We start from the raw sequence: 220,627 nt of genomic DNA on the forward strand, positions 1-220,627 counted from the left end.
CTCGGCGAAAAAATTAAGTAGTTCACTATGTCGGGATAAGAAATAGAAGGAAGAATTGTCAAATCGTCAGTCCACGACAAAAGAGCCAACTCGTACGGATCTTTACCACCTATTAACTTGTTTATCAAAATACTGCACCCTTCTCTGATTTAGCAGCTTCGACACGTTTTTTTTCCCCCTGTGGTTTAGACATCATAAATTAGCAGAACAATGTCTTCAGTAGTACATTAGCCTGCAATCCATGCTGTTGTTTACATCTGAGTATCTCCAATATGGCTGTGCATCTGGGTAACTGGCCAAACTGTAATGTAGGTGCAAACGCTCTATAGGATAGTGGTATATAAAGCTGGTCTAATTGGTTAATTGGTTAGCATGTAGACTAAAAAAAACTAGTTGAATTTAGAACGCATACTACTCTTGCTACTCCAACCATACTTTTATATAGCAGAAAACTAAGAGTATGTAACCAGGCTATGTGGTTCGAATTTAAGCAAATAACAAGTTTGACATTAAAACAAGTTAGTTTTATGATTTGTGACAATTTAAAAGTCATTAATTGCTATATTTATGTAGTTAATATAACATTCATCATAAAGCAGTGTTGCTATTTATGATAGTATTGCAGTAAACGGCTTATGGTTAGTTTATTTTCTTTAGTAGCTTAGCTTGTGGTAGCTAACTGCTTTTTCAAATAGTAACCTTGACTCTACATTCAGTAGCTTCAGACGCTACATTTACAAACACTGCTTTTTATGTTGTCAAGGTGACTGAAAGTGTCTTTCAGTTAAATGCTTTTGTGTAGTTATCATTCTTGGTGTGAACAGGCCTTATGTACATACTACAGTACACAAATTAAGTACATACTTTACACCAAGAGCGATAACATTAATTACAGTAGTTCCCACACCAACAGACTATGCTCAAGTTCTTTAAAATTGTTTTTAACTTTACATTAGCAAAAAAAAACATTCTGAAAGTGATTCCAACAATATCGTTCCTCTGTTTCGTTATCGTTATAACTGTGGTGTGGACTTCCCTATTCTCATACAAGTTGAATGATTATTTAAACTTTATAGTTTTAGTTATCGTTAGGGCTAGTTCACACCAAGAACGATAACTATAATGATAATTATATAGGCGTCAACGACAGAGCTGTAGTTTCATCATCTGCTGCTTTAAATGCTCAAGCTCTTTAAAGTCAGGTGGATTCTGATTGGCTCTCAATGTTTTTTATGGTTCTTCAGCTGGAAAAAAAATCACTGAAAGTAATTCCAACTATATGGTTTCTCTATAACATGTCGGTATCGTTAAGCTATGGAATGGACTTCACATAGAATTAAAATGATTATTAAAACTTTATCATTATTGTCTTCCTTTCAGTGTTTGCAGCAGTGATCTATCATAGGCTACAGTTTTTTTTCCCTCTGGGTGTGGCACTCTGAAATATCTCACAAACAGTTTTAATGCCACTAGCTACTGCTTTATGTTCTTTTGGTAAGAGTTCTCATATGGTTTTTATGGTTTTATATTCAGTAGCTGCTTTTGAGGCTTATTATAACCAGAATTTCTATAAGAAGGTCTCAGAGGAAACTGGTTGTCTATTAGATGAATGGAAAGTTTTGCTCTTAGGCAATAATACCCTCTTTTCTCTATAAACCGGTTTTCACAGTCCAAAATACCTCAGCAGTCCACTGCCACTGTGATTTGTGTGTGAATGTGAGTGTGTGTGTGTGTGTTGCCTCTCAGTGTTATTGTGAGCTCCCTTAACTGTGCTTACGAGAAAGAAACAATCCATAATGAAACTATTTTACAGGAGGAAACTTTGCCCAAAAAGCACAGAATATCTTTGCGCACTGGGCTATTTTAACTGTCTCAGAATGCAGGCACAGGTTGTTTTCCTTAAAGTCCAGCTGAGCTCAGGTTTACATGTGGACCCTGGCCTCCAGCGTGTGCCATTTTTTTGCTGATGCCTGCCTCAAGACAGTCTTCTTCATCGTGTGCCCTTTTTCAGCCCTCAACTGCGCTGAAGGAGGGAGTGTGTGTCATATCTTGTTGAAATGCCTTTGGTCATATTTCAGAGGAATCTGTCTCTGCTGGCACCATGAAATTATTCGCCTAGCCCCTGCGGTGAGTTCCTTGCAGTGAGTGTGTGTGTGTGTGCAAGGGCATTAGCGAAAGAGATTTTTATGACCTCAGGGCGTTTCTTCATATGAATGAATCTATGTTTATGCCAATGAGGCAATTTTTGTCTCCAGCTAGAAAAAATGCTAGTTAGAGGCCGGCTGCTTCCTTCTGAACGATCAAACTTGTCATGCCATCACGTCTGTCGTCTGCCCACTTATGCCAAGAATGTGTTGTTTGAGTCTGGAAGAATGACGGGGGAGTTGGTCGTCATGACGGGAGAGGCTGAGAAAGCCACTCTGATGTCTCACAGACGTGACAGCGGATCTGATGAAAGTGAGTTTGCCAGATGTCTTAACTGGCGATTTGCTAGCTCCAGGACAGATGTCTAAGCCATTGAAGCTAATGATTTAAGACTTGATTTAATAGAAGTGGTAATGACATTAATCAAAGAGATGCTTTTGGTTCGGCAGAAATGTGCAGTGATGATACTGCAATGTTAAAAGGCTGAAAATTTCTGCAAGGAGGGGGCCACCAGCTGCAAGGAATGGAAGATGCATCTCAGTGCAGCTTTTAGATTTTTTTTTTTAACACAGAATTCACAAGCCATTTTATTTCCATATGTATTTTTTTGTATTTCTACATTAAATTATATTCAATTATAAAATATAGTGTATGTATGTGTGTGTGTTAAAAAGTGATAAATATATTATGAAGACAACAAAATTAAATAGTTATTTCTAAAATTGCTTATATAATGTCACTGTACTAAATCTAGTGTTATTTCAGTATTATCTTTTATTTTTGTTTTTTAATTTTCATTTTAGTTTTATCTGTCTTTTTAGTTTTATTTGTCTTTTTTTAAGTTTTAAGATTTTAGGTTCAAGATTACGTTTGCCATCTAATATTTACACTTTATTTTAATCCAGCTTTACTTTAATTATTTTAAATGTTTTTTTTTTAAATGGTTAAATATCATTTTAAAATATTTACTCTTAATGATGTTATTTTTCACAGCCCATATGTAAATTAGTTTTTTTATAACTATTAAAAATAGTGTTGTCACTATGGGCAACTAATCTCATAATTTCTGACCAGAAGCAAAAATAAATAGTTATGTTACTCAATTTGATGAATTTGAAAAAACATTTAACATGCTTCATTATTATGTGCACACAATTTTTTATTTTTTTTTATTTAAATTGTGCCTATATAATGGCGGCACTACAATAGACTACTGAACAGTCTATGCAGCATTACGTCAAATAAGTGTGGGCTCAAAGGAGGACCACAGGGCTGAAGGCCACGTTTGGGACAGGGCCAAGGAAAGTCATTTCTGAGGTGGAGCAAGATACTAAATTTTAATGAAAGATTATGAAAATAACATGCACTGATGAACCATGCAAAGTAAGACCAAGAATGTGTATTAAGAATGCAAATAGAGTAACTTTTGGATTCCACATTGACTCAATTAATACCAGCAGTTTAAAGCTTTAATTCAAAATAGAAGAATGCCAGTTGTTTTTGCCTAATTTTACTTTTGAGACGAAGGGATTTGGCAATGCTCAGCCTGTCATTAATACTTAATAGATCTCTGCTTTTTGTCTGTGACCCTGGCTGGATTTATGTTCTGGCTGCTGCTAACGGAGGCTGTTTTCCCTCTCAGATGGTAACAAATTTGACTGTTGTTTGGTACAAATGGACAGCGATTAGTTATTTCCAGCACAGGAAGGGGTTATGCTATTTTACAGATTTCTAAAGAGATTGGATATTATTATACTTTGCTTTTTAGCCTATTAGTGACTGTATTGCATTTTTTTCCATATCGTTTCTCACTTATGTCATGGAAACTGGCATAGAAATTTTGTGAGTGAGCTCCATTAATATCATACCTGTGTGCCAGCACTGTTTCATCTGTTTTCTCCTGTATTTCTGTCTGCCGAAAGAATGAACAGCAGGATGGTGGTGATGAGCTCCAGTCCCTTGTGTGTGTCAGTGGAGATGCTGGGAACCCTGTGACCCAGATCATCCCTCCACACAGGCCCACTGTAATTTAACACCAGCCCCATCTCCCCCCTCCTCTCCTCTGCCAACCCTCACTGGGCCCAATGATCTGACACAGACACCTGTGTGTCTCTCCTGGCGTTGCTTTTATTTCTTTCTCTCTCCTCCCCCCGCATCTCTTTCATCATTCCTCTCCCTCTGTTTGACAGCCTCAGTGATGCTAAAGGGGGTGTACTAGCCAGAAAACTAAAAGAAAGAAAAGGTAAGCTAAACACATTCACATGTTGTGCAGGTTAAAGACACATGGTCTGTATAATAAATACTTAAGAAAGCTATAACACATATGGAAGGCAAAATTATTGGCATTGTGTGTGACCCTAATGAATTTCGTGAGAATGAGCTTTACCGCGGTGTCCGGGGGAGTGGGCATTCCCTGCAAGCTCTTTTGGCATGATTTGATGGCAGCAACTCTCTGATTGGTGGAATTTTCTGAACAGCATCATGGGTAATGTAGTTTTCTACCACAAATTTATCTGTTAAACATTATTATAAAAAAATAATAAAAATAAATCATTTGAAATAACAGAAGGCAGAAGCATATTTTATTGCCAATAATTGTTATTGTCAGTTTATGGAGAAAATTAGATTTTACTTCTGGAACCTGAGTGATGCACTATGGAAATAATGCTGAGCACAAATAGAATACAGTTTTTATGGGGGGAAAAAAATACTAGAAGTCAATGGTTTCCAGCAGCTGTTTGGTTACCTATGTTCTTCAAAATATCTTCTTTTGTGTTCAACAGAAGAAAGAAATTCATACATTTTAGGAACAACATGAGGGTCCGTAAACTGATTAATTTTTATTTTTTACTTTTTATTTTTTGGAGTGAACTGCCCCTTTAAGTCAAAAACAGTTTATCAAAGCACAACTTCAGACTTCTGCATTCTGTCCCCTTCCACTGTATCTAGCTTTTTTAGTTTTTAAATGCGAGAACGCTGTCTGTGTGAATGGCTCCTAAGGCCTCAGGGTGGTTCTATTCATGCAGCAGCTGCAAAACAGCTGCCCGATTCCCATCAAAATGCACAGTAAAAAAAAAAGGAACAAGAAATTTACTGTGCAAACTCCTCCCCCTCAACCCACACGCATATGTATGGTGGCACACGGTCAGGAGCTATCGACCCTCTTAGACCGCACATCCAGAACAGCGTATAGACTTACAGAACATTCCATGTGTTTCCAGAATGATAACGCTGTCATTAGGTGCACATCTGAATCTGCCGAGATGATCCCGATGATCTCCGGTACCGTGCCTCGTGTGGAAAAGCTTGACTGCTCTGTGCAGGAAGAAGAGATCTGTGTGGGTGTTGGGCCTTTTGTGTCTGGCTGAGGTGCATAATTATGTCTCCTTCACTGCACCCCTCTGACAGCCAGTATTTTAATGGCACTCAGTAACAGAGGTGCCACTGCCTGAACTGATGATTAAACCGCTGTGAGTGTTTGAGTCTGTGAGTGTGCTGATAAGGCCACACAACAAATCTCTGTTCACAAATCCATATATATATATATATATATATATATATATATATATATATATATATATATATATATATATATATGGATACAGTTAAAGATATAAATAGATAGTAATACACTGAAATGTATGATAATTTTAGACATTTAGGGGTGTTCAGATATGCAGGCTATCTGTTTGGGAAACTACAAAGAAATGAATCCAATGCTTTCACTGACAAGATAATATCTTACTGAGTGTGTTTAAATCCAGCATGGTCAGAATAGAAATACATGAAGCCAAATGAGAAGACTATATCCCATCAAGGAGATAAAAATCAATGTTGGCCTTTTATTTGTGCAACTTTAAAGGCACAATCAGGCCCCTCTGAGTTGCTATGGTTACGTAGACTGCAGGATGTTATTGCAAGAAAGCTGGTCTGAGCCTCTTGATCTTAGATAAGGTGTGATCGAGCACTAATCCAACCCTGGACTATTGCATTTCCGTCATAAGAGCACATGCAGAGGAGCACCAACTAACTAACTAATGTGGCCTCTTGTGGTTTAAGTAATGGAAAATATCAAGGTCAGTCTGTCATTTCAGCAAAATGAGTGATCAGGATTTACAATGCAAATTTTTCAATCTTTATTTTGTGATAATGAATAATAATAATAAATTATCCCAATGGCTACAATAAATAAAATTAAACCCATACACTAAAATAATTTTAATTATTAAATAATAAGATTTTTTTTATGTTTTTGAAAGAAGTTTCTTATGCTTATCAAAACTTAAAAGATATTTGATCAAAAATACAATAAAATTAGTAATATTGTGAAATATTATTACAATATTATTAAACAATATCTAGGAGGACTCACATGGATTAACCTTAATTTTATTTTTTAAATAAATTATTTTGGACCACTAGGCATATTATTGTATTCTAAAGCTAGACAAAACTATTCATTTGAACAATTTTGATTTAAAAACACTGTTAGAATTAAAATGAAATAAACATTACATAAAGAAAAATAAATGAATAAAACTGAACTAAAAATAACACAAATAAACAATGATAAATTAAAATAAATATTTTTTGAGTGACCATTTATTGCATGATTTGTACAGGAAAAATCATCCCACGTACAGATAGCAAGAGTGCTGCATTGCAAAAACCCTTTGTCTTTCGAATTACTTCTGAAAATAAGCTCTGTGAAAGTTTGGTTCTTACATGTTTTGTTCACAAATGAACACAACTAATACATTTTAAAGCCTAAATACAATCGGCAGAAGTAAAAAGCTACATGTAGGCTAAACAAACTACACGAGGTCGCATGACTTCAAGTCACCATCATCATGATAGTTTGCATAGTTTGCAAGAGTAGAGTGCGATGAGGCTGTGAAAGTGAACTTGTTTTTCAAAACAAGTAAGCTTTTAAAAAAATCACAAGGTAACTTGTTTCCAGGTTTTGGCGTACAAAAAAAAAACACCATCCCTGCAGCAGTCTATATGGTGTGAAGTGCCAATACAATTACAGTTACATATAACAAAATAGATATAAAAAACTGAACTCTAACTACCACAACTATTCTAAAATTAGATGCCTAGGCCTCTCACTTCAATAAGCAGAATATAGAAAGGCACAGTCTTTCTACTCTGGCTTGTCTAAGGGCCAGATGGAAGGAAAAGCCTGTGGATAAGAATGCTGGATGAGGGCTGGGTCCTTCACACTAGGATGCAGAAGGAGGTATAGAGGCCTGTCTAATTGCCTATTTCAAAGTGCTGGCTGGCGGAGGATTTATTCAGGCTTAATAGAGCCTGCCCGTTTCACTGAGGGTGCACGTGTCAGCTTGCGAATGTCACTCAAAGATGCTGAGTGCAGGAACCGGAGGGAGTGGTTGGGTGTGTTCTCGTTCAAGCACACAGGCTGTTAGCTATTCAGCTAGCATGGTCGCCGCTCACAGCTCTTACTGAAGAAATACGTTCAGAATTGAGCTAAGGAGAAGGGGTGGGGGGGTGCTGGAACAAATGTTTCTGCTTGTCATTGGCTGCTTTTTACACAAACTATTAGAGACAAAATGAGATCCTTCTTTTTAAGAGACGGGGCCTGTTTTGCTCATTAAAGATCAAACGTACTCAGACCAACTCATTTTGATTTAATTAACTGGAATCGATTCAATTAAGATTAAGGCTTGCATTTGGGCCATTAAAAATGTAAATGTAAAAGAAAATCTACTGATTGGGCAGCTTTGTAATCATGGTTTGTTCGAAGTTTTTAATTAATACATACATCTGTGTCTGTGGCAGCAAACACAATTACCATTACACTGAATAATAACAAGAACAACAGAGTGCAGCATGTTATATTGGCTGTTTATTAGTACTTATAAAGCACATATTAATGCTTTATTCTTCATGAACATATTCTAGATCTCTTAGTACCTAAACTTAACAACTACCTTACTAAATATTAATTGAATATTTTGCAACATTATGCATGTCTTTACTGTCACTCTTTTACACATCCTTGAATAAACATATTGATTCTTATACATATATATATATATATATATATATATATATATATATATATATACATATATATATATATATATATATATATATATATATATATATATATATATATATCACTATATATATATATATATACACACACACAAACACACACACACACACACATACATACATAATGTTCACCCTCAGAAGAGCAGTGAAATAATAGAAAATCAGGAACTAGCAAACAAAATAATGCCAGAATGATTAAACATGGACAATAGTGCCACCTATATAACACTTATTAATTATCAATTAATCTCGTTTTTATTTATTTATTATTATTAAAATGTGTCTTTAACTGTTAATATAATAACATACAAAATATACTGTACCATGCACTTTCAGAACGGCATTGGATAATAAGTAATATCACCTGAGAGTAGGTGTATGTGAACTGTGTCTTGGTGAGCTGCTGTCAACACCATATGTTGTGAGAGTGTGTGTCCAACAGATATCGTAAAGTATTAACATTGGCACAACGACCCCATTTCAAATCAACCAAAGAAAATTAATAAAACAGAAACATAAATATATGATTACTTACTCTAAAAGAATTCTCAGCCAATAAAACATCACACTTGCACATCTTTTCAATATTTTACTCAGTATACTTCAGTAATTTCACATACATCACAACATTCAGAGACGCTACAGAAACAGTCTTGATGTGATGACGACAGACATCCTCTTGTACTCGTCAATGTATAGATTACAGCTGTACAGGCCACTTATATACTTATTTAAAAGCTATACGAAATTCTTAAACGCTGGATTTGTAAAATTTGACAGTATACTGTATATATATGCAGAATATAATTTGATATGTGGAACATTATTTACATTTAATTATCAAAAACGTCCTATTGATGGTCCCCTTTTCTTTTGTATATACTGATGATTCTTGTATGTTACATTTGGGTACCATAATTCTTATCTCTGTTACTCTCAGGAAAAATGACAAAAATATGACCATAGATGGAGTAACACGAGTGTTACTTCAGTGAACAATGTCAGTATGGAAGGACAACGGTTGAATTGAATGATGAAGGCTGTCACTCTTTAAATGTCTCAGTAACAAAATCCTCTAAATAACTATAATATTCAATATAAAAACACAAGTCATTCATCTCAAGAACTGAAAGCAGAATTAATTAAGTTTCAAAATGTACTAAAGAAAACAAGTCAAATGTGAAATCACATGGACGTACATTCTTAATTTTCAGTTTAAAAGACTAGTGAAAGGATACTGTTAATTTCAACTCATTGTATGGATACAGGACCAAAGTAAGCCCAAAAGGAGAGGCAAAAGTGAATTTAAATAGTTTTGAAGGGATGCCTTCGTTTCCTATACCTACTGACAGTTTTTTTTTCAAAGTTATGGTTATATTCCCTCCTGCGTGAAAGCCAGGGTAAAAGAAAACAGCTCTATTTCCTCTTTGCGTTCACACTCTTGCAGACCCAGTTCATGCCATCCTGAAACAACATTTGAGTCAGTTAGTCCAAATACTGTAGTGCAGGGTTCCTCAAATCTTACCCTGGAGGGCCAATGCACTGCAGTGTTTAGCTCTAACCCTGATCAAACTCACCCACCTGTGATTTTCTAATGATCCTGAAGACATTGATTAGCATGCTCAGGTGTGTTTGATTAGGGTTACAGCTAAACTCTTCAGGAAAGTGGATCTCGTGGGCCAGATTTGAGGATCCCTGCTGTAGTGTTTGTCTAACAACAAAATGTAATCCAAACCAACCTGGACTCCTTCTCCTGTGAGGGCAGAACAGGACTGGATCTGCCACACTCGGTCTCTGATAGTGTGCAAGTTCAAACCCTCGGCTATCTCGGACGCGGGGGCTGCCGTGAGCAGGTCCTGCTTATTCGCAAACACCAGGATCGGGACACCGCTGAGCTTTTCTTCATCTAGTAACTCAGCCAGCTCCTGCATGCAGATCAATTCACTTAATTAAACACTGAAAGCAGAAATGGCTTTGAATAGCGAAGAAATTACAGTCACAAAGCATCACCTGTCCCGTTTCCTCAAATCTTTTGCGGTCTGCACTATCAATAACGTAAATCTGAAATCAAAAGGAATGTCTAATTAACAATGTGTTTGGAATCAATTGTGGGATGACTTTTAATCGGACAAATGATCTCACCAGTACGTCTGTGTTCTCAAAGTAGTTCCTCCAGTAGGGCCTGATCTTTCGCTGACCACCGATATCCCACACATTTAATTTGAATCCTTGTGATTGGACGCTCTTGATATTGAAACCCTACAGATAAAAAAAAAAAAAAAGTTATTAAATTTGCTGTGGTAATAAACCACGGTTGATTCAGTAAATGCATGTGGCATACATTATATATGCACACATTGTTTTGACTGTTCCCTGTACATCCCACCTTCTCCCAAGCCACAATTGGTCGATTATGTACAATGCCGGCATGCTATTGGTCAAACTACTTTTCAACCATTATATTCACCAGGTATGAAAACAATAGGATAAAGCCAAACCTGTGCATTTAAGACAATTTTGAATTCCCAACCAGGACACCCTAAGTAATCTGTTCACCTGTGTTGGAGTAATATGGGTGATGTCTTCAGATGCCAGCTGTTTCAGTAAGGTGGTCTTGCCTCCGTTGTCCAACCCCAGAAGCAATATCCGCACCTCTTGGTCGGGGGTACTTTTAAGTTTCCGTAAAATTGATAACAAACCCTAAAAATAAAAGTAAAAAGCGCAGATTATACAATGCTCTGAGTTTATGCAATGCATGCAACATGACGTCATACGCACGAGCATACGCAAAGAGGATTCAAGAGGAGCAATGGATGCTCTAGGAATATCTGTAATTAAAGAAAATAGATCTTGACATAATTTCCCCCTGACATACGCATGAAAAGAGACTTATAATGCAGTACATAAGCGATTCTCGAACAGTCGTGACACCAAAACAGTCCTGCGAGCTAATCTCATCCACGACCGAAGACCGCTGCTCATTTTAATACCACTTTATTACAACAAATCCACAATTCTGCTCAGGCTAACATGAGTGAATTCCACAATGTGACAGAGATGAAAATGTTCTCAGCGATCTCAAGCAAACACGTCTACAGTGAAGAATATGTTTATTGTAAGCGCTTTAACTCACCATCTTGTGATTCTGCCTCCCTGAGACGCCGCTGAGGGTTACTAAGGGGGTGACGTAGTACGAAAATGCGTGCATTCCAAGAAAGGCTAAAAGTGACGTAGTACACGAAAAACATTTCTTTTACTGTCTATGATTTAAACTAACGATTACATGAGTTATTATACTAACCGTACCGATTTCAGTCATGTATTTAATCTGCTGAGGTTATCAAATCCTCAGCAGAAGGTATATATACACAGAGATCAAATAATATGAAAATATAAGATAATCAGTGTAATAATAAATAAAATGTAATGTAATTCCATTAAATTAAATAAATATTCTGTAATATAATAGATATCGTCTAATGTATAATATAAAATTATTTCAGTAAAAGTATCAGAACGAATCGGTTGAACAACTTTTTATTAGTAAAACAATAAAAGTCATATGTTACAAATACTTCAGAAAATCAGGAATGTAACCAAAAACATTTGCAGAATAGGGGAGGTTAACATAAAATATAAATAAAAAAAGTCTATATAAAAATATTAAAGAAATTCTCAGAATTTTAAGTGCCTTTTGAATTTTTGTTTCGTAGAAACTCAAGCCAACGTATTGTTTTATTTATTTTTTTAAAGTATATAAAGCTGCTTTTTTTCCAGGAAAATTTACATTTGTGAATTTGAAATTTCGCCAGTAAAATAATAAGATTTACCATATCGGTTAAACTTCACCATAAAACCACTATGAACGATTCGTTCACGAATCATTCTTAATCGATCCGAGCATTTCTCACTGCATTCGAAAACAAAACTTACTACTGTCACGATTTCTGTAAAAAAAAACTGTTCATACAATTTATTTATTTGCAATTTTTTTGTTGTTGTTGTTGTTGTTGTTGCCTCTGTGTACTGGAAGCTTATGTCACTAAAACAAATTCCTTGTATGCGTAAGCATACTTGGCAATAAAGCTCTTTCTGATTCTGATTTCTGATTCTGATTCTGAAAATCGGTTCCTTCGAACACTTCAAAGAGACGATTATCGGTTCAGTCAGTGAGTCATTAGCTGAACTCAGAATAACACTACACTTACATGTAATTGTTTTGTGTATTACCTTATGTATACTTGTGCAGAAAAGGTAAGAGTAGTGTTATTCTGAGTTCAGCTAATGACTCACTGACTGAACCGAGAATCGTCCCTTTCAGACAACATTTGGAGTGAACTGATTCCGAACTGGTTCTGAACGTCTTGTGTTTTTATGTGTTGAATAGGCTGCAACAAACTGAACTGGGACTTGTCAACTGTTGAAAATGTTTTATTGGAAACGTTTTATAACATGTAATTTCATGGCGCACAATAATAGCTGAATCGGTTATTTTCGAATCGTCTCTTTGAAGTGTTCGAAGGAACCGATTCGCGGAAGTGAGTCTGATATTCTATCGGTGTAGGCAGGGGGAGGAGATTCTTCTCTTCAGGGATTGGAGGATAGAATGCCACGTGCTCGTCTACTGTTGCAAGCCCACATCATCACAGTGTTTAACCCACTTCATTGGTTTTTTACTACTACTGCAGCGCCACGAGATATAAACAAGAGTGTCACGTCACTTTATAAAGGTATTTTCATGCGGCACATTTGATATTTGTGGTTTTGTCTGATTTGTTTTGACAGCGCATATCCGGGTGCTTGTGTACAGTGAACATGAACTGATGCAAGCTGCTGGACAACTTCTGATACAGTCTGCTTTCTAATTAACTGCTACTTTGCATACTTATCTAATGCAATTTTAATGCATTGTTGGTCTTATGAAAATCCATGCTTAATGTTTGAGAATTATTGATGTTTTAAAAGCGAACGCATATTTCAGAAATGACATGTCTAACGTTAGGTCTCTTTCCTTAAACTTGTTGGTTGGTGACATACAACCTAGTTGGTATAGTTAACTGTACATAGTTGTATTATTTTGGTGATATTTTATTTTAATCATAGAATATATATTAAACATTTTCTGTTAAACTACCAGTAAATCAGGTTAAACCGGTAAGGAAACAAATTAACAGAAGTGTTACAAGTTTGAACCCACTGAAAGTCATTCTTTGCGTGCTTGTTTTGTGTATTACCTTATGTGTACTTGTGCATTCAATCCACTGCAGTAAATAATAACATTACTGATATTTATAGTATCCTCTACATTCTCTTAAAAGCCATATTGTTTGAGAGAAATGACTTGTTAAGGATTAGTGGAAACTTCATTGATTTTAAAGTTGGAAGACTGAACTAAACTGGTTATGATTAGGGCTCTCAGGAGTCAATTTCTCACTTACACTAGTCAAGATTATTGGTCAAGGCCCTGGTCTGTTTTTCCTGATAGCCATACATATGTTTGCATAGCCTGCCTCACAGTAAGAGCCTTGGTTTTGACTTTCTTATCATAGCATTTGGAGATACGCTGCTTTGTTAGATGAGAAACCACTCCTGGACTGACACCATAAATAATATAAATACACCATTTGTGAATCAAAAATTGCATTTGGTTTGTGCAAGCCCATTTTAGTCTCATCAGAACATGATTTTAATCCGAAATGTCACATTTGTTTTGTCCTGTGGATCTTAGTATGATCTATTCCCTATGGACTGGAACTGGAAACCATCAGTGTATTGAATATTTGTTGTTTTCTGTTTTTCACCCAGGCTCTTTGGAAGCAGAGAGAGAAGCATGGAAGCTCTGAAGGGCTTTGATATCGACGCCCCACGCTGGGATCAATCCACGTTCATGGGCCGCCTCAAACACTTTTTCAACATCACTGACTGCCGCACTGTTCTGCTGCCTGACTCCAGACTAGATGAAGCCAAAGCTTTAGTGGAGAGCTGCAGGTGAAGTAATGGATTGATTTGATGAGGTGATCTCTCTCTCTTCTTCCTGTTTCTTACCTTATTTCGCTTCCTCTCTCCCCCAGAGCTGGCTCTGTTCCTCCTGGCACAACAGTGGAGCAGCTACACTATGCCAAGAAGCTGTATGACTCGGCATTTCATCCTGACACAGGTGACAGGATGAACCTGATCGGGAGAATGTCATTTCAGGTGCCTGGGGGTATGGCCATCACGGGATTCATGCTTCAGTTTTACAGGTCACATTTTATTTTATTATTTCTAATATTTATTGTATAATATATCATATTTATAACAATATGTACTATATATTTTAACAATCAACCAGTTATTTTGTATGGCTGCGTAGGACAGTTCCTGCTGTAGTGTTCTGGCAGTGGGTTAACCAGTCTTTCAACGCTCTGGTCAACTACACCAATCGCAATGCTGCCTCCCCAATCACACCAAAGTAAGTTCCTATGATTCATTTCTTTCATTGAACTTAACACACTTGCAAGAAATGGTAGGTTTGCAGAGAGTATACCTCTTAAAATGTGACAGTCCCGTGATACCTAGTGATTTATTAACAGATGTCTGGGAAGGAGCTTCAAATAACAGATAAACTTCAGTAGCAGATATGGGTTTTTTGTTGTGTTGTGTGTGACGTCTTTGCTCAGGCAGATTGGAGTAGCTTATGTGACAGCAACAAGCACAGCTCTGGCCACTGCGGTTGGGCTGAACCTCTACACAAAGGTATTACTCAGCCTCATATAAATAATAATAAGGGAATACTCTATTTCTACACACAGGATCTGTGATATGCAGCTGATTACTATAGAAAATTTACAAACTGAAAATTTAAATACAAGTTAGTGTGTAAAAATCATGTCCAGTAGTGTGCTTAGAGTAGTATTTCAGGATACATTTTTAAATGCCTTTAACTGTTATCTCCTCAGAAAGCTCCTCCACTGGTGGCACGCTGGGTGCCGTTCGCTGCTGTGGCTGCGGCTAACTGCGTGAATATTCCAATGATGAGACAACAGTGAGACCTATTATGTTTCCTGCCATCTTTTATTGCGTTGGGTCTTGCTCACTAGGTTCACATGTCTAGATATTAGTATATACCGGTTTATTCTTTCCTGTACAGGGAGATTTTGAACGGCATTGCTGTAACAGATGAAGATGGAAATAAACTCGGCCACTCAAGGGTGAGGGATATTTATTGGTTGTATTAGGTCGAAATAACCTCACCTGATGAAACTAGTTACAATAATGCTCTGAAGTTTACATGTGTATTAGTTTTAGAAAATAATAATATCGTAAAACATTTTATTCTTTATTTAGTACTGCCCTGAAGAAACTGCACAAGACAAATTAATAACAGAAATTACACAAATGCCTGTTTAAAAAACCTACATACTGTTAATTTTTACATCATGGCCTTGTGTATCTTATATCTAAGGTATCTATTATTGTTATAACAATTTATTGTAATTTACAATCCTTTTATGAGCATCAGTTTAAATAGATCTGAATGTGTACAGTGCTTACAATAATCAGTTTCATGATACACTAAAAGCATTTCTCTGTTCTTAATTAACTGATTAAATACTGTACACTGTCTGCGTTTGTCATAGAAAGCTGCTGTCAAGGGCATCACACAGGTGGTCATCTCTCGAGTTACCATGGCAGCGCCAGGCATGAGTAAGTGCAAGGAGTTTGGCCGGTGTTATCAGATCTCAGTGCTAAAATAAAGCAGCTCTCATCTCACCCTCCAGTCAATGTTGAATCCTGAGCCGCTTTCTTTGTTCTTTCCAGTCATTCTCCCCATTATTATGCAGAGGCTGGAAAAATACAGATTCATGCAGGTGAGCCTCATGTTGTTTTGTATCCAAAGAGCACGCAATGGAACAGAGAAGCGATAAAATAGCCAGTTTATGATCTGCAGGTGTTTCTGTTATAAATTCACTCTCTCTCGGACCTCAAAACCGACGTCTGTTGAGACGTTCTAATATAACAGTCAGTTATCATCAAAGCAATGCATACAGGTTTCAAATGGTTTTAACACTTATAACTATTTGAATGAACATTAGCTAATGGTTTAATGCATTATGTAGCATAATAATGATTTCATTTGCAATTATTATAAGTCTTACAAGGATAATCTTTTTATTTATTGTTGATTATATTGTATTGGGATTCCTGGGTCTGTAAAGTCTATTAACCCTTTGCTGAACAGGTATGCTTTTATATAAAACATATTTGCATTTGTTTGTTTCTGTTGCAGAAAATCACATTTCTTCATGGGCCACTGCAAGTCATGATGGTTGGCGTATTGTAAGTGATCACATTTCTTATAATGAAAATAGCAACAGTTGATATGCTAAATATATGAGATCTTGTTTCAGTAGAGAAATGACAACATGCCTTTCTCTGTTTCACAGTCTGATCTTCATGGTGCCTGCAGCATGTTCACTGTTTCCTCAGAGCTGGTAAAGTTTGCATACACTGTACATGAAATACATCTTTTTTTGAAGGGATAGTATCTCTTCAAAGGAATCGTTCACTCAAAAAATAAAAAAATAAAAATGTACTCACCCTCAGAATATTCAAGATGTAAATAAGTTGGTTTCTTCATTGAAATTTAGCATTGCATCACTTGCTTACCACTGGATCCTCTGCAAAAAAACTGATAAAATCATCACACATAATCCACACGACTCCAGTTCATCAATTAATTTCTTGTGAAATGAAAAGCTGCATGTTTGTAAAAACAAATACATAAAAAACAGATGTTTTCAATTTCGAAATGTCACTTCACAAGACATTAATTTATGGACTAAAGTCTGTTGTGGGTTATTGTGGTGTTTTTATCAGCTTTTTGAACTCTCTATCTGACGGCACCCATTCACATTGGTGAGCAAGTGACGCAATGCTAAATTTCTCCATATCCTAATCAGTTTCATTATGACATTAAGCTTATTCACACAACTTTTTGCAGCTGCTTCATTCATTATCTCTCTCTAAAATGCTTCATTCAGATGTTTTCACGATAACTGTGGTCTCTGAACCATACCAGACTAATCAATAATTTGCACTTTGTTTTGCAGTTCTATGGCTGTATCCAAGCTGGAACCTGAGCTCCGGGAGTCAATCATTTCTCAGTATGGGGACCGTGTCAGTTACGTGTACTTCAACAAGGGTCTGTGAGTGCTGGCCAATCACAGACTGGATGGACGCATCAGCGGCCAATTAGAACTTCTTTTTCACTCTAAAAAGAAACTTTTTGATTAGAGGGTTTGTTTCATATCCTAGAAAGAATGATTTTATGCACTAAAGCATAATTTATGGATAGTTTTTTTTACATTTGGCCCTGACTGCTGCAAAGAATTAGTTTGATTTGTGAATCAAAATTTATAGACGTTGGATAAACCTGATCCAGTCGCCCTGTCATTCGATTCTGTTGTATATGCTCTGCCCTGAATAATCGAGAACAGATTGAAAAGTCTGAGAAGTGTTTCCCTCTGATGCCATACGCCGTCATTTACCACATACATCTCTCAGGAACAGTTTATTTTAAAGGTTTAATGCTTTAATAGCCTCTAAAGCCATCAGTGAAATCTTTTTATCAGGTTTTCATAAACTGTCAGACGTTCAGGAATATACAGTTAGATCATAAATGTTTACGTTTGAAATACCAGTTACAAGCATAAAGTGGGGGAAAGTACAGTCTATTAAACATCAGTTTGAAAGAGTATTTCATGGTTAGAGTGTGTCTTAAATTAAAAAAACAAAAACAAACCTGCCCTCACTGTGAACTGTCTGAGCTATGTAGTTCGTTTTATCATTATGAAATGATGAAATAAACAGACAGCTGTCGAAATAAACCCCTGGTCTGTGATAACTCATGGGAGTTGAACTAAAGTCAGAGCTTGTGTTTATTTTATGTACAACTGTGCGCTAAATATTCATTCCTGCCACTCGAGGGCAGCATCAGATCATTAAAGTTTTGTGAAGTTAACTATGCAACACACACACACACACACACACACACACATATTATATATATGCTGAAATATACACAGAATATATGTATTCAATTATTCAATTCAGTTAAAACTATATATATATGAATAAATTGAATATGCATACTATTTTAATATTTCAGAAATATAAAAAAATTTTTTTTCATAGATTTAAAAATCATAATGGGACAAGCTGATGTAGTTTAATGTTTTATTTGGTAATACTGTATATTTATCCGTCAAGTGAACGTCCACATGGGAATTACACAAAGCATCAAAGACATGCATAGTCTGCTTCTTCTACCACAACTTTTATCATGTGGTTCAGACACTAGGTCTCACATTCCTGCTCTTTTCAGCAAATCATAAAAGAGAAAGACAAAGACTGGTAAAAATAACACAATGATCATATAAATCAAAGGTAATAACACATTTTAAAAAAAAAAGAAGTAGAAACGTGGAAACAAAATCATTTAACTTACGCCATTAAAATTCAATAATTCATACAAAGCAGTTTAAGTAGTTATAGCTTGATGCATATTAAACATTAAACTTGTAGATTTATATAGACTATTCGTAAGAGTTCAAGCTCGTTTATGACAATGCTTCTGATATGAAGAAAGAAGTGAGAATACTGAAACAAAAATCTTAATTTAAATCACAGACAAAAAAAAAAAAAGCTTCGTACATTTATGCTGGAACACTGATAGCCAAAATAGAAAGGCATGAATTTAACAATTACCCATAAGAATGCTCCCTTTGTCAATACAAATGATCTCGGTGCTGATTTTATACAATGATTGTGATGCATTAAATCGTCCAAATCGATCAACACTTTTGTTGCTTTCGTCAGTTCTTCTCTCAATTACTATGACCCCATGGTTCACCCTGACGAAGCGCCTAGCAACTAGTATTTAAACGCCTCACCCTCAGTCAATCACGTGACTTGGCAACGCCCAATCAGGGGACAGTTCCAACAACCCAACTCTGTGCCTTCCTCTCAAGCTGCCAATAAACTCCTGAGTTTATTAACATCACAGGAGGAAGGAACCTCGCTCTTTGTTTCCTCTTTCTCAGTGCATGCTATAGGCCTGTGTCTTTGCATGCCAAACCAATCAGCCTTGTTTTACTCTAGAGAAAACGAAGGGTCTTCCCATTACCATGGCAACTAAAGTCTTACATACCTCATCGGGTACATAATCTAATAAGAACAATACAGAAGATAAAACAGCTCACTAGGACCTTAGATAATTGATGCTGTAATTCTTAAAGATGAAGCGTTTGCAAATCAACAACAAAAGCACTGAAAATGAGAATTACAAAAAAGAGGAGACAGTCCTCTTGGTTTTGTCTTTAAAAAGTGCAACAAGTTCAAATAGTATCATCACTGAACTATTAACGGAGGAATAAATGCATAAATTGGACTCATCGTGGGCATTTGAGACGATATTTAGAAAGGTAAACACATATTGACAAAACAAATTAGGGATGTTCGATGCATAAATGTGCATAAAAATCGAATTAAAGAGGAATTTATTATATATTGCTAACTAATTGTGCACTCAACTGTTTTTCAGGATAATAGACGTTTACATTGTTATTCCTGTATATGCTAAGGATATGCCATGAAGCAAAGATTAAAAACAGTGGAAGTGAAATGAAGAACAGCTTCATATATACTACAGTTTAACATTCTGAAATTTGGTCAGCAGCAGAATTTTCTGTCATAAATTCATGTCTAGCGACATTAACTTTGGTCTTTAATTTATTTATTATTTCAAACCCCAGCTGTCCTAAGTTCTTTCCAGGTCCCTGCACATCTTTGAACTATCTGGGAAGTCCTGCCTCACCATTTATCTGAGCGGACCAATTGGCATGGCTTTGGGAAATTACACTACCTTCAAAAGTAATACTTTCACTACCACCCCGTGTGGGTTTGGACCAGAATACCAGAAATTGAAAATGCGAAATGAGCTGAGTGACTGCATTTTTAGGAGATTGCAGAGATCATTCAGTCTTTTATGCAGAGAGAAATCTAAGCGCTGTTTTGGGGGGCAGAAAGTGCTCTCATTTTAAAGATTGTCCCTCACACGATGAGGAGTGTTTTCTGGGTGCCAGCCTTAGGTGGGGTCGTTACTTTCGCTCCATTCTGTCTCATGTTGCGATATCTAATGAAGACTGTACACTAATCTAGCCTTAAGACGTTTCAATTTCAATTTAGTGGAGTTTTGTCTTTATGTCGATATTAAATTACACCTTATCTATGATATTTGTAAGAATCTCAGATTGGGTGATGTGGAGAGGGAGAGAGATACTTTAAGGGTCTTCCAAATCCAGAAACTCTTTCTTGGGTGGCGCGGCTCCACGGTACCAGGAGCAGGAGCCGTCTCCTCTCTTGATGCAGGCATAGTGGTCGGACTGGGGCCCGTGAATTATCTTCTCCGTCACCCAATCTGTCCACAGACACTCCTCTGGGGCAGTGATCTCGCATGGGAAGGTTGCACAGCGTGTGATCTGGGTGCAGCAAAACAATGTTTGTTAACAGGATGTGATACTGAAACCAGTATTTTTTTTAAACAAAGTACATAGATATGCAAATGCTAAAATTAAACTACATTTTATTTTTAAATATTAGCTAGGTACTAAGCTACTCAACTTTAGAGTCCACAGTCCACCCTAAAGTCTCTATATGTGTTTTGGAATACTTTTGCTCAATTCTGCACTATTTTGTAATAAAACTAGTGCAAGTGTTGAGTACCCAAATGATGTAGTTCTTCAAATGCAAAAACAGTGTGCACTATATGAACAGTTTGAGGATTATAGGCCTAATGGACGGATGGATTGGAAGAAAGACAGATAATTACACAGATGCATGGATGGATAAATGATGGACGCATAATACAGAATAGACAGATGATTACTCAGAATCAGATTGACTGAACAGAGTGATTCATAGATAAAAGCATGGAAAGAAAGAAAGCCAATTCTTCAAATTCTGAATTGTACACTACCCATGTTGACAGTATGTTCTACAGTAATGATTATTATGTGTCCACAGGAGAAATAAACTCACCTTGCAGTCACACCCTGTCTGATAGCGCTGACTGAGGCTCTTCTTCTGGGTGGCACTCATGGATTCCCAGGGCATGATGAGATCACACAGAGTCACGTGCATCTTGCCGTTGGCCTCCGCCTTGCCTGGAAACACAATGTGCAGACAAAACAATCTAAACCATCTGTGAACATCTGATAGTCACGGACACAACGAGGCCCAACAGACAAAATAACAGCACGAGAACACGATAACAAGTCAGCACGTTTATAAACCGAACCCTTCTGTAGTCATCTATTATCAAAGTGCAGATTTGGTGAAAAACACTACAAGCAAAAGCTTGTGAACCCTGATGGTGGAGAATAGGAGTAGCTAACTACAATTTGGGAACACACAAATACAATGACATCAACAACCTCAAGATGGTTTCTATTTTTGCTCAAAGCGAAGGTTTCTGAAGGTCTGCTCTGGTTACAATCTGAAACCTGGGTAGTTTCTACTCAGTGTGGAGAAGGGAATGTGTGCCTTGAAAACACAACCTCAGCAGTTACTCCGCACTACAGGATCAGCTCTCTCATTATTTTACCTCCTCTCCTCCTCTAAAACTTCGGCTTTAAAGGCAATTGCTACCCTCCACAGACCTCTGCCTTGTCAACTCTGTAATTTGGGCTCTGCTGGAATGGTCTGAGATGGGGAAACCAGAAGTTGTCTGTGTTCATCTTTTGACGTTCTTTTATATTCTGTGTTTTTTCCCTTCAGAGTTGCCTGCTCAGCAAGTTCATTAGAGAGAGAAGAGAAGAGTATTAAAACCCTGCTGTAAATTCAGCACATTGTATATCAGTAAGTCACGGTTTATAAACTTCTGTCCTGTCTGAAAACAGATCGCCTTGAGTGAAGCATGAGCCAACTGGCAAGTACTTTGCTGTGAAGGCAATAACCAAGCATTGTGTGGTTAGTCTGCACATTTATTTGACCAAAAACAACAGCTGCAGAGAAATGAAAGTTTTTTTACCTGAGATGAGGTACTCCTTCTTTCCGTTAGTCTCCAAATTCGTCACCCCGCACACTGCAGATGAGGGTGCGGTGAAGATCACGTCGATGTGGCGATCCGGGCCTTTGAACATCTGAGAGAGGAAAACCAAATCTCGTTTTATTCAATGAAAGACATTTTCATTACAGGTTAGATCTGAATAACAGCTGTCATCTTCATCCCTCACCTTGATCTGCTTAATCTCATATTGGATCCGCTTGATGGGGTTCCCATAAATATCATTCCCAGAATCCACTTCTTTTTTTCCAACCACTTTGGCCCTGATTACTGCAGGGAAACGAATAATGAAAATGTTAATTTCATGAACTGCAAAAGAAAAATATTATAATTTTTGTATGCTTTTCATATGGTTTGATTAAAATTACCTCTAAAACTATTTGTATTTTATCTACTATTATGGTAAAAATATGATTGAGAAATCACTTAAATAAATCAAATGAACAAATAAGAAAAGCTAAGAAAGATGTAAATAAAGTAGGAAGTTTCATGGTGCCTTAAATTTTTTTTGGAAATATACTTAAGATATACTTATAAGATTAAATATACTTACAAAAATTATCTATGTATAAAATTTTAGATTGAAAGTTGTTGATATATCATGATTTGTTCATGATGATTTCATGCAAAAAGATTGTTTGCGTACACAAGGTTATTGAATGAGACCTAATGTTTTCTTATTGTGAAATCCATTAAATGTGCAAACCAGAAGTTTACCAGAGACATTATATGGGGAGTGGACTCACTTAAACTTGTATGAAAATGGATGAAATTAATTTTAACTTTTATATAGCAGCAAATCATTGCTATTACATTTTATTCCTTTTCCAGAGTTCCAAAGATTTCTGTTTTTCTCAATTTAAGTAGATAGGAGACAGGAGCTGAACTTGGATGGGACATTTCAAAGATGGCCGCTATGTGGACTGACTTGCCTTCTTGGGACTAAATGTGTGATTTCTGTTAGCCCAGCATTGCTGAGACGAAGCAGGGGATTTCCAATTCCCAGCACACCTTGCACAAGACTGAATGGGGAGAGTACATGTTGTAATTAAGTGTTATTTAAATTGTTTTTAACATGATGAGAAATACAAGGTTTTATTGTTATTTTGGAATAGAGAAATGTTTCTGTTATGTTGGTTTTTTGAGTTACCATTGTGGTAAGCTTGAGCTTAGGTTGGTAAAAAACTGCATTTATCATGCTAACATGCACTATCCTTAACTATACTTTAACTGCAAGAGATTCAGCTGGGTTAATTTGACATGTGTCATTTTATTGTTCTATTCAATTCAGTTATGTTTCCAGTGCAGTTTCAGTTTACGGTTTAATTCAATGTTAAGAAAACCCATATCCAAAGTTTTAAAACCATTGTCAACAACTAAATTAAGTTCAGCCAAAGAGTCTTTTTTTTTCTTCATGTGTGGAATCTTCATGTTTTTCCACCACTACTTGGACGCTGTAAAATATACAAGCTACAGCACAAAGGCTGTAGAGATTCTGTCACATTATCATAAAAAGATGAAAAGGCACATGACTCTTGTGCTGTACTTTTCTCCATGCCACCTCTCATCTGAGGCCTTGTCTAAACACCAGCGAGAGGTCTCTCTCATTTAAAGAGAGTCATGCCCCCAAACCCAAATCCCATTTCCTGCAAGTTGAGCGTTTGCAGCTGTCCAGCATTTCTTTAACTCTCTTTGTCAGGTCAGCCAACATGCGGCAGAGACGCCTCCTCTAGAGAAGCTGACACATGACAACCTAGCGCTGACTCATTCATTCTCTTGGCTTTTATACTCACCCTTATTTTCCTATTCCTATCATTTTTAAATGGCTGTTTTTTTTTTCACTGAAATACTGCACATAAACTTAGAATGGAACTTAAGGGGGTGAAAAGAAACATCTCTATCATTCAAAGAAACCGTTCACCCTCCACAACCCTAAACTTCAGCCGTGTCGTCCTCATACAGCAGCTTTACTTTAAAGGGGTCATATGATGCTGCTAAAAAGAACATTATTTGTGAAACACATCGATTTTTACAAGGCTCATCGCTCTGAAAAGCGAGGTGTGCTCTGATTGGTCAGCTATCCAGTGCGTTGTGATTGGCTGAATACCTCAAGCGTGTGACAGAAATGTTACACCTCTTAACATATTGTGATGCCCTGTCTTTGCAACTTTAAAGATCTTATTTATGAACCAAGAGCTTATAACACTCCAAAGAGAAAGGAAAAATTGAAATCTCATCATATGACCCCTTTTACTGGAGAGTAAACAGCTGCAAACCTTCTAATATAAACTGTGTATCACATTTAAACAAACTCTGCTGCTTAAACTAGCAGAGCAGAACTTAAACAATGATTTCATGCTTTAGTTTTTTTTCTGTTAAGCAGAGTAAATAGTATATGTTATTGACTGACAAGGGGAAAAGCTAGATGGGAAGTTGAACATCAGTCAAAGATCATGTGAGATTTCTGATTATTGCATGTGACAAAATCTTTAGTCAAAGAGTCCAAAACAACATTGTACCCCATCGTCTTTTGGTATATTGACAAAAAAAACACAACATTTATCAAAATGTCTTCTTTTGTGTTCCACAAATGGTCATACAGGTTTGAAACAATGAGAATGTAAGTTAATGACATAATTTCAATTTTGGGTGAACTATTCCTATTCCAGACAGAAAAAATTAAAAATATCTTTACATTACATGTAAAGTACTATGTATGCAATCAACTGCCATTATTACAAAATCACTGACAGGGTGATTAGGTCATTCTGAAGTGGTGTAATTTGCAATAATGACCAGATGAATATTAATTTTCCGACTTATTATATGGTTGCTTACTAAACAAATAAACAAATGGTCATGAAATATTGATATTAATAGTATAAATTAGTATATCAGTATAATAAAATGCTCATATGGTGGGACAATGATCAGTTATACAGTTTATACAAAAACTATTTCACTGCAGAATGTTGTGATTGACCAATCAGAATCAAATATTTCAGGGAGTTGTGTAAAGCCAAGTGGCATTTATTTTAAAGAAGTATAACATAAACAGACATTATAGAACATTCTGTTCAAGCATTTAGATGCTTTATAGTTGTCAAATGCCAGTGCAAATCATTGTATATTCATAATTTTATTTAAGTGTTGTGATGATATTCATAATTACCCGATGTGTTTTACAGGACATTGATCTAAAGTCTATTAAATCAATCCATATATGAATCACACTTAACTGTGCTGTGAAATGAAGTACTGCTTATGAGCTATTGCTATAAAATGGTGCTGTTGTTTACCTGTTGGTCTTGTTTACATTTGCCTAGTAAACCAACGATGAAACAATTACAGGCTAAGGTTGCCCTCAAAGCTAAACTTGTCTCAGTAAACCGGTGGATCGTTTCGCTGCTTGGCAAACTGTTTGCTAAGTTGTCCAGATATATACTGCAAGTCACACTTTTTGCAACATATTCACCCAAAAATAACCAGTCCTTCACATGTCCACAGTGTACATAGCCATTTGGTCACCTAAAATGTGATCAGTGTCAGTATGCAACATTTATTTGTGTTGGCACTGGCAGTGTCTCTGGCAAGAACAAGAAGGGGGAACAGATATTTGAAGTTTCTGGGGTATTTCATGGGAATACCCACAAAGTGAAGCAACTCCACAGCACCAATGACAAAGTTTTGCTAAGCATTGTCTACTACAGTTGGTTTGTACAGTATATTAAAAATAAGTGACCCAGTGCAGTTCCAAACTCATGCGTTTTGTAATGTAATCTATATTTTCTTTTGTTCACAGCTTTCATTGTAAGACACACAAACTGTCCGTGCTGGCTTCTGGCTAATTTGACCAGCTTCTACCAACCCTGCTGGAAAGACCAGCTTAGGCCAGTATAAATTATGCAAGTTAGTGCAGGTTTGATGCTGGTCTATCTGGTTTACAAGCATAACCACACAGTTTATCATCAAAACTTACTGGTGAAGTCAGTCTTTTTGGCTAAGCTAGATAAGAAGCATGGTAGAGATGCAAAATACAATACAACATATGCTGAGCTTTTTTAGAAGTGACAGATGCCACTTCTTTTTTAAGATTTATGCATTTCAAAATGTCAAATTTCTAGTTATATTTAAGTTAAGTTATATTTAATTGATGTACACTACCGTTTAAAAGTTTGGGGTCAGTAAGAGTTTTTTGGAAATAATTTCCCCCCCTTTTATTTAGCATAGATGCATTAAATTGATCAAAAGGGACAGTAAAGACATAATAATAATTCATAATAATGAGAAATGTTTCTTGAGCAGCAAATCAGCATATTGGAATGATTTCTGTTTTAAATTCAGAATAAATATGAACTTGAAATTCGTTTGAGTATATAAACTAACTTAAAAAAACACTACAGCAACTACATTCATTTTGGCATAAACTTAACATTTTATATTTAGCAGAGTTAAGCATATTTAAATAAATCCAACTAAATATGTATAAATATTTATTTTTGCACAAAATTGTTTTTGAGTGATTTCAGGATCGTGATTGAATGTATGGCCCATCAGCAACAAGATACAGTAACAGGTAAGCATTATCTTCACCCTTTTAAAAGAGAATGCCTTTTTCTGCATAACATATGTGAGTCACCGACCCATTTTTGAGCAAATGGCATTCTTACTCCTGATCAGTGATTGGAAATACACCCAAAGAGAGCTTATGAGTCGGAAATCTGTCCCGTTGACTGAACCCAGAAAAAACAAAAATATCTCTAAAAAAGGAGAAGATTACTGTACACAGTTTCATGTTAATCAACTGCAGATGAAAATGATTTAAGACAACTTCTCAAGTAGGCTTTCATCAGCAACAGCTGACTTGTAAATCCGGTTTCCAATTACAGCTGCTGAAGTTACGGCCTACCCACACCTCATCTGTTTGAGTCAGAAAAACATACTCCGAAAACTGACCTGAGGTCAGTCTGAAGAGGTCTGAAACATTAAGATATTAGCCGGGCTGCTCCTCCTTTTCCCACCCTGTTCTTTCATAAACAGGCAGTCTTTCTGTAGCATCGATATGCTTTGCCAGCTGTTTGGATCGGCTGTGTATTTTGTCAGGACAGCTTGTTTTAATCGAGGTATGTTCAGGAACATTTCTGCAAAACTACTTAAGCAAACGCTGCAATGAAATGGAGATTTAAATGAAGCACAGTTTATGAGACAAACTACATTTTTACAAGTTGAATTAGACTTGCTACTTAAACTCTCAGGGCTAATTGAGGTTAAAGGGATAGTTCACACAAAATTCCTTCATTTCCACATGTCATTACAAAACTTTGTCTTTATTTCTTTTCGTGGAACATGAAAGGAAACATTTTGAAGGATGTTACCACTGCTCTCTTTCATATAATGAAAGTGAATGGGGACCAGGGGCTGTCAAGCTCCAAAAAAGCGTGATAAAAGCATCATAAACTGAAAATATTGCTTGACTGCAGTGGTCACCATTTATTTTAATTGTATAGGAAAGAGCAGCTTGGATATTCAGCTATAAAAATGTTCTTTTGTGCTCCACGGAAAATCAAATGTGTTTCAAAAGACATGAGGGTGAGTGAATGATGACGGAACTATTCCTTCAAATGTGAAGATGAAAAATAGTTAAATGATATCACAGGATAGTCAGAGATAGAAATGGAAAAACAAAATGTAACGGTTGCAGTTTTTGAGTCACTTGCTCACTATGGAAAATATGAGCCCGTGGATATAGGATGCAGGGACATAAAATAACTAGAAAAAAGAAAACACACACACACACACACACACACACACACACAGAGCCATTATTATACACCCATGGGTTCAATTTATGGGCTGGAAAACACGCAAATATGAAGGTTTCATTGCTCTAAAAGTTAACGATAGCCCCCTCCTCCTCCAGTCCAAGTTGCATGCTTTTCTGTGTATGTCAAGCCTTTCTGGGTCCTGAGCTATAGGGCATGATAACACTGTGCCAGAACTAAAGATCAGTATAGTCTTATTCTAAAACTAGTTTATCGTGGTTCCAGTGTTAAAGTAGGTCAAGCTACAACACAAGCTTTTGCACCTAAAATTCCAGACGCTAGGCTAAAAACGTTTTGAGGGCAAGGAGGCCTCGCTTCTGCTGGTGAAGTAATCAGGCAATTCTCAAAAGGCATCAGAGAGCATCCCGCAGTGAGGAGCAGTAGCTTCTGCTTTACTCTACACTTTCATTTTGGGATGGAGTAACCATTCAAGTGTCACATGTGTAAGAGTCAGGGTCAAGAACCTATTAAGGGAAAATTCTGTCATCAGTTATTCAAAACTGTATGATTGTATGAATAAATTAAGTCAAGTTTGAAACAACATTCAGCTTCATACAAATAAAATTCATTAAATGCAATTTGACTCCACATTTCTAAAACAACAAATCATGATTTGGCTAATGCTAACTAACTCTCAACCATTTTTTAACAGACAGTGACACCTATGTATTGATCTGGACTATTTTTAACTGATAAAAACTAAAAAAATATTTTCAAGCTGATAATTTTTATCCAAGAAAAAAGTTTCTTGAGCGAACGGTAAGCACCAGCATAAACATACTTAATTTGATGATCTAAAAATGTAAGGAAGCTTTTTCTGTATGGGACCCTGATAGTTTTAGGGTCACAATATTAATCAAAATTGTATTCTTTTTTCTTTGAGATTTAATAATTAAAGCATCAAAGGGGTAATTAATTTTCACAGTTCTGCAGTTCAAATGGAGTGATGTTCTGCAGTGTCTGTCTTCAGCTTCATTCCCACTGCTTCATTTTTCCTGCCTGACCCACATTCCTGTTGCCCGATAATCATGCATATCCCACAATGCCTGCTCCCTCCACAGATGACTTACACACTCTCTTATATATGCACATATCATAATCAAAATGTCATAGTTTCCATGAAAATATACCCACCACATATACTAGCCACATCCTGAGTTTCCGTATGCCTGCACAGCTTTTAGCAATCATGACCAGCGCGAAGCCCAGGCAGACCACTGCACCAAAAGTCCCCGAACTCCTCTTCCACTCCTACCTTCACAGACAGCACTCACTGACTTCACTGAGGGCCACCACAACCAAAATGTATTCCACCTCACAGGTATCAAATACAATATTATTTTTAGTGTTTCAGAGGCCATTTGGTTGTCTTTACCTTTTAAAAAACATAAGGACAAACCTCAAAAGTTTTCCTAAAATATGGAAAATGTGGGGGGGGGGGGGGGGGGGGGTAGGGGGTTTAACATAGCATGCAGAAATCATATGCATTATTATTTTTTCCCCTGCATGATGAAGTTCCTCCATACACATGACAGAAATGTAAATAATTTGATAGAAATAATTGTGAGATTCTTACCAAACATTATACATTACATTTATGAACTAAATATCCAATGAGATGGAAAATGTATGCTTTACAAAAATATACCTACACCACAGAGGTAAAAACTGAACAAGAGAATGGAGCCGTTTTCCTTTCACTCTGGATACTCTGAATTCTCTTTGAATTAATTTATTTCTGTTTGAACTCCTGACACAGTTCATCACTGTAATTGAGCACAACAGTAGGGTTACCGAAGTAAAACTCACATTCTTTTTCTGAGATTAACTGCCTTTTAACAATATTATATAAATGTTCCAGGAGCTCTGAGGTTTTAAGCAACAACATATGCTTCTCTAGAAGATTTAGGCTTTTTATTAAATTCTACTGCAAAAAATTATGAAAAGAATTCTACCAATCAGAGTTTCTGTTAACAGGCATAAGAGCTCAGCACCATTGCAAATTATGTAATTGTGTGCTTTCAAAATATTTGAATATTTTCAGTTTATTTTTAAGTTTTCCCAGGAAATATTGTTTCTATACTTTTGAAATCAATGACTATAAATCAATAGGTTTATATTGTACCATAATGCAGATGGGACGAGTGTACATTGTAGTTGTTTAAGACACTGACCAATGTTTTTGTTTGATATTTAAAAGACTTCCATTTCACGTTTCATACTGTAAAAATGAAAAGATGCACAAAAGACAGAATTTGCTGGATTTATGCACATCACTGTCAATGCTTGTACAAGAAAGCCAGTGCAAATGTTCTAAGACTCTGAGGTTTACCAACATGGAAAAGGTCAAAGCTGGACAACTGACAGTTGGATGCTGCCCACTGCTTCGGCCTGGGTATATAAACAGCCAGAGCGGACACGGCAGGATGTGGAGAAAGACTGGTTTGTGTGAGGTTTGCTGACTGCATTTAAATGCCATTCATTTCCCAGTTTTTATCAAAACACATGTGGGGAAAGATTTCACATTTGGATGTTTTTTGTCAGAAATTTCTAACATTTCCTGTGAGGTGGAGAACCAACAAACTGTCTGACATGTAGCTTTCAAAAGTCACATCCTCGCAACAATCTGACGTAAACTGCAGCACACTGTGTATGACCAGAAATATGAGGTTCAGGTGAACAAACATCATTGAAAATGAATCATGTGATGCACAAGGTAATTGCAATTAATATATCATGCCTGTGGGAGGTTGAAGATACTTGCATATTTATGGATTTTTAGAAACTTTCCAGCTAATAATATATTCTTGATAACTACTTTTCTCCTTCTTTATGACCAAGAGACAAGAAGTGCTTGGCTTGGACCTGCAAACAAGGCTCAAACGCAGTTTCACCTTCAGTAGACTCAAAAAAAGCAGTGTGAGTTCTTTGCCGGTGTTTATTGCTACTGTCTGGGGCTATTAAATGTAGCAATGAGCTCTGTCATATGTCACTGAGCCAGTGAAGATGACAGATTCCAGACTAGATCTTTATTCTGTGAAACAGGTGGAACTGATTGGTTTGGTTTGACATCAAAGCAGCAATATTCCACTTGAGAACGAGGTATGTTTGAATTGAATAACCAAAATAACCTTGCTCTCTTGAGGCACATCATTGAATCAAGTCAAAGCAACTCATGGTACATTGGAAATAATGTTTGGAATTTTTACATCAAAAATGCTAACTCTTAAACATAAAGGTTCTTTAGCGTCCATGGTTCCATGAACAACCTTTAACATCCATGAAAACTTTCCATTGCAGAGGTTCTTTACTGTGGAAAAAAGGTTCTTTAGATTATTACAATTCTCTTCACACTAAGAAAAAAAAAGGCTTCTTTTTAATGCCTGTTTTAACCTTTAAATGCATACCTCGGGTCTTTAGCGACCGGGACGTCATTCACTACCCTCCCCCTCATTCATTTTTTAAAGTTATACATTACGAGGTATGTAATAGTGTAGCCTAAGTATATCTTTCCTGTGCAACAATAATTAAATATTTGATGACTCAAATGCAATTCACCTTTATTCCTCAAGGTGGCACTGTGTGATAGACAATGATGACATGATGTTTCATTCATAATTACCAGTAGCCCCTCACTGCAGAACACAAGATCCACATCAAGGGGGTGGAGACTGGTAGGTTTAGGTATATGTAAGGTGGGAGGAGTTGGATGTCCCCTGCATCTTGCGTTCTGCAGTGAGGACCATCTCATAATTACCGCAGGCATAAAACAAAAGAATATCATCAGCAAAAACTGAACTGGCTTGAATGGCTTTACTGCAGAGCAATTACTGTATGCAATGAAATATACGTGTCACTGTCATTTGATGGTGGATGTGGTGAATAAGCAGCCAGCGATCAAAATATTGATTTTGAAGTCCGTGAAAATGAAATTTTTGAGAATATGGTTGAGATCACAAATATGAGGCAGATGCTGAATGTACTGGGGAAGTGCGCTTTGATGATGACAGTCAGGGACAGTGATGGTAAAATGTATCTGCTCCAATTGAACCCTTCTAAGCTTCAAAAGTTAACCAAATACGCATTATTTTATTATTTTGTAATTGTTATTAAAATATAATTTTGCCAAAGACCTGAATATGTGATAGTAATGATTGGCGAAACATCCACGCATTTAATATTTTTGGGGGGGGGAATAGTTTTCTGAAAAAAAAAAAAAAAAAAAAAAAGGTGATTTGAAGTTAGCACATGCAGTAAACTGTAAAAGTAAAAGGAAGTAAAACTTAAAAGGAAGAATGAATTACATTTACATTATAAGTTTATATCACATTTAGTTTATATTACATTTACAGTAAGTTATTGAATAAGTTTTTTATTTTTTTTTTAAGTAAAAAAAAACTACTGTGAAAAACTGCCCCTGTGTTACATCAGATTATTTTTAAACAGTTTTGATTCTTGATTTTTTCAGTTAAGTATTTTAAGGGTGTTTATGTTACTATTTATTTCATTTAGTTAATGTTACACCAATAAAACCACCCACTCGAAGTATTACTCACTAAAAAGTGTGTGGCCAAATAATTTTGGTTGTCTAGGCTGTCTGAACAGCATAGTTGATCGGTATGGCTAGACACAGCACACTTTAGCGGTCTGTCTGCTCCTTTACATTATGGTTCCCTTGTTACTCTACATGAATGACCAGCATTGTTTTCATGCCTCCTAGTACTGCAGTCTCTGGTTCTGCTACAAGGCTTTTGGGTACACTAAACCTTTTCAAAGGGCTACCTTTGAGAAATGTTTGTACATTTGGCATCCTCCACTGGTAATTCCTTGTTTTTTTTTTTTTTTTTTTTTTTTTTTTTTTTTTTTTACAATTTATAACTTCCTCAACCTCTCCCAAAGGAATCCTCACCACTTCTGTATTCAGCAATGTTCAGCACCACACCCGGCCTGCTCTCTGACCCTTGTGACCCTTACGGTCTATTCACTTCCCTCATGGCACCAAGCTTGTCACTAGACAGTTTGCCAAAAGGGATCAGGTCGGACTACGATTCCAGCTCATGGCATTTGGCTCAGATAAATAATTTAAGCAGATGACCAGCATAATTGGGCCTTTAGTTGGGCAGTTTATACAGTATAAACAACCCTGGGTGCACCAAAGAAAATGAGGCAGTTACAATCCTCAAGGTAATCCTGTAGAGTCAACATGAATTGTAACTCATTTTGTTTGTTTGATTTGACACATTTCCATGCACCACGATTGTCCCTTGTAATATCACTTCTCCCCTGCCCCTCCGTAGGTCTGTGCACGCCACTGAAACAGAATATACAGTATCTCTGTACCATATTGGCTTTCAGCTGATACTGGAGATTTTTTTTATATTGGTTTACTCTATTTTTACATTCAGATGACCTTAGCTGGCATTTAACGCTCACTTAAAGGTAATCTTTAGCAAGTCTCAGAATGATGACTGATTTTTCATACTATACGTTATAATGTTTTGATTCATATATTCACTTGTAGTATTTAAAAGTTTTAGTTTTTAGTGTTTTATTTTTTAATTTAAATAAAAGACCCTTTATTAGCTGTTGGCCAAGGCATGAAAATGATTATCACCTTATCTTTATTTATATTTTTAATATTGATGCATCCCTAATATTTAGTGTGGGATGAGACTTGATTTTATCCATCAGTAATTGATTGAAGATTATGAAAACAGGAATTTTTCAGGAACATGCATTAAGAAATTAAATAGATTTCATGTTGACTTCTCTCAGTTTTATGGAAGCTTGTTTCCACAGAATAATAAAAATAAAAGATAATTGTGACTTTTCATCTCAGAATTCTGACTTTTTTTTCTCAGAATTGAGAGATATAAACTTGGAATTGCGAGTTACACATAGAAATATACTTTATTTCTTGCAATTCTGACTTGTTTTCCTCACAACTGCAAGTTTATATTTTACAATAATGTCCAGTTCTGAGGAAAAAAGTCAGGTCACAATTCTGGCATTTTCTGACATAATTTATATCTCACAAATCTGCAATTGTGTTTTATAAAGTCAGAATTGCGAGATATTAGGGAATATAAATATTGACTTTATTTTTCAGAATTGCAAGTTTATATCTTACATTTCAGACTCTGTAACTTGCAATTGCGAGTTTATATCTCAATTCTCACTTTATAGTTTATATCACACAATTTTGAGAAAAGAAAATTCAGAATTGCGATATGTAACTTGTCAGAATTGTGAGAGAAAAAGTCACAAGTACTTTTTTTATTATTTATTCAGTAGCAGAAACCAAATTTCCATGCAATTTCCATTGGCTGCTTAAAAAAAAAAAAGATTAATTTTGATCAATATACATTTCCTAGCTGTCCTCTTATTGTATGATGAATGAATGATTTTTTTTTTAGTGGTTTTGCAGACAAACAAACATTCTGAGCTTTTGGAATGCATTCTGAACAACAAAAGCTCAAAGAGAGAAAAATCTAGTGGCATAGCTCATGTTACAGTTTTCAATCTTGAGATAATCCTGTCACTGTTCAGACTCTCTGAAAGCATGTTGTGCTCGTCTATGACTCAATAACAGTGAACTGCGAGGTAAATAATGGGGCTGTGTCATTCCCACAGGGAACAGAAGACTGGATCCACATGACTAAGGTTTTTATGTATGACACGTAGAAACCTTATTAATGCCAAGTACAGATTCAAAATGAATACTTGCAATAACACTAACAGACCGCAAAGGGCAAGTGACCGCATTTTGGTTTGGTTACTTTATTAATATGCAGAGATCCCATTTCTGTCACGAAATATGAGCACTAAATTAATTTCCGGCTAACAGCTTGTTCATTTCCACTGCAAGTCAGGAAAGACGCAAACCTCTCGGAACAACCACTAAAGCTTACTTTTCACAAAAAGGTGGAAAAAACCTTCTCTCTCTTTATCCAAGAAGCCTGGTTCAAAGCCAGAGTGCTGAGGCAAGGGCGGGTGGTGCAGCCAAAGAGTGAGCTTTTCTCACTGTTTGAAGAATGCCATGCATATTTCTGAAAGGTCCTTGACTTTCATTGCTTTTTCCTCTCTGGCACATCCAGAGCTGTCGGCCAGATGTCGGATGCTCTCCGATGGTTTCTGCGGGAGCTGCGGGGTTCTAATCAAACTGTAAGCCCTCTAAAGCACTTTAAGAGGCTGCTGGCCTGTGTATATTTGTCTTATCTTCTATTAGCAGCTCAAGACAGGGTTTGGGCTCTGTTCCAACGGTGGGCGCACCTAGCTAATCATGTCTGAATGACGCTTGAATTAAGCATGAACTGGGAGGGAAAGCCCCAGTGGGATGCAAAACATTCTTGCAATTTTTTATGCTTCATTTCTCTCCATCTGAGAGAAATATGAAATAGAGACCAGTTGTGCAGGCAATCAAGGCCTTAGTTAGTAGTCAGTAAAATTGCTTTTAAATTTTTGTAAAGGAAAAGACACACACACACACACACACATATATATATATATATGTGTGTGTGTGTGTGTGTGTGTGTGTGTGTGTGTGTGTGTGTGTCTGTGTCAAGTAATATGAACACATTTTTCTGGCACATGTATTTGTTCTGGTATTGGCAGATCGGGAAGAAATCTGAAATACTTCGGTCAGTAGAAAAAAAACCTTACTGATGAGCCCTTCTAGTCACACTATATTGTGTTGTGGATGAGCGCAGATGATTTGGAGGCTTGCAGCTAGACAGTGAATCAGTGTGAATCTACAGGCCAATAAGAATGGTGTGAATGTATCATCATCCTGTTTGGGTTTCAGTCTTTTACCAGCAGACAAGAGTGTCACATCCATATTTGTTTGACATCTCACCATGATTTTCCCATGCAACAGGCAATTTGCTTTCAACAAATAATACTAAGCCAAAATAATTTGTCTCATCTCTTAATGTACTGTTTTGGTTCTGTGTATCAAGGACAGTTGAAAGCTTTTGGTGAAAAGCAGACATAAATAGTTGCTTCTGACGAATGAAACAGAAGTCAGATATAAATAGATATAAATAGGCCTCAAAACGTTATTCAGCTCAAGCAGCAGGACTAAATGTGTGTGCCAAAGATAACAGACCAACAGACAGAACACTTTATCTGCTGTCATCCACACTGGGCACTAAAACAATAGCACAGATGCATAAGTAGAAAACACAATGGCGAGATGAACAACACATTCAAGTACAACCAATAAAAGGGTAATAAAAGTTTTCAATTTTCACAACCTAAATCCTCACAGATCTGGACTTGAAAACAAGGTCTAGATGTCACTGAACCTCACTCAATCAGTCTGTGCACATTCAGAGACTCAGACAGACAGCATAAATGTATAAAAATGTATACATAATAACACAAATCTAATAATAATAATTTAAAATAATTAATTAGAAATTAATATTAAATACAATTCAAAATAATAATGTACTGCAATTTTAAAGCTGCTCTGATGCAGCATTTCAATTACATAAGTAATGCAGCATTAGAGCAGCCTCTGATCCAGAGGTGGGTCAGAGTTGGCATGTTTTAGTACTGCTGTTATGTGGCTTATTTTTTTATTTTTATTTTTTTTATAAATATCCACCTCAAACCCAGTAGTTGTGATGCTTCATTTCATCCACTAACCAGCATCAGAGCAGCCTCCAACTTTGTTGTTGTCAGGATATAGGCTACGTGTAGTTTCAGGTTTCTCTAATAACAATTACTTTACATATGTGCGACATTAAACAAAATACGAGCAGCCTTTGTGCTATAAAGACACATTAACCCTAATGATGATGCATTTGCAATAAACTCGCTATAGTAACAATTTTGCATTGTGGCGTAGCATCATTGAGATTGTTGACACGCACTTACCAACATCAGCATTGCAGAACGCCTGTTGAGGATGGACGGGGGAACAACTGCACGCTTCTGCGATCTCTCCCACCCGAAACAGTACCAGCACCACAAGTGTGCCAATACAGCTCCTGACACTCTTCATTGCTTCACTTTAATACCTGACAGCAAAATTAGAGGGAGGTAGACGATCTTCTACGATGTCAACAATGATCCAGCCCCTCACACAGCCGAAAAGTACAACGTCCACCGCCGTTCGAGATGCCACGCGCTGAGTATTAGTGTGACTACTGCTGTTAAATTCCTCAGAGACGAACGGGCTTGTTGGTAATAAAGGAAGTGCACTGCTGCTCTATTTTAATGGTCTTTCCAGGCTTCTTTCTTTTCCACTGCCTTCTATGGGTGTGTTCTCATAGAGAGGCCAGGTTCGTGCCTTAATAGCTGCGCGTGGACTCCTCCCTTTAAACCAGATTCAACCAGAGGTGGGCGCTTCATGAAGCTCTTCAAAAGATTTCTTTCACTCTTTCTGTCAGGGCAGAGTTTTGTACAAATATACGCATTCAAGTATTAAATAAAATCTATCCAAAATTATTTTATGGCATACATTAGGCTGCTTTTCATTCTTTTTTACGTTAATGACACGTGCTTGTGTTTATTCACCGTATTATTATGCTACACCTACCTACTGTACCTCGCAGAGTACAAACTGACATCACAGTAAGCGAAACATTAAAGGGGGTAGCTTTTCTTTTAGGACTTTTTCAAGTCTTCTAAAGCCACGTGATAGTTGTGTGTAAGAAAGAAACTCCTGAACAGTCTTTGTTCTCTAACAATCTTGACATTTGCCCTCGCTCTCTACGAGAAGTAGCCAGCTATTCATTGATGAATAGCGTTAAACAGTCTTTAATGAATTGTTGATTCGGTTCACAAAACCTGTCTGAATGATTCATTCACGAATCAGACTCAGATCAGACTAATCAGTGATTTAAACTGCTGTCTATTTCTCGCTCAAAGCTGTTGTATGAATTCAGACTTGGAATATTGGGCCACTTTTATGATTTTTGCTGACGTTTCATGATGATGAAATGATGGTACTGTAGTGCTACTCCCAGTCTGTCAGTATAACAGAATATAATATATAAAGTAGAATAAAAGTTCTATTGATGTTTAATCCACACTATTTTTTACCCTTATTGAACCATAATCCCACAATAAAAAAACCTAATTTCCGTATCATATTAATACACAAAAGCACACCAGAGACGCTGAATCGGGAACTTTAGCTGCTATCACATCTATTAGGAATTTGCTCTTGTAGTCATAAATCTACTGAAGTCTCTTTATTGTTTCAGAACAGCAGTAAAATGCTCTCCTTGCTCCTGCGTCTGCCATGAGGCTGTGTCTGCAGTTGGCACATTCTCATTGTTTCCACTCTGACTAGAGGGAAAAGCAAAAATCCACAATGTGCTGCTCTGAGAGAGAATGAAGTAAAATAAATAAATTAATGCAATGGTTGGAAAATCTCATGGCAAGTTTGTTGGCAATGACTCCATCATTATGGTGAAATCACATCTCTGGCTGTGGCTGAGCAGCCCCTGTGGATTCATGGATTCAAATGTCACAGTACCCTGTTTTTATTAAATTTTTGGGGTCTTCTTAAGGAATTCATAGTTAAAAAAAGCACAGAGTCTTGTTTTATCTTTTTTACATAAATCATCAACATGAGGCCTGAGACTAGTCAACTCTGATGTACTGACTGAGTTCTAGCAAAAGCATGGTATTGATGGTGTGCCTTTGTGAAGGAAAGAAACTTTGTGACTTGGTCTGTTGTTGCGTGTTTGACGGTGTGCGGCACAGACAAAAGCAATTTAGTGTCTGTGGTAATACTTAACCAGGAAACTATGACAAAAATGTGTATGTGGTGCCCAGAAAGGGTGTTTTTGAGATTTTTTTTACCCCCTTAAAAAATATGCAAAGACAGAGCTATACAACACAACCAACTTTCTTTTAATGGCCAATTTGTAAACAGTGGCAACAGTGAACTAATCTGCAAATCTATATGGAATATTTGCATAATGATTTACAGGTTACAACCTGGCTTTTCCCATCACAGAGCTGCATTTTTCCAACAGAAGTTTTCCTTTAGGAACGTAGCAAGATTATTGTCTGGGTCTGTGTGTTTGCATAGTTTGGAATAACAATTACTGCTGCTGTCAATCATTCAACAATTTCCAGAGAGTGAGGACGCAGACATACAGGATGAGAATAAAAGCAGAATTTTACGTTTGTAAATGACAGCAAAACATCTTATTGTATTTATGGCTTCTGGTGGGTGACAACAGTATTTTTAGCATTCACGTTTCAAATACATGGATGATTTAATTTATTTATTATTATGATGATGACGATGGTGAAACTGCATGAAAGACTTACATTTTATCAATTTTAAAGTCCTCTTTTCAATCTCTCAAAAGGTTGGGGAGACTCCTGCTGGACAGAATTAATAATGGCGGAAAAAATATGATATATATATATATATATATATATATATATATATATATATATATATATATATATATATATATATATATATATATATATATATATATATATATATATATATATATATATATATATATATATAATGTTACTACTAACGGTAACATTTTAATGGCACTAATATTAGGTACACAGAAATTTGTTCTTTCATAGGGTTAAAGAGACTGGCTGGGTCTAAACCCTGTAGTGAGATTTTGACGCATTTTTGCGCACTCATGATGCCCAGAAATGCTGTATATGTAGGCGACTCACTAGGTTTTCAGACGGGCTTATGTACTGTACAGTTCACCGTGAGTGGAACAGCTGTAACCTGGAAGAGAGAGAGAGAACACACACACACACACACACACACACACAAAATCCCCGCGCGACAGACAATTGATGTTGAGTTTGTGTAGTGGAGGAACAGCTGTGTGAAACACCGCGGCAGTATGGAGGCAGACGATTATGGTAAGTTTTATGTCATTACAATTTCTTATAACGTTTTTAGAAGTGTCTAAATACATCATGGTGACAAGCTTAATAGAAATTAATAGAATTCGGTGGTCAGGTTTAATATAATGTTTTTTTTTTAGTCTAAATGAGGTCAAACGTACAGCTCGATACTGAATAATAATGCAAACACTTGCATGATGGCAGTGACATAATAAAACACAATGTTTACCTTGGTTTGTTAGTAGGACTCCATGTTGACAAGGACATTGACAAGTTGTTGCTGACTCAAACATTTGGCTAAAGTAAAGATCTGTGCATATGTTTTAAAAGAGTCATATTTAGTCTTGGACATCATTTTTAATGTTGTTATGTAAGGACACCCAAAATTGATCTCATTTACTTAGATGCTGTGTTTATATATCAAAAAGATTTGATTTGGTTAAGTTTTGAGGTGTTTAATGTACCTTAGGAGAGTTTTAAACACAAAATTCTTCAAAGTACATGTTTTCTGACTTTATTTCTATGTGGTGCACACTGTGACATATTTTTAGCCTCTTTCATTGCTTTTTTGTAGAATGTCAGAGTAGCAGAAATGATGTTACAGGATATCCTGTGTGAAAACAACAGACACACCACAGCTTGCGTAGAGTGGTTAAATGTCTGTTTTTATACAACAGTGAAACATAAACTGGGGTAAAGTGACACCTGTTTAAGAGCAGTGAATATCTAAGCTCTTGAAGTTCATGCCAAACAGATTCCCTATAGTTTAAACTCTTGTTGTGAAGACAATGAAATTATTTCATGAGCAACAGGAACTTTCTGCACCACACCCACCTTAAATTTACACTCTTTAAGTTGTACTTTGTGTTATTTAGAATTAGATAACAACTTGAGTCATATTAGAAATCGTTATTCATTAGACCGTTAGTCTGCTAGTCATCGCTATGAGCTTGTGTTGTTGTACCTCTTTTTGATTAGAGTGTTTTGTGGTCTTGATGGTGGTCGCTAGGTGAATAATTATGAGTGTCACTCAAATTTCACTTTTCAAATCAGTCAGACAGATGATATATCAGCCAGGTGATAAATTGGTCAATATTTAGTAATTTGAGATTATTAGCATTAGATGATGTCTGAATTGGTTTGCTACTGACAACTTTGTCAATAGATAGTATACAAATTCTTTTTGTTACTGAATTAATTAATATATTTATAACTGCATGTTAAAAAGTTAGAAAATAATTATATACATTTATAAATATATAAATATTTTTTAAATATATAAATATAAATTATATATATGAGCTACTCTGCTTTCTAGATATCTGCATTAGCCATTGAAAACACTAACAACAACAACATTACATTCAACATATAAATTAAAAAAGTAGACAAGTTCTGTTTAGTAATGGGATTGTACAAAAAATAAACTTCTGTCACCATTTACTCTCTCTCTTTTCTTTGTTCTGCAGAACACAAAAGAAGATATTTTGAATATTTTTTTTAACTTTTTGTCCATGAAATGAAAGAGAATATATATGTATGTGTGTATATATATATATATATATATATATATATATATATAAACACACACAATCATGGCTAAAAGTATTGGCAGTGACATAAATTTTGTGTTTTGCAAAATTTGCTACTTAAGCTGTTGTTGTGTTCATTCACATTGTTCACAAGTACTGGCTGTGACATGATCTAGAAACAATGTGAATGAACACCACAACTGCTTAAGCAGCAAAATTTGCAAACCACAAAATTTATGTCACCACCAATACTTTTGGCCACAATTTGTACGTATATATATATATATATATATATATATATATATATATATATATATATATATATATATATATATATATATGTGTATATTCATCATGATCTTGATGAATCCGTGGTCCCCTGTCTTGTGTTTGGACTTTTGTGTTACTTCCTGTCTAGAGTGCCATTTGTAGTCAACTTGTAATCCTATTGTTTCATTGGTTGTCTTGATTCCTGTGTGTCTTGTTACCTTGTTATCCTGTTTGTGTCTCTGTGTATAAATAGCCCAGTGTTTCAGTTAGTCTTTGTCAGTTGTTGAATATCTGTGATGGTTGCTCCTTTTCCTTGTCTGAGTTCCTTGGTTTGCCCATGTTGGATTACTTCTTGGTTTCTGAATTTTTATTAAACTCCTGCACGTAGATCCTCACCTCTGTTTGCCTCATGTTGTCTCTGAAACTTTACAGAACTGACCACATTATGGATCTAGCAGGAGTTTTTTGTGACCACGTAAGTTTACTCTGCTCCATTTTTCAGAATGGCCAACCCATTGAATGCTATGTGGAGGAGTTCCTTTTGTACAGACACCTTATGCTTGGTGATGAGGCTATGGTAAAAGACTGTTTCTGGAGTGGAATTGATCCAAATATTTGTCTGAACTTACTAGAAGACTCCAGCTGTACCCTGGCACAGTTTATTGAATTTGTCCTGCAGTTTTTTTAATTCCCCTTTACAGTAGGGGAGGTTGAGGGAGACCCTACCCCTAAACCAATGCTCTCAAGCCCTTCTGTCCCAGTAGTGATCCCCATGTCTACAGCACTTTCTATATGGGGGGTGGCTTTATGGTGTGTTTGGGCTGCACACACTACCGCTGAAACTTCAGAGCTGACGGCAGCCGCTGAAGGATCTCCAGAGGTGGTGGTTGAGGCTGCAGAACCTCAAGAGGCAGCGGAGCTTGCTTCAGCTCCTTGCGTGGTGGTGGCGCCCAGTTATGAAGTCTCTGTCTGTTCTGTTATAGCCAAGGAGGCTGCTGGGCTCCCTTGTCCCTCCATCTCTGCCTTGGTCGGTCGTCCACCTCCCTACACTTCAGGACTACACTCCTCCTGCTACGCCCCGTCTCTTCATTCCCCTGGCTCTGTTGGACTCCTCACTCCCCTCAGCTCCACCTTGGTCCTCTGTCGCTCTGGTTCCACTGCGGTCTTCCTGATCCTCCATGCTCCTCAGTCGCCTGAGCCATCAGCTCCGCCATGGCCCTCCAGAACCTCAGTGTCGCCTTGGCTCTGCGGCTCTCCGTCTTTGCCTTGGGCTCCTCTTCCAACTGCTCCGTCTACTCTGCTGTCGTGGTCTTCTGCTCCATACTGTCTCCAAGTTCTGCCTCAGTCTCCAGGCCCTCCTCCCACACATGGACCCAGAGCTGTCCTTAAGGGAGTGCAGCTGATGCGGTCGCAACGGGCCCCGCTGCGAATGGACCGAGGGGCACCTGTACCAACAAACCCCCCTCCAGTACACGAACGGAATGGGGGGCCCCGCTCCCTACCTCGCACCGGGCCCAGCGTCAGCTAAGGACAGCTCTGCATGGACCTGTCCCTCCATCCCTCCCCCTGTTCCACCTCCCTCCTGGATTTAAGTGTTTATTTCGGAGTGTCTGGAGTCTGCTCCTAAGGAGGGGGCTCTCTCATGATCTTGCCCATGGTCCCCTGTCTGGTGTTTGGATTTTGTTACTTCCTGTGAAGAGTGCCATTTGTAGTCAACTTGTAGTCCTATTGTTTCATTGGTTGTCTTGATTCCTTTCCCAGGTGTGTCTTGTTACCGTGTTATCCTGTTTCCGTCTGTGTATAAATAGCCTGTTGAATGTCTGTGATGGTTGCTCCCTGCCCTTGTCTGAGTTCCTTGTTTTACCCAAGTTGGATTACATGTTGTTTCCTGAATTTTTATTAAACTCCTGCACGTAGATCCTCACCCCTGTTTGCCTCATCTCATCTCTGCAACTTTACAATATAACTGAGACATTTTTAACCTTTTTTTTTATATATATATTCCACACAAAAAAAGTTGCATCAGTGTGAGTAAATGAAGAAAATCTCACTTTTGGATGAACTATCCCTTTAAGATGAGAAACACAGACCAACTTGGGTGCAAAATATTAAAATATAACACATAACACTAGTGGCTTCAGAAAACAAATGGTTTTTGCATGTGTTGATAGTGGTAGAACCAGGGACGTGCACAGACATTATGAGGTGCAGAGGCTCAAGTGGAAAAAAGGGCACTTCTCATATTTATTTAAAAAAAAAAGTCTAAACAAAATGTTAAATATATTAGGGGTGTGCGATATTGACAGAAAATAGATCAATATTTTCTGGGATTTTATCGATAATGGTAATTAGATGGTATTTTGCCAAGTGTGTTGTGCTGGTATCTTAAGGACTACCGTGGACAGCTGACTTCTAATGTTTTTGATATTCTGCATATTCTGTGTGGTGGTAATGTCACAGCAGTGATAGAAATTCATCTTTTCCAATAAGTTTAAATTGATTTTTACATCTTATTGGCACCTTTTTAAGCCATATTTTCTAAAAGTGTGCCTCATTTTTTCAAATTCTTAAATTGAATCAGTGAATTAGAATAATAAATAATTTGGGCTGTTACCAAGCAAATGTAATCAGTATTGACAAAATTCATCTTTGCAATGCAGAGAAACCAAAGAAGCTGCATTAGAAGGGGCATTTAGATGCATTTACACAATGTTTAATGCAGGACATGAATGCATTTAACTTGCAGTTACAAATGTATTAATACTGTTTTGATATTTTAAACATAAAACGTTGAATTAATAAAATTAAAAGATACATTAAATGTAAAATTAAAACTGCCAGTAGGTAGCAGTAAGTCATTGTTAATAAGTGAGTCACTGTGATTGAACCGAATCATTTAAGTGGTTGATTCATTCAGGAACAAACAGCATTCATGTTGCTCAGAGACACAAATTGGAATTATATTATATTTGTTGGTGAAACAGAGCAAAAACAGTAAATATTGTGTCTTAATAGTTTTAATATTAAATTCTCGTTTATTGAACTGCTATATAAAATCAATATTATATTTGCATGATACTGATTAACTATATGAAATGAAATAAATATATACATTTCTGCCCCCATATCTTGAATTTTCCGATCATTCTAAATGCTTTTTAATAAACCGTGAAAGAATCCACACTGGTCTAACCTACTATAGGCCTATATAACATTAGCTAACTTACATGTTAGCTCTCATAAGTCATGGATGTTAGCAAGACAAATTAACTATATTTGCCTTTTGGATAATTAGCTGTAAATTCCAGACACAGGTAGACTTTTGTTCATCACCATTCACCTCCACAGCAAGACAAACACAACTGGAAAGGGAGCAAGGGCTTCACTTCTGCAGTCTGTCTGTTTGTCTGTCTGTGATGTGCCTATCAATGTGCGCTACGATGCTGTGCTGCAGAGACGCGGAGAAAGGCATCGGAATGTGACAGAGTTAATAAACCCGACCTGATATTTAGATTTTTTATTTGTTTGACAGGGAAAGCTGTGTGCAAACAGAAACACACACACGCACACAACTCCCCAAGAAAAAAGGGCACTTTCTCTTGAGGAAGCAAAAGGGCAGGTGCTCAAGCCCCCTTTGATGTCTGTGTGTGCACGTGCCTTGGTAGAACAAACAGTGAACAAACTATTCTATAACCTTGGCGCAATAATAATAAAAAAAAACAATGACAAACCCTTGACCTTTAGAAGTGACCTTTCTAGCATTTTTTGTAAAAGCTTGTTTTAAAACTCAACCTCTCTCGATCTTTCCAATTTTATTTTTCTCGCCTTCTATCCCTGTCTTTAGTTTATGAATCTTGATATTTGATTACTAACAACATTATTGAATAATATTAATATTTTTAAATGAAAAGTAATGTCTGAAGTAAGATTCAGACAGACCACATCATTAAGCATAACAATCCCAATGTCAGAGGAGATTTTTTCATTCACAGATTCATACGAGTAGACTTTTCAGTTGTGTATCAGTGCTGCTCAGTTAGTTTTACATTCCCCTGCCAGTTAAGAAACACCAAATGCAAGGTCAGCTTCTAAAATGATCATTTTAACCAGGCCTGTGTATGTGGACAGGTATGTGGGACTGGGATATGTCTCTCATTACAACGGTTACAGCTGCAGACGTGGCAAAGTGTCACATTCAGGAAAGAGCAAAGCTGCACAGGAAACCTCTGAGTCTGTCCTCAGCTTACCTCTTTCAGCCATCACTCAGTGATGATAACTCCACCCAGGCAGCTGTTGCTCCAGTTAGATATAGCAAGAGTTTGAATGGAGGTTTGTTTTTTGATGTACTCCCCCTGCCAAACTTTCTGCTGTCTATGCATTTTGGGGTTTACTTGAGAACTGCAAATCAAGAAGGCTGTTTACAGTAATGACCACACAGATTAAAATCAATTTTTTAGCTTAATCTTAAATTATAACTACTAGTGTCCTATTTTTCTGACAACCACTTGAGTAGGCTTTCATTAACAGATTCACTTTAAATTTGTTCCCTACTTAGACATCCATATCAGTATAATTATATGTTTATCATTTATAATTTAAGAGAGAGAGAGAGAGAGAGAGAGAGAGAAGAGGATAAAAAACGACTAATGTAGTACATTTTTCTTAATGCAGATGTAGTGATGCATAGGTTGATAGGTTTGGCATCACAAATTGTGCACTAACAAAAAATGGCCAATAGATGGCATCTATTTCCACAAAATATCCAGCTCTACAGGAGAGATGTGGACAAATAATCACAAAATTCGAGCATGTCATAAGATTATATAACCATGTGGTTATATATGCAGTGCCTATAAAAAGTATTCATACCTCTTTATATTTTTTCAAGTTTTTTTTTTTTTTAATATTGCAGCCTTATAACTTTTTTCCCCACATCAATCTACACTCCATACACCATAATGACAAAGCAAAAAACAGATCTGTGACAACTTTGCAAATTTATTAAAATTCAAAAACTGAAATAAAGTACATTGCATAAGTGTCCATACCCTTAACACAGTAATTAGTTGAAGCACCTTTACAGTCTCAAGTCTTTTTGGTATGATGCATCAAGCTTTGCACATCTGCATTTGGCAATTATCTGCCATTATTCTCCTCACCTCTTCACCTCTCAAGCTCTGTCAGCTTGGATGGGGGCTGGCAGGCATTTTCAGGTTTCTCCAGAAATATTTGATTGGGTTCAAGCTCAGGCTGTGGCTGGACCACTCAAGGATGTTCACAAAGTTTTCTATAAGCCACTCTTGCTGTGTGCTTAGGGTCATTTTCCTTTTGGATGGTCAAAATTCTGCCCAGTCTCAGGTTCTGAATGCTCTGGACTGGGTTTTCATTAAGGCTATCTCTATATTTTGCTGTGTTGAGCTTTCCTTCTACTCTGACTAGTCCTTCGGTCCCTGGCGCTGAAAAACAGTCCCTCAGCATGAGGCTGCTACCAGCACACTTTACTGTTGGGATGCTACTCTGCAGGTGATGAGCAGAACTGGTTTCCTTCAAACTTGATGCTTGGAATTGCAGTTCATCAGACCAGATAATCTTGTTTCTCACAATCTGACAGCTTTTTAGGTGCTTTGTTTTAATTGCAAGTGATTTTCATGTGTCTTCACTGAGGAGAGGATTGAGATTGGCCACAGGTTTCTACTATCTCTACATATGATCATAAAGCTCAACTAGAGTGACCATCAACTTCTTGGTCACCAGTCTAACCAAGGCCCTTCTCCATCGATTGCTCAGTCTGGCCATGAGGCCAGCTCTAGGAAGGGTCCTGGAGTTTCCAAACTTCTTCCATTGTGGATAATAGAAGCTACATGCTTCTGTGAACCTTCAATGCAGCAGATTTTTTAACTCAACCCCACACCACATGCTTGACTCAACCCAATCCTGTCTCTGAGCTCTACAGGCAGTCCTTGGTTTTTGCTCTGATCTTTTATTGAGAGGTGTATGGCTTTCCAAATCATACACATTCAAATAAATTTGCCACAGGTTAACCTCACTCGATGTGTAGTAACATCTTCAAGCAATATGAATGCTCCTGAGCAAAATTTCAACTGTCCCAGAAAACGGTATGAATACTTATGCAATAGAATCATTTCAGGTTTTTTTATTTCTTATAAATTTGCAAAGTTGTTACAAATCTGTTTTTTTTGCTTTGTCATTATGGTGTATGGAGTGTAGATTGATGTGGTAAAAAAAGGTTATTAAAAGCAGTTTAACATAAGGCTGCAACATAAAATGTGAAAAAAGGAGTATGAATACTATTTATAGGCACTGTATATATATATCCAACTATGTATAACCAACTGTGATTTTATATAATTTGATTTTCTTTATTCAGAATAATTCATTCAAAAAGTAATTGTGATGAATGAGGACTTGGCGGATATAACAATATAAAAATGAATATATAAAAACAGAAGTAATGTTTTGTCTTATAAAAGCATAAAATGCCTAAATCTGTAGTCTAAATTGTCAAAATCTGTTAAATAATACTAAGTTCAATATCATTCTAACACATTGGTGGATTGAGGTATATACACACTCTCAGCTAAAAGGAACATATTTATACCTTATTCACCTCTAAATGGTACATGTACCTTAAATATACATAATAGTATTTTACTTAAAAATACATTTAAGAACCTAAAGTGTACATATGTGTACATTTTGAAAGGGTACCACCCCAGTCACAGTTCTGTACCGTTTTTTTTTCCTGAGTGTGAATGTTAGGATTAAAAGAGAGTTACATAGAAATCCAGTAGGATGTAGTGCTTGCGTATATGCTCAGAGTTTATTTCTGGTTGGCATAGTGACCACTGATGTGTGCTTTTATGTCCTAAATACCTCTCATACTCAAGTGTTACAGCGCTGTGAGCTCACAGCTCTCCTAGAGAGACCGAGGCTGCAGTAGCTTGGGCTTATTCGTAGGCTGTTCACTAAGTATCATCTGGGATTCTAGCCATTAAACTACATTCCTTGGCTGCTGGCTCACTCACCTCCCTTAAAGAGGGAGGTCACAAAAACAAGGTCCATAAAACCTTATGGTTATTGTTTCAATATAATAGAAAATCTGCATGCTTTTTGTGGAATAAGAGACCATATATATTTTACACTATAGGTTGTATTCTGTCTATCATTTCTTGCAGAGAGAATAGATGAGATTGCTGTTTCACTGAGAAAGTGAGAAGTAAAAAGATGTTCAATAAAGCTGCTTATGTCCTCGGATGACTTGCTTACCTAGCATTGAAAGGGGTAGTTTGCCAAAAAATGAAAATTCTGTGAAAACACCTTCAGTTTGTTTCAAACCTGTATGACTTTTTTCATCTGCAAAGAAAAAAAAAGGTTATTTTGAAAAGTGCATCAGTGATTTCTTTTAAATGATTTCTTGATTTCTCTGATGCTCACCAAAGCTACATATATTTGATCAGAAATACAGCAAAAACACATAATATTATTAAATATTATTACAATTTTCACCAGCCATTACTCCAGTCTTCACATGATCCTTCAGAAATCATTCTAATATGCTGAATTGGTGCAAAAGAAACATTTAATTTAAACAGTTGTGCTGTTTAAAGGGATACTCCACCCCAAAATGAAAATTTTGTCATCAATCACTTACCCCCATGTCGTTCCAAACCCATAAAAGCTTTTTGCGTCTTCGGAACACAATTTAAGATATTTTGGATGAAAACCGGGAGGCCTGTGACTGTCCCATAGACTGCCAAGTAAATAACAGTGTCAAGGTCCATAAAAGTATGAAAGACATTGTCAGAATAGTCCATCTGCCATCAGTGTTCAGCCGTAATGTTATGAAGCGACGAGAAAACTTTTTGTAAGCAAAGAAAACAAAAATAACGACTTTATTCAGCATCCTTGTGGCGCGGCTGATACAGAAGAGCATACACAGCATATGGTGATATGGAGAGACCTAGAGGAGACCGTTAACAAAGGAATTGTTGAATAAAGTCGTTATTTTTGTTTTCTTCGCTAACATAAAGTGTTCCTTCGCATCATATAACCCAGATTGCACGTCTGATGGCAGATGGAGTATTCTGACGACGACTTTTATACCTTTTATGGACCTTGACACTGTTATTTACTTGGCAGTTTATGGGACAGTCACAGGCCTCCCGGTTTTCATCCAAAATATCTTAAATTGTGTTCCAAAGATGAACGAAGCTTTTACGGGTTTGGAACGACATGGGGGTAAGTGATTAATGATTAATGAGTATCCCTTTAATACCTTAATACAGTCACATTCAATCAATTTAACGAGTCCTTATTTAATTTAATCACATTCGATCAATTTAATGAGTCCTTAATAAAAGTATTATTTTATTTCCAAAAAAAAAAAAATTACTGACCCCAAACTTTTGAACAGTAGTGTATATTTTGATAGAATGTTTGGAATATGGAACAAGGGCTGTTTTAATAAAAATCAGCCCCGGGACATAAAGTGCCCCTAGCTGAAGAAACACCTACAGTATTTGTAGATAAATATAGAAGTTAAGTTTTACTGCAGTGTGTTTGTTATATTTTTTACTTTGAATTAAACTCATGTTTCGATTTCCATCATTCACCCTTCCTTCTCCATGCACCCTATGATTTCATCTGAAATATACTGCCGTTTTCCCCTTCCAAATTTCTCTAGCACTCACTTATTAATCTTAAGCTCCAGAGAAGGAAAAATCTTCAAAAGACTGATCTGTTTTAAGATCAACTGAGATGAAACGGCGGTCTCCCTGCACGGGACGACTGGGACTCCGAGATACGAGTGTTAGGTCAGCAGCAACCAACAGCCATGACCACTTCCCCATTAGTCCTGTTTTTGAAATGGTTTAGATACAATCTGCCACAATGAACTACTGGAATAGACCATCCCTTAAAGATAACCAACTTAAACGAACTATTATTCACAAGATTTTAATATTGTTGCTTATATTGTAACTCTCCACTCTGAAGGTTATGGGTTCATAATTGAGCCTCAAGGATAGATTTCTCCTTTGTCTGTACATTTAAAGGAGTTTAGTTCATCCATAAATAAAGATTCTGTCATCATTTATTCACCTTGTCATTTCAAACCTGAAAGACTTTCTTTCTTCTACAGAAGATATATAGAGGAATTATAAATAATGTACTGATCCTTTTTCAATGCAATTATTGGAGAATGGAGGTTTCCGAATCAAAAACTGAATCACCAAGATGTCAAGATTCAAGATTTAATTTAATCACAAGATGAAGCTTGTGGTTTTCGCAAGAACGAAAGATTTCATACAGATTTGGAACAACATGAGGGTGAGTAAAAGTTACAGATTATTTATTTATTTGAGAAATGCTCCTTTAAGAGTTGTGAGGTTGTGTGCGCGTGTGTGTGTATGTGCTTATTTATTTTATGAGCTGGTTCATCCTTATAGGAAAAACAGACCCACAGATATCACAGATGTTAAATGAAAGCTTTTACTGCCAGCATATGATTGAACCATATTTTTATTTTCTGTACTTTCATTGTATTGTTTTACCTGAAAATATTATCAGAAATTTCACCTGTCCCCTGACGTACAATGTATCCACTGGGAAACAGAAATGACTATAATACAGGGGATACTCAATGTCTGGCTCATCACAACAGTCTGGATTCGTGGGACAATTTATTTGTGTTTCCATTTCTGCACTTCAAGTGAGCATCACAGCACCAGAAAACAGAAAGCCAGCGATTATAATGAACAAATCTGTCTAAACTGCAAGTCAGCGTGTCCATTATAATGCAGTGTAGACAGCCTTGCTGATTATAATTGTCTTCTTGTTTTGTTGCTTTTGTTTGGCCAGGGTAGATGGAGTGTGAAAATTTGTATTTAAAGGATATCACAAAATATTTTTGCAATTCATTCTAAATCTATCTATCCATCCATCCATCTATCTACTGTATCTATCCTTAAAAAAACATTTAAATATATTAGCATGTCTGTGAATTCTTAAGCTGAAACTCTTTTTCTGTTGTACTTTTGTCATGATTTATCCTCATCTTCATTTTTAAATTTTGTACATCTGTAGTTTCAGTTAATTAGCAGAACAACTGGACATATTTGGGGCAAATATGACTGGAACATATGGCCAAAAGATTGTTAGTTTCAGAATGGTGAAGCAGAAAAAGTTCTTGGAATAAATTTTTGATGGGAAACCCAAGTTTCTGACCATTGTGGTTCAGAATCCATTCTTTCAGTTTCGCAGTTCTCTGTGTCTTTGAAACAGAGGGGTCGACGTCAACACTTAGTGGACTCTGCTGACACCGGGCAGGCATTTATTGGGCCTCTAGCTCTTAAGCTGTGCAGACACATAGAATTTGTGGCAAAGTCCTGAGTCTGCACCTACCTCCTACTGTTTGTGACTGTATCTTGATTGATTTTGACTCTGTGTGTAATATTTATGTTGGTATGCTCCATAAATGCAGGGTCTACAGTCATACAGTCTTGTTAGAGGGCTCTGGCACAGGAGTGCAACCATGGCACTCAACTCACCACGGAAGAGCTGTGTTTTTAAAAGTCCTGCTGACTAACCTTTCAAATACATGTCCTCTGTTCCTTTTTTCTCTTAGCTGCGGGGTGCCCTCCCAGTCTCAAGTGTTCATTTAAAAAAGACTGAAAAGAGAGAAAGGAAAAGGCTTTTAATTTCTCTGTAGTCCTGAGTCATTGCAAAAGCACAAGACTGTGAACATGAATGTTTGTTGGTGAGGTTGTGGTGATAAAATTATCCTGATATGTTCAGCTATGCCAAATTAATAGGAAGGATGCATTCAATTTATCAAAAGTGTTGTTTATTTGAACTTTCTACTACTAAAAAAAAAGAAAAAAAAAATCAGCTTTGGCATGGAATAAAAAAAAAAAATCAAATACAGAACAAACTGTTATTTTAAATTGTAAACATATTTGTATTCTGTTGTATATGTATATGTATATCAATATCACACCTTCATAAAGCTTCTCAAGTAGAGAAACGGATCAGAAGATTTTTGAAATAGTGTAATTAAAATTCTAAGTAAATGTAGTAAATTGATTATTTTATATTGTGGATAAGTCTGATAGAAATGGTGTGATAAATACATGGGAGGAATGGAAGGAGAGGAAGGGTGTCAACCCACATAAGAGTGACAGAAGATAAAATGAGGAAAGTAAGCTGGAAATTTCTGGGTGGACTTTCCAGCAGAATCTCCCAAATGTCTCCCCTCTGAGACCACAGTTTGGGGATGTTCCCAGATGTTTGTATGGCTGCAAAACATTGTCAAATCCTATGGTTTTAAACATTTGCTTTGAAGAGCAAAAGGTTGCATGTAAGCAGAATAGTTCACCTTAAAAGAAGATCCTGTCATTATTTTGTGTTCCACAGAAGAAAAAAAACCAAAACGTATAAGATGAAAGAATTTTCATTTTTGGGTGAACTGTCCCTTTAGATTAGTAATTAACTACAAAATCCTAGGTTGTAAATGACTTGCAACATGCATACAGTCAGACTCTAGTCAGTCTCTATTCTTTGAAATCATTTCTTTTTTTGAAAAGCTGAGATTGTTATTTAAGAGTAGTGTTCTGTTCCCGTTTCATGACACATGACCAGCAACAAATCAGCTATGTCAGCAATCTTATGATTAAATAGTATTGCACAAAAAAGTGTTTATTTTAAGTCATACATGCTTTTTTAGAAACATCACAAATGCAACTACATTTTTGTCTAGCTTGCAAAGTACAGCATGAATATTTACAACATTTATCTACAGAAAATAGTGATTTTCAACTCGAACTCACACGAAAATGTGAATTTTATGAAGTGGTGATTTTGTATGAATTCATATAATTCATATATTCATTTTATTAAGATGTAATCATGAACACTCTTAAAAATCATGGTTACAAAAGGGAGTTTTCCATAGATTAACCATTTAGGATGTGCAAAAGAACCTTTCAGTAGAAAGTTCTTAAAAGAACCATTTTTTTCAAACACATTTTTTCCACTACAAAGAACCTTTTGTGGTTCCATAGATGTTAGAGGTTCTTCATGGAACCATCGATTCCAATTAAGAACCTTTATTTTTGAGAATGAAGGTCCACCCTTAACCCCGTCCCTCAACATATCCGTCACTGGGGCGTTAGCAGACTGTATAAAAGCATACAAATAGATTAGACACCAATTCGCCAGAACGTTTTTACAAGTTGCTGTGATATTGTATAGTTATTTTCATCATGAAAGACATTTCTCGTCATATAAAGTTATTTAAAATGCCTCTACGAACAAGCAATTACCATAGAAACAACCACACAACTCAAACACATACACAAAACACTGATTTAAAATGCAAAATGCACTGATGCAAAAGCACCAATCTTGGAGCATGTGGGTTTTAGAGGGTCTCAATCTAACACAATGCATTTATAGATGGGGTGGGTGATCTTGTGATTCTCCATGAGTAAACATATACATGCCCTTTAAAACCACACATGGCTCAGATGCCCGAGATGGTTGAGCTCTGACTAAACTGCCCTCTGTGCTTGTGGGAGTGAGTGGGGAGGTGTTCTGGGAGGTGTTGATGAGCTTGTGCTTATGTCTATGTAAATCATTCAGCTATTTCAGCACCACAGCAGAGACTTTCCAATAGAAATCAGTGTCACAGACACAGAAAGCCCTGGATGGTAAAGTGGCGGTGAGTACGAAGAGAGAGAGAAGGAGGAGAGACAATACAAGGAGAGAAGTCAGTGAGTGAGATTGCGAGACCAGCGCACAGTAGGGTGCAGAGCAGCGTTGTGGATCTGCGCTGCCATCAGAGGTCTTTGCTTTGGAATCTGTCGGACAGCAAAATTGATGATAAATACAAGTGGTACATAAGTATCAATATTTCAACAAGTTCTGCTTTAAGACAAAAGGGGAAGTAGCTTGTGTTGTCATTCTCGTCGCTCACAGGGACTTACTTCTCGCAATTGCACTTTCATATTCAAAGTGCAACAGAGACTGTTGAACTATGGGGACGGTGAGCGAACTCTGTGCCTCGAGCTTCCAGGCATTCTTGTGTCCCACAGTTTGTCCGGCTCCTCCAGCAGGTGGGTCTCATTATGTGCGTGTGCTTGGGAATTACATCCACAGTGAAAAAAAAAAAATGGTGTAGGATTTCCTTTGAAACAATTTTCATTCAGAAATACAGAAATTCTGAAATTTCATTTTCATTTCTAGTAAAGTTCACAGCAAGTAATGCATTGAATGAAACGTGAAATTTTGAAGTATTGATTGAAATAGTATGTACTTGTAAAAGGTACTCCGATGATATTTGCTTTATTTTCAACTTCACAAAGTAGTTTTTACAGTCAAATCGGGACCTTTTCTGTTTAAAGGATTCATGAAATACATTTACAGATCTTCATATTATGATTCTGGAGGGTAGCTCATAAAGTGTTTTTCATCAAAAAGTTGTTTTGAGGGGTGTCAACACGAGACTCATTAAAACATAAATTTATACACTTAGTCTCTTTATAGCAATATATGCTGGCCTGATGTTTATTACAAACATAATTAAAGATTATAAAAAAAAATATACTTTCTGGCATTGCCTCCAAGGACAAACTTGGCACTACCATAGATTTCAAAGCAAGATATTTAATAAAACAAGCAAGACGTTGAGCAAAATTAAGAAAACATTCCAAAATAAACTTCAGCTATGTATTTCCAATAATTTGATCTTTTGGATGAGCATGCAGGTGGTCTACAACAAAGGACAGAACAACTCCTGACGGTCCTACTTGACATTTCCTCACAGCAGTATCACTCTTGTGATTGAACGACAGATATTGTTAAGAGCACGCCTCATTGATTTACAGTACATATGCATGTTAAAGGGTGCGTAGAGGAAAATCGTCATGAACGGGGCAATTTCAAATCATAAAAATTCATATTTTAAACTGGGCTTTGAGGTCTGAAACTTGCAGTTGTTTTTGTAAATACCAAGGACATTTTGATTTCCATTTCATGACCTCTTATGTGATGCACTCATAATGCTGGAACCATTTGAGATCTGAGTAAAATCATGTGCAGCTGCATGTTATATCAATCTAGTGTTGTTGCCGTGGTGATAAACGGTGTCCCTGGTTCATGGAAGTGTTGGATGAGAAACGGAGCTGCCGTCATGGGCATGCAATGTGAGACAAATCATTTGTTTTGTTGATGGAAAGTTGCTGGGCTGTTAGAGTGTTTTTGATGTAATTACTGTTGTAACACTAATAATAGTGATGATCGTGAGACTTGAAACGTCCACCTGTTGCCATCTGACCTTCAGTCATGTCCTCTTTATATAAACTGTTTATCTATAGTAATATGATCAGGTTTCACTGCGGACTTCGCCTGCACTGTTCTTTATGTACTTAGTCCTGTATGCGGCTGTTTATTTGTTTGTCTTAGCATTCTCTGAGAGTTTCTCATCAGTGCAGTTTGTGTGAATTAAGTGTTAGAGCTGCTGAGACAATCACTATTGGTGAGAAGGAAGTGGAGAAACTCTGAGAGAGACAGATGAAGAGGTGGGACTGATGAAGACCCTATTCTGGGTTGATTTTGTTTTTGACATCATAAGAAGAATAAATCAGTGAAGGGTTTAGATCTGTGGCTTTTATGTTGGATGTATTTTCTCAGTTTTCTTCATACCATCTGTCAAAATTCAGTGACAAAATCCCCCAATGGTCCCCAAAAGATGCAGATTTGAAAACACAAAAAGCCTATTCAGATAGAGTTAATGGTTGCTGTTTCATTGCTCAAGATGCTTGATGGAGTTCTTACTTGTGTTTCCTGCAAGTATCAACTTTGTTTCAGATATTTCTCCTACAATGGATGGCATGTTTATTATATTATATAATATAATCTTTACCCTACTCTAAATTAAATTCCTCTTCAAAATAAAATCATTTCTTTTCTGTTTAATCTCAATGTTTTTATCATACATCAGCTGGAAAAAAAAGAAAAACTTCTGAAAGTGATTCCCACAATATCATTCCTTTGTGTCAATATAGTTAGTTGTACTTCTATAGTTATAGTTCTTCTGTTGTTAGATAACTTCACTATTCTCACAGAATTATATTTATATTTATAGTTATCACTGATATGAATGGTCCTTAATAATATATAGCTGTAAAATAAATTCTAGGTATAGTATAGCACAGATTGTTTGGACTTTTTTGGGCCATTTGGAAAGTTCTGAGAAATGTTCATATTGGAAATTTTCAAGTTCTTTTTTAGATTGAGGACGTGTGAGAATGTTCTGAACAAATCTGAGAAGCAGGACACTTTAGCAGAAATCTCAGTTTGCTCTTCAAATTAATTTCATTGCAATACTTATGCAAGTAAGTGGCAGCAAGTGTCTTTGAGTGAGCCAATGAATCATTCACTCAACCAAATCATTCAAAAACGCTTATTCATTCAGGAACAAAATATTGTTACTTTGTGTTATTCATATACAGTACATGGGATGTTTTTTGCTCTACCAAGCTGTTTTTGCTTGGTAGAGCAATATTGTCAGTATTGTACTTGACAATATTGTCCCTAAAATGTCAATTACTCGATACCAAATAACATTTTTCGTAAAAAAAAAAAAAGTCACGGGAAATTTAATGCATCCTTTTGTGTGCTCTTTCATTTCTCCAGAGTTTGGCAAACTACAGCATTTTTCAATTCAGTGAAAAGGGAAGTCATTTACTTTTTGTATATTAAGAGCTGTTCCCATAATGACTTTTAAGAATCAAAAAGACAATTATGTGTATCAAGCTGCTCTCCTGTTCAGCAATGATTCTGTAATATTCAGTTCAATTATGTATAGCACTTTTAGAATTCATAATATATATTGTTTCAAAGCAGCTTCACAAAAAGTATATGTTTTCAATGATACAATCTGTTTATTGGTCAAGGGTGAGTGTCAGAGTAATAGCCATGTGACATTAGTATACAGCTATAAGATCATAAAGGTTATTATGTGGCTAGTTAGTGTCATGTATTCAGTGAAGTAGACGTAATAAATAAGTTACTGTAGATGACTACAGCTTGTGTTCATAATAATTACAATAAAAGGATCAGATTTCATAGACATTTCACTCTTCGCTGATCATTATCTTAATAAATAGCTTCGCATATTAAAACTGTGACTGTTGTGCTTTATCATTATTTTAAAAACAAAACAAAACAAAACAAAACAATATAAGAAGCTGCAGAGAGGAGAGGCCTATTATTATGTACCCAAAGCTTTTAAGTGCTGGTGTGAGAATCTATCTGTGTGTATTAAAAGTCTTAAGTGAGTGTAACTTCGCTTAAAGGTTACTCCAAGTCAGAAAGAAGGATTGTAAGAAGGCATAATCAGAAGAAATGGTTCAGGAAGTGTGAATGTGGGAATATGAGAATGGAGCGGGATATTGTGAACTACTGATCAGTGAGGAGGAAGTAGATTGCGTACAAGAGAGTGTAATGAGAGTTTCACCTGTCATATACTTTCAAACGCGCACGCGCGCACACACACACACACACACACACACACACACACACACACACACACTGTGACTCACACGTAATGGGCAGCTAAAATTTCAAATTCTAATCATGATGAGTCAGTAAGTTAATCACCCTTTCTCTGGATGAGTAGTGTTTTATTATCACCACCTCCAAATTTATGTGTGGCTATAATGAAGAACTTTTAAAGAGGTTTAGAGATTTAATGTCTGTATGTTTGTGCTGTACAACAATATGTGACATCAAGCTTGTGTAAAATCGATCCTGTATTGCTGTGTCAATATTGGATCAATATTTACACTTGGGTGAATAATCCTAAACATAGCTTATTATAGTTATCACTGCATATTAAGCTGAGATAGTAGAAAGTATTTTAACATCACAAAAATTAAACACTTAGCCTTTAGCTTTAATACAGAATCAGAATGAGCCCCACAACAAGCACTTCACTTGAACCAAACTTGACCTGCTAGTTTTGCCTAATGCATCCTATTCATGCACATTTGTAAAAACTCTTTTTTTTCTTTTTCTCAGACACACACACAGCACACAGTTGGTTTAATTATTATTTGATCTTAAGTTTATGTTATTTTATTTTTTGAATAATTTAACTCATTGTAGCTGCCACGGATTATCGACAACAGGATAAAATGCCTCTTGTCAAAAGAATGGTCATGGAAAAACCTATTCATTATGTGACTAAAATTGTGTGACTAACACACACACACAAAAAGTATGAAATGACCCCTTGAAGTAACCTACGAGGCACATATCTGTTAGAGAGTCCTAGAGAGTTGGAATGAGAATATGTATGCTTGAGAACAATGGAAAGAAGAGTGAAAGCGATTATAGTGTAAAAGGGTTATGAAGAGGAGAATGACTGTGTGAGCGGAAAGAGGTGTGATATGAGTGAAGTGACTCATTTTTGGACTGTGAGCCCATATTATCATGCTGGAAGCAAGTCAGTGCTGCCCACTCATGGATCTCCCATGATGCCAGTGTGGTGGCCCACCAGTTCTTCTGAGGGAGTCACCGTCTGTGATGATAAACAGTGAAGGACAAAACAAATCTTATTTACATCTCTCTTTCTAGCTCTTTTCCAAAACCTAATGAGCTGCCTCGCTGCCTACTGCCTACACAAGCAGCTGCTTCCTGACAGCAGACTGGAATTGGACTCAAGTTGAGTGATTTTCAACACTTTTCAGGAATTCATACAAAAAGCAGTATATATTTGTAGCTCTTATGTGATTCAACTCAATGATTGATTTTTAAATATAGCCGTCATGTCAGGAATAGGACAATTGTTTGTGTAATTTTAGTACTTTTTGCACTGAACTCAATAAAAAGCATTCTACATAGGAATTGTACATGCCTTAGAATTGTGTGAAAATGTAATTTTTAAAAGGATAGTTTAGCCAAAAATGAAAATTACCCAATAATTTACTCACCCTCAAGCCATCCTATTGAGTAAATTATGGGGTAATTTTCATTTTTTGGTGAACTATCCCTTTAAGTTACCTACTTTTTTGAACGGATTTTGTGTTGAGATTAAAAAATGTAGGGGTTTTGGAACCGAGCTTCTATCTATAATTTATAAATCTTTAATTTTCTTAGTCCTCCAGAGCCTCTTATTGAACTCTGCCTTTCCAAAGCGAATGACCAGCCACAAAATCTATTTTTCCTGGACTCTCTCTTTTATTGCATCTACTTGACAAGTTAATATTTAACTCCTGTCCCTAAAATCTGTCCCTCATTCTCAAACCTTATCATCTCTGATCTCCATCCTGGATGAGCAGTGGACAGTATAAACCTACACACAGCAATTTCATCTAATACAAATTTCCTCCTCTCTCAGGGTCTAAAAGGAGTATTTCAGCTAAAAATAAAAATTGTGTCATTATCCACTCACCATCATGTCATTTCAAACCCTTATGACTTTCATTAAGCTATACATTATAGATTTCTGTGAGGTACGGACCGAAATGTAATTTCTATTTAATAATCATATAATCTTCCGCTCCAGTAAGCAAACGAATCATTGATTCTGAGCCAAATTTTAATTTAAATAAAAAGTTTTGACTCAAAGAATGTTTCATTAAAAAAATCGAACTTCCGCTTCTGTTTTGGTTTTAATACTGTATCTAATGACCTCAGAAAACTTTGAATATGTGCACAGTTCATATGGACCACATGCATGATCATTTTATGGTGCTTTTTGGTAATTTTTGGAGTTGACACTTCCAATCCTGCATGTCACTATTGAAAAGACTTCAAAAGAGAGGCCAGGATATTATTCAGATGTTTACCTGTTGTGTTCCACAGAATAAAGAAACTCATATAGGCAAGTAAACAATGACATCATTTTCATTTTTGGATGAATTATTAATTTAAGCCAGGTCTCTGTTTCACCATATGGACCAGCATTTTCCACCCTTGCTAAGCCATAGGATCATGGTGCAATTTAATATGTGGACTAGTTGGGTTTGGGAGCTGCAGCTGCCAGAGCAGTGAGTAATGACATCATAAACACAGCAGCAGCCTCTGGGCTTTCTGCTACTGTCTGACACTTTGCTCTGCTGTGCTCCAGACATGGACATTATTGGAACATGCCATCAGCATCCCAAGCACTGCCATGACTAGCACTACAGTATGTCTGAAATGAGGAAAATACCTTCTCTCAAATGTGTAGATACACAAATGTAGCTAAACTTTACCAAAAAAACAATTCAGAATAACTGCTTTATTAGATGTGGGGGATGTTTTAAGCATCACCCTGTCATAGATATATTGCTCCTAACGGCAGTGCTGTCACATCAGACTCTGAGGGAAGCTCAGGTGGATTTATTGGTATAGTATCACAAGTGCTGTAACTTTTTAAATCAAATGTCAGTTCTTCACAGATGGGCATAGCAGGTTAATGTTCATTTAACCTGCTTGCTTCTGTTGGTCCTTGTGTGTGCATCTGGTGTGTTACTGTCAATATAGAATGTTAAATGACTTTTGTGCTTTTACTCTTGATTTTACTCTGGAGTACTCTTGTTTAAAAACCCAAGGTAGTGATGCCAAGGGGAAGTCGTGGCCTAGTGATGCCAAGGTGAAGTTGAGGGGAAGTCGTGGCCTAGTGGTTAGAGAGTTTGATTCCTAACCCTAGGGTTGTGGGTTCAAGTCTCGGGCTGGCAACACCTCATGACTGAGGTGCCCTTGAGCAAGGCACTGAACCCCCACCTGCTCCCCGGGCGCCGCAGCATAAATGGCTGCCCACTGCTCCGGGTGTGTGTTCAAGGTGTGTGTGTGTGTGTTCACTGCTGTTGTGTGTGTGTTCACTGCTCTGTGTGTGTGCACTTTGGATGTGTAAAATGCAGGGCACGAATTCTGAGTATGGGTCACCATACTTGGCTGTATGTCACGTCACTTTTTCAACAAAGGATTAAATTACATTTTTAAATACAAACCTGATTCCAAAAAAGTTGGGACACTGTAAAAATTGTGAGTAAAAAAGGAATGGAATAATTTACAAAACTCATAAACTTATATTTTATTCACAATAGAATATAGAGAACATATCAAATGTTGAAAGTGAGACATTTTGAAATGTCATGCCAAATATTGGCTCATTTTGGATTTCATGAGAGCTACACATTCCAAAAAAGTTGGGACAGGTAGCAATAAGAGGCCAGAAAAGTTAAATGTACATATAAGGAATAGCTGGAGGACCAATTTGCAACTTATTAGGTCAATTGGCAGCATGATTGGGCAGTGTCTCTCAGAAGTCAAGATGGGCAGAGGATCACCAGTTCCCCCAATGCTGCGGCGAAAAATAGTGGAGCAATATCAGAAAGGGGTTTCTCAGAGAAAAATTGCAGTGCATAATATCATCCAAAGATTCAGAGAATCTTGAACAATCTCTGTGCGTAAGGGTCAAGGCCGGAACACCATACTGGATGCCCGTGATCTTCGGGCCCTTAGACGGCACTGCATCACATACAGGAATGCTACTGTAATGGAAATCACAACATGGGCTAAGGGATACTTCCAGAATACATTGTTGGTGAACACAATCCACCGTGCCATTTGCCATTGCTGGCTAAAACTCTATAGGCCAAAAAAGAGTTTGATCTATAGGCCAAAAAAGAAACATGATCCAGAAGCGCAGGCGTTTTCTCTGGGCCAAGGATCATTTAAAATGTACTGTGGCAAAGTGGGAAACTGTTCTGTGGTCAGACGAATTAAAATTTGAAGTTCTTTTCGGAAAACTGGGACGCCATGTCATCCAGACTATAAAGAAGACAAGGACAACTCAAATTGTTATCAGCGCTCAGTTCAGAAGCCTGCATCTCTGATGGAATGGGGTTGCATGAGTGCATGTGGCATGGGCAGCTTACATATCTGGAAAGGCACCATCAATGCTGAAAGGTATATCCAAGTTCTAGAACAACATATACTCCCATCCAGACGTCGTCTCGTTTCAGGGAAGACCTTGCATTTTCCAACATGACAATGCCAGACCACATACTGCATCAATTACAACATCATGGTTGCGTAGAAGAAGGATCCGGGTACTGAAATGGCCAGCCTGCAGTCCAGATTTTTCACCCATAGAAAACATTTCGCACATCATAAAGAGGAAGATGAGACAAAGAAGACCTAAGACAGTTGAGCAACTAGAAGCCTGTATTAAACAAGAATGGGACAACATTCCTATTCCTAAACTTGAGCAACTTATCTCCTCAGTCCCCAAACGTTTGCAGACTGTTATAAAAAGAAGAGGGGATGCCACACAGTGGTAAACATGGCCTTGTCCCAATTTTCTTGAGATGTGTTGAAAATGTGTTGATGCCACGAAATTTAAAATAAACTTATTTTTCCCATAAAATTATACATTTTCTTAGTTTAAACATTTGATATGTCATCTATGTTGTATTCTGAATAAAATATGGAAATTTGAAACTTCCACATCATTGCATTCTGTTTTTATTCACAATTTGTACAGTGTCCCAACTTTTTTGGATTCAGGTTTGTATATTAAAATATCTTTTAAATGGTCAAAGTTCACATATCTTTCTCTGATATTATATATATATATATATATATATATATATATATATATATATATATATATATATATATATATATATATATATATATATATAAAATTCTCTTCCATTGGCACACTCAGCATTTGTTCAGCTACATTTATTTTTCTGTTATTTCCTTTCATATACTGTGTCCATGGAAATAGTTTTGTGCTCTGAATCGTTCACCATGACATGGAGAGCATTAGCATAATTCAGCTGTCTTTGAGAGAGCTATTTATCAGTTTTTTTATTTAATTGTGCAGCTGCTGTGTTTGCTCAGTGCTGAAAACAGAACAGCCCACCAGGCCCTTGTGATGCAAATGTCCGCACTGACCTCAGTCATCACTGGACACCACACATACAGACAGCTTAGATGCTGCTGATGATTAAGTTAGTTCTCAGTTGCATATGTTGCAGAACGATGGTGCTCAATTGGTTAACAGTGAGAGATTTGATGTTCCCATCTTCTACTGTATATGCTTCATGTGGTGAAGGATGAAGAGCTTATAAAGTTAGCAATAAACTTTACATTCAGATAAAAATCCAAATGAATGGACCCATAAATGTCGACCTGGTCAATTTATCTACAAGGATTTGCTAAGTTGAGAACTGTGTCCAAATTATAGATGTTAGTTCCCACTTGTGTTAGAGCTTAAATGTACTGACAGATAACCAGGATTACGGGAAACCTGCAAATATTAGACAATTTTGATGTCCAGAGATGCATTTCAAGCATCGTTAGCTAACTTTGGTCGTTAGTTTCATTGAACTCTATTGGTAACGACAGAACTTGCGACCATAGTTGCTTTTGGGAAACGCACCCCAAAAGTCATGGAAATTATTAAAATCTTAAAATGTCATGAAAATTTCTGTAGTGAGTATAGTATTTTTTTTTTATAGTAATGCTTTATGTGAGTTAAATCTCTATAACTTTTTTTGTTAAAAACCATTGCCCATTAATCATAAATTACTGGAAAAGTTATGGAAATGCTTCAGTCAAAAGGTGTGGGAAATGTGGATAATGCACACTTTTTGAATTAAATTTTTTTTCAAATATTTTTGGGAATTGTATTATTTACAAAGTTTGTATATTTAATGTACCTTTAATTTTAGCCATACAAAAATACATAAGACAAGCAGTTAAAGTGGATGGATGAATGGATTCAATTTTAGCTTTTGTGTGTACGTCTCATTTGCTATCATTAAATTGTATTATTTCATATACTGTAGATCTGCAGTAAATCATCCATCATCCTCTTCTCTAAATATACGCATTATTGTCAGCCATTAAAAAAATCCATTATATACAATTATTATATACAGAGATTAGGATAATGTCTTTCTTCTTAAACGGCACATATTGTCTTTTTGCTGCAGTTTATCATTATCTTTGCCTTGCCCTCTACTGCACCACCTCACCTGTTCTCTCTTTCTGTCAGCTTTGGAACAGGTGTTCAGTGGTAATGAGTGTCTTTTGCATAGCACAGTGTGTTCTTGGAAATACAAGTGAGAGAAGGAATAAGGGAATCAGAGAGACATGCAGAGAAAGAGAGAGTGAGTGGTGAGATGGTATGATAACTGTTTATTTTGGTCTGTCTCCACCTGGCCTTGAAATGCCTTGAACTCAAACCACTTGGCAACAACACTGATAATTCATTCTTAAAATATATACCAATCCATGCAGCCCTGTAATCTATTCTTGATGATAGTTAGTTAGGCACAGAAATGTTTCCGAAATGTTTCAAAACTTTAACCTTACTGTATATTAGCATTTTGAGTGTAGGAAAAAATAACATTACTCTCATACTCCAAGTCAGCATGAAATGAAAATTCATCATATCTATTTTCATGTCTAAATAAATGTTATTGATCTTCTTGTGAATGATTCAATCCGTACATTTATTTTTAATTTTTTTATACACCATCCAATCAACAACTGGTGGAATAAACCAAGTCCTGGCCTATATATATATTTATATTATATATATTATATATATATATTTTTTTTCAGTTATCTGTTTTACTCAGTTGTACATCACAATTCGGAAGAAAAGATCAGTCGCCATTCCTGATTCACTGAGACTTAAAAACAATAACGACAATACAAATATTATCAATAAAATTAGTTAAATCTTATTAAAATGGACTATTTTACTCGGTTTTTGTGTAGAATATGTATTCTTATGCTTATTAAATCAACTCATCATTAGTTTAGCAATATGCTAATGCCAAACTTTATTGAAATTGCATTGTGTGAATGAGTTTAATCCACTACTACAGTATATCATTCACACAGATTCTCTTTCTTAATCATAGTACAGTGTGTAGAGGTTTATGAATATGAGGTTTATGAATATGCCCTTACCCACTACAACCACTGCCTTAGCAGCACTTCCTGTGTACTGTCACCTGCAGTGAAGGCTAGATCTGATTTTCTGAATATGGTATCTTGATGCTTTGAGCTGCAACTATGTGAACTGACCTCAAAAGCGTTGAATGCTGTGCAGCTTTAATAAGATACTCTGATGGCTGTCTCATTTGGCATTTAAACACAGCCTTTAAAAGATAAAAGCTTAAGTTGTTTGCTAGACCCTGGTGCTTAGTAATTTAAAGGCAGCAGTCTGAGAAAGGACACAGCTTAATGGATGCTGCATCGTTACTCGTGTTAAAAACAAATGTCTACCAAATAAGTTATATAATGTTGTTATATATGTGTGTACTATATGAATATACACACACATGTATATGTATGTATATGTACTGTATAAGCATATGCATATATATGTATGTATACATAACATTAAAAAAACCTTACCAACTGCAAACTTTTGCCAATAAAAATAGTTTTGAATGAATCCAGAACCATTGCTCGTCTCTGAGCAACACATAGCAGTGTGTTTTGATTGTGAATAGATCAATATTTTGGAATGAATCGGTTCTGTGAATGATTCAGTGACTCACCCATAAAGCCAAGTTCCCTTGTTTTGTTCCTGAATGAATCATGAATGAATCGCTTCAATGAAGGATTCATTGACTCAGTGACTAAAGACAGTCATTTGTCGCCACCTACTACTGGCGAAACTCTGTAACCGGCAGAAAGTATCACTAAAAAGCCCTGTTATTAATACACAGACTTCTCTGGACTATGATTATTATAAATGTAACTTATTTGGGCACTAAGGCTAAAACATATGAACACAGTAAATAGGAGAATAGTTTCATGTCATATATATTATATGTATTTTCTAATTACTACAAAAATGTGTTACATTTTGTTGTTGTTAAACTGTGGTTAACGATCAAAGGCTATTCTTGACAATATTGTTTCAATCCTGCTTTGGTTGATAATATTGGCCTATTCTGTTTCAGTTTTGCAGACATTTTTCAAATGTATATCTGCATGTAATGCATTCACAACACTGAGAACTGTTTGGGATGAAGTTCTGGGACTATAGAGTTAGCCAGGGTGATTTTAGTGTTAAGGTTACAAGGTGGAAATGATATTTAAATGTATTCAGACTGTCTCACTAAGGATTGTGATTAAGTCTCACATCTGCTTTTCACTAAACAGAAGGCTCTGTGTGCTAGAACTGGCTTCTGCTGCTCACACACACACACACACACACACACACACACACACACACACACACACACACACACAATCAGAATCCAGAATCAGCATAGTGAATCATAATCTTTTCTGCTTTTTAGCTGTGTCTTCTGGGTAAAGCAGTAAAGGCATCAAGTAAAAGCACTGCATCTCCCTGAGGAGTCTCATTTCATTTCTCTCGTCTGGTTTCCTGCTTAGAAGATGTGTTTGCTGCAGTTTTAGAGAGCAGGGCTTCTACATCAGAGTTAAGATAACACATACTTTCTCCTCAAAGGCAACATTTATTTTGCTCATGTACACAGATCAAACAACAAACACATTTAACTTTATATATGCATCAATACGTCTACACTTTTCATCTTTCAGTGCTCCTGTTGTACTGAATTCTCCCATCTCTCTTCCGAGTTGTCTCTGTAGTCATTTTTGCAATCGCACCTGAATTGTAAAAGCTTAGGTTTTCTTGATAATTCTTTCTCCTATCCCACAATGCAGAAACAACTTTGAAGAAGCCATGATGTAGGAGAAGAGACACGATGTGACAGAAAATTACAGAGAAAAAGAGAATGCACCGAATTTGCTGGAAATGTGAGGCCTTTGAAAAATTACATAGCACAAGCACTAATATTACCTCAGGGTCAGTTATTGTGTTATTTTTGTTTGGTAATGTTTTCTTGCTCTGTTTTCCTGTGCATATGCAGAGAGGGAGGGGAGAACATTACCAATTCTATTCTGGATTAGATTGTGAATGAACAGCTCTCTCTTTCTCTCTTCCTACTTTCTCTCTCCAATTCTTTTCTAGAAAATAGCTTTGATAACAGATAATGGAGCCTTGATAGAGATCATTATCAAAGCCATTAGCCATTATAAAAATCCTTGATTCAATAATATGTTCATTATTTTATAATCCAGCACCAGATTTACTCGGGGAATTTTTTTTCTTTCTTTCATATTTCAGTGCTTAAATTGTGGTCAACATCTGTTAAGAGGCTGATTAAATATTTGCTTTAAAAAAAAAAAGGATTTTGCGTTTAATTGCAGCGCCGTCTGGTGGAATGAATATGCTACTGCTAAAGAATTAAGGCTACATGATGTATTAAATTAAAATTAAAATTAAATGTCGTTTGTTTAGTCAGTTTGAAATTCATTGTTCAGTAAATGCAAAAATGTCTTGCTCAGCTAATAAATTTGGGGCAGCTAAATTTTTTTGTTCAATACATTATCAAATTTTTATTTATAGATATATTAGACAATGTGGATTCTGCAATCTTTGCAGAAGAAAATGTCTTGCAATGCAGAGATAAAATGTACAATAGTCTTATACTGATGCGCATGGACAATAGTGACAATCAACAAACACAATGCAGTGAAAAGATGACTAACTAACAACAATGAAAACAACAACAAAAGCATAAAGTCAGCAAACAGCAGGGCAACAACTGTATGACAGTAAACACATAAGTTATTCATGCTGTACTGCATACTGGGAGCTTGCAAAACCCTCACCATTCAAAAAAAAATGGTTCATTATCAAACTGTTTAGACAGCTCTTTTGAGCTGGTTAGGACAAAATTTTATGGGAATATTCTCTCTAATGTAGATTTAAAATCTTATTTGTGACCCTAAAAGCCTTGGATGGTAGATAATATGTAATAACGTTTACTTTTACAGTACTATTAATACTAAGGTATTTCAACATCTTGCATATTGTATCATCCTGAGAAGCACAATCTTTTATTTGATTTTTTTTCTGGTTGGGTTTGCCTTCATTTGAGGTCAAAGAGAGTGTGATGGACTTTTTTTGCCCTATGATCATGTGACTCATGTGACCATGTGTGTGTCATCTCAGTCCATTTTGTGGCACAGTGCATGTGTGTGTGTTGTATTGGTTCAATAGGAGAAGAGGATGTGATTTGTTTTTGACAGCTTCTTCTCACAGTCTCTCCAGCATATGAAGGTGACAGCACAGGAATCGCTGCAGGGAAGGTGAGAGGATGCTAAGGGTCAGATTTTGTGAAGCTGTTAGTGCTAGACTACATTGCTGGCAACGAAGACCAAACCTTGATTCCACCAAAGTGTTTTGTTGAAATGCTTAGAATCTTGAACTCATCTTCTTCTCACTTCTCACTGAGTGTCATGGAAACAGAGTTAAATTTAAACTGTAAACACTTTGTTTGACTTCTATTCAATACGTTTGCGGGTATTTTGCTTCTATTGTAATATTGTTTTATTCAAAGAATGTTATGGTCTTTGTATTTCTGTGTGTACACGATCATGGTATTGTTATGAATCTACACACACATCTAAATTATTTTTGCTTAGTAAGCACTCATGACAGCTGAAAGTTAACAAGAAGTATCCAAAAAATTTAAAACTTTGATGTATTTTTATTGGCCATTTATTGTTTCAAATTAGTTCCACATTTGTTCTTAAAGGGACAGTAAATATCCAAACAAAGAACTTGTTCATATAGTGTTGGTCATCCCATATTGAGGATAATCAGCCATTGGTCACAGTTAAGATGTGACTAATATTCTCCCGGGGCAAGAAGAGACAACAACCCTCTGTGTTTAACAGAAGCTGGAACGCTTGAACATCCCTCGAACATCTTAAGGGTCTAAGTGTATTCTGTTAGTCAGTTTTCTTTCTATATTCAGATTATTTGATGTTGCAAGAATTTAAATTAGTGCAAAGCTGTATATGCAACTTTTCATAGAGCTCCATAAACTTACAAACACTTTTTTAGTTTTCTTGCAGTTTGCATTGAGATTATTCCCTCTCTTGGAAAAAGTTGGGGGTTGTAAGTTTTTTGAGATTTTTGTTTTTGAAAGGCGTCTCTTTTGCTTTGGCTGCATTTATCTGATTAAAATTTAGCCAGAACAGTCATCTTGTGAAATATTTCTTTCTACTGTAGCATGTTTTAATGCGTAATTTATTCCTGTGATGGCAAATCTAAATGTTCAGCATCATTACTCCAGTCTTCAGTGTCACATGATCCTTCAGAAAGTATTCTAATATGCTGAGGTGCTCAAGAAACATTTCTTATTACTGTATGCAAGAAGAAGTAACTAAGAAGTTCAAAACAGGATTTACTTTATTTATTTATTTATTTATTTTTGTAACTGTAAAACCGCCACTTTTGATCAATTTAATGTGTTCTTACTAAATTTAAATGGTACCATATTTATTCATTTATTTTTAAACAGAGCATCATCAAAAAAAGTGCATACGTTGCATTTTGACAATTTCACCAGCTGGTTTGTTAAAGACACACATTTAGGACAAAGCTGAAACCAAGCAATAAAAGTCATACCATTATGAATGTTTTGCTATATATAGAATAGGGAAGTGTTTTACTGTTACTTACAAAGGACAGATTTCCAATGCATAAAACTTTCCTCCCACAATTGTCAGAACAGTCTGCCGCTCTGAGTGAACTGCTCTCAGAACGGTCAAAAAAGCCACATGTGTGGGTTGTTATATTGACTCTACCATACCCCCTAAAAGTTAAGACTCCTATAATTTTCTAAGCTTCGTTTTAGACTGCTTTGTATGAAATGTGTAGATGTGTTTAAGTGTGTTTACGTGTGTGTGTGTGTGTGTGTGTGTCTGCACGCACACTAAGAAAAAAAAAAACACTAAAATCAAACCTTGACGCTGATTGGTTGTTCCTCATCGCCAGGACACGCCCCGTCTGCGGAGCATGAGGGTTTCACGCAGTGACATCCGGTCTCTGCTGTTACTGCGAATACTTTCAAACACCGTTTTCATCTAAAGTTTTTTAGACGTGGTTTTCTGTACAGTTCAGAACTGTGAGTTAGCAGGTCAAAGCGTGAAGTCTGTTAAACCGCCAGAAGGTAATCGCTCCGAGCCACAAGTGCAGCGCATGAGCTCGCTGAGATCATGGTGCTGAAATCGGAAGATGGAATCGGTGAGTGGATCTCGCAAGTTTTCATATTTGCAGTGGCCAGGTTTTACATATTATTGTTGTGAATTGTTTTTTGTCTTCTGTCGTCTGGGTTGTTATATGTTAATGGAAACAGGGTCGATCTTTAAGCAACAGGTCCATTCTTTCTGAAGGGAAATGTATAACGATGTTTGTGAATGAATCATTTGTTCGAATCAGATCTTTTTGGTGAATCGATTCTGGTTGTTGAATCGAATCAAGACCAATCTGGGGTGCGTTTCCCAAAAGCAACTATTGTATGATCGCAAGTTCACGCATCTAACTGAATGGGTGCGGTTGTTTTTCGAGTCCACATCTCACTGACTCGTATAACTGAGATGTATATGGAACATGTTCGATTCGTGAACCGAGAACCGATGCTTGAGCTTATTGAGAAATTGACTCGTTTGGTTATTTTATAGCATAAATAACCTTCAAATAAAAAGTTACAGGAAAGTGGTTTTGTTTTAACTTAAATAATAATTACTGAATCTGTTTATGAACTGCTCTTTGAAGTGAACTGATCGAAAGAATTGATTGAAGGCCAGACTTAAACGATTCAACAAAACTGTATTCCCTGCAAAGCACAATGTAATGTGGTGCGAGCTTAAAAAACATAAAGATTAAAAAACTAACATTTCTAAAATAAATTCACAATAAAGAGCATGGTAAAACAATCCAACAAAAGTGGATCTGACCTCTAACATGATTGACTCAGCAGATGGAGTCACTCTCACTTGACCTATTGATATCAGTCAGTTCATTTACATTAAACTCAATACATAATTTATCATGTAGTGAATGAGTGCTGACTAATAGTCTCAATGAATGCACAAAATATCCATCCATCCATCCATCCATCCATCTATCTATCTATATATCTGTCTATCTGTCTATCTATCTATTATATGTTTTTTAGCCCATATGGATGCTGTTACCATGGTGATTGAGTTGGAATCATTTTTTAGGTCTCCATGAGGGGTTTAGGACGACACTCTCTAAAATTGCTCAAAATGCTTAAGAGAATGATGCAATCAACAAATGAGTTGCTCAGTTTGGTTTCAGAAAGAAAAAAAATAGTGAAGTAATTTTGAATTTAAATGCTTGAATGAAAAGTATTTTCATTACTCTTTGCTTCTCTCCCTTTTTTTTTCCATTTCCATTGTTCTGAAATAGCAGTCACACTACTGACAGACCTGATAAACCAGTCAGAGATAAATGAATAATGCCCAGATATGTTTCCCGCCAAACTAAAGACAGTTTGTTAAAGAATGTTTATTGTCCACTTTAGCATTTCGATCATACATTTATATGAATAGTTTTATTCATTTTCAACCATATTTCTGGATAAGACAGGAATTAAAGAAGGCTTAATTGCACATGTCCTTATTTGAATCTAGTTGAATAGATTTTACAATAGTAATCTCATGATAATTTAATAAATTAAATTATTTAGTATGAAAATTTTTTTAATTTATAATTGTTTTAGTTGTCGTACCAGTGTTTCTTGTTCTTCTGGAAATGTTAAAGAGAATTTTTGAGCAACTTGAATTTATGTGGAATTAGGCTTTAAAAAGATCCATCACAAAAAGTAGTTGAGTGATGTGTTTAATTGGACCTAAACTCCCTTCATTGTGACCAGTGGATGGATGAGACCAATCCTCTTTCCATCCGTACCCTCCTTACCCCGGATATCCAGGTCAGCAGTGGCTTTGGTGCAAACCCAAATCAAGTCCTCTAGATTAAATAAGGCCTGTCTCCATGGCCAGTCTCCTTTGGGAGCAGCTTTTCCATTTCTCACTGCAAACCATGTCCTTAGAGGTTTCTGCTGTATGATTGAGTTATATTTTTATTGTGTGGTGCAAGAAATTCTGACTGTATTCAGGTCACGTCAAGATCAGATATTTTTTTCTTGTCAGGGAACCAAAGCTGGTCTAGCTAAGTTCTTTGAAAACGGGTAGCTGACGGTAGAAAACAGGCCAAACAGGACAGTGATTGTGCTCTGTTTGCATTTCTATTGTGAGCCACAACTTTGTAGGGAAAACTGGACATAATAAGACAGAAACCACAACATGCCTGAGTGCGAACACATCCATGAGGGAGAGGCACGTTTGCTCTCTTACTCTTTTATTGTGGATGGAATAAGAATGAGACAAAAGTGGAGCAGAACAATGCAGTTGCTTTATTGTACACAATCATCTTTTCTGTTCCTTTTTGTCTCTTTCAGTATAAAAAAAAAAAAAAAAAGATTTCTTTTTTTTTTTGCCTGTAGTTTGTGTTTCTGTAGTTAAACTTTTCATTGACCTGTCAATTTTAAAATCTGTTGACATCATTGTCAAAAAATAATACACCTGTTCTAAAAAATAATAGATTTAGGATATTTTTGTACATTTTGATTGAACAAGAATGTTTGTTTAAAAGTTGATCATAATTGATTATTTATTGTATTTATAAACATTTTTATTATATTGGCCATCAACCACCCTGCTTTGCTTTCTAAAATATCAACAGCTTAAGCTATTGAAAATCTCTAATTTTAACAAATATGTAAAAATTCCATATATTATTTTATATGTTCTGTATATATATATATTTTTTTTTTTTACTCACTCAGCTTGGATCAGTAAGATTTTTTAAATGTTTTTAAAAGGACTATCTTATGCTCACCAAGCCTGCATTTATTTTTTATAAAAAAAATGCAGTAAAACAGTAATATTGTGAAATAATTTTCCAATTTAAAGTAACTGTTTTGTAGTTTAATATATTTCAAAATGTCATTTATTCCTGTGAAAGCTGAACTTTCAGAAGCCATTGCAGTAGCACATTATCTTATAGAAATAATTGGTGCTCAAGGCTAAAATTTTTGTAATTAAAAATTGTGTAACACAAATTAGTTGAAATTGTAATAAAATAAAAATAGAAATCTTTTGTAACACTCTAAATGTCTTTACTGTCACTTTTGATCAATATAAGGCATCCTCGCTGAATAGAAGTGTTCATTTCTTTCAAAAAACATCTTACTTAACCCAAAATCTTAAATGGTAGAGTATTGAAATAAAACAGGGGGCAAAATTCTGTACAGCCACAGAGTGGAGCTCTTGAGTGTGCTGAAATGAGTATGTGTGCCGGGGGAGGAGACAAGAGGAGCGTGTTACAGAGAGCGATAAAGAGAAAGAACATCAGGAGGGGTTAATTTTCAGACACAGCAGAGTTTGTGCCGAGAGCAGAGCAGTCGAGATCTCAAACTGGCCGCTTCATCTTCCTGTAGCATCACTTCCACTCACACATTGAGGGCTGGAGATTACTGGAAGATCTTGAGAGTTAGGATTCTGCTAGTTTTTCTGGGTGATAAACGGCGCATTAAGATGCATTTATTCCACTAAATGGATTAAAAAAAGAACTGGGAAGATGGAATTGTGAAGGCTTAGAATTGTCATTCAGGATTACAGGATTATTTCACACAGGTATATTGACATTTTTATTTTTGTGCATTTATAGTCATTTGCCTTCATTCATAATTTGAATTATTTCTAAATGTAAAAGTGCATGTGCCACATCTTATAAATCAAATGCACACTTTGACAAACTTTATCCTAGTTGGCTTTTCCCCCTCACTAGTTGAATAGTCATCGTAGAATGAGAGTCAGTTTGACATCAGGAAACTCGTGGCAGCCACAGGACATGTAGCCTGTTTAGATGGAGGCTTTGTATGAGCTTCTGGGATGAGTTGATTACGCTGTTATTCTGATCTGTGGGTTGTGTTCTTCAGCTGCCTTTCTTATCAGTGTGTTTGCAGAGACAATGCTTAGAAGGAGAAAGTGGTGGGTGTTCTTGTATCAACTGATGTTTGAACCAAGATACTTGATGATAGTTGCAGTTTTGTGGTGTAGGCTAGTATATAGGCTCTGTGACAAAACCTAGTAAGCTGTCCTTTAAGGCCTTAAGGCTTTTTCACTCGGGACGAATATCGCTCGCGATTATTGCAGACGTTTAACACCTCATTATTAAAAAAGGGCGCCAATGTGAGTGTGCACACCGACACGTAAAATGCAAGGCGTAAAACCACCATTTTTGTAAAAAATGCCTTTGGCTCATTTTTTTGGTTTGACGCGCCACGTTAAAAACTGGCGGACCAATGAGATTGCCACTTTTGTTCACATGCCTGGAGTTACAGAAGTTACAAACACGACTTGGTGATGCTCAAGCACAAAATGGTCTTGCCGAGCACACTTGATACCTAACGACGAAGAGGAAGTAAGTAGACCAAGAAGATGCATCGAGGCAAGATGAATGTAGAGCTGCTGGTCTCATTGGTGTCTGAACACAAAGGGCTTTATGACAAACGCGACAGCGACTACAAAAATCTCGATAAGAAGGAGCTGTTATGGAGAGGAATTGCAGATCAAATAGGATTCGATGTGTACCAGGGTATTTCTGTTTTTTTTTTTTAAGCGCCATCTAATGTCAGGGAGTGAATTTGCAGGTTCATCGAAAATCGCTTGGGTACGAACATCGCTTGGGTATGAACAAAAAAGACGGGTCGAAAAATGAGGTGATAAGTGCGTGCGATAATCGTCCCGGTGTGTACGAGGCTTTACTTTGAAAATACACACAAATAAATGTGACAAACCTCCATACTCAAGGGGGCGATAGAGTTGCCAGAAGTCTAATTAAAACGATTGTTCCAGTAGCTAGCTTGCTATAAAAACATTGATAATATCAAGGGTTAGTACATTCAAAAATGAACATTCTGTCATAATTTGTTCCAAATGAAGATATTTGTAATGAAACCTGAGATTTAACTTAGGATATTATTCATATATTTAAATAATGAATGACACGCATACACATCATCAAATATGATAAACGAAAGCTCAAACATTGTAGCCTGACACACTACCAGTGACATTTGTCAATTCAAGTACTTTGCTAACAAGATCTTCAGCTGGTGCTGGTGCTGTGCAATGACAGTAGATGACCTGAAAGAAAAGAAGACTGTTTATGCTAAAACTCTATATAGCGCCCATACTGCACTGCAGACAATGTAGTGTGTGCATAAATTGCTATGGGATACATTTCGGAATGAAAGAACAAACGAACTAGCTTGTAGCATTTGCATTGATGTACTCTTTTATGAGTGTGTACATACTTGAGTATGTTTTGGCCTAAGATAGTATGAAATGTAGTATATACTATGTTAGCTTGCTGTTAGCATGTTGCTAGCAATTAACATAATAGTCAACTAGATTGAACTACTTTGAGAAGGAAGCCAAAGCTTGCCTTTCTTACCTACCTCTACTCTGGAAGTGTAATTTCTTGTCATGCTTTCTATGTAGACAGCTCGCTAGGTTTGAAACTAAAACTGGGGTTCTGCTGGGATAAGTGGTCTTGTTCAGTTTGCTTCTTGATTGACCTTTTGTTCTCTTCAGCTTTGATTGATCATTTGCAGCAGATATGGCTCATAATAGATGTTTGGCTGGTGTTTTCCCTGGAAAACAACCTCTGCGTTCCACATGTTTTTTGTTTTTTTTTTGGTCCTTTACGATGTCCGATTGACAGCACATAGCCAGTGACTTGATTAATGATGGAACATTCCTCTGCCCCGTAGGGTGTTTGCGGGGTGACGGTCTGGTATTTAGTGAGTGTGTTGAATTGACCTGGTCAGCAGAGACAGTGTGTTAGGCATGGTGTCCTGGCTCACGCTGTGGGTCAGTATGGCAGAGTTCCTAAAATATTTAAAATCTCTGGTATAAAACGTTGTCTTAATGTCTTAATGGCAAATGATGTCAAAGTATTCTCGGTGATACCAGGGCACCGCTGGTAACATTGAGCTAGAGCTGGATCACATTACCCAGGAGTGCTCGCCCTAGTTTGATATCTCGTTTTAGAAATATATCTGGCTGCGATGACGGTAAGAATCCTTCTTTTAACACTATAATTACTTTGACTTCTATTAAATGTTGATTCATGCACCTTTTAATATGAGAAGTTACAATAACGTTATGTAAAAATACTAAATGATAATAATTATTATTATTGATGTTATTTATATCTTATCTATTTTTCTATTATTTAATGTTTGAATTAGCATTTATAGTTTTATTTTTAGTTGATTTTGAATTAAATTTTTTTTAGTAATTTTGCAATGTGCTTTTGTCATTTTGTCTTTTTAAAAATTGTTATAGTTTAATTGATTTTATTAAATATATTTTTTATCAGTTTTAGTAATTTTAGTGCTTCAACTTACTAACAAACAACTAACATACTTATTTCAGTTAGTTGCCAAGACAACATTTTTAATTTTCATTTAAGTTTTTCATTTTTTTCTAAAGTTTATATTTGTAAAAAAAAATAAGTAAATAAGATAATTACATAATTTATTTAGTTTTTATTTCCTTATAATGTCTCTTTTCCCTGAATTGCTCAACTAATGTTAATCAAGGGGTTTTGCTCCAAACTCTTTTAATTCTCTTTTATGTCTATTCACAAACTTTTTTCTAACATTTGTCATACGTTGCTATATACAACATCATAAGGCACAACAAACCAAGACTTAAAAGCCATTAACGGAGAAGAAAGCATTTCATAGTACCCTTCTATTAAACAGTAATGCTATAAAGAGGTCTGTGGCCACACGAAAAAGCCCACAAGAGACACCCCACCTCCCATAAAAGGACTCTTTGACATCGATTTAGAACGGCTTCTCCCTGAAGATTTATATGATCATATCGATGTCAAAGGCAGACATGTGTCTCTGCGGTAGTAGCACCTGCCTGCGAGTTTGGACCTACATTTGACTTGGAAATTAAAGGGGTCATATGATGCGATTTCAAATTTTCCTTTCTCTTTGGAGTGCTACAAGCTCTTGGTGAATAAAGAAGATCTGTGAAGTTGCAAAGACTAAAGTCTCAAATCCAAAGAGATATTTTTGAGAGACAATTGTCTTTCTCTGAATGTGAGCAAAACTAAAGAGCAGATTGTTGACTTCAGGAAGAGACAGCGGCGGCCCTGTACTCCTCTTATGATCAGCGGGACCCCTGTGGAGAGGGTGAGCAGCTTCAAGTACCTTGAAATAAACATCTCCGAGGACCTGACTTGGACTTCACACATCCAAACACAGGTTAATAAAGCCAGGCAAAGACTGTACCATCTGAGGAAATTCAGGGTTTCTGAAAACCTTCTATTCAGAAAGTGTATAGAAAATCGACGCGTTTCAGAAGGCAGGGCATAGAGGAGAAACAATAATGTACAGTATGTGGAAAATAATGTGTTTTTTTTTTTAACCTTAAACCACATAAACACATTTCATTACACCAAATACACAAAATAATGTTCTTTTTAGCAGCATCATATGACCCCTTTAATGGTACCTTTCACGTAGTTGAGGGCATTCCAGCTTGGATAAAAACCTTGTTGCCACGGCCGAACATGGTCCCAGTGACGTCCAGCTTCAGCTTATGAATTTGGATAACTCAAGCCAGGCTAGAAGCTGCAGTATTGAGTTCATGAATAAACATGTTTGTATCAAACCAGCTACTGGCAACTGGTGTGATGTCTGACAGTCTAAGGCCTGCTTTTATTCTTGCTTATTTACATTCATCTAATGATTTTCCTCTTTGACAGTGTGTTGTTCATTTTGAGAATGAGATTGAAGACCCGATGAAATCAGAATTGGTTTTAGTTTATGTCGGTTAGCCATTTATGCTTTTGCTCCTAAAATTCAACATATATAAATTTTATATATTTTTTGTTCTTGGTAAGTGGGCTACAAAAATATTGAAGATTACTTCTGCACTATGAATTTTTGTCCAACAGCAACTGACTAGTTGCAAATCATACTCATGGCCGTGACTGTAACTACAGCATATTGGTTATTTAAAAAAATGAAAGTGGACTAGTCCTTTGATATCTGCTTTTTGGGATTGTTCACCCAAAAATGAAAATTCTGTCTTCATTTACTCACCATTAATTTTTCAAACCAGTATGATGTTGAACACAAAAAAAAGACTGAAGACAGTTGACGGTAGACATCGACTTTTATATTCCAAAAAAAAAAATAAAAAAAAATACTATGGAAGTCAATGGCTACTGTCAGCTGTTTGGTTACCAATGTTCTTCAAAACATCTTTTTTTTTCTTTTTAACAGAATAAATAAATAAATACAGGTTTGGAGCAATTTGAGGTTGAGTAAATGATGAGAGAATTTTCTTTTTTTGGTGAACTATCCCTTTAAGTCTGTAAATTTAGCAAAATAAATTCATGTGTTTTTTGTTTGCAGTCAATGTCTTCAAAAGTATTTCCCTGAATCTTTAAATGGCTCTTAGCTTGTTCTCTCAGCTCACATGAATGTTAAACCAGGACTTTGGCTTCTAATGATTCATCAGGTATGTGCTAATGAAATGCTAATGCAGCTTTGTGTTTTCAATGGCCAGCACATAAGGAAGCATTAGGCTACTAACTGCCTGAATGTGTGCAGATAACGGTGGGTACAATTTGTAGTGTCCAAACTTTGACCTACTGTTTCTCAGTGTTCAGTGTATTTGACAATACTGTGGTGACTAGCCAGAAAGCTTGCGTTAATAATGCTGTCTATGCTGCAAGCAACTGTGTTGATCATAATGCCATATATACAGATTTGTTTTATAATAATGTTTTTATTATAAAGTTTTATTATAAAGTTCCAGTTTTGTCACACCGCATGCCACATTGCAGACAGACCAAATATAATATGGTATATACAGTATAATAAATACATAACATATACCATTTAAATATTTGTGGTCTGTGTTTTTTTTTTTAAAGAGCTTCCTTTTATCACCCCTATATATATATATATATATATATATATATTATATATATATATATATATATATATATATATATATATATATATATAATATATTTTTTTTTTTTTTTTTTTTTTTTTTTATTTATTTTTTTTTTTTTTTTTTTTTTTTTTTTTTTTTTTTTTTTTTTTTTTTTTTTTTATTTCCTCACCATGATGTGTTTTTTGACAGAAGATTTGTGAGTGAGCTGCCTCTTTAAGACTTCAAGATATCCTCCAGTTGTTCTCTGAGCTGTTTTTTCATAGATGTAAATCCATATCCAAACAAGTGATGCCTGTATATTTGGGGAAGAATGCTTGTAATGCAAATGTAATGCTTATAGTTGAGTTGACTCTGTTGAAACTCCACAGTGTTTGTGATTATAATGTCTTATCTCAGTTCCTCTGAAATGATCCTCTGCGATGGATGTCTACTAATGCAGCCGCCTGAGCTCACTCCTGAGTGACCTTTTCCTCCTATTTGATATTGACTCTAGGAACATGTGTACTACTTGTAAACTCCTCAGGCCTCACCTCAGGCAAGACTAGTGAATTTCCGCAGGATGCTGCAATAACAATTTCTGCAAAATGAGGAGGGATGGTCTGCTTTTTGGACGCGATTTCTGCTCACAGACTGCCTGTCAAACATCCCAGCTGGAGTTCAGCAGGGAAACGCATGCAGTTCTCATCAGCTAATGTCAGATCCTGATGGTTTGTGATCTGTTGCCATGGTTGCAGTATGAGATAACCATGGCAACCTCACTTTTTTGTGATGGTGTAAATTGAACAAGGAATCAATTAGTCCACGGGCCGCGAGTAGGGTCTCTGTAGGGTCAGACTGCCATACGGGCCACCAGGAAGGGATTTAATGAGGTCAGATGAAAGGTGAGGGCCATCATATCAAATGACTGCGTGTCTTTGTTTTTATTGGGAGGTCAGATGATCACATGGCTTGTTAAGGTCAGGGTTGAGTTTAAATGCCTTAATCTTGACATACTTTTTACGAGTTTTTCAGTACCAAAGGAATCTGCCCTTTTTTCTTTTTTTTTTTAAGGTCTGATGGCCTCAAATGCCCCGTGTTGTTTTTAGATCCCGAATCCATTAAAGAGACGCCTGGATCAAGACAAAGGACCTTTGTCTCCAGATGACATGAAGCCATTATTAATGTCCACTGCCAATCATGTTTCAAACATAACTGATAACAGAAATCTGTCACATAGTGATAGCAGTGATAATCGTGATTTTACATGATCTTCTGTTAAAATATTGAAATTATTAAAAATGCTTTCCACAACAAAATTAATAACTATCTGTTCAATAAAAAATGTAATGTAATTTAATACTTTTTCATTTCTAATAAATTTTTTTCATCATATATTTTATAATATATTATGGTACAAGCTGAACTGACTTTAGTGCTCTTGAACAAAGCACCTAAACTGAATTGCTTCAGAGAAATCTTTAGGTTTATGGATGCAAGGTTCATATAAATTATTTGTGTTCTGCAAATTCTAACATCAGAGCTCTCCAGAGCACATCAGAACTGCTGAGCGGAATGCTTTCCTCTGATGGTCTCTGGCTGGTTCGCCAAGGTTGCAGATCAGCAGGGACCTTGCAGTGTATCATGTTGATATCTGGGTCGTGTTATGATAGTATTGCATTTTTAAAAATGTTTGGTGTTTATTTATTGAAAACTAGTATATTGTTTTCTTGTACTGATGTGTCTGTTCATTAGATTTAGTTTTTGAAAGAAGTCTCTTATTGCTTGTTGTGAGATAATATTTTCAGATAACTGTTTTGTTTTTCTCCTAATCCATTTGGGAAATATCAATGATGTTGTCTTGACTGGGCATTACAAATTCTTCGAAATCGCTTTTAGCTTAAAGGAAAAGCATTTAATAAAATGAGCAACTTTCTGCTTTGCTCTGAGAACTAACTGATGTTCTTGATCAGAGGCCCATATAAACAACAATCCCCCTTGTTGCACATCCCTTCATTTTACATTAGTTCCCTCTCAAAATAAAATGTTCTTTGCCTCCTCACAATCTCCCTTGTTGCACATCCCTTCATTTTACATTAGTTCTGTTTCCTCTGAAAATATTTTGATGGCCCATGTAACCTCTTAGAAATGTACAGAAATGTTTGGGTCCAGAGACCACAGCTTGACCGCTTGCATATTTGTGTTTGTTCTCGTCTGGACATCTGAACACTCATTGTTTGCTTTTGTTTGTTTCCAAACATAGTACCGGATGACCTGACGCCAGAGGAGAAGCAGGAACTGGAGAATATTAGGAGACGAAAACAGGAGCTGCTGGAGGACATACAGGTAATATATCACATCATTTCTTTGAAATTACTTTTTCTGCCCCAAAAATAATGTTAATCATCAGCTAGTGTTGCTAGTTTTGAGTGTTTTTGTGCTTTGAACTGATAGATGTCTCATAATACTAATTAATATCACCAAATCAACCTTATGCCCTTCTATCATCCCCCCTCTCTTGGCCCTGGGCAAGGCAGCTAGAATGAGATGGACCTGTAGAGAATAGAAATTGGATCATGGGAGGGGTTTCCATGGCCCTGGCTGGGTAGTTTTAGTATACAGGATTGACGGGATGTCCCACCCAGGGGTGTAGACTGTAACAGCTGGCTCGTGGGGTGGGGGTGGGTATTCTTTTGAGCAGATGGTGCAAGACAAGTCCAGCAAATTCAATTATGCTGATTCTATTACGCAACTGGAAAATTCAACCAATAATGCCCCTCCTGCCAACCACTGTCCCTTGCGTCTCTTAAATGACTTAATCAATCATGTAAACCTCCAAATGAAGTTTGGTGGCATACCTTTGGCATTCATCTTTGCCACTAACTGCCAGTTCCATTCCAGTCACCTGCTATTTCCTGCTTGCCATCAGCAGAGGAATCCCTCTCTATTAGATTAGTCATCTTTACTATTATTAAATTAGACATTTATTTATTTATTGCTTTTTGAAACCAGGTTTTATTTATATATTTTAAAAGTTAGGACTTTAATATGTTCTATATTTATTTAATTTTATTTGATTTAGAAATGTATTATATGAGAGCACATAATCTTGATACTGACGTCTTAATTTTTGATCTTATAATAATCAAACCTGCATTTATTTGATCAATAATAAATGTATTACAATAATTAGAAATTAGAAAATAACTGTTTTCTATTGTAATATATTTCGTTATTTATTTGAACTTTATTAAATGTAATTTATTCCTGAATTTTGAGTGGTTATTACTCCAGTCTTCAGTGTCAGCAGATCCTTCAGTCATTCTAAAATGCTGTTTTGGAAACATTTCTTATTATTATCAGTGTTGAAACAATTGTGCTGCTTAATAATTTTGTAAAAACTTTTTTTTATGATTCTTTGATAATTAGAAAATTCAAAACAGTGGCATTTATTTGAAGTAGATTCATTTTGTAACATTGTAACAAAATAATTTCTGTCACTTTTGATCAATTTAATGCATCCTTAATGCATCCCCTTTAAAAAAAAAAAAATCTTACTAAACTTGTATTGTATGTCAAAATATCTGTCAAAAGTAGTTCAAAATGTTTTTTATTATACTTTAAAGCTGTAGATGTTTAGCGTTGCAATCTGTGTGAAGCATTTAAGGTGCCATATCAAAAAGCTCAGCTTTATGAATTTTTTATTTTATTGTTGAAAAATCTCTGTGTCTGGCTGAGCAAGATTCCTGGGAGTGTCGCGGTGAGCCTGTAGCAGGAGATTTCTTTTTGCCTTACTCTCTATAAATGTGGAGATCCAGACAGACAGTAGAAGAATTTCTGTCTCGCCGACAAACAGTAGAAGATGAGTTAACTGGAGCGTTATAAGACCCCAGTCTCTCCTTCACATGAGTGGAGGTTGTGATGGGTCATGATCAGAGAAAACTGATCCAGTCAGCTCAGTATAGCAGACCACCTCCTCTCTAGACCCTCTTACACTCTTAATGAGGAGCCGTGTGATGCTGCCCACCACCAGACCCTCCCTCTGACCTGAAGACACAAGACTGCCTTTGGGCAGTGGGGCGGTACAGCATTCATGATGTTTAACCATACCAAGTTTTCAGTGGTTAATACCAGTGAAATTTTACCGTTTTTGATACCAGGACAAACACCAATATGCTGTTGAACACTATCCTTTGAGTATTTCTCCAGATGTTCTTGCTTTTTTGAAGTCATGGTCTGATCTGAATCAGGTCAGCTCTGCTATATTATTAGTCCTCTCAAGTGAAAGACAGTGAGACTAGACAGCACTTTTGCTCTCATGTTTAAATAAACATCTGTTATTTCCCAGAGTGCTTCTGATTTTCACTACAATAACCAAAGAGTTTGAAAATCGATGCTCGGCTGTCTGGACTAAATGGTTTTTGTTTGCGCTCACTGAACCGGCAGTGTTCAGACATTCGGCGGATCTCATCTGGCTCTGTCTTTTGTGTCCGGCGCTATGTGATGCAGCCCCTGAAGGCCTTGCGTGGTTATCGATGATACCGTCACCTCTATAATTCAAATTAGGAGAAAAACAAATCTTATAAGAAAAGTATAAAAGATAGCACATCTCTGGATTTTTAGGTGGTCTGACATTTGAAGTTTGGAGAAATATAGATTGTTGAGGAATAAGGGTAAAAGTAATGGTTAGAAATATCTTGTGCTTTTATGACATTTGCATTTACTTTATTTTTTTATTTTTCCTTATAGAGTTTGGGTCAATTAAAGCCATAGAGATCTTATGTTTTTTTTTTTTGTTGTTGTTAAAAAAACAAAAAAAAAAAAAACACATTTTATATATTTTTTTCTTAATAAAGACATTTTGCTGCTTAGTTAAAGCCATAATCTTACAATTTTAAACTATCTTTTTAGATTATTTATTTTTTATATTTTTTTCCTAATACACTTTGGCTTAATTAAACCAATAGTGATATAATGTTTATATATATATATATATATATATATATATATATATATATATATATATATATATATATATATATATATATATATATATATATATATATATATATATTCTTTTTTCTAAAACAGTTTGTTCGATTAACTCCAAATTTTGATTCTACCTCCTTTGATTCCAGCGGGACGATTAGTAACTTGTTTGTGTAATGTTTGTCTAATGGAGATAAAGGGCCCGATTAAAGAGACTGGACAGCCAAGCACAGCCTCTCTGTCTCAATAGAGCCCTGCTGGTTCCTTCCTGGTCTAGCTGGAACATTCTGGCTGTTGCCAAGAGACAAAGGAAGACATTAAATGCATTGCATAAGGATCAAAAAAACGGAAAAGTGTGGGATGATAACTCTAGTGTTTGTTTACATGTTACCTTTATATGGCACCGTTGCCTAGAAACACTCAGATAGAACATCATCGTGACTACTTTATTCCATCTTTGTGCCCGCAGCCGTCTACCCAGGTCTGAGAGGAGTTCAGAAAAACTTTCAGTCTGATTCACTGAACATCTTTCCATGCCTTCTGAAGATGTTGTAGACTGAAACAGGGGATATTTATAAGTCTAGAAATGTCGCAGATTAATAGTGCGATTTCTTCGTTCCCAGATTCATCTTGGATTCTTCATACCTCTAGGATTGTCCTCTCTGTAACTCATTGATTTATTTAACACATTTCTTCATAGAGCACCAAAAGCACTTTCCAGCTGCACTCCTGTCATGAGGTTTCGGGGTCATTCACACACTCCGAAAATGTATAGCGGAGGAAGGTCAAAAGGGCATAGGTGTGTGTGTGTATGTGAGTGCATGTTCTTGGTGGATTGGTAATATGAGTCTTATTGATCTGTGCCTGGGCCGCTTCAGGAAGATGGATTGCTGAGAGTGTTATCATGGCACACACACTGACTATTCATGCTTACAGTACACAGTCTCGCATGTGGATCATACAGTATAATTCCCTTTATTCAGACCAAATGAAAGTGCATTTACAGTAATACACCAGCAACATACTTCTGCTCACCCACATTCAAAACACTGCTGCCGTAAGTCACATGTATCTGAATGTGGATTTATGTTACTTATACACACTTTCTGTGACAAGATACCAAAATGCCTTTAATTGATGCCAGCAAAACTAAGCAAAATTAAAGATCAAACAAGCAAATATTTATTATAGTATAAATATAGTATATATATATATATATATATATATATATATATATATATATATATATATATATATATATATATATATATATATATATATATATATACACACATAGTGAAAGAGAGAGAAATCATTGTTTCTTTTTTCATACACATATACACACACACACACACACTCATCACCATGCGCTTGCTCATCTACCATCTTGATCTCTTTATTACTCCTTCTCATTTTTCACCTCTGTCCCCTCTTACAAATGCTGTGTCAACTTGATATCTAATGCAGGTGCCACACTGTGCCATGATTGAATGCTTCATACTCTTGATAATCATATTAGATATTTATGATCCTCTGTGTGTTCATCTTATTAGATTCACGGCTCTCCATCAGTTTCCGTGGCAGACTGACTTTGAAAGGGACGTCAGAGGGCAGCTCCACCTTCAGTTCTCCTTTCGATTAACTCACCCATGTTTTCCTTTTCTCTCTCTTTTTTTTAATAGCGGCTGAAGGATGAGATAGCAAAGGTGACAAATGAGATTGAAAGTCTTGGCTCCTCTCAAGAAAGGTAATTTTAATTTCTCATTCTTTAGTACAGTCCAATCCAACTAGTGTTGTTAGCTGTATGATTCTGCCATATTAACACTCAAATCCACATTCTCCATTTACTCATAAGCAACCACAGAGAAATGACACACACATGCTCAGTCTTTCCCGTCCCCTTTTTGAATATTTAATGACAGTGCCCCCTGCGGGAGGGGAGGCTTGTGAATTATGTACAGTTGTTTTGGTAAGAGAGGATGTAATTTTAACACTTTGATTTAATGCAGTCTGAGGGGATGTTCACACAGAACACATTTTCATATTACACTGCAATGCAACTTTTCCATAGTTTTTCTTGTAAACATGCACTAGACAGATGTGTTTGACGTTGCACTCACATCTAACGACTTTGGCAGCATCTCATGCTAAAAGTTAAAAGAAGTGCAACTTTAAAAAAGACATTGCTTATTTCTCCATTCCACTGTACGTCTTATGTTTTTCGATGCAAAAACGCCTTCTGTGTGAATGGCCCCTGATACTGCCTGACTTCAGTGACCCATATTCCCAGACCAAACAGAATCGCATCAAAGAATATGCATCAGACTGAATCAGGCCCATTCATTATACATGATGCTTGATCCCACCGGGGCCATGAACACTTAACAGGAATGCCCACTTTGATTCACATGAGGGCCATTTGGATGGAAGAAAACCATTTTTAGAAAGTGTTCCATGTCATAAACCTTCCTTTTATGAAATTCTTTCGTCGTTGTTTGTTCCTCCTCCACCTTGAGTGATGCCATGTGGCCACAATGGAAAGTACAGTAGTGTGCGGACCTTTACAGGCTGTGGCTTTCCACATTACATGTCACACCACTATCCAAAAGTGCATTTGGCTGTGAGGTTATTAATGATGTCATTATGAGGCCCTGACAGGCGTAGGTGTTGTACAACTCCATTCCCTGAGTTTTATCTTTCGATTGCAGCTGTCCTACCTACCCAGCATTTATAAAGCCCTCATCTTTCTGTGTTTACAGAATAAACATGCAGCGAAGTAAACAGATGGCTATGGGTCGCAAGAAATTTAACATGGATCCCAAAAAGGTAAAGAAGCGTTGGGGTGTAATACAAGAAGCATCTATTTTTTTGTATTTGAAGTTTTCTCCATCACAGACATTCTCTGATATGCTTTAGTAAAGAAAATGAACCCCATTACATAAAATGCATTGCCACTTTGCATTTTTAAACCTTTGATCTTGTGCGGGTGCACATTTTTTCATAAGCACACGCTTAGCATCATGCAACCACACAATTTTCAGTTAATTTCCATAGATTTACCAGAATCCAATCTCATAGGTTAAAGTTCAAAGAGCAGGATGAGAGCAGAGGAAAGAGACTCTTTTTTTTTTTTTTTTTTTTTTATGTACTTTGCAAACACAAAACTGTGAAACTATAATGTATGTGTGTAGGGCTTCTTTGGAAGATCTTTATGCTGAATGATGTGTTTTTCTCAGGGTATTCGGTTCCTCATAGAGAATGAACTGCTGAAGAACACTTGTGAACATATTGCTCAATTCCTCTACAAGGGTGAGGGCCTCAACAAGACAGCCATCGGAGATTATCTGGGTGAAAGGTAAGAACGAGTCCTTCTTGCTGATGGTTGAGAAAGTCAGAGCTCCTGAAGTCTTAATAAATGCATTCAAAACGTGGAAGAAATATTTTTAGGCAAAAATATTAAACAGCACAGTTTTTAGCATTAATAATAATACAAAATGTTTCTTTAGCACCAAGTCAGCATATTAGAATGATTTCTGAAGAATCATGTGACACTGAAGACTGGAGTAATGTTGCTGAAAATTCAGCTTTGCCATCACAGGATTAATATTAATATTAAAAATAGGAAAATAGAAAACCGTTATTTGAAATTGTAATAATATTTCACATTATATCACATCATATTATATTGCTATTTTTACTGTATTTATGATCAAATAAATGCAGCTTTGGTAAACCTAAAAGACTCCTTTCAAAAACTTGATTAATGGAAGTTAAACAGATTTAGGCTTTTTTAAAGATCTGAATTTGCTATATTTAGAATCAGAGCTCAAGGGAGGATGACCTCACCAATCTTAAGCTGGTCCAGTACTACAGACTGTCAGAAGCCATTATCTACTGCATCGATGCCCATATGAAATTGCTGTGTTTTTCATTAAGTGTCAGCTTACACGAGCAGAGAGGAAAGGTATATAGTATGTGTGAAGGATTTATTTTCCTCTTTCTGTGTAATTATAGACATGCACGATTGCACTAAAATTAAAGGGGTAGTCCACCCAAAAATGAACATTCTCCTATTATTTACTCATCCTCATTTCATTAATAATAATGACTGAGTTTAAATTTTTTACTTTAATTTGAGGTAAAAATCTTAATTTTTTATTAATATAAAACTAATCATCTGTCTTGTATTCTGTTTTAGCTCTCGTTCCAATATACTTTAATCAGTCAGTAGCACTCTTTCTCTAAATGAACACCAGCATAAATGCAAACACATTGATTTCTGTCAACTGGGGAAAATCAATAGTGAATCCCAGGATCATTGCTGAAGTGAGGTTATGGCAATGCTTAGCTGTATGAAGGAGTGTAGAGCTTAATGGACAGACCCCCAAAGTGGGTTAATGCATTCGCAGCTCATTGACATTATACTCATGCCCCATTTCCTTACTGAAGAAAGGGCGAGTTACACACGGACAGTAATCCCAGACGTAATCCCCCCCGTGAGATTTAATGCCCATTGGAGACGTCTGAGAGGAGGATCACAGCCGTAATTCCATTCACAGTGTGAACTCTACAAGTTTTTAACAGTAGAGAAGGTTTTTAGTGGCATATGTTTTGAGTGAAATTCATCTGCTTTTTATGTCTTTTTTTTTATTACAAATTCATTTAAAATTTCTGTAATTAATTTAGTTCAAACTTATCATAACAGTATTATTTTGCTGCTTTGCAAGCACTGATATTTCTTGAATACAAATCTAGTTGCACCATCTTTTTCATCAGATGTCACTGTAACATCATTGCTGTTGATCTAAGATTGAATCTCCTGTCAATTTTTCTTTAATTTTATCTCATTTCCAGGGATGAGTTCAATATTCAGGTTCTTCATGCCTTTGTGGAGCTTCATGAATTTACAGACCTCAACCTGGTTCAGGCACTCAGGTGACAAACTACAGATGCATAGATTATGTTCTCCTTTGACAAATGCAGCGAATTATAGCAAATGTATTTGATAATCTGGTAAATTGATTATTACTAATTAATGATTAGATCTGGTAAGTTCCAAATAAAATGAAAATGGCAAAAGTAAATCCATTATATAAAACTGTGGATAAATATCATTTCACAAATTATAGAGCTGTTTCTATACTCCCCCAGTTCTCCAAAATCCTTGAAAAACTTTTTACAGAAAGACTTAATAATTTCATTGAAAGGCACAACCTTCTAGTTGACAGTCAATATGGTTTTCGGACAAATAGATCAACATATTTGGCACTAATGAAACATGTAGTGGGAATTTTCATAGACCTAAAGAAAGCATTTGACACTATAAATCATGACATTTTATTACATAAACTAGAGAGTTATGGTATTAGAGTGGTAAGAATGAACTGGGTGAGTAGTTATTTAAGAAACAGGCAACAGTTTGTAGAACTTGGTAAACATAAATCTTCATATATGAGCATAACATGTGGTGTACCGCAGGGATCAGTCTTGGGTCCAACATTGTTTATAATTTACATCAGTGACGTGTAATAAACAGAAACTTGCAGAGTATCAGATATACTAAAATTTATTTAATTTGATGATGACACAAATATTTGCTCTTCTAAGGACAATTTACAGCAGCTTTTGGAGGTGATTACAACAGAAATTAATAAATTAAAACAGTGGTTTGATGTAAACAAACTGTAATTGAATATGAGCAAAACAAAGATGTTATTTGGAAAACAAACTCTAAAGTAGCTTGAAAATTGACAACATAAGTAAAGAAAGAGTAGGGCTGGGTAAAAAATATAGATATCTCGAAATTAATTGATTCCATTTTTTACAGAACAATATTAATTCTTAAATCCCAAGAATCGATTAATGTAGCCTGAGAAAGGCACTTCCCATCCAATAAGCATTGTGCTTTGGTTTCAATTTTTGTCCATTGATTTGCAGTATTTAAGTATATTTTTAATTTATGTTTGAATAAATACATTAATTTTTTATGACAGCCACCATTCAAATTTTTATATATATAAAAAAAAACGAATTGAAGTAGAAATATTATGTAATTGTAAATTTATTATTTTAAACACTTCATTGTGTAATTTTAACAGTTGAATTCTATAGCTTACAAATCAGTTATTTTTACCTTCAATATTATAAAATGTAGTACCAAATTACTCATGTATATTTTACAGCATAAATTGAGAGATTTTTTTTCCTTGAGAAAATTTGACAAGGACTGTACCTGATATATATCCAAAATAATTGATATTGGATCGAATCGAAAGAGAAAAGTGAATGAGAATCGAATCAAACCGTAAAAATTTGTCAAAACCCAGCCCTAAGAAAGAGTATATGAAAATAAGTTTATTATTGTGATTTGTATATAAAAAATGTTTTTTTTTTTTTAGTGTGATTTGTATATGAAAATAAGTTCCTTAGTGTGATTTTAGACCACAAAACTGCACTTAAAACCACAAATGAAACTTGTCAAAGCAAAATTGGCAAAGACCATAGCAATACTGAATAAATCAAGACATATTTTGGATAATAAATCGATGCATGTTTTGCATAATACACTTATATTACTGGTTTTGAGTTACTGTGTGGAAATCTGAGGAAACACCTACTACTTCTAATTTACAGTCGATATGCATATTACACAAGAGCAATTAGAATCATCAATAACGTTTATTTTTTAATTCTTTATTTTTAAAGTCACATATATTAATGTTCATTGATTTGGTTAAATTTAAGACTGCACAAGTCATGTTCAATGCGAGAAATAATTTACTTCTGGGAAATTTACAAAAAATATTTATGAAAAGGCAGGGTGGTTATAATTTGAGAGAAGAATTAGTTTTTAAAAAGCTTAAAATAAGAACAACTTGAAAAAGATGCATTTCTATTTGTGGGGTGAGGCTGTGGAATGGTTTTGGAGCAGGTGTTAAAACATTGTACAAATAATAAACGGTTTAAAAAGTTGTAAAGTGTAAAAGTGTAAAAATACCCTATTAAAAGGATATGTGCATAAATAAAGCCGACTGTGAATGTGGATTATATGTGGGCTGATTAGGGCTCCACAATTAATAGAATTTCTACTTGCGATTACAATTATGAATGCCACAATTACATAATCATTCAAAGTGACAATTAATCATTATAATATATAATGATACAGATGTAACAGATTTAAGATAAACTGGAACTATATATATTTTTTTGAAATAAAATAAATGGAATGCAATAGTCTCATTATGTCATTATGATCTCATTAATACAGTTAATTTCTCCCCATGCTTCATGCAGACAGTTTTTATGGAGTTTCCGGTTACCAGGTGAAGCTCAGAAGATCGATCGAATGATGGAGGCTTTTGCCCAGCGTTACTGTCAATGCAATCCCGGTGTCTTTCAGTCCACAGGTGTGTGTGTGTATAATAATCTTGCTCTGCAATAGGTTGTAACGATATATCAAACATTATAAATAATATTATTATACTATTAAGTTAAAATATTGGCATGTAGCTTTCATGTTTTTCTTAATAAAGTAAATATTGTTTTAAATTCTCAAATTATTGGCATAGTCTTCACTGCATGATTATTGATTTGATTTGATTTTTATTTTTATTTTATCTTACCAACGTGCAGAAAATGACACTGGTTATCTCAATCCAAAGCTGCTGTTTACCCCTGAGACCCAGTCCTTCTGCAACTTCCTTACACCCACACCCACTTATACATGTCTTGGGCTCTCTTTATAAATTTCCCAAGCTCTTGGCCATGCTAATATGCTTGTAAAGAGTGATGTAGAGCACTTTCATGTCGCCCACATGTTGCTCTGCAAAGTGGCTACACATGGCCTGTCATGAGCACTTTGCTGCATTTTATCAAGAGAAAATTCAAAATTGGACGTAAATATTCTCCTTGACTGCTCATAAGTTCCTAGCAACAATAGTTTCTTCAATCATTTCATGTAATGAAATTAATAGCTTAGGCACTATTTGGCCACAAATTGTTTCTCAGCATGACGTCTGTACAAGAAAATTAAAATGACTCTTTAGTGTTTAAACTCATGCTTTTGGACGTCAATTAATTCAGTGCATTCGGGCAAATTCCTACATATAATCCCTCTTGTAAATGCTAAAATGTCTTTTTGCAGATACATGTTATGTGCTTTCGTTTGCAATCATCATGTTGAACACAAGTTTGCACAACCCTAATGTGAAGGACAAGCCATCTGCAGAGCGGTTCATAGGCATGAACAGAGGCATCAATGATGGAGGAGATCTGCCAGAAGACCTGCTCAGGGTCAGTGTCCCACACAGTTTTTGTAACATTAAAAAATATACCCTCAATATAAACTCGGTTTAATTTTAAAATACAACTCAATTTAAACACTCCTGCAGAACCTTTACGAGAGCATTAAGAATGAGCCCTTCAAGATACCTGAAGACGACGGCAATGACCTCACACATACGTTCTTTAACCCTGACCGCGAAGGCTGGCTGCTCAAACTGGGTGAGTGAGTTTTTATTCTCTGTTCGGAAGATAAAGAACTGGAACTGGGTCTGGATGTACATTAACCGGCCCTAAATATAAATATCGTAAGTAGAGCTGTGAATTGAAGGTCTTACATTGTGTAATGTAATAGCCAAGAAGCATGAGGCCAAATGCTTTATAGTCCAAAGCTAAAATAAAATAGCTGATACTACATCCTTATGTATCCGCATGCTGCTCATATTTCAGCTCAGCCTGGATTTTACGATTGTTTTATTGCAGCCTTTTGTTACAGTATTTGTTCAGATTTTCATAGTTAATTTCATTGTTTTCTTTCTTCCACATTTTTTTTTTTTTTTGGTTTGATGTCTTTCTTCAGGAGGTATGTAAGTCACACTGGTTTCCTTTAGCTAGCCCATTAAGCCATGCTTCCAGGTGCTTTGCGCTTTCATTTACTCCATTTGTTTGTCTTTTTTTTTCACTTTAATTTAACAGGCATTTCATTTAATCAAAATGAAAGTGTCCGAGTCTGTTTGCCTCATTTGAGTTTTAACTGGTGTGTTGCCGCTGCGCTGTTGTGCCGTGCTCATGATGGGCTTGTGATTTTTGCGAGACTTTTGGCCAGCTTTCTCCATCTTGGAGATAAACCTGTCTGTTCATCGTTACTGTCTGTTGGTCTCTACTGCACCCATGTGGTCAGTTTAATCACTGCCTACTCTGGTGCCTTTACATGCAGTTGTGAAAATTCTACATGCCGCATACACACAAGAAATAGATATGTGACTCTGCACATTTGTGTAAAAATGTTTTTATGTGACAGGGATAGCACAGGAATTATAGGAGAAGATTTAGAACAAGCACAGCTGATTTAATGGTACAATATTCATGCAGTTTGTAATGAGATGTGACATAAGTAATATTTTTATTTATTCATTAAATTTTTTTTTTTTTCAATTTTGTTTTGGCCTCATTTCTAGTATTTTATTTTTACGTTATATCTGTACTTTATTACCTTTTTTCATTTTTAATTTCTAATTATTTCTATTTATGATATATCTATGATCTTAATTTATCTTATTTCTTATTAATCATTGTAATTTTATTTTTTTGATCAAAATACAGGAAAAAAATATAATATTGTGAAATATTATTATGATGTAATATAACGTTTTTCTATTTTGATATACATTAAAATCTAATTTATTTATGTGATGCAAAGCTGAATTTTCAGCATCATTACTCCAGTCTTCAGTGTCACATGATCCTTCAGAAAACATACTAATATGCTGATTTATTATCAGTGCTGGAAACTGTTGCGCTGCTTAATATTTTTTGGAACCTGTGATACTTTTTTTCAGGATCCTTTGATGAATAAGAAGTTAAAAAGAAAAGCATTTATTTAAAACAGAAATATTTTCTAACAATATACACTACCGTTCAAAAGTTTGTGGTCAGTACATTTTTATTCTTTCTTATTTCGAAAGAAATTAAAACTTCTATTCAACAAGTATGCGTTTAATTGATTAGAAGTGAAAGAAAAAAATTATATTGTTAGAAAAGATTTATATTTTGAATAAATGCTGTTCTTTTTAACTTTTTATTCATCAAAGAATCCTGAAAAAAGTATTGCAGTTTCCAAAAAAGTATTTGGCAGTACAACTGTTGCCAGCATTGATAATTCTAATAATAAATCAGCATATTAGAATGATTTCTGAAGGATCATGTGACACTTCATACTGGAGCAATGTCTGATGGAAATTCAGCTTTGTATCACAAAAATAAATTATATTTTAAAGGATATCAAAATAGAAACCATTATTTTTATATTGTAATAACATTTTACAAGATTACTGTTTTTTTTCTGTATTTTTGATCAAATAAATGCAGCCTTGATGAGCAGAAAAAAAAACACTTCTTTAAAAAAGGCTTCTTTAAAAAACATTACAAGTCTTACTGATCCCAAACTTTTGAACGGTAGTGTATATATATGTATATATATATATATATATATATATATATATATATATATATATATATATATATATGTTGTTATTTATAATTATTATTATTATTATTATTTATATACAGTATATTAATAGATATTTTAATATATTTTTAGCAACTGAGGTTTGATGAGCATGCTGTGCTTTTTATTTAAAACATTATGAAGTTAAAAAACAACAACATAAATTTCACTTAATTTATATTCCATATTAATTTGTTTTCCTACACCACAACAGAGTGCTGACCAGTTTTAGAAAGCAAACCATTTTAAAGAAAAGCTAAAACTATTATTTACAGTTATTTACAGCATCATTAGTTAATTTAGATAACGGACTGACCGTGTGCCGCAACAGCCGCAGCCTTAGAGGAGAGAGAGCTTTGCATTCATTCCTGCATTCTGACATACATTCTGTATGTCAGGCTCATTTCATAACACATTCTCTTACTAATTTGGTAACTAACACCTTAAACTCGTGCCTGGCTCAGTGCCTGGTTCAGTGGGTTTGGGCTAAGTGTGTTTGTTTATGAGGCTTTGAGCCATTTGAGCTGTCCATCTGCTAATGTGAGTTCTGTCTGTCTGTCTGCTGCTGTGCCTCATGTCCCTGCTGCTCACTACTATTATTCTCAACCAAATACTCATACAGACCTGGACGACCGCATCCGTATTATACTCACATCTGTCTAATCCACAGGTGGACGGGTGAAGACGTGGAAGAGGAGATGGTTCATATTGACGGACAACTGTCTGTATTATTTTGAATACACCACTGTACGTGATTCTGGTTTATTGAAGTTAAATGATTGAATGATCCAATACAAATATAACTCATCCGTTGTGTTTTTCTGTGGACACATGCGTTTCCTCTTCTGCATCTGTTTTCAGGATAAAGAGCCGAGAGGGATCATTCCTCTGGAAAATCTCAGTATTAGGGAAGTGGATGACTCCAAGAAGCCAGTAAGCGTTCTCTCACTTTTCCATCTTTTTGCTCTCACATTTATTATGGTCATTATGGTTGAGTATTTGATTATATATTTAGCTACATAGTTTGGTTTCATACTCACTTTTAAGTTTTTATTAATTTATTGTTGTTATTCATGTTAATATTTTATTATTTCTTTTAGCAACAGTGATTTGATTAGCATGCTGTTTTAATTTTTTCAAATATATTTTTTATTTATATATTCTTTATAATTTATATTTTTGTAGTTTATTTTTATTGTCCCTTTTAAGTTTTATGATTAATTATTAGTAATTGTATTTGTTTAATTTTTTTAATTGATTTTTAGCAACTGGTTTGATTAGCGTGTCGTGCATTTATTTTTTCAATATTGTCATATTTTCTATTTTATTTTATTACATTTATAGTTTCGTTTTATCCTTGTTGTAGTTCAGTTTTATTCTCAATTTCAAGTTTTATTATTATTATTATTATTATTAAAGGTATTCATTATTTGAATATATATATTTTGCAACAGTGGTTTGATTAGTCGTAGATTAGCATGTTGTGCATTTATTATTTTTCATATTAAAAAGTAAAAAAAAAAACATGTTTTAAATATTTTTATATTTATTTATTTTTTGTTTTATCCTCCCTTTTAGGTTATTATTAGTTATTTATTAGTTATTATTATGTTATATTATTGTAATATTGTTATTATTATTACAATATTTTTTTTTCAAAAGTGATTTGATTAGCATTGTGCTCTTATTTTTTAGATTTATTTTATTTTGAGTTTTTTTTCTTTCTCTTTTAAGTTAATAATAACAACAACAACAATAATATTATTTTTATTGTTGCTTTTTTCATCCTAGCAACCCCTTCTGGGCCCCCTTTACGGGTTGCTAAAATCTCTCTCATACACTGCCGTCATTGTTCTCGTAACCTCAGTTTGATCCAGTAAAATATCCTTGTGATTAATGTACTAAAAGTTCAAGATAAAAGCCTCTTCTCTCTTTACACAGAACTGCTTTGAACTCTTCATCCCAGACAACAAGGATCAGGTCATCAAAGCGTGTAAGACTGAAGCAGATGGACGGGTTGTGGAAGGAAACCACACGTTCTACCGCATCTCAGCACCAACAACAGAGGAGAAAGAAGAGTGGATCAAAAGCATCAAGTAAGTCTTCCTCTCATTTGGCCCTGACAGAATAATATGCATAATAATAATTTAATATGCATGAGGTTGCATTTTGACACAGATTGGACTTAAACTCAGAGTGGCAGCTAAAATTCATAGGGCCCGAAATTCAGTTCATGTCTTTAGGGGCATGTTTTTAACTTCACGAGTATGTATATGTGTATGTATGATTATTAATAAGTTAAAAACAAACATTAAATGCTAATCCAGCATTTCCTGAAGATACAACATGATTTAAAACATAAAAAGTCACTCACACACACACACACACACACACACAGGCTCTCATGTGTAGATTCAGTAACTTCACTGTAATTGCATACATTGGTTATTTTCATTGCCATTAAAGTGAAATAACTGAACATAAATATGGCAAAGAAAGAAAATTTCAGATGGCACTTGGAGGCTTTTGCATCTGAACTCTTCATAGATGGATAGATAGATGCACTGTTGATATTTTTTTTTATTTCTATATATTTTTTACAGCAATATAATATGATAGTTATAAGATAAGTAATAAGAAAGTTTGTAAATGGTGGAACTTTCCTGGATAGCTCAATATTGAGCAGGCTAGATATGAGTGTATTGTTGAAATAAGCTAAAAATGTTCTTTTCTCTCTTTATCATTGTCTCCAGGGCTGCCATAAGCAGAGACCCTTTCTATGAGATGCTTGCTGCCAGGAAGAAAAAAGCCTCATCTCTGAAGAGACAGTAGGGCTGCAGAAAGGATGTTTGTACCTGGACCTGGAAAAAAAACGGAAACCATAATGCTGGATTGGAGCGATTTTTATCTCAGGAATGACCTGAAGTTTTGAAGGTTTTCATGCAGTTGACTGTCTGAGAAGTTGTCTGACATTTCTGTTTGTTTCATTCTCATGAATGAACACTGAGTACATCTCAAATCAGCAGGTCTGACTGAATGTGGATCTCACTGAGCTTTTGTAAGCTTGCTGCAGACTTGACCGTTCCTCTCTGTGCTTTGAGAAGTATAAAATGCTAATTGTGCACCTATTTTTACACTGCTATGTACTGTAAGTATCTGGGAGAGCTCTGGCCTTGTTTTGTTTGAGACTATCTGGCTTTGTTTTTCTATTAGTTTCTGATCTGCTGTCATATTTATGTTTTTTTGTTGTTGTTTGCTAGACATTTTTCACATTTTGCCAAAGTTTGTCTTTCAGTCGCACTCCAGATACTGTCCTAAAAACTGAAGTTGAATGATTTTCTGATTCATGAAATGAATTCTGTTTTTTATTTGGATACTGTTTATTTAGCTTAAACAGTGTTTTATTTAAAATATCAGGACATTATTCACTGATCTCATAGCTGACCTTGAAAGACTGTGAAATCCAAAAACATTTCAGTACGTTTGGTTCACATTTATGGAACAATGTCAAAAATTAAACTACCGACTGGAGAGTTTATTTTTTATTATGTTTTGTATTTTACCACCTTAAATGTACTGGTTAAATTAACACATATGAAAGCCCCCAATTTTTCGCTTTATATGCACTGATAATTGAGAGAAAACTCTTAAATACTAATTTATCAATGCTGTACATATCTGAACATATATTTTTTGTCAAAATATACTTTGTGCAAAAGTAATGGGGTGGAGAAAAGATTTTGAGTTTTTCACCATTGCTGTGTAATCTTGTTTAAAATAAAACTGAAATGATTGAGCTTTACAATTAGAATAGAATATAATTTGGTTTTTTTAAGGGGTTTATTTTTTTTATTTTTTTTTTTATACATAATACCCCCCCCCCCATTTCTCAATACCTTTAAATAATGCTTCTTAATGGACTTGGAAATAGTATATTGACATTTACAGAAAACAACCAGGAAAATTTTTTTTTTTACAGTGGATGTGATCCAAATTAAAAGTCACAGATCTGCATTTCACATCAAATAACTCACTCAACCAAGAATGTTAAAGCTGTCTTTTTATTTAAAAAAAAAAAAAAAAAAAAAAAAAAAAAAAAAAAGTGTATATAGTACGTAATATTTTTGGCCGTTTTGTAAGTTCTTGTGCGTTAAATGACATGGCTTTAAGGCCTCATCTGATTCTGGTATCTGATCTCTGTCTGAAAGAGCTGGAAACAGGAGCTCTTCCAAAAACTGTCATTCGTGACATTTAAATCCAATTAAATATAAATCAAGAGGAAAAATAAGCAAACGCCCTTGCTCCATGCACACTGGCACCAGAATCAAAACATTCTTAGGAAAAGGGTAGTACTGCAGTTTTTCAACTTTTGGAAAGCAATGCTGAAATTGATGTGCAGCTAATACTGCATTACTCACTCACACTCAAATATAGTGGTGCTCAAATCCATCCCAGGTGTACTGTGTAAAGGTTTGCGTCAGGCTTTGAAGCTCTTCTATAAACTCTGCTGTACCAATTATTAAACTCATAAGCTCATTCTCAGTAGTGAGCATCATTAATGAACACTTATAAACAAAACTTTATAAAGAATGGAGTGTAAATGGACAGTCCCAACTAAAAATGAACATTGTGACTCCTTCATGGGGTGTGATGAAATTATTTGTACCTTTTTTTTTAAGGCCCTTAGCCTTAATAGTTTGCAGTGGTTTCTATGGAAGACCATTATCACCACAGACTAAAAAAAAAAAGGTAACTGGAAATTTTAATATAAACAATTCTGAGGGAAAAAGTCAGAAATGTGAGATATTCACACTCGATTCCATCTTTTTTTTTTCTCAGAATTTTTGTGACATGTCAGTTTATCTCTTACAACTGTGAGTTGTCCAAATTGTGAGAATTCACTATTGCCTTTAATTTATCCTGTGGTGAAAACAAGCTTCCATAGGTTTCAGGGAAATATAGATATTTTACATATGGCTGAGGTAACTAAGTGTTGCTGAAATGTGCGAGACCAACTGAATATCATTGACCTGAAAAATGAAAATTAATATTAATGCTGCCTTATAGCTAATTCTGACATTTTCACCCAAAAATAATTGTCAAAAAGTACAATGCAAATGAAGTATAAATGGAAAGGGTTTTTGTTGAACAGCATCTTATTAAAATGAAAAAACACAATACAAATGTTTACAGAAAAAAAGTTAAATTAACTAAAATATATACATATAAATGCACTGCACATCAAACTGATGGCCAAACCTTCATACCTGCCATAGTGCTTACAAACACATGTATATCACACTGGCAGCAAATTCACATGTATTCTCTCCTAGCAATGAGGTTGTAAGAAGCAGAATGTTATTGAATATAACAGCACAGAGTGGTTTCTAACATCATCACTGGAGCTCGCCGGGACTGTCATCTTTTACACTGCCATCTGCATCCAGGAAACCATCAATATTTGCAAATGCCTCATGTACATCACACACACGTAGTCCCACTTTTCATCTGCAGGGGGAAAAAAACATGGAAAAAACACCTTAATGTGATCTGGTTTTAATCTAATACTATGTATTATTTATTATAATCGACATAGAACTCATTGAGAAAAATACACTACTGTTCAACAGCTTAGGGTGGTAAGATTTTAAAAAGTTTTTAAAAAGTCACTTATGCTCCATTTATTTGACCAAAAATACAGTAATAACAGTAACATTGAAAAATATAATGGTATATATATATATATATATATATATATATATATATATATATATATATATATATATATATATATATATATATATATATATATATATAATTTATTCCTCTGATAGCAAATCAGCAATTATTCCAGTCTTCAGTGTTTTTCTTCAGAAGTCATTCTAATAAACTGATTTATATGTTTCTTATTATTTTCAGTGTTGAAAGCAGTTGCGCTGCTTATTTGTGGATTATCTGAAATAGACATCTTTAGTAACATTATAAATTCCTTGACTGTCACTTCTGATCAAATTAATGTGTCCCTGCTGAATAAAAGCATAAAAAAAGTAATTTGCATGAAAACACTCAAAAGACATCGCAACAATTTATACATGTAAATCTTTATATTTTCTGAATAATTTCAATAAGTTACTCAGTTTAAGATATCAGTCATGTCAGTAGCACAGGTACAAGGCAAGTTACACAGCAAAGTTTAATACTCATCATAGTGATGCTCACTTTGAAAAACAGCACTATTAAAAAAAACATCTGGTTTTATCATAATGCATTTTAAAAACCACTAGAGGGCAGAGTAAGCACTAAGTAAAGTAAATGATTGTCAACTGAAACTTTCTTTGACTACAGACAACCCTGCTTGTAGGACTACACGCCATAATTTGCTATTTTATGGCATTATTACATAAAGTCCTTAATATTTTGATAAATTTACAAATACAATATACTCTTTCAAGTAGTGACACCTCCACTGTTCTGCACTGCTTTTAAGAAAATATCCCCAGAATTTTGTAGAATGGATTTTAACATGACCAGGAATACTACAGTGGCCCCTCAAAAGTATTTGGATACACAAGTCACACTTAAATATATCTACACCAACCGACAATAAAGTTCGGTCATCTGCCGCTTTAAATGCTCAAGCAGAATCGGATTCTGATTGGCTGTCAAAAAAAAAAAAAAAAGTTCTGAAAGTAATTCCAACTACTTTGTTTGTTACTGTTATCATTATAGTTGTGGTGTGGACTTCCCTATTCTCATAGAAATATAACAATTATACAGCCATCATTAGTTACTGTCTTTGGTTTAACGGCCTTAAGACCAGTCAGCTACAAGTCACTTAAAGAATGGCTGAGAAAGCGAGCTAGTTCTGAGAAAAGCTCTAACACTGTTTTTAAACAAACCACTTGGGTTTGATATTTTGTAATCTAATTGAACAACACTTTTTTTTAAAAACATTTTTAAATGTGTCTCTGCATTTTGGGACACTGTACACTGTATACAATACTTTGCGACTGGCAGCTACTTCAACTCCACTTCGCTTTCGGCTGATTGTACAAACCAGCTCATTTTAATTCCAATAGCTTAAATGAAAATCAAAGGCCTGAAATTTAGCAAGTGAGTCAGAGAATGTTATTAATCTAATGGAGGCAAGAGAAGGAATGGTACAGCACGCAGAAAGAGCAGCCGTAACAGACTCGTGGAGGTCACTGCCAGTGCAGCTGAAGTCTGCTGAGCAGCCTGTGCCTGACAACACTGGAATGGTCAGATTCATGCTGTGGTCTGACCATGCTAGTTCTAGCTGGGCTGTGTGACGGGGATTTGGGTTGAAGGAACCACTGGAGTGACAATGTGAATTCTTCAGAACCCACTGTCTGACAAGCTGGGGTTTTGTATATCCATCTTCGGGGAAAGTCTGACTTTACTGAGCACAAGAGAGCCAAGTCATTCGTTTGGAAGCGGAATAAAATGCTGAATGCTTTTTTTTGCTTGCTTTAGGCTAGTACCCTCAGAGCATTTAATGCGAATGGCTCATTTTTGCTTCAACATAATGAAACGCATATAATACCCGATGCAACCGAACTATCCCTGCTGGAAAATCCAGCTTAAGATGGTAGCGTGTTGACAAATATGACAAAATGGACCATATGATTATATGATTATATGATTTTGTCCACTGGGAAGGCTTTATTTGTTAACTTAAGTTATCTACATTAACATTGACATCAATCATTAGTTAACATGAGCTTACAATGAACAATACTTTGTGTCAATTTTATCATACGACAACAGATAGAAGTCTATCATTTTCACCCATAGGTCCAGTTATATTTTGAAGAAACGTTACAGGGCAACACATGCACGGATGAATTGTTCACAATAAGATCTATGACATGCATTTAGTAGATAAATAAGTTTAAATTTTAATTTTAATGTCAACTTTAACAAATGTGTCTTAATTGTAAGTGTTACCACTAAAATAAGCCTAAGTGAACGTCCCTGAAAAAGGAAGTGCAAGTTATTACACTTGATGAAATATTAGGATGAAAATGTTTTCTTAGGAATAAGAGCCCCCAATGAATCATTCACAATAAGACTAGGAACAAGTATTAAGACTGTAAATGTTGACTTTAAGGTGGTCAAGATGGTTTTTGGAACAATGTCGCTGATCGACCAGCTAATAACCAGCCTGGTTCAGATAATAACCAGCTAGGCCTGGCTAATAACTGGCTTCTATATTCCAAAATGCTGCTAGGATCTTAAGATGGATTTTCCAGGAGGAATTGCTCATGTCTGGAACTCCCACTAACACTGTAATGTGCCTGATCTTCTGTATGCCTGACGAGTTTAAAACGTCAGCAACCAACCTGTCATAGACAGTGAGATATGCTTCACCTCAGGCCTGCTGAACTTCAGAAGAAGTTCTTGATGAGTGGAGTAACCAGTTGCACCCACAGCTTTACATGGCGGTCTGGCTGATTAAATGTGGAGTTTGACACTTGTGTGGAGCTCTGGTACAACACCTCCTGCTCCTGGACAAAACAGAAAACAAGATTTCACTAAAATCTCAAGTGTTATGCTTTTCTCATAAAGATAACTAAAGAACTGATTTTAACTGATCTTTTATCACCTGATAATAACTGAAGATTACAGGAATCTTTTATTTCACAAACTATAAAAACTGATGACACCTTTAGTGACAATTAAATAGGCTTTATTGTAGCCGCTGTTCCCAGAACAACCAGTAAAGATTAATGGTTACAGCATATCCTTTATGTTTAATGCAGTTTGAGATATGAAAGATAAACTGACTCCATTGTTTTCTAGGTTAAGAAAATCTGTAGCGTTATGGACAATCACAGTATTTAAATCTGCTAATAATGAATTATTCCAGGGTTATAGCATGGTGCCCAACAAAGACTCATAGAACAGAGTGATACCATTAATTGGTCTACATTCAATATCTTGTTCAAACTTCAATAAAACAAATCAATTGATACAATGTGTTGAGCGTAGCTGTTTCCTGTACAAGCCCTTACAAAATGACCAGCCATTAATATCATAGTTAGTACTAACAGCTATTAAAACACATCACAACCCAAGATTTATGGGTCACATGATGAGTTACTTTAGGAAGCAGTCGTGCAGAGGAAGTCCAACCTGTTGCAGTTGCATCTGGAGTTCCTCATTCTCTGTTACTATAGCAATCTGAGCCTCCAGATCTCTGTGCACAGAGCGATAGCCGAAATTTGGCGAGCCAATGAGAGTGAGGCAGGGGAGGTCTCTTCCTTCCACATAGTACCACAGGCCTGTGAAAAAGTGGCAAAAATATCCTGAAATCTCATTTTTCAGACCAGGAATGATGACATGTGCTTTATACAATGCTTCACATTACTGGACAGTTGTTTACTATGACTCAAACCACTCTAAAAATAATCTGGATGGCTTCACATTCACAAATACGCAGATATGGCAGATGCTTCAAAGCGGTTGACAGTGTCAGTATCTGTGTTTCCTGGTCACATGACTTTAAAAGGTGTGGTGTCTGTCCAACAGAAAACATATTTCTTTTTCAAAATCCACAATGCACGACTTCACACTACAGGAAAAAAATAAAAACAAAGTGTCAATCAAATTCTGTACACAAACCAAACATATGTTCTATTAATAGGTAGCAGGAATTACTTGCCACTTCAAAGCCTTGCCAAACATAACCACCCTGGCCTGAGGTAGGGTTCCTGACAAAGCTGAATATCAGGTAACACGACTGCCAGGAATACTCTCAAAATAATCCCTGAGCACTTCCTTATGCACACAAATCTAGCAATTAACACTTATACATGATTATAAATGCTTTTTATGCTTAATTAGATTAAATTTAATTCTATTTCAAAACAACACAAGCAAACAATTAATCAGCGTTTTTTTTTTTTATTGTCACATCGTGACACTGGGCAATTTTATTATATAGACCACTTTGTTGATCATACATTAGCATTCAAAAGTTTAGGGTGAATATGTTTTTTAATACTTCAATTAGGGTTGGAATCACATCTCCGTATTTATTTATTTTTTGGTTTAATTGCAATATACAGTATATATCTCTGTATTTTCTACACTTTCTATTTGGATTAAATAATAATTATTTTTAAAGCAGGTTAAATTTGCTAAAAATGAAAAGAAACAATCATAAAAATGCATTTTAAAATTCTACATGGCACATTTATTGTCCGCCAACAAATATTTTTAGCAAAATGTATTTTTTTTGTAAGAATTATTAAAGAAATACAAAATAGGACAAATAGTTATTTTAAATTATAATATTGAATAATATATAATTATTATAATATTTAATAAAATTAGTGTTTTTAATTCAATCAAATTAATGCAGCTTTGGTGAGCATCCAGTAAAAAAACATTTCAAAAGCATTCTTTTGAAAGGGAGTGCAATCGGTCCGATCTAGTTTTGTTTTGCAAAAATGTTCCCCCTCAATATCATCTGTTAGCATTTCCATTGCACTTTCACTTTAAGGATGCTAAAATGGATTTTTACTTAAGCATAATTTTTACTCTAGCAATAGCAAGCTAGCTTTGGAAGCATAAGATCCCACCCTCCCTGCAAATCACTCTCCAAAGCCACGCCTCCTCCACTTGAACATGTACAGGCAGACCAAAGGATAACCAGCAACATGATGAGAGTCAGCATTGGTGGAGTGTTGAATGCAACACTGTCGGATTATCTCATGTCTCAATCACCAGTAAGAAAACATTACAGTACAAAGCACATAATGTTACAATAATAACGCCGTCCATTCTCGCTCGGCCTGTAGTGGCATAATGGAATGCGCTAATGTTACATTGTGTCTGAGCAAACAGGGTGCATGAAGTTAAATACATATGTTGCAAATACATACGCTGACAGGCAGGTATGATAGCCCTTGAACCGAGGGATAAGACTGGATGAACAGTTTATGCTCCTACGCTTTCCACAGATGTTGGAAATACATATAAAAACAGTTAGACCACTTGACTTAGTGATTGCCATCGGGATACAAAGAGACTTTTAACCAGCATAACAAAAAATGTTTTTAAACCAAATCACCTACCCTGCCTTTAATTAAATTACTTGATAAAGTTACATTATACAGTATATGTGTTGATATGTCTGACTGTGTATTATACACTGAAAACCTTTTTTTTATATTTATACATATAAAGTTTCTAACAAAATAATAAATCAACAAAATAAAAGTTGACATTTGGATATTCATCTCAACGGTTTTGGCATGTGACTCCACTGGAAGTAAACATCCTACTTGCTGCCAATTTTGAATGGCTGCCAATGGAAAAAACATGCTTTTTGGTGAAAGAAAGGTATAGTTATAGCATGACACTTAGTGAAAAAGGCTCAATCGAGTCCACCTTACTGTCTCTTTCCTAAGGTGGTGCGTGGACCTCATGTAGGTTGAAGGCCAGCGTCAGAACAGCAGCTAATGTTCATTGATTCTCTTTCTTGCTCAGCTGCGGGGACCTCTGCACCCTGTCTGTTCCCACTTCAGCTCCACTGTTTACAAGAAATGACGGCATGACAAGGCTTTATCTAATAAGCCAGATTTCTCAACAGGAGCCTGAAATTGAATTCCACTGACGAGGCTTAGGTTTGTCAAGCCTCTATTTTTCTCCAGACGTCACTATTTTATTCTGTTCCTTCAGGTCAGGGGCTTTTAAAGTGTATGAGGATACTCAGTTAATGCCATATGAACAACCAAATCAAATTTATTATGAATTCATGCATTTTTAAACCAAACTAAACATTCAACAACAGCCAGAAAACGTGGCCAAAGCATACCTCTGGTTTACAGAGAAAACATCACATGTGTCTGGCAGCCTCTGTGTCCTGAAGCTGTCCAGGAAGAGCTCTGAGGCTATTCAATCAGAGGTGCTGGGAAACCTGCTCCATGCATTAAATTATGAGCTTTCCTGTTACACCCAATTTTTGGGAACTGGGCTGATCCACTTCAGTGCTTAAAAAAACAACAACAACAACAGTACAGATGAAAAACACCTACCTTTAGCATGAAATGTCCAATTGGGGCGATGGTATTCATGCAAGTGGACACGACTCTGCTGACCCAGCTGACACACCTGAAATGGACAGGATGCTGAGCATTTAAGAAAAACCAACAATACAACGATGAACATTTAAAAAACATTAAGGTTAAAATACAGTAGAAAAGCACCACTCAAACCATGCTAATTGAGTGCATTTGTAGCTGCAGCACCATCTATAGAACAAACAACAAAAAAGCCGAAAAAAGACAGTCTCTCTATGTTTTCTTCAACAAAAAAAGGAGAAAAAATATGGCTTTCCAAAAGTTTTCACGATTGGGGATTGAGATGTCAAGTGTTGAAATCCTCTTCTCAGTGCTTCTCTCTTAAAAGGACATTTTCTGCCCTGTTTTTTACTTTATCTTCACAACATGGCAACCAATCACACACGCTCTCTCTTACATTAGGCAGAAGTTCTGATGAGCTGAAAACATCGACTAACATGTAAGTTGGTGTTCAGCAATCTCTAATGAAAGTGTAATACAGCCAGTCTGTTTTCCTTCACATGGTTATTTGCGCTGTTTACTGTGACTGAATCTGCCATCAAACCTTGTCAGTGACAAACTGTAATAAATCCAAATATGGATCTCAGCTGTTTTTTTGTGATTGAGGTTGCTGAATAAATGCACTTACACAACCTCTGTTCCACAATACAAAGTCTTTTTGTTGTTGTTTTAATATAAAAACATTACTATAATTTGTAGTTAATATTAAGAATGCAACTATTTAAAAAAATAAATTAACCACTACACGACATGATTAAATGTGACTAAAAAAAATTTCATCAGCTAAATCTAGACTTTAAGACTTTTAATTCAAATAAAACTTTAAGTCAAATAAAAGTTCACTAAACTAAAAACAGGACACTATTTCACTTTATTATTGTTTCTACTGTATTTTTGATCAAATAAATGCAGCTTTCAAAAACATTATAAACAAAACCATAAACTTTTGAAGTCTACTGTATATCACAATAAATGCAGTTATCTGATTTGTTGATGCAGAATTAAATACTTTTTGGATGCAAATCAAAAGATTATTAATTTTTAAAACATTTATGAGAAATTTGGCATAAGTACAAAAACAACTTAATAAAAACAAAAGATGTAAAATGGTAATACATACTAAATATTTTTGGAAGCCAATATACTATATGCAACAGTAAGTTCACAAATTAGATGAATTATATGTTAATGCACCAATTTGTAATGGTGCCTGGCAACTGTAAAAAACCTATAGTTACATCTTGTCCACACTAGATGTGGGCGGCATGACTTGACAAAACTAAATAGCTCCTTTTATAAATAACAGAGCTGTCTACACTGAAGTGTTCATCTGTCAACACAGGTATATACTGTATACATCATGCTGCCCAGCTCTGTGCTAAACCATAAAAAAAAAAAAAAAAAAAAAAAAGCACACCTTTTTGTAAAACTGTCGGGCGAGGTGAACGTAGGCCTCAGGAATTGCTCCTGCTACACCTTTGGCTCCAAAAAAGCCATTAACCTCTGGGGAAGCCATGAGGATACGGTAGTCTGCTGCTGCACCCAGCACCAGCTGCATGTAGGTGCACGTCAGGTTGAAGTAACCCGATGTCAGGTAGACGACTGAGTCTCCACCTGCCTCTATGAGCAGTCGTTGGGTTACTTGTTCATCCAGGTGAATGCCCAGAGGCTTCATTTGCACGAGTGGAAAGATCCAAGTGTCATTTGGCATGGTTCTGTCCGAGTCTAGGATGTCCGAGCATTCCGCCTCCAGCATGCTCTGCCGGACACGGGCCGTGTTCACCACCTCCATGATCCGTCTCTGTGCCGATGCAGAAAACTCTGCTCTGTTACCTGTTAGACCACAAGACAGACCACTTCTGAGAACACTCAACTCTGTTGAAACACTTAAATATTGGATACATCTGGGCTGTGTCCAAAACCTAGTCAGCTGCCAACACAGGCAGCATTTTAAGCACAGCCGTTCCAAAAACTACATTTTGGACAAATTTTAAGGCCACATCACTTGTGTCTTTTATAGAGAAGATAATCTCATAATCCACTGTAGGGAGAAAAAAAAACATGATCCTTCAGTTGGCGCTCAGGAAACTTTTTTTTTATTATTATTATCAATGTCGAAAACAGTTGTGCTGTTTTTTTGTGGAAACTGTGATACATTTTTTTCAGGATTTTTTGTTTGATGACCAAAATGTTCAAAAGAACAGCCTTTATTTGAAATATACATTTTATGTGACATTATAAATGTTTTTACTGTCACTTCTGACTTTATGCATATTAATTTCTTTCTTTAAAAAAAAAACTGCCCCCAAACCTTTGAACAACAACAAAATTACCACTGTATTAGCTTACAAACAAACTATTGTAAAACCGAATATGAGTCTCCCGTGTGCTTTACGTGAGAAGTTTCTGCCTATGCAGAACATTCAACATAAGTAACTTAAGAAGTTCTATTTCAGTTAGCATAGCAGCATAACTCTAGTAACATAACTAAGTAGGTTTTGAAAAGGTGCTTTGAAACGTGTCAATCAAGTTAAAATACCTGACAGTAATGATAAACAGAATGATTCTAAGAAACTGATCTTAACAGGGTGCTTACGTTCACACTTATTTGAATGGGTATGCAAGCGAAACGACCATCCCGTTCTATCAATCCATTCTATCAGGTATTTGCTCATGTGAGATCCTGCAAATGCATGATCAAAACCTCAGAGACACGGGTCAATAACTGCTGACCGTCTGGAAGGGTGCTCTGTCAAACCCTGGCGCCTCTGCTAGACATAATGTGCCACGGTGAGTCATAGCAAGAGAGATAATCTGTAAATAATGAATTAGCTTCAGGGCAGAACGCTGCATGTTGGTAATGTATGGCAGAAGCCTGCTGCTCCATGGTGTCTGTGCTTATTTGGTTAAGACAGAAAATGTGCAGCAAGGCCGCACAGAATATTCTGTTTGTTAAATGCAGAGAACAAGAAAAAGTGAAAACCTCTGCAAATATGTGTGGCCGGCGGAGAACAAATAAACGGCTCTTTGAAGCAGGATACAGGGGCTTTCCCCACAGACACAAAGCCAGCCACCCCAAGCCTCCAGGCCTCAGAGGTCCAAACACATCCAGTTAACAGGGCCACAAAGTTCAGCAGCTCTTACCGACAGACTGTGGGATCCAATTACTGGAGATATAGGGGCAGGTCCGAACTGCCGACTCAGCAGATAAGCTTCTCAATGGACCAGCGCTCTAGTTACTCTTACTGGTATGTGAGGCTTTTGCTTCGTACATATAATGTCGCCGATGAGTTGCATATAGAAATGTCACCCTGATTCGAGTGCACGTGCTTTTCAGTCTGATATTTTCCTCCTTTTACCGTCATACATCACTATTCTCGATGTTGGCTATCGGTCCATCATTTCCCGTTGAACTTATTGTCTTGACGGACTGTACTGAGGTCCAAATAGCTCCTTCCCGAACCTATCATCCTCCTGCATCTTTCCTTTCCTACCCTCCCAGCACAGATCACTTACCACCAGCAAGGTGACATCATTGCACTATTTCTGGGATCTGTGACAAACTGTGGCCCCGCTCCACCACAATTATGTCATTGAAGAACACTGGGTTACGGATATGGACCAAGGCTGAATGAGCATCATCACTCATTCACTCGTTTCGTGCTCATCTCTGAGCCTGGGGACCGTAAGACACACCAAAGTCATGGCTGAAGCTCAGCCTCACAGAGACCCGAGGCAAACAAACAGGCTCCGAGCTTCCTGTTTCTTAATCTGTTATCACAATGCTGGTGTTACAAGGAAATGAGTGACTTACCATCATAACCTCTGATTCATGTTGTCAGAGTGGGTGGAAACCACAAGTGTCACTCACTTCTCTTATCAGGACTACTTTCGTTGCCAAAAAAATGCTTAAGTTGTTTGATCACTTGCACTTAGACAGTATAGCTGCACCTAAACAAAGATGCTCTTAATAAATAACAGATATTCATTACATCCAGACAAAAAAAAAAAACTCCAGTTAGCAGGGCCAGGACCTTTTTTTTTTTGTAATAAATATAGAATATTCATAGTGTCAAGATGACTAAAGACTAAAAAAAGACAAAAAATGTATCTCTTAAATAAATTTCAGTTTCCTATTTGTCTATTTTAATTATGAATAGGACTTTTTTTTTAATTAAGGATTTTTTTTTTTCAAGATTTTGATAGTTAGCTGCATCCTCTGCAATTTTGTGAATGTGTTTGGGCATTTACCTTACATAATGTGATTTTTTCTTTAGATGTTAAAACGTTATAAGGAATTCTCATTGAAATCCCCCCCCCACTGTATTATATGACATATGGAATTATAAATTTAAGGAAGTAGCTTCTGTTTAAACAGGTCCCTCTCTTTTAAAAACCACTTGCCTTTGTAGGGATGCACCATTCCCTCCATCATGTGCACACTGTTGTCAGGTTGGAGCTGCAGTGACACATCGCCCACGGCTCCCACGAGTTCAGCAAAGAAATCAGCCACTTCCTCGCAGTCCTCCAGAAGTACATAACGATCCTGACGATTGGTGAAGTAGGAGTCGCTCAGATTGGCCCTGTATGAGATGATATCATATCACACTCAAGAGAACAAATATTCACCTCCTCCACTGATCAGAGGCTGTTTGCATGAGCTCCATACGCTCTAAAAACAAACCGAGAACCATGAAAAGCAATAGCTATAGCTGATAGAAATGTTGGTTTTCAGCCATAACATATGTGTATGAACATGTGTTGTATCCACTTTTGCTGTGACATATACAGGTGTACACACCCACTAATAATGAGACTGTTGTCAAAAAGGTATGCCTTGATGTGCTGCACCCCGATGGTTTCATTGAAGCGTTCGGGAACCAGAAGACGCAGCAGCCCCCGCAGGTCAGGTGTGTGGTACAGGGACACTCTCATTTGCTCAGGAAAACGCTGGAGCAGTGGCAGTAACATTGTGCGGGAATTGTGCTTACCTCAAATGAAAAATAACAAACAGGGAAATGAGAAGCATGCAAAGAATCAGTGCATACATTGAAGTAAGCGTTAGATACACTAATGGGACATTCACACTAAAAACTAGAGGTTGATGGAGGTTGCTGTCATGACAGTGTTGATTGGCTGACTGCCCTCAAGAACACCCACAGTCACTGAATGTTCACAGATTTTTTTCTATTCATTCTATGTTTAAATTATTCTATTGTATAAAGTCTCTTTAGTTTTGCATTTTCCGTATTGAAGAAAAGCAGTAAAACAATTGCCCTTTGTGAACAAATAAAAGTTATAGTCAGGTCCAAGTCCTTCACTTGTAAATGCCAAGTTCTGTCATGAAACCCTGGATGGCGCATGTTTATGGGTCGTTAACACAAACTCATGACATTCACAGAGTTAAACTACTTGGTACATGCTGATTGGTTCATGTTGCAATCTTCTGAGAGTTGTCATGATAGAACTATAGCAAGATATAGCTTTGATACCAAAGAAAAGTCTTTTCACCTTTTTAATATATATGTATATATGTTTTTTAAGAAATTAATACATTTATTCAGTAAGGGTGCATGAAAATGATGAATAAAGATGGTAAAGATATTTATAATATTACAAATGATTATCAAAAGAATCCTCAAAATAATCACTGAATCCTAAAACAATCATAGATTCCTCAAAAATATTAAGCAGCACAACTGTTTAACATTGATGATGATAATAAGAAATGTTTCATGAGCAGCAAATTGCCATATTAGGATGATTTCTGAAGGATTGTGGAGTAATGGCTGTTGAACATTTAGCTTTGCCGTCACAATAATAAATTACATTTTAAAATATAATAAAAATATATTTTAAATTGTAATAGTGTTTCACAATATTACTGTTTTTATTGTATTTTTACAGCAGCCTTGGTGAGCATAAAAGATTCAAAAACATAAAAAAAAAAAAAATCGTACTGACCGCAAACTTTTGAATGCTGGTATAAGTTTTGAACTTTTTTTTTTTTAAAGAATACACAGCTATTGTAATGGATGTCAATGGAGAAAGATCCTTTGAGAATGGGACACTGCTAACTAACCAAACCATGACCCCTCGGTGCACTCATATCAGTAGGCGTCACATCACGTCACTGCTCATTTGCATAGATGATATTGTAGGCATTGCCAACAGTTACAGACGTTCACGCTAGAAATTGCCAACACATTAAAAAAAATAAAACACATCTCTCTCTATGACCACCCTCTCATAATCCTCTCATAATGAGAGTTTTTTTAGGAGATCAAGCAGAATCTGAACCACTAAAATGAAGCTCTATGCTGCAATATGATGCTTCAGTTACCATGACATATTAGATTATGAATTCTTACAACATCATTGGGTGAGTTGTACAGCACATTAAAAGCAGTCAATGGAATGACTAACAGTTCCTGTAAAGTAGTTTGCAAGGTAAAAGAAAGGGGGGGGAGGAGTTCCGAACTCTAACCTACAATTACTAAAACTGAAAATCATCCAAAATTACACCCAGGCAGTTATATCAGAATAGACATGGCGTACACCATGAAACTATGTTAGTCAGTGTTGACAAAGGGAAACGATCATTGGCAGGGGCTTTCCTGTAGGCATTATTTCCTTCTGATGGTTTCACAGAAAAGATTTTGAAAAGATCAAGCTATGACTGTTCAGAATGCACAGAATGAAGTTCAAAAAGAAGTAAAAGAACAATACAGACAGAGGAAGGTTTATGAATAAGTGAGAATGCAAGGCTTTGTTCACACAGCACACAATCTGATCTGGTTTTGAAATCTGATCTTCGGGACTGATTGTCATTTAATTAACTAAATCAGCTCCACAGGTTCAGTGTAGTCAATATCTGATACATAATGACTTCATAACTCATGAGACGCATCAAATACATCACACTATTTCACACAATCATGCATATGGTGTGCCTGTAATCGCTCACTCTGTCGCCATTCATTCCATTGTGACCATAAATGAGCGAAAGAGTGAAAACGTAAGATTTTTCCCGTTCAGAATACAACAACTCCAAGGATTTGGGTTGGATACACAAGCTGCTGTCTGTCCGAACAAAGCCTGAGTGGGTGTGCTTGAAATGAGTAAATGAAAGGGAAACAGACCTCTTGAGCCTCTGGTATAATCCAGCAAAAAAGACACTTTGAGATCAGGTACATGATCTTCCTGTGAGCGCTCTAATGCCTCTTCCATGCAATCAACTTCAAAAGAAATCAGAAAGTCACTGAAAGCAGCTTTTAATTACCCAGAGTTATCAACCTAAAACTAGGGTTAACTAGGGTTCTGTACTATTTTTAATTTTTATTCTACTTCTGTTGCCTGGAACCTTATGGCTTGTCTGGCTGGTTTTGCATGTTGATATGAACAAGGAAATGCACTTTAGTGCATACTGAGATGGTGATTAAATTCAACTTTTAGATTGAGATTTAGCAAAAACCACCAGATCAAATTCTGTTGATAAAATTAAATACTGCTGAGGTCATTTTTCAGAATACGTTTGCAGATTTGACTTTGGTTGTGACATGATCTACTGGTTATACCGGACTGTATTAATCTTACAGTAGTAAAAATAGAAGATGAGATATGCTAAACTTCCCTGAGTAACTTCCTCTTATGTAAAATTCTTAATCAGGCCACAGTCAGCTGCACAAAAACAGCCTTTTCCTTCTTAGGCTAAGCTTTATTTACTGGTCAGTGACAGGAAATGTGTGCAGGCAGGTTACATACGAGGTCTTGCTCTAGTGGTCCTGTGCCCAAATACAGTGAAGCCATAACCACACGACTCTTGGCTGTCTTGATACGAGCCTGAGCAAATAGAAAGAATAACAAACTGAATCAGAAACACTGAGTAAAGCTTTTACAAGATATATTATGGCAAAACAAAGTGATAAAAAGTGATTCAAGACAACAAAAAAATCTCTACACATTACAATTAAACCTAATAAATATCTACTTGGATAAAAATTACCATGACATAAATTATGATGTTTAGAATAGTCATTTGGTTTTATAAATAAAACATCATCTTTTCGTAAATATCACCCAACATAATATATTTTACAATGACATTATATAAATATGACTATAAATAGAAAGGCACTAAATGGAGTGAGATAATATCTGTTGGTAATAAGATATCAGAGATTTCATTTTTACAACCTTATAGTCTTATTTACTGGCAATACAGCTCTCTGAAGTTGTAATTACTTGGCTTACACCCGGTACACACACACACACACACACACACACACACACACACACACACACACACACACACAAGCATACTTTCATAGTCTGATAAAACTCATCAGGTGAGTGAAGGATGCGTATGCGGCCCCCAGGGACCCTGAAAGCAGGTACATGATCAGCCATCCATTGGAAGCGTGAGTGGAGGCCCTCGACACCAGTGAAGCCTGGAGGTCTGGAGGAGGCCAGGGGGGCTGAGTCCGCCTCTGCCAAGAGAGGGGCCAAGAGCAGCACAGTGGACCTACAGGATGACAGGAAGTAAGAGAGAAATAAGAGGCGGAGAAAACCTTTAATCAGAATCCAAGACTGGCAAAACACTTCCACTGCACACAATGCACTGCAGTGCTTCCGTTTACAGTATTAGTAAATATCGTAAAATCTGGTGGCTGAACAGTGATACTGAACTGATGCTTGCTTTTTATTTCCTGTTGGCTTTTAAACAATATAATACACACTATTGTGCATTATTGTCAGTTAGATTTTTAATATCTCTGAAAGAAGTCTCCTGTGCTCACCAAAGCTGCATTTATTTGATCAAAAATACCATAAAAGCTGTAATATTGTGAAATACTATTACAATTTTAAATGACTGTCTGTGTTATATTTGAATATATTTTAAAATGTAATTTATTCAACATGCATTCATTTATATTTTCAGTTTATTGAAATGGACAGTGTTTTTTTTAAACATTATAACTGTCTTTATTGTAATTTTGCTGAATGTATTACTTTCTTTAAAAAAAAAAAAAAAAAAAAATTAAAATCTTACTGACCGCGAAACTTTAAACAACAGTGTATTTTCAGCTATATTTGCTAATTAAAAACCTAATACTTTATTTTTAGTACTTTTTGCTTTGTTCTTTGGAAAATCATCAACAAAATCATTATTTTTACATCTTGGTTTGTCGCCTCTTTCAGAACAGTGAATGAAACTGTAATAATAACTAACAAAGTAATAGTATGCAATGCTGGAGGGATGATTGACTGTGCAATACAGACCTGTACATTTGATAGTTGATGTGATTCTGAAAAACAATAATTCAACCAACAACTCTCCTTTTCCCAAAACTTGATTTCCAGCTACTCAGAACAGGGCCCTAAGTCCAGCTCCAAATGCAACAGGGTTCACAAGACAACGGAAGTAACATGGTCTGTATGACACAGCATGAAGTCTCAAACTTCAACCCTTCACTCAGATCTAGTGCCAAACACCAAGGTCACACGGAGTTCTCTACAACCCAGACTGTGCTTTTCTTCACAGAACCCGGAGTCTCACCGCACACTACAGTAGATCTCACATAACTCCTGAGAAAACAAAATCAAAAGAGGCGCCTCAGAGAGCGCCATGACCCTGCGGAGACTGAGCTTAAAACAATTCGAAGGTCAATCGTGGGTGAGTTTACAAATCTATACAAGTTAGCTATCTGCGTCTCTGGTGTATCAACCTTGCCTTAAAAACTAGACCCACATTTCAAAGCCTGTTACAGACGACACATCTGCCTAAACAAGTGGAGAAAATTCCGGAATAGGACTTCACTTATATCAGACCGAAAAGAGATTTGGTTAAAGCCACCTTTTCAGAAGAATGCAAGCAGTGAATGGCTGCTTTGTAAACCACTGCTTTTAAGTCTTCTTGAATGAACCTTATTCATTGCATTACACATCTGATAACAGCAGTTTCACAATAATATCTGATCACCTAAAGGCCAACTTGGGGTACATTTTCCATTTAAAAACAACAAATTTCCATGAATTTGGTGTACAGCTGAGCTATCAGATCAGACATGCCTGAATCAGATAACATCGTTTTAATAAAAGCAAGTGAGTCTGCTGACAAACCATATCTGATCTTCTGTCTGCAGTCTCGGTTTATTTAGTTTAAGTTATTTAGTTGATTTACTATCCCAATAACCAGTTTTACAGCTCAATAAAGGGTTAGATAACACCAAAACCAAGGTTATGTCTTTATCATTATTATCATTTAATCATTCTCATCCTTTTCCCACCCCGCATTACTCAAATTTTGTATGCTGAGCACAAACGAATATGTTAAGGAGCCACCATTTACTTCCGTAGCATTTTTGGGTGAACTTTATATTTAAGAAAGATGACACAATGCTTACTGTAAATAAGCTGATGAATATTAGTAGAGCAAAAGCAGCAACCATCTTTATTGTTCTAATGTTTACGGCTCATACTGTAACTCCACACATGAATTTATGAACTCTCCTTTACACAACCACAAGCTAACATTAGCCAAACACGCTTGACTTTAATATTACGCGATTTCTATCGACTGTTTTTATGTAATGCAAACGACTGCTGTAGTTTACCCTCTCCTCCGCTCATGTGTCCTGAAAAAGCGATCTGTTACCCTCGTAAAAACACAAGAGAAAGCAGGAGTATACGCGGAGAACACAAGTCTTTTCCATGTCATGGGCGCCGCCATGTTTTCACTGCATTTTGATTGTCAAAACTTTATTTAAGCACATGCTGCTGGCGGCGCGACACAGACGCGTGCACTAGCGTAAACAAGCTGGCTGGTTCTAATGAGAGGGCCTGCAGTACTGATAAGGTATAATTGTGCCTTAGCTGGTCTCTTATCTTTCTATACGTTTTTATCAATGCTAAAAATGCCACATTATCTCTCGTGCACTGCACCTTTCCTATTTACATTTGAACTGACATCCACAATTTGAAGGTATTTTTTTCTAAATCAAATCAAATATAAAATAATGCACAAGATATCATAACACAATACAATTTATGCTAGAATACATTCTACATTAATGCTCCCCCCCCCCCCCCCCTCCACATTCAGTGTTTACTAAAATTTTCATTAAAACATTCTTATTTTAGTTTATTATATTAGCTGCACATAGTCTAATTTCAGCAGTGAATGCGGTTATATTAACTATGGAACTAAAGCCACAAGAGGAGAGAAAATATACTGACATATATCACATGTGAGTAATTTTAGCATACATTGGAAGTATTTGTATTTTTTATTTTGTGTTCAAACCTCCAGTTAAATTTCTGACTTGCATCCTTATATTATTTAAATCATAATAAATTAAACTATTAAATCATATTTCAATAAATAATAAGCATTTATGGTTAGATCCTATAGCTATAGATGCATTTAAATGGATCTACTACACAGTGACTGTGTGATTTTAATTTTATATTCTACATCATTAGACGACATATACAATCAATTCTGGATTCACGTGCTCCATAAATATTCAAAGCTTCTGATCAGTGAATTATTAATGCAAGAATATCCCCAATGTCTTAGTGGGGTCTTTTGGAAGGTGGTCTACTGCTGTCATCCTATAGATGGCGTATGGAACAAACCCAGCCAGTATGTTATGAGTCGAGTCAGCCTTGTGAATACTACTATACTATACTATACTAATACTATACTATACTTTTACATAGAAAACTGCGTACTTTATAGTATAGACTTGCATTCTATTTCGAATAACCTTATGCAACATAAGTCCCAATGACAGACCCTATGACATTTTTCGTGAAATTATATTTTCGTGGAATTATATTCTTGGCAAAACGTTCAGTCATGCATCTGGCCGTAAACAACGCTATAATACGGGACTCCGCAAAAGCAGTAAATTAATAAATAAAACAGACCAATAAAACAGAATAATATGCAACATGTGTGTGGTCAGATATCATCAGTCATAACACACCGACCACATTTATATCCGCAAGGGCAATGCAACGTTTCATCCTTGTGTGAACAGGGAAGGGAGGGGGAGACATCCCGTAAAAAAGGGTCACGCTGATTATTTATTGGCAATCCTCCACGTGCGTGTGTGTGAGTGTGTGTGGTTGCTTTACTGGAACACAAGGGGTGGAGCCTTTTAGAAATATCAGTCAGTACTTCAGCTCGATGGCACGAACCTCCACTACCTCTGATAGACTTTCACACAGCTGATCTCTGATCAACTGTTAAAAAACTGACATGAAACTGATCTTCATCCTTTTAAAAGAAGGTCTATTTTGCATAAGCGCTTATATGGCAATCACAAAAGGAGCTATGTTTTAAGAAAACTCCCAAGATTGAGTCGGATAACGATTTGAAGGTAAAACGACGTTTTGCGCTTTATTCTAATGCACTGGAGTTATTAAGAATCTATTGTAAATGTATGCATATATTATTATATCGGACTGTTATGCATGCCTCAGTATGTGCAGTGCTATATGGTATCCATGTCTAAATAAACTATGTTGTAGAGCTTTGTAATTCGAGCGAATAGTTTAAAGTCTGCTTTAGTGATATATGTGACTTAACGAGCTCAATGTAACCCGAATAAGTCGGTGAATTTCTATTCCAGTGGGATAAGAGAGTGAAGGGGCATTTACAGAGTAATACGAGACAGAGACCGTGTGTCATGAATGAGAAATTGGGTTATTCACAACGAACCGGAGGACCTCATTCATAACCTGTTTTCTAATAGCCCGAAAGAGCGATCGAAGTCAATATCGGGTTTACACAGTCGAGCTTGGACTAAAAATAAAGCTTCGGTTAGCAACTAGTTAATTTATCCACTGCAAGCCGTTTTAACACTTGCGCTTCAAAATCATCTAGCTTCTATCTTTATTTTACAAGTGCTCATCTAATAGTGACTTGTAAAACTAATCATTATTGGATTACTTGCTTAACTAGTACCACTAGTTCTAGTAGAACTAGAAAATGGAACAGCAATAAAGAGTACATACTAGTGGGAAGTTGATATTTAAACCACAGATCCCTATAGAATTCACTAACTTGAATTATTTGTCACCAGTAGTATTGTCATAGTTACTAGTTGCAATAGTATTAGTAAAACTGGAACAGGTACCAGCAACATTGGCATACATACTAGTGAATGGCGAGTAGTTGATCTAAACTACAGATTCCCCTGTAAATCATTACCAAAAAAATAGCAATTTGTTATCAGGAGTATTGGGAGGTTGACTAGTAGCAAAAGTATCAGTAAAACTGGAAACGGTGCCCATCAACATTGGCGTACATACTAGTCAAATATGAATAGGTGATTTAAACCAAAGATATATTATTCAGTAACAAAAAATAATAAAATTGGTTACCAGATGTATTGGGATAGTGACTAGTAGAAATGATTGAATATATTAGTCACTATTGGAATAAGTACTAGCATCTAATGGGTAAGTTTATACATAAGGTTCATAAGGCACAATGACTAGATAAATCACTACTACTGAGTAACTTAAAAAATAAGTACTAGTTACAAAACAGACACTAATTAAAGAAGTTAATGTTAAAACAGCCATAGTTTAGTTCCAAATGGGACGATTACATCACTGAATTGCGTAAATTTGATGTTTCTTTGGAGCGGGAGGGTTGGGCTTTAATGCTGAGGAACACATGTGAGCAACATCCAATCCAGTTATTAGAACTATGAATGGCCCTAATAAAAGTGATGTCATAGCAGATGTAATGTGCTGGCACTGGCTTCTGTTGTTCTCACTGTTTGGTTGATGCTGACATTTTCCATTTGGCTTTTCCTTCAGCTGCCTTCCATACCCACCGAGACGTCATTTCTTCTGGATGTGGAAGAGGTGCCAGAGCTCTGGGCGTTGTGTTGGTGCTCTCCAGTGCATCAGCACCCTGGCTGGGACGGCCCTTCGGCCCTGGACCCCGAGCACCAGTGGTTGCCGGGTGGTACAGGGGGTGGGCAGAGCGCCATGGTAACGCACAGTAGGTTTGACAGCGCGATGAGCAGCAGCCCCTTTGAAGGCGGCGCGCGCCTGCCCCCTCACCGGTACAAGACCTTCAGTTCTCGGGCGCAGTATCAGATGGTGATTGCAGCTGTGCGCAAACTGCAAGAAAGCGGCTTCTACTGGAACACCGTGAGCGGGAAAGAGGCCAGCGCACTGCTGAGCGCCGAACCCCCAGGCACCTTCTTGGTGCGTGACAGCTCGGACCACCACCACTTCTTCACACTCAGCGTGAAAACGACCACAGGCACCAAAAACCTCCGCATCCAATGTGACTCCGTCTCCTTCTTCCTGCAGACCGACCCTCAGAGCGAGGAGTCGGTGCCACGCTTTGATTGCGTCCTCAAACTCATCCATCATTACATGCCATCTGCCGGGACGGGGACCTCTTCGAAGGTCCAGGCCGATGGAGAAAGTGGAAGCGCGGCTGACGGAAGTGCTTATTACATCTTCTCTGGTGGCGAGAAGATCCCTTTGGAGCTACTGCGTCCGCTGGCGTCTAGCATGTCCAGTCTGCAGCACCTATGTCGAAAGACTTTAAATGGTCATATAGATGTGTCCACCAAACGAGACCAACTGCCTCATCCACTCCAAGAGTTCCTCCAGGAGTATGATGCTCCTATCTAGCTATTCTTGATGGGTTTCAGATGAGAAGAGCCACATGGGTAGATGAATAAGGCGCGTAAGGGGAGTTTAGCGCTCCTACATCGGCATCCGTTAGTATTGCGGGCCAGCTGTGCCTTCGACCTCTGGATTGTGAACTTTTGAAGGACAGCACGAGATAGTACTCCAACTCAAGTGCATCTAACATCTCAGCAGCTGTTGACACAAACGGACTTCCGCGTTCCAGCGGCCAGTCGGACTGCTGAAGATAAACACAAGTGATAGTTGATCAGTACAGGAGTTAAGTGTGCTGCTATGGCTATGGTCCAGCCCTTCATCATCGATCGGGAGACACTTTCTCAAGTCTGTTTTCCCCAGCTCAACATTTTTTGACTTTCTTCTGGAAGGAAGGAGCGAGAGCTGGGTGTTTGCAATGACGTACACATTTCCACTGCTTCTTGCCAAGTGTAATTGCCTCATAAGTGGGCGTGGGGGCGCAAACGGGGTGGCTACTTACCGTTCACGACCAACACTGTCTGCTATGGTGACTGTGTGCAGGTTCAAGAAAAAGGACTAGAGTGAACGTAACGACCAGACGAGAGGCCTGTTACTTCAGGCCTTTGACCTCCCATAGCCCTCTCTGGAGAAGACGGCCCCTCAGTGGACTGTTGTTACTTTGTTCATGACAGGAGCCAAAGCAAACAGTGGTTTCATTTGTGCTAGGAAAAGGCAGGTTGAACATTGTTGACGATATGAGTGTATATATATGAATTGTGATTCATATACTGTGAAGCAAGTACAAGCACAGTATGAAAAATCTTTAGTAACTGATTTACTATGGTCTTTGACATGAAGGACCGTGCTTCTCTGATCACACGGAGAAGCATTTGTACTTTGTGTGCTTCAAAATTCTCATTCAATAACAACGACACACAGTGTTTGTTTCACTAGCAGGACTTGACGTCTGCTATTCACTGAATGTATTATGAGTCTATGGAAGGGCTTATGGTTCCACTTGTAGATTGTTTCTCTCTCTCTCTCTCTCTCTCTCTCTCTCTCTCTCTCTCTCTCTCTCTCTCTCTCTCTTTTTGTTTTGTTCATATTTTGTCAAATCAAGGTGTTTACATGTGTGGCCACCAACAGGACAGCATGTTTTACTCTGTCTTTTATAAAGATGTCTCATCTTAAGGTCTGGTCTGATGACCGCAGTGCAAGCTTGAAGATCAGAAAACTAAGGCATTAACATAGAAAATGCAGCAAGAAACTTTGCACATATTTATATTTATAAGATATTTCCATAATTTATATTAAAGAGCATTATTTTTACAAAATGGACCCAGCTGTGTGCCTCACATTTTTCTGTGTATAAAACAATGCTTATTCTCTCTGGCCTCAGGCTGCATGTAATTTAAATATGCATGATTTTTAATGTGCCGTTTGCTGCAGAAAATATTTTCCTCCAGTCATGTGCACACACACACACACACACACACACACACACACACACACACACACACACACACACACGAAGATACCACAACTGCTCTTGTTTTCAGAAAAACAGGTCTGAGGCTTACCTTGAGGTGTGTGTACAGGATGTCACTCAGTGCTTTCTCTTTTGTTCAAAGTTAAAACATCTGCCTCTCTCTTTTTCTCCAGAGTGTTTTTAATGGTCTCTATTGATTAATCCTGGTCACTCTTCATTCCTCACAGGAAAAAATCAGGGAGTAAAATGGACACAACACAAATCTCTTCTAGTACCATTCACATTAAATAACCACTTCAAAAACCAACAAAATTAAATAATATTGCAACTCTATTTAAAGTTACAATACAATTTTATTTTATTTTTTTTTTTTTTACAGATTGAGCATTTCTTGTACGATTCCAGTTATTTAATTGATTAACCACTTTCTATTAATTTTCTCTCCATTTAACTAAGGGCTTTTATCAGATCTTCGTCCTCATATTAGAGGGTAATTAACACATAGTAAAAGTTGTAACTCACAAACCATTAAATGCCTAAGTGAAAAAAATAGGGGGGAAAAAAATCAATAGGCCTTGATAAACTTCCTGAGAAAACCCCATAGAGCTTGACACGATAAGATTTCTGACTTACAGTGCAGACTTTTAATCACGAAGTACGAAAGTGCATGTGCAGTTGAAAGATAACCTAGTTTTTATTTCAGAATCAAAATAATCTTTTTTAAATCAGTAGTGCTGAAATGAAATGGTGTGGTTATATAACTGGATTTCTAATATTTTGATGAACTATTAAAATAAAAGCTAATTAAACTAAATACATCCAGACTTTATATACTGGTATTAAAGCAGATTCTGGTAAGTTTTCACTGATCAGTAACTTTAGCTTCCTTAATTTTTGATTTGCATAGTTACACATGAAAATTCAAATAACATATCAGTTCCTATAGCAGAATGGAAAATAAATGCATATTTATAAGCATCCTCAGATAACTTATTAAAGTGATACTTCACCCAAAACAGAAAATTCTTCCATTATTCACCCTCATGTCATTCTGAAACCTGAGACTTTCTTCTGCAAAACAAAGGACAAAACAACATTGGACCCTATTAAATTTAATTGTAGGCTATGGGCAAAAAGAACACTGAAGCATTTTTCAAAATATATTTTGTGAAGAAAAGTCATATAGATTTGGAACACCATAAGATTGAGTCAATAGTGACAGAATATTTCTTTTTGGGTGTTAAATGTATTTTATCAGAGATAAATACTGCCCTTCTTATCAGAGTTTCATAATGAAATATGTGTCCATTTATTTACACTAGTTCTTGCTTCAGCATTATGGGTAAATTCCATTCACATTCATACCAGACACCCAAGCATAAGCAATGATGTGTGTGTTTTTGTAGAAGGGCCAGAGTAAGGTATACCCGCGAGAGAGATTTACTCCACAGCTTGTTTAGATTCCGAGAAATATGTTAATATTTAGAATACATGTATATACATGCATTCAGGAACCACCGAACAGTCTCTTCTCACAACTCCAAGTGGTATCTCCCGCTATGTTCTTTTTACGGTATTTGGGAAGTCTCCGCCTTTTCTTTACACTCGTTCAGGCCTACCTCTTTTTCCTCCCTCCCTTGTGTTTTCAAAACAAAGCTGCAGTCAGTGAGTCATTGCCCCATTTGGTCAAAGCCAACGCCCGTCAAAAACACAAAGCCCTCGGTTTCAGAAAGTTCCTGACCAACCTCTTCCTAAAACAACCGGTTTGAGAATTTGTTTTTTGTTTTTTACACATAATTCACATTAAAGGGATACTCATTAATCACTTACCCCCATGTCGTTCCAAACCCGTTAAACTTCGTTCGTCTTCAGGAACACAATTTAAGATATTTTGGATGAAAACCTGGAAGCTTGAGACTGTCCCATAGACTGCCAAGTAAATAAAAGTGTCAAGGTCCATAAAAGGTGTACAAGGTTACAAAAAGTGTTTCTGTCACTTCGTATAACCCAGATTGCATGTCTGATAGCAGATGGGGTATTCTGACGACGACTTTCATACCTTTTATGGACCTTGACACTGTTATTTACTTGGCAGTCTATGGGACAGTCTCAAGCCTCCAGGTTTTCATCCAAAATATCTTAAATTGTTTTCCAAAGACAAACGGAGTTTTTACGGGTTTGGAACGACATTGGGGTAAGTGATTTATGACAAAATTTTCATTTTGGAGTGGAGTATCCCTTTAAGCATTATGCATGCAGTCTCCACAGCTTTTTTTAAATATATATGGACATGTCTGCACATAAGACACAGTTGCAGCATGTCTCTGCAGGATGTTTATGTTTTACTGCTGTCAGTATCGGCTTCATTTGAGGCATTACAGTAAATCTGCTCACTTCTGATTTGCTAACCCTGGGGAAGCAATACTCTGCTGAGCCGCCTGTCGCGTGTCTAGATATGCTTATGTTTCGACTTCCCTGAATTTTGTAAATTTACGGTAAGCCTGGCCATGTTGATACTCCTGTTGAGGACGCTGATGACTACGATTAACAGATAAGTTTTAGAGCCGCGAGATAACCAGGCATCATGGACATAATATGTGTGTGTTTGTGTGTGCATCTGACCAAATAACTGAAAGTAATGGGACTCCAGAGGTGTTGTGTGTGCTGGGAAACAGTCCAGTCCTCTCGTGTGTCAGTCCCATATTGTGGTTGACTTAACAGGAAAGGAATGTGAGGCCATTTTTTATACATCCTGGCCCGCTGCAGGAGCCCAGGGAAGACTGCAAATGTGTGCGTGCGTTCATATAGGCCTTTGTGTCTGAGAGGATAGATCCACTCCTTGTTGTGAAACGCACAACATCTATGTAAAGTCTGTAATCAAATCAGCCTATAATCATGCAGAATGAAAACATTATGTTAACAACATGTCACTGAATTTGTCCTATTGAAAGCAAAATGGCAAACTAACACGCTCTGGCTGTCATCAAAACACTGCTGCTGGTAGCTTCTTTTCTAAAAGCAAATAAGTTGGACCTTTTTTGTTGCTCCTTTATACTCTCTCCGCTTAAGCAAATGATGTCAAGTGTTCAAGTAGGCTACTTCTGTGTGCCCTATAATTTGCACTTGAATGCTTAACTTTATGACATCTTCAGCATGGAATACTGGCAATATGGACCTTGTCATGTGCATATAGTACATGTGCACATCAAAATACTACAGTGAAAAAAGAAATTGGTGTAGGATTTACTTAGAAACTGTTATTGCTCAGAAATTGCTAGTAAGTTTCATGTGTGCCGTGTCAGGTTTTATTTCTTATAAAACATATAAAGCCTATAGAGAGAGAGAGAGAGAGAGAGAGAGAGAGAGTGTAGCTAAAGAAGATAATGCACTTAAGAGGTAAAATAGCATTTATAAGATTAAAGGGGTCATGAAATGGAGAATCAAAATGTTATTTATATTTACACAAATATGAGGTTACTCTCCGATAAAAACATACTGCATGCTTCCAAACTCAAAACATAACTCTTCTTTTCTACACTTCTGAAATGTCCGGATTTGAAATCGGGAGAAACTTGATGTCATGATTTCCTCTCGACACGCTCCTAACATGCGTCATTGTCATATGTTTATTGTTTATTTTGATCCCCATTAGCTTCCACAAAGTGGTTGCTAGTCTTCCTGTAATATGTAATACGTAATATGTAATCAAGGAGTTGTGTGATAGTGGTGTTCAGTAAATAAATACCTTTTTGGTGCAAAAACTTTGCAACTTTATAAACTAACTTCGAGAAACAATATAAAAATCTGAGACTGCATTTCATGACCATCATGACCGTGATCGGTGTAATATTAAGGGCTTATGTACAGACATTCTTTGTCAGGTTAAAGAGGTTTACTGCTGTTGAATCGAGCCAGTGACTAATCGATTAACTTCACATTGTTCCTGTTAGTAGTTGTGAAAACCACCTGTTCTCTATATTGTGATTATATCATATAAAGAAAGCGATCAAAGAATGTTCTCTCTCTAATCGCTGGAGCAGTCAATTCAAGATCAGTGCAAGTCTATCAGTGATATGATTTATGCATTAAATATGCATAACTCCTGTTAGGGAGACCAGATTTCCCAGACATGTCCTGCCTGGGATTTCTAAATTGCTTAAAATGTCTGGATTTTGGCTTTGTTTTTCTATTGACATTCTCTATAGTCCTAATATATTATATATGCATTTATATTGCTTTGGCTGCTCTCTGTAGATCCCACCTTTTTGCACACTGCTGGTCAAACTACTTTTCAGTCATTAGCTACCTTCAGCAAGAAAAAACAAAAAACAAAAAAACAACTGAATGTTAGGTAATTTTTAGGTTAGGTCAATTTTCATTCCAGTTATAACATTCTATTTAAATATGCAATAGATTATCAAAATTCTTATTATTAACATTTTTAATGAAAAGAAATAAAGAGTTAATGTTTTTATTGTTTTTGACTCATGAAATCTTGTAATTTAATAATAATAATAAACAAAGTTACATAAAGACCAAAAGCAAGGATCTGATATGCAACAGTTTACGTTAATTTAAAACTTTTATTTTATCTCAGTTAAGTCTGCACTTATGAGGATACTCCCCAAAATAGTCTTTTGACTTAATTTTGTTTGCCCTTTCAAGTGCTCAAGTGACTCTTTGTGTGCATAAAAACAGTGCTCGAGTATAGTTCTCTTTCACAACTTCTTGTGCTTGGTTTAAAATCATTTGAATACTTAAATATGAAAGACCTAAAAACACATGCATATGATGAACTTTCGTGATTAGTCCAAATAAATTATTAAACTGAATATGGAAATGTTCCCCAGGAATTGCACCACAAATTATTCTTGAGCACCAAATCAACTTATTAAAATGATTTCTGAAGTATCATGTGACACTGAAGACTGGCTACAGAATGGCTACAGAAAATTAATTTTTGCCATTACAGGAATAATTACATTTTAAAATATATTAAAATAGAAAACAGTCATTTTAAATCTAATAATATTTCTAAATTACAGTTTGTACTGTATTTTTTCATCAAATAATGCAGCCTTGGTGAGCATAAGAGATTTCTTTTCAAAACACTGAAACATCACTGAAACACCAACCCTAAACTTTTGAATGGTGGTCTGTGTTGTTAGAATTTTTTCACATTTTTTTTTTTACTAAATGTAGTAACAAATGAAAAATTGCACACACACATTCAAGGTACACTTTCAGAGACAAGTATTGTATATTGTATGTGATTTCTCAGTTTATGTTGGATGGTTTGAATAGTCCAGACATAATTTTTTTTTTTTTTTTTTTTTTTAAACATTTCCTCACCTTGTCTGACATCATGCTCACCATTTCTGGGTCCAAGCACTCTATCATATCCCAAAAGTACACAACACATGGTGCTAATATACAATGCTGTAATACAACAAAAGAAATTATGATCCTAACCTCTATCTCCATAACGAAATCGCAGTTGGCCAGACAGTGATTCATCTTTTATGAATCATTAAAACAATGTTGTCCGGGGCGCCATAAGCCTAGAGACTTTAGTGTACACCGTGACTTTTTAAAAGCTTACAGTTTAAAGGTGTGCTATAAAAGAATAGTGCTCATAAACCGCTGCTGAGATTCTTCACTTGAAACGGAGTTGGAGGCTTGGAACTGAAAATTGCACTCATATCAAGTGGATAATATCAATTCAGAATGGAACTGCCTATTTGTTAGTTTTATTTATTTATTTATTTTTTTACCAGCCTTAAAACTATTTTTTTGTTATTAAAAATGTTTTACATAGTCTATGAGAGTCAGTTTTCTTCTACTTTTTCTTCTATTTCTCCCCCATAATTCTTATATACATTTTTACAACATATATATTTGTTGCTGGTGCAAAAAATGACATACATTTTTACATTATATATATATATATATATATACCAAAACAAAACAAAACAAAGATATAATAAATACACAGAATAAACTTTACAATTTTAATAACACATTTCACCACAAAAAATCATATAAATAAATATATATAAACAAAACTAATCAATATTATTTATTTATTTTTTTCTCTTTTTTTTGGCAGTGTGATGCCATTCACCAGAAAAAGAAGCTGAACAAAAAAACAATAATGTGTCTAGTGCAAACATGCTGTGTATTAAAGCCAGACACTGAATTCCTAAATCACCCGCCTGAGAGAAGACAGACACTGATCCAGATTAGGTGTCTTTACCATGAACAGTCTACTTTGTGCAAGATCTGCTGGTTGGACCTGTGTTCCCTGTCGGAGAGGAGTCACAGAATGCAAGCTGGGATGAAAAGAGGCCTCGTGGGACAGATTTACAACAGGGACTTTGTGGTCAAACAGCTAATGGTTTGAGGAATTACTTGAGTATGTCTGAAAGAAAGAGAGAGAGGAAGAGGAGGGGCTGCTGTGCAGGGGGCAAGAGAAAGGGCAGAGATTCCCTCTGTCCTGATTTCAAACTGACAGTAGGGCCGTAAGGTTGTGTTTTTGTTTGGTCATTCCAGCTCCTTCCCTGTCCTCATTTCCATCTGTTCTTCTCTTGCTCTTCATGCCGCCTTCAACTTCCCGTGTATGCACACATGCACACACACTTGCAAAGAAACAAAGTCCAACTATCCCCTTCCCCATCTAACACACATGGCTCCCATTCCCTTCATACCTCCCTGTGCCATCAGAGCCCAGTTTCCAGGAAAGAGGCTCTTTAATTGAGTTGACTCTTTACTGCTCTTGCAATGTGTGTGTGAGAGAGAGGACACATTTAGACAGGAAGGGGAGGTGCAGAGCGGGAGCTCATGCACAAACTCACACGTTCCTTTACTGTAAGAACTCATTTCCCCCTCCTAACTGCTCGCTTTCTTTCTGCACCCTCTCCTTCTCCATCCCATCAATTTTCGCTTTGTTTGGGGAGCGTCTGCACAATTTTGGTTGTTGAACTCTACACTTACACATGAAACATGCACATTTGAAATGCACTAATAGAGTTATCTTATTATCATGCAATATTAGTGCATGTTTGATTGACCATTAGCGTAGTTTATAAAGACACATAATAAGATAAAATCTGTCACAACATGCACACTCTTCTGGCGTCATGTATGTCTGGGGATTTTTTAAATTAATAAAACAATATTTTTTCAAGGCTGGTAATAAATATTGATGGCCAGCTTTATATACATATATATATTATAATTTTTTTAAATAAGAATTATGTAAAAATAGGAATGATAAAAGTAATACTATAAAAATAATTTTCAAGTGTCATAAGAATATATATATATATATATATAAGGTATATATAATGAATGCATTTTTAGGAAACAATGCTAAATACATTTTTTCAAGGCTAGTAAGAAATGTTTATGGCTACTCTTATATAGACAAAATTTATATAAAATATCACTAATTTATGTATGTATGTATGTATGTATTTTATGGCTTGTACAAAATGTGTAAGGCCAGCTTTAAATAGATAATACATAAATAAATTTTTATAATTTTTAATTTTATAATTTTTTATAATTTTTAGTAGTAGTGTTTAAATATAATAAAACAATGGAAAATGCATTCTTAAAATTCTGAAGAAAAAAAGAATTTATGGCTGGCTTTATATGAATATATATTTTTATACAAATATCATGAAAAATAAATAAAAACAATAAAATAATTGTAAGGCATGTAAGAAATATGTACAGTATAGTCAGCTTCAAATCAATCGATCAATAATGTAAAATACCTTTTCAAGGCTGGTGTGAATCATTTATGGTTGGCTAAGCTTCATCTTTAAAAATTATGTTCAATTGGCAAATTCCCAATAATAAACTACACTACACAGATTCCGAAATATTTCTACTTCAGCCTAAATCATAATTATTTCTCTTTCTGTTTTAAGCTGCTTACTTTGAGGTTTCAGTTATGTTGTGAATCCCAAATTTTCAAAGTGGCGCCAACATTTGGCCATTGTATACTGTAACTTTAGAAGACAAGGGAAAGTAAACCTGAAACCTGCGCTACCTGGAACAGTGAGTTCCTCTTTTGATGGATTTCAAAAGTTTGAGGTTTTATGTCAAAAATAAGAGCCGAATAAGTCAGCAAAAACGTGCAGAAATGTGAAGATTACAAAAGTGTTAAATATCTACAAACATGTTTCAGGTTTTATTATTCATGTAGCCTATTCTCCAGAAGCAGCTTGTTATGTATGACCCTGTGTGTAGGTTCATGAAAGATACAATGACTTTGTGCAAGCTGATCTCAAGACAGGAAACACATATCGCCCTAAACAATAGAACAGACAGACTTTCTCACGTTCAGCCTCTCTTGATCAGACATCCCTAATTTCCACACCGTACTCAGATTACAACTGACTGTTATAGAGCACAATAGTGATCGGGAAGTATTTTTCCTATTTTTCTCCATTGACGCATTTACTGACTTTAAATGTCTATCTTAAGTGGAGAACAGAGACACAGAGCTGAAAGGACGTGATGATCATCAAAACGAATTCTGTGTTGACGAGGTCAACAGCTAACCTGTGTTGCAGGCAATGTGAGTTTTGAATTGTAAACATGAAAAATAAAAAAAGATCCAGCCATGAAGTTCAAACCAAGCCAAGCAACCAAAATGACATAGACAATGAAAAAAAACAGAGAGAGAGAGTCTGCAGAGCTTTTGAAAGATCTAAGCACAGGAAACCAGAGAGATGAGAGAGGTTTCCTGTCTGCTGTGTTGGACAGAGAGAAGGTAACACCTGAAGGTTTGCTACACATTCCTCAAACTTAAATAAACTGTTGCGCAGACCCACACGCAACTGCCTGAAGTGTTTTTCGCACAGAGAACAGGTTACATGTAGGCGTATTTTGACTGGAAGAAATCTCACCCTTGCAATGAAAATCGCTGAGAGGACTACTGAAGCTTATTTGAGTGGGGAGAGAAATGTAAGAAAGAAATGTACAAGAAATAAAACTTCAGAGCCAGTCAGATCACTTGGCTGTTTGCCCTGCTGTGTTTTCACTTCCGTCTCACCTTCTGACCTGCGGTGATGGACTGTCAGCTTACTGGAACACACGCAGTGCCTTTCCAAGGGCGGCGTAGTTCTTTTCGATTTGAACTGATATCTGATATGGTGTTTCTCTTCTCTATTTACCAAAGACATTCCTATAACAGTGACCACAGCCCACATTTAGAGTTTTAAAGAAAAACTTGGTTTCAACCCTGTTTGAATCCTCATATTTCCTGAAAATGAGATCACAATGTGTTTGTGCACTCCATTTGCTGATAGTGTAATTTCAGTTTATTCATCGTTCAAAAAAACTGTCTTTTATCCCACTCAAGGTAATAAAACATTTAGGCTAAAAGTTATACATGTGCACATTTTCTTATAAATCGTGATTAATCAGATTCACTAAATGTCAGAAATGTGGAATAAATGTGCAATACTTAACCCTAATCCTAAAGGTGAGTAGTTGTACCCATTTGTCAAAATAGGCTTATACACAAACAATTATGTGTTTTTATGAAAGCCGCACTGGTTCCTGACTAACCTGTTCTTTATATATTGTCATTGTTCATTTATTTATTTATTGTCATTATTTTCTTATACTCATATCCTCCCAAACCCATACAATGTTTTTTTTTTTTCTGTGTAAACACAAAAGGACAGATTGACCATGGACTGTCAGATCACACCACATAGTATTAAACATAGTATTTCATATGATTCATGCACTATATATTGCACGATATTAAGTCGTTTGAAGTCATCTGAATGCTTTATAGTCACATGGACTATTGTTATGCAGCTTTGACATGAACTGTTGTTGAAAAATCATTCTACAAATAGTTTACTTTTGTTCCATGGAAAATAAATAAATCAATCAATCAATCACTCACACAGGATTGGACAGACATGAATTTCTTTAAGCAGAATTGGAATAAGGGATTACATTATGTTTGGTCAAATCAGCATGTCAATAAACTACCATTATATATATTTCATAAAGCATAGTAGAAAACCAAAGTCAACTGTTTAATTGTGTCTCCAATTTTAAGCCTCGATGTCAAGGGTGTTTCAAAAGATTGTTTGAATATGACTAAGCACTTGTTAACGTCAATTATCATTGAGGAGGGCTCATCTGTCATCTTGTATTTCCAGTGTGTTATTGAAACTAGCAGTTCATTCTTGAATGGCATGTATAGAAAATAATAATAATAGAAAATAATAATAAAAATCCACAAGCATTTGTGCTCAAATTTTCACACACATTTTGTCATGTTAAATGACTCAACAATTATAGCTTAAAAATAAAAAATAAATTAAATAAAGTTAGTATTATTTTGTTATTGAAGTCATTTTAAATAATTACAACATACAACACATTTAATAACAATCATATCTGAGAAAGCAAATACAGACAGCATCAGATCACTTCAGCATTTGCAGATGTGTGGGACACATGGACATGTTGGAATTTTAGAATAATATAATTGATCTGTTTCAGCCATCATAAACAACAGATTCACTCACCCATTAATGGTGGGAGAGTCTTTGACTGAGTCAAATCAATACATGTATTTGCTCTGCCAGATTACTAATGGTGAAAACATAAAGCTGACCTTAGACATACATGTGCAAGCGATTCCATACATACAAGAACATACGCAACCCTGTAACTCTTAATAATGAAAATTTAATACTGTTCAAAATATATTAACCTGTATGGTACTGGAAACATTTGAAATTTGGTACACTGTAACTTTAACTATAAAACACTCTAAAAAATGCTACAGCAAAAACCTGTTAAGTGGTTAACTGGAACAAATGGTAATTAATCTACGTGAAACAGAACTCAGAATCCAAAGTGTAGCTATGAACAGCTTTAATCATTTAGATTCAGTCAGATTTACTGAAGAATATTGTGTGCTTGTCACTGCATGTGCAGCTTGCATCTAGCCTGACAAATGTTTTTTTTTTTTTTCAAACAATGGAAGATAAATTCATTCCATTATTTTATGTTGGTTCATAAAAGCCTATTAAAGCAAAAGATAGTATTGATAAATTGGTTTACTGACAATTTCTACAGTACTTTCTGCTGAGTTCAGTGCACTGTGCACAGCAGAAATAGACTGAAACTGTACTGTACTACTTTAGCAAACAGTATAAAACTGACCTTAAGCCTCAGTGAACTACTTGCACGCAGTCTGACCTATCAAAGATGCATTAGTAGACTTCTGAAATGCATTAATGAGCAGACACGGCATGTTTCTGATGCATCAGTCTAATTATAGGGTATGCAAGCATGTTATTTCCCTCAAACATGAATGTCTTACTTACCAGAAACTAACCTGGGTGTGACAGATTCTTTGAGCACCATTGAATTGTGACTATTTTCAAATAATACATTAGACAAAGACATTTCAAAGAGAAACCACTCCTGTTAAAACATTACATGAAATCAGCATCAATAGACCAAGGAAGTGCACATCCTCTGCGCAGTTTCCCAATTTCTGTTCCTCTTGTGTGTCACCCCTGGAAAAGTGATTGCTTGTGCGCTGTCTGCAACACTGACGCAAACGGAACAGCCATTATACAATATATCTTCCTTCCTGAAAATATTCCAAAATACCACAGCCGCAAAAATAGAAAGCCTGCAAGAACCCATTATTGTTAATGCACTCTAAAGATACAGAAAACACCAAACTCAACAAAGAAAGGCAATATCATACAAAAGTCACAGGATATCACAGTTTAGAAAGATGGAGTTGTCATTGTCTGGCAAAGAAAGAGTGTCTAAGATATTTATGCTACTTTTATTTTAGCTTTAAAATTAAGAAACTTCTTATAACCCTCTGTTTTCCACATAAAGTCCTGAAAGAATAACATTTAAAGGGGTCATATGATGCTACTTTAAAGATAATTATTTTGTGTATTTGGTGTAACAGAATATGTTGACATGCTTTAATGTTCAAAAAACACATTATTTTTCAAATACTGTACATTATTGTAGTTTCTCCCCGCCTCTCTCAAACGTGTCGTTTTCTACACAGCCCCTCCTTCCGACGAGCACTGTCTGCTCTGATTGATCCTCAATGCATCTACTTTCGGAAGGCCCAATAAAAGACTTTTGCACAGAAACTCTCTGACATGGGAGCATCAACACTACTGCGATTCCTGAAACCACGCCTTCTTTCTTTGCGTGAACATTTGGGTGGCATTACGCAAATATTTCCACATCGTGACGTAGACATGTCGGGGCGTGTTTGACTGAGGCGATTTAGCCCGGTCAGGATCAGCCTTCTCTTTTAGATAGAATAAATCCTTTTGTGAGAGACTTTGAGTTTTGTAACTCTGAAGATCTTATACATGCACAAATAGCTACATAACACACTAATGAAAAGGAAAAATAGAAATTGCATCATATGACCACTTTAAAAAATATATAAATAATAAAAAATCCTTGAAAAAAATCATGAAATAAGTTGAACACTTCTTTTATATTATTAACTCTCTCTCTATTTTAAATGTCTACCATCATTCTCGTCTTCCCCACTTGGCTGTCACCTCTATTTTGCTTCACATCCTTCTCCTCCTTTTACTCTACTCAATTACAATAAACAAGCCCAAAATAAAACTCTTGCCATGTGTTCTTGGAAACACTGATCTCTAGCTTTACCTGGTATTCTGCATCTGGTCATTCTTCCAGATTTTTTAGAACTGATTTGACGAAGTAACAACTGTTTTTGATCTTTCCCTGTGGGGTGGGAGTTCAGGATGAGATCAGCTGGGATTTGATTCATCATGAAAGACTTGATCTGGTTAACTGGTCCAATTTTCCAAAGCATGGAAAGCACTGTGAACCTCATGCTGATGTGTCACATTAGGACAAACAGAATCCCGCAAATCCTGAAATTGTGTGTGTACTTTTGGGAGCGTGTGTGCATTGGCAATGAGAAACATCAGACTGGTCTGAATTACCAGAAATATGGTGAAATCCTGGCCCCAGGGAGACCCATGGCACACTTACACGAAAACTCTTTTTTTCTCCTGTAGTGACAACAGACAGTCAGCTGGTTAAACATATGTTATGTTGCACAATTTCAAAATAACTCCCCTGTGGTGTGCTTTCTCCAATACATTCTCCACTACTTAATAAGTTAAATAAAGTAAACAAAAATATTATTGTTATTATTATAAATAACATTATCGCTAGATGTTTAACAATATTGATACAGTCAATTAAATTGTATTAAAATGTATTCTTCTTATAATCATTAATTAAAAATATGATAAATCATAATGATATGATCAATTAAAATGTATTTATTACAAGTTGTTTATTAAAATATATAAAATAAAGATATTTATTATTGCCATTATCAATAATAATAATATCAATAATAATAATAACAACATTTTATTGTGAGATGTTTAATAATATTGATTACAGTTTGTTTTATTAAAATGTATTCTAATTATTACATTATCAAATATAATTAAAAATAATATAAGTAAAATAATCATCAGTAATAATAATAATAATAATACAATAATTGAAAAATCCATTTATTGCTAATTATTTATTAAAATATATAAAATAAAGAATAATTATTATTATTGTTGTTGTTATTTTTAGCAATGATAATAACAAAAACATTGTATGTCTTATTGCTGTCTTGATGTGTAATAATATTGACAGTCAATTAAAATGTATTTTAATACTTAATTTTTTTAATATTATATTATTATTATCATTGTCAAAAATAAATAAATCACCAACAATAATAATAATAATATTAAAATTGATTAAAAATTATTACAATTTAATAATAGTAATAATAATAATTATAATAATAATAATTTTCAGAAAAAGTACTGGAGAAAAGACTCAAGAGAGCAGTCACTTTGAAAACTGTAAGCGAGTCAAATTCTTCCATACCACACTCAGTAAACCATTTCTTTATGGACTTTGTTTCATACTGGAACAAAAAGTGCCCCATTCTACTGTAAATGTTTGTCTAAGGAGACTGCATGGCTGCATGCTTGATTTTATGCACCTGTTAGTAAAGGGTGTAGCTGCAATAGTCAAAAATAGTCACTAACACAACACCACAATCACACCATTTTAATGAGACTTTGTAGGTCAAACATCTCGGCACAACCACAGAAAGCCAGCATTCTCTATACTTTCCTCACACATAAATTCAGACAGATTAAACTAAATAAGCATAATACTCTCTGCATAAAAATATAGGCCAAATTCCACAAGGAGCAGTGATGATTGTAACAGGCCAGGAGCTCGGAAGTGCTGCATTTTCTCTGTGACGCCACAGCGGGGGCAGCCAATAACAGCTGCTCCATTCTTTTAAAAACATTGATCTTACAGCACTGAGTCCACTTATCCGGGAACATATGCAAACGTTCCAAAACAACACAGCTGTTTCCATGGCAATGGCAGTGCTGGGGCCACACGGACAAATGAATTATATTTCATGTAGGCTGAGATTTCTTAACACACAGTAACAAATGAGCAAGCAAATCGCTTTGTTTACTTAACATTTTCTTTCAGAATCACACATGGCACAACGTTTCCCCGAAAAACGAATTGCTGGAAAATAACTGCATTGCAGCATGTTAGGATGTAAGTTGCAACATATACAAGCTCTAAGGAGCACATATCAGATTTTTGAGAGCAAAACTCTAAATTCCTCTTTAGGTTGTTAGAATTAATAGAGATGATGTCATAAAAACACACACAAATGGCTGAATAAATAATGTGTTAGATAAAAATGCTTGGCCAAAGTTTATTTCAATCATTTCTAACTGTGATAAAGCACATATTATAGTCCAAAGCTCTTAGATTATTGATAGTTTTTATTATTTTGCAATAAAGCTAAATGCAATAATTTCCATTATAATGCAAAGTTGTAAAATCTGTACAAAGTGAACAGGGTCACTGTCAAAATTATAATGGCCTTAAAATTTTTAGTTTTTCAGTTCAGTTTGTTTTTCAGTAATTTATGCTGAGACACAATGGCTGCATGTTCAAATTAAGAAAGAATATAGATTATTATAAACAGTTTAAGTAAAAAATCAGGACAGACCATTGTTACTAAGCGTACACTCTTCAATCCTCCAGGGCTTTTTAAAAATTATCATCAGTAAGTCAGGAGAAAATATATTACGTCATTTATTTGATGATTGGCTTCAAGTTTTTTGACCCCAGTTCAGAGTGGAGCTGAGGACTCACAACAAGGTCAGGAAAGGAAAGATGTTGAATAATCACCTGAAGAGAAAAATACAGAAAAAAAGAGAAGGGGAGCAGGAGGGTTTTAATAGTGATGATGTTAACAATGGCAAATGTTAAGGTTTTCTATGACTCATTCTCACACATGTGGTCCAGAAGTCCCAGACAGAGCTTTGGGCTTCACTGAAGTTTCAATGAGAGACACTGGTTTGTGGAGATCATATCTAAACCACCAGAAAGAAAGAAACCACAGAAACGTACTGTAAATGTGGGAAATTGTAGCAGACCACCCACTGAGACTCACAGAATTAATGATAAACCTTTGACAGTTGGAGTTTTACGGTAAGTATAAATACGCACACACAGACAAACAAAAGACAGAAAGGAACACAAAATGGACGAAATCCGCTGTGGACGCCGTCTTCCTTTAGTTCTCATGGATTAAGGAACTTTTGATTTCCAGGACAGCTCACACAGGCTATGAGACAGACGAGAGAGAGATGTGAGTCACTCTTAGGAACAGATGTGCCCTCTCACGCCACTCGTTTCCATCATTAGCACTCATCCTGACTCAAACGTTAACCATTGGAGGTTTCTGTCACAGAAAAAAAAAAAAAAAATCTGGCTTTTCTTGCAATTGTTAAAATTAATATAAACTTGAAATTGATATAAACTCACAATTGCAAGAAAAAAGTCAGAACTGTGAGATAAAAACTCACAAATACCCTTTTGTTACTAGTCCCACTTTGACTTTTGATTTGTGAAATGCATATAGACATGTTTGTGCGTATGCATACATGTGTAAAATTGTCAAAACAAAGTACATTCATATCTTCATGCTATTTAAATCTGCAGCGGTAAACAGGAAGACTAATTATATTTCATTTGTACTATACAGGAAGGATTTTCAAAAAGATAAAGCAAGTTCAAATACAATACGGCTATGGCACAAAGGTCTGTAAACAGGTCACAACCCAGTAAAGTTAAGAGACACTGCTATTGTACAAAAAACTTAATAGCTAACTGCAGTGCAAAAGTCTGCAAATCAGAGACCATAATAATAATCAAAGTTTATTTGTATTTAAATCTGGAAATAAACAAAGTTCCAGGATTTAAAACAAATTAAAACTAAGAAATAAAGACAAAATACATTTTAAAACTACATAATTTCTAGACCACCTGACAAAATTACCCTTTGGAAAAGTCATTACCATGCAGATTCCCTTACTTTTATCAGCCTTTACTGTAAATAATTACTTAATATCCCAAACACAAATTTTATACTTTGGTCTTATAAGTTCAATCAGATTGTGTTTGTCTACAAGTGCGAATTAGGTGTAGACCAGGCCACATTTTAGGAGTAATTAGCTAAGAATTGCAATTAATTCCATAGGGTTTACAAACTTTTTCTTGCAACTGTAATTCAGTCAGGACCACTATCATCAATATAACTTATGATTAGCATACATTTTTGGTTGGGGGAATGGTTCTGTTCTGGACAAATGCTCCCTGCCCATCCACGCAGCCTAGCATGGATAGGAGCAGGGAGAGCAGAACATACCCCCTCTCCCCTCCCCCTCAGGGTGACAGAACAGAACCAACATCAATGATAAATGTAGCAGATACCATTAATGTTCTACAGTACGTGATTATTTTAACAACATGATTCAGTAGTCTGACTCAATGATATATTCACTGCCAAGTCCTGACTGGACGAGAGGAGGAGCTGGGGATGGAGGTGGGTGATTAGTTCATGAGCGAGCGATAGCTGCTGAATAATGACTTAAGGGACCTTATGAAGGGAATTATGATTGGTGTCGTGATCCTATAGGTAGCCGTGGATCAGCTTAGTGTCATCCTTATGCGAGCTTGACTAACGTGGCCTGCCAGAGCTATCACTACGCTTCATATATGTGATCATGTGAACTTTGTACAGATGCTCCGACGTAACTGGCATTAACATTCTCAAGTGATGTTAAAGAAAAAGCTGGACAAACCAAATACAAAGACATTCTGATTTAGTCCTTTCTGGACTGTTCATCGTGACCTACACGATTCCTCATGCATTGTTCCTGTGGCCATTTGTATTACTGGCCATCAGTCATGTGTGGTGATTGCTTCATCTGTAATCTGTTGAAATGGAGTCTGGGGTCAAGGTTGCCCAAAGGATTGGCTCACTGCTGTCCGGAAAGAGACTCCATGTTTACTCAAGGGGTGAAGGGTTGGTTCAGCTGGTAAAATATGCTTTGTTTTTTAATCACACAGCAGTTATATCCAGGAAAGCGTTTGAAAACACACACACACACCCTATTTTCCGTCAATGTGCCTCAAAAGCAGATAACAGCAACTGAATCTCACATTGACTAATATTGACTAATAAAATTTGTTGCAAACTTCAGTGACTCAGCTTTATGCATTTCCTGTGGACTGTTGAAATTTTGGAAATAAATTACTCAGTGATTTTTAAAAGGAAATTAAGCCTTTGAAAATGTTACATTTTTCGTAATAAAGACAGTTACATTGTTTTATGTCAATATTATAGACCAAAATCTTGAATAGAATAGCTCCCTGCACTTTAAAAATAAACTTTCCTTAGTGGTTTAGATTTGGCAAATAACCTTAAAAAAAATAAAAATAAATACAATGCAGCTAACCACAAGCACAGTCAGGACAGCAAATTTTTAGTTTTTGATGTCATCCAGACTCGACAGCATTTTGTTTTTTCAGATTCATCAGTCACATAGTAGACAGTTAGCAGAATTAGAGAAATGTCAACACAGACAGGTGACCATGTTGAAAACAGGTGACCCTCATCTTGAAAAACCACAAACATTTTAAACAACATAATAAAAAATATAACTCTGACTAAATGAAATATGTATTTAATTTCTGTGAGGATCGACATGGTTTGTGTCGACCACAATGTGTTTTATACAGTGTATTATTTGCTGCAAAGAGCATAAAACCATTGAAATTCAAGAGACCATTTATGATTCAGCCCATGTCTTATTAATAATTTTGAAATACTGCTGGGCCTATGCAATTACTGGTCATATTAATACATTTAAAGCAGAAACCAGTTTAAAACCACTGCTTTAAATGACCAGTACATAAATGGTTTCCCAAAATACTAGAGAATTAAAAGTTTTTTGACATCAAAACAAAATCCATAACATAATAACACAAGTAAAAAAAACCCTTTTTTCAGACAGAAAGAAAACTTTATTTTTAAATATGCACAAAATAGAAGTCCCCTTAATTAAGAAGACTTAATTTCTCCACTTACAGGCCGTAAACTGAACCAGACCAAGAATATACCACGTTAGTCTCTAAACTTTCTGTTGTTTAATCTAAAGACAAGGCTTTAATATAGTGAGATCGAGGAACTGTTTATCTGTGGTATTTTGTGGCTGTTCTCAACCATCAGTCGTCGTTTGATGGTTGGCGGTCTCTGGGTGTGAGTTTTCTCAATGTACGTGGTTATATCAAGTATCAAGTCGTGTGTGCGTGAGTGGAAGTTACCACACAGGGATGATGTTGAGAGATGTCCAAACAAGTTTAGCTCATTGAAGAAATTACTTTCCATCAGTGAGAGAAATGACGCATACACCCCATTAGTAAGATCTCCTTCCTCCAACCACAAAATGTGCCTGAAACAAGACATGTTCTGATACAAATCATCAATTCATCATCGCAAAGAGGAACCTTCAAGACCTCTCTTAGTCCTTCACATAACTTCCATATCTCTCATAATTCATGTTAATGGAAGCATGACTAAGAATGCTTTTTATAATATTTCCCCATTTTTGGTTTCAGATTGTCTAAGAACAGTTACACTCACCATTGAGCTGATAAGCACAAGCTGAACACAGTGGAACAAAAATCTGAAGAGGAAATCAAAGATGTTGCCATTATTACAATATTTGACTTGTTGAGTGGGTGAATTATGCCTGCTTTCATGAAATCTGTAACACTAGAGAGACTCAGTGTTGAATTTGTATAATTAATATTGGTTCCAATCAAAGAGGACATGGTGACATATTGGTAAATAAAATGTTCAGCATGTTGCACTGTGAGCAGCACCAGAAGGGCTTAAGTGTATGAAAGAGTCTCTTTTTTATTGTCTGATGACTAACAGTGGAATCTGGGCTTGAGCTCTAGTGTGAGCAATGGCAATATTTCCCACTTCCCCCTGCGTTTACTATGACGCATTCTTGATAGTCAGTGTTTATATGGCCATTTTTCAGAATTAAACAAAGATGTTCATAGTTTGAAATAGAGGCAATCAATATAAATAAAATCCCCATTACTCTCACATTGACTGAGGTGTGTGAAGATCTTTTCAGAAAGAGAGATGTTCGAGGGAAAGCCTACATTCTGGATCGTGCCAAACAACTGACCAATAACCATGACTCATGACTTCCCTGCACTGCAAACTCTTTCCTCATTACAAATACCTCAGTGGATAACTCCGCTTTAGAGCATATCTTTCTTTACTCTGTTTTATAAAAGCCAATTTTTTACGTTCCCTGAAAGCATTGTGTAAATTCAGAAAAAAAATACTGAATGGCAGGCTGCAGTGAACTGCTAAAAAAGCGAAATCTTCCATTTTATAGTGTTTGTGACAACCTAGACTGAAGAAGTTACGTTAAGTTCCTGTAGTTCAAACAGTACAGAATTGCACTACTGACACCAATGAACCGAATGTTTATCTTCTGTATAATTCAATGCAGGTTACCTAGGATAAAATCGTCTGCCAAAAGAATACATATGAAAATATTATATATATAAAATGTACTAAAATAAAAAAATATATATATATATAATTAAATTTAATAATTAATATAAAAATCAATAAAGCAAAAGTGTGTTATTTCTACAACAACATACAATTGCAAAAATAATGATTGTTTTCAAACAAGTTTCCCAAACACTTTCCATGTATGTCATTGGTCAAAAACCAAATAGCCCATCCAATGTATGAATTATGCATGACAACTATTTTAAAGAAATTTTGGCTTTTTAAAAGAATGATAAAAATCTAATAAATTAATTCATTAATTAAAATGCAAAGGTAATATTCAGGAAAAAAAGGTTATTCAATTTTTAACTTCTGTCGAGGTTTGTCAAATTGCTGTTTGCCACCACAGCTAGCTAAACAGTTTTTGTAAAACCAAGAAACTAAAGATATTGTGATATGAAAATTTATATTAATGTGATTCATAATGACAGTTCAACTGCATAAAACAGACTGCAATAGAATGCATGTGAACGCCCATTTGGTGTCTGGTAAAAATACATACTGTTGTTGACTTTTATCATTACTGAAACCTTTCCTGCTGTCCCTGCAGAAACCTATACTCAAATATATCATTCATAATATATTATAAATAGAGTATGTATGAATAAAAAAAGAAAATGTATTAAGATCCTCCCAACCTTTTGTTTTACCATTCTTGGGGGTTAAAGATCTGACCCCCCTTTCGTCCCGAACTCACGCTATTGGTTGAGCTGATGTTGCTGTGTGGGGCCGCTCAAACAAACAGAGCAATGTTTTAATAGCACCACAGAGCCACAGTGTTTACACTTTTCAGGGAAATCAGCCTACAAATGGCTTATTTATAGTTGTCTCTGCATATTCAACTGGGATAGGAGAGAAAAAGTATTTTAACACTGAAAAAAAAGAAATGACACTCATCACCTTTAACTAGGTCACTGTGACATTTTCAGTAAGTGAGCTTTCACACACAAATGACAGTTCCACCTTGAAGCTCTTCACATTCCCTCACTAATTATGATTCCTAGGCTGCACGCATTGTGGTTGCAAATCGTTTTGGCATTGACAGATTTTGAATATCAAATTAGAAATTTGCTTCTGTTTTGTGTCCTCCCTCAAACTTTCTGACTACTAAATTATAAATCTTAGTTTCATTTAGACACATTCCATTGTTCTATCAAATTCACAAATAACAACAGATGCTCACAGCAAAGAAATGTGCTATTAACAAGCAAAATATGTGAAAACAACAACACGCACCATGTATACACATGTTGAACCACCACGAGCATGAATATCATAATCGTGTGAGTGCTGTCAAAACAAAGGGCCCTCGGCAGTTCCAGTAACCCCTCTTTGTGGGCCCGATCTGAGGTAATTCCATTATGGCCTGATAAAGCCAGGGGCATTCCAGGAACCAGAGGCTTTTCAGCCACATTCCTCCTCTGAGCATCTGCGTCTGACTGACTGCCTCTTCTCTGCAACACACTTCAAATGAGAAGAACTGGAATCCTCCAAAACAACAAGTCCTTTCAGATATCCTGTGATTCTCGTAAAAGAGCATCAGATATTGTATGGCGTTTTGAATGTTGCCTCTTGTCGCTACATGAATTATGGGTTATCTGACTGGCCTGTGCAACTATGAGCAAAAGATTACGTATTCAAGGGAATCTTGGGTAGTGAAATGGGTTGAATGCAGTAAAATTGCATAATAAAGTGCCCCCCATATAGCTCCACATGTTGTTTTCTTCAGAATTCAATTACTTCCCGACTATGACGCTAAAAGAAGCACAATGTCTGCCAGTTCAAGCATTTTCTCTGACCTACAGCTTTAAGGCATACATGCCTTCATATTTGCAAATTCTTGAGGTTCATATTTAAAGAATAGCTCAGCCAAAAAATACAGACCTCTATGACTTGTGTTCTGCGCAACACAGAAGGTGATGTTATGAATAATGTTTATGCTGCTGTTTTGCACACAATGAAAGTAAGTAGTAGTGACCACACACTGTCAATCTCAAAAAGAACATTATAGATACACTGTATTTCTTTAGAATTCTAAGTATTTAGAAGCCATAAAATAGTGCGAGGAACAGACTGGTATTTAAGGTTATGTTTAAAACCTTGCTTTGGAAATATTGTTTGACAGTCATGGCCACCATTTACTTACTGTTGCATTTACTTACTGTACCATGAAAAGAACAGCTTGAACATTCTGATTTAAATAACTCCTTCAGTGAAGCAAAATACAATTCAGATGTAGTATCATTGAATTATATGTATTTGGATTGCTTTGACTGCTCTCTGTAGATCCCACCTTCTCGCATGTCACGATTGGTCGATTACGTACAATGCCTGCACACTATTGGTCAAACTAGTTCTTAAAAGAAATTAAAAAAAAAAAAAATCCTGGCATCCTTTAATCTAAATTGATCCAATTTTAACATGACAGAACTATATATTTATATGAACTCTCAGTCTAATGCTGGGCTGGGCTATACCATTACAACATGCATCACCATTAAAGATCTTGGCTTGAGGAGCAGAAAAACCTGTTATTAAATCATTTAACATGAACTGGTTATCTGAATGTTGTCACTGACACAGACATTCACAGTTCTAAGTAAACCAGTTAAAATGTGGCCTGCAGCAATCATCTCCCCAGCAGCGACAGCCACAATTGATTCCAAAAGTTTTATGACATTTTTGTAACATTTGTTTTGGTCACAGATTCTTCTTGGCCCATCACCTATTAGACACAGTTTGCCTAAATTCTACAGAACTGGATTAGACTGACATTTTGTATCTATCTTTTCAGGAATCTCTAGGCCTATAGGCTTGAATCCTTTAGGATAATAACAAATCGCTACACAGGAATTTAAGCTTTAAGCTTGAAGGATTTAGCTGTACTTGTACACTTGCCAGACGATCACCTGTGACTTATCATAATATCTGTCTACACAGCTTCAGGGTCTGTAATATATAATGCTTAATATATCTGGTATTTTCCAAATGATGTGATAATGCCAATAGAGCACACAGAAGTGAAGATGGAATAACAACATTACCCAACACAGAATATTTAAGGATTCCTGGAAGAAAATCAGAATACCACTCACTGACCATGACAGATTGAGAAGAAGGGAGGAATAAAAATATGAGTAAGTGTTGGAAAAAAAGCCACTCAAGCAATTTGGTTTGCTGGTTGCACTGCAGTTCCATCTGAGGAGCGTATGGCCGGAAGATTCGTAAACGGCTGAGCCAAAACCCGACTTCCAGGTTTGTAAAATGATACCTCATCACAAAACCACAGCCTATGGCCTGTCAATACTTATCAGCAGGATATACTGAGGGCACACAGAAACCTGCCTTTGTAACTCTCCCTTCATAAGATTTTTTTTTTTCAGTTCATTTACACTCCCTTTGAATTATGTTTCTTAGGTTTCCAGTGTTCAAAGAAAAGATAATTATTTTAACGGCACGATTCCTTTGATTTCATAATAGCATAAGAAACTAGAACTATTTTTCTCAGAAGCAGGAGTGAGTCAAGCGACATTCAGTGGCACAAATAGCATAATGACAGTCTTTACAGGCTGAACAACAGACAAACTGTTTTTGATCTCTACTCTATGGCAGGATTTTTGCAGATTTCTGGAATGTCCCATTTATTTGTATTTGTGATCTATATTTTGATTCCTAGAATACAGGCTACTTGCTGTTATGGACAACAAAACTGCATACTATTTGAATACGAACACCCCTACATAACTTTCTCTTCCTTATCAGTAATCACATATCACTAATAATTCTGCAGATGCCCAAGTTACCTGCCACACACATCTCTATGAAAATGCAGTACCCTCCATTTAATGCCAAATAATCTGCATTGCGATACAGAACTTAGGGTTTTGATACGTGCTGCATAAATGCACCTGGTAATTTTACCTCAGACAGGCACAAAATGTCACATGACACTGTCTCAACCAGTGAGGGGACTGCTCATGCAGAGCATGAAAATAAATGAGGGCAGTGAGCCCCCTGCGCTCCACGCTTTATGGTGCTCCACTTCAGGGAAACCATGTGACTTTCCAGAGAGGGGGAGAGAGAAAGGGGGGGAGGGTCAAGAAGAATAGGGTCAGAAAGGAATATTTGAAGATGGATTTCTTGGCAAAGAACACATGAGCGGAGAAAGGTAAAAATAAAAGAGAGTACACTTAAAAGTCTGAGTAAAACAGGGCAGAGAACCTCTAAATGAGAATGTAAGAGAGATCTGCATGATTATATATATATATATATATATATATATATATATATATATATATATATATATATATATATATATATATATAACTTGATCCAGAAATCCCAAACTCACTAAATAAAACCATACAAGCTAGAATAACACATCTTGCACATTATTGCAAGATGCCCTTGCACTCGCACATTCCCTTAGTTGGTCTTTATAAGTTGTTGTTGTGCAAAGTAAAAATACATTATGCTATCACTAGGTATCATTTTTCGATTTACATCATTTTTTTTTAAGTGTTGCCTCCTATACCAACTGACCCAACCACCTAGTTTGCATGTTTGTACTCACCTGTTTTTCATTTCATTTGTTTGGATTTTGCAAGTTTGAGGTTTCGTAGAGTGGAAGGCATTGAGAAAAGAATTTGGACAGGCAGATACATGGATTCAGAGAAGTGTGCTTTATCCCCTTCCCAATTCATAAGAAAGAATCTGATTATAAAATGTGTAGAACCAAAAAAGCGAAATATTGCTGAAGTACAGAGAATGTTTATTCACTTTCTATGGAAGCTATTTTGCAGAAAAAACAAGAACATTGTTGAACATTGGACAATCTATGAGGCTCACTTAGCAGATTGTAGTCTGCAAACTTTACAAGGTAATAAAAAATTATGCTAAGTCAGAGTAACTTTTGCCATTTTCACTGGATTGTCAATGTTTATGTAATCCATACATACATAAAGTCAGTTTTAGCAGTGCTGTTCAGACTCTAGAGAGTTTCAAAGGCACCAAGCATTGTATTGCCGGCCTAGTTTCAGACCAGCTCTGGGGAAGTAAAATGAACTTTGTGGCACAGCCTTGAGAAAACATGTTTTTGAAAACTAAGGAAATAGCATGATCCCATCACATTGTCCCTTTAGGTTGAAATTAGTCAGCAAACTTGTTGAAATTTGGCACATACTACAAATCTATTTTGACAATAATCAAAACGCTAAGTCAGCCACATAGATTATTTGTAAGCAGTTTCGTTTGAACCTCAAAAGATTAGTCACTATTGGGAATATATGAAGGAGCTTTACATCACAGTCTCTGGTCTGTTGCAAAAAACTGTACTTGTGTGCAACAAACATTCATTAGCCAAGAAGTCACATGACTGTAGGCGGGCCATAATCGTAGTTTCTCGACAGAATGTACTAACCGTAAAAGAGTGAGCAAAACAAGGGCATTTTCGAGCTTTACCAAAATCCTTGAGATCTGACTTCCTCTACGGAACTGAAAACAAAGATACCACAAGCTTCAGGATGTCTGTGATGGACGTTAGGTCACAAAGTTGATCCTGGGTAGATTACAGGGGAGGTGGTACACCTTTAATTGTTTCTAGACTAATGTAGGTGTTTTGTTTTTATAAATGCAAACATTCAAAAACAGTGGAGCCTTTCAATACTTAAAACTACCCAAACAGCAATTAGATTTAGGATTTTATTTGGATTCAGAATGGGATTTTTTAAAGCAAGATATATTAAAAGACTTCACACAAGAATTCCCATAAACACCCGAACTTAGAAGGACACTGAAACAAAAATGGTTATATTTCTGATGAAAATAACTTTAAAAAAAAATTAAGTTAATATTAACAGTTAACTATTAATACATCATTTTTAGGTTAACCTCTCAAAATACACCGTGTTTCATTATTTGTTTAAGTTAAAACATACGGTCATTATTTGTTCATTGGTTACATTAGTGAAACAGAAAATACACACTTCAGCTTTAATATGAAAAACACTGAATAATGTAATAGATTAATATAATAAAAAAAGTAATTTTTTACAGATGTCTCTTATGCTCACAATGACTGCATATATTTAATAAAAAAGTAATATTGTGAAATATTATTAATCACTATATTCTATAATACATATTTTAAAATGTAATTAACAGCATTTAATAAACATGTAAATAGCATTTATTTGAAGTGGAAATCTTTGGAACATTAGAAATGTCTTTATTGTCGCTTTTCATCAAATGAATGTGTTCTTGCTGAATAAAAGTATTAATTCCATGAAAAACTACTGACCTCAAACTTGAGTAATAGTGTATATTTATTATTTAATTGTGCTTATGTTTGTATATATGGTGAAGTTTAACAAGAAGGTCTGACCTCTGACCACATGCATCATACATCTAGTGACTAATTATAAAATCCATAAGGCCATTCACAGATCATAACGGATATCAGGCCACATGGCAATTCCAAAGATAAGAGTGGACCTTATTGTAGGTGCATGTTGCAAACATTGTTCTGGTGCCAAGACATGAGAGTAACACCTCATTTACTGTATTCTCTTTTGATTGAGGTCATTACTAAGAGTGTGTTGACTTAAGAGAGACTGATTGCACCCTTGAAAGAGAAAGTGGAAGAACACCACCCACCGTCTGCAAACAACAGCAGCTCATTTGTGATATACACATTTGTATGGTCTATTTTCAGCCCCAGGGTTTATGGTTATTGGAAAGGCGTTGCCCTTTCTCTCCTTTCCGAGAAGGAGTCAATATTTCTCTGTCTCTCCCTCCATTCACAGCTAATCCAATTTAATGTCAGAAAAACGGTCCAGCTGAGAGTGGAATGGCATATTTCTAAGACATATAAGGCAGTGCATATATACACATGTGCGCGCACACACTCACAGCAGCTGTGCCTCCTCAGCTGAGAGCAAATGCAGGTTGACAGGCAATTCTTCTTAACTGTCGCTTCTATTGTCTGTCGCTGCAGTTTTGTTTTCCTGAGTTCCTGCACTCAGAAGCAGGATGCAGCAGCTGCAAGAGCGTTTGTGACGGTCGCATCACATCGCTGTATCAGTATTATGTAGATGAGATCAAAGGATCTGGGAGGAAATGGAAAAATCATGTCCAACGGTAACGCCGGGCTTCCTTATCACGTACGGTACCACACCAGATCAAATGACAGGCTCGCTTTCACTCTTTTTATCTCTCTCTCAGCCTGTACAAACAAACACACCTCCACACACACACACACACACACACACACACACACACACACACACACACACACACACGCCCACACAAATCGCAATTCCAGTAAAATTACAAAGAACAGCATTTCCCTTCTGATTGTTCTGGCAATAAAAGCCAGATCAACAATAATGGATTATAGTGTGACTCTGAATTACAGTCACCTGTACTCGTGAGATATTCAATGCAGTTTCATCAAAACAGCCTCTTGACATGTGATCCGTTCAGCTTTTACTGGAATACCTGCTGTAGGATTCCACACTCTACAAGGAAGGAAGCAATGGTATTTAAACACACAAACATACACATGCATAAACAATAGAAGAAACAGAAGTGGTGAAAAATATAAAATCAGTATGTGGGTGCATTGCTTTTACCGGTAGTGACATGATATAGGGTGAATACAACCGGTAAAGTGGGAAGCTTAAGCATAATCATCTATCATTATGTTCTGTATAAAGTCTTACATGAATAGTTAATCCTAAACTACTATGAGATAACATTTGTTAAATCATTAAAAAAAAAATAGTGTTCTACTTTACATGTTATCACCCATTGTAAGTAAAAAATAAAAAAATAAAAAGATAAATATATACTGTAAATAAATTATATATATATATATATATATATATATATACAGGTCCTTCTCAAAAAATTAGCATATTGTGAAAAAGTTCATTATTTTCCATAATGTAATGATAAAAATTAAATTTTCATATATTTTAGATTCATCGCACACCAACTGAAATATTTCAGGTCTTTTATTGTTTTAATACTGATGCTTTTGGCATACAGCTCATGAAAACCCAAAATTCCTATCTCAAAAATTAGCATATCATGAAAAGGTTCTCTAAACGAGCTATTAACCTAATCATCTGAATCAACTAATTAACTCTAAACACCTGCAAAAGATTCCTGAGGCTTTTAAAAACTCCCAGCCTGGTTCATTACTCAAAACCGCAATCATGGGTAAGACTGCCGACCTGACTGCTGTCCAGAAGGCCATCATTGACACCCTCAAGCGTGGGCAAGGGTAAGACACAGAAAGAAATTTCTGAACGAATAGGCTGTTCCCAGAGTGCTGTATCAAGGCACCTCAGTGGGAAGTCTGTGGGAAGGAAAAAGTGTGGCAAAAAACGCTGCACAACGAGACCGGACCCTGAGGAAGATTGTGGAGAAGGACCGATTCCAGACCTTGGGGGACCTGCGGAAGCAGTGGACTGAGTCTGGAGTAGAAACATCCAGAGCCACCGTGCACAGGCGTGTGCTTTTGAACCAGAAACAGCGGCAGAAGCGCCTGACCTGGGCTACAGAGAAGCAGCCCTGGACTGTTGCTCAGTGGTCCAAAGTACTTTTTTCGGATGAAAGCAAATTTTGCATGTCATTCGGAAATCAAGGTGCCAGAGTCTGGAGGAAGACTGGGGAGAAGGAAATGCCAAAATGCCTGAAGTCCAGTGTCAAGTACCCACAGTCAGTGATGGTCTGGGGTGCCATGTCAGCTGCTGGTGTTGGTCCACTGTGTTTTATCAAGGGCAGGGTCAATGCAGCTAGCTATCAGGAGATTTTGGAGCACTTCATGCTTCCATCTGCTGAAAAGCTTTATGGAGATGAAGATTTCGTTTTTCAGCACGACCTGGCACCAGCTCACAGTGCCAAAACCACTGGTAAATGGTTTTTACTGACCATGGTATTACTGTGCTCAATTGGCCTGCCAACTCTCCTGACCTGAACCCCATAGAGAACTCTGTGGGATATTGTGAAGAGAAAGTTGAGAGACGCAAGACCCAACACTCTGGATGAGCTTAAGGCCGCTATCGAAGCATCCTGGGCCTCCATAACACCTCAGCAGTGCCACAGGCTGATTGCCTCCATGCCACGCCGCATTCAAGCAGTCATTTCTGCAAAAGGATTCCCGACCAAGTATTGAGTGCATAACTGAACATAATTATTTGAAGGTTGACTTTTTTTGTATTAAAAACACTTTTCTTTTATTGGTCTGATGAAATATGCTAATTTTTTGTGATAGGAATTTTGGGTTTTCATGAGCTGTATGCCAAAAGCATCAGTATTAAAACAATAAAAGACCTGAAATATTTCAGTTGGTGTGCAATGAATCTAAAATATATAAAAGTTTAATTTTTATCATTACATTATGGAAAATAATGAACTTTTTCACAATATGCTAATTTTTTGAGAAGGACCTGTATATATATATATATATATATATATTACCACTGAAAGACTGAAAAATGCTGCATTAAAAACCTGTTCATTGGTTTACAGTAATTTCCTTTACACTATATATTGTTCAAAATTCTAGTAGATTTGTTGTAAAATACTGTTAAATTTACAGTTTTTGGAAGTGGAAAGAAAAAATAATTTACAACAAAAGAACTTTAATTGACATTAATTGACAGATCACATTATATGTTTTTTCTTTAAATAAAATGTTTCTTCTAAGATTTTTTTTTTTTTTTATCAGTTATGTACAATAGGGTTTTATGTTAAATAATATGTTGTTAAAAAAATGTTGATTGCATTATTTTGGTGTCTTGAGATAACATGATGATGTTTCCTATTTGCATGACACTGGACACCTTCTATACATTAATATTTATTATTCAATATTCATTAACATTCCAATATCTTGTGGAACAGCTACTTGTGTTGAACTCTGATTCAATGCTGGGCTTTCACTTTCCCACCATGGTTTTCAGTATATCATAAAGGTTAAAAATAGACTTAAATGATTTGTTATAATCACTTTCTTTCTTTCTTTCTTTTTTCTTTTTTTTTTTTTTTACAAATTCTGGCAATTTTTGACAACCATGGCTGCAGACTTTTGAAGTTTCACAGATTAAAAAAGAAAAAAGAAAATAAATGTAGGAATTCTTTATTGTACAGTCCTTTATATAAAAAAAACCTTACAATTTGCCTTTTTATTTCAGAACAGGTACTTCTACAGAGCAACCAAAATATCCAATAACATAAGGTCATAAATATATATATTTTTAATAAATTATGCATAATAGCATTTCATGGTCAATAAGAAATATGTGTAACATGTATACGTTGACAAAGCACTGTAGGACATAATAACTCCAAACAAAAGAGGAGGGACAATGGTTTTGTATCCAAGGGGAATCTGAATCAGATCTTCTGGTTTTGGTGTTCCACTTGACCAGCATGTCCAGCTTGTGTTTTGTCTGTACTGTTGCTGTAAACACCACCAAAATAGAGCTACAGATCCCAGGGTCTGTGACAGAATTGTGATGATTGTGCTAAATCCTGCACTCTATGTTTAGCTAGTGCCTTCATTTAGGACTCAAACCGGGAAATGATGAGCCCTAGGCAGTATCTGGCTTTGTCCATTTTAGGTTTAGTGATGTATCTGATGACAGTTATGTGTCAAGCTGTCAAGCTGTCAAGGCTGTATGGTCAAACACTATAACAAACTAGCCAAAATAAGCTGCATTTAAAAACTAAATAGTGTACTAAGATGTTAGAAGATGCTTATTATTGTAAACTAAAAAAGAAGGTGAAAACAACTGACAGCAAAACAAAAAAAACAAACAAAACTTCATGGAACAAATTCATATGAAAAGATAAACAAAATATGCAAAGTAAACAAAAAACATGAATCAAAACATAACTGATTAAACGATTCATATGAAAAAATTTTCTTAACCTGGAATAAATAATCCAGAGTAAAAAAAAAAAAATAATAAAAAAAAATATACAATGAAATGATTCATAAAAAAAAAAACATTTTTGTGGAAAAAAAACACATGACAAAAACAATTGATTTAAAAATAGTTAAGAAAATTGAAAAAAGTGAGAAAAACCTAACAATATTTGAAAATAGTATTAAAATTACAATTAATTTGAAGAAAAAAGAAAAAAAAACACAACAACATTTTGCGCCTGACAGACATTGTTATGAAAGATCCAGAAAAGCGGGCATCTACTCCGAAAAGGAAGCCATTTCAATATTTACACAAAGCTAATGTCAGCAAGCACAGGGCTTATCAGCACTGAACTGAAAATGGCCACGAAAACCACAGAACATGTACTGTAAATAAAAAGTATAAAATACACAAATTGCTGTTCTAAACACTTGCATGAGTTTTCCTGAGAGAACGTTTCCCCAATCCACTCCACTAGAGTAAATATGCAGCATTTACAATAACATACAGTCTGTGCGTGCATAGTTTTGGTTGGGGAAATATGCAATGCAATCAGCAGGAGAATCTTAGCATGGTAAAAAAAAAAAAAAACAGAAGAATGAAGGGAACTCTTTCAAACTGACTTCCAGTAAACCCTCCTCTTACTGCAACAGTTTCTCTCACAACAGGGAGCTGTTTCTTCAGACACACCAAAAAAATAAAAAAAATCATATGCAGCTCATTTACGGGCACTAATCCAGCAGCTGCAGTAAAAGACTAATATATAGACACATGCTGATACATTAAGGTAGAACGTGCTGTGCCTAAAAACAATCCCACTTTGCATGTTTATTTAGCACTTTTAAGTGGACACTCTGTGATATATGACATCCATTTTTACCGCCATCAAACAACAATACATCAGCCCATGGACCGTAACATGGTTTGAACTCTCCAAACAATCTCCTCATATGTCAAGAATCCCTTTTCTAACCTCAGAGGTTATGTGTTAACTCAAACTGAGAAGTAATTCAAACATACAGAATGCACAAGAAATCATGATGGGAGTTTTCTCGCCACACACAGATCTCTCTGCTGCACCACAAGTCATGCCCTACAGCCGGATCAGTCTGGCACGGGATGGATGACAAATGCACTCATTTGAATATAATGTAAGAATCGGGTGCCATCTGGCACACCCCAGCCCTCACCTGCCCCCACCCTCCTGCCTCTTACTGGAAACCCTGACAGCTGCTCGACTCACTTTCACAACCTCTCCTGACACCTCCCGCAGGGTTTTATTAGAGCCGGCCTGGCAGAGCTCAGCTGCTGGAAACACAGCCAGTAAAGGCCAGGAAACCTCCGCTGCTGACCGTATGACATCACTGCAGCGGGGTGGACAGGCCTTTAAGGTCTGAGTGCAGTGAGTGTAAATAAGATCGTGTTACTCACGGCACTGAGCATGCGAGCTTGACACTCAAGTATCAAGCGGAATTAGGAGCCATGCTGACATACCAGTTGTGATGTTATTTGCAATTATCAGCTATTAATGGGATGTGGATATTTTAGTGGCCACATATAACAGTCAAACAGGGAGCAATAAGTCATGCAGTCACTCAGCAAACATGCATGTTGTGACTAAATGACATTGGTGCACATCTGGATGTGGGTGTACTGTTATCAAAGTCCAACTGTTTCTAGTTACACATGAGTTAGAAGCATGATATGCCATCAAGATGTCTAAGATCCGTCCCTGTCTTGTGTGTATTAATTGTGTTATGTTGTAATATGTTATGTATTATGTTCAAATTATATTCTAATGTTAAACAATAAACTTTTTTAATTGTTATTTTAAACTGTTTAACAGTTTTATACAGTTAACTTGTTGAAAAAATATCTATCTATCTATCTATCTATCTATCTATCTATCTATCTATCTATCTATCTATCTATCTATCTATCTATCTATCTATCTATCTATCTATATATCTATCTGTCTGTCTATCTGTCCATCTATCTATCTATCTATCTATCTATCTATCTATCTATCTATCTGTCTGTCTATCTGTCTATCTATCTATCTATCTATCTGTCTGTCTGTCTATCTATCTATCTATCTATCTATCTGTCTGTCTATCTATCTATCTATCTATCTATCTATCTGTCTATCTGTCTGTCTGTCTCTCTATCTATCTGTCTGTCTTTCTATCTATCTATCTGTCTGTCTTTCTATCTATCTATCTGTCTATCTGTCTATCTATCTATATGTCTATCTATATATCTGTCTGTCTATCTATCGATAGATAGATAGATAGATAGACAGACAGACAGATAGACAGACAGACAGACTCTCTCTCTCTCTCTCTCTCTCTCTCTCTCTCTCTCTCTCTCTCTCTCTCTCACACACACACACACAATCAAATGTTTGGAATAATTTCAATTTTTATATGAAAATGGTTGCCATCACAGGAATGAATTACAATTTAAAATGTAATAATATTTCATAGTATTACTGTTTTCACTGTAAAATGCAGCCATGGTGAGCATTAAAAACATATACATTTCAAAAGTCACACTTAAACGTCATAAAAAACAAAATATTACAATATGGCATTTGCAAACACATGACGCAAGAGCTTTTCTCAGAACTATGTTAGTTTCCTCAAGGTCCTCAAGTTTACACAGAGGTGTAAAGAAACCATAGATGTAGTTCATCACGTTAACCTTAAATATTTTCCACATAATTTGATGACTAAAAGATGTGCTTGTGCTAATAATCGCCACTTTACATTTAATGCAGTGTTATTTTGAGTGTGGATTATGTACCCAAATACTTTTTGAGGTCAGTGTATGATAAGTATAATACAATAAGCAAAGAAAATGTAATATACTACTACATAATGCAGTTCAGACACGTTCAAAATCACAAACTATTGTTTAGTCCTCAATAACTGCTGCTAGGGCTAAGCAAATGTTACATGTGAGCGCCCACAAGCGGACAAAGTTAATATAACTTCAGTCAACTCATTAAATAAAGGCATACTGTGTTTTTTCCCTCGCCATCATTCAGCATGATCCAGGCTACAGCACCAGGACATCTCAAACTGTACACTGGAATTGGTTTCATTCTGTATGTTTGAAAACCTCGAACAGTTTTGTACTTTTGAGAGGATTGCTGTAAACTGATCGATGTGTAAGAGTTCCATTATTCACGTCTGTGAGTTTAAGGCCGCTTAATCAATGATTATCGAATACAGTAAACCAAAGTTCAGTGAAGTCCTGTGAATTGATGCACTGTTACCGTTACATTACCGTGCAAAGGAGAAGACATGAGCTCCAAAGCACTAACGATTCCAGCTCGTTTACTCCGGTATTGCTTCCACAAACCTCGTCGTGTGTTTTACGTGGATCCGGTGCGACTGTACTATGGGTCCCCGCAGGTGGTCACGGGATCAGCCGTTCGCACCGTGGACCTCCGCAGCGATACCGTCACCAAACCCGGAGCAGCCATGCGCCGAGCCATGGCCGAGGCAGAGGTCGGAGACGATGTGTTCGGAGAAGACCCTACGGTTAATGGTTAGAGATTGACACTCAGTCAGTTGCGTGCTTCTGTTAGGTCAGACTCTTATTCTGATAAATTTGAAGGTTCCAGTCGTGCTTAATTATGATTCCATCTGTTAAAACCATTAAAAAACAGATGTGGTAGATTTTATAACATTGCTCCCCTGCCCTCTTACCTGCCATTCCTGTAATAGCCATCAAGTCAGTTAAAGATAATGCAGGTTATACTGTAAGTCTAAGAACTGCTTATGTTATATTTAATCAGATGTTGCTCAGCATTACAACATTACAAGGTGCTAACCACCTTTTTGAGTTACTGTGATACTTTGTATACACTAGCTTTCAAAAGTTGGGCTCAGTAATATTTTATTTTTTATTTTATTTATATTTATAAAAACAGGAATTTATACTTTTATTCACTAAGGATATAACCGATAGTAAATGCATTTATTATGTTATAAAATATTTTTTATTTCAAATGTTCTTTTGAACTTTCCATTCATCAAAGTAGGCCTATATCCTGAAAAAAAAAGTATAACTGTTTTCTAAAAAAAATTTAAGAAGCACAACTGTTTTGCAACATTAATAAGAAATGTTTTGTGAGCTCCAAATGAAAATTCATCCATCACAAGTAAAAAAAAAGACATTTTAAAATTTAATAGAGAATAGAGAGCAGTTATTTTAATTTCTAATAGTATTTCACAATATTACTGTATATTTCTGATCAAATAAAGGCAGCCTTGGTGAAAATATAAGGTTTCTTTTCAAAAACATAAACAACCTCACTGATCCCAAAATTTTCAACAGTAGATTATCATATTCTTGCACCAATTTTCTATTACTATCTATGTTGTTTATATATATATATATATATATATATATATATATATATATATATATATACACACACATTTTAAATAAATGATATAATGTGAATAAAAAGTTATTTATGTATATTAAACTGTAATACAAATATTATATATATACATATACATATACATACATACATACAGTAAACACACACACACACATTTGTGTGAGTGTGTGTAGGTCATATATATATGTATAATATGTGTGTGTGTGTGTGTGTGTGTGTGTGGGTCAAAGGTATTGGAATCAATGTTTCCAGTAAACCTTTGTCCTAAAGGATAATGCTTAAACTTATTTATTTTTCAGTTGGACGAATTAGACTGAAAGCAGCTAGGTTTAACCTCATGAACAATTCACTATAAATCTATTATCACATGAAAGGGTGGTTGCTTTGAATACAATAAAATAGAAAATACTTTTGCTTTATTTACTTATTTATTTTGTCAATACAATACATTTTTTCCTAGTTCTGATCACTGTACTATTAAATATATTTTAAAAAGTGAGTTTGCATGTTCAGACTTAATAGTTTACATATGTTCTTGCACTAGGAAATTTATACATGACCCCCCCCCCCCATTCTTTCCATAGAACTACAGAAAATAGCTGCTGATATGTTTGGCATGGAAGCGGCTTTGTATGTCCCCACTGGAACGATGAGTAACCTGATTGCAGGTGAGATTGCAGGATGGTGCCCAGGGCTATTAATAAAACTGGTTTACAGTTGTCACTTGGTAAAAGCTTTGAGGTAAAATGGACACATATAATGCTGTTTTCCAGTGTCACTGTGGTCTCTGTCACTGCCTGAGAGCTGCTTCTGGCTATTAAAATCTGATATTTCAAAAATGATATTGATTTGCGCTTTAGCTCACAGAAATAGCTCACTTTTCTTGGAATTTTGTTCTTGTTAGTGACCAGATGCAGTAACATATAGCAGAGCTGTTCTTCCCAACACATATTTTGGCCTCATGTTTCTTCTCTCTTTCTCTGTCTCAGTTATGGTGCACTGCAGAGAGAGGGGTGATGAGATGATAGTAGGTGATCTCTCTCATATTCACGTTTACGAACAGGGAGGAAGTGCACAGGTATGAACAAATGGGGCTTATTTGTTCTTTGTCTCTCATGTTATTCAATTTCTTATTTCTGTAATCCCTTATCAAATTCATTTATAAGGAAATAATCTCATGACAATTACATGATTTATGTAGCACATGAAGGAGTCTGCCAAATTATTCCAAAATATTAAAATGTCATTTCCACCACAGAATGCTATTAAACACAATGATAATTTGGAGATGTGGTGGAAATGATCATGATGTTTTAAAAAAATTCATTTGTTTTGAGATGCATGTGAATTTCCATTCCAAAGGTTAGGATCAGTAAGATTTTTTTTTTGATCTTACCAAGGCTGGCTTCATTTGATAAAAAAATAAAATAAAAATAAAAATAGTTATATTAGAAATATTACAATAATTTAAAATAACTGTTGTCTTTGTTAGTGTATTTTAAAATGTAATTTATTCCTGTGATGGTAAAGCTGAATTTGCAGTCTTCAGAAAACATTTTAATATCCTGATTTGGTGTTCAAGAAAAAATTGAAATAGAAATAGGTTGTAACATTGTAAAAGTCTATACTGTCATTTTTAAACAATTTAATGAGCCCTTGCTAAATAGTATTAATTTCTTGCAATATATATATATATATATATATATATATATATATATATATATATATATATATGTGTGTACCAACAGTAAATATACACTACTGCTCAAAAGTTTGTGGTCAGTAAGAGATTATATAAATAAGGGGTTAAGTGAGGTTCTTTTTGAAAAAGTCCTGATGTACCCATAGTTGAAGAAACACCGATATACAACATTATCTGTAGGCTGAAATAAAATGTGCTTATGTTTGTTCATAGCTTGCAGGCGTCCATTCTGCAACAGTCACTACCCTCAGCGATGGCACCTTTGACCTAGACCAGCTGATCTCCAAGATCCGTCACGGTTACCCTGACCCCCACTACCCACGCTCCCGCCTGGTTTGTGTGGAAAACACACACAATATTCAGGGAGGGCGCGTCCTCCCACTCTCTTTCCTGCAGGAGGTTAGATATTGGTTAAACATTGGTTCATTAAACATGTGTGTGAGAGAATGAGAATATGTTAAGGCAGCCAGACACCTGGGGCTAAACTGTGAACACAGGGACACAACCCCCTCATTTACACCCCCTGGTGATGTTCATTTAGTAAATGAGTGATTAAACAAAGACGGATTTACTCAGCATTCCAGCACAAATAGGTTTCATGCATGGCCTCAGATTTGACAAATGAGGGACATCCATATGTTACACTTTTATGTTTAAAGTTTAAAACAATGTAGAAACCTTGGACATGCATAACTGTATGTTTTTTTGTTTTTTGGCTCAAAGCTTCGCTCTGTGGCTGATAATTTTGGTTTGACTGTGCATATGGATGGAGCGAGGGTGATGAATGCAGCTGTGGCTCTGGGCGTCCAACCTTCTGCTATACTGCAGCACTGCCATTCTGTCAGTGTGTGTCTGTCCAAGGTAACTCACTTTATCTTAGGGTCCACGTTATAATACAATTTCTGTTATTTTTGTATAGCTATTTTATATATGAAGCCCAGATAGCTTTGTATATTTAGATGCTACGTATTACATTCAGTACAATTCAATATGTTTGATATGAATTTAAATCAAATATTTATAGGACAGATGTAATTTAAACATGTTAAATTTAAATAATAAAAGATTTCAAAAGTTTGGGGTCAGTATTTTTATAAGAAATGTATTGAGCAAGGAGGCATTAAACTGACGGTAAAGTTAGAAAACTTTTACATAATTACAAAAAAATTAAATTTCAAATAAAAGCTGTTCTTCTGAACTTTCTACTTAAGAATCCTGAAAAAATGATTTTTTCCAAAAGGTCATGTAACACTAAATACTGCTAAAAATTCAGCTTAGCCATTACAGGAATAAATTACATTTAAAAATATATTAGAATAGAAAACAGTTATATTAAGTATTACTACCCTTTGAGTCTTCTTTCAAAAACATAAAATCTTACTGACCCCAAACTTCTGAAGAAAAATGTGTGTGTATATTTATTCTAATTGATTTTTGTGAATGGCTAGTCTTTATTTCAGCAAAATGTAGGTTGTTTTAATGTAGCTGCCAGCGGCAAATAAAATCTTTTCAGTGAGATTTTCATAATAGGAAAAATGTACTTATTATAAACCAGCAGTAGTTTTCATGCTCTAGAAAGTAATTTTCCAGGAAAGTTATTTCAGTCATTTTTAACAAAACAACTCCAGGCAGTGAGAAACAGAATCTGTAGTCTCCCACTAAAAAAGCAGGAGAAATCAGTTTAAGTGAGAGGCATTGAAAATGACCTTGTTAAAGTCAGTGCTCGTATGCTTTATAACGTGCACCCTGAAGGTGTCTCACACATCCAGATGATCAAGTCTTATTTTAGTCATATCATCAAAGTGTGATGGTTCTTTCCTCTGATAACACACCTCTAATCATATTTTATCATCTTTGAAATATCCTCCAAATTACTCCCCACAGAATGAAGTCAACATCACAACTCAGATCATTACATAAACACAAAGTCGATTGAAGAGACCCTGAAGTAAAACCTAATCACTCTCAGAAAAATCCTTGGAGTAGATGTCAAGAAGTGTATTTGCATTTTAATTACAGAACTTTTTGCATCTAGCTGGAAGTAGGCTACTCTCTGTCACTGATTTTCCTCTTTTCTCATTGAAAGACATTAAATGTAATTTAGGCTTATAGATAAAGACCACTGATATGAATATCAAATGACTTCTGCCAGTCCTGACTACAGACGTTCAAGGAAAAAATCAACCATCTAAATTCCAGGTGTCCTTTATAAACGTGTGCTTGCTCATATGCTCATATACTGTAACATCTGTTTGATTATACTTGATGCATTTATACTTAAGCGATTATAGTTGGATGATTTGTAGATTGTTGTTAATGCTGTGTAGTATACATCATACTTTATTCATAAATGCAAATATGACTAGACATTTTAGGGGTGTTCACACAGGACAGGTTTTATTTTACATGGAGTAAGGTTGCCTTATAGGAGCCAACATGTTAAGATCACATGACCAACCTAATGTTACTTATTTGAAAAAGTGCCAGTTTAAGTTTAAATTTCAGACAGAGGGTGGAAAAAGATCATGAAAACCTAAATGGACTGTTTTTGGCAAGAAAACAACTTATTAAAATATTAAAATAATTAAACTTTAAAAAAAAAGGCTACCTTGGCAGCTAGCTGAAATACTCCAACTGAATTAAACTAAATAGAAATATAAAAAAAACTAATGAGAGACAAAAGCATATAAAACTATTACTAAAACTATAACTAAAATTAAAAGCCATTTCAAAATACTGATAAATATTGTAATCGTATATAAAAGAAACAAAAAAAAACTGGTTCAGGGAATAAAAAATAACATTTTAAAACTGTCATGATCCTTTTAGGTCCTTTTTTAACACAAAAAGATGTTCTATACAATAATCATATCTGAACTGTACTGTACTGACTGTTTTCTTTTACAGATTCTGTTTTGTTTTCTCTAAGTGAAGAGCTGGACATCTAATCTGATTTGCTCTTCGGCAGGGACTCGGGGCACCTGTGGGCACCATGCTAGGTGGGTCAAAAGATTTCATACAGAGAGCAGTACGTACCCGCAAGGCACTTGGCGGCGGAATGCGCCAATCGGGTGTCTTGGCAGCAGCTGGTAAGATTGCCCTGTCAGACATGATTGGCAGAATGAAGGAGGACCACAGGAACACCAAAAGCTTTGCTCAAGGTGACAGAACCCCATAGATTTTCTTCAACCCTCCGCACAACACTGCACAAGCACTGTAGGCTTATTGCATTAGTTAGCCTGTGCTTGATGAAGGCCTTTTTAGTTTATATTAAGTTTATATACTCTTATATGCAGTAGCTGGAATTAGTTAACACCACCGTTTTTTCAATCATCTACAGTAGTAATGCTCATTCATAAACCTGTATGACTGAATGTAGTCCTTATGCAGTCACTATTTTTATCCCTTAAAACTCATCTTTGATAAAGAAAATTACATATTTAAAACATTTTCTCATTAAATAATTTCTAAATGCCTTAAAATTGCTTCCATGTAGCTCTACATCCTTACCTCATTAAATATACATGCAACCATGAATATGCAAATTAGTCCTCACCTCCACTCAGTCACAACAGCTCGGACTACCTGCTCCTTCATGACAGAGAAAGCAGATTTCTGTTAATCTGGTTTAAAGGGCTATTTTAGTTTAGGACTAGGCTTAATCTCTGTCTGGGAAACCACCCCTAAGTGTATTAAATGCTGTATAAATCCTGATTTTTACCACAGTGGTCTTTATGAAATCAGAAACTAAAAGCATAACAAAAGAAAGCACAAGTCTGTAAGAAATGAAGCTGTTAAAATAAGTGCATCCAATGGAACAGTTCACTCAAAAGGTCATTATTTTAGTCACCCTCATGTTCTTAGAAACCAATTGAAAATTCTTCCTTCTAGGGTAGACAAAAGATTATTTTTTTGCACTTTTCAATTTCACACAGGGACTTTCAAGCTCCAATTGGCATAAAAAAGAGATAGTTTTAATGATTCTGTTGTCAAATTGATAAACTCAGTCATTGAGTTCAATTCACTGACTCAATGAATGCAGCAGTTAACTGTACATAGGATTGAAATGATTTCTTTCAAACAAGCAATTTTATGACTCCATTAGACTGGGAATATAATGCACCAGTCATATGGACTACACTTTTGATACATTTAAAGTTTCAGTCCCTGTTCAGTGTATCGAAAAGAGCTATTTAAAGAGATAGTTCACCCAAAAAATGAAAATTTTGTTTATCTGCTTACCCCCAGGGCATCCAAGATGTAAGTGGCTTTGTTTCTTCAGTAGAACACAAATGATGATTTTTAACTCCAATCGTTGCAGTCTGTCAGTCGTATAATGCATGGAAACAAAATCTATGAGAGTAAAAAAACATGCACAGACAAATCCAAATTAAACCCTGCAGCTCGTGACGATACATTGATGTGTAAAGACACAAAACGATTGGTCTGTGCAAGAAACTGAACAGTATTTATATAGGTTTTTTTTTTACCTCTGATTCACGCAATGTCCGAACTGTTAGAACTCGCGATTACAGCAGCAGGCGCGTGAGGCATCTTCTTCTTCTTGCTTTATGGCGGATCGCAGACTTATAAATGCATTATCTCAAATGTACCATTGACACTCTATCTACAATCTCAATTAGTAGTGTGTCGATGGTCCACTTGAGAGATAGGTGGTGGTGATGCATTGCCATGCATTATACGACTGACAGACTGCAACGGTTGGATTTAAAAATCATCATTTGTGTTCTACTGAAGAAACAAAGTCACCTACATCTTGGATGCCCTGGGTGTAAGCAGATAAACATCAAATTTTCATTTTTGTGTGAACTATCCCTTTAAAATGTGATTATTTAGAAATCAAATTGTAAAATTTAAATATCAAAAGTTCTATTCCAAGAATTTGATGGAATGTCTTTCACCTTTTCTCTTGTAGCGTTGTTACAGTGTGACCCTCCTATGTACCAGGTGGATCTGACCACTGTGGAAAGCAACATTTTGAGGTTCCGTCTGCGGGACGCCCACATGAGCCCGGCGGAGTTCTGTGAGCGGATGGCAGGCGTAGATGAAGAAGAGGTGAAGGCTCTGGGCCAGGGGGTCCAGGTTCTGATGTTCCCCCACGTTGGGGGAACAGTCAGGGCTGTGTGGCATCTGGGCATCAGCGAGGAAGACACTCAGCTGGCTATACAGAAGGCTCATTTTGTAGCCCACCAGCACAAGCTCAAGTCTATCAGGGCAGCATGAGAAGAGCCCTTGACCAATCACAGATGACTTTACACCAGTCTTTTGGTCTCAGGGACCATTTAAAACCTGTAAAACTCTACAATGAAGCATAATTATATTAACTACTTTGCACTCCAGTTGGACAGCCCAGACTTACCCACTTAATTTAGTGGTGAGAGGTATAGTACGCCTACTTGGTGTGTATATACTGTACACACACTAACACACACACTTAATGGTTACTCACAATAAACTATTGTCACTGACATTTTGAATCTTGTTTAAATGCATACTTTAAGCAGCAGAAGCCGTTTGAGGCATTTTAAAAAGATACATTATGGCTAGTTTTTATTTTTTGTTTTATAATTGAGTGTTATATAAGAGTTCCCCATAAGGAAAAGACATAGTCGTGTAGAGACAGATTGTCATGACAACAAAGCAGAGATTTACTGCAGTGGATATCAGAAGGGGCTCAGGACCACTGTCTAGTTTTGGTTGATAACACAGATAACTTTATTGCTATAGCATGCAGGAGAAATGAATTGAGTGATTTTACATCATTTTTAAAATGACAAATCCTTAAACTGGTTTTAGGCATATAATTTATTCTGTTAATTGCTGTCTTTACAGCCCTCAAAATTTTCAGTTAAGACACCGTAGACAGTGTCATGGCTGACAAGCCAAGACCTTGTTTTGCCTTCCAAAAATACAAAAAAAACAACTTATAGAATCTTGTACACAACATCAATATGAGTGTGGGTGATTCTCACAAAACCTGTCAGGAAAATATCCAGGTTATGTGTCATTCTAAAATTAAAAAGAATGTAAAAAATTTACATTTTGATTTTTTTTTTTTTACCATTTTAGTTTCTAATTTTCATATCCTCACTGTAATGCAAAACAGATTCTCATTCTTAATTCTCACATTAAAAAGGTATTTTATACATCATGGAAGTAGTTGTGCTGCCTTGAATTCATGCAAATTTCAATTTATTTTAAAGTGTTGTTTTGAAAAAAAAAAAAGTAACAATTACTATACAGTAAGAGATTTGTCCTTAATGGAAATAGTAAAACATTAAGTGCATTATTGCAAATTGTTCTGAAAATAATATTACAATACAAACTATTGTATGCTCATAAATGTAGCCTTCATTTTGTGACGAAATGTAGACATTATTTCAGTGGCTTTGTGAGATTGCCTCTTTGCATTAATTTGTACTTTAGAGTGTGAAGTCCTTTATCATGTGCACATAAAATCAAATTACAGTATGAAAAATAAGAGAAATATTTAAAACTTACATAGTATCTCATTGGGATTAATTAATAGTTTTAATAGTTTATTTAATAAAGGAAAATGTGTGCTGCATGTGGTTGCATAAATACCCTAGAATCAATAGGCACATAGACAGACTGCATATATGGGTGAAACATTGCATGATGGAAAATTTCTGCCATTTGCCATTATGGAGTGAGCCACAAGGCCAGGCCAGGCCAAAGGAACATTAATTTCAGCCTTGTGCGGTCTGCTAACGCTCTGATGGGGCTTGTATGGTAGATGGGGTGGACTAATCAGCTACTTATGGAAGAGGCCACAAAAGCAGATTGGCTCCAACAGATATTCAAAATTATTCAGTGAAGGCTTGAGTGCTATTACTGGAGTCAATGTATTCATCTAAAAAAAAAAGTCAAAAAATAGGGATGGCCACAAAGCACAATTTATAGTTTGTGAATAATTCAACAACAACAACAACAAACATTTACATCTGTTTGGGATGCAGCATTTGGAAATCTGTGTTTTCAGACCAGTCTTGTATTAAAGTGAAAAAGCTGTGATTTACAGAAATAATAAGGCAAATGAACAATAATCAATTTCATTTTGGAAAGAAGCATCAAGACCAATATTTTGCTTGAATCAAAACAAGGCTCTCTCATTCAGCTTTCTTTCCACACCTGAAAATGGAAGTTGAATGATTCTGATTTCTTGCCTCCACCAGAGCTTGTCACCCTCTGAAAGTGTTAAAGCAGACCCCTTACGTTTATGGCTACTGTTATCCTGGATAGAAAAAATTAAACCCACCAGAGCGCTCATTTAAGACAATACATTCTTTATGATTCATAAACTCAGCTACGTGTGCCAAAAGCACCTTTTGAGTCACCACAGTGAGTCACATTGCTTCTTCTGTTGTTGATTTGTTAAAACTGTGACCAAAAGTAAAAAAAAAAAAGAAGAAAAAAAATTAGCATACAAAACCATTACATACAGACAATTCAATTAAGCTTTAATCTTGATGAATATCTAAAGGCATAATGTTCCTCACTGTTGCCGTAAACCAAAATCAGAATGATAAAAATTTAAATGTAGTCAACAATTAGAATAAAGTCAATCCCTGAAAGCAGTAACAACTAGACATGACAAACAACAACTACAAGTCACGTTAAAGTGCAAAGCATTCAAACATAAATTTAAATGAGAAGATTGTATTAAAAGCAAAACATTGTTTACGAGAACAGTATTTTAAGAACAACAGCATTCAAAAACATTCAGCTTCTCAGGGATCGTGAGATGTTTCTATATTGGCATTCCAAATTAAATTAGCTTGTTCAGGTAAAATGGATAGAACTGTAACAACAAATAACTATAATTAGATATGATCCATCTTAGCACATATTTTCTCATGAAAAGATCAAAGGTAAAAAAAAAATTCAAAGCACACAATCATGAAAAATGAAGTTTCTGAAGCCTGAGTATAAAACATTAAATATACAGTGGTATCAAATATACAGTGGGTATAGAAAAGAACCACCCCCTTTTAAAATAACCACTTTTTGTTTCTTTGCAGCCTGAAATAAAGACAGACACAGTTTTTGTTTTATCAAGCTGTATTTACTCAGTGAAACTTGTAACATCCAAGTGAAAGATATAACACCAACATGTCAGAAAAAAATAAAAACCGAGTTGGAAAAAGGATCACCCTCCTTTCCCAAAATTTACTTGTTAGCTCAATCAGGTGTTGCTAATCACCTTCTCAATGGCACACAAAGCCTTTTGACTTTCAACTGTTACCATCTGTTATCCATTAGTAAATATAAGCATGAAAACAGTCATGCAAACCTTGATCAAACCTTGGTAGTGCAACTGAAGCAAACAATCAACTAAGACACTGTCAAAAGATCTCCAAGATAAAGTTGTGGACAGGCGATGGATAAAATTTTTTTAAGGCTCTATCAATGCCTAGAAGCACAGTGAAGTCTATTATTAAGAAGTGGAAGGTATTTGGTACAACACAGAACCTCCCTGGATCAGAATTTCACTCCAAACTGGATGAAAGAGCCAGGAGGAAACTTGTTAGAGAGCCGACCAAGAGGCCTACAGCAACTCTGAAGCAGCTGCAGCCGGAATTTATGACAAAGAGTGGTCATTGTGTGCATGTGACAACATCACAAATTCTCTACAAATGTGGCATTATGGGAGGGTTGCAAGAAAAAAAGCCACTCCTCAAGAAAGGCCACATGCAGTCACATAGAGCTTTGCCAAAACACACCTTGAAGATTCTGAGGCAGATGAGACTAAAATTTAATTATTTGTCCCCAACACCAAATGATATATCTGGCAGAAATCCAATACAACTCATCTTCGAAATAACAGTATTCCTACAGTAAAGCATGGAGGTGGTAATGTCCTGTTTGGGGGTGTTTAACTGCAGCAGGGACTGGAGCACTTGTCAGGAGAGAACGAAAAATGGATGGGGCAAAGTGGCGTCAAATTCTTGAGAAAAATCTGCTGCCCTCTGCCAGAAAGTTGTCAATGGGAAGAAGGTTTACCTTCCAACATGACAGTGACCCAAAACACACAGCAAAACTGAGCACACAGTGGTTGAAGGAAAAAAAAAGTGAATGGCCTAATCAGAGCCCAGACTTAAACCCCATTGAAAAACTGTGGAATGATTTGAAGACTGCAGTCCAAAAACACACCATCAGTGTTCTCAGTTACAGAACTCGAGCAGTTCTGCAAAGAAGAGTGGGCAAATATGTCGTAATTAGAGCAAAAGGTGGTTCAACAAAATACTGACACAAGGGGATGATCCTTTTTCCAACTCAGTCATCCTGTTTGTTTTTTCCCCTAACATATTGGTGTTATATCTTTCACTTGGATGTTACAAGTTTCACTGAGTAAATACAGCTGGATAAAACAAAACTGTGTCCGTCTTCATTTCAGGCTGCAAAGCAATAAAATATGATTATTTTAAAGGGGGGTCATTCTTTTTTATACCCACTGTAAAGCAAATCAAATTGCAGAATTTAAATGAATTTCTTTCAGAAAGGCCTTTTCATAAACTACACATTTTTAATGAACAATGGATGGCTGTAAAAATATACAGTTACACTTCCTGTTACTTGCTCCGTTCATAATGTAAAATCAAGGATAATAACAGCAAGAGGAAATCAGAAACACGAATACTGGCAAGCAGGAGCCAAGCATAAAAGAAAATAACATTACATAAGTGTAAACAAATGAAATTTACTAGCAATTACAGTATAAATTATCAACAAAAGATGAGCCAGACAGTTGACCTCTGAACTGGTCTATATTCTATAATATGAATAAAAATTTACATAACAGAGTTATAATATATTGCAAAGGGCAATTTGGTCATCCAGCTCTACACTACTCATGAAAAGTAATGTTTCTCATCTTAAGCATGTGAAATTATTTTTGAATTACAAAACATGCTTTTGTATGAATATCTTTACAACATTATTTTTTTCCATTTAAATTTACTTCCATTTGTGTTATTTTATGGTTTTGGTGACTTTACTATTATTCTAAAATGTGTAAAACAATCATAACGGAAATTAATAAAATGTGTCCAAACTTTGAACCAGTAATGTTCATCTGCATTTTTGCTAACAATGTAAGATAGAGAGGAGACCTTACCTTGACAAATACTGACTACCTTGCCTGAAATGGAAATGTATGGTTCAAGGATGTGACGAGTTTTTATATGGGAGCAACAGACTCTTCATACTGGGTTAAAGGCACCAGCCTGACAGCCAGCAGTAGGAGAAGACCAGTGATCACCTCCAGTAGAAAGGAGATCCAGGCCATACCCATAGACCAGCCGAATGATGTGTGCACTTGAGCCATTTGCTCATGGCCCATCCGCCTTTCAGTTTCTTCCAGAGCCTTCTGAGAGTACCTGATGTACAGACTCACCCCAGAGAGAGTGAGAAGACCTGAGAAAACACATGCACAAGCACGCATGAATGCACACACACAAATAAAACCAATTAAGCATCATTTAGACTACACCTTGTTGTTCTGTCGGAGGTTTCACTACATTCTTCACTCTGTGGTGTGCTGTAGATAGATGGATTAAAAAAAATAAAAATTACATATTTAGATGTGGGCTTAAAAAAGTAGTTTTAAATCAGCAGATCTAACTTGACCTTAAAATCTAGTCGCTTTTATTATGCTTGGCAATTTCTTTTAATCAATGACATGTACTTGATAGAACATTTGATGCGTGTGGGCTGTGGTGGTTTTAATGTCTTCAATGCCACAGTCATATCAGTAACACTTTACAAAAAAAGGTACATGAATAATCATGTACTAATGCCTAAATTAATACTTAATTCATCATATACAATGATTTTAAAAGGTGTTAACTAATCATGAACTAGTGAAGAGCTATCCTTGTACAACTGGAGTCAAATGGATTCAGGCATGAATAATGGCAGCCTTAATGCTACTACATTCATATATTATTAAATGTCACCCAAGATGTTGATGAGTTTGCTTCAACATTGGAACAGATATAAAGAAATTTAGCATTACATCACTTGCTTACCAATGGCTTTTCGCTTCACAAAACATTAATTCTGACGGCACCCATTCACTGCACAGGATCCATTGGGGAGCAAGATGCAATGCTAAATTTCTCCAAATCTGTTCTGACGAAGCAACAAACTCGTTTACATCTTGGATTGCTTGAGGGTGAGTACATTTTCAGCAAATTTTCATTTTTAGGTGAACTAGTCTTTTAAGTATGACATAACTCTCCAAACACTTTCTGTGAACAAACAGACTGCTTTGCTTTACTGATTCAGGTCTTAAACAGTAAGCTTTTGCTTCAGTTGTAAATGCCTATAACAGTTTTTGCAACTGTGCAAAATTGCCTGGATCCAGTGATCTTATTCCAATTTATTCAAGCTCATATTTTACTGTTAAATCTCCCAACTTGATTTTTGCATTATCTAAAGGATTTATTTTAATAAACCCATATTTTAAGATACCAAAAACTATTTGCCTTTTTCTGTAATCAACTGAACCAGAACTGAATACAAAAACATTCTAGATGTGCAGAGCATGTCTCCCTAAACACTGCTCAGTGCAGAGAGCCATTAACACACTTGACTAGTCTATGGCATCCGCTCTCAGAATTAAGAGAAGCATTAGCATCAGCGATGTAAACAGGAAGGAAGTCAAACTAGCTTCCTGTGGCACCCTGGTGCGTCTGATGATTCCAAGACGTGAGCCATTATTACCAAATCTTCATTAAAACAGAATGTGCTGATGTGGATAAACAGCAGCAGAAATCACATCTAATTAAACTGACAAAATGAGAATGGATTTCCACATCAGCCATAATATGCACATAAAATGAGAGCCAATAAACAGAGAGTGTAACAGTTTCTAATTAGTATGGCTGAGAGTCTAGACAGGAACAAACTGACTTGTTTCTGATCTTACATTTGCCGGTTCATTTAGAACAAACAGTCTGTACTACCCAGGAACTACTGATTATTTTTATACAGCACTGTGTATATATCACAAATCACAGTATGATGAATGGATGCACTGATTTTCTTAAAGGAATAATTCAACCATAAATTAACATTTGCTGAAGATTTACTTCATTGAAACAGATTTGGAGGAATTGAGCATTACATCACTTGCTCACCAGTGGATCCTCTGCAATGAATGGTACAGCATCAAGATGGCAGTTCAAACATTTAACAATCAACATCCTCTGAAATGAAATGCATGTTTCTTATAAATACATCTTATAAATCAATGATGGACTTATTACAAACAAACAGCTTTTCACTTCACAAGACATTAATTGTTGAACTGGAGTCGTGTGGAAGTTTGTGGATTATTGTGATGTTTTTAATCAGCTGTTTGGACTCTCATTCTGACGACACCCATTCACTGCAGAGGATCCACTGGTAAGCAAGTGATTTAGCAAGAGCTAAATTTCCCAAAATCTGTCTGATGAAGAAACCAACTCATCTACATCTTGGATGGCCTGCATGTAAGTTAATTTTCATTTTTGGATGAACTGTTACTTTAAAAGCGTCATCTTAAGAGAGGAAGACTATTAACGTTTTTTCACTTATGTCAAAATATTCCTTCAAAATTGCATTTTTATTTTGCTATACATTCTTATTAACAATCCAACAAATAAAGACAATGTAAGTAACAAGACGGATTCCTAAATTGTACCCTCTCATTTATATTCCAAGCTTCACTGTGTTAAACACTTGCCGTGCGGTCCTTATTACCACGGTGATAAATGCTAGGGTTCATTGGCTGGCTCCTTTAAGGAAACCTTTATTCAAGTCATATGTCTTCAGGCTACAAAGTGAGAGGACACTCTCAGATACAGGCTTTGAAATGCTGTTTGGTGTCAGGGTAAAGCCAGCAATGTCTCAACAATGCGTGTATGTTTGAAGATCAAAGCAAAATTGTCTTGCCGGTAATACTTAAGTTGCTTTGGGATTTCTTGCAGGGGTCTCAGGAAATGAGCTCTGGTTGTACCCAGCATGGATTATTAGTTTATTTTATTTTCTTTTGCTCATGCATGCATTCAGTGAAGAACAAAAGCAATAATATCACATTTCAATTGAGAGACTGATGCATGATCAGAATTACTGTGGGCTCTATCATTCCTAACATAAATCTACCCAGATATTATTCTTTCCCTTTCACCTTAAGATTGCCCATTTCAATCATAGAAATAGCTGGGGGAACGTTCTCTATTATCCTATCAGTTTCATGAGAGGAAAACAATGAACTGCAATAACTTCAGTCCCATAAGACTCTGACATTACAATAACACTAGGTGAGTAATGCCTTCAGCCTTCCGGTTTCTGAATGTCATTCAGAGAACTGCAGAGCCAACGGTTTGAACTTGAACTTTGTGTATCCATGTTGTACCTCATCAGTCTGCAGACACAAGTTTAATTGGCCTAAGATTATTTTAGCAGGCAGCATATAAACCGAGTCACTTTAATTTTATAAAAGTAGATGCTTACTGAGTTAACCAGCATTCAGTGGGTCAGACTTACTGCACAGGAGGAAATATGAAGCGGATCCGATCAGGAGTGTCCGGCTTCTTGCTAGGGAACTGACGAGACCACAGATACCTCCAAACACCAGCATCACCAGACTCAAGGGCAGTAAGATGGCAATCACGCTATGCATGACTGAATGAAGTAAATCACAGCTGTTAAGCCACTCAGAAATGGTGTATAAAGCACCAACCATGCTAACGTACAAAATTATGGCTCAGTGATACATTTATAGCCAGATATTTCATGATAGAACATTGCAGTACAATAAGCAGTTTTTAGAGGGAGTTAAGGTTGTTGTGTTTCTGAAAAGGGTTTACAATGCTTACTTTCCATCTGCCTTTCTGATTCTGAATATCCAGTGTCCTCTGTATGACTTTGGACATCTACAGTCAGAAAAACACAAAGCAAATCAACAGGGTGCAAAAAATATCTGCCAAAATATTAATTTTGTCTGTTAATATAGGCTGTTTAACAGCGTTTTCAAACAACGTTTTAGTGCCCACAACAGTTGGACAAAAAAAAATTCTACATAGCGCTACATTTCTGCGTAGAATTAACAGAATTTGATTTTGCTTGAGGACGTAACCATAGCAACATCTGCTCTATCGCTGTTTATAACATCTTGTATAGGCAAAAAAAAAACACATAACAACAAAATTTATATCAATTAAACTGAAATAAAAAAAAAAAAAAAAAAAAATAAAAAAAAAATTATCACACTCAAAAAAACATTCGCAAAAAGACATTTTGAAGACGAATCTTAAATGCGCCAAGATAGTTACAAAAATTAAGACATGGACATCAATTCATTTTTAAATGCTCAGTTTTTAAACTAATTATTGGGCTATGTTGTATTGTGTGTGCAGTCTCTATCAAATCATTTATTTTTATACAACTATTCCAGGCAAAGTCCTGGAAATCCAATGATTAAATGAACTGCACGCACAAGTTAAAGCCCAAGATATTAAAAAATGAACCTATTAAAAATAATAATCGTACTATGATCAAAGGCAACAGCTCCACACGGTAAAGACATGAGAATGAAAATGAAGGTCGACATACCATCTGTTACTCCCCAAAGTCCAGAGTTAGTGCGCGCCGGGTCAGTGTGGTTCGCGCGCTTGTCCTCGATGATGTACCAGTATTCAGTTCCAATGGCGAGCGCTAAAGAGCTGAAACTGAGGACACCCGTTAAACCCCCGCCGACGACCACGAAACCGTATGTAATTTCCATGTCGGTCAGAATATATGCGATTCCGAGTCAGGACACCCCAAAACCTACGCTGAAAACCATACCATTTGTCTCTGCGACGCGATCAGATTCCTAACTTGTGTTCCAGGAGCTCATGGAATAAAAAACGCGCTGCCCAACAGCTGGAATAAGTGATGTTGATTGTCCATCCAAGATGCCGACAGCATAAGATGACATGCAAGGTGTTATTACTAGAAAAGTTGTGTGGTGTTAAAAGCTGGGTTGCATGAACATTTATTCCTCACCGGTGTGTGCAGTCCGTGTCCAACTAACACGGAGCGCTAGATTGCGCGTAACTGGTACAGAGGAAACATGACGTACAGTTCATAACCAACACCCTTCATGACATTATCAAACCATCCTTTTCATAATCATAAAACAAAAATACCTATGAAATATACAACAAATGCACACAAGTATGTACTTATTAACAAGTCTTTCCACGCTTAATTCCTAAGATTTTTAAAAGAAATAAGTCTTCACTATAAGAGCAATTACTACCGACTTCTCCTGACCTGAAAATTTTCTGACATTTCCAGTTTTTCCGATTCCCAAGAGAGAAAACTCGTTACAGATACAGGATTTTTTTTTATTTCAGTTTTTATACTGAACAGACAAACAAACAAAAAGACTTAAAGAACAAGAAATAAGGCTGAAAAATGTCCCTAAAACAAACATACAGCGTTCCATGACATACATTAAAAATAAATACTATATAAGAAGGAAGAATGTGTATCAATTTCAACAGGTGGCGTGACAAATTTCATCACAGGTAACATTAAAAAAAGAACATACAGCGTTCCATGACATACAAAGGAAAGAAAAGAAGAAAACTAAAAATCCGACCAAAATCAGACCATAGCAAAATGAAATTTTCACTCCTCCCCCATCGCAGTCTGGACGATCTGGGCTCTCTTGATCTTCACCGCCTCTTGAAATTTATCAATCGCCTGGCCACACGATTTTTTCTGAAAGATTTCAAAACATGTTACTTCATTCATACTCTTCGCGTGGAAAAGACTAAATCAAGAAATATATACCAATGTTCAGGCATGGAAACTTGGAAGATGCAGTTCTGTTGCATAAACATTGACTTGAGACTCCAAATAAGATGAAGTTTGTCACAAAGAAAATATAAATCTAATACAACTATCTAGATTACTCATTCATCTACTATTAGGGAAAATTAAAAGAAATGTTGAGAAGCATTTAAAACAACATCTCTAAAAGTTGTTTACATAATGATCAAGGAAATCCCTAGAAATAAAACATTTCTAAGTGTAATAAATTAAATGTCCCGTAAGAGGGGTAAGTTTATAAAACTAAAGCACAGAATATACAAAATGCAAACAAAAGTTTTTTTTTTTTACTTTATATTTAGTATTCGAGCTGTACAATTAATCGAAATAGTTTCGATTTCGGCATCCAATGATTATGAAAATACAATAATCGAGATAAAACTATTAATGTGTCCCTTTCCAGCGGTGCGCTTTCATTTCTCCATAAAAGCACAAACTTCATGTGCAGATCAGTAAAATCATGTAAAGTGACTTTCACAAAATGCTTGATTCATTTAAGTTTATTAGATTTATTTGTGTTTTTAAAAGCGAGAAAGAGAACTTGCGCTGTTCCTCAGGAGGCTTTCTTTGCACTCGCTCATAGACGGAACAGAACACGGACATGTAAAGTCACCTTTTAGCTTACCGTGCATGCCTACACCGTCAAATACATACAAAAATGTGTCAAAATGCAGTGCTTGGTGATTATTCACGTAAACCCTCATCAGTTATGTCTTAAGTGAATGCAAACAGTTGAAAATTCAAATGTGTGTAACAGTAAACTGGATCCGTGCAGCTCTTAAAGCGACAACAGGCTAAAAGTCCTGCTACCGAAAGCAAAAGACAAAGAGATAACCACTCACTGCTTTTGACTGAAGGAGCTTTGTAGCTTTAATAAGAAACAAAGCAAGCTCAATTCTTACAGAGAAGACTGTGCTGTTTTATTTTACATTCCATTATTCAATTTCTGTAGTAGGCTGTTAAGCTGAATACTTCTACATTATTTTTCAATAATGAGGACTGTTTTTACTAGTATTTTGCTGTGGTATTGAGAATTGTGAAATTTTGCTGGTATCTAATATGTAGACGATGTCATAGCAACCTTATTTACAGAAAATACATTTTGTTATATATATATATATATATATATATATATATATATATATATATATATATATATATATATATATATATATATATATATATAAATCTTTAAATAAATCACTCATTTAAAGTTTTGGTCATGAAGCCCTCTCATGTTCGTGTTAAATAATTGTAATTACAATAGTAACCTGAACTGTTAGCCCGAGTCCATTTCAATGAACTGTTTCGGCATAAGTGTGTGTGTGTGTGTATATATATATATATATATATATATATATATATATATATATATATATATATATATATTTTTTTTTTTTTTTTTGTTTTTTTTTATCTCGTCCAATAATGTCGCCTGATGGACTTTTGATTCCTTCTACACTGTCACTTTTGGCTTTGATGAGTTGGATTTTAAGACGATTAATATTCAGTAATATTACTGATTTAACTGCATTGATACTACCAGGTGAGAACAAAATTTTAACTGAATTAAGCGGAATAATTACACTAACTAATCAACACCTAAACTAATAAATAAAGCTAAATCCAAATATCGAATTTGTTTTAGAAATTATGAATTCTACAAGACAAACTTTTATTTTCCTGTATATGAATGTGTAGCTGCACTATTGTATAAAGTTCTATGTAAATAAATGTGGGTTGACATGTTGTCAGTAAGCTCATACTTACAATGATAAACTTCTGTCTCTCTTTCTGAAGTTTCAGAAACTCCTCCACAGTCAGACTGTCCACAGTCTTCTTCAGCAAGATAAAATCACAGGTAGGAGAATGTGTTTTATGCTCTTTCCTGATAATACAAGAACACCACAGCACATCAGAACAAAACCAGAGGAATGATGACATTTAATAAATCAAATAACCCTGACTCGAAATCCGCGTCTCATTGCATTACAGAGACAAAGCCTCTCTCAGCTCTATAAAGCAAGAGAGAAAAGTTGCCCAGACATGGACTCACTCAGGGTCATCCTCAGGTTCCCATCCTTCCAGCTCTTTCAAACAGAAGAAACACTGCGCTATATCTGGACTATTGTCCGACGGGGTGTGAATAAACCCAGCTTTGGCCATCTACAGAACCAAAAAAAAGTATAAAGAGGGGAAAAAAACCTGAATTTCAGCACATACAAGACATTTTTTCTGTGTTGACGGATCGAAGGGGTTACTCACGTTTTCTGGAGTGCAAATGCAGCCCTCTTCAAACGGCCAACCAACGAATGTTTGAAGTCTGTTCTCATAAAAGTACATTTTAGTCTGGTCGTCACTACTAAGATCCATTCTCTTGAATATGGAGAGGGATATTTAAATAATACGAAAGAAGACCAAGACACTCGCGAGGCTTGCTTGCTGTTGTCTTTTCTTCCGGTTAAAGTTTAAAATTTAGAGCGCGAGTTATGATTGGCTAGAGGATGTAACTACCACGCATGCGCATATCGAGAGAATATCATACGTAACTGTACTTTTATGAAACACCTAAAATACACTCAACTTCTTATTTCTACACACAAATTTGTATGTAAGATAAGACCTATCTTTCTGCACAGAGATTGTACTGTAGTGTATTAGAGCTCTTTGGTGAATTGGCCAAAATGTTTTTATGTCTAGCCCTAAGTTTGTAAGGCAGATGAGACCTTTTCATGTTTTTTAATAACTTTTCACAATACTGATTTTTTTTTTTTTTTTGCAGGATTAGGTTGTATCTTTACCAAAACTGTTTATCAGTTGTAAATAGACACATGATTTGCACTGTTGCAAACTTTGTAAGTGGGAATCCTAAACAAGCTATATATAGGTATTTCAATGGAAACTGGTTAACATATACAATTTCACTGTAAGGCTTCTGTTTTGAAACTGGTTAACAATAGCGTACAAGTAGGCTATGTAATTATTATTGGGTTTTAAATTTTTATCTTATTGACCGCAGCTACCAGCAGTTTATTTTTGAAGCAAGACATGCAATTCTTCACAAACAATGCTGGGTCATCTCAGTCGGTGGTAATGCGAACTGTGTAAAGCACACAACAACAGCAAATGTCGCTTTCCTAGGACTCAATTCTGATTCCTCGGCAGCCAATTAAATTCAGAGCAGAACAACCCATTTGTTATATATAAACCCAGGTTACAGTAAATGAGGTTAAATCCTCCAGAATTAAGAGACAGGATTTTATTGAAATAATTCTAAAACCTTTCCAGATGGTCTTAAGAAAGAGAAAGCAAATAAATCACAGTATGGAGTAAAATAAATTGAATCCTGGTACCTTTCATTTCTGCGAGACTGAGTAATAGCCTGTTCTATTCTTGGTTTCTGGCTTCTCTGTCAGTTGCTAGTAAACTTAAAGAAACAACAAGGAGAGTTCATTTTCCAGGCCTAAATATATTTAAATGCCATGTATGTCCATATATTACAAACACAGCAGTCTGTAACCCCAGAGAACAAAACAAGCTTCACTGGAACTGACAAACATTGACATGATAATAAATAATAGCATGACAATAATGGGTCATTAAAGTAAAAAAAAAAAAAAAAAAAAAGTAATGAATTATAATGTGTCAATTTGAAAATGAACAGAGATGTTAGAAATGATTTGCCACAGTAATAGCATGCTTTGCAAGTTTTATGTAAGATCATAGTGTGAAAAAGTGAGCTGATATGATAAAGGTTATTCTCATATTTTAATTCTTTTTATACAGGCTCAGTCATTTTGTATAGGACTATAAACCAGAAATGGTAAATAATACATACGTAATGCTGAATACTGACTCTACATCAAATGCTGACTGATGGGAAAACAGATGTTGAAATATTAAACCTTAATTGGACCAATTCATTTTTTCTCTTAATTGTAAATCCAAGAGTTTAACACAGGTGAGTGACAGTTCCTTAAATATCCACATGGTGTCAGTATTCCCAGAGGGAAGAGTTGTCTGCATTCTCTCCATCTCCTTTCAGATTTCCTCCTTGGTCTCCACGCAGATATTTGCTGTTTTTGCCCCTTATAGCTATCCGTCCATGCTCTAAGAACTCAAAGCAGAAATCTTCAGGTGTGTCTCCATCAGTGCACACCAAGCCACTGTTGGACACATACCAAAATTTCCCACCAGCACCTGTAGGAAGACAATGCTGGTCAGTTTCTTAACATTGCCAAAGTGCTAAAAATTATATTTAAATGTTTGTTGCATATTTAAAATGTTGAATTTAGAATTTCACTATTTTGTAATCTGACAATATATATATATATATATATATATCATAATTTTGTATTCTACTTTTATGGTTAAATTTTGTATTCTACTTTTATGGTTATAAGAAAATACATATATATATATATATATATATATCATAATTTTGTATTCTACTTTTATGGTTATAAGAAAATACGTATATATAACAATATGTAGGTAAATCAGTTCCCTTGAAAATCAGTTCCACCTGGTTAATTAATAAAAAATATTTGGACATTTAATAATGACTTAATCAAGTCAGGTTCAATTTAACTACAAGCTCACAATCGTTGTATAACTGTAACATTGCCTGAAAAATCATATTTTAATATCTATATTCCTATTTTTTCATCTTCTAAAATTTGGTATATTTCATAATGTTGTATTCTTTTCTCATTATAAAATTACATTTAATCAAGTCAAATTCTAGAAGTTTGTGAAGGCTGTATAACTGTTACACTAACTAAAAAAGCTCTCTTTTTATCATCAACATTTGGTATGGGGGAAGTCGTGGCCTAATGGTTAGAGAGTTTGACTCCTAACCCTAGGGTTGTGGGTTTGAGTCTAGGGCGGGCAATACCACGACTGAGGTGCACTTGAGCAAGGCACCGAACCCCCAACTGCTCCCCGGGCGCCGCAGCATAAATGGCTGCCCACTGCTCCGGGTGTGTGTTCACGGTGTGTGTGTGTGTTCACTGCTGTGTGTGTGTGTGCACTTTGGATGGGTTAAATACAGAGCACGAATTCTGAGTATTGGTCACCATACTTGGCTGTATGTCATGTCACTTTCACTTTTTTTTTATAATAATGTTGTAAAATATGTAAGGGTAATAATTTTTTTAAAATATATTTATTTTATTTTTGACCTTTCTGCTTACAGCTTAACAGAACTCATTGCCAGAAGCTATTTTTTTTAAATACATTTCCAGGAATTAAAGTCTGTTAATTGCTTTCCGGGAATCTGTTTATGAGTTATTACAGTACATACAGATTAAAATGATTGACACTGTGGCTGGATTAAAACTCACCTTTAATGTGGTATGCACCGTCATTGAACTGCAGTGTAAATATATCATAGACTGAACGATTGGCGTCCAGTGTATTAGAGTTCTTGTGGTGGCAAACATAACCATTCTCTCCCCTCAGAATCAGAATGGGCCTATTGATCAGCTTCAGAATCAGCTGCTCGTCTTCACCTGGAGGAAAAAACAGGGTGACATATTGTCTTATTATACCTTTTTCAAATAAAATTTGATTTGATTTAGATGTTTTGATTTGGTTTGTGGGTAGTATCAAGGATGAACTCACCCACAGAGTCACTGACTGCAGCAAGCTGGCCATTTTTCTTAGTGCATACGTATTTTCCATTGCTGGCTCGCAGTGCCACTCGTCGACCGAGCCACACTATGTCAAACATGGTGTTGGCACCGCTGCAAGCAGTGGGAGATTGTACATATAAGTGTTAATAAAACATATACACCCACCAGGAGTAAATGAAATGGATTTACAATTTCTATTATTTTACCATTGTGTTATGGATGTTATGGTTGCATTTACTGATTGTTACATAATAGGACTGTAGCTTGCCCTCATGTCACATTTGATATAGGTGAAAAATAATGTTTTTTCATAACAGAAAGTTTGAAAGTTCATTCTTACACTTCTGTGGCTGTTGACTGGATGCCTCCATGAGCGACAAGCGTCCAGTAATTCCCTTCGTTAGTTCTGAATTTGCACTTTCTTGCGTCTTTATCAATTTCCATTTGAAATGTCTCCATGTCTGTCTCATCGTCCTGATTGGCTGAAACACTCACTCCTGTTGAAACACACAGAGAAACAAAAAGGACATAAGACAATTGTTATTTGATGTTTTTAATTTAAAACATGCATATATGGGAGAGCAGTGAATTTTTGCCTATGTATTCAAATAATGTTCAGAATAAAGCTTTGAAATTGTGCCTCAAACACATATTATTAGCAATCTTATTTGACACTTTTTAAGTCAGTACATTTCTCAATTAAATATAAAAATAACTTAAGTCAGATTTGATTAAACTATAAGTTCTTGAAAGCTGTATAACAACACCTGAAAAAGCCCTATGATGTAAAATTATATGTATTACATGAACACACAACTGTTCAAAGGTTTGGTGTCTGTATTTTTTTTCTAATGATTCTGAAAAAATCTCTTATGCTCACTGATGCTACTTTTGTTTGATCAAAAATACGGTAAAAACAGTTATATTGTGAAATGTCATTTTAATTTAAAATGACTGTTAATCAGTTTCAACATATTGTAAAATGTACTTTATTGCTGTGATGGCAGAGATGAATTTTCAGCAGCCATTACACCAGTCTACAGTGTCACATAATCCTTCAGAAATCATTCTAATATGCTAAAAAAGAGAACTCATTGATGAATAGACAGTTCAAAACAACAGCAAACCCAGCCTTGTATGTTGTATCCGCTAAACAATCCGTTAAAATGTATCCGCTTAAACAAGATAGCATGTGTTTGTCCTGATCTTTCCCCTAGTTTGGAATCCTGAAGGGAGATTAACTTCACTGCCACGCACGACAGGCATCAACCTGACTCTGAGCCCTGTTCTGGTGCAACGTCTACAGCGGACTATGTTTATTTAAGACTCACATCTATAGTTAATAGATATATAAGCATCCTTTAAGCATCCTTTATTTCAATGTAAGATCAGTGATGTTTTGAAATGAGGAGGTTTACTCATTCAGTCACAATGACAGATTCATTCCAAATCACTGTATTATTTGTAACATTTACACAATAAGACCACTGGCTGTGGTCTGAAACATGTTTTTTTATTATTATTATTTATATCCAAGCCATTAATCTTGATTAAACTATTGGGTTGTGAAAAATGTAGACTTTGTGTGTTTCTATTAAAAAAAAGGTATATTTTAGTCTATGTACCAAAATTATATTCATGCATTCTTATTGGCAAACAACATTTCTGACTATGCATCTGCATTACCATTCAGTCCAGTAGGGCAAAACCACTTGTGAATGTATATTTCCCATTGCACTGATAAAACCTTATCATAGAAACCACGACCTTGGCAGGGTCAGAGGCCTTACTGCACCCCACTGGGTTTCTATGCCAATTAGTCCTAGGACTTTGTCATGGCATTCATTAGTCCAGAATTTAAAGCATAGCTGTGTTCAAGAAACATCTTAAAAACAGGACACAGAAGCACCCAGTTATACATCAAAATGCTTGTTTATTTGTAAGTGGCAAAAGTATGGTCAGTCAATTAAAAATGTTATTTAGGCTGTTATTAAGAGACTGTAGAGACTATAGTTTTAAATGTTATTGGCTATTTATTAAAAGTATTATTTAAAATTAAACACATGTATGTACATTACCATTCAAATGTTTGGAATAATTAGGATTTTATAATGTTTTTTAAAAAAAGTCTCTAATGATCACTAAAAAAATACAAATAAATAAAGTACAAACAGTACTATTCTAATTAAAAAATAACTGTTTTCAATTTGACTGTACTTCAAAATGTAATTTATTCGTGTGATGGCAAAGCTGATTTTTCAGCATCATTACTCCATGATCTTTCAGAAATCATTTAAACATGCTGATTTGGTGCTCAAGATACATCTTATACTTATTATTAATGTTAATAATTTGGTGGAAACTGTGATACATTACCATTCAAAAGTAAGTAAAAAAAAAAAAAAAAAAAAAGAAAGATTAATACTTTTGTCCATCGAGGATGAATTAAATTGATCAAAAATGACAGTAAACATTTATAATGTTATAAAAGATTTCTATTTTAAATATATGCTGTTATTTTGAACTTTGTATTTATCAAAGAATCCTGAAAAATGTGTCATGGTTTCCACAAAATTATTAAGCAGCAAAAACAGTTTTCAACAATATAATATATTGGTTTAATGTGGTACAATTTATTTATCAAATTTTTGAATGTATTTTTGATCAAATAAATGCAGCCTTGGTGATCATAAGATACTTCTTTCAAAAACATTGAAAACCCATAATTATTTAAAGATTTTGGTAGTGTAAGCAATTTAAAATTATAAAACATTTTTAAAAATTAAGTATCATAATTATTGACAAATAAATAAATAAATAAATAAAAGTATTGTATATTTGAGCTTCTTCAAAGATGGTAACAAACTTTATGAGGTCTTTAAAAGCTTTTGAAAATAAGAAGAAACAAAAAAGTGTGTCCAAACTTATGTAGGGCAAATAAATGATTCAACTTCATGTTCAAGCAAAACCAACAGCATCGTTCAAGATGCATCAAACAGATTGTCGTGGCTAAAGCTCAAAGTGGATGTATCCAAAAATATCCCTTGATCATTTTCTTAAGCCTTTAACAGGCCAGATCCTGCACCTTACCCACTTCTCCCTCCACACTGTCATCCTTTCTGCCCCTCCCCTTCTAATTCTGTAACCTCTCCTAATTCTTAGCATGCAAAGAGGCACAAAGCTGCACTGTAGGGCCCAGTAAGCAGCTTTTTGGAGTAGCGTATGTGCAATCCTCCAGCTCCGAGGAAAACCAGTCGGGAGGCTGAAGTAATACTTTTGTTTCGACGGGACTCTGCAGGGAGAATCTGCCTCCATCAATCACTCCACCGCCTATCAGCAGAATCTGCCTCCATCAATCACTCCACCGTAGAATGCTTTTTTTGCTATGATTTAGGCTATCTGCTTGTGTTTCTCTCTCCACCAGTCATTTTCTCTCACACTGCATGCACTATTTTTTATAAATAATCTTGGCCTATCAGTAGACACTACCTGCTCTTACTTTGGAATTTAGTTCTATAATCCGATTCCTAATGACTTTAAGTGATAGAAATATTTGATATGCAGGATCAAGGAAACACAGTGTTAGAGCATTGTTTTTGTTGGAACCAGAGAACAACTATCAGCCATAGCCGACAAAAACAAAAGTCTAGCTTCTAATCAAGACAAAATCAGGGATAACGAAAAAGAAACCGCTTCACATGTTTCTTTTTCTCAGATCAGACATCACTCTGCTGCAGCGGTTTTCATTTCTGCGGCCCGTTACACTTTATTTTCCAATTTCACGTCTGACTCTGCTTTAGTTTTGCACCAAAGATAGAAGAAGAGAGGCCAGCTGGGGCAGGACACTCTATCTCCTTTGTTGATCATTCCTCATCCACGGCATTGTGATTACTGAGCTCAATCCTGAACTCCTGCGAATGACCTCACTCCCATCACAAAATGCTCCCTCTCAATTTACCAACCCATTTCTGTGGAATGGTAACTGTACCCAGAGACAGAGACAGCGAGAGGGCCTTCTCAAAACTGGGGCAAGTAGATCGCTGCATGCGTACCAGGTCAAAAACCTATCGGACAAACACAAAAAATATATGGGAGAACACTACAAAAGGTGACTACAGAATGCATAGGTTTTGGTTTAACATGCATGTGTACAGTGGGGTTCAAAAGTCTGGGGCTACATTGAAAATAAAATAAAATAATTAACATCTGGTGTGCATGCACCTCAAGTGCTGCTGTCACCAAAGCAGAAAGGGGATAAACTAAACATATAAACTAAAAACTAAAGAGATTCTGAAATTAATTTTAATTTTTCAACTTTCACTCTTGTTGATATTTGAATTTGTTGTGAAAAATTGTATTCAATTATAAAAATGGAAAATATATGCATTCCCACTAGTAGTCCCAGACGATTGGATCCCATTCTCTGTGAAAATGCCTACTTAGAAATATTTGGCCCAAAATTAAAGCTGTGATCTCTAAATGTACCAAGACAGACACTCTGAGATTAATTTTTAATTGTAAAGTGATGCCAAAATCTACTGTCTCTCATTTTCTTTCTTTCTTTCTTTCTTGCTTTCTCAATATCTCTTCCTTTGTGCTCATCTCCTTTTCACCTTCCGGGCCGGATTAGAATGCTCCAGGGAACACTGTGGAGGTGATGAAGAACATGGTAACAGATCCACCAGTCTGAGTGGATGCCATCTTTCCGACTCAAGTTTGTGTGCCACACAACATGCTCCATAGCTACTAATAAGCCTCAGCCAATAATAGCAATATTTCTGAAAAACTACCATGCAATGTCACTACTCATTATTGATTAAAAGATCATCTGTGAGTTTGTGTTGCATCTCAGGGCAAGAGGCCTGGGGCTTAATGAACATCAGACCTGCAGAGCTGATTGGCAGTCCTGTCTGAAGTCATCTCTGGTTCCCTTCATCATGTAGAGACTCTCTAAAAGAAATGAACTGCTTCATCCATTAGCAAAATTACTTTACCTAATTGCTTTTGCACAGAATGAATTTGCAATAGATGGGGAGAGATGCTTCTCGTTCATTAAGAACAAATGTTCCATCTGGCCTGTGTCATTTTCCCTGTCTTTTTCACCCATAATGAAATGGTTAGATTTTTTTTTTTTTGTAATATGTTGATACTTGAGGTTTCCTAATGTTGAATTGACACCGAACCATTTGAAGCAAGAGAAACACACCATGTAGAACTCAATAAGAGTCATAATGTGTGACTCAAACATCTAACCTTTTAATTTTGATAACAATTAAACCAGACCTTTTGACTATGGCTTCAGCTGCTTACATTTAAGACCTCACAATTTATTGGAGGATTTGTATAATAGCTGCCTTGAAACCTATTTAGCTGGTAAAATATATTTATATTTTTGTGCTCTCATTTGGTTCCTGGTGCACATGCTTTTCCACCACAAGCTAACTTTTCGAATGGCGTTAAATAACTCTATCCCAAGGGTAAACTAAACTGACAATACAACATCATGTCCTCTTTAGGGAACTGCCGCTAAAATCTTTGATTTATGATCTTTTAACAGTGACAATGACAAAAAAGTCATACCGTCCATCTGTCCACACCCATAATGTGTTATGTCTCTATTCATTGTGATTTTGTGCCTGATCTTTCTTCCTCCTGCCTGTCTTGTTCTCTTTTCTGCTGTATACTTTCATACTTTCCATTGTCTCTTTCCCCCTTTTGGGTTTTTTTGCCTGATGGCCAAAAACCAACTTCTCCCAGAGGACTCTCTGATTTGCGTCCCCATTGTAGCCCAGTGCATTGCATGGTCCCCAGATAAAGAAATGCGGCGGAAGGCTTGTGTTTCTGAAAGCAGACTCCACCATCATTGAAATGCCCCTGTCCATTCAATTATTTATCACACCTTGGCACTAGTGTGTGCATGCATGTGAGTATATCAGAGCATATTCTTCTTATCTTTTATATAAAAATACTGACTAAAAGTGTATCACTCTGTAAAAAATTATGCACAAATATTTGTACATCTGTGAAAATGAGTGTAAATCCAAGAGAGAGAGAGACGGATGAGTGTACTGGAGAGGACAGGATCTGTTACTCACCCAGCTTCCTATGGTAAATAGTCAAAGCCATTCAGTTTCTCCAGTAATTTATCTATTGCAGGTGGCTCAAAATGCTTACCAAGAGCTCTGCACTGGGATAATGGATAATGTTCCAGCATGCAAGATTTACATTATAGAACTTAGTTGCTCAGTCAAGACAGGAAACTACAATTATGCAGAGTGTTTGTTAGCAGAACACATGGCCAGCGAATAAAATTTGGCCATGTCTGGCAGATTAATATTAGCCTACTCAGCTGAAAAGACAGCTGCCATATATTATTTCTGTGAGGTCACGCTCTCTAGGCTAGTTTCCATAGATTTGACTATGTGCACATAGTTTGCAATGCAAAACTAATTCACCGGTGTGCTTGCATATATAAACACTAATGGTGACCGAAATGGATAGCACAACAATGTAAATCATGCTCAGACTATTAAAATCATATTGTTTAGCATATTATTTAGTCTGAAATTTAAATTTTTCACTGTATCTTTCCATTACAATTGACATTTACATGCTTGAACTCCATACTCTAGATTTCTATATCTGGTTATCCAACAGGTATTAGAGGTAGCCTACTTAATAGATGTAATGAGGACTCACATCTGTTACATAAGACACCACAGGAGTGCTAAGGGATAGGGACAAACCTTATTTTGAGAGTTTCCTTGAATCATTTTTGAAGGAATAGTTGATCCAAAAAAATGAAGCATGAAGCATGTGGTCCTCCTGTAGGTGAACGTCAGAAGAAATTCAATTAGCACACTTACCTTGTCTGATGGAAACAAATCTGTTGTTGGAGGCCTGAAACACCACTTGCGGATGGCTTTCCTCAAGATCAAACAGCTCATCTTTGCCAGGTTTGGAGCAGCGTCCAGAGCGCAGAGTTCCAGTGGGCCCCATGGGGGTCAAGTACTTCCCCTCACAGTCCTTGAAGGCCAACTTGCCTGATTTCAGTTCCAAAGTGTAGCCTGTCCCACGACCATTTTCAGAGGACAGTTTCCCATCATTGCTCAGAAAGCGGCTGTCACTGGTCTTAAGACAATATTTGCCGTCCATGTACACAAGAGTTAGAAGAGCATCCACACCCCAGGGGATGTTGCTGTTCATAGCAATCTCCCCCTCTGGAGATGCTAGGTGGGCATAGCGTTTGCGGGCCACACTAAGCAGATTTGCCTGTGGGTGCAGAGCCAGGTGCATGGCCCATAGTTCTGCCTCACCAATGGTCTGAGCAAAGCAGGACAAGTAATCCTCTGAACCTCCAAAGAAGCGCAGATATGGCTCGGACTGCAGGGCCCAGCGCCCGTCTGACTGTGCCACAATCAGAAAGCGGCAGTCGTTCTCTTTGGCTTCAGCTTCACAGCTTACCTTGCCATCTTTGTCGGAAGCCAGGTAGCGGCCCAGGTGACTGCGCAGGTAAACCACCTGACCGTCCTGCTCATCCTGCTCCAGAGTCCAGATCTGCTTCTTCTTTAGACTTGGAGCTGAAGCGTTCACCTTGAAGCCAAAGGCCTCTGCTGTTAGATAGCGATTCTCGTAATTAATAAGTCCGAATTGTAGCTTGAGGGCTTTACTGCCATTGGAGGGCATCCTGGCTTACAACCCGGATGGAAGCCAGAGAGTGTTGAAAGTCCAGAGAAGAAGCTGAACAGCAATGTTAGCTCCACTTCTTGTCCTGATTAATTTGCTCCTTATTGGGGAAGAGTAAAGTGAAGTCCACTTCACTATAGGCTCTTTAGTGTAACTTACTCTTTTCAGATTATCAGGCCTTAACTTTCTTTAGTAGGCTGCTCCTAAGTTCCTCTTTTGGTTTTGTTCTTGGTCCTTGGCCTCTCCGCTTGGTAAAACGGCGTCTTGCTCCCCGGAGAGCTTGCAGAGGCTCTGGAGCTATTTCCCCCTGTGTTTCCTAATCAGATCAGATTATAATCAGGAGGACTCAGCACTTCAATCCAGAGAGCCCCTGACGTCACCCTGATCCCAATGGTTCCTTTTCCTCTGTGCCTCTTTCACTTGCTTCCTCTGTCTCATTCCCTTTCCTTCTCAATTTACCTGTGATTTTCTGTCCTCTCCAGTGGCTGCCTTTGGGATTGTGGGACTACTGATCTCTTAAAGAGATGCTCAAGACCGAGTCACACTGTTTTACTTCTTCTCGATGCTTTAATCGTCTCAGTCCTTCAGTTTGACATCTGATTAGTTTGTCTCCTCCTTGTCCACTTCTAAGTCATTTTATTTGAGTCACATCCTCAGAACTTGTATGTCCCTTAAATAGAAAAATGGTTCTTCTCCGAGACCTCGAAAAATAGCAGCATGTCTGTGTGCAAGGTGCCCACTAAGATGCCATGCCAGCTTGTGCCATGTCAACAAACGCCACCTGAAGTACAGTGCAGCTTTTCAGGTCTACTTCAACACCTTTTCTACATCCCTTTCACCTGTTGTCCTTTCCGCTTATCTTTCTTTTTCTACGTCCTTTCTCCTGTCTCACTATATTGGACGTATTCTTACACTAGAGACCCTTTATAGAGGCTCAGTAATCCACCTGTTCTATAGTGCTCCTGCTTTTGTCCTCCTCCTCAGTCTCTAACTCTTTGCTGATGGCGTTTTGACACAAAGCTGGGTAACCAGAGCCCTCCCCCAGCACCAGTGGTAGTGGCTTTAGAGGGGGATCGGTTTTCCAGTGTACACTCAAGATACAGTTACATGACTTCTCTGATTCCGAGCTTGGTGGCTCATCTTTATTACGGCAATGTGTGCATGGGTGTGTGAGTGTACTTGGAGGTAATGAACAGATGCTTATTCAAAGATGCCTGACATGTAGCCTCTCTAGCTCATTTCCAGTCACATAAGTTGTTTGCTTATTATTTTACTAGCCGTGTTGCCTCATGTTTGCGTAATGCTACACATATTGCCAATCCATTTCAAATCCCAAGCATGTTTGTTCGAAAAACAGTCTCTGCCACAGGCCCCTAATCTGCCTTTCAATGATTCAACTCCTTTATTAGACCAATCTAATCCACAGCAGCCCCAAACCCCTCCTCCTCTCCTTTGACACGTCTTGGACACAGAACCTTCCATCTGTCGGGGACTGACCGCGTGTGGGACGGGTAAGACTGAACCACACACACACACACACACACACACACACACACACACACACACACACACACACACACACACACACACACACACACACACACACACACACACACACACCAGCTCTTCTAAGCACAGGAACAAGAAGACGTTCATTTACCGCTATTGGCTTTGACAAATATATCCTTTGTTTGCATTTGTTCAAGATCCTCTAAACAGAGATGTTAACCATACATGCACTATGACCCTTACATTTATATTTACACTTTTACGTTGTTTCCAAATACTTTGATATAATAAAACAAAGTACAAAAAATTGCATTCATTATGTTACAGTGAGCAGCTAAGGATTTAACTGCAGAATCCAGACAAGCAGAACATTGATGTGCTGTCAGTGGAGTACTTGTAAATCACTAATGCCTTTGAGAGTCAAAAATAATATCCCATTAGGTTCAGAATAAAAGCTGAATTATCACACACAAAACAAGTGTTTCTATATTATTAAAAATAAGTAATGGTGGGAAGCTTCTTTGACCTTGTTGCCATAATCAAATCTCCCTTCACTTAGGCTTTCTTCAATGGGCTGAGAGCTTGTCAATAGCAAGCAATCCCCTTAACAGCCTAACTGACGGTTTGGAGCTTTGCACACAAGAGAAAAACGATCACAACCTGTGAGCCAGGACAATTCTGCTGCCTGCAAATAAAGTGATGCTGAAGTTCACATCACTGACCATATCTTTTTCCACATGTCTGAATGAAAACATGAATGAAGGCTGAAGAAATAGGAGGTCTCCAGGTATATGAACATGTAATGTTGACAATATGCCTAATATGGCAGAAAATATGGCTAATTTGGAAAGCACATGTTTCACAGTACCAACCCACAGAAACTATCTGAATGAAAAGAACGTACTAGAGTGTGCCACCAGAGGGAGGCAAAGTAGCAGAAATTTACCAGAAACATGAGGAAAGTTTAGCATTATAAGGTTTTCTACAGTAATCAGATTTTTTTCTCTCTCACACAATTCAACCCAGAAATGTCTGGTTTCTCTCCTGCAATGTCCCTGGGGTCCATTAGGAAGCCTATAATTTTTCAAGATTAACCACAATATCTTCAACGGGGTGAAAAATGCAGTCCAGTTTGGATGTTGGGAAGTCATACTGCAATAGAGAACCATCCAAACAATATGAACAGGAAGTAAATAACATTAAAGATAAATTATACATCACATAAACTGTCTGGTTACTTATGCCCTTTAGTATCATTTTTGCATTTAATTACTACAAGATTTGTCTGACAGTATTATTTTGGCCCCCGGTCCCCATTCACCTACCATAACAACACTATTACCACCTCTTTTATTTTTGTTGGTATTCAGCTCACAAGTGTATTCCCGTGGTCCATTACCTAAGTCAGGCATGACTCTATACAACACAGTATTGTGTGTGTCCACGCATGAGTGTGTTTACGTGTGTGTAGTGTGTCTGGTGCTGTGGTACCTCTTGATAAGCAAGCAGATGTTTTTGGGAGGCCAGCACTGCCAGGTTGAGTCTGAAATGGTTCTTTAGAGACCATTACCCAGCTCCTCTGATGGCAGTCAAATAGCTATCATTACTACGCAGCTTGGGGAGGGAGCACGATTGTCGGGGGTGGGGGGGGGGGGGAGAGGGGAAAAGAGGGGAGGGGGTGGAAGGAGAAAAAGCTAGAGTTTAAAAATGAACATTTCAGAGTTAACAGTCCTCCAGCTTTTTCTACCCTATTAACTGCAATGCTGCTATTCCCCTGCTCTGTCGGGAGCAACCCTGCCATCCCCAATACCACCAATATACATAACACCCTTCTTTCTTGCTCTCCTTCTTTTTCTGTCTCTCACTCTACCCGGCCTCTTCATCATCCCTTTCATTTTTATCCAGTACTCCCCTCAACCTGTGATCTTCTCTTCCCCTTCTTCTCTCCCTTTCCACACCCCATGCTTATTTTTTTCCACCCTCATCTGCTCAACTCTGAATTCTGCGTTCTTTGGTTCTGTAGCTTTGTTTTATCCTGTCATCAGAACAGCAATACCGTGTTTCAGTTAAATTGTGGCTGGGTTAGTTTGTGGTTTTTTTTTTATTTTTATCTACACTAGTACTCAACTGAAATAAGGTATTTTAGAATTACTTGTACTTGTTTTTCTTTCATTTAATTAATTGCTTCTGCTTGTGTTATTGTTATTTATGTTTTGATCAAAAAACTTCTATGAAATGAATACATTTTAATGTAATTTTTACTAATGTATAGTCATATCAGTTTTTATTGTATCTGCTTGTAATTGCTTTCTCCCTTGAATTAAGCTCTTATGCTTTATTAATCTCTTTTATAATTCACTTTGGATAAAATGTATGCTAAATGAATAAATGTAAATTTAATGTATTCTATTTCTTCTTTTAGCATAAGTCATCTGAACAAAGATGGAGAAATCCAGAGTCCAGATCAGCACAGGGTTGATGGCTGAAGATGCCACCAGAGCTTTAGCTTACAGCTGTGGTAGCCATGCGGCTGTGTGTGACCTCCTCATCCACCACAGGAGCAGCTAAATTGTACGTCTGCTCCATAATTCATAAGGGGTAAACGGGAAAGAGCGCCTAACATCAAACGCAGTCCTCGAGCTGACCTCTAGGTGTCACTATTGCTTTGCACGTTGACTTCTAGGGCTCATCAGAGTCCCTTAAGAAAATAAGAGATTAATGCTCGGTTTGTCAGACGTGGTGCCTCTGTGACTGTGAGCATGATAAGACTATACTCACTTGACTATTTTTAATCTTTGTTTTATAGCCCCCCTCTGCAAACGGGACCTTCCAGTCAAAAAAAAAAAAAAAAAAAAAAAAAAAAAAAAAAGGTGCGAAAGAGGAGTCAAGCAGTTTATACATCTAAGGTTCACTAAGATGTACATATAAAGAAATACAATTAAAATGATTTACACCCACATGAGAAGACTTCAGTCATGTCAGTCATCTAGAAAAAAAATTCTGCATGGAGTGGGTTATTTACTGAAGGGCGCCACCATATTGTGTCATGCAACTGACCAGATTACTACCCCTACTACTACAACTAATAATATTGTGTTGACTTTATATAGAGAATTAATCTAGTGCTCAAGAAAAAAACAAAAAAACCAACATACTACAGATAAAACATCACAGCATGAAGTGGCCGCATTTAGTAAGAAAACATCATGCATCCAGGCCAATAGGTGTCAGTATAAAGTGCTAAAGAACTTGATGAAGTTAAATGTTTAATTTTGCTAAAAATAATTGTGAATGTGAACTTATTGGATGCACCTTTAAAAGTCATCAGTGTAGGCTACTACATGACGCTTCGGACGCTTTTATAATCAATGGTCATTTTCCCACGACTCTATATATATTGCCCTCAACAATTTGGTCTGTTGCCTTATTATTACAACCTAGAATAGACCTATACTTCCCCCTCAATAGTGAGGTATTTTTAGATTTCACATCCGTCTATTCAATCAGGCAGTTTATTTAAGAACATTTCGTTTTGTGTGTGGGCTAATTGACACATCCGTATCAACAGGACCCATGTAAATTTCATCCTAATGTAATCAAGCTAATGGTTTATGGCCTAATGGTTGCAGATTATAAAAAGAAGATGGATGTTTTATATACAATTTGCACCTAAACTTCGGGCCATTTATTTTACTGACAAAGAAATGCTTCCAAAAAAAGGACTTGGATGAGCAATGTTTCATGAGGCAGTCACGGCAAAAAAACGTGTGGCAGGAATGAGTTAACAACGGAGATGAATAAAGATCTGTATGAAACTGCCAGCCAATCCGTATTGAGATTAACACTTCGGACCCAGATGATTGGCTAGAGCGGATTCAATGCATGTTCGTTGATAAGTACGAGATTCCTGGCCCACGTGGGTTGCGTTACAGTTGTGGAGCTGCCATTGACTAGGAGGGCTTCGCGGAGGCCCTCCCCCGCCACGTGATTGGCTTCAAACTTCTCTCCCTCTCTTGTTCTCAGTCTGCGGAAATACCCCTGCACGAGTTGGGAGTCAGCGCGAGCGCCTTCGGCTCGTCGCTTCGCATCTATCAGAGAGCGGGTGAAACTAACACGGTTCTGACATTTGGTGCCGCACCTCTTGACAACCTTAATATGATTTCCTTTAAAAACATGATTATTAATTATAAATTGACAATAAAGCAGACTTGACTTGACTTGACTTAAATATGATATTTAACTCTATATTTTCCGCCTTTGCCTATCTGTGTCGGTGTTTTATTTCATCCTGCTTGTGTTGCAAGGAATTACTGAAGTCAGATTCTCTCTCTCAGTGTTGATCTCATACATCCTGTTCATTCTCGGCCAGTTACAGGTTATATTTTATTGACAACATACAAATTAGATCGGACATTATGGAATGCATCAAACAGACGTGCGCCTGCAATTACATGTTGGCCATATGATCACATCAGAAGCGGAAAAGTGCCCTTTAGTGGGTATTTACACATGGTTACTTAATGCATATTTTTCACCGTCTTAACTACCAGTGTAAATATCCAATGAGATGCATTTGAGCCTGATAGTCTGATCACTGATCAACCTGAGACAAATCAGCCAAGTGTAAATGCTTCTAGTTCAGGCCATATAATGTGTAGAAAAGCTCAATGGCACTTGCTCCGATGGTGCATAAGTATGCAGGTCTTATGGTAAAAATTGTGACATTTTTTTTTTTTTTTACACAAATTAACTGAACTTGCCATGTAACAAATATAGAGCAAAAAATAAAAGGTTGATGGCACTGTCCTAAAGCAACAAACAAGAAAAAAGTAATTTCACACTTTGAGTCCTCAAAAATAAATCAAAAACTAAAATATCTGCTATTAATGTACAATTAAAACCAAATAAACATACGTGAAATATTTGAACAAACTTTTAAAAAAATGTTCAATAGGATAATTACTTTTAAATGGTCTTTCACTAATGCACAGGACACATTTACATAAAAAATACAATATTGTCACATGCATTCTCATGTGGTTAAAGTGAATGAACCTCAAAAGGTTTTAGACTTGTTTACACCTGTTTTTACTATTGTTCCATTTCTAACAGGGCCTTATAGTTTTCCCTTATATGCCTGTCCATTATAGTGTCCACTCCAGCTTCCAAAAATGAGAATATTACACTTGCACTGCTGGTGGGATGCATGGCACTAAGGTCCACAGTGCATGGCAATGTTTCCTGTGATGGTTGCCGTGGTGATCATGTTATTTTCCTACCAGTATCCACTGGGTACCAAGCTTTACATCACGTCCACTCTGTGGAAATGGACCTTGCTGCAGATGCAGAACACTTGATTATATCTCTTTCACATTCAAATGCATTCATTTGAATCTACACCCCCTCTCTTTCTCAGTTTACCTGACTGTCCTAAGCAAGTATGCATGCAATAAGGATTGGTTTGACGATTCATCATAGTCAAATGTCCTGAATTGTATTCTTTTTCACTCACATGCACGATCCTGTGACTTGCACAGCGTAACACTAATGAGAATGTATGCACACTGGTGTAATTTACATTTAAACACATCCATTAAGAGATACACATGACTTAAGATGCTTGGTCTGCCTCATTCTGAGTCAGACTAGTGCACACACACATAAACACATACACAGCCTTTGCCCATGCATTATCCATATCCTGGCTTAGACACTCTCATCACACACACACTCGCACACACACTCCCAGATGCTGCCCTGCTGTGATGCCTGAAGCTAAGCAAGCCAGCAAGATTAATAACGACCCCTGCCTCCCGAAAGGCAGGGCAAAAAATACACTGTTTGCAGAGGGTCGAGAAGGAGAGGGAGAGAGAACGAGAGAGAGAGACTCTTTTTGTTGGCAGGTTAGTGCCATTCACTACCTCTAACACTCACAGACCCTCCCCCTGGGGCCACCGACATGGATTAATGTGTTTAGTACAATTATTTCATTTATTACTGTCTGGGGCTTTTTTCAGATAAGAACATTTTTCAGGTTGCTAACCATTATTACCTCTAGGACTTGCCAAGCGTGGGGGCTCGCGGTCAGAAGCTCCACTCTTTTGTTAATGCTTCTACTAGCATCTGTTTCACAGCTTCACTACGAGATTGAGAGGAAGAGAGCTCCATCTTTCTCCTCTCGTACATTTTTTCCTTTTGCATGTACGTTACACCAGATCGGTACAATTTTGATGTTTGTTAAATGTAGGACCTAATTCTCAGGATGTTCCATTTTGTCTGACAAACTCTTTCTGCTATTCTCAATGTATTTTATTCTTTTCTTTGTGTGTTTTAGTGGTGTAGTGTAGATTATTATTATGTGGAGCAGCTGTATTACTGCAGGATCCTCAGCAGGTAGTCCTAGTGCTCACCGAACGGCTGCCTTTCTGAATGATGATACCTGCTTCAGAGGGTGGCACAGTGCTTAATCTATCACCATATCTAGTCTGCGCTAGCCCACAAATGTTGTCCTCCTCCCATGCCTGTTTGTGTGTGTTTTCTGCCTTAAACCATTTTCACTATTTGGCCCTTGGTCCACTTACTGTACATTGTTAATGTAAGCTCCCTTAATATTAATTTATATTTAGCCAAGCGAAAAGTTCACTACAAAAATCTGACTGTGGAAACAACCATCCTATCAGCTTCAGTGGGCCCGACTGAGGCTGGTGATGACATCTGAGGCCCCCTACCCTTCCCGCTTTATCAGCATTTTTTTCTTCATCACTTGTTCCTCCTCAGAAATAACATTCTTCTCTTCTGAGAAGAACTGTGGCAAATAATTGATAAAATTTATTTATGACATTATTTTTGCAAGCATCCTAACTTCACAGCTTGTTTACAGGTAAGTTTCTTCCAAGTGTCTTGGAGACGTTGCCACAGTTCTTCTAGGTTTAGTGTGTCTCAGTCTGTTTCTTTATGTTATTTCAGAAGGACTGGATGATGGTGAGATAGGATCTCTGTGTGGAGCATTGGCTGTTGTCAGACTCCTTGTGCATACAAAAATGATTTTTTATTTATTTATTGATTTTTTTTGGTGAAAATACTAATGGCCTAAGACTTTTGCACAGTAGTGTGTGTGTATATGTAATATATATATATATATATATATATATATATATATATATATATATATATATATATATATATATATATATATTACATATACACACACACAAGAATATTTCAGGTTCATTACAAGTTAATACCTCCTTCTACACACACACACACACACACACACACACACACACACACACACACACACACACACACACACACACACACACACACACACACACACACACACACACACACACAGTAATTATAGACTTATTTCTCTTGTCTCTGAGATAAATGTTAAGCATGATATAAGGATCCTTATTAAATAGTTGGCTTTTATGTTGTCACTGTTCTGAAGCCAAAGTAAATATTGTATTCATATTAACATATTATCTGGAGAATATTTTTTTGTATTAGGCTGATAGTATAATTTCTCTATAAAACCCACTATAAGAGTAATGTTATACGTATTCACCTTAAAAAAAATTTTTTTGAGGAGGCTTCTATTAAAAACTACGGCTCTCAGCAGAATAAAATAATTTTGATGATAATAATAATGATTTTAGAAAGCAGAGTCTACAGAAAGCGGAACATAATAATAATATACAAAAATACACTTATTATTGCTATTATTACATTTATTTTCTCTTAAATATAACCCATCTTGCAGACCCCTGGTGGCCCCCAGTTTGAAACCACAAAGAACACACTCTAAAAATTATATGTCTAATTAGTCATGGCAACATATGGTTTTCCATTAGTCCAACTCATTAAATTAATTTGACCAATTTCAACTTCATTTTTGAAGTCAAGTGAAATTTATCATGTTTTTTAAGTCAGTTTAATATAATTTAAGCAAAAATAATATGTACAGCCAATTTGATTATACTTAAAAATGTAAACCAGCAACTGAATTTTTTATTTATTTTTATTTTTTACAGTGCACTCTTAAAGCACAGTACAGTGAAATATTGCTACAGAAACCATAAGAGGCTTAATAAGGTTTCACTATTAAAGGAGACCAGAGAATAAAACAAACAAAGAAAAAAAAATGTAAATATGGTAGGAATTAAAGCAATAGGAATTACATTGAATGCTGATAAAAAAACAGGCAGCTGGTGATTATGGGAAAACTGGTGGGATGCTCCTCCCATGGGGTTGATGACATCACCAACACCATCGTTCATGAGACTCAACCTGGCATGACGGTGTTACCATGGCACCTGCATGGATGGTGCCCTTTCTTTGGGTCCTGAGGGGTAAGAGGGCATATCCAGTCTGGGGGTCAGAACCCTTACATCTCATCAATGTGTGTGGGGTCATTTGAGGGGTAGAGGCGAGTGTTTGTGAAGATATGTGTGTGCGTATGTGTTAAGAGGGGGGACTTGAGTGATGATGGGATGATACTTTGTCCTGTAGCCCTGTTCTCTGGACTGTGGCCGTCTTTCTCTGGCGTTGATTGAACAGGGGGTCACTGATAATGAAAGACAAACACTGCCGCCATTTATCTCCCACTGTTGTTTTGAAGAACCCCAAAACGATTTGTCATGATCACCCTTCCCCCATTCCCTCTCTTTCTATCTCTCCATATCTTGTCCTCCCCATCCTTTTCATTAATCACCCTGAAAAAGCCCCATCATATAACATTAGCCATTAAAGGGTCATTCTACACCCATAGAAACAGTTCCACTCCTGTGCCAGGGGTATCATAGTCATTGGCATATTGTAGCACAATCCCAATGCTATAATTAGAGTTCTTGTTTTCATGCTCAAACAATAAAACTGCTTACCCAGATGGCAGGAAGTCATGGCTTTTGCTCTGAATGAGGAAAACGGATTGCAGAACACGAAAAACAGGTATTTCCCAACAATGGAAACAATGACATGACACTCTTTCACCATCCTCTTTTCATGATTAATATTCTTTTGCAACACACATTGCAAGAGCTGACATGCTCAGAATGTAGCAGGACTTCCAATGCTGTCCTGTTGACAAAGCATCAAAATTCAAGGAATATTCCGGGTACAGTAGTGACAGCCATTGTGGCATTATGTTGATTACCATGAAAATCAATTTAACACATAAATACATAACATTAAAATATTTGCTCTTTCAAAAGTATATCCATAAGATATAAACAAGATGCATGGTAACAATATTTTAGTGTGAAAAACCTTTTCTTTTTTATATAAGTTATATACAATTGTAGTTGTAACTTCGTTGCCATGACCAAGGTGATGCTCCACAATCACTGTAAAAACTATAATCTAAATAGTTTTGCAGCTCAAATAAAACTCAAGCTTTTACGGAAAAAAAATGACTTGACGTGACATGCAGCCAAGTATGGTGACCCATACTCAGAATTCGTGCTCTGCAATTATCCCATCCAAAGTGCACACACACAGCAGTGAACACACACCCGGAGCAGTGGGCAGCCATTTATGCTGCGGCGCCCGGGGGGCAGTTGGGGGTTTGGTGCCTTACTCAAGGGCACCTCAGTCGTGGTATTGCCAGCCCGATACTCAAACCCACAACCTTAGGCTTAGGAGTCAAACTCTCTAACCACAAGGCCACGACTTCCCCAGTTGATGTAAGGGCTTTTATAAAATTACAATACTTCACATTCCTGCTTTTAAATCCTCTCGGTTGCTGGCAGCATTTACTTCCATTGTAAGTGCCTCAATGTAACTTTGAAATTTTGCTACTTCAAAAAAAGTTTGAATGTGATAATGAACAATATATATAATACAATATATTAAGTTAAGTTCAGTCGACAGTATTTGTGACATGATGTTCATTACAACTAAAAATTGTTTAGATTTGTACATAATTTTTGTAAAAAATTAAAAAAATTATAATAAAATAATACACACACACACACACACACACACACACACACACACACACACACACACACACACACACACACATTATTATTATTATTATTATTATTATTTATTTATTTATTTTACAAAAATGATACACAAATCTAAACTATTTTTTGTGGTAATGAACATTATGCCACAAATACTGTCAATTGAACTTACCTTGCTTTAAACCTGAAATCTTCCTTCCTGTGTGTTTCAAAATCCCATCTGTGCAACCTGATTTTTATTTTCTGGAAAGTTTAGGAGTTCTCTAATCCATATAACAGGATTTTGAATCCAATTGGTACAGCTCAAGTACAGTTTCAAAACAAGGAAAAAGGCTAAGATTACATGGCAATGCACAAAAGCACATTCCTATTGTCACTAGCCCGTTTGCGTACTCCCACATGTACATCTGGCTCGCTGTGCAACAGCAGCTTAAGATAATGACAAAAAACAAGCATGCTTTCAGCAGGACAACAAATTTGCCTGGACCTACTAGGGTTTTTCTGCTTTCCCCCTCCTCCATTTTCATCCTTTCCGACTTGCTTCCTTTTTTCTTTTCCTCTCTCTCCAGGCCCAACGTCTGTCACTGTGAGGTAGATAGACTGCACTCGTATCTTCTCAGGGGTCTAAATGCCACCTGGCACCATCCATGGATGGGCCAATCTATTCTCATTTTCCCGGCATATGCAGGGGGGCAGGTGGGTACAGCAGGAGGGATGCTGCCTAAGAATTCAACAGATAATGAGGAAAAGGGAGGATAAAAGAAGAAATAATGCACAGAAATTAACTGCCATGTTTTTGTTGTTGTTGTTTTTTTTTTTTTTCATTTGCATGCATGAGCTTTGCATAAAGAAGGTTTTAATTTTATTAGAAAAAAGGTAATTGTAGCTCTGTTTATTGTAATTGTGACTTTATATCTCTCAACTGTAATTTTATTTCTAATTTTGAACTCACAATTATCTTTTCTTATTTATACACTGAGACCACTTCCATAGTATATGAGTGTACATGATGGATCTATAAAATGATAAATAAAAAGGAAAATAAAAAGCACATTTATTTCTCACATTTTAGATTTTCTCAAGTAATTACGACTTAATTTTTCACAACTTTAAATGTTTTACAAAAACATCTGCTCATTTGATGTGCATCTCAGGTCCTCTGCATGGAAATCAGACATAAAATATTTTATTAAAAAGAACTGAACAATTAATAATTTAGAACTTCCATTTAGCAAAATGAAAGGAATGAGAGAGAACTGCATGCATGTAATTTCCATCTGTCGTCCTGAGCAAGATACACGAATGCAGAAAAGCTTGAATGAATTCCAGCACTTGCCACAGCTGACATGCTTGTGCCATTCAAGACCACAAGCATATGGGTGATGATAGCCTATGAACATGCTTCAAATGTTCTCCATGCTCTTGGCCCTTGCACAAAAAACAGTGGAGGCTAGATCCACTCCACTTCCATTGAAAACAGAACTAAAATGCTGAAAAGAAGCATCTACAGAAAGTCTGCAGACAGCGAATGGCTTCTAGCTACAGTCCCTCAATAGGCAACACCACCATGCAAAAACAAACGCTCTTACACACACTCAGCATTCATGCACCTTTCAAGAGGCTCCCTGCTCCTTGCCCAAATATTTGTCTTTCTTTCTTTCTGTACATGTATTTATTTTGCTGATCAATGCCTATATACATTCATCAGTGTAGAACACCACCCGACCCAACAAGCACACTATAAAAGATTTATCACATGGTGTAATGGGGTACCTGCCGAACAGCGTGAGTGGGTAATTAAATACAGGTCTGTAAATGTCACCGTTTTTAATACCATGGCAGCAGTGACGCTATTCTTATTTTTGTTTGGTCTTAATTGTCACCCTCGGTCTGCTCTTTATGGCCGTCCCTGCATTACACCGCCTTGTCCTTACTGGCTTTGTATGATGGAGTGTTTCACATTTAAGAACCTCGTTCAAAGGCCTTTGTCACTAAAAAAAGAGCAGAAATTAGGAGTCAGAAGACTGATTGAATTAGAGTGTTGGATGGCCATTAAAAGCAGGACGTTTTGACAGGGCTGGAGCACACTAGACTACCTGGTGGGGAAGGCGAACAGGTTGTGGTGGCGGCTGCTTGTAGCTGTGTATGGCACGCTGAGGTTTGTTTGTTTTTAGCTGTGGACCTAGGAGAGAGCTGGCCATGTGCCCGGGATCAAATAGAGATGGAAACCTGCAGCATGTGCTGTGTGCTTGAGGGTCAGATTGTGTAAAACACACACACACACACACACACACACACACACACACACACACACACACACACACACACACACACACACACACACACACACACACACACACACACACACACAAACAAAAACAACACAACACACACAAACAAAACTTAAATAATTAATGCTAAAAAAACAAAAACAACAACAACCAAAGATTAACTTATGTTTAAGGGTGTTTTGGTTTACTTACCATTCTGAATATAAACTTCCAGGAACACAAGAATTGCCATCTCCATGCATTCAATTACAATTAATTTCTAGTCAAATAAACAAGGATAACAGTTTATTTTAAAGTTCTTTGAAGACTTTTTACATTTTGCCCTATTCTTAGAGTCATGAATAAAGTGAATATACAGTCTTTCATTTCTAAAATAGTCTCTTTCACAAATGTGAGAGCTACTCACAAAAACTAGCTAACAACTTTGAAGACTATTTAAAATGTACTAATTAAAACAAACTAATAAGATCATATAATTAATTTTTAAAACCAGAATAATATTTCTCTGGCTCAAAAACAATAAAGGCTTTTAAATGAATGATTTACAATCTTAATTATAAACACTTATATTACCTTTAAAAGCTGCAAAGTAATATTTTAGAAGCACAATTATAATATTTACTACAATTATAAATAAAAAAAACTTTTTTTTATATTTAAAAAAATAATTAAATAATTAAAATAAAAACCTATATATATATATATATATATATATATATATATATATATATATATATATATATATATATATATATATATATATATATATATATATATATAAAAATATATATATATATACACACATATATATTTAACTACATTTATCATTCTAAAAATGCAGCACTTCATAGAGTGGAATCATTCAGTCATATATATTTGAACTATTGCTGCATAATACTGCATAGCATAATGAACGCTTCAGACATATTTCTGTCTAACATCATCCCACCAGCTGTTTATATTATTGTCCTGTGTGTCTTTGTCTATTGTCCAATGACAATACGAAGCATTGCAAGAGCATTGCTGTTCCGCCATCTCAAACCAGCGAAAAGACAAGATTGCTTTTGTCCGCTGCAACGCTTCCCCCCTGACTCAAGCCTGAGCCCCCACCCTCTGCCAATTAACTGTGTGACCATAATGGATGTTGTTTGGCATGTTTTGCTGTGGGCAGATTGAATTAGCAGCCGGGTGGGGTACGACTCTGAGCGATTTGAATGATTATCTTAACGTCTCTTACAGCGGTATTGAAACAGTTATACGTTCCCTCAGTTCTGTTAAGAAAAACACACACACATACCTGTGAGCCAATTTTTGATAAACCAGGCCTACGTGGTACAAATGGGAGGTGAGGGAGGAAAAAAGAAGGAGGAGGTTGATAGGAGGGGAAATCAGACGATACACTGAACAGATGGATCCTGCGTTCAAGCACTTGAGTTCCTGATGAAGTGATTCTATTATGAGCCCCCGTCAAACCCACCCCCACACCCCCCTGCCAATTTCTTCAAGCATTGTGAAATCTTAAATTGAATGTATCATTTGGGGTGGATTTACCCCTCTCTCCCTTTGCATCCATCCAGCCTTTCCCCTTCTCCATCCCCTCTGTCCCTCGACCAGAACCTTCAATGTTTCCTTTCCTCTCTCTCTGGAAAAGTGAGAAAGTGAAGGCTCAGAGCTGAGGGTAACAGAGCACCAGACATAGCCCAACAGCTTTTAACTTAATTCTGTTTGCATATGAGATCAATTAGCTTTTCAACAGAGTTGTTTCACTGATTATTCACCCCTGTTTTCAATTACGCCATGCTGCCGCGGGATTTGTGGAAAACGGGGCAAATCCGTCCATGCTAAGTATGACTTTTCCTCTCGTTTTGATTGGAGCCAGTGTCAGGGTTTCTTTGCGTTGACAAGTGTCTGCTCCTCATACTACTTCCTTCTGTCATCTACGGCGCTGCTGAAGGAGAATAGCTGCCTTGAGCAAGAGCCCAGCATCGTGTGCTAATTTCAATTCACTTTACCCAGAATAGTACGCAGTTGTCCCGCGGGACAACCTTGACACTTGTTATTTGATTCCATCAGGTTGCCAATATTAAATAAACATTATTTGTTGTTGTTTTATTACTTTGAATATCAATTTATCAGTTGTCCGTGTCAAATTTTTTTTTTAATTTGTGAGATCTTCCTAGATGCTCATAAATCATCACCTCTAATGGATCTATGAAGAAATCAATCAGCAAAGTTGGCACATTTCCATATGAAATTCTGAGTTTCATCAATTTTTCGTAATACAGTAAGTGCCTCAGTTCAGAGTAGTCTCACAGCTCATTCCCTGGGTTATAAACCACACCATGTTGCAGATTTAGAAACCCCAAACATACTACAAATCAATCGTTATGAGCACAGCGCGGCCCACATAAACGGAGCACATAGAGACCTTTCATGGCCTCCTGTGCATATCATCTCTCACAATAAGCTGCAGGCTAAAACGGCATTGTGAAAGAATTCACATAGCCGTTTGCAATAGTCAGTTTCTTCTGATATCTAGCTCGTGCATAGATCAGCTAAGTTAGTGCTTTTTACATGCCTATTTGCATAGGTTCAGGGTTCAGGTTGCTTATTTTATGAAAACGTATGACTTCCATGGAAATTTGTGTGAGGTGGGTGTATATGTACATATTCAACAAACCATGGCAAAAGTCAATAACTGAAAGTTTTGATTCTCGCCAACATGGGTTTGGCTGAAACTCAAGGGGAGTTGTGTTTGGGGTGGGGGGTTTGGGGGGCGCTATCGTATGAGTTTTTGAATGCCCAAGACGGCTGCTCAGGGCTTTGCTGCCAGCCTCCTTCAGCATGCCCGCTGTTCCTGACTGATTGTCGGATGGGGGGCAGCGCGCTGGGTTAGCATTTCTTCAGAACAGTTTACAACCCTCTGGCTCCAATGTCATCAGACATTTTTCAAAAACAGCTGTAAATCAAAGCGGTGTTTACTCAAGAATCCAGACCATCAATTAAAAAGCCCAAATTAAGTAGATTGTATCTTTTCAAAAGTATCCTCGTTAGGTCCTTCAAAAGGCCACAGACGTTTTTCTCCATTGGAGCTTCACACCAACTCCCCTCCCCCCCACTCCCAACACCACTATATGTGTGCGTTTGTCCCTAGTGGTTCATCCTCAGTTGATAACGTTCCTTCAAACAGGTGTGTGTGTGTGTGTGTGTGTGGTCAGTGCATGTGTGTGCATACCTGTTGATGTCTACTACTACAAAACCGACCAGCTAGGGGGGACTATCAAGATGTAATTCTCCACTGAAGTCATGCCCAATGCTGGATCTTTGTGTAAAGTGAAGAAAAAAGAAGAAAATACCCACCATCCGTCATTGCGATAACGTCACTTTTGAAAGAAAGACCTGTAGAAATAGACTATCAGGTCATCCAGCCCACATCGCAAGTTTGTTCTAAACATGTGTAATGATCCAGTATTTTCCACACTGTCGGCGAGCAGAACAGGATTAGATTAGCTCAATACAGAGTGGGAATGAACAGACCAAGCAGTAACCGGCAGGGACACAGAGGCTCAGAATGACAGTAACAAGTGGTGGTGTGGACAGTTGGTGTTATAATTACATCAAGAACGGGTCGTTAGTAGAAGGTCAGAACATTCTGACACCACACCTGGTGACGGACCCATCGAAAATGGCTTGAGATGATTAGCGCATGCTGAACACACCTTATTCAAATCCATTATGACTCTCAGCATGCTAAAATTGGTAAAGGGTTCCTTGGAAATCATTAAGTGCAAAAATTAAAATAATGGATCAGGCAATATAAAGAAGGCTTCTAAAGGTGTGCTTATTATGGGCCAAAGCAACCCACGCAGTCCCCTCGTTTCTAAATTAACAGATGCCTATTTTAGAGGATGCCACATGCCATTAAAACCATGGCAGTCCTGACTGCACTCATAAAGGTTTATTGCCACCAGTAAATGAAGAAATGGAGGCAAAGCTCAACATGCAAAGACGTTCACCAGGGAGCCCACATCTGGATCTTAAATTGTTCCTCATTTGAATCGAATTTGCCATTGCCAAAAGATAACGGTCATTGATTTTGACTTACAGCGTAACACGGTTTTCATTCTGACTTGGCTTGGAGCAAACAGAACTGATACTGACAGCCTAACACTAAGAAAAGCATGAAAGCTAGTTAACTAGTTCAAAGTACTAATTTATTTGTGTGCAAGAAAGAAAGAAAAAAATCACAGAAAAAATTTTTTTTTAAAGACAAAAATAAATAAATAAAGAAGACACACACACACACACACACACACACACACACACACACACACACACACACACACAAAACTAAATATAATTAATATATACTTGATCTTCAAACTGTGAAGAGCAAGTTCAGAAATCTGGATTCTGAAACAAATAGATCAAATCTGGATTTTTCATAAGTATCATATCAGGGAAATCTTTCACATATGGGTGGATTTGTCCTCTTCTATGTATGGAAAAAGGGGGTTAAAATGTATTTACATCAACAAAGCCCTTTAACCTGAACAGTCTCTTTAGCTTTTGAAGGAAGTGTTTCCATGGAGACACAGTGAAGCCACAGGGGATTCCTCAATTGTGATAGTGCTATTAAAACAGTTACATTCCCAAATGGTTACATTTCCATTTCGCAAAGGTTATGATAGTTTAATTTGAATCTCCTGACTGCAATATGATCTGCTGTATTCTGTCTTTCAGAAAGTGTTGTGATCATTTACTGAACCTTATGTTATATGTGATAACATTTAGTGGAAATATATACTGGTTCTTGTCTAAGTGATCAGACTTAGAATTTTTGACTGGTGGATAACAAAATGAATAGAATAAATTTCCATAAACTTCCATAAACATGGGCATTAGCATGCACTACGTACAATTAATATATAAAAAATCCAGAATAAATCTAGTTTCCTTTATAGCAGCACTAAGCGATTAAAATATAATCTATGCTCATTTAATACAGGACACTCCTTCTGTGCATTTTTGCCACTGATCTCCTGAAGCAGACATACTAAAGGCCTCTATAAACTCCAAGTCAGACAGTGGGCTGTACTGTGTTGGTTATACAGGGGATAATGACAGCACAGCGGCAAACTGGTTTAGTGTGTCTGTCAGTCAGACAGTGCTGCCTCAGGCCCCCTGACACACCTGTGTTATGGTTAAACATAAAGCCTGTTTTCACAGTGTGTGTGTGTGCGTGTGTGTGTATACGCAGATTTGCTTAAGGGGGTTGGTGTGTCGCTTGAGCGGAAACTGCTGAAGTGGCAGGTGGAAGCTTTCAGTGACAGTCAACATTTCTCTTCTCAGCAGTCCACTCAGTCTTTTTGCACTCTTTCTCCACCTTCCACTATCTGTCTTTATTTCTTTAAGCCCCACTCCTTTATTTACTTTTCATTATCTTTGGCTAAGTGAGTAAACAACTAAAAGCAACACTAGCAACTTATCTGGGTTTTTCTTCGACTTTGGCCACTTTTATGTCCCAGAAGTTGATTTCAACTTTTTTCTGTTTGTTATATGAAGGTCATATAGATTTATGACATTTTTGTTATTACAATGGATTATTTTCAAGCTTTAATGTTGGTGAAGTATGCAAAAAGTGTGAAAATATGAATTGTGTAAATTAAAAATACACTACCACTCAAAAGTCTGGTGTCAGTAGGATTATTTAAAAGATTCATATTTTTATTCAGCAAATGCTTTAAATTGATCAAAAGTGAGAGTAAAGATTTTTACATCATAATATATGTAGGCTATATAACATTTATGCATTTATGCAACATGCATTTAGAAAATAGAGTGAATTTTCATTTCATGCCGACTTTAAGCAGCACAACTGTTTTCAACATTGATAATAATAAGAAAAGTTTATTGAGCAGCAAATCAGTATATTAGAATGATTTCTGAAGGATCATGTGATACGGTAGTGGCAGCTGAAAATTCAGCTTTGCTATCACAGGAATAAATTACATGTTTAAATATATTACAAGAGAAAATTATTTTAAATTTTAATACATTTCACAACATTACTGTTTTACTATACATTTGATCAAATAAATGCAGAAAAAAAAACATTTAAAATGTCATTTCTAACACAGAATGTTATCAAACACAGCATACAATTTTGGATGTGGCAGAAATGACAATGTGGTAGAAATTAAATTTCTACTAACACTGCTGTACATGTTAGTAGACAAATTAATAAAAATGAGAGAAATGTTGTTTGCCATAGGGCAAAATGTGCTCATAAGAAACACCTATCTCATCATAGTGTAGAATTTCTAATGGCAAGCTACTTTTTTCAGCAAATAGCAGTATAATAAAGCATAATAAAACATCCCAGCTTTTATGTCACATTTTGTATGTTCCTGAAACTCCCACATATATATATGATAATGTTCTATAAAACTTAGAGTCATAGAATCTGATAGCTACATAGATACTTTCTCTAAAGGATAATTTGACACTAGCGACTTTAAATTCTGAGTATCCTTTCAAACTACAGTTTCAAAGTAGCTTTCTCAACACCGTTTCTGTCTTTGACTCCCTCAGTCTCTGTCTTCTCCCCAATGACTGTCCGTATCCTTCGCCCTTCTACGTTTCGTCACTTAATCTTCGGCTCTATCGGTTTTAACTGTTTTATCTCCATTTATCTCTCTCTCTCTTCCTCTTTATCTCTTTCATTTCATCCTTACTCTCTCTCTCCCTCTCTCTGAGAGTGCTTATTGTAGTGCCTGAGGAGGACATAGACAAAGAGCGTTTATACGCTTCCCTACCACCTCCTCTCTGTCTGTGCTTCCCTGAGGCGGTCTTCTCCACTATCAGCCCCCCACCACCACCACTTCTCTCTACATTTTCCACCACTCCCCCTGCCTCTCTCACCAGGGTCCTGTCTTGCTCCTTCCCCTTTTTCTCTTGTTCGTCGAACTCCGCTCTCTCCATGTGCCCCCTCCCTCCCGCAGGTCTGTTGTTCTCACCATCTCGCTCCCTCCGTATCTATCTTCTCTCTCTCCGTTCCTCTCCCTGTGTCACCGACACCTATGCTCCCTCGTCTCCCACACTCACATCGACACACAGACACAACACACTGTTGGGAGGGTGAAACATATATGTTGCTTTAATGAGCGATCTTTATATATCAACATGAAAGCAAAATTGAGACTATTTACTTTAAGAGATGATCTTATCTTATTGTGCAAAATGCATCAGTGCATATTAAAGAAATAATCTTCATAGTCTTCATAATACACTATCATAAATCAGGTTATGGGTTGCAAATAAGCCAATAATTAATTTAATCTTATGTCTGATAACTGATAAATAGCCAATATTAAAATAGTTAAAAAAATATAGAATATTATATAATAATATGATACATTTAAAGTAAATGTAAAATCAAATATTAAACATTTTAATAAATCGCTTTAAATGCTACACGTTATAATGTCAATATTATAATGTAAAGTATGAAAAACATTCATTTTGAGATTTGTCAAAGATCCTACTACTTCTGCATGGTACTTTGTTCAATTATTAGTAAATATAATCATAATATAATTTATATAAATTATAGTAATCTACATACAGATATTCTAATATAAAGTATAATGTATATAGGCAAATATAATTTAAATGTAAAAATAGAAATAAGCACACACACTTAAATTTCCAGTATGTAAAGACAGTTTCACTAAATATCATTCACAGCTCAATGTGTCACACTGATACTTCTCAATGTGTCATTTCACACCAGGTGTGTCATTAAGCATATTGCACTGATTTACAGATCTTTGAGAAGAGTGGCATATATTGCACGTGATGTTGTGCATCAGTCTTACGGCCCTGTCCTATTTTAAAATCTTCCATATAAAGTTTAATTTAGACATGTCTCAGGCAGAGGGCTGTGCTGAGATGGACTACACTAGGCCTGGACAGCACCGAGGCGGGACAGGAGATCAGCAGGTGGTGAGGCGGGATCTTGGTTTCACCCCCTTGGGAGCGAGTGACTGACAGCTTAACGTTCTCCCATTAAAAAAGCTGTGTGACATGTTCCACATGCTTGCTGTGGAGGGGAAGGGGGCCTGTGTTTGTAAGCGACGGGAAAGCTGAACCCTAGGGAAGGCTGTATGGTTTCAAAAAAGACGAGACAGAGTGACTGAAACCAGCAGCAGTAGTGACAATGAACCTTATCACCCATTCCCAAACACAAGACAAAAATTGAGACAACTGCCTGCTGTGTTCAGAAATAAAAATAAAAAAACATAGGAAAAAAAAAAACAGTTTAAAGCCCACACAGACAGAGTTTCTATTGTTTACAATGTGCAACACTGGCATATTCTTTACTTTAGATTGTACAACCATGTATAAAGTTCAGTAAATATGAAATATGACCATTACACCCACATTTATTTTCAGACCTTTGCCAAATTTACCATTTATTTGAAACATAAGAACTTAATGAGTAATATTTTTGATACACATTGTTGCATGCTCCTGTTTTGCAACTCTCTGGAGAGAAATGCTGATCTTTTTAACTTCAATAATTTCAAGTGCTCCCTGTTTTGGCATTTTATATTTGTCTCTTAGTTTTAAAAAAATGTATGTTCTTGTTACTCTTTTTAAAGATTTTATTAAGTTAAAAAATGATTGTAAGTATAACGTGAGAGGACTATTCTCAGGAAATGGTGCCCTTTGAGCCCCCATGAAATATTAATTACAAAATGTATAGTTTTTTATTTTATTTTATTGTAATATTAGCCAATTTGAACACATTTCATTTAGTTGAAAAAATAAGACATGGTTTTATCATTAATTAAAATTTATACTACCTGAACACACAACATCATTACTTATTACCAGAATCTATTATCTGTTCACATTAAAACTTATACTGTGATTGAGTTTAAGTTATACTTAAGGGTGAGAAGTGATACATAGTAGTGGTACTTTACAAGGATACAACCACAAGTTTTAAGCTATAGCTACATATTTGATGAAAATAGATTAAATATAAGCCATTAAAAACTAAAAAACACTGTTATGTTGGCTCTTCATGATTTTTGGTTAATGCAGGTCTGAAATCCATGGCCCGGCAAACTGCAAGCTTCAAGTTTTTACTTTGATATCTCTGGAATCCACCAACTGAGCCCAATCTGCAAAAAGGAAATGACTCATGAGTTCATGGTAAACGATTTGCGCGAGAGATATGACACTCCAGCCTTCCATCAAAAATGGCCTCACACTTTCATCATGAAAGAACTAGCCGTGATATACGAGAAGGTTACACAGAATACAAAGATGACTGAGATGCTGTTTGTTTAAAGGGTGACAACGGCTCAAATCACCCTCACAGAGTTTAGCTTTACTGAAGAGTCAAGCTCTTACTGCAGTCTAACTGTGGATGCTTGTAACTCAAGCTTAGTGGAACAGATTTCTTCGAAGTGTAGTCTCAACTCTAAAGCAATAGTGCGGACTGTATGTCATTGGTCTCACTTGTGAGTCAATTAACAGATTACTTGTAATATAAATCAATCAGATTTACTAATATTAAACTAAGCTTGAAGTAACTGCACAATATAATGCAACAGCCTCAGAAAGTATCTGGACACACAAAGGGATTGTTTACCCAAAAATGGAAGTTCTGTCATCATTTACTCACCTGTTCTAAACTTGTACTCATTTCTCTCTTCTGTAAAACACAAAAGCAGATACTCTGAAAAATGTTTATTATACATTATGCAATGAATATCAGTGAGGTCAAAACAAATCCCACTGATTTTCATTGTATGGGGAAAAAAGAGACTCAAAAAAAATGTTGGTGTTTCACAGAAGAAAAAAGTCATACAGGTTTGAAACAACATGAGGGTGAGTAAATGAGTAAACTGTAAAACAACAGATATACACTATTTTTAAACGCAGTAAGACTTTTAAATGTTTTTGAAAGTCTCTTATGCAAAAAAAGCTGCATTTATTTGGTCAAAAATAAATTTGGTCTTCCTCTGTTCCTCTGTAAATGGCCAAAGCCCCGCGAGGGATCTTTTTTTTGTCTGCCATCAGTGTTTGCTGGTATGTTGCTATGGAAACTGCTCATGGTGATGGCCACTGCTGAGTGGGAGTTTATTAATGAAGAGGGGTGGGGGGGATGGTTTCTCCCATACATTAGAATGCAGGCATCATAACAACTGCAGAACATAGTGTCTCACACCATCAAGAGCTTGTAGGTGATGTGTGTGTGTGTGTCCGTGCATGTATATGTGTGTTTAGTGGCAGGGTGTTTGTTCTTTGTGTGTGTCATGTGATAGAGGCTTATGTGTGTGTGTGTGTGGACAGGTCTTATCATTCAAAGCTGGACCCTTTGTTGATGAGAAGACGTCAGAGGGAGTGATTGATGGAGCTGTGAGTGATTCAGTGAGATGAAAGGATGGAGAGTCCTCGCTCACCACACGCACACACACTCACATTATGACTGATACTTTCAAATCTGTAACCCTCTACATCTCATAGTGTGGCAAACTGTATGCGATACATGACCCGTCAAAAGTTTTTTTTTTACGTTTTCGTAAGAAGTCTCTTATGCTCTCCGAGGCTGCATTTATTTGATCACAATATGGTAAAAACAGTAATACTGTGAAATATTATTACAAATTTAAAAGAACTGTTTTATTTTTGACTATGCTTTAAAACGTAATTTATTCATGTGGTAAAAAGCTTATTATTTTTAGCAACCATTCTCACAAGATCCTTCAGAAATTACTTTAATATGCTGAATGCTTGAATCTGATTGGCTGACGAACATTCTGAGGTGTGCAATTATTTTCTGGGAAACGCACAGCGAACGTAGTTCCAGGCAGCTTTCTTGACCGTATTGTTCCATATCACTTTGCATTGTAAAACTGTAATAACGGAAATTACGGGACTAACAAAAACAACAACATGACAGACGATTTTCCAAAAGTAAATACACATGACATTTCTCACTAGCGAGGTAATAACAGCGCTGTTTAGAGACGCTGCTGCAGAACTCTGTTGAGGGACGCACAGAGGTAGCCTAATTCACAGAAGCGCTCTCTCTCTCTCTCTCTCTCGCTCTCTCTTTCTGTGTGTGTGTCTCTGTCTCTCTCGCTCTCTTTCTAATAACTTCAGAAATAACTGCATTAAAACGCTATCAACGGCTCAAGCCTCCATTACCAGCTTTAAAATGACGTTTTGGAACCAGCAAAAGAGGCGTTGGATGAGATGCGGAAGAAATAATCCTGCTCTCAATAGCGATTTATGTACAAAAACCGGACAAGTCCCTTTAAATATATCATCTGATCGATGTCTTGAGATGTGGTAACCATAGTATAATCGGAATAATTGACTCCGGGCCATTGAATTATTAGAAAAATAATTCACACCTGAGGTGGTAATGTGGCCACGACGCCGTCAATTATTCCGTACATAATTTTTTTTAAATGAGAAATGCCTTTACTGTTACTTTTAATAGTTTAAATGCATCAGTGCTGAATAAAAGTATTTATTTATTTACATATTTATTTAGATCTTACTTACCTCAAACTTAAAAGGCAGTGTATTACGGTTTCCACAAAAATATTAACCAGCAAAAACTGCTTTCAACACTGAAAATAAGAAATTCCTTATGACCAAATCAGTACATTATAATTTCTGAAGGATCATGTGACTCTGAAAACTGAAGTACTAGGTGCTGAAAATTAAACTTTCCATCAGAGGAATACATTTTAAAATATACTAATAATTATAATATGTCACAATCTTAATGCTTTTACTGTATTTTTAATCAAATAAAGTCTTGGTGTGCAAAAGAGACTTCCTTTAACGACAATAAAAAACGGTAATTATTCCATTTTGACATGGAGTATACTGATCAATCCCTTTTTTTCAAAAACGATATTTAGAATTAAAACATTCACTTTCATTTTATGCTAAATGCCTATGACAATGGAGTGAACAAATGATGACAGAATTTATATTTTTGGGTGAACTATCCCTTTAATGGTCTCTAATCATGTCACAGTGCACAAACACACATTTATGCATGTGACAACCATGCACACACACTCGTACACAGCTGTCATACTCATATTGATTGATTGTATGGCCCCGAGAGTGAGTCTGTCGACACCAAAGAATGAAAATGGCTGAGGGCTTTACGCCCTCTGTACTGACTCAGCATGCAGACAGAGTCGAACACACATACATGGCCAGGCCCCGTCAGCTGAAAGTACAGCAGACCGCCGATGGCTGAAAGCTTTCTTGCCACGCTGAAGCTGCTGACACATTCTTCATTGGCTCAGTGTCAGCTGTGCACAAGCACACACACACACACACACACACACACACACACACACACACACACACACACACACACACACACACACACACACACACACACATACAATGCAGACAATGCGCTGTCTTTCTCTCTATATACTCTCTCTCAGTGTCATTGTCACACTCGCATAGACTGTATGAAAGCATGTGCTATATAAAAAGCATGTTCTGTGTGTGCCTGTAGGTGTCAAGGAGGACTGTAGTACCTGTGGAGAGCTATCCCTTAGCATTCACATTCTTCTCAAAGGCAGCTGCTGGTGAGCGTGATTTCACATCCTTTTTGATCCTGGAACAACATTCCAATCAACCAATCAGAATTGAGATTTAACTTTTCAGGAAATATCTGTTTTAGGCTTACAATCAGGGTTGCTTCAACAGCTTTGTTAATAAGCTATAATTTCCCACTGATTTTAGGAATAAATTATGGGTAGGGTTAGGTTTAGGGGTAGGGATTGGGTTAAGTCTATATTTTTGGAAAATAATGTTGATCCAGGATCAAAAGATATTGATTCAGGAACATGTCTTACTTGGCAAAATCACAACAACCGCAGTTGCTCCACTGGCATATGCAGCCACCAAAGTATGTGACCTGGATGCTGCTTTCTGTCACTCAAATCTGGAAACAATTTTTGTTTTATCTCAGTTTATTTAAGCCAATCAACTGAGCTATTAAATGCCAAGTACATAAAAAGTAATTAAAAAGATCTCTCATTTATTTATTTATTTATTTATTGTAAAATTTTCATACAATACTGTTCAAAGGTTTGGAGTCAGAAATAATAAAAAAGAAATAATTATTTTATGCAGCAAGGACACATTAAAATTGATCAAAAGTGACAAAAAAGACATTTATAATGTTAAAAAACATTTCTATTTCAAATAAATGCTGTACTTTTGAACCTCTTTGGCATGGAAAAAAAAGAGACAAAAGGTTTCATGGTTTCCACGACTGCAAACTACAAAATTGTACTAATATTTCACAAAATAACTCTATTTTTGTTTAAATAAATGCAGTCTTGGTGAACATAAGAGACTTGAATAAAAAAAAATAAAAAATCTATCAATCCCAAACTTTTAAATAAACTTTTAATAAATTAATAAATAATTATATATTCTATTCTATTCTATTCTATTCTATTCTATTCTATTCTATTCTATTCTATTCTACTCTACTCTACTCTACTCTACTCTACTCTACTCTACTCTACTCTCTCTCTCTCTCTCCCTCGCTCTCTCTCTCTCTTTCTCTCTCTCCATATGTATATATTCTGTACACTGAATTTTTTTTATTTTTTTTAAATCAGGATAATGATTCACATCTATATTTTTTTAACTTGAGCCAATGAAAAATAAATAACTTGCCCAAGTTAAGGGCAAGTTATTTATTTTTCAGTAGCTCAAGTTAAAAAAAAATATAGATGTGAATCATTACCCTAATTTTTTTTATTGGATGAATTTTCAGTGTATATACAACAAAGCTGCAACAAAAATGAATACTTTTCATATAAATATATAACACATAATAAAAAATTATTATTATTAAAAATAACTGAATTAAATGAATTAATAATCTAATTTAACATAATGCAATTATTTTCTATTTATATGCCGCATGCAAAAATTCTGTCAGAATACACAGCACCTTCTGAATTGTTGTCAGAGAAACACTTTTTTTTTTTTTTTTGCCTGCATAGTGATGTAGTTATGGCATCTACCAACACTGCCTAACTGCTGAAGCTAACCAGCTTAACCTTGACCCACCTGGTGTATGTGTGCCTGGCATAATTTGGAGGAGCACTCATTATACACTTACACAGATAAAAGCATTTTTAAAGTCCCAGAGAGCATGCATCCTTTCCTTTTCGAGCTATGCTTTTAAAAGAGGCAAATGTGACCCAGAACACATCTCTTCCCAAATGTCCAATATTGCCATGGTTTCTCATTGACCCTAGGCACACCCCTTCTGAATAATGACAGACTTCTGAGACAAGATGACTGTTGCACCAAACAGTCGCTTTGAAAACGCTGGTATGCTCAATTATATTTAAAACTTCAGTGCTGTTTATTAAAAAAAAAAATAATAAAAAATATCTGTACGTCACTGTTGAATTGCTTTGAAGAGATGCCTATTACTTTCAATCAACACTATCTTAACACCTACTCATTAGTCCGGTCCAGATGTTCTACGTATTTGTTCTCTCTCTCTGTCTTTTCTACACGTGCTTCACCATCAGCCATCTGTGTCTCATAAGGGGGCTTGCAGGTCCATCTCTCCTCTCCATCACACACAACACACGTCACAAACCCTGTCCTAAAGAATGCGGTGAGTGGAACGGGATAGCAACAGCTGGATACACAGGAGAGAGACAGTGAGACAGATAAACATGTGGAACAGTAAACAGAATATACAAATCCTTTTATAGCTTACAAACATAGGGACAGTAAACAAAGCCGACATGACTGTGGCTTTTTAGCCCCAGCTGCAATGTGGAAATCTTTACTACGACCAGACTCTGATCATCTCTACAATGATTTACCAAAAAACTGATTGCTTTGGTCTGTTGTTGTGACAAATGCATGTGAAAAAAAAGTGGTCTGTCCACTCTGTTTTCTTAACTTCATTACGCAGGCTTGAAAGAGCCAGTCTATCTAGACAAAATTTCTGACTATTTACAGCCTAGAGATTTTAAGCTACATTCACCAAACTCAGCACAGTCCTGCAGCCAGTTCCCTGCAACATTTAAAATGCATTTTTATTAATCATTCCAGTTTAATAAAATGTTTTAATTTGCCAATAGTTTGGAAAACAAATATTGGACAAGCAAATAGACTAAGCAAAGCAATTACCAATTGTTTTAAATGCAATTTAAAAGTCTAAATCTAAAACAAATTTAGAGCTTTAAATAATTCTTAGTTAATTCCAATTTTAAAAGTGATATATAGGCCTATAAGCTGTCTTAAATTTAACTGATAAATGGTTCCTTCAATTTATTTTTTAGTGGTAGTCCTAGTCCTCCATAACCACAGTCCAGCAATTTAAATAAATAAAATTAAAAATTTTTTTTAAATAAAATTAAAAAAGTTACAATATTATCACAGACAGAGAAAACACATCCTGACTCAATAGCTCTCAAGTCTATCTCCGACTGACTGACAAAAACTACACCAAAAAAAAAAACACTGTACAATATTTCACAATGATCATCAATAATAAAATAAAAAAAACAACAATATTTTAATGTCTATTCAATGTTTCTCTCATCTTCCATTATAAATGCAACATTCTTCATTTGGGGGCTCAGTCCTTATTGATGTATGCAATTAATTGTAACTAATTTGATTAATTAATTGGCATATCATGTTTCTAATTTAATTACAATTTTAATAGTTTAGCCTTATTTTATTTATTATTTTTTTTTTTACTTTTTTTTTTTTTACTTTCAGACAAGGTTTTATCAAGCCAACATCAAAGTTTGTCTTGATGAACTTTCCTTTTCTAGATTGATTTTGAAGCTCTCCTCTCATCAGTGTGTGGCAAACAGCAGAAGCCTTTCTCACACAGGAGGAGGCACATCTCACTTAAGAGAGGCACATGTCTGGGAAAGCTTATCTGGGCAAGTTTGCGAGATACTGCAGTTGCAAGATGCTTCTTCCCCCATGGAGCATCAGCATGGCACTGCAGGGGGAGCATCAGGCGTGTTCGGCTAGAATGTACCAACATGTGTAAGTGGTTACAAAGATCAGCTACCACCAGATGAGCTTAGCATGGGCAATATCGATGCCAGAGTTGAAAGCTTATGTACACACAAACAGAGATCCCTTGTCACAAGTGCTAACAGATTTTTTTTCCCAACCCTCAAACAAACAAATTCACTTTCACTTGTCTAAGAAAACAATATTGTGTACATGTGAATATTTATGTATCAACCCAGACACGACACTGCTACACACATATAAAACACATTTAAAACGAACAATAGCAAATATACTAAAATACAGCAAAAAGTTATACAGGTATGGAACGAAATGAGGGTGATTAAATAATGGCAGATTTTCATTTTTGGATGAACTATCCCTTTATATGTAATCATAAAATTAAGCAGCTAGATATATAAAAAATGATCACTTCCATGATGTCATATGCATTGTTTGTGGCTTCCTGTAAGGAGTGGATTTCCAGTCTAAGTTTACGATAAATGTATTTTTAGTTTTGCAGATCAGGGAAGAGAGCAAGGAAAGGAGCACAGAGCCAAGGTGTGTTGATGGAGCTGCAATCCTGACCATCCCCTGGGCAGTGCGCGGAGTTACAGTTACATGGACGAGGAGTGTGTGCGAGATCAAATATTCACTTGCGAAAAGTCCGCAGAGGCTTCAGCCTCCTCCCATTAATATCAGCTTCCGTCTGGATTTAGTCAGCCAAACCCAGTGGGAGGAAATCGTCTGTCATCAGAAGCGTACACGTGTGCACTTACATATACAATCACACACACTGTTGCAGTGCAATGCAAGGAGAGGCATGCAGCGCA

General features: G+C 36.2%; 10 protein-coding genes across 24 annotated transcripts; 4 read left to right on the forward strand and 6 right to left on the reverse strand.

Annotated features, from left to right (window-relative positions):
* Positions 1-8,802: 8,802 nt before the first annotated feature.
* Positions 8,803-11,499, reverse strand: LOC109084695 (ADP-ribosylation factor-like protein 3). 2 transcript variants are annotated; one of them, XM_019099361.2, is made up of 6 exons: positions 11,360-11,499; positions 10,783-10,926; positions 10,369-10,485; positions 10,237-10,287; positions 9,966-10,151; positions 8,803-9,690 (listed from the first exon to the last, which is right to left on the reverse strand). In XM_019099361.2, exons 1-6 carry the CDS (start codon positions 11,432-11,434, stop codon positions 9,643-9,645), a joined length of 621 nt encoding a protein of 206 aa, XP_018954906.2. In that variant the 5' UTR covers positions 11,435-11,499; the 3' UTR covers positions 8,803-9,642. The 2 variants fall into 2 exon arrangements, with proteins under 2 accessions (XP_018954906.2, XP_042623874.1); XM_042767940.1 differs by lacking the exon at positions 11,360-11,499 and adding an exon at positions 11,005-11,029.
* A 1,304-nt stretch (positions 11,500-12,803) lies between these two features.
* On the forward strand, positions 12,804-18,095 carry LOC109084690 (sideroflexin-2-like). 3 transcript variants are annotated; one of them, XM_019099353.2, is made up of 12 exons: positions 12,804-12,956; positions 14,032-14,214; positions 14,298-14,468; positions 14,579-14,677; positions 14,886-14,961; positions 15,165-15,250; positions 15,356-15,416; positions 15,846-15,912; positions 16,027-16,076; positions 16,496-16,545; positions 16,653-16,700; positions 17,319-18,095. In XM_019099353.2, exons 2-12 carry the CDS (start codon positions 14,057-14,059, stop codon positions 17,416-17,418), a joined length of 966 nt encoding a protein of 321 aa, XP_018954898.1. In that variant the 5' UTR covers positions 12,804-12,956; positions 14,032-14,056; the 3' UTR covers positions 17,419-18,095. The 3 variants fall into 3 exon arrangements, with proteins under 3 accessions (XP_018954898.1, XP_018954900.1, XP_018954899.1); XM_019099355.2 differs by having other exon boundaries at positions 14,047-14,214; XM_019099354.2 differs by having other exon boundaries at positions 12,810-12,956; positions 14,044-14,214.
* A 335-nt stretch (positions 18,096-18,430) lies between these two features.
* Positions 18,431-37,476, reverse strand: LOC109084694 (metalloproteinase inhibitor 2-like). Its single transcript, XM_019099360.2, has 5 exons — positions 37,039-37,476; positions 22,503-22,603; positions 22,298-22,409; positions 21,307-21,431; positions 18,431-20,747 (listed from the first exon to the last, which is right to left on the reverse strand). The coding sequence occupies exons 1-5, from the start codon at positions 37,163-37,165 to the stop codon at positions 20,550-20,552; spliced, it is 663 nt and encodes a 220-aa protein (XP_018954905.1). The 5' UTR covers positions 37,166-37,476; the 3' UTR covers positions 18,431-20,549.
* Positions 37,477-39,905: 2,429 nt separating this feature from the next.
* LOC109084691 (cytohesin-1-like) lies at positions 39,906-98,173 on the forward strand. Of its 4 annotated transcripts, none has more exons than XM_042767948.1 (13): positions 39,906-40,029; positions 82,078-82,160; positions 86,486-86,550; positions 87,563-87,629; positions 88,040-88,158; positions 89,658-89,738; positions 92,100-92,212; positions 92,950-93,098; positions 93,197-93,309; positions 95,982-96,060; positions 96,175-96,246; positions 97,255-97,409; positions 98,067-98,173. In XM_042767948.1, the coding sequence occupies exons 1-13, from the start codon at positions 40,011-40,013 to the stop codon at positions 98,143-98,145; spliced, it is 1,194 nt and encodes a 397-aa protein (XP_042623882.1). In that variant the 5' UTR covers positions 39,906-40,010; the 3' UTR covers positions 98,146-98,173. The 4 variants fall into 4 exon arrangements, with proteins under 4 accessions (XP_042623882.1, XP_042623880.1, XP_042623881.1 ...); XM_042767946.1 differs by lacking the exon at positions 39,906-40,029 and adding an exon at positions 54,602-54,949 and having other exon boundaries at positions 93,197-93,308; positions 95,984-96,060; XM_042767947.1 differs by lacking the exon at positions 39,906-40,029 and adding an exon at positions 70,735-70,995.
* Positions 98,174-99,394: 1,221 nt separating this feature from the next.
* Positions 99,395-123,782, reverse strand: LOC109046088 (CDP-diacylglycerol--glycerol-3-phosphate 3-phosphatidyltransferase, mitochondrial). 8 transcript variants are annotated; one of them, XR_006161383.1, is made up of 12 exons: positions 118,040-118,195; positions 115,746-115,947; positions 115,188-115,265; positions 114,566-114,662; positions 112,225-112,414; positions 111,828-112,006; positions 108,841-109,256; positions 107,379-107,454; positions 104,470-104,618; positions 103,677-103,841; positions 100,816-100,821; positions 99,395-100,782 (listed from the first exon to the last, which is right to left on the reverse strand). XR_006161383.1 is itself a non-coding variant. In XM_042767944.1 (11 exons), the coding sequence occupies exons 2-10, from the start codon at positions 115,830-115,832 to the stop codon at positions 103,722-103,724; spliced, it is 1,392 nt and encodes a 463-aa protein (XP_042623878.1). In that variant the 5' UTR covers positions 115,833-115,947; positions 123,650-123,782; the 3' UTR covers positions 99,395-100,821; positions 103,677-103,721. The 8 variants fall into 8 exon arrangements, 5 of the variants coding, with proteins under 5 accessions (XP_042623878.1, XP_042623876.1, XP_042623875.1 ...); XM_042767944.1 differs by lacking the exon at positions 118,040-118,195 and adding an exon at positions 123,650-123,782 and having other exon boundaries at positions 99,395-100,821; XM_042767942.1 differs by having other exon boundaries at positions 99,395-100,821; positions 103,705-103,841.
* Positions 119,601-123,407, forward strand: LOC109046132 (suppressor of cytokine signaling 3-like). Its single transcript, XM_042767950.1, has 2 exons — positions 119,601-119,812; positions 121,263-123,407. Exon 2 carries the CDS (start codon positions 121,437-121,439, stop codon positions 122,094-122,096), a length of 660 nt encoding a protein of 219 aa, XP_042623884.1. The 5' UTR covers positions 119,601-119,812; positions 121,263-121,436; the 3' UTR covers positions 122,097-123,407.
* Positions 123,783-157,629: 33,847 nt separating the features above from the next.
* tha1 (threonine aldolase 1) lies at positions 157,630-166,875 on the forward strand. 2 transcript variants are annotated; one of them, XM_042767952.1, is made up of 7 exons: positions 157,630-158,139; positions 159,586-159,669; positions 159,991-160,079; positions 160,917-161,102; positions 161,427-161,564; positions 163,672-163,864; positions 165,672-165,887. In XM_042767952.1, exons 1-7 carry the CDS (start codon positions 157,893-157,895, stop codon positions 165,749-165,751), a joined length of 1,017 nt encoding a protein of 338 aa, XP_042623886.1. In that variant the 5' UTR covers positions 157,630-157,892; the 3' UTR covers positions 165,752-165,887. The 2 variants fall into 2 exon arrangements, with proteins under 2 accessions (XP_042623886.1, XP_042623885.1); XM_042767951.1 differs by having other exon boundaries at positions 157,632-158,139; positions 165,640-166,875.
* A 3,245-nt stretch (positions 166,876-170,120) lies between these two features.
* On the reverse strand, positions 170,121-176,203 carry LOC109066310 (transmembrane protein 235-like). Its single transcript, XM_019083331.2, has 4 exons — positions 175,347-176,203; positions 174,611-174,667; positions 174,279-174,416; positions 170,121-171,161 (listed from the first exon to the last, which is right to left on the reverse strand). Exons 1-4 carry the CDS (start codon positions 175,516-175,518, stop codon positions 170,926-170,928), a joined length of 603 nt encoding a protein of 200 aa, XP_018938876.1. The 5' UTR covers positions 175,519-176,203; the 3' UTR covers positions 170,121-170,925.
* A 38-nt stretch (positions 176,204-176,241) lies between these two features.
* On the reverse strand, positions 176,242-179,099 carry birc5a (baculoviral IAP repeat containing 5a). Its single transcript, XM_019083332.2, has 4 exons — positions 178,881-179,099; positions 178,672-178,781; positions 178,386-178,503; positions 176,242-176,504 (listed from the first exon to the last, which is right to left on the reverse strand). Exons 1-4 carry the CDS (start codon positions 178,986-178,988, stop codon positions 176,412-176,414), a joined length of 429 nt encoding a protein of 142 aa, XP_018938877.1. The 5' UTR covers positions 178,989-179,099; the 3' UTR covers positions 176,242-176,411.
* A 730-nt stretch (positions 179,100-179,829) lies between these two features.
* On the reverse strand, positions 179,830-190,975 carry LOC109066254 (fascin-2-like). Its single transcript, XM_019083259.2, has 5 exons — positions 189,118-190,975; positions 182,592-182,748; positions 182,241-182,362; positions 181,961-182,128; positions 179,830-180,815 (listed from the first exon to the last, which is right to left on the reverse strand). Exons 1-5 carry the CDS (start codon positions 189,935-189,937, stop codon positions 180,610-180,612), a joined length of 1,473 nt encoding a protein of 490 aa, XP_018938804.1. The 5' UTR covers positions 189,938-190,975; the 3' UTR covers positions 179,830-180,609.
* Between the last annotated feature and the right edge of the window lie 29,652 nt (positions 190,976-220,627).

The sequence above is a fragment of the Cyprinus carpio genome, chromosome A12 (assembly GCF_018340385.1).
Source record: "Cyprinus carpio isolate SPL01 chromosome A12, ASM1834038v1, whole genome shotgun sequence".
Taxonomy (NCBI): domain Eukaryota; kingdom Metazoa; phylum Chordata; class Actinopteri; order Cypriniformes; family Cyprinidae; genus Cyprinus; species Cyprinus carpio.

Coding starts and splice junctions, on each gene's coding strand:
- LOC109084695 (XM_019099361.2), bottom strand. CDS start 11,434: ATGCACGCATTTTCGTACTACGTCACCCCCTTAGTAACCCTCAGCGGC. Junction 10,288..10,368: donor TTGAGAACACAGACGTACTG/GTGAGATCATTT, acceptor TTTTGATTTCAG/ATTTACGTTATTGATAGTGC. Junction 10,152..10,236: donor GATTTGAGGAAACGGGACAG/GTGATGCTTTGT, acceptor ATCTGCATGCAG/GAGCTGGCTGAGTTACTAGA.
- LOC109084690 (XM_019099353.2), top strand. CDS start 14,057: ATGGAAGCTCTGAAGGGCTTTGATATCGACGCCCCACGCTGGGATCAA. Junction 14,962..15,164: donor GGCTGAACCTCTACACAAAG/GTATTACTCAGC, acceptor TTATCTCCTCAG/AAAGCTCCTCCACTGGTGGC. Junction 16,077..16,495: donor AAAAATACAGATTCATGCAG/GTGAGCCTCATG, acceptor TTTCTGTTGCAG/AAAATCACATTTCTTCATGG.
- LOC109084694 (XM_019099360.2), bottom strand. CDS start 37,165: ATGAAGAGTGTCAGGAGCTGTATTGGCACACTTGTGGTGCTGGTACTG. Junction 21,432..22,297: donor GAAGGAGTACCTCATCTCAG/GTAAAAAAACTT, acceptor TTGTGTTTCCAG/GCAAGGCGGAGGCCAACGGC. Junction 20,748..21,306: donor AGACAGGGTGTGACTGCAAG/GTGAGTTTATTT, acceptor TGCTGCACCCAG/ATCACACGCTGTGCAACCTT.
- LOC109084691 (XM_042767946.1), top strand. CDS start 54,871: ATGGGGACGGTGAGCGAACTCTGTGCCTCGAGCTTCCAGGCATTCTTG. Junction 86,551..87,562: donor CTTGGCTCCTCTCAAGAAAG/GTAATTTTAATT, acceptor CTGTGTTTACAG/AATAAACATGCAGCGAAGTA. Junction 93,099..93,196: donor TGCCAGAAGACCTGCTCAGG/GTCAGTGTCCCA, acceptor ACACTCCTGCAG/AACCTTTACGAGAGCATTAA.
- LOC109046088 (XM_042767942.1), bottom strand. CDS start 118,155: ATGGCGGCGCCCATGACATGGAAAAGACTTGTGTTCTCCGCGTATACT. Junction 104,619..107,378: donor TTGGACATTTCATGCTAAAG/GTAGGTGTTTTT, acceptor ACTTTTTCACAG/GCCTGTGGTACTATGTGGAA. Junction 103,842..104,469: donor TCCAGATGCAACTGCAACAG/GTTGGACTTCCT, acceptor TGTTTTGTCCAG/GAGCAGGAGGTGTTGTACCA.
- LOC109046132 (XM_042767950.1), top strand. CDS start 121,437: ATGGTAACGCACAGTAGGTTTGACAGCGCGATGAGCAGCAGCCCCTTT.
- tha1 (XM_042767951.1), top strand. CDS start 157,893: ATGAGCTCCAAAGCACTAACGATTCCAGCTCGTTTACTCCGGTATTGC. Junction 161,565..163,671: donor TCAGTGTGTGTCTGTCCAAG/GTAACTCACTTT, acceptor GCTCTTCGGCAG/GGACTCGGGGCACCTGTGGG. Junction 163,865..165,639: donor CACCAAAAGCTTTGCTCAAG/GTGACAGAACCC, acceptor TTTCTCTTGTAG/CGTTGTTACAGTGTGACCCT.
- LOC109066310 (XM_019083331.2), bottom strand. CDS start 175,518: ATGGAAATTACATACGGTTTCGTGGTCGTCGGCGGGGGTTTAACGGGT. Junction 174,668..175,346: donor ACTTTGGGGAGTAACAGATG/GTATGTCGACCT, acceptor TTCTGACTGTAG/ATGTCCAAAGTCATACAGAG. Junction 171,162..174,278: donor TTCATATTTCCTCCTGTGCA/GTAAGTCTGACC, acceptor GTGTTTTCTCAG/GTCTTCTCACTCTCTCTGGG.
- birc5a (XM_019083332.2), bottom strand. CDS start 178,988: ATGGATCTTAGTAGTGACGACCAGACTAAAATGTACTTTTATGAGAAC. Junction 178,782..178,880: donor GCATTTGCACTCCAGAAAAC/GTGAGTAACCCC, acceptor TTGGTTCTGTAG/ATGGCCAAAGCTGGGTTTAT. Junction 176,505..178,385: donor AGAGACAGAAGTTTATCATT/GTAAGTATGAGC, acceptor GAAATCTTTCAG/AAAAAATCGTGTGGCCAGGC.
- LOC109066254 (XM_019083259.2), bottom strand. CDS start 189,937: ATGCCCTCCAATGGCAGTAAAGCCCTCAAGCTACAATTCGGACTTATT. Junction 182,749..189,117: donor ATTTGTTTCCATCAGACAAG/GTAAGTGTGCTA, acceptor GTGTTTCAACAG/GAGTGAGTGTTTCAGCCAAT. Junction 182,129..182,240: donor TGCAGTCAGTGACTCTGTGG/GTGAGTTCATCC, acceptor TTTTTCCTCCAG/GTGAAGACGAGCAGCTGATT.